The 248,428-nt window shown below is 38.0% G+C and overlaps 8 protein-coding genes across 14 annotated transcripts in view; 2 read left to right on the top strand and 6 right to left on the bottom strand.

Moving 5' to 3' along the window:
• Positions 1–146, bottom strand: part of LOC100395144 (olfactory receptor 5B3-like) — a 3,820-nt gene extending 3,674 nt beyond the window's left edge. The window contains exon 1 of the mRNA XM_002755362.8: positions 1–146. This exon is cut by the window's left edge and continues 47 nt beyond it. The gene's annotated coding sequence lies outside the window, so the exon portion shown is untranslated.
• A 36,598-nt stretch (positions 147–36,744) lies between these two features.
• On the bottom strand, positions 36,745–41,836 carry LOC100395875 (olfactory receptor 5B3). Its single transcript, XM_035264357.3, has one exon. The coding sequence runs from the start codon at positions 41,111–41,113 to the stop codon at positions 40,019–40,021; it is 1,095 nt and encodes a 364-aa protein (XP_035120248.1). The 5' UTR covers positions 41,114–41,836; the 3' UTR covers positions 36,745–40,018.
• Positions 41,837–55,871: 14,035 nt separating this feature from the next.
• LOC100393207 (olfactory receptor 5B2) lies at positions 55,872–85,086 on the bottom strand. The gene is made up of 5 exons (XM_035262779.3): positions 85,005–85,086; positions 84,463–84,499; positions 64,924–64,978; positions 63,794–63,924; positions 55,872–58,403 (listed from the first exon to the last, which is right to left on the bottom strand). The coding sequence occupies exon 5, from the start codon at positions 58,373–58,375 to the stop codon at positions 57,446–57,448; it is 930 nt and encodes a 309-aa protein (XP_035118670.3). The 5' UTR covers positions 58,376–58,403; positions 63,794–63,924; positions 64,924–64,978; positions 84,463–84,499; positions 85,005–85,086; the 3' UTR covers positions 55,872–57,445.
• OR5B12 (olfactory receptor, family 5, subfamily B, member 12) lies at positions 76,847–86,440 on the bottom strand. The gene is made up of 3 exons (XM_054240914.2): positions 86,423–86,440; positions 85,005–85,099; positions 76,847–84,499 (listed from the first exon to the last, which is right to left on the bottom strand). The coding sequence occupies exon 3, from the start codon at positions 84,478–84,480 to the stop codon at positions 83,536–83,538; it is 945 nt and encodes a 314-aa protein (XP_054096889.1). The 5' UTR covers positions 84,481–84,499; positions 85,005–85,099; positions 86,423–86,440; the 3' UTR covers positions 76,847–83,535.
• Positions 86,441–117,693: 31,253 nt separating this feature from the next.
• OR5B21 (olfactory receptor, family 5, subfamily B, member 21) lies at positions 117,694–138,155 on the bottom strand. The gene has a single exon (XM_009008162.6). It carries the CDS (start codon positions 119,508–119,510, stop codon positions 118,578–118,580), a length of 933 nt encoding a protein of 310 aa, XP_009006410.3. The 5' UTR covers positions 119,511–138,155; the 3' UTR covers positions 117,694–118,577.
• On the bottom strand, positions 137,798–181,799 carry LPXN (leupaxin). 4 transcript variants are annotated; one of them, XM_002755307.7, is made up of 9 exons: positions 177,807–177,903; positions 172,685–172,842; positions 166,371–166,417; positions 155,520–155,619; positions 152,049–152,216; positions 150,644–150,817; positions 150,458–150,539; positions 138,980–139,128; positions 137,798–138,650 (listed from the first exon to the last, which is right to left on the bottom strand). In XM_002755307.7, the coding sequence occupies exons 1-9, from the start codon at positions 177,817–177,819 to the stop codon at positions 138,381–138,383; spliced, it is 1,161 nt and encodes a 386-aa protein (XP_002755353.1). In that variant the 5' UTR covers positions 177,820–177,903; the 3' UTR covers positions 137,798–138,380. The 4 variants fall into 4 exon arrangements, with proteins under 4 accessions (XP_002755353.1, XP_035118668.1, XP_009006414.1 ...); XM_035262777.3 differs by lacking the exons at positions 166,371–166,417; positions 177,807–177,903 and adding an exon at positions 180,404–181,799; XM_009008166.5 differs by lacking the exon at positions 166,371–166,417.
• Positions 181,215–225,655, top strand: ZFP91 (ZFP91 zinc finger protein, atypical E3 ubiquitin ligase). Of its 4 annotated transcripts, none has more exons than XM_054240910.2 (12): positions 181,215–181,718; positions 187,123–187,151; positions 213,305–213,421; positions 214,508–214,717; positions 214,967–215,003; positions 215,629–215,733; positions 216,279–216,413; positions 216,926–216,976; positions 217,405–217,483; positions 218,894–219,008; positions 221,385–221,484; positions 221,825–225,655. In XM_054240910.2, the coding sequence occupies exons 1-12, from the start codon at positions 181,366–181,368 to the stop codon at positions 222,333–222,335; spliced, it is 1,842 nt and encodes a 613-aa protein (XP_054096885.2). In that variant the 5' UTR covers positions 181,215–181,365; the 3' UTR covers positions 222,336–225,655. The 4 variants fall into 4 exon arrangements, with proteins under 4 accessions (XP_054096885.2, XP_054096886.2, XP_009006412.3 ...); XM_054240911.2 differs by having other exon boundaries at positions 215,632–215,733; positions 221,825–225,571; XM_009008164.5 differs by lacking the exon at positions 213,305–213,421.
• Positions 222,249–233,088, top strand: CNTF (ciliary neurotrophic factor). Its single transcript, XM_009008163.5, has 2 exons — positions 222,249–227,509; positions 228,676–233,088. Exons 1-2 carry the CDS (start codon positions 227,396–227,398, stop codon positions 229,162–229,164), a joined length of 603 nt encoding a protein of 200 aa, XP_009006411.3. The 5' UTR covers positions 222,249–227,395; the 3' UTR covers positions 229,165–233,088.
• The last annotated feature ends 15,340 nt before the right edge of the window (positions 233,089–248,428 follow it).

Genomic DNA, 248,428 nt, shown 5'->3' on the forward strand with positions numbered 1-248,428 from the left:
TGTAAGAAATACTTCTATGCACAAATTCTGTTAGAGAAGCTCTTTCTCGGAAGTGGTCAATGGTTTCAAGGTCTCTAAGGCAGAGAAAGATGTAGAAAAAACACTAATTCATGTTCATATCATGAATCTATCATGCATTTTTTTCTGTGTCCTTCAATGACACATTTACCTCCTCTTTAATTATAAAATAAACATAACAAAATTACCTCTCTCATACAATTCACAGAATTGTGCTTATAAACAGCAAATAAGAGAATGCCTATATAACAACTCACTAAAGGATTCTCATTTTCAAGTCATTTGATATAAATTTTATCTTGAGATGTTCCCTTAGCTATGGCTGCAGGCTTATAGGAAAACTTAAAATCAGGAGAAGGCCTATGTGTATGAATAATTATTAATATTCAGATGAACAAATGATGACCAAAGGGACTAGGATCAAAGTATGTCCCTCTAAAATAAAGTCACCTGGAGTCACGATAGATTTCAGAAGCTAATGAATAGGAACTAGAAGTGAATTATAAACATATGGTCCTCTCAAGGGATGTCTCCCATGAGAACATCTGCAGTAACTTTTCTCACTTTCCTGGAGAAGAAACAACTAAATTGCCTTTGGGGATCAAATTGGATATTTTTAGTGTGTACATGTGTTTTTGTGTTACTTATTGTTTTGTATTTCTTGTTTCTTTTAAATTAACATATAAGTGCCAAACAATAATCTGCCCACATTATGGTGTATATTTCTAAGACTTTTGTTAAATATACAGTCATGTAACCACTGTCATAATCACCTAATTTCCCAAGCTTAGTTTCAATCAATGCCTTCTCCTATCACTGCTTCTGATAACTACTAAACTGCTTTTGTCCACATAATTTTGTCTTTGCAAGACTATCTTTTACTAGAATCTTAGAAGACATAGTCTTTTCAATGTCATTTGCCACTTAGCATTAGTTCAGTTGAGATCCATTCATTTGTTACCGAAGTCTTTTGTGAATTTTTTAAATTGCCAAATGGTATTTCATAAAGTGACCACTACATGTTTTTTTTAAATTCTGAGATGAAGACCATTTATTTCATTCCTAGTGCTTGCTGACTATGAATCAAACTGATCTAAGTGTTGGCTAACATTTTTGTGTGAACATAGGTTTTTATTTCGTTTTGCTAAACACCTGGAAGTTAGAGTGTTTGTTCACATGGTAAATATCCTTAGTTGAATAGAAAACTCTGAAATTGTTTATGAAGGTGATTTTACCATTTTTATTCTGAAGAACATTTCAATTTTTTCATATATTTGCCATCACTTGGTATTTTAAAGGTTTAGGCTTTTTTTTTCAATTTCAATTTAATTTAGTTACAATTTTTGCTCTTTCTCAAAGATCTTTCAAGAGTTTTCTAAGCAAAGTATTTTTTTTTAATACGTTTTTTCCTTATTGCCACATTTATGACCTGGGAACATCTTTTTATCTCCTAAAGAAAATGGATTTATTCTTCTCCCTATCCAGACTATTGAGTCCTCATTCCATAGCAGACAGCATACTTTTCTTGTCACAGACACGTATAGTGATTACAAACGTGTTCTCTGTACTAAGGTGATTTTGCTTCAAATTGGATAAGCAATTTCACCTTACCAAACTTTCTCATCTGTAAGAAAGGAGATAATATCATCTCATCATTTTTAAGATTGCCAAGAGTATCAGATCACATATTACAAAGCAAAGAACAATTTCTAGCACATAATGAGTATTCTGTAGATTATTAATATTAATATTTTATTATTTATAAATATTGATACAGCATGGATCACAAAAATAGTAGTCCTCAAACATTCTATCTACTTTCTTACATATGCCTACCTCATTACAGCTAGACCAAGATATGTATTAGTTGCAGGCAATTGACTGTAGAAGATTAGATATATGTCACCTTTAAGTGGACTGAAGCATACATGTGAACTTCCAGTTGTTTCTCTCCTGCCATGGTGATTAAGGCAGCTTCATATTCCAGTAGGTGCATTAAAGATGGTAAAGCTGTCATCAGGCTATGTTTTGAATGACCTCAAAGAGAGAGGCTTCCATTTGAACATGCAACTTGTGTGGTAGACATATACTAATGGTAGCGTAAGTGAGAAACAAATCTGTAGGGGATGAATAATGATCCTTAAACACGTCAAATTTAATTCCTTGAAACATAAATAGAACTATATTTGACAATGGCTTTGCAGTTGTGATTACATTAAAGGCAATGAGATGGGGTATTTATCTTGATTATTTGGTGGGCCCTAAATGTTATAACCAATGTACTTACAAGAGAGAGGTAGAAAAAAATTGGCAAATTAGGATATTCCAACACTCTACCCTCCATAAAAAGGCTGAAAAAGAAAGAAGAAAGGAAAGAAAAAAGAAAGGTAACTATATGAGATGATAGATATGTTAATTTGTTTGGCAGTAGCAATCATTTCACCAAAATTATGTTGTGATTTAAACAACATAATTTAATATATAAGATATATATGATAAAATAAAGTCGTCCCCTACCTCACACCAAATACAAAATCAATTCAAAACAATCAATGACCTAAATATGAGAGCTAAAAATGTAAAGCCACTAGAAAATAAGGTAAATTCTCTAGGTTTTGGATTTGGCAATTTGATGTACGACATCAAAAACACAAGAAATAAGACAAAAATAAATAGGTTTGTCAACATGATGAAAAACTAAAGGTGTCTTCTGGCATTTGTTCACCTACGAAAAAGGAACAAAATAATAAGTAAACAACTAAAATTTGATTACAGCATCCAAAGATAGTATGAAGTATAGCAAGGGACTGGCAACATTCTTGGTGAGCAGAGAAGCCCAGGATAGCAACATAGAGAAGTGAGGGACTTTGTCTCTGCTACCCCATTAGGATCAGCTAAAAGGCAAAAAAGGACTTCCCATAAGTTTCCATTGCCAGTGCCAGCAGCTGTAGTTCATACTACAGAAGAATCCCACAGTCCTAACAAGCTCTAAACCCAGTTTGGAGGTGGCTGCTTGAAACATACTTGGCTCCATTACTCCACAGAAGGAGAAAACATCCACTCTTTACTCCTCCTCCTCACTTGTGAACCAATCTGCTGTGGCATGGCACAGTATTTCAACCAGAGTCATTGCTGTAGTGAGCCCTGCTAAAGGGGTCAGTGGCACTGTGCCTCTCCAGCCTTGCAGCTCCATTCTCATTTCACCAAGCCTACACTAGGGGCTGCAAAGCTATGATTCTGGGTACTCAGAACATGAATCTAAGAATGGCTGTGACACCAGTCCTGCACAGTGAAGACGCCAACCCCACACTGACCACACCAAACAGCTCAGTAAACCTATCCCTGCTAAGATCCCTTCAGTGTCACCAGTTGGAGAGAGAATCCAGTGACCTTACCATAGTTGACTAGCCCCTGAGTCAGCTGAATGTACACTTATATCTTCAGCCAAAGAAACAGCCAGTGGCCGTGTCCCCCTGAAAAGTCAGTCCCTGACCTGGTTGGCCCTCCATATGCATGCACATGTCCCTGAACACAAAATCAGCTCAACAAACCCATCCTTGGCAAAGCCATACCACCACTTCCTCAAACTTCTGCAGCTTATGCCACTGAGGCACTCACAAGTGTTGTTCATGTATATTACAGCTGAGTGAACTGCATAAGAGACTGACCTACTGTGTCCACTCAGAACCAAACCAATGCACTTTACCCAATCGACGTCCTAGGACTGATCTGTAGGACTATTTCCCTATGAAAGTTACTCTGTAAAAGCTAAAGAGCTGACTACTATGTAAGAAGTGCAAATATCAAAGTAGAAACACAAGAAACATTTAAAAACAAAGGAACATGACACCTCCAAAGAAGCATAATTATTTAGAAATAGAACCCAAATAAAAGAAAATTTACAAAATGCTAGGAAATAGATACAATAATCTTAAGGAAACTCAGTGAGATTTAAGAGATTACAGCTAGAAAATTCAACATCAGAAATTAATCCATAATCTAAATTAGAAATTCAACAAAGATATAAGAAACAAGTAAACAGATATCAAGGCACTGAAAAATTCAGTGACTAGAATAAAAAATACAATTAAGAGCTTCAAGAACAGACTACATAAAGCAGAAGTAATTTCTGAACATGTGGAAAGAACTTTTCAAATAACCAAGAGAGAAAAAATTTAATACGTAGGAATACAACTAAGAAGGGATGTGAAGGACCTATTCAAGGAGAACTACAAACCATTGATCAAGGAAATAAAAGAGGACATAAAGAGTTGGAAAAACATTCCATGCTCAAGGTTAGGAAGAATCAATATCCTGAAAATGGCCATACTGCCCTAAGTAATTTATAGATTCAATGCTATCCCCATCAAGCTACCATTGACTTTCTTCACAGAACTGAAAAAAAAAAAAATTTAAACTTCATGTGGAGCCAAACAAAGAGCCTACATAGCCAAGACAATCCTAAGGGGGGAAAAAAGCTGGAGGCATCACACTCCCTGGCTTCAAACTATACTACAAGGCTACAGTAATCAAAACAGCATGATACTGTTACCAAAACAGAGATGTGGACCAATGGAACAGAAGAGAGGCCTCAGAAGTAATGCCACACATCTACAATCATCTGATCTTTGACAAACCTGACAAAAACAAGGAATGGGGAAAGGATTCCTTATTTAATAAATGGTGTTGGGAAACTGGACCTTAGATTCAGCTTTAAACTGAATTAACTCCAGATGGTTTAAAGATTTCAATGTAAGACCTAACACTATAAAAACCCTAGAAAAAAAATAACTCCAGATAAGACCAAACGCCATAAAAACCATAGAAGAAAACCTAGGCAATACCATTCAGGACATAGGCATGGGGAAGGATTTCATGACTAAAACACCAAAGCAAAGCAGAAGCCAAAATAGACAAATGGGGTCTAATTAAACTCCAGAGCTTCTGTGCAGTAAGGGAAACTATCATCAGAGTGAACTGACAACCAACAGAATGGGGGGAAAAATTTGCAATCTACTCATCTGACAAAGGGCTAATATCCAAAATCTACAAAGAACTTAAACAAAGTTACAAGAAAAAATAACCCCAACAAAAAGTGGGCAAAAGACATGAACATATACTTTTCCAAAGAAGACATTTATAACGCCAACAAATACATGGAAAAAAGCTCATTATCACTGGTCATCAGAGAAATGAACATCAAAAATACATTGAGATACCATCTCACACCAGTTAGAATGGCAATTATTAAAAAATCAGGAGACAACAGATGCTGGAAAGGATGTGGAGAAATAAGAACATGTTTATACTGTTGGTGGGAGTGTAAATTAGTTCAACCGTTGTGGAAGACAGTGTGGTGATTCCTCAAGGATCTAGAAATAGAAATACCATTTGACCCAGCAATCCCACTACTGAGTATATAACCAAGGGTTATAAATTGTTCTATTATGCAGACACATGCACACGTATGTTGATTGTGGCACTGCTTAAAACAGCAAAGACCAGGAACTAATCCAAATGCCCATCAATTATAGACTGGATAAAGAAAATGTGATACATATACATCATGGAATACTATGCAGCCACAAAAAAGGATGAGTTCATGTCCTTTGCAGGGACATGGATGAATTTGGAAACCATCATTCTCAGGAAACTGACACAAGAACAGACAACCAAACACGGGTTATTCTCACTCATAAGTGGTGTTGAACAATAAGAACACATGGACACAGGGAGGGGAACATCACACACCAGGGGCTGTTGGGGGATGGGGGAACTGGGGCAGGTATAGCAAGGGGTAGGGGAATTGGGGAGGGATAACATTAGGAGAAATATCTAATGTAGATGATGGGGAGATGGATGCAGCAAAACACCATGGCATGCATATACCTAGGTAACAATGCTGTATGATCTCCACATGTACCCCAGAACTTAAAATATAGTAATAATAATAAAAATCACAAAAAAGAATGAAGAGGGGAGGACTCAAGATGGCGCTGTGAGAACAACCCAGGATTGAAGCTCTCGCTGTACGCACGGAGAGGGTGAGTCGGGGAAGCATTTCCAGACGGATCTTAGTTGCCCACAGAACGGGGAAATTCCCAGGTATAAAAGAGACGCGGGACACCAGGCGGAGGTCTCCGCTGACTCCACAGCGCTCCATACAAAAGCGCACTGTTACAGGTGCCCTGTTGAACCGGCAAACTAAGACCCGAGAGGGCTGAACTTGAGACTGAACGGGTCTTGAACTGTGACCCAGTCCAGGAAATCCCAGGGACTCAGCGTTTGGGGGAGCGCAGTGCGACAAACAAAATGGCGATTCCAAACGCTCCCGGTGAATAGGGTTTTTTTTAAAGTGCAGCTCTGCGGGGGAGGGGCGTCAGCCATTACCGAGGCAATCAGCCCCTACTGAGGTACACGCCCATTGCTGACGCAGCCTGCCGCAGCCGAGGTAATCCGGTACAACAGAGAGACTCCGCTGCAGGGTGTAGCCCGAGGCAACAGGGCGGAGACCACAGCAGAAGGGCAGAGCCTGCAGGAAAAGGGCGAACCTCACACCATCAGGGCGGAGCCTCGCAGGCAAAAAGTGACTAGACTGCCTCCTAGCTGGGCAGGACAGTGAGGCGGACACTCACAAGGAAAGCCCCAACACCCCCCCAGACTGAGCATCTGAGGAAAAAAAAGGGGTTTTCTTACGAGTTAGGTTGCAGCAGAACTAAACATAGCAGCCTAGCAGCCCTGAATGAACAACAGAGCTCACAGCTCAGCACTTGAGCTCCTACAGACTGTCTCCTCAAGCAACTCCCTGACCCCTCTATATCCATAAGACTAACATTCGGCAGACATCATCCTGGGACAAAGATAGCAGAAAAAGAAACTGGTACCATCCCTCGCTGTTCCGCAGCCGCTACAGGTGCACCCCAGACAAGCAGGGCCTGGAGTGGACCTCAGCGGTCGTACAGCGAAGGGGCTAGACTGGTAGAAAGAAAACCAACTAACAGAAATACTCCATCATCAAAAATCTGGGTGTCCACTCAGAGATCCAATCAAAAAGTCAGTAACTACACAGACGACAGGTGAATAAATCCACAAAGATAGGAAGAAACCAGCGCAAAAAGGAGGAAAACACCTGAAACCAGAACACCTGGCCACCTAGAAAGGACCAAAACTCCTCACCAGCAAGGGAACAAAGCTGGACGGAGAATGACTGTGACGAAATGATGGAATTAGACTTCAGAAGGTGGATAATGAGAAACTTTTGTGAGCTAAAAGAACATGTTTTAAATCAACGCAAAGAAACTAAGAACCTTGAAAAAAGATTTGAGGAAATGATAACAAGAATGGATACCTTAGAGAGGAATATGACTGAATTAAAGGAGCTGAAACACACAATACGAGAACTTCGCGAAACATGCACAAGTTTCAATAGCCGAATTGACCAAGCAGAAGAAAGAATATCAGAAGTTGAGGATCAACTCAATGAAATAAAACGAGAAACCAAGATCAGAGAAAAAAGCGCAAAAAGGAATGAACAAAGTCTCCAAGAAATGTGGGACTATGTGAAGAGACCTAACCTAGGTTTGATAGGCATATCAGAATGTGATGAAGAGAACGAATCCAAGATGGAAAATACTCTGCAGGACATTATCCAGGAAAATTTCCCCCACCTAGCAACACAGGCCAACACTCAAATGCAGGAAATACAGAGAACACCACAGAGATATTCCGCAAGAAGAGCAACCCCAAGGCACATAATCGTCAGATTCAACAAGGTTGAAATAAAGGAGAAAATACTAAGGGCAGCCAGAGAGAAAGGTCGGGTCACCCACAAAGGGAAGCCCATCAGACTCACAGCAGATCTCTCGGCAGAAACTCTACAAGCCAGAAGAGAGTGGGGGCCAATATTCAACATCCTTAAAGAAAAGAACTTTCAACCCAGAATTTCATATCCAGCCAAACTGAGCTTCAGAAGTGAAGGAAAAATAAAATCCTTTGCAAACAAGCAAGCTCTTAGAGATTTTGTCACCACCAGCCCTGCTTTACAAGAGCTCCTGAAAGAGGCACTACACATAGAAAGGAACAACCAGTACCAGCCATTCAAAAATCACACTAAATGCTAAAGAGCATCAACATAATGAAGAATCTACAACAACTAACGGGCAAAAGAGCCTGCTAGCATCAAAATGGCAGTGTCAAATTCACACATAACAATATTAACCCTAAATGTAAATGGACTAAATGCACCAATCAAAAGACACAGATTGGCAAATTGGATAAAAAGCCTAAACCCAGCAGTGTGCTGTATCCAGGAAACCCATCTCACATGCAAGGATACACAAAGGCTCAAAATAAAGGGATGGAGGAAGATTTACCAAGAAAATGGAGAGCAAAAGAAAGCAGGAGTTGCAATCCTCATCTCTGATAAAATAGACTTTAAAGCAACAAAGATCAAAAGAGACAAAGAAGGCCATTACATAATGGTAAAAGGATCGATACAACAAGAAGAGCTAACGATCCTAAACATATATGGACCCAATACAGGAGCACCCAGATACATAAGGCAAGTTCTTAACGACTTACAAAGAGACTTAGACTCCCACACAATAATAGTGGGGGACTTTAACACTCCACTGTCAATATTAGACAGATCAACCAGACAGAAAATCAACAAGGATATCCAGGGCTTGAACTCAGACCTGGAGCAAGCAAACCTGATAGACATTTACAGAACTCTCCACCCCAAATCCAAAGAATATACATTCTTCTCAGCACCACATCATACCTACTCTAAAATTGACCACATAATTGGAAGTAAAGCACTACTCAGCAAATGCAAAACAACTGAAATCATAACAAACAGCCTCTCAGACCACAGTGCAATCAAGGTAGAACTCAGAATTCAGAAACCAACCCAGAACCGCACAGCTTCATGGAAACTGAACAACTGGCTCCTGAATGTTGACTGGATAAACAATGAAATGAAGGCAGAAATAAAGAAGTTCTTCGAAACCAATGAGAACGAAGACACAACATGCCAGAATCTCTTGGACACATTTAAAGCAGTCTCTAGAGGAAAGTATATAGCAATAAGTGCCCATATGAGAAGAATGGAGAGATCCAAAATTGACACCCTATCATCAAAATTGAAAGAGCTAGAGGAGCAAGATCAAATAAACTCAAAACCCAGCAGAAGACAAGAAATAACTAAGATCAGAGCTGAACTGAAGGAGACTGAGACACGAAAAACCCTCCAAAAAATCAATAAATCCAAGAGCTGGTTTTTTGAAAAGATCAACAAAATAGACAGACCACTAGCCAAACTGATTAAAAAGAAAAGAGAGAACAACCAAATAGATGCAATAAAAAATGATAAAGGGAAATCACCACAGATTCCACAGAAATTCAAACCATCATCAGAGACTATTACAAACAACTCTATGCACATAAACTAATAAACCTGGAAGAAATGGATAAATTTCTGGACTCCTGTGTCCTCCCAAGCCTAAACCAGGAGGAAGCTGAAACTATGAATAGACCAATAACAAGGGCAGAAGTCGAGGCAGCAATTAAGAGCCTACCACACAAAAAAAGCCCAGGTCAAGACGGGTTCACAGCCGAATTCTACCAGACACACAAGGAAGAGCTGGCACCATTTCTTCTAAAACTATTTCAAACAATCCAAAAAGAGGGAATACTTCCCAAATCATTTTATGAGACCAACGTCATCCTGATACCAAAACCCGGCAGAGACCCAACAAGAAAAAAAAACTTCAGGCCAATATCCATGATGAACATAGATGCAAAAATCTTCAATAAAATATTGGCAAGCCGATTGCAACAGCAAATCAAAAAACTTATTCATCATGATCAAGTAGGATTCATCCCAGGGATGCAAGGCTGGTTCAACATACGCAAATCTATAAATGTAATTCACCACATAAACAGAACCAAAAACAAAAACCACATGATTATCTCAATTGATGCAGAGAAGGCATTTGACAAAATTCCACAGCCCTTTATGCTAAAAACCCTCAATAAACTCGGTATCGATGGAATGTATCTCAAAGTAATAAAAGCTATTTATGACAGACCAACAGCCAATATCATACTGAATGGGCAAAAACTGGAAGCATTCCCTTTGAAATCTGGCACTAGACAAGGATGCCCTCTTTCACCACTCCTATTCAATATAGTACTGGAAGTTCTAGCCAGAGCAATCAGGCAAGAAAAAGAAATAAAGGGTATTCAAATAGGAAAGGTGGAAGCCAAATTGTCTCTATTTGCAGACGACATGATAGTATACCTAAAAGACCCCATTGCCTCAGCCCAAAAACTCCTGAAACTGATAAGCAACTTCAGCAAAGTCTCAGGATATAAAATCAATGTGCAAAAATCACAAGCATTCGTCTACACCAATAACAGACCTAAAGAAAGCCAAATCAAGAGCGAACTGCCATTCGCAATTGCTACAAAAAGAATAAAATACCTTGGAATACAACTCACAAGGAACGTAAGAGACCTCTTCAAGGAGAACTACAAACCACTGCTCAACGAAATCAGAGAGGACACAAACAGATGGAGAAACATTCCATGTTCATGGTTAGGAAGAATTAATATCGTGAAAATGGCTATACTGCCCAAAGTAATTTACAGAATCAACGCTATCCCCATCAAGCTACCACTGACTTTCTTCACAGAACTGGAAGAAACCACCATGAACTTCATATGGAACCAAAAGAGAGCCCGCATAGCCAAGTCAATTCTAAGCAAAAAGAACACAGCGGGGGGCATCACACTACCGGATTTCAAACTATACTACAAGGCTACAGTAATCAAAACAGCATGGTACTGGTACCAAAACAGAGATATAGACCAATAGAACAAAACAGAGGCACCGGAGGCAACACAACATATATACAACTATACAATCTTTGATAAACCTGACAAAAACAAGCAATGGGGAAAGGATTCCATGTTTAACAAATGGTGTTGGGAAAACTGGCTAGCCATGTGCAGAAAGCAGAAACTGGACCCCTTCCTGACACCTTACACTAAAATTAACTCCAGATGGATTAAAGACTTAAACATAAGACCTGGCACCATAAAAACCCTAGAAGGAAATCTAGGCAACACCATCCAGGACATAGGAGTAGGCAAGGACTTCATGACCAAAACACCAAAAGCATTGGCAACAAAAGCCAAAATAGACAAATGGGACCTAATCAAACTCCACAGCTTCTGCACAGCAAAAGAAACTGTCTCTAGTGTGAATTGGCAACCAACAGAATGGGAAAAAATTTTTGCAGTTTACCCATCTGACAAAGGGCTGATATCCAGAATTTACAAAGAACTCAAACAGATTTACAGGAAAAAAACAAACAAGCCCATTCAAAAGTGGTCAAAGGATATGAACAGACACTTTACGAAAGAAGACATATATGAGGCCAACAATCATATGAAAAAATGCTCATTGTCACTGTTCATCAGAGAGATGCAAATCAAAACCACATTGAGATACCATCTCACGCCAGTTAGAATGGCGATCATTAAAAAATCTGGAGACAACAGATGCTGGAGAGGATGTGGAGAAAAAGGAACACTTTTACACTGTTGGTGGGAGTGTAAATTAGTCCAACCATTGCGGAAGACGGTGTGGCGATTCCTCAAGGCCTTAGAAATAGAAATTCCATTTGACCCAGCAATCCCATTACTGGGTATATATCCAAAAGACTATAAATCGTTCTACTACAAGGACACATGCACACGAATGTTCATTGCAGCACTGTTTACAATAGCAAAGACCTGGAATCAACCCAAATGCCCATCAATGATAGACTGGATTGGGAAAATGTGGCACATATACACCATGGAATATGCAGCAATCAGAAATGATGAGTTCGTGTCATTTATAGGGACATGGATGAATCTGGAGAACATCATTCTCAGCAAACTGACACAAGAACAGGAAAAGAAACACCGCATATTCTCACTCATAGGCGGGTGATGAAAAATGAGAACACATGGACACAGAGAGGGGAGTACTAAACACTGGGGTCTATAGGGGGAAAAGGGGAGGGCCAGTGGGAGGGGGAGGTGGGGAGGGATTGCCAGGGGAGAAATACCAAATGTGGGTGAAGGGGAGAAAGCAAACAAAACACACTGCCCTGTGTGTACCTATGCAACTGTATTGCATGCTCTGCACATGTACCCCAAAACCTAAAATGCAATAAAAAAAGAAGACATTAATATAAAAAAAAAAGAATGAAGAGAGCCTACAAGAATAATGGGACATCATATCGTGAATAAATGTTTGCATTGTGGTAATTCCACAAAGATATTAGATAGGAAGAGCTGTAAAACACTTATTTTAAAAAATAATAGCTAAAAATTTCCCAATTATTGGGAGAGATATGGACATCTGGATTCAGGAAGCTCTAAGACCCCACACAGATGCAACCAAAAACGGTCTTGTTCAAGAGATATTAGAGCTAAATCATCAAAAATCAAAGAAAGAGAATTTTATAAACAGAAAGAGAAAACTGACGAGTCACAAATAAGTCTCCACTAGACTAATAATAGATTTCTTGGCAGAAACCATACAGTCTAGGAGAGAATGGAATGATATTTGCAAAGTGTTGAAACAACAACAAAAAAGACCTGTCAAACAAAAATATTGTATCTAGCAAAGTTACCCTCAGAAAAAAAGTCTCAGACAAGCAAAATTTGAGGGAATGGATTGCCACTAGACTGGCCTTAGAAATGTTTAAGAAACTCCCACATTTAGAAGCAAGAGGATGATGACTACTATCACAAAAACACAACTGTAAAACTCACTGGTAGAGCTGATATACAAAGGAGAAAGAGAAGTAAATAAAAACTTATCCGTATAGAAAACCATCAAATCATGAACATAAGCCATAAGAGAAGAAGAAAGGAATAAAGGATGTATAACAACCAGGAAACAACAAAATAACATGTAAATCCTTACCTGCCAATACTAACCTTGAACATAAATAAATCGAATATCCCAATTAAATACATAGACTAGATTAATGCATTTAAAAACTGCTAACTATATACAGGTCTTAAAAAAACCCACTTCCTCATTAAAGACACAAAAAGAGTGAAGTGATGGGAAAAGTGCTTTATGCAAATGAAAGCCAAAAGTAAGTAGGAGTAGCTATAATTATATTTAATAAAACAGATATTAAATAAAAAATGTAAGGAGAGACAAAAGGTCATTATGTAAAGATAAAAAGATAAATTCAACAAAATGATTTAAATTATAAATATATATGCACCCAACATGAGAAAATCAGATGTATAAAGCAAATATTATTGAAGAGAGAGAAACACTTCAATACAATAATATTTGAGGATTTCAACACCCACTCTAGGCATATGACAGATCATCTAGGCAGAAAATCAACAAATAAATATAACATTTAAACTGCACTATTGATCAAGTAGATTTATCAGACAAACACTTCATCCAATGGCTGAAGAATAAACATTTATCATCTCATGGAACATTCTCCAGGATTAGCCATGTAAACAAGTTTCAACAAGTATTTTAAAATTAATTAAAATTATAGCAAATATCTTTTCTCACCACAATGGAATAAAACTAGAAATCGATAATATGAGGAACTTTCAAAAAATGTGCAAATACATCTAAATTAAACAACATGCTCCTGAATGGCCAAGGGTCAATAAATAAATTAAGAAGAAAAATATAAAATTTCTTTTAAAACATACCAAAATTATGGGACACAGAAAAATCAGTATTAACAAGAAAGTGTATAACAATAAACATCTACATTTAAAAAGTAGAAATTTTTCATATAAACAATATATCTTAAGGAATTAGAAAAGTAAGAATGAATCAAATGCCAGATTAGCAAAACAAATGAGATCATAAATATCTGAGCAGAAATAAAATTGAGACCAAAAAATAATTTAAAAAGAACAACAACAACAAAAAAGTTGATTTATAAAAATTGGCAAACTTTTAGCTAGACTAACCAAGAAAAAAAGAAAGAAGGCCCAAATAAATAAAATTAGAAATAAAAGGAGACATTACAACTTATGCCCCAAAATACAGAAGACCATATGAGATAGTATGAACAACTATAGGCCAACAAATTGGAAAATGTAGAGTAAGTGGATAAATTCCTGGACACATACAATCTACCAAGATTGAACTAACAAGAAATAGGAAAACTGGACAGACCAGTAATGAGTAAAAATAATAAATCTATAATTAAAAGTCTTCTAAAGAAAAGAAAGTCTTCAAAGAAAAGCCCGGAGCTAGAAGGCTTCAACTGCAAATATGCTCATTGCTATACTATTTACAATAGCAAAGACATGGAATCAACCCAGGTGACCACCAATAGTACACCAAATAAAGAAAATGTGGTAAATACACAACATGGAATCTACACAGACATTAAAAAGAATAAAATCATATCGTTTGCAATGACATGGATGGAGCTAGAGGTCATAATCTGAAGCAAATTAATATAGAAAAAGAAAACCAAAGACCACAAATTCTCACTTATAAGGAGGAGATAAGCATTGATCACATATGGACAAAAATATAAAAACAATAGACACTGCTGACTACTAGAGGGTAGGGAGAATAGGTTTAAAAACTACCTGTTGGGTATTATGTTCACTACCAGGGTGATGGTATCTACACTCCAGACCTCAGCATCATGCAATGTTCCCAGGTAAGAAATCTGCATATGTACCCTCTGTATTTAAAATGAAAGTTGAAATTAACAAACAAAGAAGAACTAATACTAATTTGTCTCAAGCTATTTCAAAAAATTAAAGTAGAGTAAATTCTTCCAAACTCATTCAGTAAGGCTGTATTATCCTCATGTCGACAACAGGCAGGGACAAAAGAAAAAAGAAAACTACAGGCCAGTATTCCTGATGAACATAGATGCACAAATTCTCCACAAAATATGAGAACACAAAATTCAACAGCCAACAAAAAAGATTATACACTATGATCAAGTGGAATTTATTCCAGGGGTGCAAGGGTAGTTCAATATATGCAAATCAATAAACACGTTATATCACATCAACAGAATAAAGAGCAAAAAAGTGATAATTGGAACAAAAGCAGAAAAAAAAACTTGATAAAATTTAACATCCTTTCATGACAAAACCATCTTCAAATTAAGTATGAAGAAATGTATCCCAACACAATAAAAGCCATATATGGCAAACCCACAGCTAACAACATACTGAATGGAGAAAGGCTAAAAGTTTTCCTCTAAGAACTGAAAGAAGTCAACGATGCCCATTTTAACCACTCCTATCAAATATATCACTGGAAGTTCTAGACAGAGCTGTTAGGCAAGAGAAAGAAGTAAAGGACATCTAAATTGGAGAGAAGGATATCCCTATTTGGAGCCACATAATTCTATGTAGAGAAAAACCTAAAGACTCCACCAAAAAAAACCCTAGAACAAATAAATGAATTTGATGAATTTGCTGGATAAAAAAAAAATCAACATATAGCAGTGTTTTCTATACACTAATAATAAACTATCTGAAAAAGAAATAAAGAAAGTAATTTTATTTACAATAACTACAAAAAAGCCTACAAAATAAATTTCACCATGGAGGTAAAAAAAATCTCGACAAGATTCATTCATGTCCCTACAAAGGACATGAACTCATCCTTTTATATGGCTGCATAGTATTCCATGGTGTATATGTGCCACATTTTCTTCGTCCAGTCTATCATTGATGGGCATTTGGGTTGGTTTCAGGTCTTTGCTATTGTAAACAGTGCAGCAGTGAACATATGTGTGCATGTGTCTTTAAAAAAAATGATTTATAATCCTTTGGGTATACACCCAGTAACGGGATTGCTGGGTCAAATGGAATTTCTATTTCTAGATCCTTGAGAAATCACCACATTGTCTTCCACAATGGTTGAACTAATTTACACTCCCACCAACAGTGTAAACATGTTCCTATTTCTCCACATCCTCTCCAGCATCTGTTATCTCCTGATTTTTTAATGATCACCATTCTAACTGGCATGAGATGGTATCTCAATGTGGTTTTAATTTGCATTTCTCTAATGACCAGTGATGATGAGCAGTTTTTCATGTTTGTTGGCCTTGTAAATGTCTTCTTTTGAAGTGTATGGAAACCAGAATTCTCAGCAAACTGACAGAAGAACAGAAAACCAAATACCACATGTTCTCACTCATAGGCAAGTATTGAACAATGAGAACACATGGGCACAGGGAGGAGAATCACAGACTGGGTTCTGTTGGGAGGTGGGGGGCTAGTGGAGGGACAGTCAGGGGTGGGGAGGTGGGGAAGGGATAACATTGGGAGAAATGTCTGATGTAGGTGATGGGGGGAATGGAGGCAGTAAACCACCATGGCATGTGTGTACGTATGCAACAATCCTGCAAAATCTGCACATGCATCCCAGAGCTTAAAATACCGTTTAAAAAATCTACCAGAAAAACTACAAAACACTGATGAAAAAATTGAAAATGACTCAAATAAATGGAAAGATTTTAGTATTGTTAAAATGACCACACAACCTAAAGCACTGTACATATTTAATGCATTGCCTATCAAAATTTTAGTGTCATTTTTTTCACAGAAATAGAACAAAAAATCCGAAATCCTATATGGAACCACAAAAGACCCTAAACAGTGAAAGTAGTCCTAAACAAAAAGCACAAATCTAGAGACATCACAGTACATGGCACCAAAATATACTACAAAGCTATAATAAACAAATTGGTATGGTACTACTGGCATAAAAGTAGACACACACACTAATGTAACAGAATAAACAACACATAAATAAATTCAGAATTTTATAGCCAACTAATGGTCAATAAAGACATCAAGAACACTTACTGGGAGAAAGGATAGTATCCTTAATAAATGGTGCTGGGATAACTAGATATCCATATGTAAAAATTAATATTAGACATCTGTCTTTCATCACATATAAAAATCATCTCAAAATTGATAAAATACTTAAGTGTGAGATTGAAAACTCTGAAACTACTAGGAAAAAACTTGGAAGAAATGCTTCAGGATATTGATGTTGGCAAAGATCATATAGAGAAGACCTCAAAAGCACAGGTAACAAAAAAAAATTAGACAAATGGGATTATAGCAAACAAGACATTTCTATACAGTAGAGGTAACAATCAACAGAGTAAAAAGACACTGAAGAATTCGTGAAAATATTTGCAAACTCTTCAATCATAGAGTAATATCTGGAATATACAAGAAACTCAACAGCCAAAAAACAAATAATCCAATGTAAAAGATGGGCAAAAAATCTGAATAGACATTTATTAAAAAGATACATACAAATGGTCAACACATATATTTTTAAATGTTCAGCATCACTAATCATCAGAAAAACGCAAATTAAAACCACAATGAGATATCATCTTGCCCTAGTTAGAATATCAGAAAGATAAAACATAAAAATGATAAGGATATGATGAAAGGGGAACTTACACACTGATTATGGGAATGTACATTAGTATAGCCATTATAAAAAGTAATGTGAAGGTTCTTGAAAATAAACTCTAAAAATACCACTGCCATATGATCCAGCAATTTCACTATTGGGTATATATCCAAAAGAAAGGAGATCAGTATGTCAAAAAATATCTGTACCCCCATGATTATTACAATGTTATTTCTAATGGTCAAGACAATATCAACTCAAGTGTCTATCAACAGAAGAGTGAATTTCAAATGTGATGCATATGCACAATACAATACTATGCAGCTGTAAAAGAACAAAATTCTGTCATTTGCCTCAACAAATGGATGAGTCTGAAGGACGTTAAGTGAAATATGCCAGGTACAGAAAGATAAATACTGCATGTTCTCATTCATATGTGGAATTAATAATGGTTTATCTCATAGAATTAGATAGATAATAAATTAGTGGTTCCCAGAGGCTGGGAATCTAGAGAGGAAGGAGGATAAGGAAAGGTTGGTTAATAGACAGAAAATTACAACTAGGTAGGAGAAAAAAGTTCTAGTGTCCTATAGCACTCTGGCATGGCAATAGTTAACGAAGATTTATTGTATATTTTCAAAGGAATGATATTTTAATGTTCCCAACACAAAGAAATAATAAATGTTTCAGATGTTGCATTTGCTACTTTGATATGATCATTGTATATTGCATAAATGTGTCAAAATACACTGTATCCATAAAAATGTATAATTGTTGTGTTTCACCTAAAATACTAATTATAAAAAGAAAGGGACACATCAAGTCTCAAAAATAAATAAAAATTAAAGATTAAAATCATGAAAATCATACTATTAAAAATATATCAAGGGAATAAAGTAGTATGTTCTTTCCAGAGTCAATAGAGTGAATATTTACATGTGAGGTTCTACTACATACACTGTGCAACCTTAGGGAAGTGTCTTAGCTTTTTTGGGTCTCAGATTTCTTTTGTGTGTGTGTGTGTGTGCTTAATTTAGCAGTACTTATATTGAGGAGTAGTTTTTTTTTTTGCCTGATTTTTTTATTATTATTGCATTTTAGGTTTTGGGGTACATGTGCAGAACATGCAAGATGGTTGCATAGGTACACACATGGCAGTGTGTTTTGCTGCCTTCCTTCCCTTCACCCACATTTGGCATTTCTCCCCATGCTATCCCTCCCCAGCTCCGACCCCCACTGTCCCTCCCCTATTGCCCCTGATAGACCCCAGTGTGTAGTACTCCCTTCCCTGTGTCCATGTGTTCTCATTTTCATCACCCGCCTATGAGTGAGACTATGCGGTATTACATTTTCTGTTCTTGTGTCAGTTTGCTGAGAATGATGTTCTCCAGATTCATCCATGTCCCTACAAAGGACACGAACTCATCATTTTTGATTGCTGCATAATATTCCATGGTGTATATGTGCCACATTTTCCCAGTCCAGTCTATCATCAATGGGCATTTGTGTTGGTCCCAGATCTTTGCTATTGTAAACAGTGCTGCAATGAACATTCGTGTGCATGTGTCCTTATAGTAGAACGATTTGTAGTCCTTTGGATATATACCCAGTAATGGGATTGCTGGGTCAAATGGAATTTCTATTTCTAAGTCGCTGAGGAATCGCCACACTCTCTTCCACAATGGTTGAACTAATTCACACTCCCACCAGCAGTGTAAGAGTATTCCTATTTCTCCACATCCTCTCCAGCATCTGCTGTCTCCAGATTTTTTAATGATCACCATTTTAACTGGTGTGAGATGGTATCTCAATGTGGTTTTGATTTGCATCTCTCTAATGACCAGTGATGATGAGCATTTTTTCATATGTTTGTTGGCCTCATGTATGTCTTCTTTTGTAAAGTGTCTGTTCATATCCTTTGCCCACTTTTGAATGGGCTTGTTTCTTTTTTTCCTGTAAATCTGTTTGAGTTCTTTGTAAATTCTGGATATCAGCCCTTTGTCAGATAGGTAAACTGCAAAAATTTTTTTCCCATTCCGTTGGTTGCCGATTCCCTCTAGCGACTGTTTCTTTTGCTGTGCAGAAGCTGTGGAGTTTGATTAGGTCCCATTTGTTTATTTTGGCTTTTGTTGCCAATGCTTTTGGTGTTTTGGTCATGAAGTCCTCGCCTACTCCTATGTCCTGAATGGTTTTGCCTAGATTTTCTTCTAGGGTTTTTATGGTGCCAGGTTTTATGTTTAAGTCTTTAATCCATCTGGAGTTAATTTTAGTGTAAGGTGTCAGGAAGGGGTCCAGTTTCTGCTTTCTGCACATGGCTAGACAGTTTTCCCAAAACCATTTATTAAACAGGAAGTCCTTTCCCCATTTCTTGTTTTTGTCAGGTTTATAAAAGATTGTATGGTTGTAGATCTGTTGTGTTGCCTCTGATGCCTCTGTTCTGTTCCATTCGTCTATATCTCTGTTTTGATTACTGTAGCCTTGTAGCATAGTTTGAAGTCCAGTAGTGTGGTGACCCCCACTGTGTTCTTTTTGCTTAGAATTGACTTGGCTATGCGGGCTTTCTTTGGGTTCCATATGAAGTTCAAGGTGGTTTTTGGTCTCAGATTTCTCATCCATAAAATGGGGATTTAAAAATTGTATCTTCTATGATTGTCAAGAGAATCAAATGATTCACTAGGGTCTTTGATAAGGTGAGATATTGCAGTTATGTTTTTAACAATAGATAAATTGTATTTTAAAATTACAAACTTTTGGGCATCAAAGTGCATTATCAAAAAGTGAAAAGGAAATCTACAGACTTAGAACAATTATTTACAAATTATATAAATACATGAAAAATTCTCAGTATAATTATTTATCAGGAGAAATTTAAATAAAAAGTGTAAGGAGATACTATTTAATAATTCATTAGGATGGCTATTGTAAAAGAAATGGAAACTAACAAATATTGGCATGGATGTAGAGAAATTGGAGCCCTTATAAATTGCTGGTGGAAATGTAAAATTATAGCGCTTATAGGAAAAATAATTTGTTAGTCTTCAAAAGTTAAACTCAAATTGCCAGGAATATGCCATCCTGCTTTTTGTTATATACTTAAGGAACAAAAACAGGTGTTCAAATGGTACTTTTACACAAATTTTCATAGCATTATTATTAACAATATTAACAATTGCTCAAAGGTGAAAACACTGTGATGTTTGTTAGCTGAGAATGGAAGAACAAAATGCAGTACATACTACAATGAAATATTACTCAGCCATAAAAATAAAATATTAATGAATGTTACAATATGAATGAGCCTTGAAAACATTCTGCAAAGTAAAATAAGTCAAACATAAAAGGTTACATATTATGAGATTACATTTATGTGATCTATACATAATGAGTAAATCCATACAGATTGATATCAGATTATTCGTCCCCAGGGCCAGGGGACTGAGGGAATGAGGGACTAATGCTTAATGGGTATGAAATCTTCTTTGTGAATGAAAAAATCTTTTGAAATTAGATATATATGATGGTTTTACAACTTTCTGAATGTACAGAAACTACTGAATTATATATTTTTAAATAATCAATTTTATATTATAGACATTAGAAATTAAAAAGGTAGAGTCAGGGGAAAATTGCAATTTTGGGGAAAAGAATGTGACTGTGAAGAGAGAGATTAGACTGGTGTAGACAAAGTCAAGGAATGCCGGCAGCCACCTGAAAGTGAAATATGCATGGAACTGATTCTTTCCTAGAGCCTCTGGAGACTGATACCTTGGTTTCATTCTAGTGAAACTGATTTTGGACATTTAACCTTTAGAACTGTAAGAAAATAAAACATGTTTTAATTCTCTAAGAATGTGGTAATTTGTCACAACCAAAGGGAACTAATACAAAATCTTTGTTGTGTTAAACCATTGAGTTTTCACTTTAATGTGTTACTGCAGTAAAATCTAGCATCTTTTATCACCTGCGTCTGTTTTCTACAAACAGATGATGAATTTATCCTGTTAGTTCTCCTTTATTCATTTACTCATTCACTAAAACCTTGTACTGAGCTCCACTTCTGTCCCAGTCATGAATAATTGTTAGTGAACAAATCAGAAATCGTTCCTGTATGCCTCAAGCTTTTATTCTTGCGGAAAAACAAATTTAAGTAAACACACACAAAAATAAATAGATAACTTTGTATTGTGATCGATATTATGAAGGAACAGATAATAGAGATAAAATTGTGTAGGCCTATTTAATGTGTAAATTTGTTCCTTCACTGAATTGCCATTTTATTAGACACTCTTGAGTCCTTCTATGTAATAAACATTAGACTAATATAGATAGTAATGACCTAAGTGAGAAAACATCTTTTATTTCAAAGAGCTCACAATTCAGTAGCACAGCTAAACTTATAAAAATGAACATATATAATTAATAAGTGTTGCAGGCCGGGTGCGGTGGCTCAAGCCGGTAATCCCAGCACTTTGGGAGGCCGAGGCGGGTGGATCACGAGGTCAACAGATCGAGACCATCCTGGTCAACATGGTGAAACCCTGTCTCTACTAAAAATACAAAAAATTAGCTGGGCATGGTGGCTCGTGCCTGTAATCCCAGCTACTCAGGAGGCTGAGGCAGGAGAATTGCCTGAACCCAGGAGGCGGAGGTTGCAGTGAGCCGAGATCGTGCCATTGCACTCCAGCCTGGGTAACAAGAGCGAAACTCCGTCTCAAGAAAAATAAAATAAAATAAATAAGTGTTTCAATAGTTCTATGGAGAAGGGTGACAAATTAGATGGTGAAACGATGTAAGAATAAAAAAAGAAACGGAGATAAATAATTACCAACATATTTTGAGCAGCAATTCTGTTTCAGGCACTGTGCTGTGTTCTGGCTCATTCAGTATCAATTCAAAATAATTCTATTTTGAATAGAATTATTCACAAGTAGAATCTCAGAACATTTAATTAACCTGACACTTGTCATAGAGCTTTGTTGGAATGGAATTCATATGTAGCTTTATTCTGTGTTTCAAACCTGTGTTACTTTTATTTTTGCTTGCCATTTTAGTCATGATTTGGAGAATTGATAAGAATTCAAAATAGACAATTGTGGAATTAAATTGTGATGGAGAAATTTAACAGTTTTTCCCTTGTATGCTACCCAACCCCATTTCCTACAAACAGTATCCAGATTGCATTATGAAAGTCTCTCTATATTAGTTAGGATAAATAATGCTAGTTGCCATATAAGCAAACTCTGAAATTGCAGTGGCATGTTCATAGACGATTTTCTTGCTCACAGGTTTTTCAACTAATTGTTCTACAGGAATTCACATAGAGATTTAATGAGCCAGGTCTTTTCACTTAGTGATTCCATTATCCCCTCTAGTCTGAATTTTGTCTCTCCAAATAGTGACAAAGAGCATACAGAGGACTACATGAGGAGTATCATGGGCCGGAGTTGAAGTGACATATATGACTTCTAAAATTGTATTGTCAAAAATACAATCACATAGCCACAATGTACTACACAAAGGCTGAGAAACAGCCTTGCTTTGAGTACAGTAAAAGTAAAATAGTTTAGGAAACAACTATCAGTCTTTTCTATTGTAATGCTCATGATCATCCAATATCCACTTTGTTTACCTCCCACAGAAAGAACGTATTATCTACCTCCACCAAGAAGACCACCTAAATCCTAATCAATCACCATACAAGCTCAAGCTCAGGTTAAATGATTAAATGATCATCTCCATATAATGAGGATGCAGCTCCATGTGGTAAGAATTGACATTATGAAAGTCTCTCATCCTGGAAATGAGATATATTTCTTTAAGAGACCCTGATTTTTTCTCTCCTGGGGGAAAACTCCATTTTCCATTGTGTTCCTTCTCTGCTGGTGTAATCTCTTCAGTGTTTCTTCTCTTATCCATTATTCTTCATTATCATTTCTGAAGTGTGTTGAAGACAAACTTCTGTCTAGCACAAAATAAACAAAGGCAGTTTATTAACAAACTTGCAGTAAGGAAATCATCTTCTATTATTTTACTTCAGCAGGATTTCAGGGTGTTTGAAGGTAGAGTAAGTTTATTGAGTAAAATTAAATACTGAGGCAGCAAATAATTGGCAATCATTCTATTAAGATGTGACCTTTGGAAGGCCTAGGAACAATAATTGGTCTTTGGATACATTTGTCAGTCTTTAGTTGGCTACAAGGTAAAAAGCAAATGGTTCAGAGAACTTTTTAAATTTTTTTTTTTTTTTTTTGAGACAGAGTTTTCGCTCGTTACCCAGGCTGGAGTGCAATGGCATGATCTCGGCTCACCGCAACCTCCGCCTCCTGGGTTCAGGCAATTCTCCTGCCTCAGCCTCCCGAGTAGCTGGGATTACAGGCACGTGCCACCATGCCCAGTTAATTTTTTGTATTTTATTTTAGTAGAGATGGGGTTTCACCATATTGACCAGGATGGTCTTGATCTCTTGACCTCGTGATCCACCCGCCTCGGCCTCCCAAAGTGCTGGGATTACAGGCTTGAGCCACCGCGCCCGGCCTAAATTGCTTTTTAAATTTTACTTTAAGTTTTGGGATACATATGCAGAACATGCAGGTTTGTTACAGAGGCATATGTGTACCACGGTGGTTTGCTGCACCTATCAACCTGTCACCTAGGTTTTAAGCCCTGCATGCATTAATTATTTGTCCTGATGGTTTAGAGAATTTCAAAGGAGGAAAGGTTATTCAATGTTAGGAGTGAATAATTTGTTTTAGAACTGCCAATTTCTTGGAAAAGTTAAAACCATTTTGAGTAAATGTTGGGGAATATTCCCTTTGAAGTTTATAGAATGCTTATTTCTACCCATGTGGAATTTCTGAAGTTATTTTAATACTCAATGCAATAATTTTAAATTTTTAATTCAGGCCTCCTGGCTTTGTTACAGTAAAATAACCAGATTAGGTGACTATTCATAGGGAATTTCCATTCAAGTTGAAGGTACAGATAAACAGGTGAAAAAATAATACCAGAGTTTAATGTAAATAATGATTATGAAAAATGAAGTAGGCCAAGGAAAGAAGATCCATGGGAGGGGAGAGGCTATTTTGTAAAGTAGTTCAGGAAAGGCATGACCTACCTGGGTGGGGTAACATTTAAGCAACAATCTAATGAGTGTGGAAATTTTCTGGGCAGAGGAAACAGCAAATAAAGAGTTCCTAATACAGGAGCATGCCAGGAGATGTCCAATAGTAGTAAGAAATAGTGAGAAGGTTGTGGAGTGAATGGGTATGAGAGTGCTAAGATATAATACGACTCAACCAGAGCAAGAATAGTGGCACAACAATTTCAAAGCCTTTACTGCCAAAAAAGAGAATAGCATTATTATTACTATTAATGGCAATGCTCTTTTAAAAAACCAAAATATGGAGTTGGTAGTCATATGGGTAAGGTAAAAGATGACAATATTTTCTCTGCTTTTATTCTAATTTGACTATTCATCTTCTTAGGTTGTCATGTGAATATGCTTTCTCTTAACGAATCACTGCACAATGCCTGAAACATTCATATTGAGATATTGTAATTATTTATATTTAGATAAAATATGTCAGCAAAAACTATATTAAAACCAGTATTACATTTCTCTCTATTTTGCATGCTTAGAGCTGTTTCTTAACTAAAGACATTAATATTATACAGAAAGCTATTGCATAAGGTGGATCTAAGAGGGATAAAATGACTATTTATGGATTTTACACTATTAAAAAACTAAATGCAAAGACTATTTTGTCTCCTCAACAACATTCTTGAATTCAGTCTTGACATCATTCTCAGGTTATAAACCACAGAGTTTAGCATGGGAATAACCATAATATAAAACACAGATACAATTTTTTTCTGTGTTCATGGAATGAATGGAACTTGGCTGCACATAGGTGATGAGGACAATCCCATAAAATAAGGAAACTGCGATGAGATAAGAATCACAGGTGGATAAACCTTCTTGTATTTTTAAAGAGAGCATCTTTAAAATGGTGATAAATATGAACAGGCAGGAAATCAAGATAACTAGGAGAGTTAAAAAATACAGTAAAGCTTGAAATATGAACAAGGATCACCTCATTAATTTGTTTATCAGAGCAAGTCAGAGTCATAGCTGCCAGAACACCACAGAAAAAGTGGTGGACCTCGTTGGACATACAAAAAGAGAGAGCGAACACATCTCCAATGTCAACAGCAGTAGTCTGTAAACCTAAGACATACATGTATGGCCAGAGAAGCACACACACTTGTTGTCATGGTGGCGGTGTAACCTAGGGGTTTACATATTTACTGAGTAGCAATCATAGGCCATTGAGGTCAATAAGTAACTTTCCACAGTGACAAAAACTACAATAAATAACATCAGAGCAGCACATGCATTGTAGGAGATGACCCTGTCAGGTATCAGCAATCCAGCCATCACCTTTGGAGTGACTGTTGCTAAGTAGCAGAAGTCCAGCTGAGACAGGTTACTGAGGAAAAAGTATATGAGAGTGTGGAGATGAGAGGCCAGCAGGATCAACAGCCTCGTCTCCTGGTTCCCACTCAGAGTGAAGAGGTAGATGAAGGTGAACAAGACAAAGAGGGGGATCTGTAGTTCTGGGACCTTGGTTAGTCCTAGTTGAATGAATTCAACTCTATATTATCCTCCGTAGGTGTGGTTTGAGACTCATGAGATGATCTGTAGGAAAAAGATGATGGAATAGAGTGACGAGCAACAAAGACTTGCACAGAAATGGAAATGTGTAGCCTTATGTTGTAATAGCAGTAATTTGTTCGCCATTATTTCTCATATCTGAAACATCGAAATGGCAATGCAATTACTGGATAACTTGTGTAAAGAGCAATAGACTTTTGAAGAGAAATGATCTTCATGAATCACCTTCGCAACTTCTTAATTCTATATATGAGTAAAGTGAGTTATAGAAGAGCTAGTGAGTTGTCCAAGGTCATGTGCCTGAAATAAATCCATCTCCCAAATCAGATCTTTTGAGTCTTGTAACAGCTTTACACTTCTGTAGTGCTAGGTGATTTATATGTATATTATCATTTAATCCTCTCATCAACTCCAATAGATTGAGCAGTTATTACTGTATCTGGTAATTTGGGAACAAAGATAATGAGTAATTTATTCAAGGTTATACATTTATTGATTTAAAAATTCAAACTTTATACCCAGAGTGGCTTCCACCCAAATGCTAGTAATAAAATTGGACTGATTTTAATTTTAATTTTATTTAGTTTACATTTACTTGTCTCCAACACACCAAGCTTAATGCATGGAACTGCACAGTACAGCAATTCACAAATAAATGCACAGTAGATGCAATGGGATAAATACAGCATTAGAGCCACGTATAATCCTATTCTTTCTTATGGAGTTGATATAATATTATGTTGGAATTTATCACTCTATATATTGACTGTCTCTCATATTGAGTTTTTTGTTTTCTATGTCTTCAGTCTCAAAGCTATATGTGTAATATTTTATTTTCCAACTTTTATTTTCTATATATGAATTCAACTTTTACTCATCTAACGTTTATCCCACAGACTAAAAAATTTCATAAAATCGTTCATGTTTTTTATCCTTATTAGTTTTACTTGACATATACAAATTGTACATATTTATGGGGTACATTGTTGTATAACAATAAAATCAGGCTAATTAGAAAATCCATCACCTCAGATATTCATAATTTCTATGCATTGGGAACATTAAAAATTCTCTCTTCTAGCTATTTGAACATATACGATAATTTATTGTTAACTATAAGCACCCTACAGTGCTACAGAACATTAGAACTTATATTTTACTTTTAGTGTTCTCATTTTTTCATATTTCTTGTGCATTAATAACCACTATTTTTCTTTTATTTATTTCCAGTACTTATATGGAATTAGAACACATAGAAATTGACAGAAGAGCCATAATCTTCATCATTCTCCAAAAAAATTATATGTCAACTTAACTAACTTTTGTTACTTTTTTTTATTGCATTGTAGGTTTTGGGGTACATGTGCAGAACATATAGTTGCATAGGTACACACATGACAGTGTGTTTTGCTGCCTTCCTCCCCTTCACCCACATTTGGCATTTCTCCCCAGGCTATCCCTCCCCAGCTCATCCCCCGACGCTGTCCCTCCCCTTTTCCCCCAACAGACCCCAGTGTGTAGTACTCCCTTCCCTGTGTCCATGTGTTCTCATTTTTCCTCAACCGCCTATGAGTGAGAATATGCGGTATTTCATTTTCTGTTCTTGTGTCAGTTTGCTGAGAATTATGTTCTCCAGATTCATCCATGTTCCTACAAACGGCACAAACTCATCATTTTTGATTGCTGCATAATATTCCATGGTGTATATGTGCCACATTTTCCCAGTCCAGTCTATCACCAATGGGCATTTGGGTTGGTTCCAGGTCTTTGCTATTGTAAACAGTGCTGCAATGAACATTCGTGTGCATGTGTCCTTATAGTAGAATAATTTATAGTCCCTTGGATATATACCCAGTAATGGGATTGCTGGGTCAAATGGAATTTCTATTTCTAAGGCCTTGAGGAATCACCACACTGTCTTCCGCAATGGTTGAACTAATTTACACTCCCACCAACAGTGTAAAAGTGTTCCTATTTCTCTACATCCTCTCCAGCATCTGTTGTCTCCAGATTTTTTAATGATCGCCATTCTAACTGGCGTGAGATGGTATCTCAATGTGGTTTTGATTTGCATCTCTCTAATGACCAGTGATGATGACCATTTTCTTATATGTTTGTTGGCCTCATGTATGTCTTATTTTGTAAAGTGTCTGTTCATATCCTTTGCCCATTTTTGAATGAGCTTGTTTGTTTTTTTCCTGTAAATCTGTTTGAGTTCCTTGTAAATTGTGGATATCAGCCCTTTGTCAGATGGGTAAACTGCAAACATTTTTTCCCATTCTGTTGGTTGCCGATTCCCAGTGACTGTTTCTTTTGCCATGAAGATGCTGTGGAGTTTGATTAGGTCCCATTTGTCTATTTTGGCTTTTGTTGCCAATGCTTTTGGTGTTTTGGTCATGAAGTCCTTGCCTACTCCTATGTCCTGAATGGTTTTGCCGAGATTTTCTTCTAGGGTTTTTATGGTGCCAGGTTTTATGTTTAAGTTTTAATCCATCTGGAGTTAATTTTAGTGTAAGGTGTCAGGAATGGGTCCAGTTTCTGCTTTCTGCACATGGCTAGACAGTTTTCCCAACACCATTTATTAAACAGGGAATCCTTTCCCCATTTCTTGTTTTTGTCAGGTTTATCAAAGATTCTATGGTTGTAGATATGTTGTGTTGCCTCTGATGCCTCTGTTCTGTTCCATTGGTCTATATCTCTGTTTTGGTACCAGTACCATGCTGTTTTGATTACTGTAGCCTTGTATTATAGTTTGAAGTCCGGTAGTGTGATGCCTCCTGCTGTGTTCTTTTTGCTTAGAATTGACTTGGCTATGTGGGCTCTCTTTTGGTTCCATATGAAGTTCATGGTGGTTTTTTCCAGTTCTGTGAAGAAAGTCAATGGTAGCTTGATGGGGATAGTGTTGATTCTGTAAATTACTTTGGGCAGTATAGCCATTTTCACGATATTAATTCTTCCTAACCATGAACATGAAATGTTTCTCCATTTGTGTGTGTGCTCTCTTATTTCGTTGAGCAGTGGTTTGTAGTTTTCTTTGAAGAGGTCCCTTACATTCCTTGTGAGTTGTATTCCTAGGTATTTTATTCTTCTTGTAGCAATTGTGAATGGCAGTTCATTCTTGATTTGGCTTTCTTTAAGTCTGTTATTGGTGTATAGGAATGCTTGTGATTTTTGCACATTGATTTTATATCCTGAGACTTTGCTGAAGTTGCTTATCAGTTTCAGGAGTTTTTGGGCTGTGGCCATGGGGTCTTCTAGGTATACTATCATGTGATCTGCAAATAGAAACAATTTGGCTTCCACCTTTCTTATTTGAATATCCTTTATTTCTTTTTCTTGCCCGATTGCTCTGGCTAGAACTTCCAGTACTATATTGAATAGGAGTGGTGAAAGAGGGCATCCTTGTCTAGTGCCGGATTTCAAAGGGAATGCTTCCAGTTTTTGCCCATTCAGTATGATATTGACTGTTGGTTTGTCATAAATAGCTTTTATTACTTTGAGATATGTTCCATCGATACCAAGTTTATTGAGGGTTTTTAGCATAAAGGGCTGTTGAGTTTTGTCGAATGTCTTCTCTGTGTCAATTGAGATAATCATGTGGTTTTTAGTTTTGGTTCTGTTTATGTGGTGAATTACATTTATAGACCTGCGTATGTTGAACCAGCCTTGCATCCCTGGGATGAATCCTACTTGATCATGATGCATAAGTTTTTTGATTTGCTGTTGCAATCGGCTTGCCAATATTTTATTGAATATTTTTGCATCTATGTTTGTCATGGATATTGGCCTGAAGTTTTCTTTTCTTGTTGGGTCTCTGCTGGCTTTTGGTATCAGGATGATATTGGTCTCATAAAATGATTTGGGAAGGATTCCCTCTTTTTGGATTATTTGGAATAGTTTCAGAAGGAATGGTACCAGCTCCTCTTTGTGTGTCTGGTAGAATTCAGCTGTGAATACAGCTGTGAACCCATCTGGACCTGGGCTTTTTTTGTGTGGTGGGCTCTTAATTGCTGCCTCGAGTTCAGACATTGTTATTAGTCTATTCAGAGTTTTGGCTTCCTCCTCGTTTAGGCTTGGGAGGGCACAGGTGTCCAGGAATTTATCCATTTCTTCTAGGTTTACTAGTTTATGTGCATAGAGTTGTTTGTAATATTCTCTAATGATGGTTTGAATTTCTGTGGAATCTGTGGTGATTTCCCCTTTATCGTTTTTTATTGCATCTATTTGATTGTTCTGTCTTTTCTTTTTTATCAGTCTGGCTAGTGGTCTGTTTATTTTATTGATCTTTTCAAAAAACCAGCTCTTGGATTTATTGATTTTTTGAAGGGTTTTTCGTGTCTCAATCTCCTTCAGCTCAGCTCTGATCTTAGTTATTTCTTGTCTTCTGCTGGGTTTTGAGTTTATTTGATCTTGCTCCTCTAGCTCTTTCAATTTTGACGATAGGGTGTCCATTTTGGATCTCTCCATTCTCCTCATATGGGCACTTATTGCTATATACTTTCCTCTAGAGACTGCTTTAAATGTGTCCCAGAGGTTCTGGCATGTTGTGTCTTCGCTCTCGTTGGTTTCGAAGAACTTCTTTATTTCTGACTTCATTTCATTGTTTACCCAGTCAACATTCAAGAGCCAGTTGTTCAGTTTCCATGAAGCTGTGCGGTTCTGGGTTGGTTTCTGAATTCTGAGTTCTAACTTGATTGCACTATGGTCTGAGAGGCTGTTTGTTATGATTTCAGTTGTTTTGCATTTGTTGAGCAGTGCTTTACTTCCAATTATGTGGTCAGTTTTTGAGTAGGTGTGATTTGGTGCTGAGAAGAATGTGTATTCTGTGGATTTGGGGTGGAGAGTTCTGTAAATGTCTATCAGGTTTGCTTGCTCCAGGTCTGAGTTCAAGCCCTGGATATCCCTGTTGATTTTCTGTCTGGTTGATCTGTCTAATATTGACAGTGGAGTGTTAAAGTCTCCCACTATTATTGTGTGGGAGTCTAAGTCTCTTTCTAAGTCATTAAGAACTTGCCTTATGTATCTGGGTGCTCCTGCATTGGGTCCATATATGTTTAGGATCGTTAGCTCTTCTTGATTTATCGATCCTTTTACCAGTATGTAATGGCCTTCTTTGTCTCTTTTGATCTTTGTTGCTTTAAAGTCTATTTTATCAGAGATGAGAATTGCAACTCCTGCTTTTTTTTGCTCTCCATTTGCTTGGTAAATCTTCCTCCATCCCTTTATTTTGAGCCTTTGTTTATCCTTGCATGTGAGATGGGTTTCCTGGATACAGCACACTGATGGGTTTTGGATTTTTATCCAATTTGCCAGTCTGTGTCTTTTGATTGGTGCATTTAGTCCATTTACATTTAGGGTTAATATGGTTATGTGTGAATTTGATACTGCCATTTTGATGCTAAGTGGCTGTTTTGCCTGTTAGTTGTTGTAGATTCTTCATTATGTTGATGCTCTTTAACTTTTAGTGTGATTTTGGAATGGCTGATACTGGTTGTTCCTTTCTATGTGTAGTGCCTCTTTCAGGAGCTCTTGTACAGCAGGCCTGGTGGTGACAAAATCTCTGAGTACTAGCTTGTTTGCAAAGGATTTTATTTTTCCTTCACTTCTGAAGCTCAGTTTGGCTGGATATGAAATTCTGGGTTGAAAGTTCTTTCCTTTAAGGATGTTGAATATTGGCCCCCACTCTCTTCTGGCTTGTAGTGTTTCTGCCGAGAGATCTGCTGTGAGTCTGATGGGCTCCCCTTTGTGGGTAACTCGACCTTTCTCTCTGGCTGCCCTTAGTATTTTCTCCTTTATTTCAACCTTGTTGAATCTGACGATTATGTGCCTTGGGGTTGCTCTTCTTGCAGAATATCTTTGTGGTGTTCTCTGTATTTCCTGCATTTGAGTGTTGGCCTGTCTTGCTAGGTGGGGGAAGTTTTCCTGGATGATGTCCTGAAGAGTATTTTCCAGCTTGGATTCATTCTCTTCGTCCCCTTCTGGTACACATATCAAACTTAGATTAGGTCTTTTCACATAGTCCCACATTTCTTGGAGACTTTTTTCATTCCTTTTTGCGCTTTTTTCTCTAATCTTGGTTTCTCGTTTTATTTCATTGAGTTGGTCTTCGACTTCAGATATTCTTTCTTCTGCTTGGTCAATTCAGCTATTGAAACTTGTGCATGCCTCGTGAAGTTCTCGTATTGTGTTTTTCAACTCCTTTAATTCATTCATATTCCTCTCTAAGTTATTCATTCTTGTTATCATTTCCTCATATCTTTTTTTTAAGTCCCTTAGTTTCTTTGCATTGATTTAATACATGTACTTTTAGCTCACAAAAGTTTCTCATTATCCACCTTCTGAAGTCTAATTCCGTCATTTCGTCACAGTCATTCTCCGTCCAGCTTTGTTCCCTTGCTGGTGAGGAGTTTTGGTCCTTTCTAGGAGGTGAGGTGTTCTGGTTTCGGGTGTTTTCCTCCTTTCTTCGCTGGTTTCTTCCCATCTTTGTGGGTTTATCCGCTTGTCGTCTGCGTAGTTGCTGACTTTTCGATTTGGTCTCTGAGTGGACACCCAGATTGTTGATGATGAAGTATTTCTGTTACTTGGTTTTCCTTCTACCAGCCTAGCCCCTTCGCTGTACGACTGCTGAGGTCCACTCCAGGCCCTGCTTGTCTGGGGTGCACCTCTAGCAGCTGTGGCACAGTGAGGGATGCTACCCGTTTCTTTTTCTGCTATCTTTGTCCCAGGATGATGCCTGCCAAATGTCAGTCTTTTGGATATAGAGGGGTCAGGGAGCTGCTTGAGGAGACAGTCTGTACTTTTTTGGAGCTCAGTTGCTGAGCTGTGAGGTCTGTTGTTCATTCAGGGCTGTTAGGCTGCTATGTTTGATTCTGCTGCAACAGAGCTCATTAATAAAAACCCTTTTTTTCTCAAATGCTCTGTGTTCGGAGGTTCGGGCTTTATTTTTCAATGTCCGATGAGGTGTCCTGCCCAGCTAGAAGGCAGACTAGCCACTGTTTGCCTGCCGAGGCTCCGCCCTGCTGTTGTGTGATTCGCTCTCTTCCTGCAGGCTCTGCTGTGGTCTCCGCCATGCCCTGCGGTGGAGTCTCTTCATTGTAGCATGTTGCCTCAGCAATGGCAGGCTGCGTCAGCCATGGGCGTGTATCTCAGTAGGGACGATTTGCCTCGGCAATGGCTGGCTGTGTCAGCAGTGGGCGTGTATCTCAGTTGGGGCGGGTTGCCTCGGTAGTGGTGGACGCCCCTCCCCCACAGAGCGTCTCGGACCATCTCCTCGGGATAGTTTGAAATCGCGGTTTTGTTCGTCACACTGGGTGTCCCAAACGATCTGTCCCTGCAATCCCCTGAGCTGGCCTACTGTCCAAGTCTCGTTCAGTCTCAAGTCCAGCCCTCTCAAATCTTAAGTTGCCGGTTCAACAGGGCACCCGGACAAGTGCGCCCTGTGGGGATTGCTGGGTAGGGCTGGGCACCGCCACCCCGGCTGCCGGCTTCGCCAGGCAGACCTATTGCCTGGCGTCCCGTGTCTTTTTTATACTTGGGAGTTTCCCAGTTTTGTGGGCAACAAAGATCAGTCTGGAAATGCAGCTCCGACTCACCATTTGCGGATTCAACGCGAGCTCCAATCCTGGGTTGTTCTCACAGCGCCATCTTGAGTCCTCCCCTGATATACCAAGTTTTAAAACTAATGATTAACTTACAATAAATGTGTTCTATATATGTGCACAGCATTAGAAAATGAAGTTTGCCTAGCTCTAAAACGTAAAGCATACCCTGAAACACCTTGATCTGAATTACTCATTTAAGTATATCGAATCCAAACGGTGTTCCAGAAACTGTGATAGCTACTTTGATTTTTCACAAAGTAAATAAATATTTACTTTTTATGTAGATAATGAATGCAAAGTCCACAAACCAGTAAGCATGCAGTGATAGATCATATAATAAAAAAATGTTATTTGATCACTATGAAAATGTTCAGAATGTACCAAAACATCCTAGTGACCATGAGCCACCTTCTGTCCATGAATTGCTCATTGAGGTCAAACACATAAACGTATGTAGCTGATAACAATTATTTTTGAAAATAAGTTAATTTCTTCATTTCTCAGATATAGTAAGAGTGGCCAATGTATTGTCCAAATTACTCTATTTATTCTTCCAGGTATAGGGTACACTAAATCTTTGGTACAGGAACAAATGCACTATTATGGGGGGGGATATCTTTTCAACAAATAGAGGTAGAACAACTGAACTCTAATGCAAAAAAAAAAAAAGAATCTAAACATAGATAACTTACACTCTTCACAAAAATCAACTCAAAGTGTCATCTTCAAATAGGAGTCATTTTATTATTCTCTAATTTAAACATCCACTCAGAGATCCCATCCAAAAGCCACCAACTACAAAGACCACTGGAAGATAAATCCACAAAGATGTGAAGAAACCAGCACAAAAATGATGAAAACATCAAAAAACCAGAACATCTCTCCTTCTCCAATGGATCATAACTCCTCACCAGCAAGGGAACAAAGCTGGATGGAGAATAAGTTGTTCTAAGAAATGTCTCCCCAGCACTCCCTCAAAACACAGGGAAAGAAGGACAATCTGTCATAACCAGAAGAGACTAAGGAAACCTGACAACTAAATGCAAAAAGAGGAAAAGTGTGGACAAATGAATGAGATTGGAATAAGGTCTGAAGCTTAGAAAGTAAGGCTGGGTACAGTGGCTCATGCCTGTAATTCCAGCACGTTAGGAGGCTGAGGTGGGAGAATCACCTGAGGTCAGGAGTTCAAGACCAACCTGATCAACATGGAGAAACCCTATCTCTACTAAAAATAGAAAATTAGCCAAGCATGGTGGTGCATGCCAGTAATCCCAGCTACACAGAAGGCTGAGGCAGGAGAATCGCTTGAACTCAGGAGGTGGAGGTTGTGGTGAGCAAAGATAGCACCATTGTCCTCAAGCCTGGGCAACAAGAGCAAAACTCCATCTCAAAAAAAAAAAAAAAGTAATAGTGTGCCAATCTTTTTTTTGTAGTGTTGACAAATGTAAAATCATAATATAAGATTATGACATAGGAGAAATAAGGCAAGTGTTTGTATTAGATTTGTATAGCTGCTGTGACAAAACATCACATACCAGGAAACTTAAAAGAACAGGTGTTTATTCTTTCACAGTTTGGAAGCCAGAAGTCCTAAATTAGCGGCACTGGACTGAAATCAACACATGAGCAAGGCTTGCTTTCTTCATAAACTATAAGTGAGAATTTATTTCTTGTCCCTTTCATTTTATGGTGGCTGCAGGTATTCCATGCCTTGAGGCCACATCACTTTAGTTTCTGCCTCCATGCTCACCTCACAGACTCCTCTTTTGTCTGTCATCACATCTCTCTATCTTCTTCTGGTAGTGACATATATGAGCCTTTAGGTTCACACAGATAATCTACAAAACTATCTCAGGCTTCATCACTTCTATATAGTCCTTTTAGGCAATATAAGGTAATATTAAAAGGTTCCAGGAATTAGGATGTATAAAGATTGTGGGTCATAATAGCATATTGAATTTATGTTATGTTTGCTACTGAAAGATATTGTCATGTTTATATTCTACATAGATGTTTAGAATCATTTCAGGTAATTCTATAATTTATGTGTATAAAGTAATTTTCAAATATAATTAGATATTAAACCTTAGGTAATTTCACATTTAATGTATTTTTATGATTTGCTAAGTAGTATTTATTTGATGTATTATTTTCTACTTCATGAGACATCACATCTAAGTAAAAATTATGAGATGGCTTCAAGTGAGTTACTTGATGATAGAATTCTCAGGAAATGATTGTGTCCAAAAGTGGGAGAAAAAGCGCTTAGAATAGAGATAAAGAATGTTTCAGCAAAGAAATTATCCGTGTCTTTTGAAATGAACTATACATCTATCTAGAAGGCTTATATTAAAGGTAGTTTACTATAATCGTGAATGGTTTCAATATATTGATAAAATTAGAATCAAAGCTTAATTATTTTATTCATTCAACAAATACTCATTGAGGATCTCCTATGAAACACACTCATTTAGGTACTCAAAATCTTATTTTAAAAAACAAAACACTCACTGCTTTAATGAAGTGTGCATTCTAGTTGGAAAGGAGGATATATAATAAAGAAATGAATAAATATACAAGAGTGTGAATAAGAACGACGAAGAATAACACGAGATGAGGGAGCAGTGTACATGGGGTGGGGAGAGTGACTGTTACATAAAGGTGGTGAAGAAAGGACTCTATGACTAGGTCACTTTTTAAAAAAGACCTGAATGGAGTGAGGAAATATGCGTGGAAAACAGAAGTACACAGGCCCTGAGTTTGGAGCATGCTTGGCGCTGTGAAAAACAGCAAGGAGAGCAGTCTGAACGAAATGGAGTAAATACAGGTGAAGCAGTAAAAGGTGATGTATGTCAACTAAAATAATGAAGGAGCAGATTTAACCACTTCATAGCATTTGCAGAAAGAAAAAATGTACATGTTTTGTTTCTCAGTGCACTTTTAAACTGTAAAAGTTGGAAGTAATATACAAACAAAGTTAAAAATCCATTTATTTATTTTTCTTTTTTTTTCAGGTGTTCAGAGGAAAGTATTGAGTAGAGGTGAGGAACTAGGATGTTGAAAAGTAAAAAAACGAGAGAAGGAGAGGAAAGAGAGAGAGAGAGAACAGGAATATTGCTTCATTCTAAAAATGGGTATTTAATAATGGCTGATCAATATTTTGTGTATTTAAAATGGAGAACTCTATAAATATTTATTGAGTTCACTTGTTCCGGATCTGAGTTGAAGTCCTGGATATCCTTATTAATTTTCTGTCTCGTTGAGTCTAAATCTCATTATGGGTCTTATGTATCTGGGTATTAAGATCTCTTATTATTGCATTGATCCTTTATCACTGTATCTTTGTTGTTTGAAATCTATTTTATCAAATGTGAGAATTGCAACTCCTGCTTTTTGTTTATTTATTTATTTTTGCTCTCCATTTTGTTGGTAAATTTTTTTTCCAACCCTTTGATTTGAGTCTTTGTGTATCTTTGGATATACCGTTAGGTTTTGGCTGTATCTTTTGATTGGGGGATTTAGTCGATTTAAATTTAGGGTTACTGCCATTTAATGTTAACTGGCTATTTTATCCATTTGTTGATGTAAATTCTTCTTTATGTTGATGCTCTTTACTTTTTGGTATATTTTTAGAAAGGCTCATACTGGATGAAAAGGAATGAGCAAAGTCTCCAAGAAATATGGGACTATGTGAAAAGACCCAATCTACGTTTGATTGGGGTACCTGAATGTGATGGAGAGAATGAATCTGAGCTGGAAAATGCTTTTCAGGATATTATCCAGGAAAATTTTCGCAATCTAGCAAATCCATTTATTTTTACTCAATTTTTCTGGTACTCTGTAGGGTCCAGCCCTACCGGGTCCTGTGAGCCCCTCTCTACTTGTATGGAGATGAGAAACTGTGGAAGTAAAGACACAAAACACAGAGATGGAGAGAAAGAGAGTTTGGACCCAGGGGTCCACTGCCAACCAAAGTGCGGAGTCCGGCAGTGGCACCGAGGGCCTGCACTCTCTGACTTTCATTGAGTACAAAGCAGGGGACAGGGTAGGTAGGGTGAAGTAATGGCGGTTGGTGATCGGGTCAGGTAAATCACGTGTCTTGGAGATAGGGGCCCAGGTCTTTCAAGTAGCAGAGATAAGGTAAGGAGCATAATGCATCAGCACTTTTTCCACACTTGTAAAGAAAGAACAAAGATTAAGATTTGTGTTACTTTTACTGATGATATCTTCCAAGAAAAAGAGGAACCAGGTGCAGAAGCAGAACATGAAAGTGGACATGGAAGGTGACCACGAAGCATAGCATCACATAGAGACAATTAAGCCCCCGATGTCTGTGGGTGTCCCTGACAGCTGTCAGACCTACCACAAGAGCTTGGGGGAGCAGAGTTTTCTCCTACCTCCTACAGGGAAGGAGACATCTTGGACGTCTCCTTCGACAGCTGGCTAAACAGTGGGCACTGTCCCAGCATTGCCACACAGCCAAGGCACCCTCCAGCAGCCCTGACATGGGCGTGTCAGAGGGCTTAAAGCATCTTGCCTTAGGGTCACTTCTTTCACAATGTCACCTTAGGTTCACACTTTGCAACCCGAGAACCATTAGTAACATTAAACGATTATAATGAGTGTATATATTTTAAAGTATCTATACCTGTGATTACTTATGTGATTATATTTCTAATTCCATCATTTATATGGAAACAGGCTGAGGCTTCAGAACCTTGCCTCTGCACTTGCCGGGTCACCCACCCACAGTACTCTAGTTATTTTATCCTTTTAAGATTTAAAACATGAACATGTTGCTTCTATAAAATTACTCAGTAATGACACAAGAATTAATTCATATAAAATGCTATATTTACATATTCTGGATAAAATGTGCCAAGGATGCTGGGCATGGTGGCTCTCGCCTATAATCCCAGCACTTTGTGAGGCTGAGGCGAGCGGATCATGAGGTCAAGAGACTGGCCAACATGGTGAAACCCTGTTTCCATTAAAAATACAAAAAATTAGCTGGGCATGGTGGCACATGCCTGTAGTCCTAGCTACTCAGGAGGCTGAGGCAGGAGAATCGCTTGAACCCAGGAGGCAGAGGTTGTAGTGAGCCGAGATTGCACCACTGCACTCCAGCCTGGTGACAGAGCAAGACACTGTCTCAAAAACAAAAACAAAAACAAAACAAATGTGCTAAGGAAGAGCATATACTTTCATTTAACAATATATGTTTTTAAAATAAAATTAGCACTCTTGGAACAGTATTCAGCTAAGTAAATTTGAAAGCATTAGGCTCAACTTTATATTCTGCTACTCAAATTAAATATTTAAATTATTTCCATTAAATATTCATGTATTACATACAGTTCTACAGAGAAACAGAACCAATAAAAATATGTGTATAAATAAAAGGACATTATTATGGGAAGTGGCTCACGTGAAGTTGGAGGCTGAGAAGTCTCACGACTGCAAACTGGAGAACCAGGAAAGCCAGCAGAGTAACTCAGAGTTTGAAGGCCTGAGAAAGGTCAGGACACGGCTGTGGAACTGGTATAAGGCCTGGAGGCCAAAGGCCCAAAAACCAGGACCTCAAATGTTCAAGAGTAAGAGAAGATGACTGTCCCAGTTCAAGAAAAGAGAAAATTCATCCTTCCTCCACCTTTTTGTTCTTTTCAGGAAAGCCCTCAATAGATTGAATAATGACCACCCACATTGGTGAGGGCAGACCTTCCTTACTCAGTCTCCTGATTCAAATATTAATCACTTTTGGAAACACCTTCACAGACACATTCAGAATAATGTTTAAGCAGCTATCTGGGCATCCCTTAATCCAGCCAAACTGACACATAAAATTGACCATCAGAACTTGCCACATTACATTTAATCCACATGCATTTTCCATACCCAGGGAGAATTTCCCATTTCATGGGAAACTTCCATGTATTTCTATTAATGGACTTATTTTTGCTCTGGTTTTATGTATATTTGCATTGACGTGGTAGGAAAAAAATGCATGTAGAACAAATGAATGTATTAATATCTTTAAGGGTTTTGGCAAGGAAGCCCCAAGATGTCTTAGCCATTCTTGTTTGGGTGTTGTTTCTGGACATAATGTTTCTTTTTATCTAGACAATAGACTTTAACTGGCATGGCCATCACATCAAGAATATAACATTATTGTGGACCTTAAATGTGATTCAGAACATGGAGAAAATCTGACAGAAATAGGTTGTGGTGAATCCTACAATGTTAAACTCACAATCCTAGAGACAATTTTGCCTTCTCAACAACCTTCTTGAATGCGCTCTTCACTTCCTTGTTCCTCAGGCTATAGACCAGGGGGTTCAGCATGGGGATGACCATCGTGTAGAACACAGATGCCATTTTGTCTGTGTCCATGGAGTGACTGGAGCTGGGCTGTAAGTACATGAAGATAATAGTCCCATAGAAGATGGCAACTGCAATGAAGTGAGAGGCACAGGTGGATAAAGCCTTCTGGTATCCTAAAGCTGAGTGCATCTTTAGGATGGTGATAAAAATGAATATGTAGGATATCAAGATAACCAGGAGAGCAAAAAAGATGTTGAAGCTCACAACATAAACAAGAACAAGCTCACTAACACGTCTATCAGAGCAAGCGAGAACCATGATTGCTGGAATATCACAGAAAAAGTGATGGACTTCATTGGACTTACAGAAAGAGAGACTAAATGTGTCCCCAGTGTGGATGGAGGCATTCAGGAAACCACAGAGGTAGGAGCCTATGGTCAGATAAACACACACACTTGTTGTCATGGTCGTGGTGTAATGTAGGGGTTTGCACACTGCTGCATAGCGGTCATAGGCCATTGAGGCCAAAAGGTAATTTTCCACAGTGGCAAAAGCTACAAAAATGTACATTTGAGCAGCACATGCATGGTAGGAGATGACCTTGTCTTCTATAAGGAATCCAGCCATGACCATTGGAGTGACAGCTGAGGAGTAGCCAAAGTCCACTAGAGACAAGTTGCTGAGAAAAAAATACATGGGATTGTGGAGATAGGAATCCCAGAATATCAATACAATAATTCCCAGGTTTCCAACCAGAGTGATAATATAGATGAAGAGGAAGACTATAAAGAGGGGAACTTGCAGTTCTGAGTCATTTGTTAGTCCTAGAAGGATGAACTGTGTTACTTCTGTCTTATTTTCCATCATTGTTCTGGGTACCCATAGGATGCTTGTAGCAATACAAAAAAGAACAGTGTGATTAAATAATTGAATTAAAATTGAAAAGTATAAGTACAATATGTATTCCTTCATTGTAGCAATAACTTGTACTTGATTTCTAAGATTCCCTAGAAAAAGCATGGCCTCAACAGCCAAATTTAGTGCATTAATTATATAGCGTTACATACTGTTGAATCTGAAGAATCTTAATAGATTACCTATCTACACAACTTTCAAATTTTATAAATTTGTAAACTCGTATGAAGAAAATTTACTAACGTGATCAAGATGACTTGTCCAGTTGCATCTATCTGTTAATTCACTTTTCCAGAGCACAGGAAAAGCTGACACATGTTGCTAATTTGCCAAGAACTTCTCTAGACATTTTAGATATACATTCATTATTACCTTGCAACAATATTGTGAATTTGATTCGTTGTTGCATTCATTTAAATTATGAAGCACAGGAGGTGGAATAATGTATTCATATTTACGCAAGTATTAAATGGCAAGACATGCTTTGAACCCATGCCAACCTTTGAACCCATGCTGAGTGGTTCCTAAGTCTAATGGTCTAAACTGAATTTAAATCAAATTGGATACAACCCAATTTACAATCACTCATTGCCTTCTTTGGTGCAAACTCAGTGTTTTAGATCTCACAATGAAGTAAGTGAGTAATATATGCATAGTAAATGTGGTGGGATAAGTGGGGTTTTAGGGGCATGTTCAACTAGCAGAAACAATTTTGAGAGAAGCCTATCATCAGATACAGAGCTTCAGATCTTGGAAGAGATGCATATCAGTCCACTACTTACCACCTGGGAATCATTGGTTCTAATCTAACTCCCTTAAACATCTCATTTTCTTCTGTAAAACTAGAACAGTAATGAGACCTACTTTGAGGTATTATTGTGAGAATTAAATAAGATAATGCATTAAAATGTTAATGTTAATCACAGTCTAACGAGTGCTAGCTATAATATTAAATATTATTATTAGGATGTGGGATGATCTTTTTCTTGATTGGGTAAAGGTGTATGGTGACAAGCAGGGCTTCAGGCATGGGTGAGTTTTGAAATCTTGAGACTCCTATCTCCAATTTTCTTCTCCTCCATACTGGGACCACTGAGATTTTCTGTGTTCTTCAGTGATTCTCAGTTTATTCTTCCTCCAAGCAAATGATTGGTTGCTCTGGAAAATTCATGGGAGTCATTCTTTTTCTTAATTTCTCCCTTGAAATCCACATTTTAGTGTGGGTTAAAAAGTCCCTTTTTCCTAAACCCATTCTTTCTCTTATTTGTGTTATTCCATAGTCAAATAAAAGATTAAGGGTTAAAATTTCCTACATTTTGTGGTATCTTTATTTATCTCACAGATCTGATTTGGTGGCAAATTCCATGTGATAAAATGTTTTATTTGAATTTATTCTTGTTTAGAAACAATATTTTACTATGTATTTATTTTAATGTTTTTAAATTTCAACCTTCATTTTATTTTATTTTATTTTATTTTATTTTATTTTATTTTCAATGTTCGTTTTAGATACAAGAGTTACATGTGCAGATTTGTTACATGAAACATTGTGTAATGCTGAGGTTTGGAGTAGGGATTCTGTCCCCCACTACTGAGCATACTATCTGATAGGTAGTTTTTAACCCCACCTTCCCTTTCTCCACCCTCTAGTAGTCTGCAGTGTCTGTTGTTCCCATATTCATGTCCATGTGTTCTCATCATTTAGCTCTCACTTGTTAGTGAGAATGTGCGGTATTTGGTTTTCTGTTCTTTTGTTACTTTGCTTAGGATTATGTCGTCCAGATTCATCCATGTTGCTGCAAAGGACGTGATTTCTTTCTTATGGCTATGTAGTATTTCACAGTGTACAGATTTCTTAAAGAACTTAAAACAAGGGGAGAAAGCAAACAAAACACACTGCCATGTGTGTGCCTATGCAACTGTATTGCATGCTCTGCACATGTACCCCAAAACCTAAAATGCAATAAAAAAAAGAACTTAAAACAAAGCTACTATTTGACCCAGTATATACCCAAAAAGAAATAAGTCATTTTACTACAAAGACAAAGACGTGATCAACCTAAATGTCCATCAATGATAGATTGGATAAAGAAAATATGGTACATATATACCATGGGATACTATGCAGCCATGAAAAGGTATGAGATCACCTCCTTTGCAGGGACGTTGACAGATCTGGAAGCCATTATCCTCAGCAAACTAATGCAGAAACAGAAAATCAGGTACTGCATGCTCTAACTTTTAAGTGGGAGCTGAATGATGAAAACACATGGACACCTGGTGGAGAAAAACACAGTGGGGCCTGTCAGACAGTGGCAGGTAGGAGGAACAAGAGCATCAGGAAGAAAAGCTAATGTGCTTGGCTTAATACCTAGGTAATGGGATAACCTGTACAGCTAATCACCATGGCACCTGTTTATGTAACAAACCTGCACATCCTGCACATGTACCCCTGAACTTAAAAATTGGAAATTTTTTTTAAAAGCCACATTTATCTGTATGATCATCAGCACACTATTCACAACAGCAAAGGCACAGAATCAGCCCTGGTGCCCATCAATGGTAGATTGGATAAAGAAGATGTAGTACATATACACCATGGATTACTACACAGCCATGATAAAAGAATGAAATCAGAAACAATACTTTTAAATCTTTGTACCTGAATTAAGGTCTTTAGAAGGGTATCCAATCAATACTAACTAATGTTTCCTACTGTCTTTCTCTTAAACACTTGGCAATTTCACTTTCCAAGCCTGACTTATGAAGATGCTATGTTGCTAACTTTAACATACATGACTGCTTTTAGCACACACTATGTTCTACAACCAATAATAAAAACTTTATATATAAATGTGTGTGTGTGTGTGTGTGTGTGTGTGTGTGTAGAGAGAGAGAGAGAGTTAGGTATTATTATTGTTATTACTTTATCATTAAGAACATTGAGAATTTGAGAAGTGATGTGATACTTCAAAATTCTATGGCTAATTTGAGAGTCAAGATTCAAAAGTTGAATAAATCCATCTTCAATCTAATCAAAAGTCAAACCTTTCAGCCGCACATCACTGTCAACATATGTAGATGTGCTAATAGTAATAAGAATGAGATTATAAAGAAAGGTTAAAACACAGGTCATAGCTGGTTGATTCATTTAACACCCTTTTGTAGTTTAAAGAATAAACATTTCACTCATTTTAATTTGTTTGTTTTTGTCTTTGTACAGCTAATGAGAAGCCAATATATAACAAACTGATAAAATTACCACCTTGTCAATCAGAATATCATCTATCTTATTTTTTCATATTTTTGGAGAAAGAAGCATATTTCATAAGAATCACTAAATTTCCTATAATGGAACATGTATGCACTACACTCCACTCAGTATTTTAGAAAAAAATTTGAAAACATCTATTTCTGCTCTCAAATAACTTACAGTAGGTACAGCTGCCCCACTGCTTTTGCATGAGTTACACTTCTCTCTAAAATGTTTCTTAGATATAGAAACTTACCTTACAGCTGGATGAGCAGAAACAGTCAATACAGAATAATTGATCTGTAATCAGAAAATCAGCCATGGAATATTGCATAAATATGTTTAGAGAAGCTTGCTTTCAGATAGTGGTCAACAGGTTTCAAGATCTCTTAGGGATGGGAAAATAAAGGGAAGAACATTAACATGGAACAAGTCCTGAATCTAGTTTTAATTCTTTCTGTGCACTTAAAGGATTTACTTATCTTCTTTCTTGAGAAAATAAATATGTTAATATTACCTCTCTCACATAATTCACAGAATTGCATCTGTAAATAACAAATAAGGGAGCCCTGTGAAACATCTTGTTAAGGGGTCATCATGTGAAAGTCAGTCAATGTAATTTTTAAATTTGGATGTTTTCCCTGAGCATGGTCAGAAAGCATGCAGGAACTAACAGCAATTATCATTTAGATGAATACATGATGATCCGTGGAGCTCTATACACAGTGAGTTCTCTCTAAAACTACATCAGGTTGAGTCCTGTTGGGATTTCAGATGCTAATATATGGAGATATAAAGATAATTATAGGGGCATGGAGATCTCTGGAGATGTCCCCTGTGAGAGGATCTACAACTCCTCATTCTACTTTCCTGGTGAAGAACCAATTAAACTGCCTGTGGGGATCAAGCTGATTATTTTTAATATGCACAAGTAATTTGTTATTTCTTTTTTCCATTCTCTAATTAGTGCATAATTCATATAAAGTAATGCCCAATATTAATACACATTTTACTGTATAGTTCTAAGAATTTTGTTAAATATATGGTTAGATAATGACTACAACAGCCACATAAAAAAAATTATCTGAACCTACTTTTTTGTAACCTCTTTTCCCACCCACTACCCTGGCAACAAGTAAATTATTTTTGTCTAAATAATTTTGCCTTTGCTAGAATATCTTTAAATATAATCTTATGTCTTTAAATATCATCCTGGAATATGTAGTCTTTGAGTCTGTCATCTTCCACTTTCACTTAGCAATTAACTGTCTTGCATACTCTGCTCATGTACCCCAAAACCTATAATCCAATAAAAAATTAAAAAAAAAAAAAGACTCATGCATATTGTTGCCTATGTCAGAGTTAAATCCTTTTTATCGTAGAATATTGCATTATGCGGATACTATAGATTGTATTTCTCATTGTGCAACTGAGGAACATATATATTGGTGATTACAAATAAAGCTGATCTAAACTTTTCATTAAAGATTTCTGGGTCGGGCACACTGACTCATGCCTGTAATCCTAGCACTTTGAGAGGCCAAGGTAGGTGGATCACTTGAGGTCAGGAGTTTGAGACCAGTCTGGCCAACACAGTGAAGCCCCGTATCTACTAAAAATACAAAAATTAGCCAAGCATGGTGGCAGGCACCTGTAATCTCAGTTACTCAGGAGGTTGAGGCAGAAAAATCACTTGAACCTGGGAGGTGGAGGCTGCAGTGAGCTGAGATCGCACCACTGCACTGTAGCCTAGGTGATAGAGTGAGACTCTGTCTCAAAAAAAAAAAAATTTCTGAGGTGAACATAAATTTTCATTTCATTTGAATAAATATTGACACGTCAGATTGAATTGTCATATGGTAAGCAAAGGTTTATCTGAATAAGAAACTGCCAACATCTTTTCTGAAGATACTATTTTGAATACTCACTAGCAGTCGATTAAAATTGTTTCACTTCCTTATCAGCATTTTATATTTTAAAGTTTTTTTAAATTTAATTTTTATTTTACTTTCATTTTTGATTTTTCTTTAAGACATCTTGAGAAATCTCCTTGGAAATCTTCTTAACACTTATCTACTTTATCACCACAATTCTGGCCTAGGAATGCTTTTCTTTTCCAACAAGGGAGACATATTCATCCTTTTGCACAGATTAATCACTTTGCACTGTTGCTTTTGAGCCCACACCGCACCCCCAAACAGACTTATCACATCTCCCTTAGGGCAAGCAAGTATCATGGTTAAACATTTGTTCTGTGCACCAAGTTTGCTTCACTTCAAATTTGAGTAAGAAATGCACCCTTTTCAAACTTCTTTGTAAGGAAGAAGAAAATACTATCTTGTCATTCTCATAAGAATTTCAAGAATATAATCACACGACATATTTATAGAGCACAGCACACTTTCTATCACATATCAGATGTCCCATGGGATAAATAATAATATTTATTATTTATAAAAATGTCCATAGATGGGTCACAAAAATAGTGGTACATAAACAATCCACTTGCTTTTCTATATGTGTGTGTCCCATTCCAGCGAGGCAGGACATATAATAGTTATAGATAATGAACTATGAAAAGAATTGTAATGTTGGCTGAAGCATACACCCTATTCTCCAGTTATTTCGCCTCCTGCTATGATAATCAAAAGGCTTAATGTTTCAGCAGGTGCAGCAACAGATGGTGATACCTTCATCAGCAGGTGTCTTTGAGTGACCACATACAGCTTTTCACTTAGCCAGCCAATCTGCCTGATAAACCTGTAGTAGCATAAGCGGGAAATAAATCTGTAGGATGCTGAATAACGATCTTCCAAAATATCAGATTCCAATACCTGGAATCTATAAACTTTATATGACAATGGCTTTGCAATTATGATCAAATTAAAGATAGTGAGATGGAGATTAATCTGAATTATTTGGTGGGCTCTAAATCCAGTTACCAGTTCCTTGTAAGACAGGGGAAGGAAAAATGATAGATTAGAATATTTTAAGGAGCTGTTACACCACAGAAACACTAAAAAAGCAAGGAAAAACTGGCACAATCAACTTGGTTTGAACACTGGAAAGTAGTCAAGGATCTACAGAAACAAAGTGATTGATGAATAAAGAAAAAGGTGACTTCACATCACATTTTTAGAAAGTATCTGTCTAACTGCTATGTGACCACAGGTAAAGGAACAGAGACATCAGAGGCCACATATAACAATAAATACATTCTTTAAAATATTTTAATAAAACTTATGTAATAAACAACTGCACCTACAGCAAGCAACAACAAATGAAACAAGGGGTGTGAGGGGGGAGATAATTTGACTTCCAGAATTACCATATTATAATTTTTAAAATGTCATACTTTCAAGCAAAAATAAGACACATATGAAGGATCAAGAAACAATGTCCGATTTACAAGAGAATAGAAATTAACTGAAATTGTCCTGTGGAAGCACAAATGTTATACCTAGAAGACAAAAATCTTAAATCACTTGCCTTAAATGGGTTAAAAAATATTACGGAAAAAAACTGAGAAGGAACTAAAGAAAACTAGGACAATGGTGTTTTAATATATAGTAAATATCAATTAAAATACAATTTACTAAAATAAACCAGATTGAATTTCTGGAACTAAAAAGTACAATGAGTGAAATAAAAAATTCACCAGAGAGTTGTAACAATTATTCGACAAGAGAAGAAAAAAATCAATGAACTCCTTCCTTCTCTCCCTCCCTCCCTCCCATCCCTCCCTCCCTCCCTCCCTCCCTCCCTCCCTCCCTCCCTCCCTCCCTCCCTCCCTCCCTCCCTCCCTCCTTCCTTCCTTCCTTCCTTCCTTCCTTCCTTCTTTCCTTCCTTCTTTTTTTTTTGAGACAAAGAGTTATGCTGTCACCCAGGCTGTAGTACAGTGGTATGATCATGACTCATTGCAGTCTCCAACTCTTGGCTCTAAGTGATCCTCCCGCCTCCCAAGTACTGGGGCCCCAGGCATGCACCAACACACCTGGCTACATTTTCTTCTTCTTCTTCTTCTTTTTTTATTTTGAGTCAAGGTTTTGCCATGTTGCCCAGGCTGTTTTTGTACTCCTGCACTCAAGTGCTCCATCTGCCTCAGCCTCCCAAAGTGCTGGTGTTGTAGAAATGAGCCACCATGTCTGGCCAAATCAGTAAATTTCTAGACATGTCAATTAAAATAATCTGGTCTGAGGAGAAGAAAAAAAAAAACAGAATGAAGACAAAATAAAAAGAATTTGAGACCTATTGCATGCTGTCAAGTATACCAACATTAGCACAGTAGAGTACATGAATATCTCATTTCACCTCTGGTGAAATAAGAAAAAGTTCAGAAGAAATACTTTAAAAAGTATGGTCACCAACTTCCCAAACTTGATTAATTTCATAAATCTGCACTTAGAAAAAGCTCACAAAGTTTAAGGATTAACATGAAGCAATTCCCTATTGAGAATTTTTTTTTTTATTTTTTTTTTTTAAATTTTTTATTGGATTATAGGTTTTGGGGTACATGAGCAGAGCATGCAAGACAGTTGCGTAGGTACACACATGGCAGTGTGCTTTGCTTTTCTTCTCCCCTTCACCCACATTTGGCATTTCTCCCCAGGCTATCCCTCCCCACCTCCCCCTCCCACTGGCCCTCCCCTTTTCCCCCCAATAGACCCCAGTGTTTAGTACTCCCCTTTCTGTGTCCATGTGTTCTCATTTTTCATCACCCACCTATGAGTGAGAATATGCGGTGTTTCATTTTTTGTTCTTGTGTCAGTTTGCTGAGGATGATGTTTTCCAGATTCATCCATGTCCCTACAAACGACACGAACTCATCATTTCTGATTGCTGCATAATATTCCATGGTGTATATGTGCCACATTTTTCCAATCCAGTCTATTATCAATAGGCATTTGGGTTGATTCCAGGTCTTTGCTATTGTAAACAGTGCTGCAATGAACATTCGTGTACATGTGTCCTTATAGTAGAACGATTTATAGTCTTTTGGATATATACCCAGTAATGGGATTGCTGGGTCAAATGGAATTTCTATTTCTAAGGCCTTGAGGAATCGCCACACTGTCTTCCACAATGGTTGAACTAACTTACACTCCCACCAACAGTGTAAAAGTGTTCCTTTTTCTCCACATCCTCTCCAGCATCTGTTGTCTCCAGATTTTTTAATGATCGCCATTCTAACTGGCGTGAGATGGTATCTCAATGTGGTTTTGATTTGCATCTCTCTGATGACCAGTGACGATGAGCATTTTTTCATATGATTGTTGGCCTCATATATGTCTTCTTTCGAAAAGTATCTGTTCATATCCTTTGCCCACTTTTGAATGGGCTTGTTTGTTTTTTTCCTGTAAATCTGCTTGAGTTGTTTGTAAATTCTGGATATCAGCCCTTTGTCAGATGGGTAGACTGCGAAAATTTTTTCCCATTCTGTTGGTTGCCGATCCACTCTAGTGACTGTTTCTTTTGCCGTGCAGAAGCTGTGGAGTTTCATTAGGTCCCATTTGTCTATTTTGGCTTTTGTTGCCAATGCTCTTGGTGTTTTGTTCATGAAGTCCTTGCCTACTCCTATGTCCTGGATAGTTTTGCCTAGATTTCCTTCTAGGGTTTTTATGGTGCCAGGTCTTATGTTTAAGTCTTTAATCCATCTGGAGTTAATTTTAGTGTAAGGTGTCAGGAAGGGGTCCAGTTTCTGCTTTCTGCACATGGCTAGCCAGTTTTCCCAACACCATTTGTTAAACATGGAATCCTTGCCCCATTGCTTGTTTTTGTCAGGTTTATCAAAGATTGTATAGTTGTATGTATGTTGTGTTGCCTCCGGTGCCTCTGTTTTGTTCCATTGGTCTATATCTCTGTTTTGGTACCAGTACCATGCTGTTTTGATTACTGTAGCCTTGTAGTATAGTTTGAAATCCGGTAGTGTGATGCCCCCCGCTGTGTTCTTTTTGCTTAGAATTGACTTGGCTATGCGGGCTCTCTTTTGGTTCCATATGAAGTTCATGGTGGTTTTTTCCAGTTCTGTGAAGAAAGTCAATGGTAGCTTGATGGGGATAGCATTGATTCTGTAAATTACTTTGGGCAGTATAGCCATTTTTACGATATTAATTCTTCCTAACCATGAACATGGAATGTTTCTCCATTTGTTTGTGTCCTCTCTGATTTCGTTGAGCAGTGGTTTGTAGTTCTCCTTGAAGAGGTCCCTTACGTTCCTTGTGAGTTGTATTCCAAGGTATTTTATTCTTTTTGTAGCAATTGCGAATGGCAGTTCGCTCTTGATTTGGCTTTCTTTAAGTCTGTTATTGGTGTAGACGAATGCTTGTGATTTTTGCACATTGATTTTATATCCTGAGACTTTGCTGAAGTTGCTTATCAGTTTCAGGAGTTTTTGGGCTGAGGCGATGGGGTCTTCTAGGTATACTATCATGTCGTCTGCAAATAGAGACAATTTGGCTTCCACCTTTCCTATTTGAATACCCTTTATTTCTTTTTCTTGCCTGATTGCTCTGGCTAGAACTTCCAGTACTATATTGAATAGGAGTGGTGAGAGAGGGCATCCTTGTCTAGTACCAGATTTCAAAGGGAATGCTTCCAGTTTTTGCCCATTCAGTATGATATTGGCTGTTGGTTTGTCATAAATAGCTTTTATTACTTTGAAATACGTTCCATCGATACCGAGTTTATTGAGGGTTTTTAGCATAAAGGGCTGTTGAATTTTGTCAAATGCCTTCTCTGCGTCAATTGAGATAATCATGTGGTTTTTGTTTTTGGTTCTGTTTATGTGGTGAATTACGTTGATAGACTTGCGTATGTTGAACCAGCCTTGCATCCCCGGGATGAATCCTACTTGATCATGATGAATAAGTTTTTTGATTTGCTGTTGCAATCGGCTTGCCAATATTTTATTGAAGATTTTTGCATCTATGTTCATCATGGATATTGGCCTGAAGTTTTCTTTTCTCGTTGGGTCTCTGCCGGGTTTTGGTATCAGGATGATGTTGGTCTCATAAAATGATTTGGGAAGGATTCCCTCTTTTTGGATTCTTTGAAATAGTTTTAGAAGGAATGGTACCAGCTCCTCCTTGTGTGTCTGGTAGAATTCGGCTGTGAACCCATCTGGACCTGGGCTTTTTTTGTGAGGTAGGCTCTTAATTGCTGCCTCAACTTCAGACCTTGTTATTGGTCTATTCATAGTTTCAGCTTCCTCCTGGTTTAGGCTTGGGAGGACACAGGAGTCCAGGAATTTATCCATTTCTTCCAGGTTTACTAGTTTATGTGCATAGAGTTGTTTGTAATATTCTCTGATGATGGTTTGAATTTCTGTGGAATCTGTGGTGATTTCCCCTTTATCATTTTTTATTGCATCTATTTGGTTGTTCTCTCTTTTCTTTTTAATCAATCTGGCTAGTGGTCTGTCTATTTTGTTGATCTTTTCAAAAAACCAGCTCTTGGATTTATTGATTTTTTGAAGGGTTTTTCGTGTCTCAATCTCCTTCAGCTCAGCTCTGATCTTAGTAATTTCTTGTCTTCTGCTGGGTTTTGACCTAGAGCTTGCTCCTCTAGCTCTTTCAATTTTGACGATAGGGTGTCAATTTTGGATCTCTCCATTCTCCTCATATGGGCACTTATTGCTATATACTTTCCTCTAGAGACTGCTTTAAATGTGTCCCAGAGGTTCTGGCACGTTGTGTCTTCATTCTCATTGGTTTCGAAGAACTTCTTTATTTCTGCCTTCATTTCGTTGTTTACCCAGTCAACATTCAAGAGCCAGTTGTTCAATTTCCATGAAGCTGTGCGGTTCTGGGTCTGTTTCTGAATTCTGAGTTCTAACTTGATTGCACTATGGTCTGAGAGGCTGTTTGTTATGATTTCAGTTGTTTTGCATTTGTTGAGCAGTGCTTTACTTCCAATTATGTGGTCAATTTTAGAGTAGGTGTGATGTGGTGCTGAGAAGAATGTGTATTCTGTGGATTTGGGGTGGAGAGTTCTGTAAATGTCCACCAGGTTTGCTTGCTCCAGGTCTGAGTTCAAGCCCTGGGTATCCTTGTTGATTTTCTGTCTGGTTGATCTGTCTAGTATTGACAGTGGAGTGTTAAAGTCTCCCACTATTATTGTGTGGGAGTCTAAGTCCTTCTGTAAGTCATTAAGAACTTGCCTTATGTATCTGGGTGCTCCTGCATTGGGTCCATATATGTTTAGGATCGTTAGCTCTTCTTGTTGTATCGATCCTTTTACCATTATGTAATGGCCTTCTTTGTCTCTTTTGATCTTTGTTGCTTTAAAGTCTATTTTATCAGAGATGAGAATTGCAACTCCTGCTTTTTTTTGCTTTCCATTAGCTTGGTAAATCTTCCTCCATCCCTTTATTTTGAGCCTTTGTGTATCCTTGCATGTGAGATGGGTTTCCTGGATACAGCACACTGATGGGTTTTGGATTTTTATCCAATTTGCCAGTCTGTGTCTTTTGATTGGTGCATTTAGTCCATTTACATTTAGGGTTAATATTGTTATGTGTGAATTTGATACTGCCATTTTGATGCTAAGTGGCTGTTTTGCCTGTTAGTTGTTGTAGATTCTTCATTATGTTGAAGCTCTTTAGCATTCAGTGTGATTTTGGAATGGCTGGTACTGATTGATCCTTTCTATGTGTAGTGCCTCTTTTAGGAGCTCTTGTAAAGCAGGCCTGGTGGTGACAAAATCTCTGAGTACTTGCTTGTTCGCAAAGGATTTTATTCTTCCTTCACTTCTGAAGCTCAGTTTGGCTGGATATGAAATTCTGGGTTGAAAGTTCTTTTCTTTAAGAATGTTGAATATTGGCCCCCACTCTCTTCTGGCTTGTAGTGTTTCTGCCGAGAGATCTGCTGTGAGTCTGATGGGCTTCCCTTTGTGGGTGACCCGACCTTTCTCTCTGGCTGCCCTTAGTATTCTCTCCTTTATTTCAACCCTGTTGAATCTGACGATTATGTGCCTTGGGGTTGCTCTTCTTGCGGAATATCTTTGTGGTGTTCTCTGTATTTCCTGCAATTGAGTGTTGGCTTGTCTTGCTAGGTGGGGGAAATTTTCCTGGATGATGTCCTGAAGAGTATTTTCCAGCTTGGATTCATTCTCTTCGTCCCCTTCTGGTACACCTATCAAACGTAGGTTAGGTCTTTTCACATAGTCCCACATTTCTTGGAGACTTTGTTCATTCCTTTTTGCGCTTTTTTCTCTGATCTTGGTTTCTCGATTTATTTCATTGAGTTGGTCTTCGACTTCAGATATTCTTTCTTCTGCTTGGTCAATTCGGCTATTGAAACTTGCGTTTGCTTCGCGAAGTTCTCGTATTGTGTTTTTCAGCTCCTTTAATTCATTCATATTCCTCTCTAAGGTATCCATTCTTGTTATCATTTCCTCGAATCTTTTTTCAAATCTTTTTTCAAGGTTCTTAGTTTCTTTGCATTGATTTAATACATGATCTTTTAGCTCACAAAAGTTTCTCATTATCCATCTTCTGAAGTCTAATTCCGTCATTTCGTCACAGTCATTCTCCGTCCAGCTTTGTTCCCTTGCTGGTGAGGAGTTTTGGTCCTTTCTAGGAGGCGATGTGTTCTGGTTTCGGGTGTTTTCCTCCTTTTTGCGCTGGTTTCTTCCCATCTTTGTGGATTTGTCCGCTGGTCGTCTGCGTAGTTGCTGACTTTTCGTTTGGGTCTCTGAGTGGACACCCAGAATGTTGATGATGAAGTATTTCTGTTGCTTGGTTTTCCTTCTACCAGTCTAGCCCCTTCACTGTACGACTGTTGAGGTCCGCTCCAGACCCTGCTTGTCTGGGGTGCACCTCTAGTAGCCGTGGCACAGCGAGGGAAGCTACCAGTTTCTTTTTTCTGCTCTCTTTGTCCCAGGATGATGCCTGCCTAATGACAGTCTTTTGGATATAGAGGGGTCAGGGAGCTGCTTGAGGAGACAGTTTGTACTTTATAGGGGTTTAATTGCTGAGCTGTGCACCCTGTTGTTTATTCAGGGCTGTTAGGCTGCTATGTTTGATTCTGCTGCAACACAGCTCATTAAACAACCCTTTTTTTTTTCTCAAATGCTCTGTGTTGAGGGGTTTGGGCTTTATTTTTGGATGTCCGATCAGATGTCCTGCCCAGCTCAAAGGCAGACTAGCCACTGTTTGGCTGCCGAGGCTCCGCCCTGCTGTTGTGTGATTCGCGCTGTTCCTGCCGGCTCTGCTGTGGTCTCCGCCACGCCCTGCGGCGGAGTCTCTTCGTTGTAGCGTGTTGCCTCAGCAACGGCAGGCTGCGTCAGCAGTGGGCGTGTATCTCAGTAGGGACGGGTTGCCTCGGCAACGGCTGGCTGCGTCAGCAGTGGGCGTGTATCTCAGTTGGGGCGGGTTGCCTCGGCAACGGCTGGCTGCCTCAGCAGTGGGCGTGTATATCAGTTGGGGCAGGTTGCCTCCGTAGTGGTGGACGCCCCTCCCCCACAGAGCGTCTCGGACCGTCTGCCCGGGATAGTTTGAAATCGCGGTTTTGTTCGTCCCACTGGGTATCCCAAGCGATCTGTCCCTGCAATCCCCTGGGCTGGGCTACTGTGCAAGTCTCGTTCAGTCTCAAGTCCAGCCCTCTCAAGTCTCAGGTTGCTGGTTCAACAAGGCACCCAGACAAGCGCACCCTGTGGGGATTGCTGGGTAGGGCCGGCTGCCGCCGCCCCGGCTGCCGGCTTCGCCAGGCAGACCTACTGCCTGGCGTCCCGTGTCTTTTTATACTTGGGAGTTTCCCCGTTCTGTGGGCAACAAAGATCAGTCTGGAAATGCAGCACTGACTCACCGTTTGCGAATTCAACGCGGGCTCCAATCCTGGGTTCGAGAATTTTTTATCTATAGTCATTAGAAATATTGTCTGTAGTTTCCATTTCTCATGGTACCTTTTTCTTGTTTTGAATATGAGAATAATGCTGGTCACATAAAATTAGCTTAAAAGTGTTCTCTTTAGTTATTTTGAAGAATGTGATAATAACTGGCCGTTCCTCTTTTCAAAAATGTTTGGTAAATTTCACCAGAGAAGACATCTGGTTCTGGGATTTAATTTGGGGGAGATTTTTGACTACTGATTCAATCTCTTTACCCATCATATGTCTGTCCAGACTTTGTATTTTTTCATGATTCAGTCTTGGTATGTTCTATGATTCTAGGAATTTATTCATTTCTTCTTGGGTATTCAGTCTCTAGGTATAAAATTGTTCATAATAGTCTCTTACAATCCTTTTTACTTTGGTGGCATCAGTTATAATTTCACAATTTTTATTTTAAAAAATTTGAATCATTTCTCTCTTTTGCTTAATAAGTCTAGCTAAGCATTTGTTGATTTTATCTTTTCCAAAAAACTAACTCTTACGTTCACTGATTTTTCTATTGTTTTTATATTTTTTAGTTTTTTTTTTTTTAATTTTTTATTGGATTTTAGGTTTTGGGGTACATGAGCAGAGCATGCAAGACAGTTGCGTAGGTACACACATGGCAGTGTGCTTTTCTTTCCTTGTCCCCTTCACCCACCTTTGGCATTTCTCCCCAGGCTATCCCTCCCCACCTCCCCCTCCCACTGGCCCTCCCCTTTTCCCCCCAATAGACCTCAGTGTTTAGTACTCCCCTTTCTGTGTCCATGTGTTCTCATTTTTCATCACCCACCTATGAGTGAGAATATGCGGTGTTTCATTTTCTGTTCTTGTGTCTTTTCTGTTCTCATATGTATTATTTCCTTCCTTCTTCGAAATTTTATCTTAATTTGTTCTAGATCTTTGAAGTATACAGTTAGGTGGTTTATTTGGAATCTTTCTTCTTTTAATATAGTCACTCATTGTTAGAAATTTCCTTCTTAGTAATGTTTTTCCTACATCCCATCAGCTTTGGTATGTTGTGTTTTTGTTTTCATTTGTCTCAACATATATTATTCTTTATTGTTTTATTTTTAATAAAAAAACAATAATTGTATATATTTAAGGGGTACAAAATTATATTTCAATATATGTGTACACTGTGGAATGATCAAATCAGAATCATTATCAAACCTATAAAATCAGAGATGAAAAAGAAGATATTACAACTGATACTAAAGAAATACAAAAGATGATAAAAAAAAAACTGCTATAAACAATTGTATTTCAACAAATTGGAAAACCTAGAATAAATAGATAAATTCCTGGAAATAGAAAACCTAGTAAGGTTGAATTTTAAAAATAGAATATCTAAAGAGAACAATAACAATTAATGAAATTGAATCAGTAATAAAGTCTCCAATCAAAGAAAAGTGCAGGACCTCATGGCTTCACTGATGAATTCTACCAAAAAAATAAGTTTTTGTAACTGTTCACAGACTATAGAAAACAATTGAAAAGAATGGAACACTTCCAAATTCATGCTCTGAGGTGATAATTACCCTAAAACCAAGACCAGACTCAGAAAGAAAGAAAGCTACAGGCCAATATCTATGATGAATGTAAATGCAAAAATATTGAACAAAATCCTAGCAATAAAAATTCAACAGCACATTAAAAAGATCATTCATCACGATCAAGTGGGATTTTTTTCCAGGGATGCAGGAATGGTTTAACATATGCAAATCAATAAATGTGATATATCATATTATCAAAAAAAGGATAAAAACATGATTATTTCAATAGATGCAGAAAAAGCATTCGACGAAATTCAATATTGCTTCATGAAAAAAACCTCAACGAATCAGGAATAGAAGGATTATACCTTCACATAACAAAGGCAACATGTAATAAATCCACAGCCAGCATTTATTGAATGAGAAAGAGTTGAAAGCTCTTCCTCTAAGATCTCCAACAAGATGAGAATGTGCCCACAAGAAGACTTGTCTGGTGTTCCTGTTTAACAAGTATGTTTGCATTGGAATGTGGTAGAGAAAATGCAAGTGGAACAAGTGAGTAAACCAAATGTCATTAGTAAGCTGTGACCAGCACCTTCCAAAAATTCTAATAATTCCCTTTAGCCTTCCACATTCAGGTGTTACAGTTCTGAGAATGTTTTCTTTTTATTAAATAATTGACTTCTAAGAATATCAATTCAAAAGAATATCACCTCATAAACAAATGTATTGCGGCATTTCAAATGTAACTCATTGCATGAGGAAGGTCTGGGATGAGTGAAACACTTTTGTGTATACAGCAATGTTAAAATTCCACTCTTACAGAAATTTTTGCCTTCTCAACACTTTCTTGAATGCATTCTTGACTTCTCTGTTCCTCAGGCTATAAACCACAGGGTTCAACATGGGGATGATTATAGCATAGAACACGGATGCCATTTTGTCTGCATCCATGGAGTGGCTGGAGCTGGGCTGCAAATACATGAAGATGACTGTCCCATAGAAGATGGAGACTGCAGTGAGGTGAGAAGCACAGGTAGACAGCGCTTTTTGGTGTCCCTTAGCTGAATGCATCTTCAAGATGGTGATGAATATGAACAGGTAGGAGATCAAGATAACTAAAAGAGCAAAAAAGATATTGAAGCTTGACATAAAAACCAGAATCACCTCACTAATGTGTTTATCAGAGCAAGACAGAGCCATGATGGCGGGAACATCACAGAAAAAGTGATGTACCAGATTGGACTTACAGAAAGAGAGACTGACTATGTCCCCAATGTGGAATGAGGCATTTAGGAAGCCACAGACATAAGAGCCTAGGGCCAGACAAGCACATACACTGGCTGTCATGGTGGTGGTGTAGTGTAGGGGTTTGCATACTGCTGCATAGCGGTCATAGGCCATTGAGGCCAGTAAGTAATTTTCCACAGTGGCCAAGGCTACAAAGAAGAACATCTGAACAGCACATGCATTGTAGGAGATGACCTTGTCTCCTGTAAGGAACTCAGCCATGACCTTGGGAGTGACAGCTGAGGAGTATCCAAAGTCCACCAGAGACAGATTACTGAGAAAGAAGTACATGGGAGTGTGGAGACAAGACTCCAGCAGGATCAGCAGCATCATCCCCAGGTTCCCACACAGAGTGAGGAGGTAGATGAGGGTAAACAAGATAAAGAGGGGGACCTGTAGTTCCGAGGCATCGGTTAATCCTAGAAGAATGAACTTTGTAACTTCTGTACAATTCTCCATCAGTATTCTCTGGGAATCACAAGATGTCCTGTAGTAATGAGAAATAAAGGAATGGAGTGTTAAACAAAAAAGAGATTTAGAAACATATAAATACTATGTTCATTATGTAATTATAGCAATGATTCATACTTCAAAATTCTATAGATCTAAAGCATAGGTTTAACAACAATATTTAGTGCATTATCTACAGAGTTACAATCTGTTGAATCCAGGAGATCTTTATAAATAATATCCCAATATTTCCATTTTATAAATTTATAAACTAATATGTAGTATATTTAATTAATGATGTGTCCAAGATGACTAATCTGCAATTAATTTTTCTGCAAATTTAGTTTTCCCTAATCTAGTAAAACTTATGTATTTATGTTGCTCACATACTGGGAACTGTTCTAGGCAATTTGTATGTATATTTATTGATTCCCCTCAACAATATAATGCGGTTGATTAGTTATTACATTTATATAGATTATGAGGCTCACAAGATTAAGTGATTTATTTGTATATACACAAGTATTAATAGTCAAGCCTCTCTTTGGGCCCAGGAGAGTCGTTCTCAAGCTCAATGATCTAAATTGAAAGTGAAGAAAATGGAACAACCAAATAGATGCAATAAAAAACGATAAAGGGCAATTCACCACAGATTTCACAGAAATTCAAACCATCATCAGAGAATACTACAAACAACTCTATGCACATAAACTAGTAAACCTAGAAGAAATGGATAAATTCCTGGACATCTGTGTCCTCCCAAGTCTAAACCAGGAGAAAGCCGAAACTATGAACAGACCAATAACAAAGTCTGAAGTCGAGGCAGCAATTAAGAGCCTACCACACAAAAAAAGCCCAGGTCCAGATGGGTTCACAGCTGAATTCTACCAGACACACAAAGAGGAGCTAGTACCACTCCTTCTGAAACTATTACAAATAATCCAAAAAGAGAGAATCCTTCCCAAATCATTTTATGAGACCAACATCATCCTGATACCAAAACCCGGCAGAGACTCAACAAGAAAAAAAAACTTCAGGCCAATATCCATGATGAACATAGATGCAAAAATCTTCAATAAAATACTGGCAAACCAACTGCAACAGCAAATCAAAAAACTTATCCATCATGATCAAGTAGGATTCATCTGGGGATGCAAGGCTGGTTCAACATATGCAAGTCTAGAAACATAATTCACCACATAAACAGAACCAAAAACAAAAACCACACGATTATCTCAATTGACGCAGAGAAGGCCTTTGACAAAATTCAACAGCACTTTATGCTAAAAGCCCTCAATAAACTCGGCATTGATGGAACGTATCTCAAAGTAATAAAAGCTATTTACGACAAACCAACAGCCAATATCGTACTAAATGGACAAAAACTGGAAGCATTCCCTTTGAAATCTGGCACTAGACAAGGATGCCCTCTCTCACCACTCCTATTCAATATAGTACTGGAAGTTCTAGCCAGAGCATTCGGGCAAGAAAAAGAAATAAAGGATATTCAAATAGGAAAGGTGGAAGCCAAATTGTCTCTATTTGCAGATGACATGATAGTATATCAAAAAGACCCCATCGTCTCAGCCCAAAAACTCCTGAAACTGATAAGCAACTTCAGCAAAGTCTCAGGATATAAAATCAATGTGCAAAAATCACAAGCATTCCTATACACCAATAACAGACTTAAAGAGAGCCAATCAAGAACAAACTGCCATTCACAATTGCTACAAAAAGAATAAAATACCTTGGAATACAACTCACAAGGAACGTAAGAGACCTCTTCAAGGAGAACTACAAACCACTGCTCAACGAAATAAGAGAGCACACAAACAGATGGAGAAAAATTCCATGTTCATGGTTAGGAAGAATCAATATCGTGAAAATGGCTATACTGCCCAAAGTAATTTACAGAATCAACGCTATCCCCATCAAGCTACCATCGACTTTCTTCACAGAACTGGAAAAATCCACCATGAACTTCATATAGAACCAAAAGAGAGCCCGCATAGCCAAGTCAATTCTAAGCAAAAAGAACACAGCAGGAGGCATCACACTACTGGACTTCAAACTATACTACAAGGCTACAATAATCAAAACAGCATGGTACTGCTACCAAAACAGAGATGTAGACCAATGGAACAGAACAGAGGCATTGGAGGCAACACAACATATCCACAACCATACAATCTTTGATGAACCTGACAAAAACAAACAATGGGGAAAGGATTTCCTGTTTAATAAATGGTGTTGGGAAAATTGGCTAGCCATGTGCAGAAAGCAGAAACTGGACCCCTTCCTGACAACTTACACTAAAATTAACTCCAGATGGATTAAAGACTTAAACATAAGACCTGGCACCATAAAAACCCTAGAAGAAAATCTAGGCAAAACCATTCAGGACATAGGAGTAGGCAAGGACTTCATGACCAAAACACCAAGAGCATTGGCAACGAAAGCCAAAATAAACAAATGGGACCTAATCAATCTCCACAGCTTCTGCATGTCAAAAGAAACAGTCATTAGAGTGAATTGGCAACCAAGAGAATGGGAAAAAAATTTTGCAGTTTACCCATCTGACAAAGGGCTGATATCCAGAATTTACAAAGAACTCAAACAGATTTACAGGAAAAAAACAAACAAGCCCATTCAAAAAAAGGATATGAGTAGACACTTTACAAAAGAAGACATACATGAGGCCAAAAAACATATGAAAAAATGCTCACCATCACTGGTCATTAGAGAGATGCAAATCAAAACCACATTGAGATACCATCTCACGCCAGTTAGAATGGTGATCATTAAAAAATCTGGAGACAACTGATGCTGGAGAGGATGTGGAGAAATAGGAACACTTTTATACTGTTGGTGGGAGTGTAAATTAGTTCAACCATTGTGGAAGACAGTGTGGCAATTCCTCAAGGCCTTAGAAATAGAAATTCCATTTGACCCAGCAATCCCATTACTGGGTATATATCCAAAGGACTATAAATCGTTCTACTGTAAGGACACATGAACACGAATGTTCATTGCAGCACTGTTTACAATAGCAAAGACCTGGAACCAACCCAAATGCCCATCGATGATAGACTGGACTGGGAAAATGTGGCACATATACACAATGGAATACTATGCAGCAATCAAAAACGATGAGTTCGTGTCCTTTGTAAGGACATGGATGAAATTGGAGAACATCATTCTCAGCAAATTGACACCAGAACACAAAATGAAATACCACATATTCTCACTCATAGGCGCATGAGAAAAAATTAGAACACATGGACACAGGGAAGGGAGTACTACACATCGGGGTCTATGGGGGGGAATGGGGAGGGACAGCAGGGAGGGGAGCTGGGGAGGGATAGCCTGGGGAGAAATGCCAAATGTGGGTGAGGGGCAGGAAGGCAGCAAAACACACTGCCATGTGTGTACCTATGCAACTATTTTGCACGTTCTGCACATGTACCCCAAAACCTAAAATGCAATAAAAAAGAAAATGAAATGTGAGGTAATTTACAATTACTCATTGTCTTTGTTGGTGCAAACTTAGGCAGGTTTCACAGTGAGGTGACTGAGAGATAAATGCACATTAAGGGTCTCAGGACAACTGGAGAAGTAGATAAATGTACAACCAGCAAAGGCAATTCTGAGGGGAAGGCAGCATCAGGTACAGAGCTTGCGACTGGGAAGTGGTGCATATAAGTCCTACCATTTACTACCTAGGCGGTATTGATCCCAAACTAACTTCCCCAAACCTGATTAATTTCATCTACATAATAAAAATATTAATGAGACCTACCTCGAGGCATTATTTTGAAAATTCAATGAAACAATACACTTTGAAACAATGAACAAAATGTTAAACATTCCACACATTCTGATGAGAGCTAGCTCTAATATTATTAGGAAGGAATGATGATCTCTGTTAGTTTCATAAGGGAGGATGGCAGGGCTTTGTGTGTGGGTAAATTTTGAAGTCTTATAGCCCCCTGTTTAATTTGTCTTTCCTCACATACTAGGGCTACTGAGATTTTCTGTGTCTTCCAATAATTCTCATCCTGACTTAATTGACTTCTCCAGTGATTCCATGTGAACCATTCTTTTGTATAATTTCTTCCTTAAAACTTACATTTTAGCTTGGTTTCGCAGCATCTCCTTTTCTTTTTCTTTTCTTTCTTTCTTTTTTTTTTTAATGGTCTCTGTCATCCAGGCTGGAGTGCAGTGGCGTGATCTCAGCTCATTGCAATCTCTGATTCCTGGGTTCAAGCAATTCTCCTGCCTCCGCCTCCAAAGTAGCTGGGACTACAGGCATGTGCCACCATGCCGGCTAATTGTTTGTATGTTTAGTAGAGATGGAGTTTCACTATGTTACCCAGGATGGTCTCAATTTCCTGACCTCGTGATTCGCCCGCCTCAGCCTCCCAAAGTGCTAGGATTATAGGTGTGAATCTCCTTTTCTTAAACTCATTCTTTTCTTTTCTTTTTGTTATCTCTTAGTTGAATATAGACTCTTATAGTTGAAAATGCGTCATTTGAGGGTTTCCTTTAGTCTGCAGATCTGTTTTGGTGGTAAGTTGTAGGTTGTAAAATTATTATTTAGATCAGTTCTTGCATATGAATAGTGTTTTGAATTAGAAAGGGCATTTATCCTCTAACTACTATTCATCTGCTAACTACTATTGCCTACTGTCGTTCCACACTGCATAAGTTTAGCCCATAAAAGCATTATTTTTGCCAAACTAAACTCACATAACCATTTTTCGAATATACTACATCCTACAACTGATGTTGAGAAATTTTTATATAAATGTTTATATTTGTGTGTGTATGATAAGTATTGTTATTACTATTTTACCATTACAAGAATTGGATATTTGAAAAGTTATGTGATATTCTACAATTATACAACTGGTGTGGAGAATATTCAAGATTCACAATTGAAACTGAGTTCCAACCTAATCAAAATCTGTGCTATTGGCTACTTCACAATGAGCATAGATGTGCTAGTCATAGGATGAGATTATGAGGGGAAGGTTACAATTCTGTTTGCATCTTGCTAATTTATTTAGTTCTTTTTGTAGTTTAGAGAGCTGTCAATTCACACTTCTGTTATTTTTATTTGTTTCACTTCCAGTAGAAGTCTGATAGTGAATAAGATGAAATTAGCACCTACTTAATCAGAGCATCATCTATTTTACTTTTTCCATCTTCTTTAGGGAAGCAGTATGATATTTTACAAGTGTCACTGCATACACTACCAATGGAAGTTTTGACATTTCTGTACTCCAGCCTCAGCATATGTTTTTAGGAAAAAATATTTAAAGCATCTACTTCTGTTCTGAAATAATATAGTATCTATAGCTGTCCCACTGCTTTTGCACAAATTCCCTATTTTACCAAATGTATATATGGAACACAGAAGCTTACCTTGCATCTGGAAAAGAAGAGATAGTCAATCTTGAGTATAAGTCTAAAATTGGAAATTCATTCGTGAATAATGCATAAATACCATTAGAAAAAGCTCTGTCTCAGGTAGTAGTCAAAAGGTTCCAAGTTCTCTGAGGCAAGGAAAGACAGAAGAAAAAAAACACTAGCATGAATATACTGAATTAAATATAACGGCTTTTGCTAGGAATGATCTCTAACACATAAAGCGCTCACTATGTGCAGATTCACTTTTATGTATTTTTCATATATTAGCTCATGTAGCATAGAAAAAAACAGAAAGTAAAGGTGCATTGTAGGTGAAAAATAGGATTCCACATAAGTTTTAATTTTGCTGTGTGTATATGTGTGTGTGTACACATGCATGTGGTCACATATTATGGGTCATGATGTAAATCGTGTGGATTCCTTATTTTAAAAAGTCTAAAACCATTCATCAAGAGCCTCTGAATAGCTTGTGCAAAGTTAGGCGTGAGACTGTTCTTCAGTAACACAGGACCATGTATTTTATAACGTGCTCACTGATCATTCACTGACTTATTCATTTATTCATTCATTCATTTATATGCATTCACTCATTGACTCAACAAATATTTAGAGTGCTCATCACTTTCTAAGTGCTCTTGTAAGCACACAGATTTTTGTGTGTATAAGGTTTTTGTTTTGTTTTGTTTTGTTTTTTACTTTTAAGTTCAGGGATACGTGTGCAGGCTTGTTACATAGGTAAACTTGCATCACGGGGGTTTGTTGTACAGATTATTTCATCACCCAGGTATTAAACGTGGACCCATTAGTTATTTTTTCTGATCTTCCTCCTCCTAGCCTCCACCCTTCAGTAAGCCCAATGTCTGTTGCCCTCTAAGCATATGAATTTTAAATGATAAGAATAATACCATCTTCCATTATTCAAATAAAACCACCAGTTTCCTAATTAATGGAGATTATTGTAATACCTGGACTGTGGCTAAACAGCATGATAGCATGAAAATATTAAAAGCTGTGATACTAGACTCTGAATACTCAATGGGAACATTTTTGTCCTTGAACTTTTATATAACACATATTCTATTACTACAACCTAAAAAGATCATAGAACTGAGCTAGAAACTTACCTTGCTCTTCAAGAAAGATGACACACTTTCAGTTGACATCTTCAAATTGCAAGTCCTACTCAAGGAAGAAAGAAAACTCTTATTTATGAAGTTATTCTTTACTGTCTAGTCACAAATATCGAATTTCTCTAGATCAAGGGAGATATAAGGAAAAGTAATGATTAGATGGGATTAAAAAACATTCTCCAACTTGTAACACAGGGCTGCTGCTGTGAGGAAAAACAGAAGTCTCTAAATGGACTCTGTAAAGTGCTAAAGAGCTCTAAGCAAAGATCATCATACCCACAATGAACATCATTTTTAGCTGGGTGTTTTATCTCTGCCCATTGTTGCAGGCTCAGAGTCATATACCAGTATGAAATAAGGCCACTTAGTACAATGGACAACCTTTTACACTGAGATTAATAAATGATACCAAAAGGCAGATGCACAGGGTGGAACCTCTAATATAATGTTAAATAGAGTCATGTTGGGATGCTGGAGACCAATGACTGGAAACCAAAAATAATTGAAGGATTTGAACGTACATAAAGATCTCAGCGGACAAGTTACCCATGAGAATAGCCAGAGTCTCTCACTCCAATCATCTAGAGAAGCAACAATTTAACTGCCTATGGAAACCTGTTTCAGTGTTCTTAGGAAGAACACTAGTATATTTACTTTACTTGGGGCTATTTCTTGTTGGTAGTGCAGAACATCTTCGGAAAAGATTCAGCATTAACTTTCCTGGCAGAATTCAGACAGAATCATGAGCAGCATAATGGAAACTAGGCTAAAATGTTAGACAAGTTGTGTTGCCCGTGGCAGCATGACTTCCCAAAATTCATATTGAGATTATAGGTTATATAAACACATATGCACTTCAGTTCTCTCATTAATAAAATAGAGATGAGCACTTTTTTTCTAAGCTAGTAGAATAGATGGCTTTGCCCACATCCTTACCCACTTGGAAATAGCAAGTCGTGTGTAGAGATTCACACTGTGAACTTGTATCCAGGAAGAAACATGATTGTTCAACACAAAGTGAAAGAAAACTTTGGATGCTGCTAAAATCAAGACGGACAGCAGCCCACATGGAAAACTGCGAATCAATCCTTCCATATGTGAGGGGGGGAGTACCCCACAATACACATTCCCACCAGGAAGGTAGGCAATCTAGGCCATAGGGAAATTTTTGAGCTACCCAAAACCTGGATCAGTCTTGGGGAACAGTAAAGAGACTGTGAAGAGCACTGGGAAGTACCCCATATGCACAACCAGGCTTAAGGACCAGTGGAAGGAGGTCACTCCTGATGCTAACTCACAGTGGGTTGCACAGGAACCTGCCAGCCAGTGCTGGTGGCAGTCACTGGTTTGTAGAGTATTTAACCAGGGGTTTGCGATCTTAATTTGATTGGAAGAGAAACCCACATGGCCAGAATGGAGAGGCAAGAACAGCATGGGCTTCAGCTGTGGGCAATGAAATTGGGCATTCCCCTTACAGGACGAGGCCAGAAGGGTTTGAGTCTGAGAGGAGTGGTTTTGACCAGGGAGCTAGTTTTGCAGTCTGGAAGATTTTCACAGTCTAAAGGCAAACTGCATTTTGATTGGCTAATTGTCCCAATTCACTACTGGTGTCCAGCTGTGGGAGGGACACCTGCTGGGTTGTGTGAGAGCAAATTGGGTCTTGCTACCCCTTGATAGGCTGTGGAAACTAAAATGCAGTATTTGCTTCATGGGGTCATTGGGACAGCAGCAGTTCCTCTGCTCCTTGAAGAAGTGTTTCTTCAGAGGCCTGAGGACTGCTCTCTGAATCCTGTAAGGGCCAGAATTGTACATGCCATTGTGGGGTTCAAGTGCAAGCTTGCATATCTCAGCACTGCCCAGCTTTGCCCCTTGCCTTGGACACAAGAAAATTAGACAAAGTCTACACCACTGAAGACACCCAGAAACAAAGCCAAATAACCCTACTCCGCATACATCATTGCCACATTATCAAGAAAAATAAGTCATACCCCAATAAAAGTAAATTCAATAATAGAAGTGACTAAATTCCCCAGATGCAAAGAAATCAGGACAATAATATTGGTAGAATAAAAAAACAAAGTGCTATGACACCTCCAAAGGAGCACAGTAATTCTGTAACAGTGGATTTGGACCAATAAGAAATCTTCAAGATGTCAGATAAAGAACTCAAAATAGAGTTTAAAGAAGTTCTATAAGATACAAGAGAAATCTGAACACCAATGCAAAGACATCAGAAAATCAATTCAAGATATGAGCTAGAAGTTCACCAAAGAGGTAGAGATCTTAAACAAATGACCAAACAATTTCTGGTAATGAAAATTTCGTTGAAAGAATTATAAGAACAGTTGAAAGCCTTAACAATAGTCTAGAATGAGCAGAGAAGATAATCTCAAATTTTGAAGACAGGTCTTCTGATTTAATTCAATCAGATAAAAATAAAGAAAGAATAATAAAAAAGAATAAACAACGCCTTTGAGAAGTAAAAGACTATGTAAGGCAACCAAACATGTGAATTATAATTACTTATAAGAATTATAAAGGAGAAGAAAAACCAGAAGTTCAAAAACCTATTTAAGGAAATAATTGACAAAAAGCTTGTCTAGTTTGGCAAGAGATTTACAAATCCAGATACAAGAAGACCAAGAAACTACTGGAAACTACATTGCGTAAAGGACCTCACCATGACATGGTCATCAGATTGTCTAAAGTCAGTATGAAAAAAAATTCTAAAATCAGCAAGAGAAAAGTGTGTAGTCATCTATAATAAAGAAAGCCCCATAGACTAATAGTGGACTTTTAAGCAGAAACCTTACAAGTCAGAAAAAATAGAGATTCTATTTTTAAAGTACTTAAAGGAAAAAAAATCCTGTCCACCACAAATTTTGTAACTTATTTACAATAAGCTTCAGAAATGAAAGAGAAGTAAAGTTCTTCTCAGACAACCAAATGCTGAGGGAATTCATTACCATTAGACTGGCCCTATAAGAAATGCTCTACGAGTTCTAAATGTGGATAGAAAATGCCAATATTCACCATCATAAAAACACAACATTACAAAAAGTAAAAGAAAGAAATCTAATGACTACCTGATAGAACTCCACTGAACCACAAAGACAAAGGAAAAAAGAAACAAATAATCTACAAAACAGCTAGATTACAATTAACATTATGTCAGAAATGGAAGCTCATATGTTAATATTAACCTTAAAGATAAATGAATTAAAATCACTTAAAAGATATATGTTGATGACATGGATAAAAACACAAATCAACAATTATGCTACTTAAAAGAAACTGAACTTACTGGCTGATAAACTGTTACAGACTGAAGGTAAACAGGTGGAAAAGATATTCCATACAAATGAAAACCAAAAATGAGTAGTAGTAGTTACACTTATATCAGGTAAAGCAGACTTAAAATAAACAATGCTAAAAATATAAATAAGGTCATTATATAATGATAAAGGGATCAAATCAACAAGAACATATAAAAATACTAAATATATGTGCACCCAACAATGGAGCAGCACTCAGAATCATAAAAAAATCACTAGACTTAAAGAAAGAAACATGCAGCAATTCAATAATAATGAGGGCTGTAACACCCCAATGACAGCACTAGACAGATGATCAGAACAGAAAATTAACGAAGAAACATTGGATTTAAATTTTTGACCAAATGGGCACCAAAAACACTTACAGATCAGTCTAACAAAAGCAAAATATAGACTTTTCATGAGTCCATGGTACATTCTCCAAGATATGTCACAAAACAAGTCTCAATACATTTTTAAAGTTGAAATTATACCAAATATCTTCTCAGAGCATAGTAAAATAAAGGTAGAAATCAATACCAAGAGGAACTCTGGAAACTATACAAATATATTGAAATAAAACAATATACTCCTAAACAATATTTAGGTTATTGACTAAATTAAGTCATAAATTAAAAATGTTTGAAATTAATAAAAATGGAAACAAAATATACCAAAGCATGTTGAATACAGCAAAAGCAGTGCCAAGAGAGAAGTTTATAGCATTAAATGCCTACATCAAAGAATAGAAAGATCACAAATTAACAACATAACATTGTACTTCAATGGACTAGTAAAACAAGAACAAATGAAACCCAAAGCTTCCAGAAGAAAACAAATAACAGAGATCAGTTAGAACTAAATGAAATTGGAACCAAAATAAATAAACAAAATAGACAAATCACTAGCTAAACTACCTAAGAAAAAGAAGAGAAGATATCCAAATAAACATAATCCAAAATAAAAAAGAGTACATTACAGCTAATATCACAGAAATACAAAAGATCATCAGAAGCTACCATGAACAACTATGCACTCACAAACTAAAAAACCTAGAGAAAATGAATAAATTCCAGGAAGCAACCTCCCAAGATTGAACGGGAAATAAAAATCTTGAACAGAAAATAATGAATGATTAAATTAGTAATAAAATAAACCTCCCAGTAACACCTACAAAACAGCTCACGACCAGATAAATTCACAGCCGAAATCTACCAAATGTAAAAAGAAATAATAGCAATCTTTTGAAACTCTTCCAGAAAATTAGAGAGGAGAGAATCTTCCCTAACTCATTCTATAAAGCCAGTATTAGTCTGATATAAAAGCAAGGCAAGGACATAAAAATAAAAACTGCAGACCAATCCCTGATGAATATAGATGCAAAAATCCTCAAAAATATACATAGTTTGCTAGCATTTTATTAAGTATTTTGTTTGTGGGGATTTTGCACATATATAGAGGTATATGTATAACAGCATATCAAAAAGATAATATACCACAATCAAGTAGGTTTTATTCAGGGATGCAAGGATGATTTAACATACAGAAATCAATAGATGTGATTAATTACATAAGCAGAATTTAAAAACAAAAACTATATGATATGATCATCTAAATAAATGCAGAAAAGACATTTGATAAAATTCAGTATCCTTTCATGATAAAAACTTTCAAAAACTTAGGCACAGAAGGAACACAGCTCAAATAATAAAAGCTATACATGACAACCACATAGCCAACAGCATACTGAATGGAGAGAAGTTGAAATCATTCCTCCTAAGAATTGGAACAAGACAAGGATGACCATTGTCATCACTCCAATTCAACATAATCTTGGAAATCATAAAGCAATCAAGCAAGAATAAATATTTTAAATATTATTGCATTTGAACTAGAAAAGAGAAAGTCAGATTACCTGTTTGCTGATGGTATTATTTATATTTAAAAAAAAACCCATAGACTTCTCCAAATAATTCTTAGATCTGATAAATAAATTAAGTAAAGTTTATGGTTATATTATCAACATATAAATTTCAGTACCATTTCAATATGAGCAGCATTTGTGTATAAATGCTACTGAATTTTATACGTTGATTTTATAACCTCAGACTTTCCTTAATTCATTCATAAGCTTGATTCTTAGCTTGATTTGAGCTGAGAATCAAATCAAGACATCAATCAATTTACAGTCTCTGCAAAAAATATCTGGAAATATATTTAACCAAAGAGGTAAAAGACCTCTACAATGTAAATTACAAAACATTGATGAAAGAAATTATAGATGACACAAACAAATGGAAAATCATCCCATGCTCCTGAATTGGAAGAATCAATATAATAAAAATGACCATACTGTCCAAAGGAATCTACAAATTCAATGCATTTTCTACCAAAATACAAATGTCTTTTATCACAGAATTGGAAAAATACAGTCATAAGAGTCCTATGGAATCAAAAAAGGAGCTCAAATAGCCAAAATAATGCTAAGCTAAAACAACAAAGCTGGTGTCATCACACTATCTGGCTTCAAATTATACTCTAAGGCTGTAGAAACCAAAACAGCATGGTACTGGTTTCTAAGTAGACACAGAGATGACTGGAACACAATAAAGGACCAAAACACAAAGCTACCCACCTACAGCCAACTGATCTTTGACAACATTGACCAAACATGCATTTGAGAAAGGATACACTTATCAATAAACAGTGCTGGAAAAATAGAATTTTCCTTTGCAGAAGAAGGAAATTGACTCCCATCTCTCATGATATATAAAAATCAACTCAGGCCAGGCGTGGTGGCTCACGCCTGTAATCCCAGCACTTTGGGAGGCCGAGGCGGGTGGATCACGAGTCAAGAGATTGAAACCCCGTCTCTACTAAAAATACAAAAATTAGCTGGGCTTGGTGGCACGTGCCTGTAATCCCAGCTACTCGGGAGGCTGAGGAGGAGAATTGCCTGAACCCAGGAGGCAGAGGTTGTGGTGAGCCGAGATCACGCCATTGCACTCCAGCCTGGGTAACAAGAGCGAAACTCCGTCTCAAAAAAAACAAAAAATCAACTCAAGTTGGATTAAAGATTTAATTGTAAGACTGAAATTGTAGAAATACTAGAATAAAACTTAAGGAAAATTCTTCTAGACATTGAGCTAGGCAAAGAATTCAGGAAAACCTCAAAAGCACAGGCAGGCACCTAAAATAAAAACAGACAAATATGCTTGATTAATCTGAAAAGCTTCTGCATAGCTGAATAGAGTGAATAGAAAACCTACACAATGAGAGAAAGTATTTTCAAACTACGCATCCAAGAAGGGACTAATTTTAATCTAGAATCTATAAAGGACTCAAATAACTAAACAATAACAAGAACAGTAACAACAACAAAAAATAACATTAAAAAGTGGACGATTGCGAATGGCAGTTCGCTCTTGATTTGGCTTTCTTTAAGTCTGTTATTGGTGTAGACGAATACTTGTGATTTTTGCACATTGATTTTATATCCTGAGACTTTGCTGAAGTTGCTTATCAGTTTCAGGAGTTTTTGGGCTGAGGCAATGGGGTCTTCTAGGTATACTATCATGTCGTCTGCAAATAGAGACAATTTGGCTTCCACCTTTCCTATTTGAATACCCTTTATTTCTTTTTCTTGCCTGATTGCTCTGGCTAGAACTTCCAGTACTATATTGAATAGGAGTGGTGAGAGAGGGCATCCTTGTCTAGTGCCAGATTTCAAAGGGAATGCTTCCCGTTTTTGCCCATTCAGTATGATATTGGCTGTTGGTTTGTCATAAATAGCTTTTATTGCTTTGAGATACGTTCCATCGATACCGAGTTTATTGAGGGATTTTAGCATAAAGGGCTGTTGAATTTTGTCAAAGGCCTTCTCTGCGTCAATTGAGATAATCATGTGGTTTTTGTTTTTGGTTCTGTTTATGTGGTGAATTACGTTGATAGACTTGCATATGTTGAACCAGCCTTGCATCCCCAGGATGAATCCTACTTGATCATGATGAATAAGTTTTTTGATTTGCTGTTGCAATTGGCTTCCCAATATTTTATTGAAGATTTTTGCATCTATGTTCATCATGGATATTGGCCTGAAGTGTTCTTTTCTTGTTGGGTCTCTGCCGGGTTTTGGTATCAGAATGATGTTGGTCTCATAAAATGATTTGGGAAGGATTCCCTCTTTTTGGGTTGTTTGAAATAGTTTCAGAAGAAATGGTACCAGCTCTTCCTTGTGTGTCTGGTAGAATTCGGCTGTGAACCCGTCTGGACCTGGGCTTTTTTTGTGTGGTAGGCTCTTAATTGCTGCCTCAACTTCAGACCTTGTTATTGGTCTATTCATAGTTTCAGCTTCCTCCTGGTTTAGGCTTGGGAGGACACAGGAATCCAGGAATTTATCCATTTCTTCCAGGTTTACTAGTTTATGCGCATAGAGTTGTTTGTAATATTCTCTGATGATGGTTTGAATTTCTGTGGAATCTGTGGTGATTTCCCCTTTATCATTTTTTATTGCATCTATTTGGTTGTTCTCTCTTTTCTTTTTAATCAATCTGGCTAGTGGTCTGTCTATTTTGTTGATGTTTTCAAAAAACCAGCTCTTGGATTTATTGATTTTTTGAAGGGTTTTTCGTGTCTCAATCTCCTTCAGCTCAGCTCTGATCTTAGTTATTTCTTGTCTTCTGCTGGGTTTTGAGTTTTTTTGATCTTGCTCCTCTAGCTCTTTCAATTTTGACGATAGGGTGTCCATTTTGGATCTCTCCATTCTCCTCATATGGGCACTTATTGCTATATACTTTCCTCTAGAGACTGCTTTAAATGTGTCCCAGAGGTTCTGGCACGTTGTGTCTTCGTTCTCATTGGTTTCAAAGAACTTCTTTATTTCTGACTTCATTTCATTGTTTACCCAGTCAACATTCAAGAGCCAGTTGTTCAGTTTCCATGAAGCTGTGCGGTTCTGGGTCTGTTTCTGAATTCTGAGTTCTAACTTGATTGCACTATGGTCTGAGAGGCTGTTTGTTATGATTTCAGTTGTTTTGCATTTGTTGAGCAGTGCTTTACTTCCAATTATGTGGTCAATTTTAGAGTAGGTGTGATGTGGTGCTGAGAAGAATGTGTATTCTGTGGATTTGGGGTGGAGAGTTCTGTAAATGTCTATCAGGTTTGCTTGCTCCAGGTCTGAGTTCAAGCCCTGGATATCCTTGTTGATTTTCTGTCTGGTTGATCTGTCTAGTATTGACAGTGGAGTGTTAAAGTCTCCCACTATTATTGTGTGGGAGTCTAAGTCCTTTTGTAAGTCATTAAGAACTTGCCTTATGTATCTGGGTGCTCCTGCATTGGGTCCATATATGTTTAGGATCGTTAGCTCTTCTTGTGGTATCGATCCTTTTACCATTATGTAATGGCCTTCTTTGTCTCTTTTGATCTTTGTTGCTTTAAAGTCTATTTTATCAGAGATGAGAATTGCAACTCCTGCTTTTTTTTTTTTGCTCTCCATTTGCTTGGTAAATCTTCCTCCATCCCTTTATTTTGAGCCTTTGTGTATCCTTGCATGTGAGATGGGTTTCCTGGATACAGCACACTGATGGGTTTTGGCTTTTTATCCAATTTGCCAGTCTGTGTCTTTTGATTGCTGCATTTAGTCCATTTACATTTAGGGATAATATTCTTATGTGTGAATTTGATACTGCCATTTTGATGCTAAGTGGCTGTTTTGCCTGTTAGTTGTTGTAGATTCTTCATTATGTTGATGCTCTTTAGCATTCAGTTTGATTTTGGAATGGCTGGTACTGGTTGATCCTTTCTATGTGTAGTGCCTCTTTTAGGAGCTCTTGTAAAGCAGGCCTGGTGGTGACAAAATCTCTGAGTACTTGCTTGTTCACAAAGGATTTTATTTTTCCTTCACTTCTGAAGCTCAGTTTGGCTGGATATGAAATTCTGGGTTGAAAGTTCTTTTCTTTAAGAATGTTGAATATTGGCCCCCACTCTCTTCTGGCTTGTAGTGTTTCTGCCGAGAGATCTGCTGTGAGTCTGATGGGCTTCCCTTTGTGGGTGACCCGACCTTTCTCTCTGGCTGCCCTTAGTATTCTCTCCTTTATTTCAACCCTGTTGAATCTGACGATTATGTGCCTTGTGGTTGCTCTTCTTGCGGAATATCTTTGTGGTGTTCTCTGAATTTCCTGAAATTGAGTGTTGGCCTGTCTTGCTAGGTGGGGGAATTTTCCTGGATGATGTCCTGAAGAGTATTTTCCAGCTTGGATTCATTCTCTTCGTCCCCTTCTGGTACACATATCAAACGTAGGTTAGGTCTTTTCACATAGTCCCACATTTCTTGGAGACTTTGTTCATTCCTTTTTGCGCTTTTTTCTCTAATCTTGGTTTCTCGTTTTATTTCATTGAGTTGGTCTTCGACTTCAGATATTCTTTCTTCTGCTTGGTCAATTCGGCTATTGAAACTTGTGCATGCTTCGCGAAGTTCTCGTATTGTGTTTTTCAGCTCCTTTAATTCATTCATATTCCTCTCTAAGTTATCCATTCTTGTTATCATTTCCTCGAATCTTTTTTCAAATCTTTTTTCAAGGTTCTTAGTTTCTTTGCATTGATTTAATACATGATCTTTTAGCTCACAAAAGTTTCTCATTATCCATCTTCTGAAGTCTAATTCCGTCATTTCGTCGCAGTCATTCTCCATCCAGCTTTGTTCCCTTGCTGGTGAGGAGTTTTGGTCCTTTCTAGGAGGCGAGGTGTTCTGGTTTCGGGTGTTTTCCTCCTTTTTGCGCTGGTTTCTTCCCATCTTTGTGGATTTGTCCGCTGGTCATCTGCATAGTTGCTGACTTTTCTATTGGGTCTCTGAGTGGACACCCTGAATGTTGATTCGCAATTGCTACAAAAAGAATAAAATACCTTGGAATACAACTCACAAGGAACGTAAGAGACCTCTTCAAGGAGAACTAAAACCACTGCTCAACGAAATCAGAGAGGACACAAACAGATGGAGAAACATTCCAGGTTAGGAAGAATTAATATCATGAAAATGGCTATACTGCCCAAAGTAATTTACAGAATCAACGCTATCCCCATCAAGCTACCATTGACTTTCTTCACAGAACTGGAAAAAACCACCATGAACTTCATATGGAACCAAAAGAGAGCCCGCATAGCCAAGTCAATTCTAAGCAAAAAGAACACAGCGGGGGGCATCACACTACCGGATTTCAAACTATACTACAAGGCTACAGTAATCAAAACAGCATGGTACTGGTACCAAAACAGAGATATAGACCAATGGAACAAAACAGAGGCATCTGAGGCAACACAACATACATACAACTATACAATCTTTGATAAACCTGACAAAAACAAGCAATGGGGCAAGGATTCCATGTTTAACAAATGGTGTTGGGAAAACTGGCTAGCCATGTGCAGAAAGCAGAAACTGGACCCCTTCCTGACACCTTACACTAAAATTAACTCCAGATGGATTAAAGACTTAAACATAAGACCTGGCACCATAAAAACCCTAGAAGGAAATCTAGGCAAAACTATCCAGGACATAGGAGTAGGCAAGGACTTCATGAACAAAACACCAAAAGCATTGGCAACAAAAGCCAAAATAGACAAATGGGACCTAATGAAACTCCACAGCTTCTGCACGGCAAAAGAAACAGTCACTAGAGTGGATCGGCAACCAACAGAATGGGAAAAAATTTTCGCAGTCTACCCATCTGACAAAGGGCTGATATCCAGAATTTACAAAGAACTCAAACAGATTTACAGGAAAAAAACAAACAAACCCATTCAAAAGTGGGCAAAGGATATGAACAGATACTTTACGAAAGAAGACATATATGAGGCCAACAATCACATGAAAAAATGCTCATCGTCACTGGTCATCAGAGAGATGCAAATCAAAACCACATTGAGATACCATCTCACGCCAGTTAGAATGGCGATCATTAAAAAATCTGGAGACAACAGATGCTGGAGAGGATGTGGAGAAAAAGGAACACTTTTACACTGTTGGTGGGAGTGTAAATTAGTTCAACCATTGTGGAAGACAGTGTGGCGATTCCTCAAGGCCTTAGAAATAGAAATTCCATTTGACCCAGCAATCCCATTACTGGGTATATATCCAAAAGACTATAAATCGTTCTACTATAAGGACACATGTACACGAATGTTCATTGCAGCACTGTTTACAATAGCAAAGACCTGGAATCAACCCAAATGCCCATTGATAATAGACTGGATTGGAAAAATGTGGCAATATACACCATGGAATATTATGCAGCAATCAGAAATGATGAGTTTGTGTCGTTTGTAGGGACATGGATGAATCTGGAGAACATCATCCTCAGCAAACTGACACAAGAACAGAAAATGAAACACCACATATTCTCACTCATAGGGGGGTGATAAAAATGAGAACACATGGACACAGAAAGGGGAGTACTAAACACTGGGGTCTATTGGGGGGAAAAGGGGAGGACCAGTGGGAGGGGGAGATGGGGAGGGATAGCCTGGGGAGAAATGCCAAATGTGGGTGAAGGGGAGAAGAAAAGCAAAGCACACTGCCATGTGTGTACCTACGCAACTGTCTTGCATGCTCTGCTCATGTACCCCAAAACCTATAATCCAATAAAAATAAATACATAAAAAGTGGACAAAGGCCATGAAGAGATATTTTTCAAAAGACATAGAAATGGTCCACAAGCACATAAAAAATATTCAGCATTGCTAATCATCATAGAAATACTAATTAAAAGCACAGTGAGATATCATTTTACACCAGGAAGAATTGCTATTGTTAAAAATTAAAAAAAAAAAGAGACAGATTTGGGTGAGGCTACTGAAAGAAAAGAACTTACACACTGCTGTTGGGAATGTAAACTAGTACAAGCTTTATGGAAAACAATGTGGAGATTTCTCAAATAACTAAAAATGGAACTACCATTCAATCCAGCAATCCCACTACTAGCTATCTACCCAAAGGAAAAAAAAAATGTTTGCATGAAAAATATATCTGCATTTGTATTTTTATCGCAGCACTATTCACAATGCCCAAGATATGGGCTCAAAGTAAGTTTCCATCAATAGAGAAGGGAATAAAGAAAATGTGATATATATAGATATATGCACATACACATATATATACACACATGTATATACACACACACATACATACACACATATATACACACACACCATGGAATACCACTCTACCATAAAAAAGAATAAAATCATGTCTTTCGCAATAACATGGATGAAACTTGAGGCTGTTGTCTTTAGCAAAATAACTCAGAAAGTCAAATACCACACGTTCTTACTTATAAGAGGAAGTGAAATAATGTGTACACATGAACATGAAGTGTGAAATAATAGACATTGCAGACTCAGAAGGGTAGAAAAGTGGGAGCAGGTGACAAATGAAAATTTTCTTGATGAATACAATTGCATTATTCAGGTGATAGTTACTCCAAAGGCCCAAACTTCAGCACTACACAATATATCCATATAACACAATTCTACTTGTACTCATTAAATTTATATAAATAAAAATAAAATGAAGATGATGGTAATGCTTACTAGATATGGTTGGTGGGAGCACATAAGTTAATAAAGTGCTTAAAATAGAGCCTGGTACATACTAAACTGTCAACAAACACACTAGCTATAAGGAGCAATTATAAAGTCTTGCTTTTTTGTAAGAGAGCCTCCACTCGTTTCTAAGAGTGTTCATTATCTCCAAAATAAGTAATATATCCCTTAGGGGCATTGGAAGCCACGACAAGTTAATTCCAAATATCTTGCCACATAATTATAAGGTTGGAGTCGTATTAAATAATTAACAAGCTAAAAATAAGCCAGAAGAGAATTAAAATGTTCACTGTTTAAGCTGACAAAGCAAATTGGAGACCATTTTCATCTTTAGTGTACTGAATTTACCCACTGAGATATAAAGTTGAACAACCCTAGTACTTATCAAAAACTTTCCAGATGTATTTTTATGCAGAGACAGTCTATAATAAGGACACCAGAGGCAGACGTGTAACTTTTTTCTGGCAGTCTTTTACCCCAACTCTTCCTATATTTTACAGATTCCCACAATGTGAAACTTGGTGGAAGACTGTGTAACAGTGTTCAAGAACTGTTTTATAGTTTTCTACTATGTGAAACCTAGTGGAAAACTGTATGACAATGTTCAGCTGGGCACAGTGGCTCACACCTGTAATCTCAGCACTTTGGGAGGCTGAGGTGGGCAGATCACTTGAGGTCAGGGGTTCAAGACCAGCCTGGCCAACATGGTGAAACGCTGTCACTACTAAAAATACAAAAATTAGCTGGGTGTGCTGGTATCTGCCTGTAGTCTCAGCTACTCAGGAGACTGAGGCAGGAGAATCACTTAAACCCAGGAGGCATAGGCTGCAGTGAGCTGAGATGGTGACTGCACTCCAACCTGAGCAACAGAGCAAGACTTTGTCTCAAGAACACAAAAACAAAGAAACAAACAAGAAAATGGTGTTCAGGATCCAAATCCCGATTCTGCCTAAACTGTCCTGGAACATGGGCAAATGTCTTAGTGTCATTAAGCCATACTTTCCTCATTAGTAAAACAGTAATAATAACAATACTACCTGTCATGGAGTTGTCAAGATCAAATGAGATAAGATATGTAAAACACAAAGAACAGTGCAACTGTAGTAGGATGCTATATAAATGAGAACAGTTCTTTTTGTAATTCTGCTTACCATGCTCACATCTTCACTGCCAGTAAACAAACTTGCCTCAGTCAACAGTAGACAGTGAGTAACACCCAGAAGTCAGGACAGTTAGAATTTATTTGTACTGGATACTGTGGCCTGTGGCATTAGCAAATGACTAAAAGCACCACTGATAGCAGTGACCAAAGGTACTAGTGCAAAAGGATAGAAGGGGTAAATGTACTGGAAGAATTGTCTTAACCAAACTGTTCCAGTGGTTTGATCTTGCCTCTGCAAGGCTCTATTTTAAGCACTTTATTAACTTATGTGCTCCCACCAACCATATCAAGTAAGCATTACCATCATCTTCATTTTCTGCACTCTCACTTCCTGTAACTAATTACTCACTTCATTTCTGCACTCTCACTTCCTGTAACTAATTACTTCCAGTCTAATTATCGAATTTTCTTCTTGGTTCTGGGAGCACACCATTATTCTTCCAATAAATTCTTTTTTGTTTAAGTTAGACAGAGTTTATTTCTGTTGTATACATCCAAGATTGTCACCTCTCTCTTCACATACCCCCCACATTCATGATAGGCAGGGATAGTGATGGTGGAGAGAAACTTATCAGGTTCCACTGCCACTTCTGCTTTATGTTATAAGATGCCATGTCATATCCCTTAACCTCCCTAACAGGCCATGACTAGACTCCTTGACACCACATACCAAACATCAAAGAGATAGCATTGTAATGCTGTGTCTTAAATGTGGGGGGAAATGACATCCTTCTGTGTCTCTGCTTATTCACGTTATCTTGACTTGCTTATGCACTGGCCATGATGTTGTATCAACTATGTTCACTACAGGAATTCCAACTCAATTAGCTGGGCAAGAAAATAAAAAGAAAAGCCACGAAAGAGGAGCACATTTGGCTCGGTTCTCAGGCTTCCTTATTAAATACCAATTCATAATAGTAGTTTATTATAGTAGAAAACGACAAAATTTTAAAAAAGCTCCAGTATATCAGTGGCTTATTTCAAGTAAACTAATTTTATGCCTTCATATTTAAAGTAAATTTCTTGTAGATGGCATGCAGTGGGTCTTTTTTTAAAAAAACATATCTAACACTCTTTTTCAATTTGCTAAGTTTACACCATATTTAATGTACTCATTGACACAATGAATTAAAATCTACCATCAGGCCAGGTGCAGTGGCTCACACCTGTAATTCCAGCACTTTGGGAGGCCAAGGCAGGAAAATCACTTGAGGCTAGGAGTTCAAGACCAGCCTAAGCACCATGGCGAAACCCCGTCTCTACTAACAATGCAAAAATTAACCAGGCATGGTGGCACACACCTGTAATCCCAGCTACTCAGGAGGCTGAGGCAGGAGAATCACTTGAACCCGGGAGGCAAAGGTTGCCATGAACTGAGCTCACACCACTGCACTCCAGCCTGGGTGACACAGTGAGGCTCTGTCTCAAAAAAAAAACAAATACAAAACTAGCAAACCAAAAAAGCCCTACAATCTTCCTAGTGTTTTTCTATTTGTTCCATGTTTTCTTTGTTTCTTTTGTCTTCTTTTCCTGTTTAAATTATTAAATATGTTAATGATTCCATTTTATCTCCACTATTGACTTATTAAATGCCTCTCTTAAAAATTGTTTTAGTTATTGCCCTAGAGTTTACAATATATGTCTGGAATTCATGAAAGTACGCTTCTTCATAATATTGTGCCATTTTGCAAGTAGTTTAAGGATGTTGCAAACATACACTGACAATTATGCACTCTCATATTTTATATTATTATTATACATTTTCCTTTTACATATTCTATAAATAAATATACAGTATATTCTTACTATTATGATTTAGACAAATACCTTTTAAAGGAATTAAAAATACAAAAAGAGTAGGTCTGCAGTCAGTCTGTCTCATTTTCACTGCTCTTCATTTCTTTGCACAAATGTAAGTTATTGATTGGCATCATATTTCTTATGCCTGAAGAGGTTCTTCAGTATTTCTTGCAGTGAAGGGCTGCTGACAATGAGCTTTCAGCATGTGTGTCTGAAAAATGTCTTTATTTCTCTCTGATTTTTGAATATATTCACTTTGTTTAACAGGGTCTTTTCTTTATTATTTCAGCATTTGACAAATGTTTTCTGTCCTATCCTGTTTCTGATGAGAAAATTGCAGTGAACCTTGTTTTTGTTCCTCTGTATATAATGTGTCTTTTTTCCTTTGAATGTATTTATAGTTTTCTTCTTAAATTTGTTTTCAGCAATTTGAATATGAAATGTATAGGTGTTAGCCATTGTGTTAAATCCAAAGTACACAGAGCAAAACAAAAAAGTACCTACATGAATAGACTTTGGTCTAATGAGGAGACATTAAAAACAAACTCCTGGTTTAGGCTTGGGAGGACGCATTGCAGCACTGTTTACAATAGCAAAGACCTGGAATCAACCCAAATGCCCATTGATGATAGACTGGATTGGGAAAATGTGGCACATATACACCATGGAATATTATGCAGCAATCAGAAATGATGAGTTCGTGTCGTTTATAGGGACATGGATGAATCTGGAGAACATCATTCTCAGCAAACTGACACAAGAACAGAAAATGAAATACCGCATATTCTCACTCATAGGTGGGTGATGAAAAATGAGAACACATGGACACAGAGAGGGGAGTACTAAACACTGGGGTCTATAGGGGGAAAAGGGGAGGGCCAGTGGGAGGGGGAGGTGGGGAGGGATTGCCAGGGGAGAAATACCAAATGTGGGTGAAGGGGAGAAAGCAAACAAAACACACTGCCCTGTATGTACCTATGCAACTGTATTGCATGCTCTGCACATGTACCCCAAAACCTAAAATGCAATAAAAAAAAAGAAGAAAAAAAAAGAAAAAAAAAATGAAGAAAAAGAAAAAAAAATAATAAATAAAAATGCAAATTCTTTGGGGATTAAAAAAAACACAGATAAATATATAATTGTAAATTATAATATATTATGAAAAATTAAATAATTTTCTTAGAGAGGATATAATAAAGGAAGCTTAAATCTGAAAGGATAGAATAAGGCCAGATGTTGTGGCTCATGCAAGTAATCTCAGCACTTTGGGAGGCCAAGGCAGGTGGATCACTTGAGGCCAGGCGTTCAAGACCAATCTGGTCAACATGGTGAAACCTCATCTCCACTAAAAATATGCAAAAAAATTAGCCAGGCTTGGTGGTGTGAGCCTGTAATTCCAGCTACTCAGGAGGCTGAGGCACGGGAATTGCTTGAACCCAGGAGGTGGAGGTTGCAGTGAGCCAAGAGGGTCCCACTGCACTCCACCCTGAGTAACAGAGTGAGACTCTATCAAAAAAATTTTTTTTTAATTTCAAAAAGTGTTGAATAAACATTTCCAGAATGGCAAAGAAAGGACCTCCAAAAATCTGCTTTTCCATAAAAGCAATGATAACACCAGCAAAAGTGTCTATCATAAAAATGTTTGAAACTCTAGAAACTAACCAAGGGCATGCAACAATTCAGTAAGTATTCATTCAAGAACAATGACTGAATCTCAGTATCAACGGTGAGTTTTGTGGCACGTTAACTTGCTTTATCCCCCAGCTCTGTGGTAACCTTAAAAACTAGCACACATGGAACTATGGTAGCTGAGAAAAATATCGGCCTAATAACCATTAAAGTGAACAAAAAATGTTGGAGATTGCTAAAGGCCCTGCTTCCCAGAGAATTGTCACTGTTTCACCTATTTGGCAGCTTTCTAGGAAAACCCCATTTACAATTTTGTCTTTATTTCACCAGACTCAGTTCACTCAGTGAGAAATTTTTATTCCTAGAGTGTTTGTCAAAGCATTAAGCAGCAATTGCCTGAAAATGTAAATATCAGTTGGGGCAAACAATAATCTAACCAAACTCGTAAAAAATTTATGAGGGCATCAGAAATCCATAGAGGGCTTTGAAAAGCTCCCATATATTCCTGGGGATTACAAAAAATATGTACATGGGCAAGGCCCTATGTATGCACAGGAAAGACCTGATGTTTCATTTGTGGCTAACCTTGAGGCTCTGCACAAAGAGGCCGTGAAGATTAAAGGTAGAATTGAAACTGCTGGAGCGCTGCAAACATGCTCCAACACACATATCAGAATCCCAGGCATAAGGCTTCAGAGAATTAGCAATTTAAAGCACTTAAAGATATCTGTCCAATTGTTAGTTGACCACTAACCTAACTGAGTAGAAATTTCAGTGCCTACATGCAACAAGAAATACAGAAGTAACATAAGTAACTCAGGAAAATCGCTAAACAAACAAAAGTACCACCAACAAAAGCAAAGCCTAGATGGGAGGGAAGACATGATTTTGAGAATATGCTAACTGAAATAATAATAATAAATATTTAAAATGTCTAGATTTTAACAACAAAAAATGTGTCACTTAAAGAATGAGGAAAGTATGGCCAATCACATGTTTAAGAAAACAGTCAATAGAAACTCTACAGGAGGAAGCCCAAATACTGGACTTAGTAGACAACGATAAATATGAGGTGGAAGAAATTGTCTTATTGTAAATTCTATATAATTAAAATATGAATCCTATAGAGGCCTTTGCCTTCCTTACAGTCTTTTTAAAGGCACTCTTAACCTCTTTGTTCCTCAGACTGTAGACCAGTGGATTCAACATGGGAATGACTATGGCATAAAACACAGATGCCATTTTGTCAGTGCCCATGGGATGGCTGGAGCTAGGTTGTAAGTACATAAAGATGCCTGTCCCATAAAAGATGGAAACTGCAGTAAGGTGGGAAGCACAGGTGGAAAAGGCCTTCTTGCGTCCTTCAGATGAGTGCATCTTCAGGATGGTGATAAATATAAATAAATAGGAGATCAAAATTACCAGGATAGAAAAGAGGTCATTGAATCCCACCACAATAAAAATAACCATCTCTCTAATGTAATTGCCTGAACATGAGAGAGCCAGGAGAGGAGGAGCATCACAGAAAAAGTGTTCAACTACATTGGATCTACAGAAGGAGAGCCTGAAAGTGTTCCCAGTATGAATGGATGCATTCAGGAAACCACAGATGTAGGAGCCTATGGTCAGGCAAGCACATATATTTGTAGTCATGGTGGTGGTGTAACGCAGGGGTTTACACACTGCTGTATAGCGGTCATAGGCCATTGATGCCAGAAGAAAATTTTCTACAGTGATAAAGGCTACAAAGAAGAAGAATTGTGTGACACAAGCATCATATAATATGTGTTTGTCTCCTGTGAGGCATCCTACCATCACCTTGGGAGTGACAGCTGAGGAATAACCAAAGTCTACCAAAGAGAGGTTACTGAGGAAGAAATACATGGGGGTGTGGAGTTGGGAGTCCAGTAGAATCAATTCAATCATCCCCAGGTTCCCAACCAGAGTGATGAAGTAGATGAAAAAAAAGACTATGAAGAGTGGGATCTGCAGTTTTGGGTCATCAGTTAACCCCACAAGAATGAATTCAGTTACCTCTGTGTTGTTCTCCATTGGGAATTGTGTAGCTGCCCTGTAGAAATGAGAAGACAGAACCAGAATGATAAATGGAGGGAGTACTAGTGAGATCAGTCAGTATGCTCATTTTGTGCCTTATTTCAGTATTGCAATTATTTGTTTCCAGGAGTCCTGGATCTAAAACATCCCCATAACAACAAAATACAACTTTAAATTAAACTAATTCATAGAACATTCTTAATAAAATGGTTTTGGAGATACTCCATCTTAATCTCCTAACTTCATAGGTTAGTGAACTAAGGTACAGAAGGAAAGATTCATACAAGATCATCAGACTAATTCATTGGAACGGGTGAAATGTAAAGCCAAGTCACTTTGAATTAAAGCCTTAGTTCTTCATCACAAAGAAAATTTCCTTTAAACCTTTTACATTCAACTAAACTTGGCACAAGATAGTAATTCATTTAATTGACTAACTGCCTGACGAAATAATTAAATCTATCATTGGAAGTCAATGTGAAGTATGGAAAAGCATTAAATTAGGAATCAAATATACTTACCAGTTTTCTTGGCTTCATGCAAATAGCATACCTTTCTGGATCTCAGTTAAATGATAATAACTGCATTCACAAATGTTTTTCCAACCCTTAAATATCTTCAAAAAGTTAAAAAGGAACATGACTCTTTAGTAATACCAACCAATCGACCAATAAACATAAATTTCTGAATGTGTTAATTTCTTCATTTTCTCTACAAGCACTAATTTTGAATGAAGCACCACATTGTGTGCTAATTGCCAGGCTTACATTAATGCACAAGATACATTCCCTAACTTCGGGATATTTAGAGGACTGAGACAGACATCTAAACTGATAAATACCATGTTTAAGTTCAGAATATTCTTAGTCTCCATTCCCAAGGATAGAGAATTGCTTTCTCATTTGCTCAGAACTGTGTGATGGATGTTAATTACATCTACACTGCAGATCATCAGTCAGTCTATAATATAGTTTATAAATTATGTGTCCAATGACCAGATATTTTCAGTGGCAGAATTAGAACTCGAAATCAGGTCTCCTCATTCCAATAGTTGGTTGTGCCTTATGTAATTTCGCACATCTCTATTTCAGTGCATTTTATAACTGGATTTTAAGCCTGATTTCTTCCTCATTTATTAATCACCATTCCTTTGGTCTCTCTCTTCTTTTAAAATATTAATATGGTCTTCCAGATTAAAGTAAAATTTTATGTTGATATCCCACTTGATTATCTCAACAACTCTAGGATTAGTCAGGAGAACTAATATTATCATATTTCCTGAAACAGAAAACTGAGAAATAAATAGTTTAAATAACTTGTTCAAAGTAATGTAAGCTTATTCTTTGTAAAGCAGGGACTCAAGGGCTTCTTGTACTTTGTTTTATGTCACATGGTAAGTATACATATTCTAACAGAAATTCATTATTGCTTAGAAATACAAGTTTAGCATCCCTAATCCAAAAATCCAAGGTCAAAAATGCTCCCAAATCCAAAACTATTTAAGAACCAACATGATGCTCCACACATAAGTGTGTAACACAAACTTTGTTTCATGCAAAAAATTATTTAAAATATTATATAAAATCACTTAGGCTATGGATATAACGTGTATATAAAACAAATAAATTTTTGTTTAAATTTGAGTTTCGTCCTCAATATATCTCATTATAAACAGACATATATTCCAAAATTCAAAAAAATCTAAAATCCAAAGCACAGCTGTTCCCAAATGTTTTAGATTAGGGAGACTCAACATATATAGCCTCTGGATGTCTGAAACAGATAAAAGAAATATTCAAAATAGTCAAGCCAAATCTCTGATTAAACCAAAGAAGAAATGGGTACCTTGATGCATTTTTCTAGTTACCTCGATGCATTTTTCCAGTTACCTCTGCCCCTGCAACTTTGTGCAGACAATAGATTTGATCTGAAGGCTTACCTTTCTCCCTGAGAAATACAAAATTCAAGTCTCGCACCTTCATGTATAAGTAAAGGTCACATCAGAAATTCAGTCCTTTAAAGAAGGAAAACAACTTTTTGGAGACTTCTCTTGAATGTTTGGCCAAAGGCTTAAAGTTCTTTAAAGGCAGAGAGAAATTAAAAGAAAAATGCTATTGGCTTTATAATCAACTAACAAGAACTCTACTCTTGTATTTACTGCTCTTTCTTTGTAGATAAGTCACTTACCCAATTGGAGGATCAATAGCTGAATCTATAAAAAATAAAATAATAAAAGATAGCCCCAAGAAAATCCAGCCTGAAAACTCCCGCTATGGTAGGAAAAGAATAGAAATCCTAAAATTTCTTATACTTGGTAAGGGGTAGTAATCATAACAGCCATTAACATAATTATTATTGCGGTCTTTTCCTGGACATTGTTGCAGGCTCCTTGCTATATATTAGTTTTGGCGAAGGTCATAGTTACAACTAGATGACTGTTAACAATCAGATGAATAAATAAATGGTCAAAGTGACTCTGGTTCCGGGGCTGCTCCCTTTAATGTGAAGCCAAATGGAATCATATAAATACTTGAACAGTTGAAAAGAGGGAATCAGGAGGTAATTATATGGTTGTGGAGCTCTCAGGGGACACATACTCTATGAGCGCCACAAAATGCTTTATCTCACATAACTGGAAATCAGGTGATTAAAGTATCTATGGGATCCAGCTCTGCTTGTTGTGGAAGATCATGAGTATATTTATGTTACTTTCAGTTATTCTCGAGTAATGCACAAATTTAAGCCACAGCATGTCCTTCAAGACTGATTTGATATAAATACTAGGTGACAGAGACATACATTTCATCATTAAGTAAGGGATGTGGACCTCAGGGATTTGTGTTTCTTTCAATTCACCTTAAATGTTTGAACTGTTGAGAAGAAATATGAATTCATCAACTGTTTATTTATTGCAAACGGGTTTTGGTCATAGTGATGAGACCTAAGAACATAGACCCATGCAAAATAAACATCATTCTTGTGCCTGTGGTGTTTAAATCTAATGGAGAAGATAGGCAGTAAGCAAATAAACTCTGTAAGAAACATGCACAAATATGCATATATACATGTATAAATACATATATACATATATATCATTATGAGTGGAATAAGCATATAAGTATACATAAAATGAGAGAAAAAAATTTACTTTATATTGATTGGTCAAAATGTTTTCTGTGGAAAATTAAGATTTCAGCCAAGTTTAAAAATGACAAAGAACTAGTATGGGAAAGATTATTCCAAACTAAATGAAAAGTAAGTAGTAAAGGACCCAAGTTTCAAGAAGGTTAACAGAATCCAAAAGAAGCCAGTATGTGTTCTTCATAACTAGACTTCTTCCTAGTCAGCTTCTATTTCAGCATCCTCCCCAAACAAAACCTTGACAAACAAAACAGAAACAGAGTGACACATAAACAAGATGGTAGAATAGGAGATACAATTCTCTTTCCCTCACAGCAAAATCAACCAATAATTATCCATGAATGATAATAGCGTTAGTAAGACTCAAGGGTCCACTTAAAAATCTGTAGCAACATAGTAGAACAAAAAAGCTTGGGGGGGAATAACCACATAGAAAAGACTGTTGGAGATATGTAAATACCTGAGATGTCTGGAGATGTCTAGGAACAAAGAAAATCAGTTTCTAGCATTATCAACCATGTTATTCGTGCCATCATTTTTCCCAGAAACCTGCTGTACAGAGAACACTGCCATTTTTCACTACCTAGACAATCAACAACCATCCCCACAGTGGCACCCCCAGAAAAGGAAACACCGCTGCACCAATGCTCCCAGAAGGAGCCACTGTTTTGCTGCCCCATGGCTGAAGCCACCATTCCTTCCAACTTTGCACATGTCTCAAACACTGGAGTCACTACTGTTATAGGTTAGCCCCACCCCACACCTTAGAGCCCCAGTTGTTGTGTGTATATACATGCTCCATGCACCGACTCCACTATAATATTAAGCATCCTGAGGCCCAGAGCCCAGGGCCACCCACACTCTGGACCTTAGAGCCACTATAGCTCTGCACACGCCTAGACTTTGGCCATCAGCTTCTCAGCTGCTTCACAAGCATCTGTGCCCCACACAGAGTTATCAACACAGCAGTGGGGCATCTATGCCCAAGGCATTGGTGTCATCAATACTTCAGACTTCAAAGTGATTGTGCCTCTGTGCATGTCCATGGTTCAGATCTTGGCTCCATGACTGTTACACAAGCACCAGGCATCTGATATCAGTGTCACCACAACTACAAGTGCACCCACTGGACACTGTGCCAAAAGTGGTTCCCTCAGCCATGATTTCCCTGTTGGAACAAAAAGAGATTGAGAGGATTGCAGTGGCCTTCACCACTGAATACCCCAATAGCTTTTACTGCTGCTATTGATTCCCATATTTTTGGCTTCTAAAAATCCCTGCAGTCTTCACCAATGCCAACCTAAGTTGACAGAGCAGCACAAAGATTATGTCACTGCACCCTTGCCAGAGCCCAAACTACACATCTCTCCCAGTCAGTGCCTTATCACTCTCCCTTAAGGGAAAGCCTTTTCCCAATGAAACCAGTACATAAAGTTGAAAGAGGTGCCTGCTCCACCAAATGTGCAAACATCAATGAAGGACAAAAGAATATATGAAAAACCAAGGAAACATTACCACCAAAACAATATTATCAGCCAGGTGGAGTGGCTCATGCCTGTAATCCCAGCACTTTGGGAGATCAAAGCAGGAGGAATGCTTAGTTCAGGAGTTTAAGACAAGCCTGGGCAACATAGCAAGACCCTGTCTCTACTAAAGATAAAGAAATTAGGCGAGCATAGTGGCACATGCCTGTAGTCCCAGATATCAGGGAGGCTTAGGCAGAAGAATCACTTGAGCCTAGGAGTTCAGGGCTGCAATGAGCCATGATTGTGTCACTGCATTCCAGCCTTGGTGAAAGAGCAAGACCTTGTCTAAAAAATAGTAGTAATAATAATTTCCCAGTAATAAGCCCCAAAGAGTGGGAGATCTTCAAACTGGCTGACAAAGAATTCAAAATAACTGTTTTAAGGAAGCTTAGCAAACTAAAAGAGAACACAGAGAGACAACAAATTGAAACAAGTAAAACAGTAAATGAGTAAAATAAGAAGTTTAACAAAGATTAAAATTTTTAAGACTCCATAAAGCCTGGAGTGTAAGAATACAATGCATGAAATAACAAATGCAATAGAGAAGGTCATCAGCAGAATTGATCAAATAGAAGAAAGAATTTGTAAACTTGAAGGCATATTATTTGAAAATATACAATAGAGAAAAAAAAGAGTAAAAGTCAAAGTGAAAAGGATAAAAAGAAACAAAGAAAGCCTATGGAGATCAGCATGGCAGATGGGAGGCAGGACTGGATTATAGCTCTGGACAGAGCAGCATGTGGAGGCTGCCATTCTGAATTTAAGTTCCAGATTGACTGCTGCAAGAACAAACCAGCAATCTTGAGAGGACTCACAGACCCTCTGAAAAAAGGTGGATTGCTCCAGCAGGACCCGGGAGACACTTCAAATACTTTGAGTGTCCCAATTGCAGAAGTGGGAAAGGGAGACCTTCTGTCCTGAACAGACACCCCTACTGGAGGAATTGAAGGTCTATTTGCTGGAGAAGCTCCAACCTTACCTGGAGCTGAGTCAATTTAGAAAGCTGAGTGAAATACAGGGATAAAGGAAGGAGCAGAAAGGTCCTGGGACCTCTCTAGGTCCCCAAGCAGCCCATTCCTCCTTGGTACTACAGGGATCCATCCATTGGGAGGGTGGCCAGAGGAGCAAGAAGTAAAACTTCACAGGGAGAAGGAACTCTTTCACTGAGCTCTATAACAATCTGAATGGGGCAAGAAGCCTCCTGGCCAGAACTTGGGGAAGGGCTCAAGTCTACTGTGCAGATTCCACAGGCAGGGGAACAACGAAGCCCCTTTCTTTTGCAGATGGGAGACAGGTAGCCTGGGGTGAGTTTTCAAGCCCATCTCCCCCATCACCTAGAAACAGACTCAGAGCTGCAGGGGATGGGGCATGGTGGGAATGAAACTGGTCCTTCAGTTTGTCTAGAAGCTGAGTGAGGCCTGTGACTGCTGGCTTTCTCTGACTTCCCTAACAACCTGCATGACTCGGCAGAGGCAGGCATAATCCTCCTAGGTACACAACTTCAGTAACCTGAAAAATATCACCCCCATTCCCCACAGAAGCCACAGCAAGACCTGCCCAAGGAGAGTCTGAGCTCAGACACACCTAGCCCTGCCCCCATCTGGTGGTCTTTTCCTACCCACCATGGTAGATGAAGACAAAGGGCATATAATCTTGGGAGTTCTAGGGCCCTGCCCACCACCAGTTCCTCTCCATACTACCACAACTGATTCTCTCTGAAAAGTGCCACCTCCTGGCAGAAGGCCAACCATCACAAAAATAGAGCATTAAAATACCAAAGCTAAGAACACTCACAGAGCCCATTGCATCTGCCCCACTCCCCAGCTCCCACCACCTGCCCTGGAACAGGCACTGGTATCCCTGGCTGAGAGACCCATAGATGGGTCATATCACAGGACCCTGTGCAGACCACCCCTAGTAGTAGCCCAGAGCCAGGTAGGCTCACTGGTTGGCTAGACCCCAAAGAGAGACAACAATCACAGCAGTTCAGCTCACAGGAAGCCACATCCATAGGAAAAGGCAGAGAATACTACATCATGGAAACAACCCATGAAGAATCATGAAGAAACACCCCAAAAGAATCTGAACAATAGCCTTCAGCCCTAGACCTTCTCTGAGACAGAGACTGCCCAAATGAGAAGGAACCTGGAAACCACCCCTGGTCATATGATAAAACAAGGCTCTTTAACACCTCCAAAAAATCACGCTAGTTCACCAACAATAGGTTCAAAACAAGAATAAATCCTTAATTACCTGAAATAGAATTCAGGATGTTAGTTATTAAGGTCATCAAACAGGCACCAGAGAAAGGCAAAGCCCAATGCAAGGAAATCCAAAATGATACAAGAAGTGAAGGGATTGTATATATCCTTTGGATATACACCCAGTAATGGGATTGCTGGGTCAAATGGAATTTCTACTTCTAGATCCTTGAGGAATCACCACACTGTCTTCCACAATGGTTGAACTAATTTACACTCCCACCAACAGTGTAAAAGTGTTTCTTTTTCTACACATCCTCTCCAGCATCTGTTGCCTCCAGATTGTTTAATGATTGCCATTCTAACTGGTGTGAGATGGTATCTCAATGTGATTTTGATTTGCATTTCTCTAATGATGATGAGCATTTTTTCATATGTTTGTTGGCCGCATAAATGTCTTCTTTTGAAAAGTGTCTTCATATCTTTTGCCCACATTTGAATGGGTTTATTTGTTTTTAAGAAGATGATATTAAAGGTTACATTGTATACTAATGAAATAATAAGAAGCATGTAACTTTTAAAAATCAAAGCCAAAACTTGGTATTTTTAAAATACTAATTGTTTATAAATCCCTGAAAAAACTAATCAAGAAGTAGATAAGGGACAAATTACCAATATCTGGAATGAAAAAAGGTATCATTAAAAATTTAATGTGGCCAGGCATGGTGGCTCACTCCTGTAATTCCAGCACTTTGGGAGACTGAGGTGAGCAAATCACCTGAGGTTGGAAGTTCAAGACCACCCTGACCAACATGGAGAAAATCCCGTCTCTACTAAAAATACAAAATTTGCTGGGAGTGGTGAAGCATGCCTGTAATCACAGATAGGAGGCTGAGGCAAAAGAATCACTTGAACCCTGGAGGTGGAGGTGGTGTTAAGCCAAGATTGCACCATTGCACTCCAGCCTGGGCAACAAGAGTACAACTCCATCTCAAAAAAAAAAAAAAGAAGAATTTAAGGTGAGACTGTTGTGAATTACTTAAAGTCAGTAAATTTTTAATGTATATAAAATTTACAAATTCCTAAAACTTACCAAAACTAGCACAACAATCAAGAAAAAATTTAATAGCCTTCTATTTACCTAGAAAACTTAGATCTAAGTATAAAAATTTTTAAACCTTCTCTCTAAGATAAAAACATACCTCAAGGCACACATATTTTCAATGGTTAAACCTAGTTATTTAATGTGGAAATAACACCAATCTTAGCAAGGCCTGGCAAAAAACAGAAAAAGAAAAAAAATTCTCAAGTTATTTTATTAGTTCTTCATAGTGTTTATATTCTGAGATAATTTAAAGAGGAAATATTAGCATTAATAAATAAATTTAACAAGGCTAGTGGTTACAGGATCAATATACTAGTGTAAATATATTTCTATACACTAACAACAAATAGAAAAAAAAATAGCACCTCATACTAGCATCAAAATTACCAAATATATAAAAATAAATATGAAAAATTTAGTTTTACAACACTTCTGCACAAAAAAACTACAAAACATTATTGAGAGCACATAAAGAGGCTATAGTAGATTGAAGGATATACTATATTCATGAATCAAAAGACCTAGTATTGTGAATTTGAAAAGAAAAAGTCTTTTCTCCCATTATTAATCTACCAATGCAGTGCAATCCAAACCCTAGCAGCTATTTTTTAAGATAATGGACAAATTGATTCTAAAATTTGTATGAAAATATAAAGAAAGAATACTCAAGATAATTTTGAAAAAAATAAGGCTGAAAGACATACACAACCATATATCAAAACTTTTTTAATGATCGCCATTAAAAAAGTTTTGATATATGGTTGTGTATGTCTTTCAGCCTTATTTTTTTCAAAATTATCTTGAGTATTCTTTCTACTGGATTGGAAAAATGTGGCACATATACACCATGGAATATTATGCAGCAATCAGAAATGATGAGTTTGTGTCGTTTGTAGGGACATGGATGAATCTGGAGAACATCATCCTCAGCAAACTGACACAAGAACAGAAAATGAAACACCACATATTCTCACTCATAGGCGGGTGATGAAAAATGAGAACACATGGACACAGAAAGGGGAGTACTAAACACTGGGGTCTATTGGGGGGGAAAGGGGAGGGCCAGTGGGAGGGGGAGGTGGGGAGGGATAGCCTGGGGAGAAATGCCAAATGTGGGTGAAGGGGAGAAGCAAAGCAAAGCACACTGCCATGTGCGTACCTACGCAATGGTCTTGCACGCTCTGCTCATGTACCCCAAAACCTAAAATCCAATAAAAAATTTTAAAAAAAAAACTTTTTATGAAGCAAAAACATTATTTTGTATTGATTGGCACAAGGAGAAGTATACAGACCAATTAAGCAGAGTGGAGAGTCCAGAAAGAGAATCACTAATATGCAGTACCAATTAATGAAAAATACGTCTTATAAAAACACCTAATCAGTTACAGCCCCAAATCTAAAAATACAGGCCAAACAAAACAAAACAAAACAAAAAAATGAGAGCTTTACTGCAGTGACTGTGGTTCCGAAAGTCAGCTAATTAAATGTTTATCTCTATGAAGTTTACAGTTACTGGTGTAAACTTTAAAAGTGTTCTTATACTTTTACAGTTTAATGACAACCCAATTCCAAACACTCTGACTTTAGAAAGTCCTATTAAAATCTGGATTGAAAAATTATTTTCAAGAGGGAAAGGTTACTCATTTTAAATTTTATCCTGCAATGTTGATCTATTAACTGGAGCAATAGCAACCATTTTAAACCATAGGATGAAAAACACTTAGAGATGTAGGACAGAGACCTGAAAAGAACTTTAGTCCTTAATTTTTTCTTGACGATGCCATATATTCTGTCACCAACTGGTGTACTTCAATCCTAGAGTTAATGCAGATCCAATATGGAGTTAGTGCAGATCCCACAAGTTCAGGGCTCAGTCCTCCACAAGACTGCCCTCACTTCAGATGTCAGAAGCACATCAGATAATCACAGATCACTCGCACTTTTGACCGGCTAATAAATTCAGGGGGTTCCATAATACTGTAAGGTTTAATAATTCATTGGAATGACTCATGGAACTCAAGAAAGCACTGTGCTCATGATTACAGTTTTATTGTAAAGAATATAGATCAGGACCAGCTAAAGGAAAAGATACAAAGTGTGAGGTCTGAGAAGGTCCCAAACATAGCTTCTTCTCGTGACACACTCCAGCACATGAATGTGTTCACCAAACATGGTGCTTCACTGGGTTTTGGCATTCTAAGTTTTTATTGAGGTTTCATGGTATAAGTATAATTAATTTTATTTCAGCCACACAATTAAGTCTCACTTCAATTTCCAGTCCCACTTCTCTCACTGGAGGCAGCATGGCTGGAGGCCCCAACCTTCTAATCACATGGGTGGTCTTCCTGGCGACCAGCCCTCATCTTCAATGATCTCATTAGCATAAAGTCAAGTGGATTTGAAGGGATCATGAATAACAAAGACCCTTTTATCATTTGGGAAATTCAAAGGATTTCAGATGCTCCATGCCAGCAACCAAGATAAAGGCTGGACAGATCAGATTTTCTTCTATGTAAAAGAGCAATAATCTTCTGTCTTACTTAAATCACTAGCATTTTATTGCTATTAACCAAAATTTGGCAAAGCACTCAACCTACTTAAAAGCATCACTCTTATTATCACAGAGTATTAGCTGAGATAATTCTGACTAAAGCAATGTAGCAATATCACTAAGAGGGCAAGGGCCCCCAGTAGGGAAGCCCTTGAAGACCTCATTAAAATAAAAACAAATCAAGTAAACAATGTTGCTCAGACACCAGGTTGTTCCCACTACAGTGAGCTTGAATAAAGCCAGATCGAGATTTGAGGGTCTGATGATTTATGTCTTTAAGGGAATTATACAGACAGGGAGATCTTAGGGGACAATATCTCCTGGGAACACATCCACAGCTTCATGTCTCATGTACTGAATACTTTAATTTAAATTTTGCCTATAGGGACCAAGTTCTAAAGAAATTTGCTAAGGAAAGTCATGGGTATGTGAATTGTTATTTCTAACCCAGTATGCCTATCTGTTCTGAAAAATAAAGAAAAAGAGACTATTAATTGTCTTGGCAGCAATGGATGTGGTCACTGAAACAATGAAAGGAACATAGTCTGGGACTTTCAAATAGTCACAAAGACTTTAGACAATATAATTTCCATGTCAAGTGGGACTTTTCTTCTTTCTTTTTGCAAATCAGCTTTTTGTATGTGTTGATTGTTGATTGTATCCCTTGACTTCTGAAGCCATCACCTGACTGATAACTAAAATCTGGCACATGGCTGGTTCTCCCACTTTATACTCTTTGAATATTAATCTTTGCTCTCTATCCTGCACTGTATATTGCACAACTTCATATGAAATTTCATATCTTGGATTATTACAACTACAGGTGAATTGTGTAGCTTTTCTTGTGGTTCATTTCCATGTAGTGTCTAAGAAATACAACTTTCTTACATGTCTGTAGTCCCAGCTACCAAGGAGGTTGAGGAAGAAGAATCACCTGGGCCCAAGAGGTTGAAGCCGTAGTGAGCAGTGATTGTACCACTACACTCCAGCCTGGGTGGCAGAGTCAGACTCTGACTAAAAAAAAAATACATTTTAATTTTAAATGGTCATAGAGTCATATCACAACTCCTGTGGCACTACTGTAACACAATAATATTTTCTATTTCTTTTTTTTAAATTGTACTTTCGGTTCTGGGGTACATGTGCAGATCATGCAGGATTGTTGAATAGGTACATACATGGCAAGTGGTTTGCTGCCTCCATCCCCCCATCACCTATACCTGGCATTTCTCCCCACATTATCCCTCCCCACCCCACGCTGTCCGTTCTTATCCACCAGACCCCAGTGTGTGACACTTCCCTCCCTGTGTCCACATGTTCTCATTGTTCAACACCCACCTATGAGTAAGAACTGTTTGAATTTGTTTTTGTGTCAGTTTGCTGAGAATGATGGTTTCCAGAATCATCCATGTCACCACAAAGGACACACTCATCATTTTTTATGGCTGTGTAGTATTCCATGGTACATATGTGCCATATTTTTTGTCCGATCTATCATTGATGGGCATTTGGGTTGGTTCCAGGTCTTTGCTATTGTAAACAGTGCCACAATGAATATACGTGTGCATGTGTCTTTATAATACAACGATTTATAGTCCCTTGGGTATATACCCAGTAATGGGATTGCTGGGTCAAATGGAATTTTTATTTCTAGATTCTCGATGAATTGCCACACCGTCTTCCACAATGGTTGAACTAATTTACACTCCCACCAACAGGATAAAATTGTTCCTATTTCTCCACATCCTCTCCAGCATCTGTTGTCTCCAGATTAATGATCGCCATTCTAAGTGGCATGAGATGGTATCTTAATGTGGTTTTGGTTTGTATTTCTCTAATAATCAGTGATGATGAGCATTTTTTCATATGTTTGTTGGCTTCACATATGTCTTCTTTTGAAAAGTGTCTGTTCATACCCTTCTCCCACTTTTGGGTGGGTTTGCTTGTTTTTTTTCTTGTAAATCTGTTTTAGTTCTTTGTAGATTCTGGATATTAGCCCTTTGTCAGATGGGTAGATGGCAAAATTTTTTGCCCACGCTGTTGGTTGCTGGTTCACTCTAATAATTGTTTCTTTTGTTGTACAGAAGCTCTAGAATTTAATTAGGTACCATTTGCCTATGTTGGCTTTTGTTGCCAATGCTTTTGGTGTTTTAGTTATGAAGTCCTTGCCTATTCCTATGTCTTGAATGGTTTTGCCTAGGTTTTCTTCTAGGGCTTTTATAATGTTAGGCCTTATGTTTAACTTTTTAATCCATCTGGAGTTAATTTTAGTGTAAGGTGTCAGGAAGGGGTACGGTTTCTGCTCTCTGCACATTGCCAGCCAGTTTTTCCAACACCATTTATTAAACAGGGAATCCTTTCCCCAGTGCTTGTTTTTGCCAGGTTTGTAAAAAATAAGATGGTTGTAGATGTGTGGTGTTGCCTCCAAGGCCTCTGTTCTGTTCCATTGGTCTATATTTCTATTTTGCTACCAGTATGGTGCTGTTTTGATTACTGTTGCCTTGCAGTATAGTTTGAAGTCAGGCAGTGTGATGCCTCCAGCTTTGTTCTTTTTGCTTAGGATTGTCTTGGCTATGCAGGCTCTCTTTTGGTTTCATATGAAGTTTAAAGTGGTTTTTTCCAGTTCTGTGAAGCAGCTTATTGGTACTTTGATGGGGATAGCATTGAATCAATAAATTACTTTGGTCAGCATGGCCATTTTTATGATATTGATTCTTCCTAACCATGAGCATGGACTGTTTCTCCATCTGCTTGTGTCCTCTCTTATTTCCTTGAGCAGTGATTTGTAGTTCTCCTTGAAGAGGTCCTTTACAATCTTTGTTAGTTGTATTCCTAGGTATTTTATTCTCTTTGTAGCAATTGTGAATGGGAGTTCACTCTTGATTTTGCTCTCTGTTAGTCTGTTATTGGTGTATAGGAATGCTTGTGACTTTTGCACATTGATTTTGTATCACTTTGCTGATGTTGCTTATCAGTTTAAGGAGATTTTTGGGCTGAGATGATGGAGTCTTCTAAATATGCAATCATGTCCTCTGCAAATAGAGACAATTTGACTTCCTCCTTTCCTAACTGAATACGCTTTATTTCTTTTTCTTGCCTGATTGCTCTGGCTAGAACTTCCAATACTATATTGAATAGGAGTGGTGAGAGAGATCATCCTTATCTAGTGCCAGATTTCAAAGGGAATGCTTCCAGTTTTTGCCCATTCAGTATGATATTGGCTGTGGGTTTGACATACATTCCATTTTAATTATTGTGTGATACGCTCCATTGATACCTACTTTTATGAGAGGTTTTAGCATAAAGAGCTGTTGAAATTTGTCGAAGGCTTTCTCTGATTCTATTGAAATAATCATGTGATTTTTGTCTTTCGTTCTATTTATGGGATGGATTACATTTATAGACTTGCATATGTTGAACTAGACTTGCATCCCCAGGATGAAGCCTACTTGGTCATGATGGATAAGCTTTTTCATGTGCTGTTGCAATTGGTTTGCCAGTATTTTATTGAAGTTTTTTGCATCTATGTTTATCATGGATATTTGCCTGAAATTCTCTTTTTTTGTTGAGTCTCTGCCTGGTTTTCGTATCAGGATGATGCTAGTCCCATAAAATGAGTTAGGGAGGATTCCCTCTTTTTGTATTGTTTGTAATAGTTTCAGGTGGAATGGTACCAGCTCCTCTTTTTACATCTGGTAGAATTTGGCTGTGAACCCATCTGGATCTGGACTTATTTTACTTGGTAGACTATTAATTGCTGCCTCAACTTAAGACCTTGTTATTGGTCTATTCAGGGTTTCAACTTCTTCTTGGTTTAGGCTTGGGAGGGTGCAAGTGTCCAGGCATTTATCCACTTCTTCCAAGTTTACTGGTTTATGTGCATAGAATTGTTTGTATTAATCTCTGATGGTAGTTTGTATTTCCGTGGAGTCAGTGGTGAGTGGCGATGTCCCTTTTATCTGTTTTATTGCATCTATTTGATTCTTCTCTCTTTTCTTTTTCATTAATCTGTCTAGCTGTCTGTCTATTTTGTTGATCTTTTCAAAAATACAGGAATACCCAGATACAAAAAGCAAGTTCTTATGACCTACAAAGAGACTTAGACTCCTGCACAATAATAGCAGGGGACTTTAACACTCCACTCTCAATATTAGACAGATCAATGAGATGGAAAATCAATAAGGATATCCAGGACTTGAATGAAGATCTGGAACAAGTGGACCTAATAGACATCTACAAAACTCGCCACCCCAAATCCACAGAATATACATTCTTCTCAGCACTGCATTGCACCTGCTCTAAAATTGACCACATAATTGGAAGTAAATCACTCCTCAGAAAATACAAAAGAATGGAAATCATAACAAACAGTCTCTCAGACCACAGTGCAATCAAATTAGAACTCAGGATTAAGAAACTCACTAAAGTTCATTCAACAGCCCTTTATGCTAAAAGCTCTCAATAAACTATATATCAAGTTATTTGTGACAAACCCACAGCCAATAACAAACCAAATGGGCAAAAACTGGAAGCATTCCCTTTGAAATCTGGCATTAGACAAGGATGCCCTCTGTCACCACTCCTATTCAATATAGTACTGGAAGGTCTGGCCAGAGCAATCAGGCAAGAAAAAAAAATAAAGAGTATTCAATGAGGAAAGGAGGAAGTCAAATTGTCTCCATTTGCAGACGACATGATTGTACATTTAGAAGACCCTATCATGTCAGCCCCAAATCTCCTTAAATTGAGAAGCAACTTCAGCAAAGTCTCAGTATACAAAATCAATGTGCAGAAATCACAAGCATTTCTATACACCAATAACAGACTAACAGAGAGCCAAATCATAAGTGAACTCCCATTCACAATTGTTATGAAAACAATAAAACACCTAGGAATACAACTAACAAAGGCTGTAAGGAACCTCTTCAAGAACTACAAACCACTGATCAAGGAAATAAGAGAGGACACACACAAACGGAGAAATATTTCATGCTCACGGTTAGGAAGAATCAATATCGTGAAAATGGCCACACTGACCAAAGTAATTTACAGACTCAATGCTATCCTCATCAAGCTACCATTGACTTTCTTCACAGAACTGGAAAAAACCACCATGAACTTCATATGGAACCAAAAGAGAGCCCACACAGCCAAGTCAATTCTAAGCAAAAAGATCACAGTGGAAGGCATCACACTACTGGACTTCAAACTATACTACAAGGCTACAGTAATCAAAACAGCATGGTACTGGTACCAAAACAGAGATACAGACCAATGGAACAGAACAGAGGCCTTGGAGGCAATGCCACACATCTACAACCATCTGATCTTTGACAAACCTGACAAAAAGAAGCAATAGGGAAAGGATTCCCTGTTTAATAAATGTGTTGGAAAAACTCGCTAGCAATGTTCAGAAAGCAGAAACTGGACTCCTTCCTGACACCTTACACTAAAATTAACTCCAGATGGATTAAAGACTTAAATATAAGACCTAACATCATAAAAACCCTAGTAGAAAACCTAGGCAAAACCATTCAGGACATAGGCATAGGCAAGGACTTCATAACTAAAATACCAAAAGCATTGGCAACAAAAGCCAAAATAGGCAAATGGTACCTAATTAAACTCCAGAGCTTCTGTACAACAAAAGAAACAATCATTAGAATGAACTGGCAACAGAATGGGAAAAAATTTTTCAATCCACCCATCTGACAAAGGGCTAATATTCAGAATCTACAAAGAACTAAAACAGATTTACAAAAAAAAAAAAAAACCCAAAAGTGGGAGAAGGATATGAACAGACATTTTTCAAAAGAAGACATTTATGGAGATAATAAACACATGAAAAGATGCTCATCATCTCTGATTATTAGAGAAATGCTAATCAAAACCACATTGAGATATCACCTCATGCCAGTTTGAATGGCGATCATTTAAAAATCTGGAGACAACAGATGCTAGAAAGGACCTGGACAAATAGGATCACTTTTACACTGTTTATGAGAGTACAAACTAGTTCAAACACTGTTGAAGACAGTATGGCGATTCTTCAAGGACTGAGAAACAGAAATTCCATTTGATCCAGCAATCCTACTATTGGGTATATACCCAAAAGATTATAAATTATTCTGCATGCACACTTATGTTCAAAGCAGCACTGTTTACAATAGCAAAGACCTAGAACCAACCCAAATGCCCATCAACAATAGACTGGACAAGGATTATGAGGCACACACACACGTGTGTGTGTGTCTATATATATATATAAACATATACACAAATGTTTACAGTATCATTGTTCATAAAAACCCAGAAGTACAAGTAGCCAAATTTCCATCATTTCCATCAGTTTATGAGTGTTGAAAACAAAATGTAGTATGCATATCTATGGAATAGAATATTATTCTGCCATAAAAAGAATTACTGACATATGCTACAATGTGGGTGAACCTTTAAAAAGTTGTGTTAAGCAAAAGAAGCATTATGAATTCATAGGAAATCTCCAGAATAGGCAAATATATAGAGAAGGTAGATTAGTTGTTGCCTAGGGGAACCACTAGGAGTAGGGGGAAGATGTGAGGAGTGGGGATAGGATGATAGCTTAAATGTATAGGATTTCTTTTCATTAGAATATGATGAAAATGTTTTTAAACTGTGGTGATTATTTTACAGCTTTATGAATATATTAAAAAATTGAATTGTCCACTTTAAAGAGATAAATTGTATGATATATGAAGCATATCTCAATAAAGCTGTTATAAAAATAAGAAATAATTCCAACTTCATAAAAATAAATGTTTATTTATTTTAGTAAATAAAAATGAATAAACATTTCTCAACTAATTTTATGAGGTCAACATGCCTTGAAAATAAGACCGAGCAAGGATGTTATAAGAAAGGAAAAATACAGGTCAATCTCTCTTACAAAATTAGAGGTTAAAATTCTAAATAAAATATTAGCAAACAAATCCCATCGATATAAAAAAATTGATAAAATACCACACACACATTGGACTATTTCCATAAATGCTCTTTCTTGGTTTAACATTAGAAAATAAATCAATATAATTTACCACATTAACAGTATAAAAACATTATGATCATCTCAATAGATGAAAACAAAAATCACTGGGTAAAATTCAACATCTATTTGTGTGGTTTTTTTAAGCATTAAACAGGGAAAAAAGAAAAATATCCTAAATCTGATAAAATGTATCTACAAAATCCGATAGCAAATATCACACATAAAGTTAAAATGTTAAAAGCATTCCCTTTAGCATCAGTTCATGTAGCTCTATAGTTTTACTACAATCAAGTTGAAACTGAAAATCCATCACCACTGAGCACCCTCTACCCTTCCTTCTTTATTGACTTCCATAGTATGTATAACATTCTCACAAACATTTTTTATGCGTTTTGTCTTCCTCCTACGGCTAGAACATAAACTCCCTAAGAGCAGGTATATTTATTATTTTGTCTACTGTTGTGTTCTCAGCACCCTTAAACGTGCATGCAATAAGGATTTGATATGATTTGGCTCTGTGTTTAGTGAACTATTGCATAGAATGGTGACTATAATAAACAATAATGCATTTCATATTTTAAAATTGTTAAGTAAGTCAATTTTGAAGATTTTTCCCACAATAAATAGTAAATATGTGAGTTCTAGATGTGTTAATTAGCCTAATTTAATCATTCCATATTATAAACATATATCAAAACATCACATTTTGCCTGATAAATACACGCAATTATTCTTCTTCAATTAAAAATAAGATTTTAAAGCATATTATTTATAGTTATACATTTGACCTTATTACTAATATTTAGAGCCTTCAACTACATCTAAAATGACAAAAATCATGAAGTAAACAAACAGGAAATAAGGAATTCACAATTAAGTTTCCATTTTAGTGTTAATGTTTCTTGTAACAAAAAAACAACAGTTAAAAAATATTTATCTTGTAATTTAAATCACATGCCAATAAAAAATCTTATTTGCAATCTTAGTAGATTTATATGTGATATAAAGAAGCTCAAATAATTATAACCATCTATAGAAATAACATTATTTCTCATGCAGCAAAAGGTAGCCATGAGAAAGGGGCAGCCTGGCAGGGGTGTGAGTTTCAGCAGAAAAATTCAGCTACTAGCAATCTCTGGCCCAGCAAGCAGAGAGTTGAAGGAATAAAGACTTCAACATGTCTTTCCTCCTGGCTTTTAATCACCAACTGGCCAAATCCATGAAGCCACAAGAAAAGAGAGTCCAGATGATCTAAAGTGAGCCTCCTGTGGCATGGAGCACCAGAGAGATGGCAAAGCAGAATGTATGGGGAAAGACAGAAATGACAAAATGACATCTGTGACTGCATAGAGAATTAAATTCACCCTTCATATCCAGCCACCAGTATGTACACTATAAGCCAGTCAATATGCTTGCTAGGGTCTAGCATATAGCAGGTGCCTCACAAATGTATATTGAAATAATAAGCCTATCAATGAATGAAGGAAGGAATTCATGTGGCTGCCTGGCCAAGTCAAACTAGCCCTCTAATGGCAGAGTTACACACATTCTGGAGTGCCCTTTAAAGATTTCTCTTGGGTGTGGACTTAGTTAAATACTTCATGAATGAAACAAACACTGGTCGGCAGATAATCATGAACCTTCCAAGGGTTTTAGAGGTGTTTTTCAGTTTTATTTAAAAATAAATAAAAACATTCACTCTTGACTTAAAAATAGTCACAGAATGTTTATGTTTCATTGGCTCCTCTCTCTTTTCCTCTCCCTCTTCCTTTCTCTTGCTCTGCTGCATAGGCTGGACAGAGGAAAAATCAGAAGCTGAAACCTCTTAGAATACTGTCTACCTTTAAGAAGAAAACTCTGCCATATGCAACAACATGGATGAACCTGCAGGACATTATGCTCAGTGAAAGAAGCCAATTACAGAAGGACAAATACACTTGATTCCAGTTTTATAAAGTATCTAAAATAGCCAAACTCATAGAAATAGAGAGGGAATGATGGTTGCTAGGGGAAGGGGGAGGGGTCAACGGTGGGTTGCTCAAAGGGTATAAAGTCTCCATTATGTGGCTAGTTACAGTCACACTTGCAATCCCAGTTCTTTGGGAGGTTGAGGTGGGAGGATTGCTTTATCCCAGAAGTTCGAGGTTACAGTGAGCTATGATAGCACCACTGCACTTCAGCCTGGGGAAAGAGTGAGATTCTGTCTCAAAAAAAAAAAACAAAAAACTTCAGTTATGCAAGATCTGCTATACAACATTTTATCTATAGTTAACAATACTGTATTGTTACAAATTTATGAAGAGTATTTATAAATAAATAGTATATATTATATATAAATAAATAAAATATAAGTAAATAATTATTTATTTATTACAAATTTATGAAGAGGATAGATCTCATGTTGTGTTCTTATCAACATCTTAAAAAAAGAAAAAGGATATAAAGATATTTGCTTCTGACTTTAAAATACAGAATGTTTTTGTTACAGTGGCTTCTCTCTCTCTTTCCTTTTGACTTCTGCTCTCTAAGTGGGATAGCGGACAGATCAGAGGCAACTTAAGTCTGTGAGAAATGACTTCTGCAGCAGGTCCTGGGGATATGAGGGTCCCTCCTAAATCAGAAGAGAGTATCTTAAGGTTACAGATCTGTTGTCAAAAAGACAAAAATCTCCCAGTGTCCCTAAAATGTAATGACATACTTAAAGTATGTATGACCCAAGTAGAGAACCCACACAAGTCTGGGTGTGATTCACAAAGATATAAATATCACTGGCATAAAGGGTGACTCAGAGAAAAATAATTTAGGAAGAGACCAAGAACATTATTTTATTAACATAATTTCTTCTGAGAAAAAAATGAGACTGAAATATATGACAGTGCTTTCCAGCTTCTCGTCAATAAGGAACCCCTAAATGGGGCTGATAGGAAGAATCTGCTGTAGATCACTCCTGTTCTCAATTACCTCTTCCGTGAAATGAAAATGCTAAGGATAACATCTGCCTGATAATAACATGAATAATATTAGGTAATGTTTACTGAACTTTGCTATGAGTTAGAAACCAGGTTGCAATAATTATGTCATGTAACCTCTACATGCCTGATGGAAAAGATACTACTGTCTTATGATTGCTACTTTATAGATGGGAATTATAAGGCTTAGAGGTATTTTAGTAATGGCAAAAACAATATTCAAAAGCAAGAAGTCTGATTTCAGAAGCCACAGCCTAAATACCATGATAAACATCTCTTGATTAAATCAGATAAAGTATATAATAGTAAGCAGTCTATATGTGAAAGTGACTATATTTTGTCCAAGTCCTGCTTCTATGCATTCTACACTATTATCCCGTGCTAGTCTACACTTGGAATTTCTTTCTTGTGCTAGTATTTATTTCAGTCTGCAGGTTTTTTCCATCTCTGCTAATAGGAAGGATCAACATTCACTTCGAGAAGATTTTTCAATTCCTAAAAAGACTCAGCATCTCTTCAGCATGCTCTGTAAAGTTCAAGGCTCTGGATTGAAGCTTCTTATCCCTATGCATCCATGTGCTCACTAAATTCTGAAAGGAGGTTCATGAACCAAAAGAAAAAAGGTTAAGAACCACAGCTCTGGCTCTGATGACAGAAGCATGACTACTGCCTCTATTTATGAGGAGTTGGGGTTTGGCACTTTTCTTCCTACTTTGAGCTTTCTACGTTCAATTTCAAATACCACTTAGATTTTTCTTCTGTCAAAGCCCTATGGAATATTGGTACCATCACATGAGTTTAAAATAATTCAAATAATTCTATGTTGTTGAAAAGTCTAAAAAGTTTGGAAACAATACTTAAAACATCCCCATCTGAGAGATTTAAGTGTTCATTAGGCTATCAAAGATGCTGAGAAGTACTGTAGTAATGTAACAGCAAGCTGTTTCACTTACCTGCTTATGGAAAGCTTTTTCCTTTGCAATCCTCTTAACTTCCCCATAGCATTTGTGCTTGGGGGGAAAAAAACACCAGTATTAAACAGAAGTGTGTAATCCGTGAAACTCCTGGATTGTGTCCCTCTGGATACAAGGCATCTCAGAGTTATACTCTTTGTCCATTTCATGCTAATTTTCAGGGCAGCACATACACAATTGGCCAAGTTTCATAATTCTCATTAGCTTGAGTGTTCCATGAGAATACGTTTTTGTCGTGTTTACCTTTAAAATACCATCGAACTATCTGGAATTTATCAGCACCTTTAAAATACCATCAAACTATCTAGAATCTATTAGTTTCAAATAAACACTTCTTGAATAGTGAATTACTCAGAACCTTTTGTTTGTTTCATTGATGGTGAATAGAGTAAACAGCTGTTTCAATTTGCCCAGAATTAAGAAATATCCTGAGATTTGGGGCTTTCAATAATAACACAGATTGTCCCAGGCAAACTAGGACAAACTGGTTATGCTATGTGGTGGCGATTTTTTATGTTGTTGATTTTTGTTTTTAGCTATTCTATTTGTGCATCTCTGTGTGTGTCCAGAATGTACCTAAACCCTGGCCATGAATTAGTTTGTTTACTTCTCAAAACAGCCTCAGAAAATACGTGATTTCATCTCCATTTCACAGATGAGGAAATTAAGACAAAGGTTTCATGCCTCGCCCACAGATACACAGCATTCCCCCGCTGACTAGTTCTAGAGTCTGTGCCCTGAAAAACGAATTCTGCAGGTACAGCAAAGAGCATAAGGTCATGCAATTCATCTTTGAAAGTAAGAGCTCAGGAATTCACTTAGAAAATACTGTGGACCAGCACGATCCATTCCCTGCTGGGTGAGATAGAATGTGAGAGAAAGAAGTCTGGAAAGCCATAATCTTAACATTAATCCAAGAAGCGAGTGAATTTGAATTTGAGCTTTTAATATGTTATATACAGGCCAAGCAAGCTGAGAGCTATTTTTAGCTCTAAGTTATGAAATACAATCACATGGACAGGTGGCCTACATTTCCAGTTTTATATTTGGTGAGGAGTTTTGCAGTCAAAGTGAGAATGCCATGCAGTGACCGTGTTTGGAAAAGGCAGCTGGAGTCCTACAGATTCTGAGTATGCTGAGCGCAAGAGCTAGCTGGTGGTGTGGAGTGGGAGATAGAAAATCTGGAGTCTAGACTCAACACCACCAGTCTTGCTATATGGCATGGGAAAAGCCATTTTTTTTTTTTGCCTTAGTTTTCTCATCTGAAAAAAGTAGAGCATGATGGGGAAGTAAGAATAGAGTAAAAGGCTTGTAGAGCCAGCAAAAGAGTGGATTGGTATCCTGGATCTATCACTTAGTATCTGTGTTTCTGAGCCTCAGTTTAACCATTTGTAAAATGGGAAATTGGATTCATAAGTCACAGGTTACCATTTAGTAGAAAATGATGACCCTTCTTCATCTGCTTAATCCCTGATAAGTTGCTTCACATTTTTGGACCTTGGTTTTATCAACTATAAAACTAGGACAATAAACTAAATGTTAACAGGGTGATTGTGAGAAACGACAAAGGTGACAATGCCCACCAGAGCTCACAGCACATGGAAAACCCTCAGGAAGTATTTGAGGAGTGAACAGCTTCTAAGGCTCTTTTTATCTCTAGGAAATGTGAATTTTGTGCACATCAGCCACTGTTTTCTATTTACTCCAAGAAACAAATCTAAAGATTTAGAATTTTATCTCTGATGTTCTTAGCAACGCAAATCGCAATCTTAAAAAAAGTAAAACATTATTTGGCCATCAGAAATTATCATAGAATTAAGAGTGGGTGAGAACAGCAAAAGAAACAAATAGAGTTAAAAAGGCAACCTACAGATTGGGAGAAAATATTTGCAAACTATGCGTCCAACAAAGGTCTAATATCCAGAATCTATAAGGGACTTAAATTAACAGGCAAAAAACGAACGACCCCATTAAAAAGTTGACAAAAGACATGAACACTTTTCAAAACAAGACTCACAGTGAACAAGCATACAAGAAGATGCTCAGTATCACTGACCATTAGAGAAAAGAAAATCAAAACCACAATGAAATACCATCTCACACCAGTCAGAATGACTACTACTAAAAAGTCAAAAAATGGCAGATGCTTGTGAGGTTGCAGAGAAAATAGAATGCTTATACACTATGGGGGGAATGCAAATTAGTTCAGCCATTGTGGAAAACAGTATGGCAATTTCTCAAATAACTTAAAACAGAATTATCATTTGACCCAGAAATCCTATTACTGGGGATATACCAGGATGAATAAAAATAGTTCTGTCATAAAGACACATACATTCATATGCTCATTGCAGCACTATTCGCAAGAGCAGACATGGATTCAACCTAAATGCCTATCAACAGTAGACTGGATACTGAAAATGTGATACATATATACCATGGGATACTATGCAATCATAAAAAGAAACAAGGTCATGTTCTTTGCAACAACATGGATGGAGCTGGGGGCTATTTTCCTAAGTGAACCAACACAGGAACAGAAAACCAAATATTGCATGTTCGTACTTGTGAGAGCTAAACATTTGAACACAAGGAATGGAACAAAGGACACCAGGGCCTACTTGAAGCTAGAGGATGAGAAGGAGGAAGAGGGCTAAAAAGCTACCTATCAGGCACTCTGCTGATTACTTGGGCGACAAAGTAATTTGTACACCAAACCCCCATGACACGCAGCTTACCTTTATAACACACCTGCACATGTACTGCTAAACTTAATAAAGTACAAGAAAATAACTATTTCATATGGGGAAAAAAGAGTGAGTCAGGCGATCTCTCAGATTGGATTCACTGGGGAAAAGACTCTGAGACAGATCCGTGTGCAGATCTTGGCTGTCCAGCAAGGACTCTCAGAAACAGCATCTGAAAGGGAGAGATGGCAGCAGCATCAGACAGAGGGAGAAATCGGGCTGCAATGCAGGCTCAACAAAGTCCTCAGCCAGTCCTTCAGGGTGCTTGGGAGCTGAGATGGCCCTTAGGAGCTGTGCCAAGGAAATGGGAACAGGGAAGCTGGCCTTTGTACTACTCACTGGCCAATCTTGGATGACACTTCCACAGCTGTTTCATCTTCACCTGGAGCCATAAACTCAGGCAAGGTGGCTCCCAACGACTTAAGGCAATTCTTGGAAGGAGTTCAGCTATGAGATCCAAGTAGCACACCATGACATCCACTGTAAGAGACACTATTGTTTACATAAGACGTGCTTGGAATTGAAGAGAGAAATCTGAAGAGCAGACAACGAGGCACCTAAAAAGAAGTGGTCATTGCAGTTAACTTGAGAGTCAGCATACTGGCTCCTGGACACAACTTGTCCAGTTTTAGCCAGGCTCATCTATTAGTCAGATAGAAAGTCACCATTATCTAAACAGAGAATCAGTAATGTGTTTATAAGGACAAACATGTTTGTAAGAAAAATGTTTCTGTGGCCACCAGCCAGAGCCGCTGTGGTGTATGAGGTGGTATGCAGAGTTAGAATGCTGTACAAAGTCTCACTCTGTCACTTCCTGGATGTGAGAATTCAGAGGCCACAATTCAGAGGCCGCTTCTTCAACCCAGGCCTCAACTTCCTAGTCAGTAGCATGCAACAGTGGAACAAAAACAGCCCTAAGGTCTCTTTCATCCTCTGTACCAATATTTCCAGATCTTTATTACCATTCGTAGCAAGAAGGAAAATAATTACAAAATAGATGCCTTGGTAATTACTCCATTTTCTGCTAAGTTCATTTATTTACTTATGTATTTATTTGTTTATTTATTATACTTTAAGCTCTGGAGTACGTGTGCAGATAGTGCAGGTTTGTTACGTAAGTATACACATGCCATGGTAGTGGTTTGCTGCATCCATCACTGCGTCACCTACATTAGGTATTTCTCCTAATGCTATCCCTCCTCAATCTCCCCAACCCCCCGTTATTCCTTCCCTAGTCCCCCACCCCCCAGGCCCCAGTGTGTGATGTTCCCCTCCCTGTGTCCATGTGTTCTCACAAAGAGCAAAGAGTGTTGAACAAAGTACATGTGGTGTTTGGTTTTCTGTAAACTGGAGACCATCATTCTCAGTAAGTGATTTCTCTCTTCACTGTACTGTCCATGGAACCCTCACAAGCTAGAAGTATCAGTTTTGTTTCATTATAGACACCAGCTCAGGTTAACTTAAAGGGGAAAAAGAGATAACTGAAAGGTTATCAAGAGGTTTGCAAAGGCAAGGAGAAACTGGCAAAAGCAAGGAGAAAATGCAGGAACCAGGAGCATTTCAGAGGGCTGAGGAACAGAATTCAGAAGCAAAGAACCATATCATGTCTAGAATGGCCCCACCAGAATTTCCTTGCTAAAGCAAATGAGCTCCAAGCCTTGATGCTATCTTTCCATCCCCTGGAGATTAAAACTCATGGGAATTATAACTTTTTATTGGCTGAGCTTAGGACTCATGCCTTCCTCTCTATGTACTTCCATGAATCTCTCTGTACAGATTTCTCTCCCTTAGGGGACAGGGAAGGAAAGGTTATCCTTGCCTCAGCTTCCATAGACTTGTGGGTGGAGAGGGTAAAGGAACTAGACATTCTTCTCCCACCAATCTATTCTTCAAGAAAGAGATTATTCTCCAAGAAAGTCAGGATATTTTAAGCAGGAAAATGGATTCTGGATAAACAAAATACCAATATTTGCTAGAGCGGGTGCGCAAACAATGTTTTAGGTGGATATGTGCTCATACATAAAATGCTGAAAATTTCCTCTAAAGCAAACAAGTGCTTTACTTTAACATCGGTGCATAAGGAAAGCTGTTTTAAATACTCTACAGTAGTTGAGACTCTGCCTTAACTCCGACATCAATCTGTACGATATCCAGAATTTCTTTAGTGAAGTTTGAATCTATAGCTTAAATTCGAAAACCTCAATTTGAAAGATAATATCCTTACTGTTGGGCACCAATGTACCATTCCAAACTTATTTTCCATTGCTTCTCTCCACAGATATACTCGAGCCAAACAGACACTGTTTGCTAAATGCATCTGCGTGATATCTTTTCTATTTTAGTGTATCTCTCTTTCTTGTCTAGAGCAAAGTTATCTTCCTCAATTCCCAACCCTAGAATCTACACTTCATCTATTATTATAGCATTTTATATGCATCTCTTATTGGTTTCTATTATTTTCTGCAAAGAATTAAAATTACTTATGTATAGGTCTTGTCTCTCTTTTTGTTTCTTTTTCTATAATACAGTAGCTCTGTTGGGTCTATCTGTTTCTAAACATTTGAAGTGTGAAATATATACAGAAAGGTTTATAACAGAAAGTTAGTTATATAACTTTCTAAAATATATGAACTATCTTTGATTTACCTTTTCAACATTTTTACTGTGATATATATTTTGGTGTGTGTATATATATAAATACATTTTTTATTTATACATACATGTATACATAATGCTATGTGTACATAAATATATAATACAAATTATATATATATGTGCGTGTGTGTGTGCGTGTGTGTGTGTGTATATAATTTGGTATGCTAAAAATGGTACATAAAATATGTAGGTTCATTTGGTTTCCTTATCTACCTAGTCTCAACTTTCACCTTTCTTCTGAGCTCCCAGTTTGGGTTTCTAAGTATTGAGGCACATCCCCAGATATGAGACATGTTAGCATCTAAAATACAACATATTTTGGGACAAACTTCTCACCTTTTTCACCAAACTAGCACTTCTTTGCTATTTCTGACCATGTCATCACAATTGTTTTTAACCAATCAGGCAAAATCCAACATATTCCCTTAACTGATATGGACTTCACTAATGTTGGCCCAAGGATGCAGCACACATTGTATGCTAGATACAGATATGGATATAGATAGATATAGATATATAGATGATATAGATATAGATATAGATATAGATATAGATATAGATATAGATATAGATATAGATATCTCTATTGCCAATGCTGGAGTACAGTGGTGCAATCTCAGCTACTGCAACCTCCACCTCCCAGGTTGAAGCAATTCTCCTATCTCAGCCTCCTAAGTAGCTGGGATTACAAGCACCTATTGCCATGGCTAATTTTTGTATTTTTAGTAGACTGCTGGCCTTAGCCTCCCAAAGTGCTGGGATTACAGTCATGAACCACTGTGCCCGGCCTCAGCGCGCGCGCGCACACACACACACACACACACACACACACACACACACACGTATATATAAATGTGGGGTTGCTTCTGAGTTCTTTACTTCCCTCCATTGTCCATCCCCACTTCAAAGCTAGCACATATATTTTGACCTAGGATCCAAAGTATGTGTTAATTATATTTGCTTGGTTCATAGGCTACCTATGTGAAAGAAATAGTCCACTGTGGGCACTCAGTGAATATTGTTTAAGTAAGTGAGGGTTGGAGGAAGAGGGAAGGGAACTGATATTCATTTAGTCCATGTGCTTTACTAGATACTTTACACACCTTAACTAATTTATTACTCCCAGCAGCTTTCTGGGAATTTATTGTTGTCTTTTACAGATTAGGAAGGTGAAGCTTGTAGAGTGTCCAGAGAGTAGATGATAGCAGCACATAAACCTAGTTTTCTTTTTTTAATTTCAGAGACCACAGTGTTCTTTTACTGGACCTCATAGCTTGCACACTGTAAAATTACCACTAAATTCTTATTATTATGAGTGTATTTTAAAAATAAAAGCTCTTTCAAATATCAAAAAAAAAAATTCTAGGTTCAGCTTAACAACAGTTACCAAGCAAACAACAATATTTCTATCATCTGGTTAGGAATTAATTCCCCATATATTCATTTCCATTTATTTTGTATTTATTTTTGGTTCATTTTTACACAAATAAAAATGTGAAAGATTTGGGTAAAAAACACAAAATTGTGCTGAAATTCAGCAGTAATCAAGATAGTAAAAATTAAGAAAACAATCAAAGACACTGTTCTCTAACCAAACACAAAATTTGTAACTCCAGTGATACTAAGCACTGGCAGTGAGAACTCACACACTGTTCATAGGAGTAAAAATTGGTGTAACTACTTTGGAAAATACTGTCACATTATTTACAAAAGTTGAAAATGAACAAACCCTACAATTCAGCAATTCTACTTTCAGATATATTTAGCCTAGAAAAATTAATGCATTTGTGCACCAGGATACATGACCAAAATGTTCCCATTGGTATAATTCGTCACCACCCCAAACTGTAGATAGGCCATATAAATGAACATGAAAAAATAGATTGGATAATTAAATTTTGTATGTTCTATTGGGTTATCTGTCTTTTTCTTACCAGTATCTGGAAAGTTTAAAATACACACACACACACACACACACACACACACACTTATATGTGTGTGTGTGTGTATATATATATATATATAGAGAGAGAGAGAGAGAGAGAGAGAGACACATATATATGTGCACACATGTGTATGCATATGCATGTACAATAACTTTTTTCCTTGATTAAATGTGCTACAAATATCTTATCCCCACACACACATGATGTTTGGTGAAATAATCACAGACTAACAACCGAGAAATTCTATGTCATGAACAGAAGGCAGAATTCTTGAGCTTGGATCTAGATACCTGATTGGTGAGATCCTACAGGAATTTGTCTGTAAAAGTATGATTTCTCTATAGGGATGCAATTACTCTCAAAGGCCCAGCCTCTTCACTTTGTTTGATGACAAAAAGTTCCAATTTCCTGTAGAAGTAATGAACTGAGACATTGCTGGCTCACCCTCTTCTAATCTGAATGGTCGATTTCTGACCAGCTCCTGCCCACATGGCATGTGCAATCCTACCTCCATACCTGAGTTCTGATGGTTGATAAGGAACTCACCATTCAGCTCTGCTTATAATATTTTTACCAACAGCAACACTGTAGTTAAAAAGAGGGTAGCAATTCTGAAGATGCTTTCTTACCCATTACCTCCTTTGGCCCTCAAAACACCCTAAGGAAGGTATGGCTATGCTATCAGCTTCACTTTGATGATAAGAAAATTGGCTCAGAGATAAGTGGCTTATACCAGCTTCACCACTGGCAATTTGTAGAGTTTTGACTGGAAAATAAGACTGGAATCTTGAAATTTTGGGTTCTATCTATATTATTCTTTCAGAGCTGGGCTCAAGTCTTACCTCCTCTGAGGATCTTCCCCTTCACACAGGATTCTTCCTTGTCCCTGATGAGTTCTAATTATTATTTTCTATACTACTCATTTGATAATGGCCACAAATACCTTGAACTATCATCTACATAGAGGTATAGCCTCTGTTCCACCACATTATTTGTAAGTTGCTCCTGGAAAGCAGGAACAATATTGAATATCAGTTGGCTTCTTCATCAACTTTACACCATGTCTTTTCTGCAAATTGTGTCCAGTTAACTAACATTGGTTGAGGCTTGGCTATCACTGTGGGCTGCATTACTCAAAAAGCTGACTCTACGTAACAAAACTGAAAAGAAATATGCCCTGATCCATTCATGCTTTGTGGAATACTGGAAAAATTATTGCTGGTAAAGTTATTGCAAAGCATAGATGAACCTGGAAACCATCATTCTCAGCAAACTGACACAAGAACAGAAAATCAAACACCTCATGTTCTCACTCATAGGCAGGTGTTGAACAATGAGAACACACACACACAGGGAGGGGAGCATCACACACTGGGGTCTGTGGGGGAGAACTAGGGGAGGGACAGCAGGGGGTGTGGAGTTGGGGAGGGATAACATGGGGACAAATGCCAGATATAGGTGATGGGGAGAAAGGCAGCAAATCACATTGCCGTGTATGTACCTATGCAACAATCTTGCATGTCCTTCACATGTACTCCAAAACCTCAAGCACAATAAAATATATATTTTTCAAAAAAGTTATTGCAAAGTGCATTACATCAGTCAACATATACGCAGGGGGCTTTATTCTGTGGAAGTAGGAATTACATCTTATAGCTGTGCTTGTTTGTATTCTTCAGAGTGCCTTCCACGTGGCAAGGACTCATCATGAAAGATTATAAGTGATTTATACATGAAATAAGACCTCCATTGAAATTTACTAACATACACGGTGATTTATTTTTTTCAGAGCCTTGGTCAGGGAAGACAAAGACTCAGTTTCAGATCTCGATTTCTCCTTCTAACAGGAGACAGGTAAGTTAACTTCTCAAAGTTTTGATTTCCTTTACTGCAAAACTAAAGCACAAATAAATATATCACGGTGAACAAATAAAAGTAGCAAATGTCTTTTTATACAAAAAGAACTTTATAAAACATAAAAGAGTGTCAAACCAGATTTGGTCCTTGGCGAGTTTAAGCAAGTTAAACTGTAAAAATCAGAGTTCCCAACTGTGAAATGAGAGGATTGGTTTAGATAATTTTTAAATTCTTTCAGCCTTTGGCTAAAGAGTCTATGACTCTGAAATTCCAGCTGCAATTGCCAAGGAATCTAACATTTTAATTTTTCATTATACATAAACCTCAATGAGTCCTCTAATGCACAAAGGGAATATCCTATTTTGAATAATTCAATTATAATCTCTTTTTAAAAGAATAAGGTAGCCTGATATAAATAACTGTGCTGATTTATGAGTTTTCACATTCTCTTTTGAACATTTCAGGTAGGAAGTCCCTGTGCCTTTATTGCACTGCATTGAGCTGCAGGCCCTACACACGGGGTCTCTCATTCATCAGACCATTCCTGCAGGGAGAGGGTGGGTGTTGCTATTAACCAAATATGCACTGAGTCTCCATCTGACAAATTTCCTATGTGGAAAGGAAGAGCTCCCCACAGTAATGTGTAGTTTGTGAATTGATGTCCTGCTGCTGAGAAGACATCTCCTTCTGAGTAGCTTCTATAAATGAATACCCATGTAATGTCAGCTTGAAATGTGTCTGCTGTAGAGCTGGGAACTTGGAGGGCAGGAAGTTACACAAGGAATGAAAATAAAAGCTAGGACTTGGATGGGACGAGCTTCACCTAGCTGTCCTTGCCATTTTTCCTCAGGCAGCTCAAGAGCCAAAATGAGAAGCCCAAGGATAGCTAGGTGAAGAGCTAATATAGGAATCTCAATGTTATGAAATATACATTCATTATCATGGGAACATCTACATATTTAATTTCATGTTACCCTCACACTCTATCCTGTACATTGCGCTCAGTGAAACTAAATGACTTTCTTGAGGTCATACAACTGATGAAGAATAGTTAGAATTTTCATCCAGCTTTTGATATTACTCTTTTATACCTATTTATAGTCAGATGGAACACTTGTTTGAGGTGATTTCAACATAAAATATAAATATATAAGCATTGGGCCCTTGACTGTTAGGAGACCCATACTTTTCCTACCTAAACTGAGGTATAGAGGCATAAAGATATATGTCCATAAGAATGATAAAATGGACTTTGGGGTCTCGATGAAGGAAGATTGGGAGAGAGGGAAGGAATAGAAGACTATATATTGGGCACACTGCTCCGGTCATGGTCTCACTAAAATCTCCTTGCAGGAACTTATCCATGTATTCGTGTAACTAAAGAACTTATCCATGTAACCAAAAACCACTTGTCTCCCCAAAAACTATTGAAATAAAAATTAAAATTATAAAAGAAGGAAACATGCACAGATACACATCTTAATATATGCTGGAATAGTTATATAGACTCTACACTTTAATTTTTTATAAAGCTCTGTAAGGCCTATTGGTGAGAAAAGTTCTTGCTTGGGCTGGGCATAGAAAGAAGTTGGGAAGGAAAAAGGGGAGAAGAAAAAAAGGCAGTAAAGAAGGAGGAGCAGGAAGAGGAGGGAAAAAAGTCAATTATACCAAGTAGGAAAACTCTGTGGCTGAGATTAGACTGCACCCAGTGCTTGAACAGCTGTTTCCCAAGCTCTTCTCCAAATGCAGGCGCTCTTGAGCTCTGTCGATTTCAATGAAAGAGATTCCTATATGTAGTGGATCCTAGCCTGTAAAGGCTGTTCTTCCTTGTGTGTTGCTGGATGGGCCTCATTGCTAAAGAAGAAGGGAGGGAGGAAGGTGAATTGGGCAGATATAGGTTTTACAGGCCTTGGGCTCAGAACCTCCTAATCTTTCCAGGTGATGGCAACCGTGTGCCAGAGAATGCTATCTCCATGTTCCTCATGTTCCACAGCTCCTTCTTTGCTCTTTTTCCCAGAAGACTTACAATTTATCCTCCTCAGACAGAGGCTGCCCTGTGCATAATGGACTTGAAAAACCTCAAAACTAAATTGATGTTTTATACCACCTGAGTTAGCCAACCAAGATTTCTGGCTTTCATCTATAAGGTAAAAATTAATTTGTTGAGTTTTCTGGAGAGATTTTGAAACCATGACCCATTGTGGCGACTTAGATTAACTGTAGTTATAAACACCATCAGGTAGTTGATATGTGAGAAGTGGGATTAATCACCATTCCCTTCCCAAGCACACACATTTGCTCAAACCATCTAGTACATGAAACAAGACCTGAAGGTGGACTAGCACTGTGCGTCATCGTGCTGTTCCTATCTTAAGAAGCAAATTTCCAGGCATGCTTTTTTATTCTTGTAGCATCTAATTACAGAACACCAGAAAGCAATGGAGACCCAGAGGTGAGCTGAATTATTGAAAAAATAAAAGCAAAGATGGCCCAGAAAGCTATTACACATCTTCATAATAGATTCACCAAACTTAAGGGTGCTAAGAAATGCAAGCATTTAATTCAGAAGACAATTATATTTTTTCATAACTCTAGAGAAAATAGCTTTTTTTCTCTAAACCTTCTGGAAATTTTGGTAATTATGTTAGAAACAAGAAACACAGAATATAGTGTAGGCTCTCTGAAGAAAGGTTAAAGTTTAAGTCATTCATCTATTAAAATGTTTCCATACGTCTGTATACAACAAGGTTTATTGTTTCCCCAACATCTTAGCAAAAGGGAATGACAATTGCAAAGGCACATGACCAGTGAGTAAGGGTAGGAATGTGGGTAGGAAAGGGAGAGTATGAGGTTGGAAGGATTTAATCTTCGGCCACCTGACTCTTGATTTAGTGCCCTGTCCTTTAAATTACAACTTTCTCTGAAATATCATTTAAAGTATTGAAACATCCTTTGTCTACATTAGAAAGTCCAACTTTCAAACTCACAGAACAAAGAAATAAAAAACAACACCGCATGTTTAGTTGACAAATATTATAAATGAAAGTGGGATCTCTACACCAAGTTTAACAGTGAATGAAAAATTCTTACAGTTAAAAATATGGTTAGGAAAATTCAGCACATTCAGTTGTATGCTTCCATCTTCTGCTTTGAACCACATCAAAAAACTATATCAAGAAAAGCTTAACTGTCTCATGTTGCTCTTCACTAAATACAAGATTATCTTTGTAAGTAAGACTTTTCAGTGCGCTGCTTTTTACATCTTCTCCTGATAGCAGAAGTAACCACTGTTCTTGGGGAAGAAAGAACTGAAACAAACCAGACCTTAGATGTCATGATGGCATTTAGGAGTGGGAGAAAGTTTATCCCTTAATTGCTTATCTACTTCCCACTCACACTTAATATTGGGGGTAAAGTTTGCTGAGTATTTTCCAGAGAGCACTTTTCACTTCTTTGTTCCTAAGGCTGTAGATCAAGGGATTCAGCATAGGAATCACCACTGTGTAAAACACCGAGGCTATTTTGTCTGTGTTCATGGACTGGCTGGAGTTGGGCTGTAAGTACATGAAGATGATTGTGCCATAGAAGATGGACACAGCAGTGAGGTGGGAAGCACAGGTGGAGAAGGCTTTCTTCCGCCCTTCAGCAGAACGCATCCTTTGAATGGTGATGCATATGAAGAAGTAAGAAATGAGGATGACCAGGAGGGTGAAGAAGACGTTGAAGCCCACCACGAAGAAGACCATTAACTTGCTGATGTGTGTGTTGGAGCATGAGAGAGACAGGAGTGGGGGAATGTCACAGAAGAAATGATTAATCTCATTAGAACCACAGAAGGAGAGTCTGAAGGTGCCCGCTGCATGGATAGAGGCATTGAGGAAGCCAGAGACATAGGAACCAATAGCAAGGAGGGCACACACACCTGCTGTCATGGTGGTGGTGTAATGAAGGGGCCTGCATACCGCTGCGTGGCGGTCGTAGGCCATGGAGGCCAGGAGGTAGCACTCAACAGTGGCAAACCCCACAAAGAAGAAGAACTGAGCTGCACATCCATTGTAGGAGATGACCTTGTCCCCTGACTGCAATGCATCCATTGTTTTGGGGGCTACAGCTGATGAGTAACCCAAGTCTACAAAGGAGAGGTTACTGAGGAAGAAGTACATTGGAGTGTGGAGATGGGAGTCTGAGTGGATGATCACCATCATTCCCCCATTCCCAACCAGCGTGATGAGGTAGATGAACACAAATGCCAGGAGGAGGGGTATCTGAAGATCGGGGTCATCTGTTAATCCCAAGAGGATAAACTCTGTGACTTCTGTGCTATTCTCCATTGTGACAAATTTGAATTAGCCTGATGATTAAAGAAGAGGCAGCAACAAAATTCAAATGAAAGTATAAGAGGGGATTATGGGATGATAAAAAGGTAAAAAACTAGTGTATAGAGAGAATGTACTGTGTGTAACATTCATGCTAGAATCTTCTGGTATATTATAGCTTTTAACTCATATGAGATAGGTGCTATTATGCCCATCTTACAGATAAGAGAGTTAAGACTCAGGGAGCTCATTATTGAACGACATAGTCCATTTAGAGGTCAGAACCAAAGTTCGCCCCTTCATATTGCTGAATCCAAAGTCCATACATTCAGTTTGAACTCTTCAACATGTTTACATCATATAAAGTCAAATTATGGTATGGATATAACTTTGTATGTATTTAATTATTAAACATTAAAAAAATCCATCACTCATTGTCTTCCACATTTTACTTCCAATAGTATAGCCTCACTAAAGATTTTCCAAATTTCTTTCTCCTTAAAACAACACAAATCTATTCTCTCAAAGTTCTGGAGGCCGGAAGTCTCGAATCCACTTCACTGGGCCAAAATCAAGGTGTTGGCAGGACAAGGTCTGTTTGATACTAAATCCAAAGATCTTAACCACAACTTCTGATGCCTTTATAAATTATTCCCTAAACAATAGTTCAACCGAAAGGGAATATGGTATATGTAAATGTGAGTATGTATTTATATATATTTAGTATAAAACTATGAACTTAATATATACAAATGTTATTATTTATCTGTGTATATGCATATGTATTTTTTTCACCCCTCATAGGAAGTCTTTGTTGTAGACCCTAATTATAGTCAAGTCCTTCCTTCTCTGCATCTTCAAAGCACTTGAGTCTTGGCTGATTATCGCACAATGAGTTGGGCAACTACTCACTCTTCAGCTAGCTCTAAGCCCCTTGGGACAGTAAATGTCTTCATCCTTTCTGGTCCACCACCCTGCCATGGCCCCTCACATGCATATATAAATATTTGGTGAATCAAACAGAACATCAATCGGAAAGTGTGTAAATATTTCTCATGCTCGATTCCACAACAAACAGACTGTTGTCCTCTTGTCTCGCTGGGCTTGTGCTTTGGGACAAAATATTAGCTTAGACTTGTCATATGAAAACTATTCAGGAGTAAAAGTGAGTTTGCAGATGGTCAGGCCTGGAGACAGGCTTGTGTCCTAATTTAGACCACTCTTTCTCTCCTATTTCTGTTCTTCATCCTGAGGTGTTCAGGGCTTTTCCTACTCCTAGTAGCAGAGTGAATGGGAGCAGACTCAGAAGAAGTGAGAGAGAAAATGCGGGAAGAGAGGAGGGAAAGGGGGAAAAGAAAAGAGGAATTAGAAGGAGAAAAATGCTTCAGCTCTGCTAGACTTTAGCTTACCTTGGAGAGTAACAAAAAGAAGGGGATAGCATAGCTTGTCGTTTTGGATGGCCATGACACACACATGATGTGGCTAGTTTCAGAAGAACTGGCTCAGTCAGCTTGGTACATTACTACTCAGTTATGTACCAATTGACTTTTTGACCAGCAGCATTTTCCATTATATTTAGCCAGGCTTTTTGACTTTTTTTTCTTTTGACTTTTGACATGTGTGTATACTCTCTAATTCAGCAGACACAATATCCTGTAAGCTATGACGGGCAGTGTTCTGATCTTACATATTAGGAAACAGAAGGATGTGGTGTCCCTCAAGGTCACACAACTACTTAACTGTAAAATCTGTACAATTCCAGAGCCTGATTTTCCAGGCTCAGCACTATTGACATTATAAGCTGGACAGTTCTTTGGTTCAGGGTGTGGTGGGGGTGGGGGAGTGCTGTCCTGTGCATTATAAGATATTTAGCAGTTTCCCTGTCCTCTCTCTACATACTAGATTCCAGTAACACCACCACCTCTCATTTGCAACTGTCAAAAATGTCTCCAGACGTTGCCACATGTCCCCTGAAGAGTAATATTCCCCCTATTGAGAACCACTATTCTAAAGTTTATAAAAAATAGTGGTTCTAAAGTTTATAAAACTCTTTTTCATTCGCTTCTTAATTTAATTATTGCATGACCAGATAGATAGATAGATAGATAGATAGATAGATAGATAGATAGATGATAGATAGATAGACAGATAGATGGATAGATAGACAGACAGACAGGCAGGCAAGCAGATAGATAGATAGATAGATAGATAGACAGATAGATAGAGAGTTAGATAATAGATAACAGATATAGACATGAAGAAACTGAGGCTCAGCAAGGTGAAGTGACTGGTTTAAGGTCTAGAACTCTGGCCAAATATTACTGCTTATTGGTAGAGGGAACCCAGGAAGGGATAACTGCTTGCTAAGTACTGTGGTCCTTTAACTAAAGATATATTAGCCCTCATATATCTACACCAACCTTTTCCTAGACACAAGGTAGGATGAAAACCTGGAAAAACTCCAATAATAAAATGCAGCTGACTTAGGGTGGATTCTGAATTATTTTCCAAAATACCCTCTCAAATGCTTATTAGATCAATGTCCTTGGTTAATATTGACCACAGGAGTCTATTCACTTAAGCTGTAGGTTCAGTTTCTAAAAGCCATTACACATCCCCCATATCGAACTGCCTCGGACTGCCATCTTCATCTATCAGCAATTAATATTCAAGGTACTTTCTGTGTTCCCTTGATGGGCAACCCTTTCCATTATGCATTGCAGTTGCTGTTAATAAATGTGTTGAGATCCAGAGCAGCAGGGAGAAATCTGGAGTCAGGGCAGAGAGAAAGGGCTATTTACACAGTACCAACCCTGGAAGCCTGCAAGGCCTGAGTTCAAATCCTGCTGCTGCTGCTGCTGCTACTGCATCTCCTCCCACTCCAGTCCTGCAAAACCCAGGCTTTTCTGCATGGGCCTAAAATAAATTTTGGAAGGAGTCTTGAAAGAGAAAAAATATTTTTAAAATATCTAAGGTTGAATACTGAAATATGTAAGGTTAAAATATTAAGTTTAAAACTAAAATTTAATGAATTATTGTTATAAAGAGAGAAGAAGAAATCTAAGCCATTAAGATAGCTTGGAAAGAAAAATTTCCATGAAAATTGCTTCTAAAGGGGTTTGAAGCATCACCCCCAGTCGTCACAGCCCCATTTGAGGAGTTCTAAAGAAGACTCTCAATGGAATAAATTCCATAAGGGAAGAGACAAGGTCTGTATTGCTTGTCACTGTTTTGTGCATTATCATCCACCACTACATTCGAGGCAGCAATAGAGTAGACTCAACTATTTGTTAAGTGGTTGAGTGAATTCGAATATCAGCAGTTGAGTTAGAATAAGAGCTTTAATGCTCACTTTGGGACTATACGCAAGTCAATGTTCCTTTGCAGACAGAAGATAAAGTAAGATAAAATATAAGAAAACCCAGCTAGTATGTGGCCTCTAGCAGGTGCTTAACAGAAACAAATTAATCAATCCTTTTTTAAATTGTAGGCCACATGTGTGAACTTATTTCCCAGGTTTTATTAATACCATTTGGTAGCAACACCCCTTCTAGCAATGACTATGGCGATGGCTGTCTAAGTAGAGGTGACTCAGAATCACCTGTGAGAAACTTCTGTCTCTGTTCTTATGAAATGTAGCAGAGGAGGTTGGGGAAAATTGAATTAAGAGTCTTTTTATATACCTACTTCTGAGCCTCTTTCTTTTAGAGAAATCTATTATTTCTACCCACGATGTGAAGAATACTGCTTTTTAAAAAGGTCAGGGAAAACATACCTATGTCCTTGGGAATTATGAGATCTCAATTCAGAACTGCTTCAACACTGGACTTTTTGAAGTCTGAAAAAAGAAAAGAAGAGTTGTTGGTCTCTGAGGACCTTGGATTTCAAATAGTGAAAGATTCCCTGAGGCTATGTGATAAAAGTGTAAAGGCAGTTCAGCTGCCGCAGTTTGCTTGCGACCCTAAGTGAGCCATAGCAAACTATGTGAGAAGTCTGAGATCAGCTAGAAGCTGGTGCCTATGTAGATTTAGGAGCCTCTGAAGCGGGGTTACTGGGTTCCCGGGTTCCCTAAGGTCTCAATTCCAATCCAGGGCTCAGCAACATACAAACAAGCAATTATAACAACACTTTCTTGAGGGAACTGAAACATTATTATGATATGGAGGCACCTCAGAGGTCCCTTAGGGGCCACAGGGGAGTCTTGGTTCTTCTAATCACGGGCCAAGATTACTGATGAGAAAATTCTGTCAAAAAAATGCTTTCAAAGGAGCTTGAGGATCCAGCCCCCTTGCACACTCAGCCCACAGATTTCCTGTGAGTATTGGGAGCTGGCCCTTTATCTAAGACTAAATGGGGAGACATTTTCAAAATGTCAGAGTATAAATGATAAATTTTATCAGAATTTCCATTTTCCCAAACCTAGCTCTGTCTACAGAACTCAAAGTTCCAAAGAGCTCTGTGAATCAAAACACTTCCAAGAATTTTTTTTTCCCAATCAACTTGGTTTTAAATAAATTTTAACATGGAGCTTACGAGAAGCAAAGGATTTCTCTATTTCAGCCTCTACTAAATGTATATGTAAAAAAAATATATTTACATATTATACGTGTTATATATTTATATATTATAATACATAATATAGTTTCCTATATTTCAAGCCCTTTGTTCAGTATATACCTGTATGTGTTATTTCACTTAATGTTCATATAGCTCTATGAGAAATATATTATCTTTCCAATTTTACAGATGTGAAAACTTCTACACATACCTAGCAGTTAGATTTTTTTCTAATATTATTCTCTAATAAAAGAAACCAAGGCTGCTTAGAGGAATAGCTGGTTCTAGCAGTGGAGCAGGGAATATACCAGAGAAGCCCGGAGCATCTTATAGTTCCAGAAAGTGAGGAAATGCTCAAGTCTGTCTGACCCAAATTCTGTATATTTTTACACTGTGCTCTACTGCTTCTCTTGGGAATAAATGTGGAAAAGCAGAGATGCTCTCAGAATCTAGAAAATGATATTTTCTTAGGTTCTCACAGATCCATGTTCCACTACAGTCAGTTACAAAAGTAGAGCTTATTTACTCACTTTTTCTTTTCTTTTCTTTCTTTCTTTCTTTTTTTTTTTTTTTTGAGACGGAGTTTCGCTCTTGTCACCCAGGCTGGAGTGCAATGGCGCGATCTCGGCTCACCGCAACCTCCGCCTCCTGGGTTCAGGCAATTCTCCTGCCTCCGCCTACCGAGTAGCTGGGATTACAGGCATGCGCCACCATGCCCAGCTCATTTTTTGTATCTTTAGTAGAGACGGGGTTTCACCATTTTGACCCAGATGGTCTCGATCATTTGACCTCGTGATCCACCCGCCTCGGCCCCCCAAAGTGCTGGGATTACAGGCTTGAGCCACCGCGCCCAGCCACTTTTTCTTTGCTCTCATGAAAACATTTCCAAGAAAAAGCCCACTGTTAGAATACTCTTTTTTAACAAAAGAAGACATATAAAGTGGCCAAGCAGGTGGAAAGCTAGGTGATAGAAGTCCAAGGATGTTTTTGCATGCTCTTGGAATTTTGTACCATCTAATCACCTGACCGACATGTTCGCCTCTAAAAACTTAGGTTTCTTCCTCATTATTTATTTGACCAATATAACAACCAAGGAAAAAAACTAGAGAAAGAAAGAGGGGAAAATGGGGGAAGACAGATAAAGAGAGAAAGCAAAGAAAAGAAGGAGGGGAGGGAAGGGGAGAGAAGAGGAAGAAAGGGAGGAGAAGAAGATGAGGAAAGAAGAGAAACTTCACCTGTCAGTTCAACACTAACAACGGAGACAATCTAGCCTATATATCTGACTTCATAACATAGTTTAGTAGTCTCCTTTATCAGTGTTTAATATTCTAAAAAAATCAAACAGATAAAAACGAAGACCATTAACACGGTGAAGTGGGTGATTCTGGGTTTTGACAAGTAAGAGGCCTAGAATCAGCCACTTATGAACGGATGACAGATGAATCATTAATCTTTTTGAACCTAATCAGTTTTTCATGGCACTGAATATATCCTCTTTCTTTTCCCTCCAAAGACTCTTAATTCCTGGGAAATACTTCTGCTTTTCCGCTTTAATACCTCCAGCGTCTTCACTGTTTGGTCTCCTCACGAGATCAATTTGACTCTTCACCTCCAAATAGTTACACCTTGGGGTTTTAGAAAAAGTAAAACGCAGGGAGGGCCAATTCTGACTTTGGGATTACTTCAAGGCCAGGTACCCGGGTCTGTCCATCCATATTTGAGTTAATGCTGCCACCTTGAGGCCATCTCAAGCTTTTCGCCTGATGAGCCGTTCCCAGTGGTGGGGCTGGGAAAATGAGGACTCGTCCTCTTCCTCGCAGCACTGACCAGTAAGTTCATACAGGAAAATGCTTTGGAATTACAAGAAAAATCAAGAAACTACCCTCTGCCTAAAGGGTAATTTCATGACCACATAGAATGGTAGCGCCTCTTAGGACCTTGGAGATCACAGCCACCACAGCCCACAGGTGACAATTGCAGTTAGAGCCAAATGCATCAGTTCAAATCCCAACTCTCCCTCCCAGTTCCTGGAGGGCTCTTACAAGTCACTTAGTCTCTCCATTGCTCTCCTTCTCATCATGGGGCTGTTGAAAATGAAAGTTAATCAACACAAAGTACAAATAAACTCCAGAAATACTGGGGATTTAGTTTCAGAACACTCCAATAAAATGAATATCACAGTAAAGCAAGTCACCATTATTTTTTGCTTCCTGGTGCATATAAAAGTTGTGTTTACACTATATTGTGTCTAGTAGCATTATGTCCAAAATATGTTTAATTTGAAATACTTTATTGCTAAAAAATAATGATAATCACCTGAGCCTTCAGTGAGTTGTAATTATTTTTTGCTTGTTGGGGACCTTGATGGCTGCTGACTGATCAGGGTGATGCTTGCCGAAGGTTGGAGTGGTTGTGACAGTCTCACAAAATAAAACAACAGTGAAGATTGCTGCATTGATTGACTTTTTTTTTTTTGGCAGAGTCCCTCTCTGCCACCCAGGCTTGAGTGTAGTGGCGTGATCTTGACTCACGGCCATCTCCACCTCCCCGATTCAAGTGATTCTCATGCCTCAGCCCCCTGAGTAGCTGGGATTACAGGCAAGCACCGCCACGCCTGGCTAGTTTTTGTATTTTTATTAGAGACGGTGTTTCACGACGTTGGCCAGGCTGTTCTGGAATTCCTGACCTCAAGTGATCCACCCGCCTCGGCCTCCCAAAGTGCTGGGATTTCAAGCATCAGCCATCGTGCCCAGCCGATTAACTTTCTTTAATGAAAAATGTCTCTGTGGCATGAACTGTTGTTTGATAGCATTTTACCTACAGTAGAACTTCTTTCAAAATTGTAGTAAATCCTCTCAAACCTTGCCAGTCTTTCTCAGCTAACTTTATGGAACGTTTGAAATCCTTTGTTGTCATTTAACAATGTTCAGAGAATCTTCCCCCAGAGTAGATTCTATCTCAAGATACCACTTTATTTTCTCATCTGTTCAAATTTTGTCATGAGATTGTAGCAATTCAATCACATCTTCAAGCTCCACTTCTAATTCTAGTTCTCTTGCTATTTCCACCACATTTGCAGTTACTCCCTCCACTAAGGTCTTGAACCCTTCTTAAGTCATCCACTAGAGTTGGAATCAATTTCTCCCAAACTCTTGTTAATGTGAATAACATGGATTCATGAATCAGGAATGTTCTTTATGGTATCTAGAATGGTGAACCCTTCCAGATGTTTTCAATTTACTTCACCCAGATCCATCAGAGGAATCAAAATCTATTGCAGCTATAGCCTTACAAAATGTAAAATAATAAGACTTGAAAGTCAAAATTAATCCCTGAATCATGGGCTGCAGAATGGTTGTTGGATTAGCAGGCATGAAAACCACATTAATCTCTTTGTTCATCCCCATAAAAGCTCTTGGGTGACCATGTACGTTGTCAGTGAGCAGCAATATTTTGAAAAATATATGTATTTTTCTAAGTAGTAGGTCTCAATAGTGAGCTTAAAATATTCAATAAACCATGTTATAATCTAGTCTTTGTTATTCCGTTTATAGAGCACACACAGAGTAGATTTAGCATAATTCTTAAGGGCTTTAGGATTTGCAAAATGATAAATAGAATTGGCTTCAATTTACACTCATCAGCTTTATTAGCCCCTAACAATAGAGTCAGCCTGTCCGTGGAAGCTTTGAAGCCAGGCGTTGATGTCTCCTTTTGAGCTATGAAAGTCCTAGATAGCATTTCTTTCAATATAATCATGTTTTGTCTGCATTAAAAATTTATTGTTAGGCCAGGCCTGGTGGCTCATGCCTGTAATTCCAGCATTTTCTGAGGCAGAGGTGGGTGGATCACCTGAGGTTAGGAGTTCAAGACCAGCCTGGGCAACATGGTGAAATCCCGTCCCTACGAAAAAAAAAAAAAATACAAAAATTAGCTGGGTGTGGTGGTGCACTTCCACAATCCCAGCTACTCAGGAAACTGAGGCACAAGAATTGCTTGAACCTAGGAGGTGGAGGCTCCAGTGAGCTGAGATCTCACCATAGCACTCCAGCCTGGGTGACAGAGAAAGGCCTTGTCTCAAATAAATGTAGATAGATAGATAGACAGATACAGTAGATACAGTTTAGTGCAGTAACTTCCATCAGTTATCTTAGGTAAATCTTTGAAATAACTTGGTGTAGCTTCTACCTTAGCAAATGCTGCTTCGCTTTGCTCTTTTATGTTCTGGGGATGGCTTCTTTTCTTAGACTTCATGAGCCAGCCTCTGATAGCTCCCGATTTTTCTTCTGCAGCTTCCTCACGTTTCTCAGCCTTCACATAACTGAAGGAAGTTCGAGGCTTCTCTATGAGGCTTTGGTTAAGGAAAAGCCAGACCACTAATATTTTTTCCATATCAGCAATAAGGATATTTCACTTTATTATCTTTCAGGTATTCTCTGCAGTAGGACTTTTAATTTCCTTCAACAACCTTTTCTTTGCTTTCACAACTGGGACACTGTGTGACGCAAGAAGTCTAGCATCTGCCCTGTCTCAGCTTTTGACATGCCTTCCTCGCTGAGTTTAATCATTTCTAACTTTTGATTTAAAGTCAGAGATATGCAACTCTTTCTTTCTGTTGAACATTTAGACTTCATGGTGTGGTTATTAATTGGCCTAATTTCAATGCTTTCTGACTTGCAGACTTATTTCTATCCATCGATTTCTCAGAATTTTCTGAGTGTCTGCATACTCCGCAGCCCCATGCAGGTAAATGCACTCTCTGTGGGTGTGTTTTCCTTCATCTCCTTTACCAAATCAAGGCCATCTAATATTAATTTCACTACAATCTCTCCATCCAAATCCATCCTGTCCTCCTCTGCCTTTCTACCTCAGAGCTTCCCCCTCTTCTGTAGCAGGCTGCCCCTTCATCTATGCCAATGATCCATCTCTACTCACTTTGGAGAGACCATACTATGGCAATTACTCCCTGTTCCTCCATCCTTTCTTACTCACTCCTACCCCATTTGTCCACAGACATTCTAAAGTTATCCATCCCTTCCCCAAAAATGATCAAAAATCTTTCTCCCATCCTAATATACTCTTGTGCTATAGCAGTATCCTTCCTTCTACCATCAAAATGATCAAAAGTGATCCACAGCATCTTCCATTCTCTCCTAATCCACTGTATTATAGCTTCAGCTGTTTCTACTCCATTCTGTTGAAATAATATTCTTTTTTCTTTTGTATATTTATATTATTTTAATTGACAAATCATAATTGTATTGTTTATGGAGTATGATATAATGTTTTGACATGTACATACAATGTGGAGTAATTAAATCAAGCTAATATAATCATCAGGTCTTTATATTTTTTGTGGTGATACATTTGAAATTTACTGTGTAAGTTATTGACATATTATGATTGACTATAGCCACCCTGATATGCCATAAAGCTCAACACTTATTTCTCTGGTCTACGTGAAACAATATTCTTGAAGGTTTCTCCAAGACCAGCTTCACAGATGTGCAAAACCGTGCAGTCACATAAGGCCCAGCACCCAGAAACGTCCCACCCTTGGAGACAAATGTCTCGTGATTTTCATCTTCTAATTATTCAAAATGTTATCTTTGAATCTGCATTTTGTAGGTAAAGTCCAGTGGGACAATGGGGCATACACAGAAAACTTGGAACCTCAGCTCATGAGTGGTCACAGCTTCTGCCACCTCTCGTTCTCCCCTTGATCCACTGCAGTCAACACCGCTGATGACTGTTGCCTACAAATGATGTCCCACTTCCCAAGCCTGACATTCAAAGCACTCTAACCCTTAATAGTCTTTCCAGTTTTCATTTCTCCTGAGAGCCACCAAGCATCCTACTTTCTATCCACATAGACCCCAAAGTGCCCACACCGCAGTGTTTGGCACACCGTGGATGCTTAATGAACAGGCTCCTACCTTCACTCACCACACCATGCATGCTGTCCCCCTTTGGCTGACTTCATGCTGTTCCCTTAGTTTGAAATGCCCTAGTTTTTATTGCCTTTTTAAATCACTTTTACTTGTAGGCTCAAATTAATGCCATCTCCAAAGTGAAGTTTTTCTCTGAAGTTTTAAACAATATGTGTGTCCTATTTATAACATTTTTTTCAAATTGCCCTGTGTTACTTACTCCTGTACATTATGTCTTTTTCTGTTTCTTTTAGCAGAACACAATACTTTAGCTCCTCCCACTCCTGTATTCCTACCTATTACACAATATTGTCCAGAACCATCCAGTATGAACAAACTTAAGTTAGAGACTGAATGTGGGATCCTTCCTCAGCTGTAAATTTTCTGAAGGTAGACTATGCCTTACTCATCTTAGCTTTCTTCTGGAACCTAGAGAGTGCCTTTGGACAGTAAGGACCTACTGAATAATGCAAATCCCGTATGATTCTCTATTTAATAAATTTGAGAAGGCTCAGATATATCAACTGAGGAGTCTACCTCTGGGAAATGTATTTGTCCTTATCTCACCAAACTAGCTTTTAGATCACTAGATGTGGTAGTTTAAAGTAGCACTGTATGCGTCTCATTATGAACAAACACGGAAAAGAATTGATTTGTAAATTGATAACTGTATGCTTCTCATTATGAACAAACACAGAAAAGAATTGATTTGTAAATTGACAAACCCTGGGGCTGTTTGCTAGTGAAAACAGTTTAAACTGGTATATCTTGAAATACATCTTGCTCCCACTTTTGAAAAGGAAACCGCATCCGTCTGCTATGTTACAAAACACTCGCATACGTAAACACATAGAAGATGGAACACTCTTTTTCCTAAGGATAACTCTCATCTGGGCCCCTGCCTCCATATCATCTGTGTCCTTTAGAATCTGGTTTAGCTATGTCACCTTACACCTCTTAAATCACCAATATCTCCATCTCTGCAATCTCTGTCCAGTTACATCCAAAAATCACTTCTCAACTCTGATCTCCTTGGAGCTAGACTTTTAACTCAACTTTCTTTTCCCTGAGTGAATGAATAAATGCCCCAAAACCAAGAGACATTCATGAAGGAACAGAGCTAGTAAGTGGTGGAGCCAGGATGGAAACTCAAACCTGAAGTCAAGACCCACAACCTAAAGTCCTCCCCACCTTTTAACTGCAACTCAGTTGCATCAATCTCAAACGATCCACATACTAAAAGACCACAATTTTCCCATCAGTGAGTTTGGGATTGGCTAACAGAGTACCATCCATCACTTAGATGTTGATCAGAAGGCATATGGAATTGTGTCTTTGCCAAGCTGAATTATTTTAAGTAATAGTGATAACAAAGGTTTTCCTAGAAATTTCCCTTGGATTATAGTTAGACCTATGGCAGGCAGTGGAAAATCTTGGCCCTGGAAGGCTCCTGAGCTCTTTTCTCATCGCTATGCTTCCTTGACCTGGGTGAGCTATTTTCTATCTATGGGAAGTCGCTAACTAGATAGATTTCCTGTGCCATGGAAATCGTTCACTCTTGAGTATTACTTTGTCAATATGTTGCTGCAAAGGAAGATTATGAGCTCAAACTCAAGCTCTTCTCCTAATCTCCCAGAATTTTCAATTCCATCAGCTTTCATCCTGAGCCTTAAAAAAGATTTCTAAAATCATACAAAAACAACCAAAAGCCTGCTATGGTTTCACGGTCTCCATGGAAATGCTAGGAATGGATGCTGTGTTGTCTTCTTCACATATCTCTTGGACTATTTTGTTAATGCCTTTTATGTATGGTACTTGGCAGTTTACAAAGCCATTTCTCTCTTATTATCTCAGTTAATCCCCACAGCAAACCCACATGGGAAGTATTATTGCCCATGTTTAACGTATTATGAAAACTAAATTTGGAGAAGATAAGTGGCTTAACCAAGGTTTACAAGTGGTAAATTCACTCACAGTTTGCAAGTGGCAAATTCAACATTTAAATTTTGGTTTGTCTGATGCCATGGCTGCTATTCTTGCCAATATAACCAAAACAGTGTAGCCTAGAGCAAATCACTTTGATGCCCTAGTGCCCTTGCTTGTTCCTTGAAAATTTGCCTCATGGGCACTTTACACTGTTGATATACAGCCTAAAAGAAAGCATCCCAGACGAGGAATTAACAAACTTTTGTTCTGTTTCTGAATCAAGTCACCTTGACCTATTCATGTAATCAACTGTTTCTTCCAGAGCTAAATAGGAATCCTCACCCACTTTCTCCCTTCTGTTATCCCCTCTACTAAAACTACCTTAGATAAAAATACATTAAGCTTCATAGAGCCGGGAACATTATAAAACTTTGCAAATGCATGGCTTACTACAAATTCAGTCTTGTGATTGCCGTTGATACGAAGATCTTTGCTGTGATTTTTTTCCTTTTAACCTTACCCCTCCATAACTTTCCCTAACAAATGGCATCAGTTCCCACCCCTATCTGTTGGCACTTACTGCTAGGTGCACACTGCTGCTTCCTACTCAAAGTGCCTGTGACTTAGAAGAAGGGCTTTCTTTGGCCTCACAGCACATGCAGCTTGAGTACAAGGAAGACAGAGTGAGGTGGAAGGGTTGGTGGACCACCCCTTGTACTCTACCATGAATCCCAGAGGTGCTCTAAGTATTGAGTTCCAACTTCCCAAAGCAGTAACCTGTTCATTAATGCTCACTGAGTTGGCCTCCTTGCCTTTCCTGTCTCATTTTTGGCTTTCCAGCTTGTACATCTAGAAATCGCCTCCTAAAGAGAGTACTGCACACAAGTCCTAGCCTCAGCATCCACTTTCAGAAAAACCCAAAACTATAAGACAATCCAGGATAAGCAGCAGCTTCACCACGTAGTTTGTGCAAGGGAACTGAGTGACAAGTCCACCACTTTGTCTGTCTTTTCCTCACAGAGAGTGTGTTATAAGGCCCATGTTGCCTTCTTTACCGAAAGCTCTGAAAATTTCACCTAGCCCAGTCCACAAATTCTCTCGTATATCCTGTAAGTTTCTTTCATTCTACTTTTCCTTCCTTTCAAAATTTTCAGATTATCTTGGGAAAATCTTCCTCTCGGTTCTTCATTTTATTTTTGAGCCTCCAATATTTTCTAACTTGTGTCTGAAAATGCAAGAGCACCTAGAGACGGAAAGTCATATTTTCTAAGTGTCATTGAACATAATGAAAATAACCACTTCCGACCTCCAAAGCATTGAAAAATGTCCCTAAGGTCCCCTTTCAGAATCACTATAAATGTCTTATTTTTCTTCCTCAACTTTATATAAACCCAATTTTCTTTAAGTAGCACTTTTCAAGATGTTACAGACTGAGTACATGTGTCCTTCCAAAATATGTTGAAGGCCTAACCCCCAATGTGGCTGATTTTAAAGGAAGTAATTAAAATTAAATGAAATCATAATGGTTGGACCCTGATCTGATAAGATTGGTGTCCTTACAAGAAGAGACACCAGATCTCTGGTGGTCTCTCTCTCTCCCCTTCTTTCTTTCTCCTCTCCTTTCACCCTGTGAGGTCTTAGCAAGAAGGCAGCTATCTGCAAGCCAAAAAAAGAGCCCTCACCAGAAACCAACCCTGCAGACTTTGATCTGAGACTTCTCATCTCCAGATCCATGAAAAAATAAATTTCCGTGGTTCAAGACACCCAGTTTATGGTATTCTGTTATGGGAGCTGAGCAGACTAAGACACAGGATAAATCTAAATTTATTTCTCTTATAATTGCCAAATTTTTCTTTTTTTTTTTTTGCAAATGAGATATCCAGATGTTTTGAAACTGTTTTTCACTATAAAGAGTATTGCAGTAATATCAAATATGTAATAGTTCTCTCTGGATGATAATTAAACAAAGCAGCATGAATACCATGATTTCCAAAAGAGTTTTAAATCCTAGAGGATGATAACACCCTCCCAACCTTTTTCTTCCCCTTTGTCATAGTGACAGATACTGCAAAATTGGACAGGACCAAGAAGTTTGTACTCTAAATATGCGAGCTAGCCACAGATGACTTAACCTTAAACTATAGAGTTTCACTCTGCACTAGTGTAAAAAGCATCAAGAAGTGATCCAACACTATTTTTGTGGATTAGTTTTTCATGACGATATACAATATATGTTCTGTACCAACATCGAGTTTATTTTTCAATGTAAACAAAAAAGATAATGTATTTGCTCACATAATTTCCTAGTCTATGGTTAAGATGCTGATACGTTAGAACTGAGTGGCTCAAAAAAAGAAAACACAGCCTCTCCGTTACTCGGTTGTACTTTCCTCTGTGCTGCCCTCTTTCTCAAACAGCCTCCTCCTAAGTGATGACAAAAATATTTCTCAGCAGCAATGGGTTTTTATTATCCTCACAACTAGAATCCCAATGAATGGGAATATTCTTCTGAATATATCTAGCATAGGTGCTGAGGAGCAATACAATTGGCTTTTCTGGGGTCACATGTCTACCCTGATCCAATCACCTTTCTTCAAAACAAGAAAGTACTTTCATTGGTCAGACCTGGGACTGTGCCCATTTCAGAGGCTGAGGTTAAAGTTAGCCTCACCTAAAAACATGGACCAAGAATGGGAGATGCAGTTCTTTGTTAAGAAACTGGACTATAGGGGGAAAAAAAGCTGAGAAATTCACTGCCTTTTCATTTCACGTCCCATCCCCAATTATATACACTAATATTATTCAACACAGCATATCGAAGTCCAAAAACATTAATATCCAAAATCAAATTTTCTAAGTTAAAACTTAGAGAAAGTAAACTTCCTTTGATTTCTTGGTCTGTTCATTTTCAGCTATAGGAGTTTTTCCAGTGTTACCTGTGATCTGAGATATCTCTCACTAGAAATGAGTAACTTATCCCAGGAAAAATGTTATTCCCATAATACAGTATTTATTGTGATTTAATGATATCCAAAATAGGAAGGGAAGAAGGATGGCTCTCAACAGGATGCCAGGAAGTCTATGCAATTGTCCAGAATCCACGGTCTATGAACCTAAACACAATTAGGAGACATCCCCCCATGGAAAATTAATTTAGGCACTATACGTTGACTATTCTGGGGTAGGAGAACATCCTACATAAACTGTCTCCTTTCCTACAGAATATATTTCCTACAGAACAAAGCAAGAAGGCAGCTATCTGCAAGCCAAAAAAAGAGCCCTCACCAGAAAACTGCCTTCTGGCAAGGTTATAAATTTGCAACAAGTACAACCCAAGCACCAGCTTTTACCTGCGATTTCTTTCATTTTTTTTCTGGTGGATCCCAGTGGGTTTCCATTTCCCCATTGAGCTCTGTGTTCCCAGCACTTATGTACTGCACGGTTGGTAAGTTGTATTTAGTAACACAACCTCCACAATATTTGGGGGACAGGCACTCGCTTTTTCAGTTCATATTTCAGTGGCTGCTGCCACTGCCTTATTGAGGACTTGCTTATGCCTAAGACACTCGCCTCTAAAGGAAGTTACTACTCTTTCTTACCTTTATCCCGGCTGGAAGATCTCCTTTTTCAGATTCCAAACTGAAGCTGCTTTAGATGCTTCTCAGTGGTGCGACCCTAGGGGCCGCAGAAGAGCAGTGTCTCTGCCGCATGTTCCTCAGGACACCAACATCCCTGGCCCACCTCTGCTTTTGGGTTCTGTAAAGTTCTTGGACATGATCCCTCAGGACCTTGACAGTGCCAACTTGCTTACCTTCTCCATTACCTTGAAACTCGGAAACGCCAATATTTTCACTTTTGAACATACAAATTCAAGATTCATTGCCCCTTTCCCCCTTCTTACCAGTATCCAGCTTTAAAGTATTCACATCTCCTCCACAAAGTCCTTGTGCTTTCGGGAAACTTCTTCCCGCTTCTAAGTTTGGAAATAATTCAGTATGGTTCAAGTCAAGCTGCAGAATTCATTCCCCCAGCAAAAGTTACTAATATGTGACCTAGGCTAGACCAATGAGGATGAATCCCAGAACTTTTGCTTGGAAATGCTTAATGAAAGCACTCTTGCGCCCCCTACTGGTTATGGAAACAGAAGCACGCGGCTGACAACCATCCGGCAACCCCCAAGAGGAGCGCATGATAGAGCTTGGGTGGAAAAATAATTGCTGTCTTTATCAAAGTATCACTTCGGAAGATACTAGATTTACTTCAAAGAAAAACTGACCAAACTAATTGAGAGACTCATCTTTGAGAACAGGGCGCCAACTGTAGAGCATATTCCTTTTAATACGTCTATATTCACTGGTGGCAAAGCCCTGTTCTGTGAGGGTGGGTTTTATTTTTGAAACACCCTAGAAGTTACTCAAAACCAAAATAGGTAAGTGATCAATTTTAGTAATGGTATTTCCATGGTTTTTAAAAAGCAGAACTTTTTACTTGTGAGTAGTTTACTTATTGCTAAAACTTTGATCCTGAAGTCGGTATCTCTTTTTGAGCAAATAAAACCACTTCCATTCAATGTAGGAAGAAAATGTTTTCACTTCTTAATTGCATCTTAATGAACTCTGAAGTTTCTTTGACATTTAAAAATAGTTAAATTCTATTGAAATCTCAAAATAGCTAATCTTTATAAAGAAGTTTTAGCACCTGAGCATTTCTAAGGGCTAAAACTCCAAATTTACTTTCTCAAATTGCCAAGGCAACCAAGAACATCGCCATATTAACACCTGCATGTGACATCGTTGAATAAAGACTTTGCAAAGAGGATGTTTAAAAGTTGAAAGTGTGTTCTGTATAGTCTGGCGCTCTCAGACAGCCAAACAGGGTAGAGGCCAGATGGTTCCATATCTGTGTGGCCTCCCACATATCCTACATGCACTTGGAGTTCCTATTTTATAGAATTAACTGTTGCCAATTTTTTTTTAACTCTCAAAACCCCTTTATTATCCATTCCAGCAAAGGACATAGATATAATAAAGTTTGGCAAGAAGCATTCAATCCATTTCAGCTCTCCCAAGTAGTACTAGTCCTCTATCAATCTAAAGACATCAAATTGTGTCCCATTTTTAAAAATACCTCCTGTGAAGAAGTTTTTGCCAGTAACTTATTTCAGAATCAAGGATTCTAAGCGTCTGGTTTTTGTTACATCAAATAATCACACAATTATTTTTAGGACCATGGTGAGAAAGATATAGTACTGATCTTCTCAGTATCTCTTTTGCAGAAGGATAGGTCCTTGTGAAGCTTACTTTTATAAAAAGTAAACTGCAGGACAGTAAACTCATAGGACATAAGAAATTCAGATTCTCTGATAACCTGGCAAGCTTTTCTACACATTTATTTATAACATTTTGAGATGAACAAATGCTTAAGAGGAATTTTTCTTTGAGGCTTGGCTTTCCTAATTGTAGATAATGATCATTTGAGCTTTATAGCATCTTTCTTAAGAGATGCTCTGAGAACAGCCATCTCATTTGTCTTCAGGAAGCAAATGTGAAACCGTGTTTCATTTTTACTTTAGAAATGAATCTGTAAGGTATCTAATGGAGAGCCAGAGTTTCTCCTGTAAACAGCATAATGAAAAAAATTTTAAGAAGCTTTGCCATTTTAAAAAATGATTCCATCATCTAAGTCCAGAAAATGAAATGGTTATGAAACCAAACTAAAGAAAAAAGTTAATGAACAGGAGTCCCTCCTTTTCATTTCTTATGATTAAAATTTCTAAAGTGCTCATTGGATGGAAGGAAACAAGATGTATGATATAATTTTAATTGCAATAGTGCCTATTATATAACATAGGAAACAGAAAGTTTATCTCCCAAATATGACAATGAGTTATTAAAACCACAAGCCATTTTATTTATCAATGACGTCAGTACTCATTTCAAAGTTGTCCAGTTGAAATCTACTTCCTCTTGAAAAACAAAAATACACTGAAGGAAGATGCAAAGAGCTAGGATTGGTATCATGATTCCACAGCAGTGATTCATGGGGAAATGAAAGACAGTGAGCCACCGGGAAATGGGAAAACTTGAAAAGTAACAAATCTGAGGACCAAATTAGAGAAGAGCTCAGTAGGGCCATCAGTAGAGGTGAAAATGGAAAAACCTAAGAAAACCAGTGTTGGAATGAATTATGCAAGTGGAAAAGACATCTGTAGAGGGACTAAATAGAAGGACCTAGATCTAACTCCAAGTACCGATTGGAGAAAGAAAAGAAAAGAAAGAGAGAAAAAGAATTTATAGCCTAAAAAATAAGATTAGCAGCCTAGTCATGTAAAGTCTAGAAGTTCTCTTATTCATCACCTTTTCTTTTTCTGTAAGACTATTAAGCAGAAGGTCAGTAACAGCAAATTTACCCTTTCATCCCCTCTTGGTTTAAATTTTATAAGGAATCTGAAGAGGCTGTCAATCAGTTAGCATTACAGTGGGAAGAGCTTATTGAAGCAGGGTTGACAATAGGTCTTGTCATTCTGCTCCCTGAAAATGCCCTTTGACAACTGTGTCAGGCAGAAAGCACACACAAAGTGCTCAGGATGGAACTTGTGCCCCATGGCACTGATGCAACGGCCAGTGATGGGCTGCCCACATCCATGGCAGAGAGTTCCCCGGCGGTGATGGTAATGGAGTGCACAGAATGGACGTCCATCCAGTTCAAAGAAAGAGCCAGTAGAGAAACTGCTGAAGCAGTCCTAGGGGTGGAGGGAAGAGAGAGAAAAAGAATGCAGATGTCAAGAGGTAAAATGTCAGAAAAGTAAAATCTTCGGCCTTGAAATTCCTGCCAATTACCTGCGAGCTACAGGAATTTCACTCAGCTTCTTGACAAATGGAAGCTAGATTGCCTGCTTGCCAAACAGACAAGCAAATGCTCACAATGGATTTGTATCTCATTTCTTCTTTAGGATGCCCACATCCATTCCTCATTCAGGACTGTGGACCCTTTTACTAAATGCAGCTCTTCCTCTCAGAAAGGAGAGCCCTTGATTTTTCCTAAGTCCAAAAGAAAAGTGATTATACAGACCCCACAAACAAAGCACTCTGGGTGCCAGACGGTGTCCATGGCTGAAAGGTAGTTTTCCAACACCGGGCGATTGCAGCCACCACACTTGGGTGAAAACAGGGCTAAGAAATCCTTTCGGCAATATGGCTTCTTGTCCTTCTCATGAAAGCCTAGAGAGATAAAAATCAGGAATTCACTGTCACGGGTTGATCCCTGAAAGCTACACTGGAGACTAAGGGAAGGCCCTTGATCTAACCCCTTTCAACCTCAGTGTTCTTATATTCAAAATAGGATGATTACTGATACCTAATTCAAAGGGTAGTTGTAAGAAACAAATGAGATAAAGCAGGTGAAGTGTTTTGGCTTTGTGTCTGGTTCATAGTAAGCATTTAATAACTGTTAGGGCTGTTCCTCCTCAGTGCCTTCGTACTAAGTATTCCCTTGGCTTGGACAGTTCTGTTCCAGAGCTTGATATAGTTGGCCTCTTCATGTGATGCAGGATTCACTGAAATATCATCATATCAGAGAGGCATCTCTTCAGTCCCTCCTTGTCACATCATCTTTTTTCTGTCTTTATAGCATTTGCCATTATCTGAAATTATCTTTGTGGTCTGTCTCCCCTTCCTGGAAAATTAGCTCTGAGAGAAACTACATATTGTTGATCTTGTCACCATTACACCTCCAATATCTAAGACAGCATCTGGGAAAAAAAAGTGTCAAATATTTTAAAAGAATATACTACTAAATAATAATTTCCAAATGGATGCAAGATCTAAACACAGTGACTCATACCATATATATGAATTAAAAGTAGATGCATTCCTCTTTATTTTTTTGTGTGTGGGCATATTATTTTTATTGTTTACCAGCAGTGATGAAAATCTCAGTTCCTCCCCAGTCTTTGCATCATTTGGTATCTCGAGATACTTCCTTTTTAATCAGCCAAATGGATTTATCTATCTGTACAATGTTATCTGATGGTATTTTTGATTTGTATTTACCTAAAGGCTAATGACACTTAGGGGTTTTTTTTAATGTGTGCATTTCATTTCATATCTCATCATTAATGATGTATTCCTCTTTAATCTGGAAATAGGAAAACCGTCATAAATAAGGCTCAAATTCCAAAAGCAAGTTAAATATTAATAAATTTAGCTACATAAAAAATATATCTGAATGACTTACACATGTCAAAAAAGCACCATAAGCAAAGACAAAAGACAATCTGAAGAAAATATTTACTGATCATATTCCAGAAAAATATAGCTAATATGAAGAGCTCCTAAGTATATGTATGGTTTCAATTATTGTTATATAAAATTAAAAAGTGAAAACATTAAAATAGGAAAACTGAATAAAGTTGAATAAAATTAAATAAAGTTGAAGCAAATTAACCATATATCAAACTCATGACATGAGCAATAAAAGAAATAATTCATTCAAGTTACTTTACTAGTGTTTAGCGTGTACAGTCCTATTCTAAAGACAAAAAGAACTACAAAGAAATCTTAAACTATTTTCATATATACTGGAAATTTGCTGAGAGTAGACTCTGAGGCTCTTACCACATACAGATGAAAATGATTACTATGATAGAAGACGGATATGTTAATTCGCCTAACTGCAGTAAATACTTCATTGTATATATCAAAATAGCATGTTGTGTACCTTTAAGATATACAATAAAATAATACAATATAATACTATGTATATGTATATATACACACAATAAAAATAATTGAGTCATTTACAATACTTAGGTATTTTTCTTGAAATTATTATAGGTAGATTGTATAATAAAACAAATAATTATATTAATGCTTTTGGAAAGCATGATTTCCAGCATTAAAAAAGATGCAAGTAATCAAATCAAATAAAAAACTGTATTCTTACAGTATATCAAATAGATCAGTATGGACTCATGACTTATTTTTCTTTTAAAAAAAAAAAAAACAGATTCTGTCCAGGTGCAGTGGCTCCTGCCTGTAATCCCACCACTTTGGGAGACTAAGGCGGGAGGATCGGTTGAGGCCTGGAGTTTGAGACCAGCCCTGGGCAACATAGTGAGACCCATTCTCTACAACAACATTTTTTTAATTAGCCAGGCCTGGTGGTACACATCTGTAGTCCCAGCAACTCGGATGGCTGACTTGGAAGAATTGCTTGAGTCCAGGAGTTCAAGGCTGTGTAGCAAGCTATGATAGCACCTCTGCACTCCAGCCTGGGCAACAGCATGAGACCCTGTCTCCATAAATTTAAAAACCTTAAAAAGTAGATCTGAAGCTCCGTCCACTGAAAAACCTAGAAGAAATGACATCCTAGAAATAACGAACACTCTTAATTTTTAAATACCCTCACTGAAGCAATGTTATTGGAGAAATGGATGATTCCAAGTATATGGCAGGGTTGAGAAGATAGGCCTAATATATCTTGCTGTGCCAAGGAAATAGGAAGATTACTGGGATCATGTAAGAAAGATCCAGTAACCAAATTGAAGGGGCTACCTCTGACTTCAGATAAAACAATTTGAGCATTAAAAAAATACTACTGCAATAGATCAGATTATATCAAGCATATATGTAACTCCATAAGTTCACAATGATTTTTTTTCTTTTTTTATTATTATTATTTTTTAATTGCATTTTAGGTTTTGGGGTACATGTGAAGAACATGCAAGATAGTTGCATAGGTACACACGTGGCAGTGTGATTTGCTGCCTTCCTCCCCTTCACCTGTATCTGGCAAAGACCTGGAATCAACCCAAATGCCCATCGATAATAAACTGGACAGGGAAAATGTGGGACATATACACGATGGAATATTATGCAGCCATCAAAAACGATGAGTTTGTGTCCTTTGTAGGGACATGGATGAACCTGGAGACCATCATTCTCAGCAAACTGACAGGAGAACAGATGAAATACCACATGTTCCACTCATAGGCGGGTGTTGAACAATGAGAACATGTGGACAAAGGGAGGGGAGCATTACACAGTGATTTTTTTTTTAAATAAAAACTTATTAGTCTCTATTGGGTATTGTTAATGAATCCATTCATTACCCTTATAATTACTCTTAGAATTACTCTTATTAACAGAGAGTGTCAAACATTTATCTCCCCTTTCCTGTATAAGGAAAGCTCATATAGGAGATATACAGGAGAAAGCCCGTGAATAAGATATATTTCAAGATAACCCAATAATTGATGATAGAAAGTTGTTGTAGAACCCAGCTAATAAATATAGAAGGAATAACAGAAAATTTGGCATTTTACCACCTAGCCCATTGGATTTAGGCAATAGTCACCAATGAGAAACTTAAAAATAGAGGGATCAGATGACACTGCTTAAATCTAGTGGTCAATCTTAGTATCAATAAAAGTGGTCAACCAGTCATTACATACCTCTTGATGTGATCCACAAGAAGTATACTGCACCCACCACCTGAAACCTATTCTTGCCATCCAAATCCCCCCAAACTGAACCTAAACCTAGTAATCTCTAGGTCTAAATGAATAGTTTAAAGAAAATATGGGAGATGGGTCAGGAGTAGAGCAAATAAGGTAAACAGTACCATGAGGAAGCAGCCAGTCAAATCAAGAACATGGGATATTTTATGGGATTATATATTCTGGCTTCATAACAAATCAATGGTATAAAAAATCAGCAAAGAGAGGACTGATATTATAATTTTTTAAATTTGAGAGACAAAACAGCCAAATGCAATGCATAGACCTGCTGAGATCCTGATTCAAGCAAACCAAGTCTGTGACATTTTCTTAGAAATTTGAATAGGAGTTGCAAATGATAAGGAATTGTTAATTTTGTTAAGCATAAAGGTAGTTTTTTAAAAAGACCTTGTCAGCTAAAAATGATGCATGCTGAAGCATTTAATGATGAGATTACATGACTTCTAAACTTGCTTCTTAATATGCCAGAAAGAAAATGTGTGGATGGATGGGTGAAGGTTAATAGAAGAATCTGCTTGGCAAACACTTATACTTATTGAAGTCAGTAATAAAACATTTTTGTGTTTAGAATGTACTATAATAAAAATATTTTAAAAGCATTTTGTTGAGGTATAAGGACTTTCTCTTTAATACATGAAATTTTCACTGTTAGACACATATTAGAAAATTCTTGGCTTCAGTCTTACTGGTCCCATGTCCAGATAATGGAGCTACATTGAGAATGAGAAACTCATGCTGATCATTTTTCAAAACCTTTTAAAACAAGTGTACCTCACAAATCAACAAATAGCCCCCAAATAAATACTTTTAATAATAATATGTTGAACATGTAAGTAAGTCGGGAAACTCAAAAGAAAATGATGAAGTTGTAATTTTTGCTAATTAGTAGTTGAATTTCTAATTTTAGCTAAGCAGTAAAAACAGTGTTAAATAAATATATTCAATGCTAGAAAATATATGGAGTGAGCCATATATTCATATATTCCTGGTAATAATATTAACTGTTATTATCCTTTAGGAGAGTCACTTGATAATATATATCAAGGTTTTCTTAAAAAAAGATGTAGACATCTAAGTCTTGGGAATAATACAAATAATTCAAAAGAAGGAAACATTATGTTTAATGATATTCACTGTAGCACTACTAAACACAAGAAGTAATCTAAATATGATACTGTTAACACATTAAGTTGTTACCAATATTTGGAACTATAATAATGCTTCAGTGAAAATGTTTAGTCATATAAGATTTGATTTTTTATTTACATAAATCCCTAATGAAATACTTAGTATTATTAAAATTATTATGAAATTATTATGAAACAACATGGAGAAATGCTTAAGTATCAAAAAGAATTTTAGGCACACAATAACTTACGTATGCACACATATGAATAAATGTAGAAAAACATAGGTAGAAAAAAATTTTGTATTGCTTTAGGTTGACAGGGTACTAAGTTAAAAACAAAAGTTTCTGCAAGATCTTTTTATTTTCTTTACACTTACAAAAAACATTTAACTAACTCATCCTTAAGCACTTATTCAAGTGATATATTTGCTCTGTTTTGAAACTCCTTTTCCTGAGATACCTAAATGGCTTAGTCCTTTGCTTACCTCGGGGGTCTGCTTAAAAGAACAAGTGACTCAACTACTGTGTCTCAAATAGTACCTAATCACACACACTCTCTCTCTCTCTCTCACCATGCAGAGTAAGAAGTCGTCAGTTGGCTAGTTTACCGTTTGTCTCCTCCACCAGAATACATTAATCGTGACAGCAAGAACTTTCCTTTTTGTCACTATATATCACTAGTGCTTAGAACAATACCTGACACATATATAGTAGTTGCTCAACAAATATTTATTCTCATGGGCAGACATAAGAACAATGTAACAATAGCAAAACTGAGATCATCTGCTCCAGAGGTATATTATTGTTTAGAGTCTCACTTCAGCAGTGACTAGAATATGTATAAATAGATTAACTTTTATATAAGAAATCCTGCTTGGTATTTACCTAGAGAGGCACCTAAAATGAAGACGATATTACAGGCAATCCCACTTATGGAGCACCTGCATTGTACTGGTTCCACTGAAGGCTCTACCTACAGTACTAATTGAAAATGAGATTTTTCAGAGCAACCTTCTGAAGTAGGCTTTGGCCTACTTTAACAAATGAGAAAAGATGGCTTAGAGAATTTACACCTGAGCAGTCCGTAAAGGAGCTGAGATTCAAATCTAGGCTTAACTTCAAAGCCTAACTTCAATGTAATACTCCTAACTTCAATGCATCCTGACTTTGACCTCTCTGTGAGGCCTGACAGTATCAGCAGAGCACAAATGTCATAGCCCAATAGTTCTTGTAAATATGAGACTTCTACCTCTTACCCACTAAGACAGAGTGTAAGCAAAGCATGCATGGTGTTGTGTAAAGCGGACTACCTGGAAAACACTATTTCTAGAAATCAGCTTTGATGATAGCAGCCAGATCACAATACAGCAATAGAAGCAGCTAGGTGTTGGGACCCAAACTATGTAGCTGCAGTTTTTCCATTACCTTGCTATTTTTTCACATGCCTTGCTTTGTTCAACTTTGCTTTCTTTAAAAACAGACAATTTATTAGAATTCTGAGGCCTACATATCTGAATCTAAACTAGTAATTTTATATGCTGTCCTGTGTTCTTCCTCTAAACCCCTGAGACATAGACGAGTTCACTTTACTTCTTATTTACTCTGTCAAAGGATGCCTAGGATCTATTCAAGGGAAACTGAACATCGTGTCCTACTGTTTAAGAAAAGCAAATACCTGCAACCACCCGTCTCAGTTTTGTGTAGCATAATAGTGTTTCTCAAACTTTAGTGTGCATTATTCATCTAGGAACTTGACAAAATGCGGATTGCTGGGTCTTCCACCCCGAGTTTTTGATTCAATAGGTGTAGGATGGGGCCCAAGATTTTGCATTTCTAACAAGTTCCCAGGTGATGCTAATGTGCCGTAAAGCAAATGACACAAAACTGAGCTTTCCTATAGGTGGGTATTACTTGAGAAAACTCTAAGACATGTGAACTATCCTGGAAATGACCCTCATCTAGGCACCTGCAGGACGGCTGGTCTCGAGAGTGGAATAGCAGCCAAGTAACAGCCTCTGTTTTAACTTGGGTGACTCTCAGGAGAGGAATCAAAAGCAATCAGCCAAACTTGCTGTGATAACCCTGCATTTCCTAATCTAATAAATTAAGAAAGTTTCAGCTCTTGCTTTCTTGGAGGATCTCTCTGGGGCCAATTACCTCTAGAGGAAGAATGAGAAATACTGACAATTAAACGTGCCACAGACAGAGGGAGAGTGTTTATACTCTGGTGAAATTAGAGAGCACCTGCATGGGCTGGATAATGAACAATTAAAAAGAAACACACGTAGACATTGAAGGGCTCATCCCTGCAGGAGGATGCTAAGCCCCAGTGACTTGAGCCATAAAGAGGGATTCTCTGGGCTGATGAATAAATGCAGATGAATTTAATTTCCCAGGAGGCTCAGAGGTTAAACTGTCATTATAGAAACTCTTTGTGACTATGTAACTTGGAGTGAGGCAGGATGCCACCTAATTAATGGACTGACCATATGGCAGGTGACCTGTTTACAGAAAGCCAGGCATATAAAGGAAAATACAACCCAAGTGGAGCTTCTGATTCATAAATGTCACTTTTGGTCATGTGACTCTATGTATAAATATGTCTTAAGTGTTGTTTCCTGTTTCTATAAAGCCTTAAATGAACACATCAGCCCTGTCTGTTTAGAAAGCGCCTGAGTCAAGAAAATGAGAACCAGCTACCTTCATGGTGCTTTCTGGTCATCCAATGGATTGGGTATCGTGTGTGTGTGTGTGTGTGTGTGTGTGTGTATCTAACTTATGTCTCTACTTTAAATGTGCCTATGTCCTGTTGTTTTGTTTCAGGGGACTTCTCCATCAAATTAACCCATGGGCAGTATTCACTTGCTGACTGTTCTACTCAACTAATTCTCAGACTTTTATGGGTACCAGTACAATATAAATTTACTGTGACACATTTTAATATAATTTGGATTAAGTCTCAATGAAAAATGCTGCTTAGGTAAAATACCATCTAGAAATGAAATACCTAATGATTTGTGAAAAAGCATTGAGCAAGCTCCAGTGAACAAGCAAATTACTACAAAGCACTTTGCTAGTGGATTCTGTCAGTGCCACTGTATCTGCATCTATTGCCAAATAAAGCATATTGTATTGGTACCATGAAAGTAAACAGATCCAACAGCAGAAGAGGAATTGAGTTTCAGGCAAAAGGCAGTTGTGATGTTTTATAAAAAACACGGAACTTGTTTTTTATAAAACATCACAACTGCCTTTTGCCTGAAACTGGGGCAGAAATGATACCCAAATTGAAATCCGCCTCTTCAACTTTCTCACTGTATGACTTTAAGAAAATCACGTTTTCTACCTGAGACTCACTATTTTCATCTATAACTAGGTAAAATGTGGAATAAACTTGCTCTCACAGGACTGAGGTGGCACTAAATTAATTATTTAACAATATACATAATAGTATACCTGATATTTAGGAAAGTCTCCGTATTAGTAAAGGGCTTGAACACATGATTTTCTTTACTCCCTCCTGAAGCATCATTGACATGACAGTTAAGGAATTGTGTAAATTATAAAAAGCCATAAGGAAAGAGAAAAAAGTAAAGGATATGCCACCAGATGAGATATTAACTAAATTTTCAAGAATTTAAAGTAGATTATAAGAGTGGCAACTGGCTTAACATAAATAAGAAAACCAAACTTACGTCTACAGATGGGAGACACCAATAAAAATCAAGCCATCCTGAATGCTATAACATCAGAAGGGGCTCAGGAACTGAATTCATGAGGTATTCTTCAAGGCTAGAAACAGGACTAGTTGAAAGTCTAAAGAGCCATCAGAAGGTCAGATGCCCTATCTTACCATAGATACAGTGATTATTTCTGTAAATACTGAACAAGAGTCTCAATGATCAGAAATACTGGAAACCATGAGGAAAGGAGTCAAGCTCTCTACTGAAAAATGGAATTAAGTAAAAGCTGACATGCTGAATGGTGAAAAGCCCATTCCCCTACCCTCTGTGTCAATCTCAGAATGTTGGCAAAGAGAACATCTCTTTAGCATAATTGACTCAACAGAAAAGACATAAGATTATCATATTCAGGGGTCACTCAACAAAATGGCCAAAGCATCTTACCTGAGTACCATAAAGTCAATTCCACCAGTCAACAATTTCTGTCCCTATCCACAGAGCTTGCAATTAGCATTTTAGTGTCTCATTATTAAATAGTAACAGACAACCATAAGGGCAGCATTTGCAAAGACCAGTTTAAATAACCATAAGGCACCAAGATGTAATATACATCAAATTCCAAACTGAACTGCAAAACATCCCTCCAAACAGGTAGCCAAAGACTATTTGTACAATTCTGAAATTCCTCACTCTTGCTCAGGATATAAAACAGGTAAAGAAAAAGAAAAACTGAGAGAGGAATTCCTTTGAAGAAAACTGTGCTACGAGTACCCCATCACCACCAAGAAAGATGTGGTATAGTTCTTGATAATATCAGGTCAAAAGAGGGACTTCAGTGGAACCACCCAGAGAGCTGGATATGTGTGCCTTGGCATTAGTGAGATGCAGGTGATGGTATCACAGTCATCCCTGGAAAAAGTCCATAGGTGAGTCCAGCTGAAAGAGCCTATGGCAGCTGAATAGAAAGAGGCAGCTAAAAAATAATTGTAATTCCACTGACTGTCAGAGAAGAGAACAAGTCATCCATGGTCCTTCTATGAAAATATGAGAGCAAGAGGTGATCTGGAAGCATGTTAATAATTTCTAAGGGGTCACTAGGAGGGAACAATGAAAGCCCCTTGAAAAAAGAATCTTTACAAAACAAATCCTCAACGAAGCATGATAAGGAGAGTACAGCCAGTCAATACATGTAAAGGGCAATCAAGAGTTCACTGTTGGACCTGTCTTAATACACAAAAGAATTCAGGGAAAAAAAGTCAGAGTTAAACATTGGCTGGGCCAGGAGATCATAAAGCCAATTTAACAACAATCTTAGACAAGTTAGACCATCCTGCCTTCCATTCTCATCTCCATCCTCCCTAGTGTTTCAACCCTATAGCAGGCAGGTGTCAAGACTGGCAATAGGGGTGAAGGTGGTGGATGCCAAGTGTGGGTCAGCAGAGATGAAAGGCCATACCCCTATCCTCGCCTCCTGCAGCTTGAAGGCCGTAAAAGGGAGAAGGCGTAGCTGTCACTTTTAAAGAGTTAGAAGCCTTAACTATTACACAGACTGAATTACCTAAGAGCTTAGTTTTTGTGTTTTGTTTCTTAAATTGATTTTATATTTAGAACTATTTGTTTAAGTGTAATTAGAAAAGACAGAGGACTGGCCAAGTTTTTATTTGTGAGAAAGGAGAAAACCTTCCCCACTGAGTTTATTATAAAAGGATAGGAAAAGGCAAAGTAAAGCAGCCTTCAGATTCCATATTTGTTTAAAATAAACATAAAAATAAAAAATAAAAAAAGATTCAGAAAACACATAAAAAACATACAAAGGGGAAATAATGGGTCATATAGAAAGGATCAGGGATAAAAAATTCTTAATAAAAATGTGCCAACCATGGAAGCTAAAAGACAGTGAAGCAACGTCTTCAGAATTATGATGGAAGAACATTTCCACTTAGAATTCTATGCCCAGGCAAGTTAAGGGCAATGAAAGAATAAAAATATTTTCAGATATTCAAATTCTCAAAAATTCATTCCCAGAAAGCTACTATAGGATGTGACCCAGCAAAATAAAGGTGGTAACATGTATGAAACAAAGACATGGGACCCGGAAGCAGAGACTCCAAAGAAGAAAGTAATAAAAAAAAATTCCCAAGAGTAATTTCTAGATATAACCCTAAGTTAATGAATCAGAATGACTGCTACTCAGCAGGAAGAAATCACTTCATGTTGAATCAGGAGGAGCAAAGTCACCTGGAGGGATATCTCCAGCAAAAAAAAAAAAAAAAAGAAAGAAAAGAAAAGAAACTGACTTATTGCCAGATGTAGTTGGACATTTTGAAAAGAATTTTGCAGTTCTGTTACATAACTTAGTGATAAATACAAAGAAAACCAAGCTAAATTTAAAAAGGATTCAAATGTTAACTTTAGGAAAACACGAATGTATACCAAAAGGACACTGTGATAATAAATTAACATTACTATACCTCCATGTGCTTGGCACTGTTCTAAATACTATCCTCGTATTGTCTCTAAATCCTCATAACAACTCTATAAGGTAGGCAATCTCACTGGGCCTATTTTACTGATGAGGAAAGTGAGGTACAGAGATGTTAAATGACTTGAACAACACCGTATAATTAAGAAATACCACAACCCAGATTTGAACCAGGGAGTCAGACTCCAAAATCTAGACTACTGTAGTCAGTTTGCTACATGGCTTACTTGTGAGTGGTGGTCTGTGATTGTCAACATATACACACTGAATACTGATCTAACCTGTAATTATGACATAATTATACAGTGAAAAAACAGGAAAGGGAGTTTTTTGGGAGTGAGTGGGGTAATAATGACATTTCTAAATTTTATCTTCCCTGCTAGACAGTCAATATATAATGGTTAAAACTGAAAAAATAAAACAATTCATAACAATATAAGTTATTATTTAAAACACTTAAGTAAATAACAGAATAAACAGTTCAAAGAATTGGAAGGAGAACTGTATTTGGGGATGAGAAAGGGACTTTATCCCCAAGAGAAAGGGACTCCCTACCTTTCTCCAACATTCATTTATAAATGTTGGAGAAAGGCAGGGAAGGATGGCATCCAGTACCGAAATGGGTACTTCGATAGTAGTGACAGGAACTAGGACTCCAGTGACTACCAGGGAAAGTGTTGCTGGTCTTATAACTCCCACTGTGGTGTGGGAGGCAGCCTCCCAGGTTGGGTCATACCTTCTGCACCAAACACCTCCCCACAGTGAGAGCAGAAAAAGTGCTCTGGGTGCCAGGTCTCATTCATTGCTGTCAGCACTTTCTGGAAAAGGAACACACAGATATTACAAAGATGCGGAGTTGTAAAACATGACCCTGGTTCTAAACAAGTGATTAAAAGCTGGAGGGGAGCAGGGATTCACTTACATCCAGGATGGGAGCAGCACAGTAAGCACAGCGTGGAGAAAAAAGGTGGTGGTAGTCGTTGGGGCAGTAGGCCAAGCCACTCCGCTCAAAGAAGGGACTGGAGCCAATCTCTTCTTTGCAATGAGAACAGACAAAATGCTCAGGATGCCATGATTTCCCTAGAGCATGGATCACCTGTGGAGTGAAATGAAGCCTGACACAGGAGCCCAGATGAGTGCTCTATGGCCTGTAGGTTGCACGACTCTAGGGGACACTCTTCACACTGTGTTCCTTAGAGACAACACCCTCTGGAGTTACACAACACTGAAGTCTAGACCTAGGTTCCACCGAGGCAATCTGCTGTCTGTGTTTTATAGAGTGATTGTAAAAGGATGCCCACTTTCCTGACTGATTACTGTGAGGAAAGCCTGCAAACGTTCACTACCACTCCACTACCACAGAGGGTGGCAGAAACAACATAGAGCACACTGATGAAAAATAATCTGTAACTGTAGTCGTGGCGTGGAAGTCACTCCTGGAAGAGGAAAAGGCCAAATGACAGTTTTTATTCCTCTAGTTTGAACACTTTATTCCATGCCCCATGCAGGTAGGTCTCAAAGCCTTTTATCATAGCTTTGGTGAAGGATGATGCAGAACAGGAGTTTGCAGCTGTGACTTGGAGCTGAGTTCAGCTGGAAATTGTAATCAATCAATTTAGACTGGGAATGTTTGAACAAAGGGAGCAGTGAGAAAGGTCATCTCAGTAAAGGCAGTACACAAAAGCAGTTAAGAATTCAAATTCAGGGGCCGGGCGCGGTGGCTCACCCCTATAATCCCAGCACTTTGGGAGGCCGAGGTGGGTGGATCACGAGGTCAAGAGATCGAGACCATCCTGGTCAACAAGGTGAAACCCTGTCTCTACTAAAAATACAAAAATTAGCTGGGCATGGTGGTGCACACCTGTAGTCCCAGCTACTAGGTAGGCTGAGGCAGGAGAAATGCTTGAACCCAGAAGGCGGAGGTTGCAATGAGCCAAGATCGTGCCATTGCACTCCAGTCTGGGTAACAAGAGCGAAACTCCGTCTCAAAAAAAAAAAAAAAAAAAATTCAAATTCAGGAGAGAGTCTCCTGGTTTCAGATCTTACCTCTACCTCTTACTAGGCCTTGGGTAAGTCCATTAACATCTCTGAGCCCTCAGTTTCCTTATCTTTACAAAGGGAACAATCATTCTTCTTGAAGGGCTGATGTGACCCTTCAATGAGGAAATATTTGTAAAGCACTTAGCTCAGTGGCCAGAGCACTGTTAAGTGGTTAGTAATTATTAGTGATAACTAAAATATCTTAAAATACAAGGAGAAAGAGCAATCCTTGATGAGACAGAGAGAGACACAGAGGACTGTAGGACCAAAATTTCAGCCCATCTCACCTTCCCAGCAATTGGTTTCTGACAGGACGCACAATGGCCCTTGGGTACCGTGGCAATGCCGAGGTCCTGCAGCTCCTGCTCCAGACCCCCAAGCATTGAGTCCAGGGAGGCTTTGTGATCCTGCTTGTCTGGTAAGTGTTTCTTGCCAGCATCTGCTCTCACTGCAACCTGGCCCGAGGGAAAAACCAAGAACAGAATCAACCTCATGTACTTTTATTCTCACTAGCATCTTCTTATGACTCTATAAATTCACCTCTACTGACTGATCTCTTAGTCTTTCCCCAATTTTCCTCCAAGGCATTGGAAGAATCTAACACCAATAAAAATATTTTCACCTCCCTTTCATTCTAAACTCCTCAGGCCAAATGAAATCTGACTAATCTTATATTTGTAAATTTTTTCTTAATGTAGAAAATTTAGTACATAAAGATGACACCCTTTGAAAATCTTAGGATGACCCCAGTTCAAAAATTAGTCACATCTCCCTTTTACTCATTTACTCTACAATATTATATTTGTTGACTACCTGGGTTTGTGCCAATCACTGCTCTAAGTACTTGGATTAAAGCAACGGATAAGACAGACCAAGTGTCTGGCCTCATGAAACTGCATTTTGTGGGTGATAGACAATAAATAAACAAACAAATATACGCTGTAATGTCAGATAAAGATAAGTTATTTGGAGAGATCAGAGTGACACAGCAAGATGGTGAGAAGAATTGATTTAGATGGAGGTGGTAATCAAAGAAGGCCCATCTAAGGAAGTAATATTTCAGTAGATATTTGGGACTCAGAAATATTGACATTTACGGGAAATGCATTCTAGGGGGAGGGAAGGCCCTTAGGAGGAAAACAACTTGGCACATTAGAAGAAAAGTCAAAGATGTCAGTGGGGCTAGAGTAGAGGGAGTGAGATTGAACAACAGCAGGAGAAGGTGACAGAGAGAGAGGTAAAGATTCTATAGGGACTTCATGGCAAATGCTTTGGTTTTATTACAAGGTGATGGTGCCGCTGCAGGATTTCAAGCACAGGAGTGAAGGAATCTGGAGGATCCCTGTGGTAGCTGAGTAGAGAATTAAGTGTTGACAAGCAAGAGTGAATACAGGGAGATGATCAGATAATGACTTAGATCAGTGTTATAGGAGAAGGTGGTGAGAAGTGGTCAGAAAAGACCTGTTGATGGATTGGAATTATTGAAGCAAAAGCCCAAAATTATTACAAACCATTCAAAGAAAGATCTCAAATTACAAAAAAAAAAAAAAAAAAGTGGCTAACTTACCCTTCATTACTTCATGTCCTGATTCCGGCTCTCTACTCCTTTCCAGCTGTGCTACTGCTACCAACTACCTACCGAAAACTTCGCTCATCAGAAAACTACAACAGCTCTCCATTGCCTCCACATCAAGTCTGCACTCATCAGACAGACATTCAAAGCTTCCCATCCACTGCCCTCGCTTTTGTCTTTCCCAATCTCATCTTTTATTAAAACTATGCTGTAAAAGATCTCCATTGTTCCAGGCCAGCTGGGCTCTTCAGTCTCCTGAATGTGATCTGTTACTGTCTGCCTTAAGACCTCTACTTATCTTACTTTGACTGCCTGTTATAACATCACATTATCACCAGTCAAAATGCTCATTTTCCTTCAAAACATTTTGATCATCATTATAAATTAAAAATTTAAATAAACCAATAGATTTCCTTCCTCCTCTAACACATGTTAGTTAATGTTCAAAAGTTTAGTGTTCAGAAGGTTAGTGTCTGAAAGGTCTGAAAGGGTGACTGATACTAATTATGAAAAATAAGTAAAAATACAACAATATATCTACATCTACATCTCTATCTCTCCGCTTACATATTTCAGAATACCTGAACAGATATAGAAGAGACAGGATATTCTGCTTATCTCTAGTGGGACAGAACTGGACAGTTAGGGCACAGAGCTGAGAAGGAAAGAGTTCAGTGCAACAGTTCAGTGCAAGCTTTTTGTACTTTTGATTTTTTGTACAATGTGAATGTACAGCTTATTCAAAAGATAAATGGGGCGGGGCAGGGTGGCTCATGTCTGTAATCCTAGCACTTTGGGAGGCCGAGGCGGATGGAACACCTGAGCTCAGAAGTTTGAGACCAGCCTGGTCAACATGGTGGAACCCTGTCTCTACTAAAAATACAAAAATTAGCTGGGTGTGGTGGCTCACACCTGTAATCCCAGCTACTCAGGAGGCCGAGGCACGATAATCACTTGAACCCAGGAAGCAGAGGTTGCAGTAAGCAGAGATCACGCAGCTGTGCTCCAGCCTGGGTGACCGAGCAAGACTCTGTCTCCATACAAAAAAAAAGATGGCATTATAAATTAAAAATTTAAATAAACCAAGACACCCAAGACACATGCTAAATCAATTATAAATACAATACAATTAAATCTACTGTAATGTTTTTCTAGTATTTTCAGATATACATACAGCACAATGAGCCAATCTACCCAGCTTTATCGTAGACATTGATTAGCCCATCAAAGGATGTTAGTCATTAAGGAAAACTTGTTTGTGGTGTTTATCTGTTCACCTCTCTAATAAATATGTGTTGCTCACAATGTATCAGGCCCTTGTGCTGAGCACTGGAATTCCCAAGATAAGCTATAAAGATAGGGTCCCTGCCCTCTCCAATCACACACATTTTTATATACTGCTTTGAAATTATTTCATAGTCACCTCATGAGTATATATCAAATCCTCCAACCAGATTTAAAATGATTGGATTCTCTGCCTTAAGGATTCTGGATTATATTACCTTTAGTAAATCTTTAAGCCCATTTATCTGAGATTTCTATTCCATGTCAGACCATGTGAGCTCACCACTCTGAACAAAGAGGCAGATTTTATCTCAATATGGGCTTGGGACTTCTCACCCTTCCTACTGTCAGAGCCACACTTTGATCTCCTTTCTGTGTCGCAGCTTGCTCACTGGTCTCCTCTGTCCTGCTTAGTCAGGTCTCATTAACAGTCCTTCCACATCATCAAGCCTTAGATACCTCTGCCCTCAGGGGTCATTGCAATTAAAACCACCTTTCCTTCCATCTCTTTATGCCCAAACTCTGCCTGTTCTTCAGAGTCGATCCTAAATTGCAACTTCTTCTCCCTGATTAGATCTCCATAATCTCTCTACCTCCCTAATGTTTGCTCCACATATTTTTGCAAACTACCTGGCTTTTATTCTATAACTGTTACAGAAACTTATGCCTCATTTTGCCAAGCACACTCTAGCTCCTTGAGATCAAGTCTGTATTATATATGATTTTTTTGATGTCCAAATAACACATAGTACAAAGATGGGTTAATTCGCAGAATTACATTTAGTCTAGAAAAAGCAATGACAACTTAGGAAAATTCCTAAGTGGGAGAATGCAGGGCTGAGTTTCAAAAAGATAAACTGGTGACCCCATGGGCGCTGTTTATTATCTGGACTGCACTCACCTTGGCCTGCATCTCACTCAGGTGAGCCATGAGCTCATCCAACTGAGCAGCTGCTGAGGTTTTAGAAGGTGGTGGTGGCACTTTTGGCTCTTGGGGTTCACTATAGAAGGAAAACAAAAAAGTCATATGAACAAATCAAACTCAAATAAATGTTAATCCACATATAAAGTACTGAAAATGCAATTTTAATAATGAATCCCTTGGATATAAAGCTAAAATCAGAGATAGAAGGTGTTTTTTAAAAATAATATGTACTAGACCAAAAACCTAAACAAGCTCTCTCTGCCTTTTGTCTCTATTTCTCCCTAGTCATCTAAGTTATAAAAAGTATTATATCTCCTGTCAGTTATTGCCAAAAAATAAAAATAAACTACAATATAGAGCAGGGGTCCTTGGGTCAAATCTGGCCATGTCCATTCATTTACCTGCTGTCTATAGCTGCTTTTCTTGAGAGTGAGTAGTTGCTACAAAGACCTTATAGTCCACAAAACCTAACAAACTATCTGCCTCTTTACAAAACAAGTTTGTCAACCTCTGGTGCAGAAAGTTTATTTAATGGTTTCATTTATTTAATAAATATATGATAATGGTTTCATATTCATATAATTGTAAGTAAATTATAAATAAATAAAACTTTGGACCTGAAAAACAGAATAGAGATTTTATTCAAGTATCTGCATAATCATTAGTAAAATTAACCATGTATGAGGATATAAATTAAAGCTCAATAAATTTTTAAAAGTACATCATATAGACCATATTCTTAGATTGCAGTAAATAGAAGTATAAGTTAATCATAAAAACTGTCCGCTTAAGAAAAAACGAAGTACTTCTAAATAATTTATGGGATTAAAAAATTAAACTGAATTATCAAACCAGTTAGAAATAGCAAAAAAACACACACACGCTAACACACATGCACACACACAAACATGCCTTTGGGAGTTGAAAGCTAAATGTTATTGAGAGGACAATATATAAATAGACTCAAGTGTGATATTGAAAAATGAGAAAGATAAGAAATAAACAAAACTTCCAAGTCAAGAGTCTCAAAAAATATAAAATAATTGAACAGAAGGAATAAAGGCATAAATTAATGAAACAGAAAACAAGAAATAAAACAAAACCTAGTTCAATCATTGTGGAAGACAGTGTAGTGCTTCCTCAAGGACCTAGAAATAGAAATTCCATTTGACGCAGCAATCCCATTACTGGGTATATATCCAAAGGATTAGAAATCATTCTATTATAAAGACACATGCACACGTATGTTCATAGAAGCACTGTTTAAAATAGCAAAGACGTGGAACCAACCCAAATGCCCATCAACGATAGACTGGACAAGGAAAATGTGGCACATATACACCATGGGACACTATGCAGCCATAAAAAATGATGAGATCGTGTCTTTTGTAGGGACATGGATGAATCTGGAAACCATAATTCTCAGCAAACTGACACAAGAACGGAAAATCAAACACCACATGTTCTCACTCATAGGCAGGTAATGAACAATGAGAACACATGGACACAGGGAGGGGAGCATCACACACTCGGGGGGCCAAGGGAGGGACAGCCAGTGGGTGGGTAGGTAGGGAAGGGATAACATGTGGAGAAATGCCAGATGTAGGTGATGAGAGGATGGAGGCAGCAAACCACACTGACATGTGTGTAGCTATGCAACAATCCTGCATGATCTGCACATGTACTCCAGAACCTAAAGTACAATAAAAAAAAAAATGACAGTTTTGGAGGATCATTGTTTAAAATTATCAAATACATAGAAAAATATGGAAAATTACCTAATTCTTCCTATAAATAGCACAGAAACTTCTTAAAATTAAAGAAAAAACTATGGGCATGTATGGAAAGAGGTTAAATTAGCTGAAATGTGGTTTTTTTTAATCATAAAAAATAAAAAAAATCATGGCTAGTTTGTGTTTATACTGGTCATCCAAAAATAGTTCAAAATTAGGAAAAAGATTAATATAATTAATTAACAAATAGGAGAAAAGCTTTATAAACACATTGATAGGTGTTGAAAAAGCAGTAGAAGACAAATTTAACAACCATTTTTGTCACTGAATATCAAAAAAAGAAGAAAAAGTCTATAAACTGATAAAATGTGTCCAAAAATATCTATAACAAGCCTCAATTAATAATCAAAATTAAGCACATTTTTAATTAAGAGAAAGTTGGACATAGATCCTACTGCCATTGCCAATCTTCAACATTATTCTAGAATACATGGCCAAATGCATTTTAAAGTAAAATAAGAAAATTACATACTTGAACTAAAGGCAGTGCACCCTCATTCTTTCTTTTAAAATAGACAGTATAATCATTTCCCTGGGAAATGTAAGATAAATGACTGAACAACGATTGGAATGAATAAAAAAGATCAGGGTGGCGTTTAGATACAAGAATAAATGAAACAGTCTCTTTCCTATGATCATCAATAAGCAATTTGAAAATCCAATGAGAAAAAAAGAAACTGTTCACAATTCTAACAAAAGTTATAAAATATCAAAGAGGCTGGGCGCGGTGGCTCACATGGTGGCTCATGCCTGTAATCCCAGCACTTTGGGAGGCTGAGGCGAGAGGATCATGAGGTCAATAGATTGAGACCACCCTGGCCAACAGAGTGAAACTCTGTCTCTATTAAAATATAAAAATTAGCTGGGCATGGTGGTGCGTGTCTGTAGTCCCAGATACTTGGGAGGCTGAGGCAGGAGAAATGCTTGATCCCGGGAGGCAGAGGTTGCAGTGAGCCGAGATCGCGCCATTGCACTACAGCCTGGGTAGCAAGAGAGAAACTCCGTCTCAAAAAAAATTTTTTTTTAATTAAAATAAAATACCAAAGAATACATTTAACAAGAAATATGTAAGAATTCTATGAAAAAAAACCATTGGCAGACATAAAGGAAGATCCACATATCCAATTAAACAATGGGCAAAGGACTTGAATAGATGTTTCTTCACAGAAGAAATAAAAATGGCCAAAAGGTATATGAAAAGGTATTCAACACCATTAATCATCAGGGAAATGCAAATGAAACTATGATGAGATACCACTCCCAAATGGATGGCTATTGTCAAAAAGTCAAAAGAAGGCTAATGTTGGCCAGGGTATGAACAAAAACAGAACCCTTATACACTGTTGGTGGGAATGTAGACTGTTACAGCCATTACAGAAAATAGTATGGAGGTTTCTAAAGGAATTGAAAATAGAAATACCACATGACACAGGAATCCTTCTTCTGGGCATACACAAAATAAATGAAATTACCACTTCGTAAAGATCTTCACTCTTAAGTTCATTGCAGCACTATTCACTATAACCAAGAGGTGGAAACGACTTCAGTGTCCATCAATGGATGGACATCAATGGAATAAAGAAATTTTGAAATATGCACACACACACGATAGAATATCATTCAGCCTTAAAAAAGAAGGAAATCCTGTTATTTGTCATAGCACTGATGAATCTGAAGGACATTATACAAATGAAATAATAAAGAAAAATATTCCATGATCTCACTTATAGGTGGAATCTTTTTTTAAAAAAAATATCAAATATGTAGAGGTAATGGTGATGAGGGGCAGGAAAGGGGGTGAAAATGGGGACATGTAGGTTAGAGGATATGAAGCAGCAGATGTGTAAGACAAGCCTAGAGATCTAATGTACAACATAAGAACTATAGGTAATAAAATTGTATTGGATTTAGTATTCCTGATAAACCAGTAAATTTTGCCTGTTCTTACCACAGAAACAAACAAAAATGTGTAACTACGTGAGATAATAAATAGGTTAATTTACTTCACTATAGTAACCATTTTACTATTCATATCCCATAAAATTATATTGTACTCCTCAAAGATGCACAATAAAATGTATATTTTAGAAAAGGCCCATATAAATGAAGATAAATATTATAATGTCAGTTTCCCCTAATTAAATTGTAAATTAAACGTAATTCAAATAAAAATTCTGATAGAATTATTCAAGCTAATTAATAAGGTGATGTTAAAATTTATGGGATAGAACTCTCAAGACAATTCTGAAAAATTAAAAAAAAGGATGGGGGGTGTGGTGGCTCACACCTTGGTCCCAGCACTTTGGGAGGTCCAGGTGAGAAGATCACTTGGGATCTGAAGTTTGAGAACAACCTGGGAAACATGAAAGAGACCTGGTCTCTATAAAAATTAAAAGTTTTAAAGAAAAAAAAATAACAGGAGGGAAGACTTGTCTTGATAGATGTGTCTTATAGAGTAACAATAATTAAATTCGCATGATGCTGGTAAAAAAAAATAGATAGGGCTGGGTGCAATGCTTCACAACTGTGATTCCTTTAGGAAGCTGAGGCAGGAGGACTGCTTGAGCCCAGGAGTTTGAGACCAGCCTGGGCAATATAGGGAGACCCTGTCTCTACAAAAATTACAAAGTCAGCCAGATGTGGTGGCACATCCCTGTCATCTCAGCTACTCAAGATGCTGGGGCAGGAGAACCAACCACTTTGGCCCAAAAGGCCAAGGCTGCAGTGAGTTGTGATCACACAATTGCATGCCAGCCTAGACAACAGAAACAGAATGAGACCTTGTCAAAAAAAAGAAAAGAAAAGAGGAGAAGGGAAGGAAGGGGAGAGGAGAGGAGGGAAGAGGAGGGGAGAGCGGAAAGGGGTGGGGTGGGGAGGGCAGAAGAGGGGAAGGGTGTGGGAGGGGAGAGCAGGAGAAGGGAGAGGAGAGGAAGGAAGAAGGGAAGGGAAGGGAAGGAAGGGTGGGAGAGCAGGAGGGAGGGAGAGGAGGAGGGAGGAAGGGAAGGAAGGGAGGGAAGGGAAGGGAAGGAGGGAAGGAAGGGAGGGAAGGGAAGGGAAGGAGGGAAGGAAGGGAGGGAAGGAAAGGGAAGGAGGGAAGGAAGGGAGGGACGGAAAGGGAAGGAAGGGAGGGAAGGGAAGGGAAGGGAAGGGAAGGGAAGGAAGGGAGGGAAGGGAAGGGAAGGAGGGAAGGAAGGGAGGGATGGAGAGAGGGAGGGCGGGAGGGAAAAGAAAAGGGAAGAGAAAAAGAAAAAGAAAAAACGAATAGGTCAAAGGAGTACATTAGAAAACCCAGAAACAGGCTCCTGCACCTATAAGAACTTCATATATGATCAATGTGGCATTTCAAATCATCCAAAACAGACTATTGGACTCAGTGAATAATAACCTATTTTGGACCAAATAAATATGGATCCCCAACACACCATATACATGAATAAATTTGATACCCATTAAAGATAAATATTCTTAAACATAAGATAATAGAAAAATGAAAAATATATTTTACAATTTGGAGTAATGAAGGTTTTCCTAAGATGGATATAAAATTCTGAAGTGACATCAAAAAATGAAAAATATATTGACACAGCTAAACTCCCAAAACTTACACATAAATATTTAAAATATAATATTCAAGTTTTTAAAGAAATCTATAAATAATTAAAAGACAGAAACTTGAGGTAAGGATTCTTTTAAAAAGCAGGCTTCAGAAAAAGAAACTAAAATGTTTATTACTATATAAAAACACCCTCGACCTCATTAATCTTTAAATTTGTAATTTAAAGCTATGAGATACCAATATTTACCTATTAGTCAAAATTTTAAAAGATGAATCTGGAGAACATCATTCTCAGCAAACTGACACAAGAACAGAAAATGAAACACCGCATATTCTCACTCATAGGCGGGTGATGAAAAATGAGAACACATGGACACAGAGAGGGGAGTACTAAACACTGGGGTCTATAGGGGGAAAAGGGGAGGGCCAGGGGGAGGGGGCGGTGGGGAGGGATTGCCAGGGGAGAAATACTAAATGTGGGTGAAGGGGAGAAAGCAAACAAAACACACTGCCCTGTGTGTACCTATGCAACTGTATTGCATGCTCTGCACATGTACCCCAAAACCTAAAATGCAATAAAAAATAAAATAATAAAATTTTAAAAAAAAAAGGACGGATAATATGCAATAATGTTGGCAAAATATAAATTATATATATATACACACACACATATATATACACATACATGGGTGTATATATATATATATATATATATCATAGGTAGTTATGTAAATTAATAAAAACTTTTGCAAGGCAGTATCTATCAGCATTTCAGATGCATACACTTGATTCAGTCATTTTGCTACTAAGAATATATCCTACAGAGAAATTGGACATATATATATAAATATATGTGCAAGGACGTTTATTAGGGTACAGTTTCTATGAGCAAATTGGAAATAAACCAATGGAGCTAAAGTAAAATAAATTATGGTTCATCCATTCTATAGAATAACATGCAACTGCTAAGCAGACATAGATTTATGTGAATGAAGAGAGACTTCCAACATTTATTGTTAGCATAAAAATGAAAAGCCCAGATAATATAAAAACTATACTTCCAGCCCAGTGCAGTCGCTCATGCCTATAATCCTAGCACATCAGGAGGCTGAGGTAGGAGGACTGCTTGAGCCCAGGAGTCCAAGACCAGCCTGGGCAACATAGGGAGACTCCATCTCTATGAAAAACTTAAAATTTAGCTGGGTGTGGTGGCACCTGCCTGTGGTCCCAGCTACTTGGGTGGCTGAGTTGAGAAGACAGCTTGAGCCCAGGAGGTCAAGGCTGCAGTGAGCAGAGATAACACCATTGCACTCCATCCTGGGAAACAGGGAGAGACCCTCTCTCAAAATTTGAGAAAAAAAAAAGAAAAAATATATACTTCCATTTATATAAATTTATAAGCACATGTACATAAGTGTAAATATGCACACACTTAAGTCTGTAAGGAGAACAACCTAACAGCAGTTACCTGTGAGTTGGTGAGAGGAAAGACTAAGTGGGGTGGTCTTGCTTTTCACCCTATCTATATATTTCCAAATTCTTTCGCTTTTTATGCACATGAATTTATGAAATAATTTTGTATCTTAAGTTATATTTTTAAAACAAAACAAAAGATAGGTCATCTATACTAGGAAAATAGCTAACACACATGGCCAAGAGATAAGTTGGTGGAGGTGGCAGATAGACATAAGTAGGGCAATTCACCTATATATCTCAGTTATTATAATGGTTCTGAGAACCTTCGTATAATGGTTCTATAAACAACCTTCAATAAATTACACAGAGTCACGATGTAAAGGTTTCTATTTAAAATTGTTTTAAAGTATAAAATTAATACATGTTAAGTGTAGAAAATTTAAAAACTACAGAGAAATATAAAGAAAAAATTTAGAACACACATAATCTCCTTTTCAGGAGGCAATTATTCTGAACATTTTGGCAGATACCATTATGCTTAACTATGATTGTGTGTAATTTTAGAAAACTAAAATTATACTTTTTTCCTACTCTTATGCATACAGCTAGCTTTCTGTCTTCTGCAACCATAATAGATAGCGTTTGTTGAATGTCTGTCTACACTACGCCTGACCCTCCATACAGAGCTTTAGACATGTCCTCTTTAAATCTTTTATAATAACAACCCTTAAGGTAGGTATTGTCACCTCCAAATGAAAAAACTAGGGCTTAGAGAAGTTCAAAACTTTTTGGTACATAATTCAGTTGGCAAGTAACAAAGAGTTTAGGCCTGCAAACTGCTAAGTTTGTGCTGTATTACTGAATTATCTGCCAAAATAATGTTTAAAGGTGATATGGTTTTCAAATATATAATATACTATATAATTTGTAAAACCAATAATTTATTGCTGGCCACCTAGACCGTTTTCTAACCTTTCCTATTATAATCAATACTGCTAAACAAATATTTGCACCCATGTTTGATCATTTACATAGAGTAAATTTTAAAAAGTGGAATCACTGGGTCAAAAGGTACAAAAAGGTAACTATGAAATCCTGTTTGTAATCAACGTTAATTAAGAGAGCTTAGCTAACAACCCAGCAAACCAAAACTCTGCCTTGCGACCAAACATTTTTATCTCTCTCTCTCTTTCTCTCATCTGCACAAAGATACAAAGCCATAAATAAAAGTAAATATTCTGTCTTTCACTAAATATATTTTCAAAAAGAAAACGTATACTTACTGCTTATCTTTATGTATTTACCAGCCAGGAAAAAGATAGAAGAAAAGTAGAAACTTTTCTCTCTTGAGAACACTGTCTATTGGATACGACATGTCTCACGTTGACTTATTTTTGATCATTTAACAACAGGCCCTCTACTAGATGCAAGATTTTTTTGTTTTAATCTGAGAGCAAAAATGGTCAAGTATGCAAGTGATTGATTCAATCCATCTTGGAGGTTTCCAAGAAGGCACAGTGGAGCTTTTTCTCACAGCTCGAACAATGCCTTGGGAATACAAAAGGCAGCAGGACTGTGAACACATTCTGCTGTCCTACGCCCAAATATAGAATAAATTCAGTTTCTTACCAGGGCTTGTATATTCCTACAAACCTTCCCATCTTACAGTTGGGGCAAATTTGTGCTTATTCAAAGAATTCCCACCGGTTTTTAACTTAAGTCCTAATGCAGTGTAGAAAGGGAAATAGATCATTGTTATAATACTCCAATAGTTATTGAGTCAACAATATAAAATTCTAGATAAATGACAGACATTGAAGAGTTAATGATTACTAATTAAAGTGCTCACTTCAGGAAACGTTCCTGAAAAGAGAAGAGCCTTTGATTTGTTCCCTGACCTTTTGAAGATAGTAAAGATGCCTGGCTATGTCATCAGCAGCAACTTACTTCAGTGCTCAGAGATTTCAGTGATGCGAATCACTAAAGATGCATCTAAAAGAATCCAGACTTAAGTACGGAGCTTCATTGTGCTGTTGTTTTTTCCTTACTTATTTCTCTGTTATATTTTTATGACTTGTTCCTCTCTACTATTACCAGAATTATTTTTGTTCTTGTAAAAGATAAATTTATAAATTATGTTGCTATTGATATATAACTATACTAGAAATGTTATTCCAATGTTATGTTCACAGCTAGTATTGAAAATACTTTCAAGGTAGGTTAAAAGCAATGTTTAGTTCATTTAAGCAAGCCAGAGTCAACAGCAGAAACAGAATGCAGTAATCTAATTTTTATGTCTAATATTCTATTTACATGCTAACCTTCCCAGCTCAGAGTTATACCAGTCTCAGGGATGTGCATCCATCTATTGCATATTTACTAGGTCACCTGGATTTTATGTCACTCTCCCTCAGAGGCATTCAGTAACGGGGAGTACATCAAAGTCCAGTCAGGAAAACATAAACTACATGAGTACACAAAAAGAATTTAGTCCAGAAAACTGATTACACAGGTGAGGGAGAACTAAGAAGCAAAACAGAAGACACTGAGTAACCCAGAAGTCACTACTACCTCTAAGCCAAAAGGACTAAGAAAACAGGAAAAGTTACCAGAGCTAGGGGCCCAAGTCAACAGGCGGAAGCTGAAACCACAGCAGATCTGTTGTGCTCCAGCTGAAGCCATAAAAAAGATAAAGCTGCTGAGAGAGATTCTGTGGCAACAGAGAGCCTTGGGGGGAAATGCCCTGGATTTCACTGCTTTTTACCCTGCAGTCTCTCCACAGTGCCCCCGCATTGGTTGAAGACAGTGAGAACCAACTGATCCTGGAACCTGGAAAACCCAAGGATCAGCTCCCCTAGAATATAGAGCAAGAGAAAAAGGAGGAAATGATGGGAAATAAGCCAGAGAGGCCCATACTATGAAGAAGAGGGTGTCAATAGGTTAGTATTGGTGTGTCATCAATTAATCACAGTGCCAGATATACAGGCTGTTGGTTAGGCTAGGTTTCACGTTATATGTTCATGCATTCACTTGCATTTCTATTGGAGTCTTGGCTTCCTCGATTTAAGAAACCAAATATTTACTGAGAACCTATTGTGTGACAGCCACTGTTTTGTTGTTGCTTTGCTTCGTTTTTATTTTTTCATTGGGGTTTCAGGGACTGGGAAATGACTAGGAGGAATTCTCACCTGGCAACATCCTTGGAATTAGGATAAACTGGCAATATGTATTAATAAATTGGCCTCACTTTCACCAAAGTGAAAAGTATCCTTAAAAGGGAAGTTTTAAGGAAACTTCTTGTAGCACAGTTCTTCCCTTAGATTTTCCTTGCATGTGTGCACTACTGACTGCAGTCCTGAAACCAAATAAGGTGTGGTCTAGTACTCTTTCCCAAGCATGAATCTTTACTACCTATATTTTATGCCCTTTAATCTGTTTTCCAAAAAGTTGTCTGATGTTAAAAATTGCAAGCTATAACCAAGGAGAGAATAACTAAATTGGTCTTTTTATTTTTTCAGATTGCCAATTCTGCATTAGCCAGGAGAAATGACTTAGTAAGTGTATCTGTTTCAATATGTAATTTCTCATAAAAGGAAACCCCTCCACCCACTACATAAATCTTGAGCCAATATTGAAAGAAAAAAATCAGTTGGCTATGAGACCCACTAGCTTAGTTTAACCCTCATCCTAGCTCTGACATTGCTAGAATCTTGCTGAAGTTTCTTCAGGTGTGTTTTCTTTTTCAGGAAACTGGAGCATAACATCTGGACTAGCTTGGACAAAACACCTGTGTTGATTCTGGGAGTACTGACACTTTTTTAGGTGGTAACGGACATAGCACAGCCCACCAGCCTAGACAACCCCTCCAGATGCCAGACAACTTGAGAAGTTGTCAAGTCAGCTTCGCAGAGTTGCACCTAGGCTCAAAGACTATGGGAAGAGGAGGATGACATAGGAGTTCTAATAATAAACACTTGCAAAGCAATTTATCACCCAAACAAGATTGATAGCAATTATCTACTAACTTTAATTTTCAAAAGCATTTAATAGAAAAAAAAATACCTGTAGACATTGAGCTCCTGGATATTGGTAGTATACACGAACTGCGCCTAAGACATATAAGTGACAAGAGAAGAGCAAAGAATAAATTTTTGTTATCAGAATGTTGAGGCTTAATGATACCCACGGTTAATACATATTTGTAGCTTTTAAATGGGACTAACAAGTGGCATATCTCTGAGCTCTTCCTTCACAAGCCAGAGGAATTACCAGCCATCCCACAAAGAAAAGCCAAATTCTAAACAGAGTAGTTGGCATGTGAATAAATACTGGCAGCCCTTCCTTGCCTAAAAACCACTGAAATAGAGAAACTGACCCTCCTTAGATAAGAACCATAAAATAAATAAAATGGGTCAGAGCTATCCCCCTTTAACTAAACCGGATGGTGCCTAGGGGGAGACTACAGTGTTATTAAACTTCACATATGAAAACAAATAACATGTGAATCTAAAAGGTTGTTGGCCAGCAATTCATTTATTTAATGAACAAATATTTATTGAGGGCCTGTCATGTGCCAGGGCTGTGGATGTAGCAGCCAAAAAGCAAAACAATCAGATAAAAACTGTAAGCCCTGGAGCTTACATTCTGGTGGTGCGAAACAGATAACAAACAAATTAATATGTAAAATTAATCTTTTGGATAGAAGATGGGATGTAGGGGAAAGACAGCAATTATAAATACACTGATCAGGGAAGGACTCACTGAGAAGAGGACGCTGAGCAAGGAGGTACTTACTTACATAGGAGGTAAGGAAAGAAAGCAAATACCTGGGGTCACATGATCCAGGTGAAAAAGCCAGCAGGGATAGCACCTGGAGCATTTGTGAAACCAGGACGAGGACAGTGTGGCCTGAGCAGAGTGAACCAGGGAGACAGGGACAGCAAGTAAAGAGGCCAGATCATGTAGATGGGTTGGCCATATCACCAAATGTTCAAACTGGGAGATTTTTTAGAATGAAAAGTTGTTCCAAAAATAAGTCATATTATATCATTTTTAAAACATATGTTTATTAACCCAAATTTGGTCTTTTTATATTGGTGGACCTATAAGGTAATTCTATTCAAAATTTATTTTCAAAATTAAAATTTCCTAAAATATCTTAAAAGTGCCACAAAGTTATGAACATTCAAGCATCTTTAAGAAAATATTGGCCAAGCACAGTGGCTCACACCTGTAATCTCAGAACTTTGGGAGGCCAAGGCAGGCTGATCATTAGAGGTCTGGAGAGTTTAAGACCAGCCTGACCAACATGGTGAAACCCGTCTGTACTAAAATCACAAAAAAATTTTCTGGGCGTGGTGGTGAGTGCCTGTAGTCCCTATTACTCAGGAGGCTGAGACACAAGAATCACTTGAACCCAGGAGGCGAAGGTTGCAGTGAGCCGAGATCATGCCACTGCACTCCAGCCTGGGCAAAAGAGTGAGAATCCATCTCAAAAAAGAAAAATATATATATATATATTTAAATTTTTCTGAATTTTGGTGAAGAACAAAAATATTATATATATATATATAATCTGAACATTTTTTAATGACACAGACAATTATTCTTGACATGTATTCACATACCTTAATTTATTATTTAGACAGTGCTGTCTCTAGCATTGGGATGTGGACATTTTTTGGGAACATACATTTTCTTTTGTTTTTTTAAAAAAACAGTGTTATTATTTTTGTAAAATTGCAATAGTTTTCAAAGCTTCATTTTATGGTTAATATATCTGAAATTTTAGACAATTTTAGTTGATGCTTCTCTGTAGACTGTAATGTTTTTAACTGAGAACACATTTTCTCTCTCAATACTGATGAACCTGTAAGTTCTGCTAAATGAAGAATCTTCTCATTTTTATATTAAAATATGTAAATATTTCAGGCCAACATCATCATAGGGGCTGTTTTCTGCCTTCATTCAGAGGATCTTTCTTCAGTAATTTTCTTATAAGATAAAACTTTCAAGTTGTCTATATCTGTGATTTTTTTTTAACATTTCACAAAATCTAGATATTGCAAAATCACAGACTTTCAAAATTTTTCTCAATTTTGGTGAAGAACAAAAATTTATCCAATTAAAATTAGGAGTCAAAATACATCAAAGTTAAGATTTTTCTGAAGCATAATCATCAAATTAGATAATTAAACCATATCAGCTTTCATCTTTTGATTTATTCAATTCCTCCTTGGCCTTTGTAGGGAAAAATTTGAGCCTCTTCTGTTTCAAGCCTTCTTTTATATAACTGTAACTTAGTAAAAGCTTCAAAAGCTGAATTTTCATGCTACATTCATTGAATAATATCGATGAAAAATTTCCAATTGGTCTTGAACATAATGCAATCTAAATCTGGGTTGCTTTACAAAGTGGTTTTTCAAAGGCTCAGGCATTCCCAAAATCCAACTGATGACATACAACACATAGGAATGTATATATAGCCATTCTGAAATGTTTCCTTGTGTGGCAGTGTTCAATATCAGCTTCTGTCACAAAAGTTTTGTAGATCAATTACTCATATAATCTTTGTGTGTGTGTATATATATATACACAAAATTTTATATATATATATATATATATAAATTTTGACAGTTTCAGTTTCTGTTTTGACTGACAAAATACTGCAGCTTGTTTGGATGTAGTCACAAATTCTGGGCACATTGCAACCAATTCCAAGTATATTCCTGCTCCACAGCTTGTTAACTTGGTGAGAACATTTTTATCACAATGCTGTGCTCTATTAACATTCGTATTCATATTCTCACAACAGAAACATTAGTTTATCTTCAATGTTGAGCTTTTCAACTAAATTTACAGTGGCATTAACAATGTCAGATGTTCAGCTTTTTGACTAGGAAATAAATTTTTACATATTTTTTTGGATCCTTTGAATCAGATAAAAAATAAAATTGAAACATACCAGAATTAATACATTTTTGAATTGAGACCGTTAATGACACTACCTTAAAAAACATTATTTGATGCTTTTCGAAGGGAAATCACTCATTAATTATAACCAGTTTACTTACAAGCACAAGAAAACTTGGTATTGAAAATGAGCAAAACTATGAGTAATTTGATCCTAATAGAAAGGTGTGCTTCACAATGACATGTACACAGGCCTCGTGCAGCTGCATGTTGAAGTGATTTTAAGGCATATTCTTCTTAAATTATTAACTTTGGAAACAGATGCCAAAGCTTCTTCACCATGTTTGTACCTTCTGGTTTTCAAAGGGACAGTGATCTCTCTACTTGCCTGCATGATGCACAGTAAATACTGACAAATATTTTCTGCACATTGCATATTCGTTATCAGGTTTCTTGAGTCAATTAAACATGGGAGTTTTGTTTTGTTTTTGTTTTGAGCTAACTGCTGAAAGGTTTCACCATAAAATTAAAAAGCCATTATCATATAATAAAACAAATTAAGCTTCGTACATACAAATAATAACAAAACTGCTTTAATAAAACAATTAGACTACACTATACTCTATGGCAAAATTGCTTAGCTTCTATTTCCTAAACATAATTTGTATGACATTAAGCTACAATTTCTCCCATTTTCTACTGAGTCTGAGGAGGTCCCATGCATCTCACAGGCCACCACCACACGGATCATGGGAGGGCATGAGTGTGGTTCACCAAGTGGCCAGCAGGGGGAAAAGCCTCAGAAATTTTTCTGCTCCTATCAAAGATCAGAAGAGTTAGTTAAACCATTGTAGAAGACAGTGTGGCGATTTCTCAAGGATCTAGAAATAGAAATTCCATTTGACCCAGCAATCCTACTATTGAGTATATACCCAAAGAACTATAAATCATTCTACTATAAAGACACATACACACGTATGTTCATTGCAGCCCTGTGCACAATAGCAAAGACCTGGAACCAACCCAAATGCCCATCAATGATAGACTGGACAAAGAAAATGTGGTACATATACACCATGGAATATTATGCAGCCATAAAAAAAATGAGTTCATGTCCTTTGTAGGGACTTGGATGAATCTGGAAACCATCATTCTCAGCAAACTGACCCAAGAACAGAAAGCCAAACACGTATGTTCTCACTCATGGGTGGGTGTTGAACAACGAGAACATGTGGACTCAGAAAGAGGAGCATCACACACAGGGGACAGTCGAAGGGGGTAGGGGAGAGACAATGGAAGGTGTGGAAGGAGAGGAGGGTGGGGAGGGATAACATGGGGAGAAATGCCAGATATAGTATGCACCTAAGTAAAATAAATAAACTTTTTTAAAAAAGAAGAGTTAGCTATCTTTGACTACTTGTGCTTGAGCTCTTTGCTTTAACAGCCAGCACCCTTCATATAATTCTTGAAAAGTTGCTGCTAGCTAGGTTTCGTCTGCATGGAATCAAGAAAAAAGACAAGTTATCGTTAGCCATCTTCCGCATTTAGTCATAATAAAGTCAGAACTTGGATGGGGGCAGTGGCTCGTGACTGTAATCCTAGCACTTTGGGAGGCTGAGGCAGGCAAACTACAAGGTCAAGAGCTCAAGACCAGCCTAGTCAACATGGTGAAACCCTGTCTCTACTAAAAATACAAAAATTAGCTGGGCATGGTGGTGTGCCCTTGTAGTCCCAGATACTCGGGAGGCTGAGTCAGGAGAATCACTTGAACCTGGGAGGCAGAAGTTGCAGTGAGCCAAGATCATGCCACTGCACTCCAACCTGGGTGACAGAGAGAGACTCCATCTCAAAAGAAAAAAACAAAAACAAAACTCTGTGCATGGGATATGTGATTTGTACACTGATGAGACCACAGAAGAAGCTGGAGGGAGGTCTGTTAAGCCATACTGTCTTACTCTAATGAAAATACTGATAACAAAACTTCAAATTAAATTGAAAATCTGGGGTAAAAGGTTAAAGTTAGTAAGATAAAAAAAAACAAGAATAAACCCAGGACTCTTTCAGATAAACCAGGATATATGGTCACTCCAGAAAAATCAACGCTTTTACTCCAAATAAGATGGGGCGTCATTGTGGGGTTTTGAGTAAAAGAATAACAGGGTCTGACTTTAGTTTTTAAAGGTGAACCTGGCTGCTTGAGAATAGACTGCAGTGGGGAAAAGGGCAGGAGAGCACTTAGGAGCCTACAGTTATAATCTAACACTGAGAACAAAGAAATTCGTTCCCCAGTAGAGAGAGAAATTCCTATCCTTAAAACTGTATGCATCTGGAGGAAAGAACAGTTAGGGGTAAAGTAGCCCTGAGCTCAAATTTCAGGTCTGTGCTTCTGGTATTTCATATAGTATACAATGATGAATCAAAATATCACAGTACAAAATTACCAGTTGGGAAGAGGATCTACTTAATTCATCTTACACTAATTCCATTCTCATCAAGTAACCTTTTAATTATAATGTACGTCCAGGTGGACTTATCCATAGAAAGAGAATGCATATATGAGTAAATACTAACAGCTGTTTTATTTGACAGCTTTCACTGTAACCATAAATTAATAAATTTGATTTCTGGGTTTTGTTTTTTGTTTGTTTTTTGAGATGAGTTCTCATTCCGTCACCCAGGCTGGGGTGAAGTGGAGCAATTATAGCTCACTACGGCCTCAACCTCCTGGGCTCAAGTGATCTTCCTGCTTCAGCCACCTGAATGGTGGGGACCACAGGCACACGCCACCACACCCTGCTAATTTTTAAATTTTTCGTAGAGATGGGTGTCTCACCATGTGGCCCAGGCTGGTCTCAAATTCCTGGCCTCAAGTGATCCTCCTGCCTCAGCCTCTCAAAGTGCTGAAATTACAGGCCTGAGCTACTGCACTTGCCCTGGGTTTTTAAAAATATATATAATCACTTGTCAGTTTGGTTAGTTTGAATTGGTTCCCTAGAGCTTCATAATCTCTGTGTAAACTAACACTTGAATTTCCTAATCTATTCAGCAGAAAATAAGACCTGGGAAGTGGTGAGCCTAAAAAGTCACCCTGAGAAGACTTGTCTATTCTGCCACCTGGCCTTCCTCAGGTGATCTCTGGCTTGAGTACCATTCCAGTCAAACTGCAACATGCATTTCTGATGCCCAGACAGTAACATCAGAATATCCCAAGTGAATCTCACAAAACTGTCTGTGACCATGCACTCATTAGAAAAAATTTAGGTCTCAAAAGCTCGTTCCTCTGTGATGATTTTCTCAGTTCTCTTCCTCTTTCCAAAAACATCTTTAGATTAATATGGAGGCACTATTTTTCTGTTTCTTGGATATATGATTCTCCTTTCATATCATTTTATGTGGGATACAATTAATTTTCAGAAATGCACTCAAACAACCATGTTTAAGGACTATAATAAATGAAAAGTTACCGGCAAGGGATTTGTGTTATCCTGAACAGAAAGGATCTCTGAAGTCTCGCCAACGTTACTCTCCTTTCTGGAATGCTGATCAGGGGGAAGAGAAGCTGGGTTGGAGTATTCATCACTGTCCTGAAGGGTGGAGCGTTCCAGTTCCTCTAATAAGGCATCTACATCATAAGAAACAAGATAATCATGACAGAGAATATTTAAGTCTCTAGAATCATTTTCTCCTTAAATATCTTCACTGTGCCCACAGTTATCTCCTTCTTTTCTTCAGTTATGGCCATTTTCAAATTTTCCTTATTTCACTTCAATAATGTGGTGAATTTTACCAAGAAATGTTTAATGCCTCGATAAATGTGTGGCTTCTTATTTTCTATGGTTGCATTCAATTTCATAGTCTTACTCTATAATTTGATGTTTTATACCACAAGTACTAATTTTCATCATATATTTGGGGTAGATTGCCCACAAATATCCCTAATTAAAAAAAAAATAAATCTGGGCTGGGTGTAGTGGCTAATGTCTGTGATCCCAGCACTTTGGGAGGCTGAGTAGGGAAGATCCCTTGAGCCTAGGAGTTTCAGACCAGGGCAACATAGCAAAACCCAGGCTGCACTAAAAATACAAAAACATAAGCCCAGAGTGGTGGCTCATGCCTGTGGTTCCGGCAACTTCGGAGGCTGAGGTGGGAGGATCACCTGAGCCTAGGTCAGCCTGCAGTGAGCCAAGATCACACCACTGCACTCCAGCAGCCTGGGCCACAGGAGTGATACCCTGTCTCCAAAAAAGAAACAAAAGAAAGAAAGAAAGAAAGAAAAATACTAAATGCTTTGTTCTATCAGAAAAATATAAGCAATTATATTACCATTTTTCAAAATATACCAGGGAAATAACACTTATGCTTAATCCTAATGATTTTTTTTCTAAATCTTAATAATTATCCTGAGAACATGACGAAATTCTCAAAGCAAGGTATAAGTATTCTCTCTTTTAGAGTGTGGAGAGAAAAACGGGTTGGGGAGAAAACTGAGATATTGCAAAATCAAGTAACGTTGCAATTCAAATAGTTGGGATTTGTTACTCTTGTAGTTTTGTGTTTGTTTGTTTGTTTGGAAAAGTATTATACTAGTACCTGTCTGTTATAATGAAATAAATAATAATTAGTAAAAAATTAACACACGCCAGGCACTGTGCTCAGGAATTTACACATTTCATTTAATCATCCTATCACTTTGAGGCAGGTGATATTACTGTCCTTATTTTATAGATCAAGAAAGAGTCAAAAATAATTTGCTTAAGTTCATGAGTGGAGAACCAGGACTTGAATTTGGGCTATCTGATCCCTAGCCCTGGCACCAGTTGAAAGTCAGAAGTTCCAGTCTCCTGTCTTACATGGATTCTCTGGGTTATCTTGAGCATGTCCTGTCCTTTTCTGAAGCAGTTTCCTCATCTATATAATGAGGCAAGTGGATTAGAACGGTGTTTTACAAATTATAGCTCAATACCCATTAGTGGATCTCTAGTAGACTTCTTACCACAGGTTACAGTTTTCAAATTTTAAACACAGAATTATATTCTTTCTAAAGACCTGCCTACCTCTGAAGTTCTCAAATAAGGAAAATAAACTTCACAGGTATTAAAAAAAACCACAGATTTTCATTTGTTTTAGATTTGGAGGCACGAATTATTCTTAAAGGCATTAGAAAAGTTATAACCTTTTTTTTTACAAATGACATCCACGGATCTTTCATAATCATCCATTTCTCAAAAATGTTGGCTTTTATGGACCATTTCAGAGATAAGCAAATTGAACTAAACTTTAGGACAAATAACTGTAATGGGAAAAAAGAGATGAGGTGGAACTTATAGCTTTAAAAAGTCAAGAGACTTATAATTAATTTCAATGTATGAACATTTTTGGATCACCAAATCTACATTAAAAATAAAACAATCAAGACTATTGAACACTGACTGGATATTAAATAATATCAAGCAAGTAGTGTTTATTTTAGGTGTGATAATGATATTTGATAATATTAAGTAATTCTGTTAAGTTTTTAGGTGTGATAATGGTATTTTCCAATATTAAGGAATTACTATTAAGGCTGTTGAGTGTATGGCAATGGCATTACGGTTATATGTATAAACATATGTATTTATTTGAGAGATTAGTGCTAAAATATTTACAGATAAAATAACATCTGAAATTGCTTTAACATAATTACAGAAGTGAAAGGAATGGGTGGAAATATATATGTAATAAGACTGGTGAAGAATTGAATGTTTAAACTGGTTGATGAGTATAGCACTTTGGGAGGCCGAGGCGGGTGGATCATGAGGTCAAGAGATCAGGACTATCTTGGTCAACATGGTGAAACCCCGTCTCTACTAAAAGTACAAAAAATTAGCTAGGCATGGTGGCGCATGCCTGTAATCCCAGCTACTCAGGAGGCTGAGGCAGGAGAATTGCCTGAACCCAGGAGGCGGAGGTTGCGGTGAGCCAAGATCGTGCCATTGCACTCCAGCCTGGGTAACAAGAGCGAAACTCCATCTCAAAAAAAAAAAAAAAGAATACATTAAACTACTTTCTCTACTTTTGCATACTTAAATTTCTTTATAATAGAAGGTTTTTAAAAAGAAGGACAAAGAAAATAAAAAGAAAACTAAGGTAGAAAGAAAACTTTTTGCCTCAGATTTTTACTCCAAATTTGAGAATTTTGAATTTTTTATTCTGCATCTCTCAATTAAGCTAGAGTCGCTTGATTTTCTATTTTCTAAGCTCTGCTCTAACTAGAAGCCAAAGATCCTCCTGAGCTCAAAATAAAAAGCCATTTACAATAAAAGTTATAAGACCACAAAGAGTGGGAAGTTGCCCTCAGAAGCACCAGCTAACCAAAGTTATCAAAACTCTTCTTTCTGGGTTATGAGATGTAGGTTTTTTTCTTCCTGTTTCTTATGAGTGTGCATCAACAGTCTGAGGTTATGCCTTTTGCCAGATTTTGTGATTTGAATATGACTCATTTCAGTATGACAAATACCGGATTCCTGTAGAGTGGGGGGTGGGAGGAGAGGGTACTAGACTGAAGACTCTGTAATTATTCTCTGTGGTCCTTTACCTGTGGAGATGAAATAATATCAATATTATCATGAAACGAGTAAAGTGAGGTCTCTGGGGGTCTCTATGAGTTGTATGGATTTCATTTTGAGGCAGTCTGCTCCTGGTTCCTCTTTATCTATCATGCCTAATGCCTGTGTAATGAGGGCTTAGGTAAAACCTTCTGAGTTACAAGCTGCTAGCCTCTGAGGTACGACTGCAGACTGAAAATATTTGCTCACTTGAGCCAACCTGTCCTAGATGCCATTTCTCTGCCAGCAGGAAGAAAGGTCCACCCCAAGTCTCAAGGGTAGTTACTGGGCAGCTGACAATTTGAAGAAACTACTCAAGTGTAGCCATGAATAGCCTGTGGAGATATAGCCAACTGGATAATCTGTACAAATGTTAGCTTCCAGGCTACTTGCTTGGTACTTTCTGTATTTCTGGACAAGATTTACCTAACATCTAGCCTGCTCAGGAAATGCAAAACAATATAATATAATGTCAGTTAAATCTGAGTCACTTTGTTGGCCACAACACCAGAACTAACAAACTTCTAAAACAGAAGACCATCTTTTTGCTTAGTTTTGGTGTCAGGTGTTCCGGCAGTGACATTAATTAGTTCTTTTTTCTTAGTTTTCTCATCTTAAAAAGAAGTGGATATACCTCTGAAATACCTATTTCAGAGGGTTGCTGCAGACACTAAAATTATCAACATATGTAAAAATGTCTAGTTTTTCTTCAGTCACTAAGTATTAGTTTCCTTTTAAATTATTTGCCATGAAAGCCATTAGGTGTCCCCACTCCCCCTCCCCAACAACAACAAAAACAAAAAAGAAATAAAAAAAGGAAAAGAAAAAAAAAAAGGAAAGGGAAAAAAGGCCCTAGCCCTAGTGTAACTCAAGGAGAAATTCACATTCTTCACTCAGGGAGGATAAGAATTTGGATTCTACCCCAAGTCCAAAATAGAGACTAGCGTAGTATCAAGATAGACTCAACCTCCAAAGCAGTTTGGTATATACTAAACGCTACCTTTTTCTCTCCATTAACATCTCTTCCCTCCTGCTAATTTGCCCTTTATTTTTCCTCTGTTTCTCCAACTTTGAAATCACATGTCAATTTTTTTTAAGACAATGTAACAATAAGCAAGATATTTTTTGTCATTCTTTGCACTTTTGACATACCCCATCCGCAAACACACCCCAAACCAGGACACTGTGGAATTAATACAGCTTGGAGATTGGGTAAAGTTTAGTGACTCAGTGTTAGTTAAGATGCTGGCAACAGATGTTGGCAGAGGCTATGGAATGAGTCCCAAGAATGACAAACATTACACTACTCCAAAGGTTTGAAATCCAGGATCTCTCTGGATGGATAATGCGGCTAAGAGTTCCACTGCTGGTTTTAATTGCCTTGGAGTGGAAGGAGGTATCATATTTTCAGGCCATAGTAATCTCTTACTTTAGAATTCTTCTGAATAAAAAGCTTGGCAACAAAATCACTTGAGTTAGAGTGCTATGCCTTCTTGATTTAAGACGAAAACATGAAACAAATGAAACCACTCTGGCCTTTTTCCAACCTCTACAGATCCCTCATTCTTATACTTCGAGTCCATTTTTTTCTTCCTCATAACACCCCAACTCCTTTTCTGCTCTTTCTTTTCCTCCTCAAATCACATCTCTGCATTGCCTTGCTATTTGGCCACCCTATGATCTCCAGTGACCTTCATGGGGCAAAATGCTCATAATAAAACGACAATTTCAATCACAATCCAGTCCAGAAGTATTTGCCAAGAGTTTAGTCTGCGGTTAGCACCAAACTCTCCATTTTGCCACTGCAAACAGTGAACCCATAGTTCCCCAAAACAATCATAGTTCCTCATGCTTCCCTCTCAGCAGGGCTGAGGACAGAAGTGAAAATAAAATCTTCCATTACTACCCTGGGTCTAGCCAGAAGTATACCCCACTACACATGTAGATGGCAGCCAAGTCTTCACTCCCTCAGAGTTTCTGCTCCGAGAAGCTCCTCACTCACCTAACTCTTCCATTATCCTACATCCAAGATGCTCTTGTCTCACAGGCCGTGAGGAACAGCTTTAGCATGTGCTGAACAACAGGACCACAAAGGAACTGAATGAGACAGCAGAAGGCAGCCTCTATAACCCTTTTTGGTTCCTGTATTTGCTTAGCACTTCCTCTCTTTTGATTTGGTGAGGTTTTTTTTCTTTTCTTTTTTTTTTTTTTCATAGGTTACACAGTTTTATAAATGGGACTGACATAGAAAGGTAGATAGTAAGATTTGAGTTATGGTAGTGCATTGGCCAGGGTGATAGAGATTTAAAATTAATTTTGCAAAATTTGAGCACCTACTCTGTGCCAGGACTCATCTTGGAGTCATGGGAATGGCAGATTCATACTGTGTTTTTTCCAAGTGGAGGTACCCCACTCTAACTGAGCATCTACCTTTTTTTTTTCTGTGAAGCTGGGGAACCATGAAGGCATAGTCTTCTTCTTAAAATTTCCATTCAAATGGATTCCATCAGGTATCCATTCCATTTTGTTGTCTTAATGTACTTATTCAAAAATTATGCTTATCAGCTTTCCAGCACAGATTGTAAATCCTTAAAAGTAAGGCAGCAGTGGATTCATGCTTGGATTCTCGGGGCCTGGCTTACTCGGCAGTTCAAAATGCAAACATCTATGGGGGGCGGTCACAAAGAAGGAAGCCAGGTTTGATACCAGATATTAAACTGCATACATCTCAATTAAGCATAATCCTTGCCTAGATACATTACCTTATAGCAATTTCTCTGGAAAGTGACACTGAGGTTAACTCTTCACCGTTTTTACCACTACGATTTTATTCACCTTTAATGAAACATTTACAAAAAGCGTACTATAAAAAGGAACCATCCTGTTAAATAATTCTGTTAAATAGATTTTATCCCCGTTTTTACCAATGGTGAAATACGTTCATGCAATAGTAACTTGCTAAGATAATTAATTGGTAGCTTTGCTACCATAATCACAGATTTCAAAGTCTGTGATCTTTCCTCTAAAACACAGTGCTTTATTTTTTATTTTTTTTTTAGAGACAAACTCTCACTCTCTCTGTCACCCAGGCTGGTGTGGAATGGTGCCATCATTCATAGCTCAGTGTAACCTCCAACTAGAACGCCTGGACTCAAGCGATCTACCCTTTTCAGCTTCTGGAGTAGCTAGGATGGCAGGTGCATGCCATCACGCCACTAGGTTAGCTTAGGAACTTTATTTTCAAATTAAAAAAAAATTTTTTTTTTTTAGAGAGGGCGGTCTCCCTATGTTGTCCAGGCTGGTCTGGAAGCTCTGGGCTCAAGGGATCCTCCCACTTTTGCATCCCCAAGCGCTGGAATTTCGGGAGTGAGCTACCACATCCAGCCCACTGGGGCCTTTTTTTTTTTTTTTTTTTTGAAATAATTCATTCTCCATTCCACTGTCTGTAAATTTTTTAAAAGGGGATTTCGCCTCTGTATTACTTTGGGCATCCATTGGATGTCAGTACTGTTCCTTCCAAAAGTCTGCTCACTGCAAACTCAATCTGAAAAAATTTCCATTGACACTATGCCAAACAATTATTACAACTGAAAATGACATTAGTCATATGAAAGGACAAAATACTCAGTAGAGAATATAAAACATTTGTCCAAATATGAAGTGGCATCTGAGTCAAAATACTGGAAGGAAAAATGTACTTCAGCACTTGTCCACAGTTTAACTGAATGATTAATATGAAATTTAGAATTGGATCCCCAGATTTTGATTCCATCTTCTTTCTTCTGGGGATTTTAGCCCTGGATGCTTTATTTTCCAGGGGTAAAGAGTGTTCTTGAGAATCGTTCCCTGATTGTAATGGATGAACGGAAGAAAGAAATGGGAGAGGCCCACTGCATCACCAACTGCAACGGAAACACTCTTTGATGAATCAGGAAGATAAATTAACGGCACACGCCAGTGGGCAGAAAAGTAACTTCTGATAAAGTTGCTATTGTATAAACAGATGGTTTCCAGCCGCAGAGCTTAAGAGAAGTTCAACTTATTCGTGTAGGTCACGAGAGTCACGTCGTGGTAACAACCTTTTCTGCCTCCCTCCAGGTCAGGCGCCGCAGCCAAGTTAAGCAACTGACGCCAACTCCTAGGTGCCCGAACAAGGTCTAAGTAGAAAAGCAACTTTACAATTCGTTTCGAAAATTTTATTAAGAGCCAACTGAGTAGTGAGCCTTCTGCCAGGGTCCCGAGGACCCCAGGGAACTACATTCAGCGCTTGACCTCCAGGAGTTCACAGGGACTCATACACAGGACGAGATCAATACTGTAGATGTGAACGCTAGCTAGCCAGTCCCAGAGGAGGTGTCATCTGACCAAACCAACATTAAGTTTGGGCAATTAGGCAGCCATCCGGAGAAAGCTACGCCAACGCCTAGATAAAAAGTAAGAAAAAGTAAAAAAAAAAAAAAAAAAAAACCCTCCCATCGGACTAGCAATTGGCTCAACACTTGAGCCCGGATGTACAGCAGGCGTCGCGACCTAACCCGGAAACACTGCCTCCTTAAAAATTAAAAAAAAAGTAAACTCAGACTGCAGAAAGTAAACTACCTTTCCCGGCGTGAATCAGTCAGAACCTCCCAGCATCCTCTCCACCTCTGGTTTCCCATCTGTTTTCCTAAAGCCTAGGCGAAATAGGACTTCATCTCCCACAATGCCCTTGGTTAAGTTACTATGCGCATGCGCCAGGAGGCGGGCTCTCGTTGCCCCCACAACCCCGCCTTCGTTCTACCGCCGCCATTTTTTCAGAGACTTTCATCCGGCAACCGACGGGGCTTTTTTTCTTAAAGGAGAAGCGACAGCTCAAAATACTACCCCCTTATCCCCGCAAGATCTGGCGCCGCTGGGGACAGAAAGGCCAGAGACACGAAATTGGGGTAGGGTGGAGGCGGAATAACGCCCAGGCTACTTCTGCGGCCTAAAGAAGGACAGAAAGAGCCCTTAGGGAGGCAGGTGCGCGCGCAGCCAGCCTGGGGTGTGCATGAGGCGGGGAAAGAGGTGCGATTTCTTCTCACCCGCCTCCCTCGCGAGATCTATCCCTCGTACTGCCCCTAGCGCGCATTGAACTCCGGAGGGGGGAAAAAGGTCACTTTGGGATTGTCGCGAGACACCGCCGTTTAACGGTGAGAACGGGTGCGCGGGGAAGGAAACCTCGCGCGCTCCCTTGTAGCCGTTTCCTGATTGGCTCTAGGAAGGGGTGGGGGGAGGGAACCTGCAACGTCGCTGCGTGTAAGACCGCGAGGGGCGGGGTGAGGAAGCCTGTCTTCCTCTCCGATTGGCTCTCTGAACGTCAGTAGCGGGCGCGCGCGCGCCGCCAGCAGTAGCGGTCCTTGAGTGGCAGGGGGAGGGGGGGGCGCCCTCCGAGCCGGGCGGAGGGGAGGGGGGAAAAGAGGAGCGCAGGGTGAGAGTGAGCCGGAGGCTTCGGGAGGCGAGGGGGCGGGGGGAGCAGCGCGGAGGCCGCCGCCTCCCCCTCCGCCGCCTGGGAGTAGGGGGTGGGGGACGGACAAGCCCCGATGCCGGGGGAGACGGAAGAGCCGAGACCCCCGGAGCAGCAGGATCAGGAAGGGGGAGAGGCGGCGGCGGGCAAGGAGGCTCCGGAGGAGCCCCAACAACGGTCCCCTGAGGCGGCCGCGGCGGCGCCTGCAGGGACCACTAGCAGCCGTGTGCTGAGGGGAGGTCGGGACCGAGGCCGGGCCGCTGCGGCCGCCGCCGCCGCCGCTGCCGCTGTGTCCCGCCGGAGGAAGGCCGAGTATCCCCGCCGGCGGAGGAGCAGCCCCAGCGCCAGGCCTCCCGACGTCCCCGGGCAGCAGCCTCAGGCCGCGAAGTCCCCGTCTCCAGTTCAGGGCAAGAAGAGTCCGCGACTTCTGTGAGTAACAGTCTTTCAGGCGGTGGGAAAGACCCCCCTCAGTCCGTACGCAACCCTCTCGGCTCCCGTAGCGCCAGCTCCACGTGACATCCTGCCTGCTCTGCCCCCTGCCGGTTCCGCACGCCAGATGTCACCCGGTTTCCCCGGGAGCCTCCATCCCTCCTCTCTGCGCTACCCTCCCCTCGCCCCCGTACCCTAGCCTGTCGGGCTGCTTCCCCACTACCCGAAATCATCCTGGGATACACTCCTGCGCTCGCTAGTGACCCACCTCTTCCCTGCCGCCCCAGGCCCATCTCTCTGGCATCTGCACCCCCTTTGTCAACCTATTCCTTTCCCTTAGGCGGCTCTCCAGTATTACATCACTTGCCCGTTAGGAAATCCACAGCCCTATCATAGACGTCAAAAATGTGCCCCCCTCTTCGCGTTAGCCCAAGAGCCAGCTGTACTAGTATGTTTATGTAGCTTTTTTTCGCTCTTCTAAATTTTCACAGCACCTTTCTTTGGAGAAATTACTTACGGTCAGGATAAAAACATGGTACTGCCACGATTTTAAGTCTTTCATATAAAATTATATAAGTATTCTTCAATGTTTGTTTTTACCAAGTGGCATATGTTTTATCTTTGTGTTTCGTATTTTTAAATGTAGGAACTTCATCCTTAAAATTAGTATCATCTGAAAGAAATTCCTTTATTACCTAGAGGTAATAGAGGTAACAGGAACAGGTGGCTAGGAGCATTGCTTTAAATTGTTTGTTAATATAATACTCACATGTGAAGAATACTGAAGCACACAAGTTTGTAAATTCTAGATAATCACATTAACTATTGAATTCATACTGAAAGCATTATTGGTGACCTTTGTCTTTTGAGTGAAAACAAACGGGTAAAAACAGAGAAAATTGGAGTGAGGGGGAGTCAGTTTTAAGTGTTCCCTTTTCTCCAGTAGAGTTAGTGCCAAGGTTTGGCTGACACTAGGGCTAATAGGTTTAAACTTGAAACAGAACTGGTCCAAAATTAAGAGGTAAGTCTGTGTGCATGCTTGCCTTAGAAGGCTTTCAGAAAGAGGAATAAAATTCAGAGGTAATCATATTGTGGTATTAGATTTGCTTTCAAATTTTTGAATGTCAACTAAGTAAACATAATTTAGAGAATTTATTGTAAAAACTGCAAGTCCGTCAACAGCAAAAATCTGTACTTACAGATTCAGCTGCAATTAGAATTCTAATTGCGCTAGATGCATTTCGTCTTACAAAAATTTTATAGTTCTATATTTGTTTAATCTTATAAATTTGAAAAGATACATGTATATCATTGGCCTCATTTGGATATGAATTCCTTGAGCAAACTCCTTAACCTACTCATGCTTTAGTTTCCTTAACTATAGAGGGTAGTCTCTACAAGGTGAGTTTTTGAGAATTAAATACAGCAGGTGAAGCACTAGATACGGTGCCTGTTACATAGTAAATTGTACAAGTTGCCGTTTTCAGTAATGTTGGGATGGTGGAGCAGTGAGTGGTTTGTAGTGATGTTTTTTATGTAAATTATGCAAAATATGATTTTTTTCATTTTACTGTACATAGAGAAGGTAATACTTAAAATATCTTTAAAATTTCCTTTTATTCTCACCTACCACTTGAAAGTTAAATATACCTATATCTCAAGATAATTATATCTAAAATAGTACCTGCTGTTTAATTTTTTTTTTTTGAGATGGGAGTCCTGCTCCCTCTCTCAGGCTGGAGTGCAGTGGTGCGATCTCGGCTCACTACAGCCTCTGCCCCCGGGATACAGACAATTCTCTTGCCTCAGCCTCCCGAGTAGCTGGCATTACAGGTGCCCGCCACCAAGCCCGGCTAATTTTTGTAATGTTAGTAGAGATGAAGTTTCACCATATTGGCCAGGTTAGTCTCAAACTTTTGACCTCAGGTGATCCACCCACCTCGGCCTCCCAAAGGGCTAGGATTACAGGCGTGAGCCACCATACCCGGCATGCTTTTTAATTTTTTAAGGAAAAATAATTTTTTATTTGTTACAGTAGTTTTACCTGCTGTCATGATTTATTTTTACCCTAACTCTTGGCAACAAAGTACTAGTGACGCTAAATGTTACTGTCGTAATTGGATGAAGATGACTTAATTAAATGTCTTCATTTTTTCTGCACAGTATTCCTTGTTGGGAGGAAGAAATAAGTCTAAATTCTTAGTGCCCCCCCAATCCAATATCATAAAAAATAGTAGTGACAGTGGTATTATTCTTTCAGCCCCCAAATTATCCCTTGACTGTGTTTTTGATCAGGTTGTTAAACAAGTTTTCATCATAATAGTTTTTTTTTTTTTTTTTAACACATTTTTGCCTTGCTTCATAATCTGGAAATCAAAGGAATGCTAAAGCATTTTAGCTTGGCAAACTTGTTTGATCAGTAACTGAACCTGGTACTATGCTGAACTAGGGGGTAGAAAGAAAAATGAGACATGGCCCTCGTCTTCAAGGACCTCGCAGTGTAAGGGAAAGTTGCATTATTGGTGGAGATTTGTCAAATGTATGCATGGCATAAAAATTTTCAGTCTTAAAATTCATTTTAAGACTTAGTTTTTTCTACTTAATTTAATCCTTTAAGATATTTTGAGAGCTTTTGAGTCCAAACCCTGGTCTAGTATCTCTTGACTTTTGATTCTTTTCTATTTTCAAAATGACATTTTGACTATTTTAAAAAGGTTTATTCTGTATTATTTGTTCACTCTCGTTCTTTTTTCATATCCCAGCTTTTCCCCCTATAAAATCTTAGTAATCAGTTGTTTAATCCACATTGGATTCCATTAATTAAAGTGATAGTAAAGTATGTCATAGTTGAAAAGATCAAGAAATAGATAGATTTCAATTGGTTGAAACCTCTGTTCCCACTGAAAGGCAAAATAATAGAATGGATAAAGCATTGGATTTTAGTCAGAAAGTTTTATGTTCCAGCTTTGTACTGTGCAGTAAGTGACCTTGAGCAAGTCACTTAACCTCTTTAGATGTGCTTCATTTATAATTGATATTTTATGGTTTTGTGAGATGAGCTTTTTAGTTTGATATTTAGCTTACAGTTCTTATAATCTAGTGTTTATGACAACTTCTTTTCACAATGAAATATTTGGGGGTGATTGGGAAGAAGTTATTTGTGGATGGAGGAGAAATAAATTTTTCATAGTATGTACTTAAGAGAAAGTTAAATGCTAGAATGATAAATTGAAGAACAGAAAGGAGGAAAAATAAACGGAATTTGAAGAAAGTTTATGTATCCATACTAAGAATAAGATTGATCATTTGCTGTATTTTAGCCAGTAAATTACAGTTATTTCAAGTGCCCGTTTATATGCTCTTTAAGTTTTGAAATAAATACACTCTACAAGAAATCTAGTAGCATTAGTATAGTATAGCATTAAACAATTTTTAAGACTAGGTTAAAATGCATGAGGCTTCATTTCATTCTTACATATAATAGTCCTTCGTTTATCCTATATATTTCAGAACTTAAAACTAGTGACAAATGCTCTTTAAAAATTCTAATTTTGCTGTTGAGTAACCATATTAGCAAATACTGAGTATTTTTAGATATCTTCCTTCAGATTCCGATTAAATAAAGTATTTTTATTTTCTGGTGTGTGAAATTCCATTTTTTTGTATATTTTCTTGCTAAAATTAAAACTAATAAACCTTTAGGTGACCTTGCTATTTCCCTTTTGAAGGTCATGGATAGTGAGGATGAAGAAGTGGTAATTTTCTGAATTGGAAAAACTTACAGCCCGTTACAGAAGCCTTCAGTTGTATAAGACTGAAATCCTGAGTGATGAGGACATTAGAGTAATCAGTATGATGATAGTAACATTGAACTAACTTTAAAGGTTTTGGGGAAAGTTTGTTATATAATTTTTCAAAAAGTTAGCAGTTATTTTTGCAGTTAAGATAGGATGATGAGCAGTTACAGTGTGTTAATTGGGACATGGGTAATATGATTTAAAATAAAATTATAATACTAGTCTTTTTTTGAAAAAGGTATGGAACAATGATAGCTATTCTCTAAGTAGAGTAGATTTTTGTATTATACTGTGGCTTCTGTATTTGCCTGGGTATTCATTTATAACATTGTAACATAGTAGATTCTTTACTATATTAGGTTTACTTTTGGAAGGAGCAACAACAAAAAAACATTGTACTGTTGAGAGATACTCTGTGGTATCTATATGATAAACATTCAGGACCTGTTGACTTTTGAATTTTAGTAGTAAGTATAGGGAAGTTTATTATACTGTCCTTACCGGTTATATATAAGAGAAATTTTCTCAGATTAAAAACCTGGGAATATATCTGATTTTTGTTGTTGTTGTTTGGGGTTTTAAAAAAAATCTTTAGGCTATAATAATTTTTAAGCTCTTCACTGTTGCTTTTTAATTTGTAAAGTGCAAGTTATATTTACTTGTGAGGTTTATCTGTGGTCTTTTTATAAGTAGGTTTTGATTTGGGATTTTAGGGCCTTTTGAAAAGTTAATTAAGTTTTTATTATTAAAATACACTAGTAGGGAAAATAATATAATGAAACCGCAGTATTTATCACTTAGATTCAATAGTTATTGAGATTTTGCCGGCCGGGCGTGGTGGCTCACGCCTGTAATCCCAGCACTTTGGGAGGCCGAGGCCAGCAGATCACGAGGTCAAGAGATTGAGACCATCCTGGCCATGGTGAAACCCATCTCTACTAAAAATACAAAGATTAACCCGAGCATGGTGGCACGTGCCTGTGTTCCCAGCTACTCGGGAGGGTAAGGTGGAAGAATGGCTTGAACCAAGGCGGAGGTGGCAGTGAGCCAAGATTGCGCCACTGCACTCCAGCCTGGTGACAGGTCCGTATCAAAAAAAAAAAAAGGAGAGATTTTGCTATGCTTGCTATGTCTATTCCCTGTTTTGGCAGAAGTATTTTAAAGCACATCCCAAACATTGTCGTTTCATCTCTAGTTAGTACATTTATGTAAAATAAGAACATTTTCTTATATAACCACTTAATATAAAAATATTAGTAATATTTTCTTTGTATCAATATCTTAGTTAAAAACAACTGTTTTGAATGATATTCTAGCTCTGTGCTATCAGTTGTGATAGCCACATGTGGCTATTTAAATTTAGATTAATCAAAATAAAAAATACATTTTCACAATTACATGAACTGTTTCAAGTGCTCAGTAGCCACATGCAAGTACCATATTGGACCATGCAGATATGCTTCCATCACTGATGAAAATTCTGTTGGACAACACCGGTCCTGATGCTTTCTTTATCACTTTTAAGGTGAACCTGAAAGAGATAAATATTTATATTTTCAGAAAATGTGCAAGATTGCTCATTAATGTTTGATTCTTATTTCTTTCAGATGTATAGAAAAAGTAACAACTGATAAAGGTAAGACTTGGTCATTCATACCTCTAGTGTACATTACGTTGATTATTTTATAATCTGTTAGAAAGCCTCATGATTCAAATTAGTTCTCATTTAAAAGTAATTTTTATTTGGTAAAAAAATTACTGCGGTTGTTAGAATAGAATCTATTTAGATGACAGCAATTTCGGACAATAGAGTATATTGGCATTATTTAGAAACCTAATGACAAATCAGATTGTTTGATAGTAATTTATTATAATTTTTTAAGCCTTTTTCTGTTTTTAATGAAATAGCAGACTGGAATGATACACAGGCTACAGAGTGAAGTGAAGGCAAAAATCTTTATGCTAGTGTAGACCCAGATTATTATTGCAGAGTGAAGAATGCTGAGTGTTCTAAGAATTCAGCCTGGTGAATAATTAAATTAGGTCAATATTAGGTCATTTTTCTTTAAATTTGAATGCATATTAGATGTATGTATTAAATATAGTTTTCTGTTTTCCTAGGTTATGATGGGAAGCTAATGTTCAGTTTTCAATACCTTTTAAAATACTTGATTCTGACTTTATAGATTAGGTTATTAAAATTGTCTTAACATGTTGGACCAGTTGCTTATTCATTTCATTTTTGTTCCTTGATGTTAAATTGAAACACATAATATCCTCCTTAAAACTGTAACAAGCATGCTTTTAGGCACATTTCATTTATTGTGTGTGATCTTTCTTCACCCAGTCCTGACACAGTTTCCAAACTCCTGGAATCCACTTAATATCTGAGAGTTGACTGGTTAGTTTTTAAGGTCTACTTATAGCCTGCTACTGTTTCTATAAAAGAATATATGTGTATGCATTTTATAAATCAATATGTGTATAATACGTGCATGAGATTCTTAAGGTTTTTCTGTTCTTCATCAAGAATTATTCAAGAACATATAAGGCAAGTTTAAAGCCTGGATTTTGTGCTATGTGGAAGAATGATAGTGTAATTAAGAACCAATAACTTGAATTGGTGGTGGCTGCTTTGTAAATAAGTAGGTTTCAATGCTGAGGTTTCTTGTTTCTCTGAATTTTGGAATCTTAGGCTAATATTTCATAGTATACCAGGAAGAAGTTTCTCATACCTGGAACTTTTTTTTTATGTCAAAAGCTTTGCATGATTATTTTGTCTAGCAAGTTTTTTATTTCTGTTGTTGGTGCTTAGAAAATAGGTTATGTCTGCCAAAAATGGAAAGTTTCACATTCCTTATTCAGAGATCAATTTGGAGATTTTATAATGTGAAGAAAACGTAATGACAGGTAACAAGTCTAAAGCATTCTGATTAAAACAAAAAGCAGCCTTTGTCAAGAGCTGAAATTACCTTATATGTCCAGAGAATGGCTGCCTTGAGGCAAACTTGAAGTAGGTGGAAATTTTGAGCCCATTTTGGGGAGAGAAGTAGTTAACCTCTGTGTAGATGGGTTTTGTTTTTTTTTTTTTAGCTTATTAAGTAGAGACAGTGTTTAGCCAGGCTGGTCTTGAGCTCCTGGCCTCAAGTGATCTGCCTGCCTCATGTGTAGATGTCTTAAACTAGAAGTTGACATACTGGCATGTTTCATGGTTGTGCAGCTGTGGAGAGATTAAAACTACATTCTGGATAATTTGATCCAAAAATCAGTCCCACTTTAATCTACTGTTTAAAGACCCTGGATCTAGATACTCTGAAATGCCAATCTTCATCTCTGTTCGTTTACCTGTTAAGATAGCTGTTCAGCTCTAAGAACAGTACATAGGTATATAAGAACTGTAACTTAAATTCATATAAGATGAATGAAGAAAGAAATGGAGGCTCGGGTAGTCACTTTTTCCTGTTCTGTTTAGTATTTAAAATTCACCTTATTTCTCTTCTTCTGGTCATTAAACTTCTCAGTTATTCTCCTATTCTGGAATAGTCCTTAGGTTCAGTCTGCTAAATTTTAACTGGAATAACTCATGCTTATTTCAAAAGTTAAGGGTTTTTCAAAACTTTAAACAGGTTTTAGTTTTTAGAGGTATGACTTGCCCTCTGTTGTATTAATGTTGAAAAGATGTCTTCAGGATTGTTTTTGCTCTTATTTACTCAAACCATCTAGAGATTGTATGCCTTCCTTGAGTTGAAGAGAAGAACCTATAACTTACATATAAACAATATTGCACACACAGAGTATGCAACTTTCCATGTTTTTTAAATTAAGTTGCAAAGTGCTACATTCACTTTTTTCAAACTGAAATAATAACAAACATCAATATTAGTTTCTGGTTTTGCTACCCTTTTTTAACCCTGATTGTTATGTAGAACAAATGAAAAGCTACTGTGCTAAAATGTTGTTAATTAATGCATTCAACAAGTAATTGTTTAGCATCCCCTATGTGTCTGGCGCTATTCTAGGCACTAGATTATACTGGTAATCAAATACATGAAATGAAAAGAGTGTAGTAATGTTTGATGAAGTTGGAGTTGGGAAAACTAAGTTTAAACGAAGTGATAAGGGAAGACCTTTTGGAGGTGACATTTGAAGTTACACCTGAAAATGCAGATAGTTAATTTGGACAAGGAGCATTCCACACAGAAGTTAAAAAGGAAAAAAAAAAAGCTTCAAACTTGAAAGCTTAGTTTACCATTGCCAGAGGATTATCTTCTTCATTGTGGAGTTTTCAAGAGTGTTGGCTGAAATTTTAAGGGATGGAGGCCTAGTTCCTTTTTAACGTGGCTTTATGTTTTGTTTCTCTGTTTTTTTGAACCAGTGTTATACTTAGGATTATAAAGTAAAAGAATGGTCTACCTACACCTAATTTTTAGTTATCCCAGTGTTAATTTATTTCACTTTCTAACCTTTGATTAGATATATTGTGAAGCCTGATTGTTTTTTGCTTCCATCCGTTGTGTCCTTAATGATGAATAATAGTTAAAACTGCCATCAAGATAAAACATCATAAAAACGGAGACTGGAATACTTTATTAAAATATGTCTTAAATGTTTAATGGAATGATAATAAATGCTGCAGAATCAAGTAGATGTGGACAGTGCTTAAGTCATTATTAGATAGGTTATTAATTGCAGAACTTTTTAGAAACACTGATTTTTGAGTTATGCACAGTGTAAATACCAACAATTTCGCAGTGATTACCGAACCTATTTGACTTATAAGACCCCCTTTTTAAAGAACATTTCATAGAACTGGAGTTTAATAGAAAGCATGCTTGGAAATACTGCATGCTTGAAAATTTGATTGTGTAAGACTCTGGACTTCAACCTTTTATTCAAAATCATTTTACTCTTTTCAGTTGCTCTTCTGAAACCGTGATGTTTGACAGCGATTACTCAGAGTTTCTGACTTATGTGTAGTCAGCGGAAAAGAAAAAAAGTCATCAAATTCATAATAGATCTAGGCATTTACTTAGATTATTTGGAGCTTTAACTGTTAAGTATTCACCTTATCTAGTTTATCATAATCAGCATACTATCTAGAATTATTACTAAAATATTAGTTTATTTTTATTTTTTTTCCTCCTGTCTGGATGACATCTGCAGTGTTTTTTCTTACATTGATTTAGTCTAATTTATAGATTATGCCTCTGTGCTCCATTTTTAAAAATTAGAATTAATTTATTATTAACAGTTTTCTTAGATTTCAATGGAGTTTTCTTTTACCTGTATTGAAATGTCTTTGATTATCTTATCCTCTCAAATCAGTCTCTTGCATCCTGTTCATCTTGGCCTCTTGTCAGCTTGCAACCCCAACATAATATTGACGTTTCTACTTCCTTTACAGATGGGTCTCTTTTATAGTATACTTTTTTGTTGGTTTTTCTTTCTTTCTAGTTTAAAGAATATTTTTATTATTTCTGAAAATATAGAAGACACATTTTTATGCTTTTTTTCCTAGTCCAGTGAGAAAATCTAACTTTTGTAATTCTTACCATTGTATACAGAAGGCAGATACGAGGATATACTGCAAACATTGTCTTGACAATTCTTTCTTGAAAGATTTTAAATCTTCTTGCTAATGACCTAGTTTTTTTAGTCAAAATAAAATGTTATAGGTTTTGAGTAGAAAACAGTTCTGGAAGGAAAATCTGTAGGTGAGAAAGGGAGTGTATAACCCCAGTCTTAACCCTCAGATTTTTTGTTGTTTACTTTTGAGACAGGGTCTCACTCTGTTGCCCAGGCTGGAGTGCAGTGGTATGATCATGGCTCACTGCTGTATTGATCTCCTGGGATCAAGCCGTCCTCCTGCCTCAGCCTCCCAAGTAGCTGGGACTACAGAAGTGTGTCACCATACCCAGCTAATTGTTTTTAATTTTTTTTTTGTAGAGACAAGGTCTCATTGTGTTGCCTAGTCTGGTCTGGAACTCCTGGGCTCAAGCAGTCCTCTTGCCTTGGCCTCCCGAAGTGCTGGAATTTATAGGCATGAGCCACTGCGCTGGCCTGTTAGTTTTAACTGAAATATTCTCCTGTACAAATTAAATGATACTGTTCTAAATTTAAATGTAAGTTAAAAACAACAACAACAATAAACTGAGATTGGCTAATATTTCAAAGCTGACTTTACTAATTATTTATGGAAAACAAAGTACAGCTAATGATAGAAATACACAGAAGAGTTCAGAAACTCAAGTTTCTGATAATATAGTAATGTTCAAGTCTCAAAGGCTAAATACATTAGATAGGCATTTTTATTTGTCCTTTTCTTCTGATCCTTTATCTTAAGGTAGCAGTAACTAAATTATTTGTCTTAGTATGAGAATAATTTACTCAGACATCTTGTTCTGTGTTGGATATGACCTAGAACCTTTAACTCATTTTGCTAGTTCAGACATCCACACCTCCTTTGGTTCTTCCTTTCTATTGTTAATTCCCTACAAATAGATACATGTCACTTATCATATTGTAGATTGTGATGTAGGCTTAAAAAGCCTTGATCATCAGCTTTTAGTTATGTGATTGTCTATCAGGTAAATGAATCATAACTTTACAATATTTGTCTGTTACAGTTCAACGTGAAGCCATCTTCGACACAGTTACAGTTTATTCTGTTATATTTGTTATTTTACATTGAGATCCCTTTTCCTGCCAAGACCACTTGAGAGTTAGAGCAGAATGCCTTGATAGAAGAAAACTGAAGCAGAAGAAACTTAAAATCCTTGGTGGGGAAACCCATATTCAGCCAGTATAAATCTTAAAAGCCTTTAAGAGAGACTTGTCTCTCTGTGAGGGCATAACCAATCCTCACTTTGAGATGACCCCAAGTAAACCACTTTTCTGACAAAAAGGAATTGCCGCCAACTCTTAAGTTCAAGAAGGAAGATGCTTCTCTGAATTTAAACCAGCCAGATTAATCTAATGCTATCCAGGCAAAGCCTTCTTTAGCTTCATAACAAAACCATCTAAAAACTTAGTGACTTAAAACGCAGCAATTTATTATTTATAGGTTAGGCCGTTCCCCGCTCCTCGTTGGTCATTCAGTTCAGACTTGTTTTATATTATGGTGGTTGCAGGGCAGTGTTCCACAATGCTGAAGGCATTAACTGCAAGCTGTCCTGAAACCATCCCCATAGTATAAAAGATAGTTTAACAAAAATCAATCGTATTTCTATATATTAGCAACAAACAATAGAAAACTAAAGTTATAAAACCAAAAATTGATGTTAGTATTTACAACCCCATAAACAAGATATACTATACTGCTCCATTACTTAGGTCTTTAATTTCACTCAGCAGTGTTTTTATACTTTTCAGTATACAGGTCTTTAAAATTTTTATCCAATTCATCCTCAAGTATTTAATATTTTTTGATGATATTAGCTTAGATTAATCGGGATTCTCACTGTGTTTAAGAGTGGGATTGATTTTTTTTAAGAAAGAAGAGGTGACTGGATGCTTTGTGGATATGCAGCCATGGCTGTTACACATTTATATTCTATTATTTAACCATTACCTATTTAAAGGACATTTGATACTTGTTTTTGTTTTTTTTTTCCCCTGAGGTTACAGGTGATTTTTAGTGAAATTCTATTCAAATATACTATACATATACAGAAATGCACGTATTATAAGTGAGCAGACTGTGACTATTCCCGAGGTGTGTCCAATCATGTAACTATTACTGAGCTGAAGAAATAAAGCATAATCGGTATTTTGGAAACACCCTTATGCCCCTTCAAGTCAGCTGCCTCCACGTGTAACCACCATTTTGACCTAAATAGCAGAAATTACTTTTGCCAATTTTTAAATTTTACATAAATGGAATAATACAGCAGGCACTCTTTTGTATCTGACTTATCGTCATTTTGTGACAAGTGTTGTGTTTGTCATAGATGGTAGATGGTTAATTTTAGTTGCTGTATAGTGTTCCATTGTGGGAATATACTACAGTTTATTCTACCGTTGATGGACATTTGGGTAGTTTTCAGTTGTTAGTCTTTATGACTAGCACTGTGATGCATATTTTTAAAATACAGTGTTATTGGGTATAATTTATATATTATAAAATTAGTGAGTTTCAAATGTACAATTTGTTGATCTGGGTACATTTATGAATTGCACACCTATCATCACAATACAGTTTTAGAACTTGTTCTTCACTCTAATTATGTCCTTCATGTCTGTTGATAGTTAATCATTATTTTTACCCTCCACCCTAGGCAACTAGTGATTACTTTCTGTCTGTATAGATTTGTTTTTTTCTGGACATTTTGTGTAAATGGATTCAGGCATACAGTTTGTTTATATATAGGAAGCATTGCATGCAGGTAAGACATATTTGTATCCAGAATCTATTCCAGTAAGGACAAAGCATTGCCACTTCATGGTGGAAGTGGCCCATTGTAGTGAACCTTGTCCCTGATGAGCTGACTGATCACCCCAGGGAATGGTGCTATATCAGGGACTTGGTGTTGGTCTCTGTTGCTGGCACATTGGGCACTTAACAGTGGCTATAGCCAGGTCAGCCTTGGTACAACTCACTCTGGATTTGGTTTTCAGCAGTCTTAGATCTGCAGCTATAGTAGTATTTTCAGGGAAGACATAGAAATCTTGAGGTCATTTTTGTGGTTGATACCCAGCTTGAGCTGGGTATTTGAACCCCTGAGCACATTCTTTTTTATTTTTTTTGAGAGGGAGTTTCACATCTTGTTGCCCAGGCTGGAGTGCAGTGGTGGGATCTTGGCTCACTGCAACTTCCACCTCCCAGGTTCAAGTGATTCTCCTGCCTCAGCCTCCTGAGTAGCTGGGATTACACATGCACACCACCACAGCCAGCTAATTTTTTGTATTTTTTTAGTAGAGACAGGGTTTCACCATGTTAGCCAGGCTGGTCTTGAACTCCTGACCTCAGGTGATCCGCCTACCTTGGCCTTCCAAAGTGCTGGGATTACAGGTGTGACCCACTGCACCTGGCCCACGAATCCTTTTCTTTATCCACTTTGCGTTTTCTAATTAGGAGCAACCAGCTAATTTCATTATATCATTACTTTGGCCAGAATGTTCTAAGGTATCAAATACATGATCTTTAAATAGAAGGAAATTCTGTCATTCCTGACAACATGGATGGAACCAGAGAACATTATGCTAAGTGAAATGAACCAAGCACAGAAAGATACACTGTGTGGTTTCGCTTATATGTGTAATCTAAATAAGTGTCTCATAGAAACATTACTGGAGGCTGGGGGGTTGGGAGGTGGAATGAGAAAAGGGGAGAGGGAAATGAAAAGGTACATACAGACTTTCAATTAAATTGGGAGAGTAGGTTGCAGTGATCTATTGCACTGTGTATTAGTCTCTTTTGAGTTACTGGAAAGGAATACATGAGACTGAGTGATTCATAAAGAAAAGAATTTTATCTGACTCATAGTTCTGCAGGCTGTACAAGCATGGCCAGCATTGGCTATAATTTTAGAGAGGACTTCGGAAGCTTTTGCTCAAGGTGGAAGTTGTAGGTGGAAAGCAGGTGGGTCACAGAGCCAGAGCAAGAGAGAAGAGACGAGGGGCAAGGCCCTTAAACAACCAGGTCTCACATGAGCCATTAGACAATTGACCTATTACCACAGGGATGGCACCAAGCCATTCATGAGTGATCAACCTCGATTACGCAAACACCTCCTGCTAGGCCCCACATCCAATGTTGGGGACCACATTTCAGCAGGAGATTTGGAGAGGACAAACATTCAAACTAAATCACACTGCATGATGACCACAATTAATAATAATGTATTACATATTACTCAGTTGCTAAGTTGGTGAGTTGATAACGTTCTGTAGTTTTGAATGAAACTCATTAAATTTATCCATCTGTCCCCAGCAGCCACCAGATGCTCAGAGAGCACTAGCAGGCAGTGCAACTGCATGGGTCCCTTTTTGAACAGAGTATACTTAGGCTACAATAAATTTATACACAGATATTTTTCTCTCTTCTGTAATAAATTAATCTCAGCTTATTATAACTTTTTACTTTATAAACTTTTAAGTTTTTAAAAATCTTTTTGACTACACACTTAAAAACACAGCTATATAAAAATACTGTCTTTTATCCTTAATCTATAAGCCTATTTTATTTTTAATTTTTGTTTTTACCTTTTAAACTTTTTTGTTAAAAACTGAGACATAACACACGTTAGCCTAGACCTACACAAGATCAAGATCATAATATCACTGTCTTCAACTCTTCAATGTCCATATCTTGTCTCGCTGGTTTTTAGGGCAGTAACACACATGGAGCTGTCATCTGTGTTCCTATAGTACCAGTGCATTCTTTTGAAATATCTTCTGAAGGATGTGCCTGAGGCTATTTTGCAGTTCAATAAGTAGAAGTATTACATTCTAAATGATAAAACGTGTAATAAATATGTAAACCATAACAGTTATTAAGTATTAGGTATTCTGCATAATTGTATGTGCTATATTTTTATATTATACTGGCAGTGCAGTAGGCTTGTTTGCACCAGCATCACCACACAGGTTAGTAATGTGTTGCATTACAACATCACTAGGCGATAGGAATTTTTCAGCTCCATTGTAATCTTAACCAAATGACCATCGTATAGGATGTCCATCCTTAAACAAAATGTCACACCGTACATGGAAGACACTGGGAACCTTAACAACAGCTTTTTTTTGAAATGGAGTTTTGCTGTTGTTACCCAAACTGGAGTGCAATGGCACGATCTCGGCTCACCGCAACCTCTGCCTTCTGGGTTCAAGCAATTCTCCTGCCTCAGCCTCCTGAGTAGCTGGGACTACAGGTGCGCACCACCATGCCCAGCTAATTTTTGTATTTTTAGTAGAGACGGGGTTTCAACATGTTGACCAGGATGGTCTCGATCTCTTGACCTCATGATCCACCCGCCTCGGCCTCCCAAAGTGCTGGGATTATAGGCGTGAGCCACCTCGCCTGGCCAACAACAGCTATTTTAATGGAATGCTAAAAGCAGAAGCCAAGCAATACATGAAATCTCTTATCTCTACATCTTACCATGATCAAAGTCTACCAGTTTTGTTCCCACTCCACTTGAACCTATAAACTTTATTTCATTACAGTTTTTAGGTAAAGCCTTTATTGGTGTTAGCTGTGTACTACTACAGTTATATTATAGCTGGTCTCCTTAATTTGCATGTCTCAAACCACCTCCCTTTTCTTACCAATCATTCATGCAGCCTTTGTTTGTTCGTTTTCCTTTTTTTGATACAGGGTCTCACTTGGTTGTCCAGGCCAGAGTGCGGAAGCATGATCATAGTTCACTGAAGCCTCTACTTCCTGGGCTCAAGTGATCCTCCCACCTCAGCCTCCCAAATTGCTGGGAATATAGGCGGGTCGCAACCAGTTTTTTGTTTTATTTTGTTTTGTTTTTTCGGTATAGACAGGATTTCACTGTGTTGCCCAGGCTGGTCTTGAACTCCTGGGCTCACATGATCCTGCTGTGTTAGCCTCCCAAAGTGTTGGAATTGCAGACGTGAGCCACCACACTCAGCAGTCATGCAGTCTTGAGATCAAGTCATGTAACTTGTACTCTTTTAGAGATTCTCTACTAACTTCAAATTTCTTAGGCTTGGATACAAGGTCTCTACAAAGTTGTTGAATTATACTTTTCTAGCCTTGTTGCTCAGTTTTCTTTAGGTAGACCCCCAAATTTCTTCCTGTAATATTTTCTGTTCTCGAAATCTCTGAACTTTGCTGTTTTTGAAGTGCTGTTCTGCTCTTATCTTTTCTTAAACATGTCCTAAATATTGGTGCTACACTTGTATATGTCTTTCATGCCCCAGAAAAAGCGATATTAACAGAACAAGATTGTACTGTAGTTGTTTTTATTTTGTAATACAAAACTGCTGCTGGAAGAGAGAAATCAATGAGCAAGCCAAATGTTGGGGATAGCCAAAAACAACACATTTCATAAATATTGAAAATGATCCATTTTATATGAATCAAGCTAAATCTAGATGATAATAGTTTCTTTTTCTGTGCTGACAATTCCCAGTTTTATGTTTGTAGCCCACTGTCTCCTTTGAACTTCAGGGCTGTTAATGTTTTACTCAGCAGTAATCTCAGACTTAAAGCAGAACACATTTTCTCTCTAGTGTCTCTTCAAAACAAGCAACAAAAAACCCTGATCTTTTTTGTGTTTTCATCATTAGTCCAATTGTTCAAGTCAGAAATCTAGAATCCCAAATTCTTGACATGTCCCTGTATCCCTGTTAAGTCACTCTGTAGTCCTGTCTGGTCTATTTCCTATTTCTTGTATCTCTAATTATTTCCATACTCAGTGGTATTACCCTTTTAAAGCTATTATTATCTGTTGCCTGGCCTACTGCAGTAGGTTTTTAGCTGGTCACCTAGCATCTACTCTTTTCTCTGCCTAGTTCATTGTCTAGCCTACAACAAACATGAACGTTTAAAATGTAAATCTGATCATGTCACCTTTCTGTTTAAACTCTTTCTGTGGCTATTAGGATAAGATCCAAAACCAGGATTCTGGAAGGACCTTGTTAGACTTTTTCCTGCCTCCTCAGCATCATAAATGATGGGTTTTATCATGTTTTCTCTGCTCTAGTCATATTTATCTTCTTTCTTTCAGTTCTTAAGACATGTACATGTACATGTACTCTTGTTTCTCACCCGCCTTCTCTGTCAGCTGGTTACCACTTACTTATTTTTCAGAGTTCAGCCATATTTATTTAAACTTAAATGTTGATCTAATTCTTAGCTATAGAGATCATTAAATTAATGAGCGCTAGTTTTAAGAGCTGTGCTTTCAGAGAAACTATTCTTTCACCTTCTCAAACTTATGTCTGAGCAAAGTCTTAATGTTTTTAAGAGGGAGAACTAATTCACCTAATGCTGATACTTCGAAAGTGAGACTACTTTGTGATTCTATTTTTTTTTTTTTTTTTTGCTCTAAACTTTTAATATCTGCAGAAATTCTGTGAAAGCCTAACATTCATTATCCTTTCTGTCAGTGCACCAGTGGCTGATGTCTGCTTTGAAATGGGTAACCCAGGAAAAACCATACGTAGATGGAGTAACAGTGAGAGATGACTAGAATAAGAAAGGAAAATCTTTATTAATAGACAATGCTGATTTAAAAAGGAGTAAACCATTTTAGAATGTAAACATTCTTTAATTTCTTAAATATAATTTAAAAATCTCATTTCCGGTGTTTAATCACAATAAAATTTCTCTAGTTTTATTTTGAAACATAAGGAAATACAGTATTTGGCTTTAGATTAAAAATTGACTCATGGAATAATTCTTATAGCTCTTTCAGGTTAGTACATTATATAAATGGGGCCCTCTTTTGGCACTTGAATCCAAGGCTGGGTGGAAATCAGCCAAATCTGGATTGAGCCCTTGCACTGGTGCTTTCCTGTTTCACTTTTATATGGTTAGGTGTGGTATAGTAGAAAGAATACAGACTTTGGACTTAGATATACCTGTGTTCATTTCCGTCCACAACTTTTAATATGTGAGCTTTGGAAAGTCAGTTACTTGGTTTTTTTTTTTATCTTAATAATAAATACTTGACAGGGTATGATAACTGATTTTTGAGAAATGAAAAAAAAAATTACCTGGCAGTTAATATTTAGGATTTGTTAGTTGCCCAGAAGAAATTTAAATATTTAAAGAGAGTTGTGAAGACCTTTACATTTAGTATCCTCTCAACTTATCAACCAACCACACCCTGTTTCACCCTACGATAAGATATTAGCATTGATTATGTTAGAATGGCCCTTCTAACTTAAAACATTTTATGACCAAGTGGCTCTCATCTTTTGGAATTTGATGGTTTGGCTTGTTTTAGTAGTTATCTCTGGCTGTAGGATTGAGATGAATAGTGTATCTTTCATTGTTTGCTATCTAGAAGAATTAGAAGAAGACATTCCTGCCAGTAGATCAATCTCTCTCTCTCTTTTTTTTTTTTTTTTTGTTTTGAGATGAGGTTATACTCAGTTGCCCAGGCTGGAGTGCAGGGATGCAATCTCTACTCTCGACTCATGGCTCCCTCCGCCTCCTGGGTAGTTCTCTTGTCTTGGCCTCCTGAGTAGCTGGGACTGGTGTGGATTACCACACCTGGCTAATTTTTGTATTTTTAGTAGAGACAGGGTTTTTCCATGTTGGCCAGGCTGGTCTGAAACTCCAGGCCTCAAGTGATCTACCCACCTCTGCCTCCCAAAGTGCAGGGTATAGGCTTGAGCCACCACTCCTGGCCTAGTATTAATCTCTTACTATCTCAATTCATAGTATCAACCACTCTTACTTCATACCTCCTTCTTTCAAGAATGTCCAGTTGGCCCTTGAACAACATAGGGGTTAGGGCCCCAACTCCCCCTCACAGACAAAAACCTGCATTTAACTGCCCAAAAACTTTACTGACAGCCTACTATTGATCACAAGTTTCATCAATAACATAAAGTCAACTAATTCATATTTTGTATGTGTATTATATTCTGTATTCTTACAGTAAAATAAGCTTGAGAAAAGAAAATGTTAATTTAAAAACCATAAGGGAAAGAATATATTTACTTTTCATTAAGGTCTTCATCCTGTCCTTTTCACGTTGAGTAGGCTACGGAGGAGGAGGAAGAGGAGTTACTCTTATGTCAGGTGTGGCAGAGTTAGAAGGAGTGGCAGGAACACTTGGTGTAACTTTATAGAAATACAATCTCTGCCTGAACTCTTTTTTGCTTTTTCATTTCTTACAAATGTTTCTACCCTTTAACCGTTTGCTTTAGTTTCAGGGCAGGTATCATAGAAGGATTCCTGTCATAAAGGAAGTCAAAAGCAATCTTGAATAGCTGGAACCTTTCTGACAGAGTTTCTAAGTTTTAAATGTTAGTTTGTTTTCTGGCATTGCTTTTTATATGTTGTCTTTCTCATTGTCTGGCACCTGTTCAAAAGCACTCATCTTCATCATGTCATCTTCTGTTAATTCCTCCTGTGTGCTGTCTGCAGTTGAATTTATCCAAGATGCATATTTTCAAACTCTTCACCACCACCCCCCTGCCACCCCCTTTTTTTTTCTTCATATTCACAGTGTCTTTCATGATTTCGTTGATTGGCTCTGCCATAAATCCTGTGAAGTCATGCACAACATTTGGAACACAATTTTCTCCAGCAGAAACTTTCTGGTAACAATGTTGGCATCTTCAGTGCCGTGATCTTTCCTGACTTTCATGATATTCTCTATTGGGATTTTCTTACATAGAGTTAACAGTCCTTTGTGTAATGAGACTTAAAGCTTTTATGACCCCTTGATCTGGAGAGTGAATTAGAGACATTGTGTTTGACAGGGCAAGTAGACCACTTCAACACCTTTGATGTTAAACTCATGAGGTGGCCAGGGGCATTGTCCAATTCAAAAGAACTGTAAAAGACAGTCCCTTACTGGCAAGGTGTACTTCCTCACTTCAGGAACAAAGCATCAGTGGAACCAATCTAAAAAATGAATTCTTATTTTCCTGGCTTTTTTGTTGTACAACCAAAAGACTATGGGCCTTTCTCTTCGAGGCTCAAGAGTTAGTAGCTTTATATATTAGGGCAGCCCTGATTATAAACCTAACTGCTTTTACACAAAACAGTGGTGTTAGCCTGCCCTTTCCTGCTTAAAATCCTGGTGCTTGCTTCTCTGCCTTATTAATAAATGTCCTTCCTGGCTTTTTTTTCCAGATTAGGGTAGTTTGCATTGAAAACCTACTCAGGCAGATACTCTTTCTCAATGGTTTTCTTAATGGTGTCCAGGAACTTGTCTGCCGCCTCTAAGTCAGTAGAAGTTGTTTATTTTATTGTCTTGACATTTTTAAAGCCAAATCTTTTTTTGAAATTATCAAACCATTCTTTGCTGGCATTGAATTCTTCACCTTTCTTTTGCTTTAAGTGGTCATAGAATGACTTGACTTAGAGTCTATGGGTATGCCTTTCTTATGACAATTCTATACCCACATAAAAGCTGCATTTTGAATGTGAGATAAAAGTATTTTGCAAAACCTGAAAGATTTTTGGACCTGCTGCTGTAGGTGCAGCGATGGCCTCACAAATTTCCTTTTCTTCAATACTTTTTATGTTGGATTCATTTATCTTAAATGAGCAACATGGGGATTAGGGCCCCAACTCCAGCTACACACCTCAACCTTCTATACTTATCAAACATTCCAACTTTTTCTTGTAATACCATGACTTTTTTCTGCTTTCTTGGGAGCACTTCCAGTATCACTAGTGGCAACTCGTGGGTCCCATAGTGTTATTGAAGGTTTCAGGTATTGCTCTAAATCTAGCGAAAAATGAGTTAATTGAGAGAGATCACTTTTATTGTGACACTAAATTCACTCAGGTTACGATTATTATTCTTGCGATACTTTAAGCAGATGCTTGAAACAGTTGAGCTCACTGCAATAGCAGCAGGAGATAGCTATGAAATTATTAGAGTAGTATAGTATGTACTGAGTTAATTTTATGCAGTTATTTAATACTACATCTTTATGTTTCTTTACATTTCTCTGAACTTTGATGCCATATATAGTCTTAAGACTTTGTGAGTGTAAGTTTTGTTGAATTTTAACTTTTTATAATTGCATATTTTATGGTAATGTCATCAGATAGAGTGGCATCTACATAAAGTTTATGCATTCATGACATACCTTAATTTTTCACTATTTCTAGACTACACAGTTTGTCTGCAAGTTTTTTCAATTTGTCACAAATCTCCAAAAAATTTTCTTACATATTTAATAAAATCTGCATATGAGTGGATCTATGCAGTTCAAACCTATGTTGTTCAAGGGTTAATTAACTGTAGTTACATTCACTGTGCCTGCCTGTTGTTCATGCAGTGACTAGCATGATGTCTTCGTTTACCTAAGTTAGTATGACTTTTTTCTCATTATTTACATATCAAGGAACCTCTTCAAGGTTAGCTGCTCTTGTGAGAAACAACTGGAAATCGTTTTTGAAGTACCACACAGAAGAAACTTGGCTCTTTTCCTATCTGTGTGTGATTGTTTATGCGAATGTATGGATTCTTCTTCAGTTGTCAATTTCTGTTCCAGAAACCTAGCACTACTTTTGTGCACGCATATGTGTGTTTTGAGGTGAAATTCACTTAACAAAATGGTAATAAAAAATTGTTTGAAAGCATACAATTCAGTGACATTGAGTACATTTATAGTGTTGTACAGCTATCACTTCTATCTAGTTCCAAACATTTTTATCACTACCAACAAAGAAGACCCCTGTACCCATTAAAAGAAGTTATTCCCCTTTCCCTCTGTTCAGCTGCAACAAAAATTAATCCTCTTTCTGTCTCTGGATTTACTTATTCTGGATATTTTGTATAGTTAGAATCATACAATTTGTGGCTTTCATTTCTAGCATCGATCATATAGCATACTTTTAAGGTTCATTCACATTGTAATGTGTTAATACTTCATTCCTTTTTATTGCTGGATAAAAAGTTTTACTGTATGTGTATATGACATTTTGTTTATCCATTCACTGGTTAATGGATATTTGGGTTGTTTCCAAATTTGGCTATTGAGAATTGTGCTTCTGTGAATGTTCATGTGTAATAAGTGTTTCTTTGAATAGCTGTTTTCAAATTTTGGTGTATGTACCTAGAAGTGAAATTGCTGGATTATACGGTAATTCTCTAAGTTTTTCTTAACGTTTTTCTTAGGTTTTCCATAACTAATGTTTTTCTCATTAGGTGCCTCATTGTACATGTCCACCGGCAATATACAATGGTTCCAAGTTTCTCTACCTTCTCACCAACACTTCTTCTTCTTTTTTTTTTATTATTTTTAGTAGCCGTTGTAGTATGTGGGAAATGGTAATCTCATGTGGTTTTGATTTGCATTTTATTAATGACCGATGTTAAGTATGTTTTCATGTACTTATTGGCCATTTGTATGTCTCTGGAGAAATAATCTGTTCAAATTCTTTGCCCATGTTTTAATTGGGTTGTTTGTCTTTTTCTTGTTAAATCGAAAGACTTTATATATTTTAGATAATTAGATTTTGCCAGATTTATGACTTGGAAATATATCCTCCCATTCTGTAGGTTGTCATCACTTCTAAGCATTTTTAGTGCTAGCTCCTATGTTTAGGTCTTTGATCCATTTTGAGTTAATTTTTATATGTGGTGTGAAGAAGGTACAACTTCATTCTTTGCATGTGGATATTTATTTTTCTTAGCACCATTTTGTTGAAGAGACTATGCTTTATCCTGTGGAATGGTCTTTAGCCAACTTCTTAAAAATCAGTTGACCATAGATGTATAGATTTATATCTGGACCTTTAACACAGTTAGTTGATTTAATTATTAGCCTTATGTCGGTAACATGTTGTGTCAATTACGGAAGCTTTGTAGTTTTTGAAATCGAAAAGAACAAAGTGCATCTTCCAACTCCTGTTTTCAAGATGGCTCTCGCTAGTCTATATCCCTTGCATTTTCCTGTGAACTTCAGGGTCAAGTTGTCAATTTCTACCAAAAAGGAAGCTGGGGTTTTGATAAGAATTACATTTAATCTGTGGGTTTATTTTCAGAGTATTGTCATCTTAACAATGTTTCAGTATTTTATTCTTTTTTATTCTATTGTAAAGGTCATCGTTTTCTTAATTTCCTTTTTGTTCATTGCTAATATAATTAATGAATTTTATGTGTTGGGCATATTCTGGCACTTTGAATTTGTGTATTACCTTTACCAATTTTCTTTTGTGACTTGTTTAGAATTTTCTATGTGTAAGGTATTTTCATCTGCAAATAGAGATACAGTTTTACTGCTTCCTTTTTACTTTGGGTCCCCTTTATTTTCTTGCCTAATTGCTTGGCTAGAACTTCCAGTACAGTGTTGAATGAAAGTAAAAAAAGAGGGCATCCTTGTCTTGTTCCTGATCTTAGCAGGAAAGTTTTGTCTTTTGCCACTGGGTATGATATGAGCCCTGGGGTTCTTGTAGGTGCTGTTTGTCAAGTTAAGGAAGTTCAGTTCTAGTCCCAGTTTTTGTGTGGTCTTGTCATGAAAGTTTAATTTTGTCAGGTTCCTTTTCTGCATCAATTGAAATGATGGTATGTTTCTTCCTCTCTTTATTAATGTGGCATATTACATATAGATTTTTTTTAATGTTGAACCACCCTTATAATCCTGGGACCTGTCCCAATTGATCATAGTGTCTAATCATCTTAATATGATGCTATATTTGGTTTGCAAGGAATATCGGCTTATGGTTTTGTTTTGTTTTGTTTTTTGTGTGGTGTATTCGTCTGGCTTTGGTGTCAGAAGAATGCTGTGTTTATAGGATGAGTTGGGAAGTGTTCCATCTTCTATTTTTTAAAAGAGTTTGAGAAAGACTGGAGTTAATTCTTTAAATGTGTGGTAGAATTCAACAATGAAACCATCTGTAGGCTTCTGTCTTTTGTTGGGAGCTTTTTATTTACCGATTCAATTGTCAACTTGTTAAAGGTATGTTCATCGTTTCTATTTCTTGTTGAATTGTTTTTGGTAATTTGTGTCTAAGAAGTTGTTGATTTCATCTATGTTACTTAATTTGTTGGCATACTAATGTTCATTGTGTTTTCTTATGTTTATTTCAGTGGTAGTGTCCCACTTTCATTTCTGTTTTCAGTAATTTGGGTCTTCTCTTAGCTTAGCTAAAAGTTTATTGATTTTGTTGTCTTGTAAAGAATCAACTTATTTACTTTATTCTGCTAGCTTTGGGTTTACTCTGTTCCTTTTTTCCTAGCTCTCATGAGTATGATGTTAGGTTATTGATTTGGGCATGTGATTTTTTTTCTATTTTAATGTAGCCTTTTGATTTGGGCATGTGATTTTTTTTCTATTTTAATGTAGCCATTTATATCTAGAAATTTTCCTCTTGAGAACTGCTTTCACTGTATTCCCTAAGTTTTGGGATATTTTTTCATTTTCAGTCATCTCTTAAATATTTTGTAATTTTCCTTGTGATTTATTCTTTGATCAGTTGGTTAACAGTGTGTTAATTTTCACATATTTGTGAGTTTTCTAGTTTTCCTCCTGATACTGATTTCCAGTTTCATTCCACTGTGGTCAGAGAATGAACTTTATATGACTGCAGCCATTTTGAATTTATTAAGACTTTTCAATATGTCTGTGTCCTGTCCTGCTCCCCCCCAGCCCCACCCCAAGGTGGAGTCTCACTCTATTGCCCAGGCTGGAGTGAAGTGGTGTGATCTCAGCTCACTGCAACCTCTGCCTCCCGGTTCAAGTGATTCTCCTGCCTCAGCCTCCCCGAGTGGCTGGGATTACAGATGCATGCCATCACACCCAGCTAATTTTTGTATTTTTAGTAGAGATGGGGTTTTGCCATGTTGGCCAGGCTGGTTTCAAACTCCTGACTTCAGGTGATCCTCTCATCTCAGCCTCCCAAAGTGCTGGAATTATAGGCGTGAGCCACTGCACCTGGCCCAGTATGTCTGTTTTTTAATAATATGTCTAATTGTTTAAATACTGCTTGAGTTCTTTCCTTATCAAACTTCTGACTGGTGTTTGGTTCTGCTCTTGAAAGTAGGGTACTGATGTCTCCATTTCTGTGATTGTGGCATTACCTACCTTTTCAATTCTGTTAATCTTTGCTATATATGTTATGTGTTGGTCATATGTGTGTATACACACACATACACACACATTTCAAGGCGGGGGAGAGGGAGAGGGGCCTATGTTAGCTATGTATAGGTTTATATAATATTATATTTTCTAGATTGATTGACCCTCTCATCAATGTATAGTGTTCTTTGTGTTTTCTAACAGTTGTTGAAGTGTGTTTTGCCTGATATGTAGGACCACCTTGATTAGTTGAATTGCTTTCCTCAGAAGATGTTGAAGTCTTAACTCAGGTACCTGTGAATGGAACATTGGGAGATAGGGTCTTTGTAGTAAATAGACTTTTGTGGTAATTTGTTATGGTAGCTCTAGGAAAGTACTTGGTTATGTATGGTATTGGAAGTTGGCTATAAAAAATACCTAAAATGGGCTGGACGCAGTGGCTCAAGCCTGTAATCCGAGCACTTTGGGAGGCCGAGGCGGCTGGATCACAAGGTCAAGAGATCAAGACCATCCTGGTCAACACGGTGAAACCCCATCTCTACTAAAAATACAAAAAATTAGCTGGACATGGTGGCGCATGCCTGTAATCCCAGCTACTCAGGAGGCTGAGGCAGGAGAATTGCCTGAACCCAGGAGGCGGAGGTTATGGTGAGCCGAGATCGCACCATTGCACTCCAGCCTGGGTAACAAGAACGAAACTCTGTTTAAAAAAAAATACCTAAAATGTTGGCATAGCTTTGAGATTGGGTAATAGATATTGGCTTAGAGTATTTTGAAGTGTGGCACATGCCTGTAATCCCAGCTACTCTAGAGGCTGAGGCAGGAGAATCACTTGAATCCAGGAGGCAGAGATTGCAGTGAGCCGAGATCGCACCATTGCACTCCAGCCTGGACAACAAGTGTGAAATTCTCAAATAAAAAAAAAGAAAGAAAAAGCAGCCTAGAAGAGATGGTTGACAGAAATACAAGTGTTAAAGGCACTCTGGTGAGGCCTTAGAAGGAAATGATGAACATGTTATTGGACAGTGGAGAAAAGGTAATCCTTGTTATGAAGTTGCAGAGAACTTGACTGAATTGTGTTCTGTCATTAGGTAAGCAATGAATTTGGATATTTAGCCGAGTAGATTTACAGGCAATGTGTAGAAGGTATAGCCTTGTTTCTTCTTGCTTATATGCTAATATGTGAGAGGAAAGCTATAAATTGAGGAATGAGTTGTTTAGCAAAAAGGAGCCAGCACTTGATAATGTGGAAATTTTTTATTCTGTCCAGATAGTGTATTCTGGGAAAGAACCAAGGGTGTGACTAGATAGCTGTTCTCTAAAGAGATTTGCTATATAGCATGTGGATCCAGTCAGCCATCTTAGCAGTTCCCAGAATAGAGATGCAATTTTTCAGGAAAGATCTATGGAGGACCTTCATTTGATGGCTTTGACCCCCTGAATTTCATGAAAAATTGACAAAGTTTTTGAGAATTTTGTAACAGCAGAAACACGACCAGGCTGGACTGAATGGGACAGAGATGGAATGGAATGAAAGAAGACTTGATGCTGAGGGTAGGGCCACAAATGCTGGGTCTTGGGTGTATTAGACTTCCTGGGGCCAGGATGACAGGGCTATTTCCCCAGTGGTCTCAGAGTACAAATCATCATCCACAAAGGCTTATTCTTAGAGCTCAAAGTCTAATGCTGTTTGCTGGGTTTTGGACTTACGTGGGACCCCTGACCCTTTTATCCCCACTTCTATTGTCTTGAGATGTCTAATCTATAATTCTCTCACCGTTGTTTTTTTGGAATCAGCTTCACAGATGGAGAATAATTTTGCTTTAAAGTGGACCATACTCCCAGTTTCACTCATAACTGATCTAGATGATGAGATTTGACAACTTTTGAGTTGACGAATTTTAGGTATTGTTTTGGATTTAGATTTGATACTGGAATGGGTTAAGGCTCTGGGTGGAGGTGAATGCATTTTGCACACTGGAAGGACATATACATTTTAGGGATCTAGAAGGTGTAGACTGGGCTGAGTTTTATCCCCCAAAAATGTGTTGAGGTCCTAGCCCTTAGTACCTGTGAATATGAATTTATTTGGAAATAGGGTCTTTGCAGATGTAATCAAGTCATGGTGGAGTTATTCTGTATTAGAAAGGGCCCTAATCTACTATAACTGATGTCATTATAAGAATAAGAGAAGGCCGGGCACGGTGGCTCAAGCCCGTAATCCCAGCACTTTGGGAGGCTGAGGCGGGTGGATCACGATGTCAAGAGATCGAGATCATCCTGGTCAACATGGCGAAACCCCATCTCTACTGAAAATACAAAAAATTTAGCTGGGCATGGTGGCATGTGCCTGTAATCCCAGCTACTCGGGAGGCTGAGGCAGGAGAATTGCCTGAACCCAGGAGGCAGAGGTTGCGGTGAGCCAAGATTGTGCCATTGCACTCCAGCCTGGGTAACAAGAGCAAAACTCTGTCTCAAAAAAAAAAAGAGAGAGAAAAGCCAGAGACACACATGGGACAGGAGGAAGCACCATGTGATGATGGAGATAGAATTGAATTTAGCAGCTATAAGCCAGTTTGTTCACCACCACCAAAAGCTAGGAAGAGGCAAGGAATGATTCTTCCCAGAGTCTCAGAGGGAGTATGATCTGGTATTGTATTGATTTTGAAGTTTTATGCTCCAGAAATATGGGAGAATGTATTTTCGTTGTTTTAAGACATCCCAGTTTGTTGTGATTTGGTACAGCAGGTCTGGTAGACTAATAAATTATTTCGTCTCTCTCTTGCTTACTATTTGCATGTCATATCTTAATCCATTCTTTTACTTTGAACCAGTTTGTGTCTTTGAATCTAAAGAAAACTTATCCAATTTATGGCCCGCAGTCTGCATGCAGCCCAGGATGGCTTTGAATGTGTCCCAACACAAATTTGTAAACTTTCTTAAAACATTATGAGATATTTTTTAAATTTTTTATCTCATTAGCTATTATTAATGTATTTTATGTGTGGCCCAAGACAAATCATCTTCTTCCAGTGTGGCCCAGAGAAGCCAAAAGATTAGACAGATTAGATACCCAGGTCTAACATGACAACCCAGGTCTAGACTGTGTAGATTGGTTGTATTTTTTGTTAATCCAATTTGCTAATATGTACCTTTTAATTCCACAGTTTAATCTATGTACATTTAAATCAAATGGCCGCCATTTTGCTTTGTTTTCTACCTATCTTAATATCTTTTATTTTGATCTTTATTTTCTTTGTATTTCCTTCTTTGTGTTGTAGATAAATAGTAGTGTACCACTTTATCTTTACATTTTCTGTATATTTTTTATTTTCTTAGTGGTTACCTGGGGGTTTCATTTAATACTTTAAACCTTATCTAGTTTAAATTAATGCCAATTTAGCTTCAGTATTTAATAAATCTCTGCTCTGTACCATTCTGTGTCTCCTCATTTATGTTAGGTTGCCAATTGTATGTTTTGATGTGAAATGCCCATAACATAAATTTATAATTGCTATTTTATATATTTGTCTCTCAAATCATATAGGGAAAAAAGGAGTTACAGATTAAAAGTACAATAATACTGTTTCATATTTGCCTCTGTAATTGTCTCTACCAGTGTTCTAATTTATGGATTTGAGTGCTCTCTAGTGTCCTTTAATTTTCAGCTTAGAACACTCCTGATAGCATTTTTTAAAGGGTAGATCTGCTAGTGACAAGCTGTTTTTGATTTTCTGGTAATGTCTTAAAGAATAGTTTTGGCAGCTGTAGAATTCTTGCTTGACAATTTTTTTTTCACCCTTTCATTTTTTCATCACTTTGTTATCACACTGCCTTCTGACTTCCATGGTTTCTCATGAGAAATAGGCTGTTAATCTTGTTGAGCATTCCTTGTTGCTGATGAGACGCTTCTGGCCATTTTTTTGCTGTTTTCATGGTTCTTTGTCTTTCTACCAGTTGATAATAATGTGTCTGGGGTGTGGATGTCCTTGATTTATCCTACTTGGAATTAGGTCAACTTCTTGTTTGTGTAGGCTTTTTCCCCCCAACAGTCCTTCAAATATTCTTTCTGTTCATTTTCTTCTCTCCTTCTGCAAATCTTATTATGCATGTGTTGATCTACTTAGCAATTGTCTAAACAATCTCTTAGGCTTTATTTATTTTCCTTTATTTTTTTCTTTATATTCTTCAGACTGGATCAACTCTTTTGACCTATCTTAAAGTTCACTGATTCTTGCTTTTCAAGTCAGTTGTTGAAGGAAATCCTTTAGTGAATTGTTGATTTCAGTTATTACACTTCTCAGCTTCAGAATTGTTTTTCTCTTGTTCCTTTTTTTTTTTTTTGTGACGAAGTTTTACTCTTGTCGCCCATGGTAGAGTGCAGTGGTGTAATCTCAGCTCCTGCAACCTCTGCCTCCTGGATTGAAGGGATTCTTTTGCCTCAGCCTCCCAAGTAGCTGGGATTACAGGCACATGCCACCACAGCCAGCTAATTTTTGTGTTTTTAGTAGAGACGGGGATTCACCATGTTGGCTAGGCTTGTCTTGAACCTCTGCCTTCAGGTGATCTGCCCACCTCAGCCTCCAAAAGTGCTGGGATTACAGGCATGAGACACTGTACCCTGCCTCTCTTGGTTCCTTTTATTGATATTCTGTATTTGTGAGACACATTTCTTCTGATTTCCTTTAGTACTCTGTCAGTGATTTCTTTAGCTCTGATTTTCTTTAGCTCATTAAACTTTTTTTTTAACTTTTATTTTAGATTCAGGAGGTACATGTGCAGGTATGTTACCGGGGCATATTGTAGGATATGAGATTTAGGGTACAAATGATTCCATCACGCAGGTACTGAGCATAGTACCCAATAGTTTTTCAACCCCTCACCCTGTAATCACCAGTTTCTGTTGTTGCCATCTTTATGTCCATGAGTACCTACTTCTGTCTGTGTGGTCTCTAAAGGCTCTGGTCCTTTAGCTTATATTCAGCAAACGATATGACAGAGATTTCCTTAAATGTCTTAGTTCACCTTTTTCTTGATTCATTGCTCACACTTGGATTTTTCTTTCTTCCCTGATTTGTGAGTAAAGCACTCAAATTTTGTTTTGTTTTGTTTTTGAGACGGAGTCTTGCCTCTGTCACCAGGCTGGAGTACAGTGGTGCAGTCTTGGCTCACTGCAACCTCTGCCTCCCGGGTTCAAGCGATTCTTCCACCTCAGCCTCCCAAGTAGCTGGGACTACAGGCACGTGCCACCACACCTGCCTGATTTTTGTATTTTTAGTAGAGACAGGTTTTCACCATGTTGGCCAGGATGGTCTCGATCTCTTGACCTCATGATCTGCCCACCTTGCCTCTCAAAGTGCTGGGATTACAGGCGTCAGCCACTGTGCCCTCACTTGACTTTTATAACCTTTTTTGTCCAGAGTTTCCACAAAGTTGATTCTGACAGTTTTTGTTCATGGTGTGTGTGTATTTCTGTGGAGGGACATTTTTGCTCTCATTCTCTGATGGTTTGTGTGGTTTTTTTTAAGACGATTTTTAGGTTCTGGGAGTGGTAGTATTCAGTAAGATAGGCTATTATGCTTGTTTTTTGTTTTTTTTTTTAAATCAAATTGGCATTATATATCCAATGAGTAAAATCCATGGTATGAGAAGTTGTGGGTATCCCATCCTTCATCATAAAGAAGAAAAGAACTTTGTTGACGACAGGAGGTTATGGAGTGGGTTCAGAGTCCAACTCAGTACAGTTGGGTTAAGGAAAAAAATGATGTTTCTATTATTAAATGTTGTAATACTTGACAGGTGGTGTTGAATTGTTCTCTTTCAAGAAATTTTTTAAAAGTAGTCATGACCTACATGTAAAAGTCCTTGATTATTAATCTTAAAACCTCATTTCTAAATCTAGATGTCCTTATCTAACCTTGTGATTTTGAATAGGCTTCTTTGGCCTTCTAGATACTTTATGAGTAAAACTTACTGGATTTTACTTAGATTGAATGGTCTTTGAGGTATTTTCACCTGTATTAATGTTCTATTTTTTATTCTATTAAAATAGCTCAGATAGGAGGGTAAAGCAATAATGAATTGAAAAGAAGGCTACAAGAAAATGCACAACTGATTGAATAATTATGGTAGTTTAGAACTATTCTTACTGCTATTTATCTCTGTTTCAAACTAATTTCATTACTTCAGTATATGCTCATGCAACTTTCAAAACAGTCTAAAGCTAAAATATCCTACAGTCACCACATTGCTCCATAATAAACTGTTTTTTAATGTTAAGCAAGAATGTTGCCATACTATATATAGTTTTGTGTCTTTTTTATGCATTTAACAATATCTTTGCTGATAATTCCATATCATTTTTAACATACCTCTATATAGTATTCCATCATAGTTAAGATATCATGGTTTATTTAAGCACTTTACTTTTGACAGAGGGTTAGGTTGTTTCTGTTCTTTATAACAGGTTAGCTGTTATAAACAGTTAACCTCCATGTGCCAGTTTATATTTCTAGGGTATATACTTAAAGGTGAAATTACTACACATAATTTTGGACCTTCCCTAGAAGTACTTAGGAATTTCTTCCCTAGAAGTACTTATAAATTTCTTGTATATCTTTCCAGAAGTGTTATTATAGTATGTAAGAGAGAGATATATCTTATATATATATACAAAAATAATTGATGAAACCAATCCCCCTTTGAATGTTTAGTTTTCTACTTTCTACTACTTAAAAACACTGCTATACATTGGTCCTTTATAAATTTTTATTTTCAGTTTTTGTAGGATAAATTTCTAGTAGTTGAACTTCATGTGGAAAGGTATATATATTTATAATTTTGATGGATATTGTCCAATTGTTCTTCGTGGAGGTTTTTCTAATACCTTATCTGTGTATTAGAGTACCTGTTTTCCCACAGTCTTGCCAATATAGTATGTTGTCAACCATTTTGATCATCCCCAATATGACAGATGAAAAATGGTGTCATGCTGTTGTTTTCATTTGAGTCTCCCTCGTTCTGAGTGGATTGACCTTTTGTTGTTTGTCCTTATTTCTCTTTTCTTTTCTCTTCTTTTCTTTTTTATTTTTGAGACAGAGTCTTGCCTGTTGCGCAGGCTGGAGTGCAGTGGCGCAATCTTGGCTCACTGCAACCTCTGCCTCCCGGGTTCAAGCGATTCTCCTTCCTCAGCCTCTCCAGTAGCTGGGATTACAGGTACACACCATCACACCCACCTAATTTTTGTATTTTTAGTAGAGATAAGGTTTCACCACATTGGACAGGCTGGTCTCGAACTCCTGACCTTGTGATCTGCCCACTTTAGCCTCCCAAGGTGCTGGGATTACAGGCATAAGCCACTGCGCCTGCCCTGTTTCTTCCTATTTTTCTATTGGGCTGTTAGACTTTGTTTATGGTTGATTTTACCATGTGGAAAATGGTTTTTATGTGTATCTTATGACCAGAAATTTTGTTTTATTATTGGGCTTTTCCCATTCTACGTTTATTAAAGAATCTTCTATTGTTAAAATGGGCTCACTTCTAATTTATATAGGTCTAAGTAATTATTCCAGGTATGAAAGCCAGTTTCTGATGTTAACTTTTTATTACTTAAACTGCTCAAGAGAGGATGACCTACCATACTTCATTCACTCTTAAAACATGACGAAATATAGGATAACAATAACAGATTTTGTGTGTCCTCCTGTGTACACAGTGTCTTATAGAACAACTAAAACAGAATAGCACCGGAGCTGGACCTCACCATGCAGTTGCTGTATAGATTAGGTCAAATTTATGATGTGGTCCTAAGAAAAACTCTCAATTAGGATGAAAAGCAGTCCTGTTTAGGAAATCCTCCTTAGTAATTTGTCATGGACTTGTTTGGTTGTAAATAACATCTAGATCTATGGTTCTTTCTTATTGGTGCCTCTTTAATTCTGGTCATCTTTTTGGCACCAAGTAATTAATAAATTTTTTTTTGAAACTTAAATCTAAAAGCTAGAATTCCATGAATCCAATTATTTAAGTGTATTTTGCATAGTTAGCATTGCATTTTTAGAAGATAAGGCAGCATAAAATTACTGCTTTGCAACATGAAGTAATTTCTTTAGCATGATGATATTAAGGATAAGTTTTATTTCATTTTTCTCTCATTTTTTCTATTATTTCAGTAAAACTCTTAGTTTTTTTTCTTTGAAAATATTTAATTTATTCCTAAGTACCTGTATCTACAATTAGATATACAGGGATGGTTATTGGTTAACTGTAAACTTAAAGAGAATGGTTTGTCTTTTTATTTAGATCCCAAGGAAGAAAAAGAGGAAGAAGAAGATTCTGCCCTCCCTCAGGAAGTTTCCATTGCTGCATCTAGACCTAGCCGGGGCTGGCGTAGTAGTAGGACATCTGTTTCTCGCCATCGTGATACAGACAACACTCGAAGCTCTCGGTCCAAGACCGGTTCATTGCAGCTCATCTGCAAGTCAGAACCAAATACAGACCAACTTGATTATGGTATAGTACAACTAGAATATGGCTGTTTACTAACTAGTTGCTGTTTTTTAAATGTAGTGTTGAACATTTGTCTTAACAGCTTAACTGTCAGGGACAGGTATGATGGTGTAGGTAGTTCTTCTTTGAACAATTTGCAGATATTCTACTTTTGTGTAATTACCCCATGCCATAATTTGATTGGCATTTCTTGACTGCAGAGAGAAAATATATCTACACAAATAAAATTTTGTTTTGGCTTTATTTTTCTAGATGTTGGAGAAGAGCATCAGTCTCCAGGTGGCATTAGGTAAAAAAAATTAAGATTTCATTTTTAAACTTTTGGGGACATAGCATAGTCATAGTAAATGATTCAGAAGTTGCTTCCAGTTGAAATGACTCTGAGCTGTAATAGAAAATAACTTGCATTTTTGATACTGCATTTAGATTCTATGTTGATCTTGGTTAGAACTTAAACCATGTAATCTAGTTATACAGCTTAGAAATCATGTCTTGTCTTGAGGTTTGGGCTTATTCCATGGTAGGCACTAATGTGAAATATGGGTGTTTCGGCCAAGGTTTTGAGATTTGATTAGAATCTTCTGTCTTAAGTTCTGATTTATCTGTCAATAGGTCTTTCCATATAGCAGATAACCATGCAATATTACAAAATCAGTTGTTTTTTAACTTTTAATGCCATTGAGCCATTATCCTATCTTTATTTAATAAAGTGATAGTATATCTAGGATTTATATATTTTTAGTTTCAGTTATTATTTTTTATGATAAAGCAGCTAGATTTCAGTCCAGTTAGGTCATTAGGATGAAAATGCTGGACGACTTTCAGTTTTTGGCTACCTCTTAATTACCAAATAAAATCCCCTCAGATATGATCCTTAAAACCAGAATGTCTCATTTCTATTTACTTATTTTTAGTAGCGAAGAGGAAGAGGAGGAGGAGGAAGAGATGTTAATCAGTGAAGAGGAGATACCATTCAAAGATGATCCAAGAGATGAGACCTACAAACCCCACTTAGAAAGGCATGTCTCAGATTTTACTCCAGACACATCAGTGAAATAGAATTAGGAAAGCACTGTTGAATTCTTTTATTTTTTCTGTTGCCAAACTAATGGGTATAGAAGTAATTTTAAATGAGTAATTAATTATGCACTTGTTTTGTAAGTCTAACATCTTACCATATCCCGATATAATCCTCTCTTCCATTTGTAGAACTTTATTTTGATTATATCCAAGTTTTTATGAGTCTGCATCTTTTATCTCAACAGGGTATCATGAATTGCCTGAATACTTAGAATTTTTTAATTATCTCATTTCTCTTTACAATTATAGTGAGATTTGATTTACAGGCATCTTTAGTCTGGAGAGGGTTCATTCCATGAGCATCATATACATATATTTAGATTATTACTATGCATGTGAGGAAAGATTGGTAAGAAATCACATTTCATGAACTGAGGATTGTAGTTTTATAACAGATAAATCATAACTCTAAGCTTTAATTTGTTGTCATAGTCTTCCTTGAAAGGGTCTTTTGTTTAGTGTTGAAATGCATTTTTGTTTTCAGGGAAACCCCAAAGCCACGGAGAAAATCAGGGAAGGTGAAAGAAGAGAAAGAGAAGAAGGAAATTAAAGTGGAAGTAGAGGTGGAGGTGAAAGAAGAGGAGAATGAAATTAGAGAGGATGAGGAACCTCCGAGGAAGTGAGTAGGCAGTTATTAAAAATGGAAATCTAACAGATTTTGAAACCACAAGTGGAAAAAAGGGTGGGAGTGTGCGGAAGGATGTTGACATGCATGCTTCAAAATATGGTTTTTTTTTAACTTAAAAAAAATTTGGCCTCAAGCAGCTGACAGTTTCACTGGAGGAGAGACTCTTAGTAAAAAATGTTTAGGTTTTTTACTAAGAGTAAAAAATAATAATACATTGAGATTTATCTAAGTCTTTCATAGTATTGCATAGTTTATGGAAGGCATATATTTAATCTGTGATGCAGACTGATTTGAAAGTGAAATTAAGAATAAGATCTTGTTTGATTTGCCAGATATGTCTTTGACTTTATGTATTCTTGGTTATCCTTTGCCACTTGTTCTTTGGTCGTGTGTGTGTGTGTGTGTGTGTGTGTGTGTGTGGTGTGTATGTCTCTTCAGCCAGCCTTCACTCTGTTAAGTTTTGATTCAGGATATGTCTACTATTACTCTGTCTTCAATTATAGGAGAGGAAGAAGACGAAAAGATGACAAAAGTCCACGTTTACCCAAAAGAAGGTGAGGAGTTTTTACCCCTACTGTTTTGCACCTTATTCCAGTACTAGACACTTAACTCACACATTTAGACTTCGTGATAATCCTTCAGGAATGGCTATTTAAAACTTTCACCAAAACTTCACTAATGTCCTTGATGAACAAGTATTATATTCTTATTTTCATTATAAGATCTTGAAATTTCTAAAAATCGTAATAATTTACCTTTTGGGTGTGGTTATTAGTTTATTTGTGTTACTTTTTAATTCTGTCAAATATTTGGTAATTATTGGTTACTTCTAACACAAATTCTATGTAATCTGTATACTAGTTCAGAGATTTTGATGCTTCCTACTGTAAAATAGCTATTCCCTATAGCAGTTTGAGTCAAAGGCCACTGTGTAGAGTGCCACTTTTCTTTTGTTAATTTTTCTTCTGCATTTTGATAATAGAAAAAAGCCTCCAATCCAATATGTCCGTTGTGAGATGGAAGGATGTGGAACTGTCCTTGCTCACCCTCGCTATTTGCAGGTTAGTGAAGTTATGTAAGAGCCTTTCAGGTTGTATCCCATTACTTGTTCTTGCATCACGAGACTTTAATTTGTTGGCTTGTGTAGGCTTTATCATTGACATGTAATGTTAAGAAAAGTCTTTTTAAATGTAAAATGACGTTAACCCATTTACGCCTAGTGTTCTGTTATTAGAACACTAAGCTTGTGCAAGTTATTTATATATTACTGCTCAAGAGCATCACCAAGGTTTGATTTTTCAGAAAAATTATTTGCAACCTCCAGCATAAATGGGTTAATCACTGTTAGTCCATTTGTGCCGCTATAATAAAGTACTGGAGACTGGATAATTTACGAAGAGCCTACATTTATTTATTAGCTTGTGGTTCTGGAGACTAGAAAGTCCCAGAGCATGGTGCCCAGATCTCATAAGGGCCTTTTAACTGTCTGCCCATGGTGGAAGGGCAAGAATGGGTTGAACTTGTTTTTGTAACATCCACTCCAGTGATAATATAAATCCATTTATAAGGGTAGAGCCCTTATGACCTATAGGTCCTACCTTCTAACACTGTCACACTGAGGATTAAGTTTCCAGCACATGAACTGCAGCGAACACATTCAAACTCATAGCACCTTCTGTTTAAAAAAAACAGGTGACTAAGAATCTGAGCCCAGATAGAGGTCTTTTCTTAGAATCTTACAATATTACAATAATTCTCAGTGTAATGTAAATAATTCTGATACGAGATGATTGTAACAGCATGCCAAGACAAGAGTAACAGATTTCATTTTAACGTGATTTAGAAAAAAAGTAAAATTAGAACTCACTGTGATTTTTTGGATTCTGTGTAGAATGAATAAAAGAGTTTTAGTTCAGGTTTTGTTTTTATTTTTCTTGAGTAGATTATTTATTATTATTATTAATGAATTAAAGGTACAGCTTATATTTAGGTCCGGCAGGAAACATGAAAGCGAAATAATGCTTAGGAGATATCTGTTTGATCTTCAGCAGCAAATAAAACATGACACTAGGGCCTTACTTCTGGATTCTGGTTCAGTTACAACAATAGCTGCTCCTCTTTGCTATATGTCATTTGATGCTCTAAAGCACAGTACAATATATGATCTCTTATCACCGTAACAACACTGTGAGAAGTTATTGTTATCTCTGTTTTACAACTGAGAACTGGAGCTTGAAATATTTATCTCCTAAGATCACAAAGGCTAGCGAATGACAGACCCAGATTGGAAACCAGGTCTGTATATGCCCATGGCCTACGTTCTTAGTCATTTTATTATATTCCCACACTATCCATGTGTGAAATCTAAATGTTTGGTTTTCCTTCAGTATTTTTGACTTAGCAAAGACAAGTACTTTGAAAAAGCCTTAATATTTTTTTTTTTTTTGCCCCTTTTTCTTTCTCTGTTTTAGCACCACATTAAATACCAGCATTTGCTGAAGAAGAAATACGTATGTCCCCATCCTTCCTGTGGACGGCTCTTCAGGCTCCAGAAGCAACTTCTGCGACATGCCAAACATCATACAGGTACTTTCCTAAAATGTTTTTGTTAAGTAGGCAATTGCACTGTACTTTAGTTTTATATGTTGGTAATGATAACATTTTTCTAACATAAATCTTAAAAGATTCCATAGTCAAATGTGAGAGAAAGGTATGAAAATAAAATGTAGTAAGACAAATTTTACAAGGGATGGACATACTAGGACTTCTGAATTTTCATCCTTTGACTTCTTGAACTTCTTTGACCAGGATAATGATCTTTTATTGAGCATTTATTCTGTGTCAACTGTGGGCTAAATACTTTATATATGTTATTGCTAATCAGTGTATTCAATACCACTAAATTGGTTTATATTGGTCTTATTTTACAGCTAAGAAACCAGAAGCTTTGCAGGATTAAGTAACCTGTCCATGGTCACATAGCCAGTTTTTAGCAGAAGCAAAATTTTCTGCTGCTATTGAAACTGTAAAGGCTAGCTATTGAATTTGCATGTAGGCTCCCACAGGAACTGTCAAAAAGAGATGCTGAGTACATGCAATATGTATTATAGAATAGACTCAAATTCAGTTTATTTGTAACCACTGACCATCTCTTTGCAGTGTACCTAATAGGAACAAATTGGGTACATACCACTGAGTATGTGCCAGACACTTTATAATTACATAATACCTTCTCAACAATCTTGGAGAGTAAGTCTAGGGATTCTAGTTGTAGAAATATATCTTCTGCCGAAGGTTATACTGATAAATGTATTATCTCCTTCATTTACTGTAGGCAAGTTACTTCTCAACTTTTCATTTTTCCTTCTCTGTGTATTAAGGATATCAGTATCAGTTATTGTAAGGATGAAATGAGATATATAGTGCTATTGACTGCACAGAGCCTGGCAAATGGTAGACTTTTTCACAATACCAGGATTGAACTTGAATCTTAATCACTTGAAAGTCTAGTTTTCTTATACCATGTTTCTTCAGCATTATTTCCACAAGAAACAGTTATTTCTCTTTCTTGATAGGTACTGCAATTTCTGTGTTCCTTCTGCTCCCTGTTAATACTGTTTTACGCCATAGAAAAGTCATTTCTGACAACTGCTTTAGATTGTTGTAGTTAAATATCACAAGCCTATGAAAAACTTCTGTAAATTCAGTCTATTTCAAATATTTATATTTGGTTACCGCAGTTTTACGATGTTAGTTTTCCTTCTGCAAATTAGTATATGCAGACTTTTTTTGCAAATATAATTTATTTTAGCAATAGATGCCCCACCCAGGTTTGTCCTGCTATGGAACTGGAAGTGTGGATGTGACCTGGGAGATGCTAAGAGTTTCCTAAGTTAGAACTGTGCATGTTTAGACCTTGCTATACAAAGTATGGAACACAAACCAAGCAGCATTGACATCAGTTGGGTTCTTTAATATTAGAGATACAGAATCTCAGGCCCTGCTTTGTACCTGCTGAATCAGTATATACATTTAATCATCTATCCAGGTGATCTCTAAGCTGTTTGGAAAAGAGTAGAGGATTAAATTGGATACTGTTCCCCTTGTAACTTAGATTCCTGTTTTCATTCTGATGAATTCCAGTAATTTGAAGCAAAAGGAGTAGAAAATGTAGTGTCATTAATTTAGCAAATATATATATTGAGCACCTCTTTGTCCATGGGCTTCCCAAACAAGTGGCAAAGAAATGAATAGGTACGATGCTCCTTTGCCTCATAGATTCCACACCATGTTAGCATGTTCATCAAAAATCCTGTATAATGGGGTGGAGGGTGTTGTGAGTGACAAAGGGAGGTAGTTGAATGGTGCAGAAGATGGGTAGGAGAATAAGGTAAAGAAGTACAGGTATTATTTACATTTATTTGATAGTAGCATATCCAGTCTTTTGAGTAAAGTTTGTTTATCTTGGGTAACATTTTTTAAACTGGAAACAGGGTATGATTACCTCTGGATCAGTTTCTATACAGTGCCAAGTTCTTGTTTTTTGTTTTTGTTTTGTTTGAATGCCAGATTCTTTCTGTGTAAGCATTCAGTTTTCATGGTCTGTGAAAAAGAAATTGTTTTAAGGAATAAAATATATGGAAAACATAGTTGTTTACTTGCTAAACACTTTGTCCAAAACCTGGATTAGTGGTAAAATTAAGATTAGGATTTCAGTTTTCAGTTTTTACCTAGTTTTTTTTTTTTTTAAACAGGTTCTTATGCTACTGAATGTTTGGATTTTTTTTTTAAAGCAATATTTTTCTTTTTTAAATGTTGTTTACCCAAAGTGTTTGTACATTGAAAGCAGCATTGTTTTTACTCTAAATCACCTGCCGCATCATCTACTTACTTATTGTAATGTAGGGAAAATACTTACAGGGTATCTAAAAAGAACACTAACAACAGTATTTTTCTTCATAGATCAAAGGGATTATATCTGTGAATACTGTGCTCGGGCCTTCAAGAGTTCCCACAATCTCGCAGTGCACCGGATGATTCACACTGGCGAGAAGCCATTACAGTGAGTATTATTTACTGGTGAACATCTGGGTGAGAAGGATATATGTCCTACTTGAAGGTTTGCTGCTTTGCAAACGTTTTAGTTGCTACTGCTGTTAACTTTCATCAAATAAACGAGTTGATGTTGATTGGGGGCATTAGTGGCCCTTTTCTTAATTTTCCTCTATTTTTCAAGCAAGCAGAAGAAAATCAGATGAGTTTTCCATCTAGTAACATTTCCTAATCCTTCAAAAGACGTATGTTACTGATAATTGTATTTATATATGAGCTCTGAATTCTAACCCTGAGTAAGAGCAGTCTTTCTCTATTGTATCAGCCATTTCTTTTTCTACTCTTCTTAGATGTGAGATCTGTGGATTTACTTGTCGACAAAAGGCATCTCTTAATTGGCACATGAAGAAGCATGATGCAGACTCCTTCTACCAGTTTTCTTGCAATATCTGTGGCAAAAAATTTGAGAAGAAGGACAGCGTAGTGGCACACAAAGCAAAAAGCCACCCTGAGGTGCTGATTGCAGAAGCTCTGGCTGCCAATGCAGGCGCCCTTATCACCAGCACAGATATCTTGGGCACTAACCCAGAGTCCCTGACGCAGGCTTCAGATGGTCAGGGTCTTCCTCTTCTTCCTGAGCCCTTGGGAAACTCAACCTCTGGAGAGTGCCTACTGCTAGAAGCTGAAGGGATGTCAAAATCATACTGCAGTGGGACAGAACGGGTGAGCCTGATGGCTGATGGGAAGATCTTTGTGGGAAGCGGCAGCAGTGGGGGCACTGAAGGGCTGGTCATGAACTCAGACATACTCGGTGCTACCACAGAGGTTCTGATTGAAGATTCAGACTCTACCGGACCTTAGTGGAAAGGAAGACTTTGGGCATGGAACAGCTCAGACTTTGTATTTAAAAGTTAAAAAGGACAAAAAAAATCTAAAGCATTTAAAATCTAGTAAAATAACCGAAGGGCCTGCTCTTTCCATTGTGGATCACAGCACACACATACATACACCCTCCAACCCCCATTCCCCATTCTCCCTCTATTGCCCCCCTTATAAAATTGATGTTGTCTTTACCAGAAAGGTAGACAAAAAAGAAGCAGCAGCAGCTCTTAAAGTGAGGGTTATTCTCATACTCAGTTCCAGCCATCAGCAGACTTCCTGCTTTTTGGCAGATCCCCCTTCCAACCTGTAACTCTGATGTGCTCTGGATCAGCTTTTAATAGTATATTACTGTCTTCTAAATCCCTTCTTCTCTACTGCTGCCCTGTGGTTCTGGCTCCTTCCCATTGCGGCACACATTTTCAAATACCATAGAATTCTAATCTCCAGAGGCTGGCAGCTTGACTTGGCACTTTAGGGCCCCTTAGCAGGGTGAGCTGTTAAAACAGCACACATCTCTCATCCCCTCTTCCTTTTACCCCACTGGGTTTCAGAAAGGAAGGATATATGGGGACCACCTCTCTCCTCTTTGATCCCAGCATCTCAGTCCCCCCTCCCAACCCTCCATATGGCTCTCAATGGTGCTCACTTGCTGGAACCAGGCTCCCAGTAGGGAGGGGGCTGCCCTCTACACAGTCTCTTTGACTGTAAGACAGGGCTCTGTATCAGTGAGACGATGAGAAAAGTCCCAGGCTAATGGCGGAAATTTGCACTTTGAACATGTGTGTTTTTGTGTTGTGGAACCTGAGATTCCTTATTTATTAACAGAAAGTCTGATTTTTTTTTTTTTTTTTTTGAGTCTTCGTTGCTATATTTTGTGGGGCTGGGAGAGAGAGAGATTAGATTATTTTGACATGGGAATCCCTTCCATAACAGGTACTTTGAAGGCAAGACATAGGGTTGAAGAAGCACAGCCAGCCTCTGAAATCATAGCTCTCCAGTGGCCTTTAAAGAAAGCTGGTCCTCAGCACTAACAAAATCACTACAATAGCCTAGTGCTTTTTTGGAAGCCTTTTTAGAGAAGAATGTTAGGTTGTGGTAACTAGTATGCTCTGAGATATTTAGAGCATTGAGACTTAGGAATTTCTAGAGGACGAGGAGAGTTGTTCAGAATCTAAATTACAGATAGAAGATTCTTGTGAATTTGTTTCTTTTGTTATCCCTACCATTTCTTTATATTTCCCTCGTTGGCCCAACTCTGGCTCCTTGCTTTTTGTTTTTTTGCTCTGCTTTATCATCAGTTCATTCCAGCCCCTATTAGTGAAGGACACTACTGTTAGTGAAGGAACAAAGCCTGTGAGTCCTAAAGTTTTAAATCAGAGAAAACTGCTGTTTCCCTTTCAGTAACACTTCAGAAGAGGAAAAATATTAATAGCCAAAGTTAATACTTCTATATAATAACTGCTTTGGCTTTCACCTAAAATTCTGGGAATCATTATTTCCTTGGGATAGAGGTTTTCTTGGGGCATGGATTGTTTATTGCTGTTCGCTGGAGAGAAAATCTAATGTTTTTGTACAAAGTCATACCCCCAGAAGCCCAAAATCCTATTTTGGCTCATTTTTAGGTAAAGGGCAGTTCCTATCCTGTGTGCCTCAGAAGCTGGAATTGAAGGCACCCTGTTCATTGTTCTTTGTCAGAAATGTATGATGGCTATTGGAAAGAATGAGGTTTTGCTGGGAGGTGGGGGGGAAAGAACAGCTTGTTTTTCACAAACGTGGTTTATCAATTTTTTTTAAATACTTTTTTCCCAAAAAGAGGATTAACAAAATGTCATTTCTGAAAGAGGCTTACTTTACACCCACTAGTGTCGGCAGTTGGGATGCCAGGAAGTAGGGAGTGAGACACCTACAATCAACAGTCTCAAATGCACTATTGTTTCTTTTCAGAGTGTTGCAGATTTGCCATTTCTCCAATATGGGGATAGAAAACGGAATAAAGATAGAAGGGATGTAGAATATGCTTACCTGCCAACAGTAAGGGTTTGGAGTTGACTTTGGTATATTGAGTAGATTTGAAAATACAAGATGGATTGGATGAGTCTACAAAAATGTCCTGATCTCCAATCCCTTTTATACTGTTTGACTAGCTAGCATTTATAGTCCACTCTTAGCCTTTTTCTTTGCCGCACTTATCCTTTGTCTCCTTAAGTTTCATTTGCAGTGGTTAGTCATCAGATATTTTAGCCACCTACACAAAAGCAAACTGCATTTTTTAAGATCTTTCTGAGATGGGAGAAAATGTATTCTTTCCTATACCATTCTCCCCTCCCCACACAAAAAAACTAGTTCTACTAATTAGAAACTTGCTGTTACTTTCCCTTTTCTTTTAGGGGACAAGGGCCCTCTTCATAGCTGCCATTTGCGTACAATGAATTATTGCAGCCATTTGCAATACTAAACTATTTTTTATGGACTTTATATTTTTCCTCTTGATAAAGGGATGCTACATAGTAAAGAGTTGGTGTCATTAAACTATCTCAGCCGTTTTCCTGCTTTCCTTTCTGCTCCATATGCCTCATTGTCCTTCCAAGGAGCTCTTTTCATCTTAAAGTTCTACATTTCATACTTTTACTCAAATTTTGTTACCTTTTTAACTCTCCCCATTGCATATTTCCATCTTGAATTGGCAGTTCTAATAAATTCTGAAACTGTAGTTGAGATAAAAACTATTTAATATTTTTGGGGATGTCTACCCTCTTGTTTGTGGTTGCCCAGGGTTCTTTTGCATAATTGAGACTCCTTGATATGCTTCAGAGAGTTTCAGCAAACACTGGCCATTGCCATGGGAGTACTGGGAGTAAAATAAAAATATTAAGGTATAGAAAAGCATCCACGTAGAGCACTTAAACCTCCTTTGTACCTGTTTGGGGAAAAAGTATAGAGTATACTATCAGTCTAACTAAGGTTATTATAGTCTGGTTGTTTGAAATACCATTTTTTTCTCCTTTTGTGTTTTTCCCACTTTCCAATGTACTCAAGAAAATTGAACAAATGTAATGGATCAATTTAAAATATTTTATTTCCTAAAAGCCTTTTTTGCCTGTTGTAATGTGCAGGACCCTTCTCCTTTCATGGGAGAGACAGGTAGTTACCTGAATATAGGTTGAAAAGGTTATGTAAAAAGAAATTATAATAAAAGGGATACTTTGCTTTTCAAATCTTTGTTTTCTTTTAATCTAGGTAAGGTATATTAAAAATAAATATGTAAAGAAGAAAAATAAAAGTGGTCTTCATGGAAGCAACTTGTCTTCCTTGGTTGTACTGAGTTATAGTTATCTTAGGGGTGAAACATGTGACGCTGCTAAGCAAACCAAATGCTCTCAGAACAAGGTGTTATGTGGGGCATACTATTGTTTGCTTTTGTTGAGAATCAGGTGGTTAATGTTTTACTGTTTAGTTCTTGATTTAAAATGCTGAAATGACATATACGATTCTGTTATCATTCAGTAAACTTGGAAATCTTGCTGTTTTTTTGACAACTGCCTTCTAGGAAAAGTGGTCATACTAACCTACTATATGTAACATTAAGGATTCTGTGAGGTTAATTTTATCCTGATAGTGACAAAGCCTTGATAGCATTTGTTATCAGTACTTTTTCTCAAAACTGAATGTATCAAGTACTGATTTTTTTAAAAAAAGAAAAAACTATGATCCTTCTGCCTTCTTAGAAGTCCTACTGTAACTGCTGCCCAGGCCGCTCTCTCACATCTCCCATTTATTGTTTACTTTTGTAAATTTGCTTCTAAGATGGCATATGTTTCAGCTTTATTGGCAATATCTATGATATAAATGATGAAAGCTAATTCATTCATTTAGGAATGAAACTTTCAGCCCTTACCCAATAAGTGTCATTATCCAAGTTAAATGCAGTATAGACTGGCAGCTCTCCAAATACCTTTAACTCTTTTATCGTCATTTCAAAGCCCAGCTCGTTCTCTTATTTTAAGAACCATGTGATATGACTGGGTAGAGAAGAAAAAAGGAAAGCATGTTGTCACTTAAGGTAGACTGCTTTAGAAATGTTACCAAGTTAGCATTGGGTGTTTCCTGTCCTTTGGAAGAGAACAGGCCTAAACAGTACCTTCCTCCTATGTAGCTAACAGGAAGGCACCGTGATTGAAATTAGAGATGCTCCTTTGCTTGATTTTTAAGTATAAATTAAATTACCTTTAAAAAATACTTAAGGATGGCCATGAAAAAATGCTGTATTTTTAAAGGACTTATTTCACACAACCTTTGTTTCTTGAACGAAATGTGAACTACCTATACAGAAAATAAAGTTGGAAAGTCAGTGGGAGAAACAACTGTAGAATCAAAGGCTTCCATTTAAATTCAAACCTCGTTGTTGGATTTTGTGCATGTTATTTCTTGAAGTTTCAGTTTCTTATATGGGAGAAATGGCATTTACCTCAGAATTACTCTGAAGATCAAATGGGATTGCTTTAAAGCATTTAGCACAGTGTCTGACCCATGGTAGATGCTTAGTAAATGACAGCTATATCAATAATAATAACAATTTTATTGAATGAGAACCCTTCGCCAGCCTACAAAAAAAGGACATGGGGAGGATAAGGAAGGGTGATAAAATTAACTGATTCTAAGTGTGTATGAGATAGATTACATTAGGCAGGGGTGCCACGAGGATTATTATGATAGTGACCTTGTTGCTAAGTGCAAAAGCAAAACAGTGACATAGAAACAAGTGTGCTAAGTACTGAGTGGAGGAGAGAGATGGAGGCAGACGCTGCGGGGGAAAAAAAAGACTGATTAAAAAGGGCCCTTTGATTACACAGGCACAAAAATTCCACAGCCAGGAATTTGCTACCACCTCTGAGTCAGGCCCACATGGGGGTGGGGTGCACAATCCCATTAGTGGAGAATGCCTAGTGGGTTTAGTCTGTGAGAGTCACATTTCTTATTTGGACCAGTGTAGACAGAAGTAAACCCAGCTCACTTGTTTCCTGGGACAGTTGAATTAGGGGATGGCTTTTGCAGAGCATTCACCGCTGGCCCCTCACCGTCGGGACCTCTGTAGCCGCTCTATCTGGCTAGCAAGGAAGATTCGTTCAGACCTGACTGCTCTTACGGAATCTTACGTAAGTTGCCTGTTTTGCTGTTGTCTGTTTTCTCTTCATATTTTCTGATCCAGCAACTTACCTTCATGTGGCAGCTCCATTACCAGTTGTGAAAGCTCTCATCATGTAGTCATTCATACAGGTTATTTGACATGGGCCCTTTCCTTGAGGAAACCCATGTGACCTTATTTTCTTTTTCCAGGCTGTTTAGGAGATATGTTACTTGAATGAGAAAATATATATGGAGTTCTAGATAGAATTGGCTTATATATCTTGGAAGCTATTCCAAATTTGTTTGCATGTGTTCTGAATACTACTAGAACAGATTAGCCATGTGCCCTCTTGAGTTTGGGTTCTTTGTAGCCATTGTTCTGAATTTTTTAGCTATGCAAATGAAAAGTTTATAGGATAGGGAGGAAGAGTACTATGAACTTGGGGGAATTGCTAAATCCTACCAATTTCTCCTATGTAGCCACCTACCTTTTAGTATTCTGCATCAAAAGTAGAGTATGTCTAAAGAGAAAAGTAAGCTATCAAAAAGATCTAGAAGATTCATTGGAGACTTGTGGAAGTATTGAATTCTTGAGCTAACTGTGGAGTTCCGGGTTGATCTAATAGTAGGGAGATCCCCATCAGTCTCTACTTAAGATCTGCTGTGGAAATACTCCAGCCCCTGTGGAGAGTTCTGAATTTAGGCTCTCTAAGAACTGATTCATCTTTGTGTAGCCTAACCAGACAGAAATCAAACTCTTTGGGAGTGCACAGTGGGGAGAAGGAAGTTAGATAAATTCTACAATGGCTATATTCAGGGCTTCCAAGTCATGGCCGGTGTCTACAAGTATGTTTAAAAATACTTTAATATGATTAAAATATTTCCGTTTCCAAGAGAGTTTGAAGTGAGAAGGAAATATTCTTCTAAATCGGTAGTTTTCAACCATTAGAACTTAGTGAAATCTGAACATTCTTCCAAGAAAAATGCATAGGTACTCAATTTCAGGGAGTATTGGGTCTTTCTAAAGCCCAGTCACGGAGCCCAAATTAGAGTTCCTACTGTAGGCATATTATTTACTTTACAACTTGGATCCTTGGCCAGAGAGGTGAGTGAGATTTTGTATGAAATTTAGGAGTGATTTAAGGACATTGGGTTGATTACAGAAGTTGTGGTATTTTCCTGTATCCTCGGCCAGGTGAAGCATCAGGGCCTGGATAAGAACATCAACCTGAATTCTATGGATGGGGTGCCAATGGCAAGCACTGATCGGTGGAGTGAGCTGACCGAGGCAGAGCGACTCCAAGAGAATCTTCAAGCTTATCGTGCCTTCCATGTTTTGTTGGCCAGGCTTTTAGAAGACCAGCAGGTGCATTTTACCCCAACTGAAGGTGACTTCCATCAAGCTATACATAGCCTTCTTCTCCAAGTTGCTGCCTTTGCTTACCAGATAGAGGAGTTAATGGTACTCCTGGAATACAAGATTCCCCCCAGTGAGGCTGATGGGATGCCTGTTGGTGTTGGAGATGGTGGTCTCTTTGAGAAGAAGCTATGGGGCCTAAAGGTGCTGCAGGAGCTTTCACAGTGGACAGTGAGGTCTATCCATGACCTTCGTGTCATTTCTTCTCATCAGACTGGGATCCCAGCACATGGGAGCCATTATATTGCTAAGGAGAAGAAAATGTAGCAGTTGGTCCCTTCTGTCTTCCTTGCTTTCTTTTCTAATGGAATATACATAGTTCCCTGGGGCCTCACTTTCCCATCTCAAATTTCTGAAAATGATTAAGACTACAGGCATTTTTTTTCTTTTTCCCTGACCACCTGTAGCCTGTTGAAGGACTGCAGGCATTTTCATTAAGTAGGGTTGGAGACACACACAAGTTTAGTCTGGGGTGGGTGTGTGTACATGCTGTAGGTGTAAGAGGGTGGGAGCAGGGATAACGTCCTTCCACTTAAGGATTCTAACCTAACACTAAGTAACCACTGCAGACATTTAACAGCCTTACAGATAGAATATACATATGTTAATTCTGTTCTGGATGGCTCGTCTGAGAAGACTCAATTTAAAATCAGACTCTTTAGCCAATTTAAACGCTTAAATAATAAAAATAATAGCTAACTTTACTATATTGAGGCAATATGCCAAGGGTCTTTATTATGTACAGGTTTTACAACCTTGTGAGCAAGTTGGTGGTACTCCCATTTGGAAGATGAGAAAACAGGCTCACAGAGATTTGGTCAAGCTCACCCAGCTAACAAGTGACGCACTAAGTTTGAACACAGATCATTCTCCTTGTAAAGCCTCTGTGTCTTTCACTTTAGAGGCTTGATTATGAATCACTACACCTCTTTGTCACAGTATATTGGAAGATGCATCCATGTAATCTATTCCCATTGCTGGAAAACAGCTGCCATTACATGTCCTCAGAAGTCAGTTGCAAATTTTAGCGTTAAAGCCAGGATTTGTTGTTCATACTTGGCAGTGAAGAGGGCAGCTGGAGATCTTAAGATTCCACTTTGGAAAATGATTAGGCCCACCAAATTTCTGAACCTTGGAAGCTGGGGCTGTATAGTAGTACAGCTTGGTTTTAAAGTGCCCACTAAGTGTTCTTGAATATTGGGTTAGGCAACGGCTTATACCAGGTTATCTCACTTTTACTATAATTAGTAATGCAGGCAGTGTAACCCAAGCATTTATGGACATTGAGTGGAATCCTACTCAAGTTAAGTCACCGAATTTTCACCTCAAATTTTCTGGACTTAGTCATGAGGAGAGGGTGAGGCCAACTCTGTTTCTACTGGAGATGCCAGAGACTCTGAAACTGTACAACAAAGCCTCTGTGCTGCACAACAAAGACTCAGGCTCTGCTTTTAATTTCTTGTAAGAACCACATATAGTGTGAAAGGTTGTTAAATGTGGCTGTGTACCTGGTGGTATAATGTGAATCCAAACATTTTCAAGTGTGTCATTTATTTTATACTTATCGATTAAAACTCAAGATCATGGATTGGGGGCCCAAGTTCGTTTATTTAATTGAGGCTTCTGTTTTCTTAAATGAACCATGAGTCAGGACTAGCTCCCTTAGGTTTCATGAAGGGATGGGTAACTTGGCTTGTATCCTTACATGGTGTGTGTACAAACTCCACGAAGTAACTATTACCAGTACTCTGGGCTAGGCATTGTGACAGTTCAGGGAAAGTGAGGCTCTGCTTTCTAGTACGCATTTTGGAAATATGATTGTATGTGTGTATACATACATGTACACTGTTACTATAATCAGTGATGCAGACAGAGTAACCCAAGCATTTGTGGACAGTGAGTGGAATACTACTCAAGTTAAAAAGTCACAGAACTCCTTCACCTCACATTCTCTGGAGTAAGTCATGAGGAGAGGGTGAGGCCCACTCTCTTCTCACTGGAGATGCCAGAGATTCTGTGTACGCACACACAAACACACACACACTTGTAAGTCCCAGGTTTGTTAGGAAGTTAAAGGAAGAAAATTAATGGGGGCCCAAAGCAGTTTCCTGGAGGAGGTAGGAATTACGTCTCAATACAAAACTACAAAATACTCTCTACTGGTTGGGTACAAAATAAAAGTCATGAGATAAGGGAAGAGTTGATCGTTTGTAATTTGGGTACAGGTATATAGTTCCCCACTGAATGTATAGTCTTATTCCATTCAAGCTTTGTCTTAATCATTTCTTCTGCTTAACAGCAGCATTCTCAAATAAAGTTTCTGCTTATTAATATGAAACTCTTAGAGCTATCTGGAGTACTTTATTCAATGGAGAAATTTGTCTAAAACTTCTTAATGGGAAATAACTGATTATAAACTTGCAGGATCTAAAATTACTCCATCAATTATGCAGGTAAAAGTACATTTTGAAATTTTTTAAATAAAAAATAAAAAGATGTTGCCCCCATACTCCCTCCACTAAAAAAAAGTTTTTGAAAAAGAAGTGTCCCCTCTCCAAGTGTTTAATGTTCAGCAGGTATACCAGCAGACATCTGCAGACATTTTAGAACTCAGTGGAGCTTGGCTTAAGCTCTCATGAGTTGCATATGAAGGAATATATATGTGTAAAAGGTGGATTTGAAGTGGCAGAGGGTCCAGAAAAGGCACAAGTACTGACCACTGGATTGGAGGAGATAGAAAAAATGTGTAAGTCACAATTAAGTCACAGAATCACCACGTCTTTACCAAGTGCATTCTCAGCACTTTGCAAAAAATCTGTGTATTTGTCTCTGAAGAAGCATACAATATGCACCCAAAAGAAGTGTGAGGAAAGCTCTTGGGTAAAGGGGAGACGAGCAGTAGGCCGGGCAACAAAAATCAGCATATATGAGATCTGAATGTGTAGACATTGCATTATGTTTCCTTGAAATGGATAAATCAAATAGAATGAGGGACTTACAGTGGATTATTATTCTAGGTGTGTGCCTTATAGTACAGAAGAGGATAATGATGACACCATGGAATTATGTTTTTTTAAGGATATAGAACCCCAAGATTTTGTTCATTAGGTTTTATTCTCTTGGTTCTTAGATCTGCTTATAGATAAGATCTCTGGGAAGTTTTGTATGGTAAAACTATATATATTGAGTTATAGTTTAAGGTACATAGATTTAGTTTCTAGCTCTAACTCATTTTGTAAAAACAATTACTTCCATCTATTTTCAGAGAGGACCTTCTAAAAAGTCGTCTCTGGGTAGAGAGATTCCATTTTCCTGAGTCAAGGAATTGCACAGATGAGAATTGATAAATTTTTCTTGCATTCATGTACGAGAGTGATTTGGAAAATGCTTGCAAATTAGCACAACTTGAAGGCCAATCGCGGAATAAAATTAGCATAAAGATAATCAGGTTTAAGTGACGTGAGAGTTTTAATACAAATGGAAAGTATAAAGTCATAGCTCTGGTATTGCTGTTATTTCAGGCTGCTGTGGATTAATGCCCAAAGGATGACTCATTGTTGTGATCACTTGTCAGACAGGGAGAGGACTAGTAAATATTTCAGGAATACATATCTAAAAAGTTATTTAGATTGAATTTTGTTTGTGAAACCTCAGCTCTTCATGAGATACCTGAGCATCTCTGTTAAGGGGTGAAATAGAGACACAGGAAGCAGAAAGACCTCCACCGGGATGTAAAGGAGATTGGTAAAGAGGAAATAAGGGAAGAAGTATAATTTGGATTTCACTTCAGTTGATTTCTCTGTCTTTCAAGGCGTGTGTGTGCGTGTATGTGTGATACTAATGTCGTGTTTAGGTCAGGACATTCCTTGAAAAGAATGGTTTGGCCTCCTGCCTCATCTCACTTCCACTGCAAGCATCAGACCCACCCAAGAATGAGCTCTCTGAATGTGGGTGCATTCAAAAAGCGAAGAGTGATAAAAACTTTATTTCTTGGCTTCTGTTGAGCTCTGAGGACCACAGATAAAGACAGAATAAGATAATTTGATAGTTTGATGAAATGTCTGGGTGTGAGATAAAATCCATGTGCTTATGATTTTTAACATAGAAGATATTGTTTGTATCAATCTGGTTTCAACACATAGAAAATAAAAGATGCAAGAATGGCTAGCAATAAAGTTCTTTTCTCAGCAATACCATGAGTTATTTCTTTTCTGTATCTTTGGGTGAATGAGGGGAATTTCAAGTGATTTCAGTATTGGATGAAACGTAATCCTCCCAGCCAGGGCCAGGCCTAATCAAGCATGCTAAGTAAACCTCCATGCCAGGCCACTCACGCTGGGCAAAACTCCCAGGGCCAGTCAGCCTAGAAAAGGTAGATTGCCTCTGTAACACCAGGCCAATATTCTGCCCTCTGAATATGTAGTCCTCCTATCAGCTAGACTGCAGATGAGAAAGATTTCCTTTTACATGGTTTAATTTCAAGTAGTTGACTCCTCTACCCCCAGTTAAGCCTTTGACTGAAAGAGAAGAACCCTGACTAGCCCATTTCTAGTCAGGTTGGAGGTAGAAACCAAATTAAAAATCACATAGAGGAAAATGTGAAACAGTTACTGAGAGATTCTTTATTTCTATCCACATGTTCAAGGTAGTATGAAAGGGAATAATGTACCATGTCAGGCAGCTTGGCACTATTTTATATTATTTAATACTCTGGCATATTATCTCTTAGATGTGGAAAATGAGAATGAGCATTAACTTGCCCACATTTCCTCCTCTAGCATATGACAGGCCTAAGGCTCACTCCGCTACATCCTGTGCCATAGGAATTGAGATCCTCTTATTCTGAAATCCATTCTCTCTCTCTAACCCACTTCTTAGATAAAGCCCGTACAGACTTGCACCAAGTTTTGCCCTGTAGCGAAGTCTATTTAAATTTCTAAACTTTGAGAAAAGCCCTTTTTTCTGAGCTTCCTCATTTATGAAATGAAAATGATGAAAACTAGCTAACTATATGGATTGTTATAGACAAATCGAGCAACAGAAATTACTTGTAACTGACCTACAGACATTACGAAGTATATTTAATGCCTCAAGTAACTTGAATTCACAGAATGGATTGAGAAGCAAGCTCTGTAAGTATCTCAGAGACCACCTGCTTACTGGCCACAGCCTAGACTTCACCCTATTGTGCCTATTGGCCTTTGGCCACTGGAGGCTGACCCAGTCTCACAGCCTCCAGGAATCATCCACCTCTCTGGAGAGTTGGCAGTTCACCCAGGAGGCAGCTTTCACAGTAGGCGGGTCAGACAAGTCCTGGAGAAGCCTGGCAGGTTCCAGAGGGAGCCAAGAAAACGTGCAAGCTAAGGAGCTGCCCAGGATACATTAAAGCATGCATTTAGACTTAAAATCATCCCACCATATGCCTATACCCTCCTCTTAATTCCAGAAGGAACTCGGACTTCATTTAGTTCAATCCCTTCATTAAACACAGCATAAAGAAGCCAAGAGGTTCAGCAATTTGCCCTGGCATCCCAGCTAGGAAGTGGAAGAATGAGACCTACAGTCCTCGGATTCCCTACTGTACTTTCCAGCTTCTCCATCAAACCAACCTAATTTTAGGAAAACATCTAAGTCTTTCTTGCTGTCTTGTATGCAGCGCCCTCTAGCTCCCTCATCTCTAATAATACTTCAGCTTTAGGAACAGCAACTAATGACCCGGACTTCTTTTGCCACTCCAACTCCCACCTCTACTGTACTTTGAGGGCGCAATATTTCATCCCTCCCCTGATATGATGGGGAAAAGATTTGGCCCATTCTGAGGGATGCATTCTGAGGTAATGACTAAATATGTTACTCCTTTCAGGGTGTCATTTGAACAAGGAACTCAGGGAAGCTTTTTAAAAAGGACATTCTGAAGCAGGTGTCTTCATGTCAGATCAACCCTTATTCCACAGGTAAGGTAAAGACTTGGGACTAATTTCTCTTCTCTTAATCCCTGACTCCTGTCTCCAAAGCTTGGGATGGAGTTAGGTTTGGAGATTACACAAATGATACATTTTGGCTGTGTCCCTACCCAAAATCTTATCTTGAATGTAATCCCCACAATCTTCACATTTCAAGGGAGAGACCAGGTGGAGGTAATTGAATCATGGGGGCTCATGCTGTTCTCATGATAGTTCTCACGAGATCTGATGGTTTTGTGTTTGGTAGTTCCTACTGTGTTCATTCTCCTTCCTGCTACCTTGTAAAGAAGGTGCCTGCTTCTCTTTCATCTTCCACCATGATTGTAAGTTTCCTGAGACCTCCTTAGCCATATGAAACTATGAGTCAATTAAACTTATTTATTTATTTAATTTTTTTTTGAGACGGAGTTTCACTCTTGTTACCCAGGCTGGAGTGCAATGGTGCAATCTCGGCTCACCACAACCTCCGCCTCCTGGGTTCAGGCAATTCTCCTGCCTCAGCCTCCTGAGTAGCTCCTGAGTAGCTGGGATTACAGGCATGCGCCACCATGCCCAGCTAATTTTTTGTATTTTTAATAGAGACAGGGTTTCACCATGTTGACCAGGATGATCTCGATCTCTTGACCTCGTGATCCACCCGCCTCGGCCTCCCAAAGTGCTGGGATTACAGGCGTGAGCCACCGTGCCCGGCCCCTAAACTTTATAAATTACCCAGTCTCAGCATAATACAATGGACTAGTACAACAAATGAGAGGACACTGAAAAAAAAAGCCAATATTCCCAGCATCCTAACCAGTAAAGATCTAGGTGCAAGGGGAGCAGAACTTGGAATGGGAGATTTAATTTTCTATGGTGTTCTCATTGGTAAAGTGTTAGCAACAGCCAGTGTGAACACACTGGAACACAAGCATCGCCTGTTCTGTAGGCATTGTTGGTGTGTGTCTTACATTTTATTCTACCATTTTCAAGGAAGCTTTGCCATTTTCCTTTTCTTTCATTGTTAAGAGTTTACATTTCCCCTGATATCTGAATGATGAAAAGGAGCTAGCCATGAGTGGATCTAAGCAGGGGAAAGGTAATGTTAAGTGCACAGCCCCAAGGCAGGAATGAACTTCCTATCTTCAAGGAACTGAAGGAAGGCCAAGGTGGTCAAAGACAGGTTAGTCAGGTGAGCAGGGGGAACAATGCCTGTGCTAAGGTCCTTGAGCCAAATATTAGAAAAAACACACCAGTTGTTAAACAATTGGGTTTATTACTTGTTGTAAACAGAAGAATGCACACCTTGGGAAACACAGAAGTGTCTCAGTAAGACTGTGTTGGAACCTATGCTATTTTGGCTTTGGTCAGGTGATTCAGGGTGGCTCTAAGAAAGCAGAGGTTTGCTCTGGATCGGATGCTGTCAGAAAGTGCGGGCAATTCCATGGGTATTCTGTGAGTTGTGCATGCAGTGACCTTGTTTCTGTCTATGTTTAGAGAAAATTACATAGTAACCTTGTTTTATTTTACCATGGTCTCCGAGTCACTTTGTCTGAGGTTATCTGTAATACTGTTTAGATTATTTAGGCTCACTAGGCTGTGAGCCTCAGACCAGCTTATAACATTGTAGTCCAGCTGTAAACATCAAATCAATTTTGGACATCAGGGATACATTTTTCTTTTTCATTTGTGACAAGATTATGTATAAAAAGAGATCTGGATTTTATTCTTCTGAGTACAGACAACAGGTCCAAAAGACGTCGGTGTGTACTTAGTATTTCCACCTGGATCACAAAGAGCAGCTCATAGATTTAAAAGGCAAAATCAAGATATGCAGTCTTGAAAGGTTTCATGTTATTTATTTTATTTTATCCATGCTCCCTCCTCTGTCTCCACATAACTACTGTTCATGCTTCAAGATCCATGTCACCTTTTTGAAAATGTCTCTGATTAGTACCCCTGTATCACTGCTGACTCCTCTTTGCTGCAACTTTATATGTTATCTTCCATCCGTACTGCTTCCACTACTGATGACTGTCACTACCACTGCTACAGACAAGGATTCTGAGCTCTGACACGGAAAAAGGTGCTTTGCACACAGCAGCTCTTTTAATCCTTACCACAGCCCTTTGCACTTGATACCATTCTCACTTTCTAGATGAGAGAGCTGAAGCTCAGGAAGGTTAAATCACTTGCTCAAAGTTGCAGAGCTGGGATGAAAATTGAGGTACTTGGAATACTTTCCCCCTATATAACTATTATATTACATAACATTGCCTATTAATTATTTGTGTATGTGTCTCTCTCTTGGTGGACTGTGGGGTCTTTGAAGGCAGAGGCTGTGTCTTCTCTGGCATATGATAGGTGCTCACTAAATGTTACCTGATTAAGAGGAGGAAGGCAGGTAGTGATGGAGAGAATGCAAGGTGCTGTGCAATGGGAGAATTATTGTTTCATACCAATGCTTATCAAGTTGTTCACAGAAATAATGATGTTTTATGGCATACTCAGGCAAACTAGGGGATCTAGCTTCTAGGAGAAAGCTGCTCCAGGCTAGGAAAAACTGGACCATGGTAGGTACAGTATCTGTAACAGGTTCAGTTAACCACTTGGGTTACTGTAGTGTAACAGTGATATACTGTATCAGTATATCTTGGGCATCTGTTGGGCAATCTGTGCTTTATATCAGGGGTTAGCAAGCTATTTCCTAAAGGGCTGGAGAGTAAATGTTTTAGTCTTGTTAGGTATAAGATCTCTGTTGCAGCTATTAATATATAATGCATAAACCAATGAGTGAGGCTGTGTTAAAAAATTATTTACAAAAACAGGTTTCTGGCCTGTGGGTCTTGTTTGCCGACCTCAGTTTTATATGGATATTGTGCTTCAGAGTCTTTGGGTCCTTCTCCGCTTTGCCTGATTTAAAGAATTTGGTTGATGTTCAATTTACTAGTTTGTTCTTTCACAGATTGTGCTGTGATGTCATGTTTAAAAATATTTGCCTAACCCAAGGTCACAAAGACTTTTTCCCCCCTATTTTCTTTTGGTTCATTTTATCCTCAGCACTTAGTAAAGTATTCTTTTTTAGGAGGATACATGAATCCATCTTAAGACTGAATGAATGAATAAATAGTTTAAATGAAAGGAAAAAGATCTTTCTTTCTTCCCTACCTCATACTCTCCCAACCCCAGACTCCCAAACCATGAAGCTCAGCAGATATTCTTTAAACTCCAGTCTGATTTTGAGCTCCTAACCTTGCCAATCTGTTTACCTATAGCTTTGTGATTCCCAGCCTTTCAATGCTGCAACATATTCTTTTTACAACATACACACCCCACTTTTACTTGCACCCCCACACACTTGCTTTTAAAAAATTAGTCCCAACATAGTTTTGAAATTAAATTTATTTTTCATTGTCAAATTTTTAGGAACTAAAGAATATCTGGTTTGTAACAGCCCATCTCTATGAGGCAAAGGGAATTATCAGCAGGCAGGATGGAATTTGGACCAAGCATAAGGCTAGAGGAGTGAGACTGGGGCTGAGATAAAGAGTAGGCCTGGGAGGTGGGTTTCAGAGGTTTACCAGGTCTCCCTCCACAGCTACTCAGCTCAATACTCATTTCTCTTTATTTAAAAAAAGAATGTACTGTTTTATGTAAATACATATATGATGCAAATTTGAAAAATGAGTTATTCAAGAGGGAAGGACAAAAAAGAAAAGTTGGAACTAAAATTGAGTTTAGCAACAAATGTGGAAATGACCAAAATTTGATTCTAAGCTTCCTGGAAGTCAAAATAAGGCAGAAGACCTCTTCATTTTACATGACTTACGGTATCCGATAGAGGGCAACAACCCAATTGTCCAAGAGGAGCTTGTTCCAGAGAAGACAATGTGTAATGTCCAAGGAACAATTCTGGGACAGTAGCCCAGCAGTCTCCATGCTATCATCAGCTACGGTGGAATTACTGCAGCCCTTCCACCTGGTTACTCAGGGTTCAAAAAGGAACTTAGAGACTGTATGGTTATTCATGCTACCACCTCCCCCTTTTCCCTCTCTTTCATTTATTATTTTTTGGTTAACTTGCCTAGAATATTTTGAGGCAGTGAAAACTAAGTTTTATTCATCTTTGTATTTGTTACAATGGACAAAAATGGGGCTTAAAAGTGATTTAGGAATGAAATAATAATACACTTAAGAATCCAAGAGGAGCAGGTCATTTAAAAGAATCCGATAGCTGGTTGCTATCACCTGAGGCTTCAAAGACTTCTTTCTGGTTTTCTTTCTTTCAGTCAGCTAACTTTTAGAGCATGTACCTCTAAACTTTAGAGCACCCACCTCAGAGTTCTTCTGGCTGATGCTCTGAGGCTGAGCCCTGACAGTAACTACAATAAGCACAATACCAACCCTCCCCACACTAAACGAGCTCTTGGTCAAGTTGGGAAAAGAACTCATGCCAAGTAATGTGCTCATATAAACATACTGCTAAGGACAGGTTGTAGTCAAGAGGAGTAAGAGGTGAATTCTTCCTGGGAGGTTGAAGGGTATGTGTATGTGGAGGGAGGGGCAGGAAAAATACATTCTCTTTTTTAATTTTTTTTGTATAAGGAAAAATACATTCTCAAGGGAGCTGACATCTGAACCCAATCTTGATTAATGAGTTAAACTTCAAAGGCAAAGGCATAGCCAGAAGTTGCCATGACACATCGGGGGATCAGTGTGTGGAGCATGCTGGGAGTGTGTCATGGGGAGAGTGGAATCTGAGGGCTAGCTAGAGATCAGGATGACAAGGGAGGTCAGGACCCAGTGGCAAACAGTCATATCAAGGTGTACTGGCATATGTTCCAGTTTATGACCATGGTCCCATATAATTAAAGCACCTTTTTTTTTTTTTTTTTTTTTTAGTCTCAACCGGAGTTCAGATTTGGATGATAAATTACATAACTCCTCTAAGATGATCCATCCTCTCACTTCTTTTTTTAATCTCAGGCTAAAACCTTCTATTCTACTTTGGCACCACCTCACCTTTCTCAGTCGGGGAGTTTCTGGAGCCTGGGGGGCTTTTCCAGGAAATCAACTGAGGCCATCAGAATGGAGCTTCCAGTTGCTGTTGAAAGGATCCTCCCAGGCCAGCAGAATCGAACAATCTATGTGTGTCTGGCTGAGGCCAGAAGGAATCTGGCGCTCCTGCTCCCAGCCCTGGATCAAACTCTGTTTCTTTCTGGGAAGGTCCTCTTTTCTTTCTCACAGCTAATCTTCAAGGTACAGATGAAATTCCATTTATCAGACCTCTCCCAGAATTTGTATCCCTTCTTCATTTTCCCATAGAAAATGTTTAAAGCTGTATCACATTTCACAATAAGTAATTTATATATCAGGTGTATCTGCCCCAGTCGACCATGAGCCCTGATTGGACATCTTTGTGTTCTTCATGGTACCTTGAACTCTGCCACTCACCTCGCATCACCATCAGAATGATCATTCTGGTCAACCCCACATCATGACAGCTCTAGGTGACAGGCCAGGTACTATGGTGAGGGATTTCCTTGCAGTGTCTCATTTAATCATCGCAGTAATTTTATGACATCAATTTTAATATTATCCCAACTTTAGAGAAGAGGTTAATTCCTAGTGTGATGGGGGCAATTTGCCCAGGGTCACTGAGCTAGTAAGCAGCTGTGCTGGGACTTGAGCCTCGGTCTGTGTGATCTGACTCTGGGGTCCCAATCTTAAAGCAGCAACAAATTGTCATAGACTTGAACTTTGACATTTAGAAAGATCAGACACTGTTCCAAACTGCTTTATTTCCATTGGCTCATTTAGTCTTCTCAAGTAACCTAGGAATTTAACACACTAACTCCATTTTAAAGAGGACCAAGCTGAGGCACAAAAAAATTGCCAGCCACAAGTACTTGCCTCCACACAGGTGAGGATGTGCTTGCCACACCTGAGCACAAGCATCTCTGCCAGGTACTTGGCCTCCTGCATCTGCGTGGTTCTCCAGGTGCTTGCTGAGGGGTCCGCACATGCTGCGGGAAGAGGGGCTGACTGTCAGGGGTCTCCGAGACCTTCACAGAGTAGATGCTGTGATGGACCTGTACTCTGGCTGTGACCTACAACCTGATGGTACCCCGGGTTGTACGCCTGGCCTTTCTGGCACTTGGCTGAGAACTTAGGTTAAGTCTGCGGAGGAAGGAGAGGTTAACATTGATGGAGCCGCCCAGGCGCCAGTGTAGTTGAGCCAGTGGTCAACAAGTTCTGCCTGGGTTTCTACGACGTTTTACACCCCCGTACCATGTGCACGTGGTCTGGAAAGAGGTGCTTTCTTGCTGCAATGCCAGCCCGAGCTCTGCATTACTTAGGTTTTCCCAGCCGCTGTCCGGCAGTTCCCCCAGCACCGACAAGCTCCGTGCCTGCTTGCAGCCTTGGGACCCCAGCATCCCCAGATGCCTCATCACTGGAGCCCTCTAGGGGCTCCTCCTTTTTCTGAGACTAGCTACTGCTCTAAATGAGCCTCTGGGCTAGGTGCTTTATATTCTCTTTTAACATCTCACCATTCTACTTTTGCACATTAGGAAACTAAGACCCACAGAAGTCAGGTAAAATGCCAAAGGTCACAGTACACACGACAGAGCTAGCATTTGAATCCAGGTTCTTTAGATGCCAAAGCACAATTTCCGTTCACTGATGTATGCTTGGTGTTTCTCCTTCCTATTCAGTATCAGAGTCTTGATTTTTGTCCCTCCTAGGGCATTTGCAGTTAAAGAAGGCTCATGGCAAAGGGTATGGGATTGCTCCTGGTTCCAGCTGGTTCCAACAGTGTGCTTGGAGCAGAAGCCTTTTCTCCCCACCACGTATGAGGAGAGGCAGCACTGGCCAGAGGAATGGGTGCTTCTCAAGACCTGAACTGAAATCTGGGCTTTTCATTTCATCAACTGAGTCCTCCGGCTCTCATGGCTCTCTTCCCCGAGTCCCACTTCCTTCATCTGTTACAGAATGAAAACAATGAAAAGCTCTTCAAGCTTGAGCTGTTGGATACAAAATGCTCAGCAGAGTACCTGGCACAAAATAAGGTGTTCTTTCAGGGAAGTGGGTTAAATGATTTGTTCAAGGTCTGGGGTTGCATCCAGGTTTGTCTGAATCCAAAGCCTAGTGCTCTTTCAATGCAATGCTTCCTTCTAATCTCTATGTTTACATTCTTTTATTTAAAAATGTGATTGGTTTATCATAAGGCAATTTGGTACTGGATTATTTGCTGGAGAGATGGCTGTTTTATAGAAAAGCAAATCTTTTTTCCCTCTTGTTTCTTCCCAGGACAGGGATAAGTAATCATGCTGCTCAGTCCCCTAGCCTCCTGACCTAGGAACAAGCACTTCATTGCATTATAAATTCGAAGGAGTCTGGGAAATCAGCATGCTTGGTTATAGCTCTTTCCCAGAACCTGGGGTTAGTCTGTGGGCATTTCATAGCTGTAGATAGAAGTGAAAATAAACATGCCTTGGCTGAATGGTGGTGAATCATTTGCTGACAAGGATAAGACACCAACAGGAGGAGGACAAGGAAAGCTCTCTGAGGATGTTTTGTTTCCAGCCCTGAGCAGCATTTGCTGCGCTGGGAGATTAGGAGGCATCATTTGGTGTCCAGCACTCACATCCCGCAGTTGTTCAGAGGCAGCATAAGGACCATGCAGGGAAGACAGCCCTCACACTCAAATGCCAAGGCCCCATGTGACCTCAGAAAAGAAGTGTCACTTTTGGTAAAACAGGAACAAACAGGACTTTTTAGCTATTAACTTAAAAAAATTCCAACGCATGCTTGTTATGAAAAATAAAAGTGTAAAGAGGTTTTATAAGGTAAAAAAGACCTTCTTCATCCAGCTGTGCTCCCCAGAGATGACCACTGTGAACAGGTGGGTGTGTCACCTTCCACACGTGGACCCAGGCACATAGGCGCATACTACTTTCTTTTACAAAAATGTAATAGTACCAGCTAATATATACCTTTGCCCATGAAAAAGCTGATTCCAAGAGAGAGGAAGTGATACGCACGAGGTCACACAAAGATAGATTGGAGCAGAGATAGCGCTGGCCCTGTGTCTCTTGCCTATAGTACCAGACTCAGACCACCTCCTACCCTGCCTCACTGTCTTGGGCTGTGTGCATTCTAATTGAGCACTATAGGGGATACCAATGCAGACAATTATTCTGGCATATATCCAAGGGAAATAGTCAAAATTTTTACCGCTCTGCAAATTGTAGGCCCAGCCAATCCGAACTAACCATGGCTGCAAATGACCTTCCTGAGTTTACTTGCTAAATATTGGTCCTGCATGTAGGAGTCTCGTTTCATACCCTACATGGCTCTCCACAGAGGGCCGGGAAGGAATCCATGAATGAATAAATGAGGATGCCAAGTGATTTGAAATAATACCACAAAGGAAGAAAAACTTCTTTCAATAGAAGCGTAATGTTATCAACTGCAGTGTTATCTGCCTATATATTTTTACAGTCAGGGTCCTGTGAAAGGGGAAGAGGCAATAACGGAAAAGGAAAGAAGTAGAAAGGAGACATTTATTGGAGTTCAACAGAACTGGACCTGGGATAAGGCTCTGTACTTAGTGGCTCTGAGACCTTGGACAACTGACTTAATCTCCTTGACTTTTTTTTTTTTTTCCTGTAAACATCTGTGAATGTGAGGAGGAGAGGCACAAAAAGTAATTTAACCACAATTATACTAATTAAGGGTCAGATAGACTGAGGGGTCTGAAGAACTTTTAGTCTAGTGGGCTTATAATTTAATGTCAGGGGTAGCCCAGGGATCCTGAATTATGCCAACAGAAAAATCATGAGATTTATGCAGATTTGGAAAGGAGACTATTTCTTATGAAGGGCGATAGCCTGGCAGTGGCCATGCTGACAGGCTGAGAAGTATACCTCCAGCAGAGACTGAAAGGCAGACACTATGAAGAAGGGAGGTTTGAGGCAGGAGCTTGATGCTAAATAGGTTGGCTAAATACACATATTCGACAGGTTACAGGAGAAGCTATGAATATTCAGCAAGGGGTTCCTAATGTATGCATACTGAATAAACATGCATGTTACAAATGATCTATGTTCATTTTGGAGTGGGTACTTAACATTAGGCTCTCTGTATTTCAGAAGGTCAAACAGGGACACAAAGGCACTCAAGTGCAAAGCCTCTGTAAAACCGGTCAGAACCAGTCGATAGTTGGTGGTTTTTATTAGGGAAGTTACTGAAATCTCTTATCTAATCAAAGCTGTAGTTATGACTTGTGGAACAGCGGCTCAGTTAGGATCTGGCAGTAGACGAGCTGCAGTTGGTTTAATATTGCTTTCCTTGAGGCCAGTGCTTGTTGAGCTGCTTAGAGAAAATAAAAAACCTTGTGGCAGTTAGAACAAAGTTTATTCTTAAGTGTAGGGGTGCATGACTTCACCTTTGCCTGGCACGGGCATAGGTCCTGTTTATAATTTGGGATCTTACTGCCACAAAAAGTCTGTTCTGCCAGTCTTATGATCTCTATTTTAACTTTCATGCTGGTCAGTTGTTGTGCATAAATACAAAAGGAAGAGGATATAGTGAGATGTGTCTGATCTCTTGTCTCCTCATGGCCAGGAGCTCCATTTTTAAGGTTTCTCTGAAGTCTCTTGGCCAAGAGGGAATCCGTTCAGTTGGTTGGGGGTGGGTGCTTAAGATTTTAATTTTAGTTCTCAATCCCATATAGGGTCTTGAGGCCTTTCTCATTTTCAGTTCAGTCTGAGGGTAATTCTGAGTTCAACCTTTAAAGAAGTTCTATTCTTTCTATGTGCACCTCATCTCTAGCCCACCACACACAGGAGAAGATCAACTGGTATGTTTAAAGAAACTACCAGGCACCTGGCCATTCCTTGCTTCCTGTACTGTTCCCGTTTTTCTTGTGATACTTTTTCTCAGGGATTTCTCATGGGTCTGCCTTACTTAACAGTGGTCATACGTATTCTCAGTATCTAGCTTGGAGAAAACCCATCTCATGAAAGAGATGCAGAGAGCTAGGAGTGGGAGACAAGAGATAGGGAAAAGCCCTGACTAGCATCACTAAATTAACCATGTCCTTGAGACTCATAATTCATACCATCATTATATCTTCTTTGGGTAATTGCTGCAACCTTCTAACAAGTGTCCCCATCTCCCGAAGAAGAGCTGGGATCACAACAAACCCTGAGACGAAAACTTGCAGTGGTTCATTGTTTATAGCATTGGCTCCCAATTAAGCCTCTTAAAAACAGGTTTTGGGTTTCAATGAATGGAATTTTACAAGATGAGACTTGAGAACTAAAACTTTCTACATGCTACAGAGCTTCTACATCAATATGACATTACTATTCCATTGTCTTCACTAGCATAACTTACCATTCAGTGACTCCTACCTGGAAAAATGGCTTATTCCTTATAGAAATTTCCCCAAATATCCATCAACTCCTCAATGAGAATTATCAACAGATAGTTTTTACCTTCGAATATCTTGCCTTACCTTGCCTTTCTCACCAATCTTAGGCGTCTGTGTTGTGATCTTTGCCTATTTCAAATCAAGACCTACCCCGTCTCTCCATGGAGGGAAATGGCTTAAATGAAACTTAAATTTTCAATAAATTCTAACCTTGCTCTTTGAGATACTGCCAAATCTCTGCTGAAATGGTGTTTTCCCTATCTCATCAACAGTTTGTATTGGTGATATTTGAAGAAATGGCATTTAACAGTCTCTAAAAAATTCTGTAGCACAGTTAGATTTAAGAATTCCTTGACAAAATTAGTCCAGATTCTTGAGTCCAGCGTTCAAGGTCCCCAGCAGTCTGACTCTTGCCTTGGTTTCAAATCAAATGTCAATTAATCTCTTCCCCCTCTCCTTATTACACTTTATGCTTACAAAATCTATACTATATTTATTTATTTTTTGTTTTCTAATTTTATTTTTTACTGATGCATAATAGATATACATATTTTCAGAGTGTGTGTGATAATTTAATACATTCAAATAATCTGTGAAGATCAGATTGGTGTACCCTAAATATTTTTTTATGCTAGAAACATTTGAATTATTCTCTTCTAGCTGTCTACCTCCCTTCTAGGGAAGTAACTATACAATAGTATATGGTTTATTTCAAACAGTATATTATTGTATAGTTACCTCCCTGATTATCAAGCACTCCCATTAATCAACCTCTCTTCATTTTCCCTCCCCGCTTGTCTTCCCAACATCTGCTAAATACCAATCTACTCTCTGTCTTCATGAGATCCACTTTTTTTTTTTAGCTCCCACATATGAATAGGAATATGTGGTATTTGTCTTTTTATATTTGACATATTTCACTTATGATCTCTAGTTCCATTCATGTGGCAAATGACATAATTTTATTCTTTTTTACAGATGAATAATATTCATATATTACCTTTTCTTTATCCATTCATCCACTGATGGGAACTTAGGTTGATTCCATATTTTTTGCTATTGTGGATAGCCTGGATCTCTAGGGCAGGAGCAAAATGCTGCCAGTCTCTTTGCTAAAGCACAGCAAGAATCACCTTTGTTCCAATTCCCAGTAAGTTCCTCATCTCAGCCTGGACATTGTTGTTTATATCACTATCAGCATTTTGGTCAAAACCATGCAACAAGTCTCTAGGAAATTCCGAACTTCCCCACATCTTCCTGTCTTCTTTTGGACCCTCCAAACTCTTCTAATCTCTTCTTGTTACCCAGTTCCAAAGTTGCTTCCACATTTTTGGATATCTTAATAGCAGTACCCCACTATACCAGCACCAATTTACTGTATTAGTCAATTTTCATACTGCTATGAAGAAATACCCTATACTGGGTAATTTATAAAGAAAAAGAGGTTTAATGAACTCAGTTCCACATGGCTGGGGAGAAATTCAAGCTGGCTTATTCACTATCACGAGACTTATTCACTCTCATGAGAACAGTACAGGAAAAACCTACCCCCATGATTTAAGTTACCTCTTGCTGGGTCCCTCCCATGACACATGGGGATTATGGGAGCTACAATTTAAGATGAGATCTGGGTTGGAACAAACCATATCATTCCACCCGGTCCCCTTCCAGATCTCATGTTCTCACATTTTAAAACCAGTCATGCCTTCCCAACAGTCCCTCAAAGTCTTAACTCGTTTCAGCATTGGCTCAAAAGTCCACAATCCAAAGTCTCATATAAGACAAGGCAAGTGCCTTCCATTTATGAACCTGTAAAATCAAAAATGAGTCAGTTACTTTCTAGTTACAATGGGGTACAGGCATTGGGTAAATACACCCATTCCAAATGGGAGAAATTGGCCAAAACAAAAAGGCTACAGGCCCCATGCAATTTCAAAATCTAATAGAGGAGTGTTTAAGCCTTAGAGTTCCAAAATGATCTTCTTTGACTACATGTCTCACATCCAGGTCACTCAATGCAAGAAGTGGGCTCCCATCACCTTGGACAGCTCCACCCTTTGGCTTTGCAGGGTACAGTCTTTGATCCTGGCTGCTTTCATAGGCTGGCATGGAGTGTCTGCAGCTTTTCCAGGTACACAGTGCAAGCTGTCTGTAGATATACCATTCTGAAGTCTGGAGAATGGTGACTCTTCTCACAGCTCTACTAGGCAGTGCTCCAGTGGGGACTTTGTGAGGACCTTCAACCGCACATTTCCCTTAAGCACTGCCCTAGTAGAGGTTCTCCATGAGGGCTCTGCCCCTATAGCACACCTCTGCCTCAACATCCAGGCATTTTTTCATACATCCTCTGAAATCTAGGCAGAGGTTCCCAAACCTCAATTCTCAACTTCTCTGAACCCACAGGGCCAACACCACGTGTAAGCTACCAAGGTTTGGGGCTTGCACCCTCTGAAACAATGGCCTGAGCTGTACATTGGCCCTTTAGCCACAGCTGGGACACAGAGCACCAAGTCCCAAATCCCAAGACTGTACAAAGCAGTAAAGCCCAGGGCTCAACCCATGAAACCATTTTTTCCTCCCAGGTCTACAGGCCTGTGATGGGAGGGCCTGCCATGAAGAAGACCTCTGACATACCCTGGAGACATTTCCCCATTGTCTTGGCAATTAACATTTGGCTCCTTGTTACTTATGCAAATTTTTCCAACTGGCTTGAATTTCTCCTCAGTAAATGAGTTTTTCTTTTCTATTGCATTGTCAGGATGCAAATTTCCCAAACTTTTATGCTCAGCTTCCCTTTAAAACACGTTTCAATTCCAAACCATATCTCTGTGAATGAATAAAACTCAATGCTTTTAAGAGCACCCAAGTCACCTCTTGAATGCTTTGCTGCTTAGAAATTTCTTCTGTCAGCTACCCCAAATCATATCTCTGAAGTTCAAAGTTCTGCAGAGCTCTAGGATAGGGACAAAATGCTGCCAGTCTTTTTGCTAAAGCCTAGCAAGAATCACCTTTGCTCCAGTTTCCAATAAGTTCCTCATCTCCATCTGAGACCATCTCAGCCTGGACTTCATTGTTTATATCACTATCAACATTTTTGTCAAAACCATTCAACAAGTCTCTAGGAAGTTCCAAAGTTTCCCCTATCTTCCTG

The sequence above is a fragment of the Callithrix jacchus genome, chromosome 10 (assembly GCF_049354715.1).
Source record: "Callithrix jacchus isolate 240 chromosome 10, calJac240_pri, whole genome shotgun sequence".
NCBI lineage: Eukaryota > Metazoa > Chordata > Mammalia > Primates > Cebidae > Callithrix > Callithrix jacchus.

What these genes read in the sequence shown, in the direction of transcription:
- CNTF (XM_009008163.5), top strand. Translation starts at nt 227,396, where the DNA reads ATGGCTTTTGCAGAGCATTCACCGCTGGCCCCTCACCGTCGGGACCTC. An exon ending in CTGCTCTTACGGAATCTTAC is followed by an intron (nt 227,510 to 228,675) that starts GTAAGTTGCCTG and finishes ATCCTCGGCCAG; the next exon opens with GTGAAGCATCAGGGCCTGGA.
- OR5B12 (XM_054240914.2), bottom strand. Translation starts at nt 84,480, where the DNA reads ATGGAGAACAACACAGAGGTAACTGAATTCATTCTTGTGGGGTTAACT.
- OR5B21 (XM_009008162.6), bottom strand. Translation starts at nt 119,510, where the DNA reads ATGGAGAATAGCACAGAAGTCACAGAGTTTATCCTCTTGGGATTAACA.
- LOC100395875 (XM_035264357.3), bottom strand. Translation starts at nt 41,113, where the DNA reads ATGCTTTTTCTAGGGAATCTTAGAAATCAAGTACAAGTTATTGCTACA.
- LOC100393207 (XM_035262779.3), bottom strand. Translation starts at nt 58,375, where the DNA reads ATGGAGAATTGTACAGAAGTTACAAAGTTCATTCTTCTAGGATTAACC.
- LPXN (XM_002755307.7), bottom strand. An exon ending in ATAACACAAATCCCTTGCCG is followed by an intron (nt 166,418 to 172,684) that starts GTAACTTTTCAT and finishes TATATGTCTTAG; the next exon opens with GCGCAGTTCGTGTATACTAC. An exon ending in TGAGTGAGATGCAGGCCAAG is followed by an intron (nt 152,217 to 155,519) that starts GTGAGTGCAGTC and finishes CCCTCGGGCCAG; the next exon opens with GTTGCAGTGAGAGCAGATGC.
- ZFP91 (XM_054240910.2), top strand. Translation starts at nt 181,366, where the DNA reads ATGCCGGGGGAGACGGAAGAGCCGAGACCCCCGGAGCAGCAGGATCAG. An exon ending in AAGAAGAGTCCGCGACTTCT is followed by an intron (nt 181,719 to 187,122) that starts GTGAGTAACAGT and finishes TATTTCTTTCAG; the next exon opens with ATGTATAGAAAAAGTAACAA. An exon ending in TACAGACCAACTTGATTATG is followed by an intron (nt 214,718 to 214,966) that starts GTATAGTACAAC and finishes TTATTTTTCTAG; the next exon opens with ATGTTGGAGAAGAGCATCAG.